This window comes from Sander vitreus, chromosome 20 (genome assembly GCF_031162955.1).
Source record: "Sander vitreus isolate 19-12246 chromosome 20, sanVit1, whole genome shotgun sequence".
Classification (NCBI taxonomy): domain Eukaryota; kingdom Metazoa; phylum Chordata; class Actinopteri; order Perciformes; family Percidae; genus Sander; species Sander vitreus.
In genome coordinates, this window is record NC_135874.1 from 24,671,120 (window position 1) to 24,958,619 (window position 287,500).

Here is a 287,500-nt window from a genome sequence, read left to right on the forward strand (position 1 = left end):
GGTGTGAGGAAGCCTTTTTAGTCTGATCCGCCTGGAGGCTTCGGGTCTTGTGAGAGAACAAGTGGGCGTTCGTTTGTTCACCAAGCTCTATTATGCAGGTCTTTTTTTTTTTACTCACCAAAGGAAAGGCACACTTGCGATCGTCAACACATTTTATAAGCCTCACCTATTTTAAACTTGCGACGAGACTAATTATGTATATGTGTGTGTTTTTCTGTGTGAGTGTAATGTGTGTACATTTTCAATGCACACATTTGTCTGAGTGGGTGTGAGTATGCAGGAGTGTGTGAAGCATTGTAGTACTACTGAAGTCAGATTTTTCAATTACAATCCATGTTGTTTTCTGTAATACTGAACATGCTTTAGGCATGTGCTCTCTTTGAAGTTAAAGACCCCCTCCAATGGAAAAACAAGTTTTTAGCATGTCCATGTGGAGTTCTTTATAGAATAAAAGACCTATGATGAACGAAATAAGCAAGCAACGCCATGGCTGAGCATTTCTGGTTTTGCATTTCCGGTTACAGGTCTACAGTTTGCCTCTCTGTGTCACTGAAAGGTTTGAGCTGCCGTAGGGTTGGGTATCGTTTGGGTTTTTTCCGATACCGGTGATAAAACGATACTTTTAAAATGGTGCCAGTGCCTAAACCAAAATATATATAATATATTTATAATGTATATAAAAAAAGGAGCACAAAACGACAGTTGGCAACATTAAAGAACGGCTTATTTATTGCTAAGGCCATATAGTCAAAATGAAATGATTGATTAATAATGTAATAACAATGACTTATAACAATGACTTATTTCACCAGTAAATTGCTGGTAAATGACAAAAACAAGCACCAAATGGGAAAAGGGTATTTTACAGTAACTTAAAATGCACCACAAGGCTGGCGAGTTTCAAGTGAACGCACCATCTGTGTTGTTTTTTCGACAACGGCAGCTGCAGTCAGACTGTTACGTCCCGGTGTTGGAATCCTTTACAGGGAAATGCAGTCACATTTTACACCGCTTAACGTAAGCTGTCAACATTTTAACCGTTGTGTTTAATCCAGCTACTAGCTAACGGTAACGTAGCGTCCCGTGCAGCGATGATTCTGGGAAAAAAACAGTCGGGCCCTATTGGCGCCGCATTTCGGTACCCAACCCTAGCTGCCATAGTGGCTCTTGGGTTTGAGCACTTACTTTGGGAACCATCTTGACCTTGACTTTGCCCCTCTTCCTTCTTTCCTATCTTCCTTCTTTTGTGTGGTGTATTTGTTCTGTGTGGTCCAAAGGCAGGAGTAGTATCCACCGTCCTCAAAAACAAGCAGCAGCAAACAAAAGAAAATAGCTCCCTACCCCACTATCATGCTAGAGACATGCCTACACAATTCCATTACACACTTCTTTCACCAAGCCTTTGTAGTCAATTCCTAATTTAATGTCACTGGCAATAAATCACCATGGGAATGCCTCCTCATTTGATTTGGGGGGATCTGATTATGCCTTATTGCGGAGTCATTTGAGCTGAGCTAAATTATTAATCACCATCAGCCTATTGTTTTTCTATTTTTATGTCCTCCCAACGCCCTTTCTGTGTTAATTGAAATCATTCAAACCTGGGGAGTGACAGTGTGGTTTGTATGCATAATGGCATTTATGACAAACTATCACAAAGCACTTTGTATGTTCTTAAATGAGAAGTTCACCTGAACTGTTTGGTCATGTTAGCAGCAAGGCTCTAGGGATGGTACTGTCGTAAGGTCTGTCCACCACTTTGGTCCAGACTGAAACAGCTAATGGATGAATTGGCCTGAAATCTGGGACAGATATCTATGGTAACCAGAGGATGGACCCTAATGTCTTTGGTGATCCCATTTGCTTCAACGTTTCATCTAAAAGATGGATTGGCACCAACTTTTGTACAGACATTCATGGTTCTCAGACAATGTATTGTATTGATTTGGGTGATCCTCTGACCCCTTCTAGCGCCACTATTAGGTTGTCATTTAGGTAAGGTACTTTATTGTCACATACATGTAGCGAAGTTCATTCCCTGCATTTAACCCATCCCTCAAGGGAGCAGTGGGCAGCCATTTACAGCGCCCGGGGACCAACTCCAGATCTGAGCCAGTGTCTTGATCAAGGTCACTGACCGGAGAAACCTAGTACATGTTTTTTGATGGTGGGGAAAACCGGATGCACCGAATCCAGGATTCGGATTCGGCCGAATATTGGGCTTTTTGACGGGGTTCGGTTTCTGCCGAACCTTAGAATTTTTTTCCACCAAACCCTACGCTTGCACTACGCGCGCTACGCTGGTCGACTAAATGACTCCGCCATTGATTACGGGAAGGTGTTTACGTAGGTCGACCATTCAATGCAGTAGGCTGTGAGAAAGTGAAAATGGAACTTGTGAGCAGAAAAAGCGTTGTTTGGCAGTACTTTCAGTCAAAAGAAAAATTTGTCTCGTGGTGGCAAGGACCCTAAACAATACACAACATCGCCGCTGTTAAAACATTTTCGTATGAAACAGCCGAAAGAATACCAGTTGTGCATGAAGGAATCTACAGACAGCAGCCAAAATGCAGCAACTTCAGGTACGGCAAAGGAAGGACAGTCACAGCTAAAAACTTGTGTTAACCAGACGACCATTACCAGCTTTGCTAGCCCTACACCAAACAAACAGTCAAAATAGTTTTTCCCACTTGTCTTGCTGGCATAATGTTGCCTTTTCTTCTTTTTTACAGTTAAAATAAAATAAATTAAAAATACACTGCTGTGGACATTGTTTACTTCTTTAATGTGTTTACTGTGTTAATGGAGTGAGGATGGGAGTAGGATTCAGTTTCGGCAGAATCTTAACCAGTGGATTTGGTATTCGGCCGAACCCCAAAAATCTGGATTCGGTGCATCCCTAGTTTACACTTACTTGGCCAGCAGCAGCAATGGGAAATGTTAAGTTTACATTAGCAGCAACTTAACACGGCTCAAATACAACCCGTAAGGAATAAGGCTGATAGCTGTTCGATGATATTACAAACATAGAAGTGAAACTTCACTCCAAACCAGAGACATTCAGTTACAAGTCTCTTGTCTTTTATCCATAAAGATGGTGTCTTTTCTCTAGTCACCAACCTAACCTCAAGTGTTTAGCCAATCAGTGCAAGACGCTGCTTGGTTTGAGGGCAGAGATTGTCACAGGTTGTCCCCGGTTGGCCGTGCTGCTAAGCTGGACAACTAAAGTGTGGTTATCCCCTGTTGTGGAAACACATGTGATCCCAGATTAGCACTGCCAAGTGTGATTAAAGCGGGCTACACCAGGTCTGTGTAAAAACGCTATTAGACAAAAGTTGAAACTGAACATATATTAGACTGAATAATGGTATGAATTTTAGTCAGGTTATTTTGACAGCTGGAGACAAGACTCACTACATACTAGAGCCCGACCGATAAAGGATTTTTAAGGCCGATATCGATACAAATATTTGATATATATCTATATATATCGGCCGATATTATAAAATAATCCAGAATAGAGGTCGACCGATTAATCGGCCGATTTTTTGCATTTTTTAACATAATCAGCATCGGCCAATGTCCCAGTATATCAAGCCGATTAATAGGCAGGCGCATCTGCGGGCAGCCTAGTGTTAAAAACATGAATAGGCGACATTTTTTACAATGCACATAGACCAGCTGCCTCCAGCCCCTCCCCTCGTGAAGTCTTGCCGTGTGTCTCGCGCAGTCACATCAGGCCCAGACGCTACCGTTAGTAGCATGTTGCTGTGTTCTTGCCTTGGGATTAACTGTACTAATGAAACCATACAAAACACCGCGGCCACACCGCTGTGGTAGCTCCCCAAATGTCATTTATCAGAGTCTGGTTGTTACCCCTGTCCATGGCAGTCTCATCCAGTCCTATAACAGAGCTAACTGGAGCTAACCGCTAATGGAGCCTTCAGTTCTCCGTGCCTGTATCCATTAACTGCATCTATGGACTCGAATAAAACCCTTCATTTTATTAAATTGGCTGGACAAGTTTTAAATTCCAACTAAGAGTTTGAATGACAAATCTGCTCAGATAAGATCCTAATGAGTGCTACAGGACATGTAACAGTAGGGTCCCCAAAACACAGATACAACAAATGAACAATGATCTAACAAACAAGGTGAACAAGAACTGACTTTAGAGAGCCCTGGTCTGACGTGATTCAACAGGAGTTAGGAGGAAATAGTGCTGAGATTAATAATAACGTCACTTTCTGTGAAGCTTGCAGATTTGTATTCTCAGAAGTTTAATAAAGTGCTAAGTGCACTAAACTTTATTTTTTCATTGAAAAGTTTATTTGACAAAGTTCATTTTCTTCTTACCTGTTTCGTTTTAATATATTTTTCATACATTATTTATACAATATACAGTATGTTTTTACATTATACATTTTGAATTGAAGTATACAAGTGTAGATTGGTGAAGTGTTCAATAAATGTTTTTGTTGAGAAATTCTGTGTATATTAGTGTTACATTTTATCTTTCAAATAGAGGTTTAAAAACAAGCACATATTGGCCAAATATCGGCCAAAATAAATCGGCAGCATTTATCGGCATCGGCTGACTCTGATTTCTAAAGATCGGCATCGGCCAGAGAAAACCCATATCGGTCGACCTCTAATCCAGAAACGCGTAACAAAACATAAACGGATTGTTTCCCTAACATTAGTTATTTGTAGTTATTTATGAGTCCTCACTAAAATAATATGATAATGCAGTTTAAAAATAAAATATATATTTTATATATATAAAATGTATAAAAATACAAACTTATGATATGAAACTTAAAAGGTTAAACACGAGCGTTGCCAACAGCGACGCTGTAGACCGCCCTCTGGTGGACAAACTATGCAACGCCAACACTCAGAACATGGTTGAAGGGTGTTTCGTCCGTTTTTATTTTATTTTTTAAATATTCATTTATCGGCCATTATAAATGCCGATACCGATAGTTTTGGAAAATGCCTAATATCGGCCGATAATATCGGTCGGGCTCTACTACATACTACTAGAATACATTGTAAATGTTAAATTAACATGTTGAACACCGTCCAGTCTGTGACTGTTCTTGCACTTTTTTCATCAGCGGGGTTAGAGCTCAGGTTCAACCATTTGGGATGATAGTAAAGCAGAGACATCCGTCATTATCTCGCTCAAGGGCGCTCACAATCGCAAACTATCTTTAATGGAGACTGACCCTGAGACCTTCTAGTCACAGAAGATTGCCTCTTAAAACACAAAGCCTGCCTGCTGTCTGCTCAGTTCACAGCTCCTGTATTACGATATGCCTGTAATGTTTGGTTTGGATTGGTATGGTTCAAGAGCTAAGATTATAGGCTAGTGTAAGATAATATCAGACCATGAACTTATGCGTAGCAGCAATGCTGCATTGTTATATAAGGCCTGAGCTGAAGTTTACTTTTCCAGCGTTGTGGGGTCTTTTTTCACTTTAGCTCCTTGCAGTGCTTCTCTGCAGCTCCCTTGGCCCTCAGCTCTCTTCTTCTCATCTCCCTCTCTCCACTCTGCTACCCACTGCTCCTTGTTTTCTTTTTTTCAACTCTTTTGGCCACGAGTTTCTGGTTTTTCTTTTCTTCCTTCCACTATGGCCAGCTTTGACTTCTGTGCTCTTTCACTACATGTGGGCCAGATTTCTTCCATCCATATCCTGTGTGTGTGTGTGTGTGTGTGTGTGTGTGTGTGTGTGTGTGTGTGTGTGGGGCATCCTAATCTCACACAGACACCTAGAATAACACCCTCACACACCTGTCTTCTTATGCTCTGTTGCTTTGCAGTAGTGTACTATAGGGGGTGGGGGTGTGTGTGTGTGTGAGTGAGTGAGTGAGAGAGAGAGTGACTGCAGCTGCTTTTGGCCATCCAGGCTGCCTCCTCGTTTTCAGCTTCATTTCCCCCCCTAATGAAGATTCAGAGGCAGCGCAGTTACTGGCACAGGGCAGGAGAGGAGAGCGAGGGAGGGGCGGTAGCATATAGGCGATAGGGAAGAGGAAGCGTCAAGATGGAGGGAGAAGGAAAGTATTGGAGAATCCTGAGGAGGAGAGAGACGCAGCAAGGCAGGCAAGAGAGAGAAAAAAGGAGGAGGGAAGATGAATGGGAAGAGAGGAAGAAGGAGAGAAGATGAATGGGGAAGAGAGGACAGCTACAACAGAGAGAAGAGAGGGAAAAGGCTGAGTTTTGTGATAAAGATGACTAGAGAGAAAGTAGCCCTCTCTCTTTCTCGCTCTCCTAATTAGCTCCCTGGCTGTGATGAATGACACAGCACTTAGGACCCAATCAGGGAGCCGACCTTGTCATGTGTGTTGATGGGGTGGGTGACTCTACCCCCCTTCCCCCAACCCTTTGCCACCACCACCTCATCACCTCGGTCCCCCACTTACCTATTGTACCACCTCCTGTGGAAGCAGATGCTGTTAATATCAAGGTGTGTGTGTGTGTGTGTGTGTGTGTGTGTGTGTGTGCGTGCGTGTTTGCGTGCGTGTGCGTGCGCTCACTTGTCCACTGTGTTTGTGTGAGTAGGCGCTTTGTCCTCCAGCCTCAATGGCTGGCAGTCCCACACATCGGCGTGAACACTCTCAGTTGTGCTCTTACACCCACACCTCCTCATTTCATATGTAGTGACTTTTGTTTTGCAGCATTAGATTATCAGTTTAGAGTTAACACTGTCATGTAAGATAAAGGAACTTTGTTAGGGACCAAACAGTGAAGTAACAATGACAGGTGTTTTAATTTGCAGCACAGTTTTTTTTTATTATTAAGCATCACAGTTTAACCTCGAAACTTTGAAGATGCACAACAACCGTAAGTAAAAGTAATATTCAGATAGCAATTAGATTAAAATATTTAGAAAAGATCAAGTCAAGTCTCAAGTCACTCAATCCTTACATCAATGCAAAACTATGTAAACTATGTACTATGTAACTAAGTATGCAAATTAACTATTTTTTTATTTATTTTTATTAAATATTCATCATCATGCAAAGTCATTGATTAATACCGTGCTGTAGGAAGAAAGGGGTGCGACCAACTGAGGAACCAGTTCTACCAATGGAAAAGTTAGTACATTATTTTGCTACTCCATTGTGGGAATGTTTGAGGGCACTACAGTATATGGAGCATACATTTCACACACACAAATAGATTGTGATTTCTGAATGATTTTGTATTCAGCCTTAGGGATATGTAATGTTTGAGCATCTGCACGTCCATGGCAACTGACCAAACCCAGTCTTTTGCTGGACTGTGTGATACGGCCAAAAGATTGATACTCTATTGATCCCCAAGGGGAAATTCAAGAAAAAGCTCCAGAACAAGCGAGTAAGTGGACCTTGAGTTGAGATTGGCTCGAAACCGTTGTTTCCTAGGTGAAGAATGAACTGTCAAGCTTAGGTTGAAGACTGTTTTTTTTGCCATCAGACCTTGTCGTAGAGTGTGTTGTAATCTTGCCAAGTTCCCAGGACACAGAAATGATAGCTGAAACTCTGACTAATATATCAGACCCAAGTTGTAATAAACAGCAATTATCCTTTAAATTTGCTGAAACATTCATCCTTGAGGGAGAATACTGGAGACAGGCCCAGACCCTGAGAAATGTGGGTGGTTCAATGGATGAATTTGAATATTTGAAACAAGTCGGTTGTTCCGAAGTGATACCTTGTTAGTGATGTGTCCCCTTGAGTGTGTTTGTGATCATGATAGCTGGAACCGCCGTGATATGTTTTAGGCCCCAGGTCTTCGTCTATTTTTCCATCACTCAGTCACGGTGTGTGTTTCAGATCCAGCGCTCTGTGTCTTTTCTCCCCTGCAGAGCAGTAAAAACTGGCGGGCTGCGATAGATCTGACGGGCCGGCTGCTGACAGCTCATGGTCAGGGATACGGAAAGGCTGGCCAGCCAACCTCCCACACCACCGACTCACTGCAGGTAAGACGCCAGCAACGTTCTCTTCATCTATCCATTCATCTGTCTGTCTCTCTGTATTGGAGAGTGATGGGAAGTGAAGCCAAGACAGGTCTTGTTCGACAGATTAATATAACAATTCCAAAATAGCACACACTCAAAAATGAACTTAGCTGAAAATAAACCCAAGAATGCGCTTGCACTTAAAGAATTATGTATTGAAATGTTCTCACTGAAATTGTATAACCATTTATCTGTTATTTGTTACCCTATTATTTTGTTATAAGAGTTCATTACATTTTTTTTGGTCATTTTGTTTAGTATCCAAACTGATAATAGAATTATTTTTGAGTGATACTATGTTGAGTTTCACTTTAGGGGGACAGATGTGGATTTTTTCCCTCTCCTAGAATACATCAGCACAGTTTGTAAGACATGACCACTAACTTGTTAGTTTTGTTCTACTGTCCTTTTATACTATTTGTTAGTGTTGCTGCTAGCACATTTTTATGGCTGGGTTTTTGGAGCTCCATCCAGAAGATGGATGGCTGCATAAGCTCATTAAGAAGGCCACCCCTGTGGTAAACTCAGTGTATGAGACTTTAAGTTAATCGACCCTGTTTTTGCCTCATGCTGCATATTACTGTTTGTTCTACGTTCTTAAACATCCGGGCAGTTTTGAAATCCAGGTTTTTAATGTGTGGCCCTTTTATAAAATGTGTTTTTTTCCGTGTTTAGTTGTGTTTTTTTCTAAATTTAATATGCATCACAACAAAATGATGACTAATAGGCATCTCTGTTAACCTTTTACCACCAACTGTTCTTCCCACAGGACATTAGCACTAGGGCTGGGTACAGAATTCAATATTTTTTAGGCACAGACCGAATTGCCTCCTTAGTATTGAGTATCACAAAAATGCCTCATCATTCAATACCTAAGGAGCAAATCTTATCAGCGTCAGTGAGCCAATAAGCATGCAGCATGCTTCTACCAAGATCTAATTATGTTTGTGATTGGCTGTCTAACGTTACACGTCAGAGAGACACGCAGGAAAACTCTGCGTTACACAGCGACGGCTCACGTAGTAGCTAAAAAATATAAATGTGTGCCGTAATGTTCTAATTTCTTTTTGTTAAAATGGATTTCATAAAATTGATATTGAAAAAAGTATAGATTAGGAACCGGTATCGAAGTCACGGTATTGGTATTGGTACCAGTATCGAATATTTTCTAACGATTGCCAGCCCTAATTAGCACTTTGCTGAATAGACTAGTCCTATAGGAAGTTACATAAATGTGGACGTGTAATATACGTATAAATAGATCAGACTATCATCTTACAGATGCACGGCAGAGTATACAACTAAACCAAAAGGATGTTTTTTCTCCTTACTTTTCAAGCAGTCTGGCAGTCCAACAAAGTAATAAATCCTTGAAAATGTTTAAATGCTTCATAAGGGAATGATCAAAATTGTTTTAATTAAGGTGTACAATCTCCATAAGGGAAGTGGATGTTAAAGGGTTAAATTGTCTTCCTTTTGAAATGCACGTGGAATAAAAAATAAATTAAAAAAACTTGGTAGCTACTGTTAGGCCTTATAGAAGTAATCTTACAAATGACAATGCTGTAATCATTACTTCTCTACACTCTCTAGAAGGCACTATACAATGAACTAGGGCTGGGCAATATATCGATATTATATCGATATCGTGATATGAGACTAGATATAGTCTTAGATTTTGGATATCGTAATATGACATAAGTGTTGTCTTTTCCCGGTTTTAAAGGCTGCATTACAGTAAAGTGATGTATTTTTCTGAACTTACCAGACTGTTCTAGCTGTTCTATTATTTGCCTTTACCTACTTAGACATTATGTCCACATTACTGATGATTATTTATCTAAAATCTAAGTGTGAAGATATTTTGTTAAAGCACCAATTGTCAACCCTAGAATATCGCCGCAATATCGAGGTATTTGGTCAAGAATATCGTGATATCTGATTTTCTCCACATCGCCCAGCCCTGCAATGAACATGTAACAAAATGTGCACTCAAGAGAGCAGATTACATGCTTTACACAATCAGTCAACATTTTCTTGAGGCTCCCTGTGTCCTCCCTTAGTTCCAAGTGCATCGTAAAGACGTGAAACACTACAAATTTGCCTAGGCTGTTATCAGTGGTGGAAAAAGTATTCAGGTCCTTTAAGGCCCGGACACACAGATCCGATAATTGGCCGTCGGACAGTCTGGCGAGGTCAGTGAGTCAAGTATGTTCTGTGTTGTCCGTCCGAGGGACCGCCATCCTTCATTTAGGCCGATTTGACATGTATAATCGGCGGGGCGGGCACTGCCGGCAGTCGGACTGAAATGACCCATCTGATTGGTAGAGTGCTAACCCGGAAACGGGGAGCGGGATGAGTGTGACTAGAGTCTCACAAAATCTGATGAAAATCTTTTAAACTGACCTTTGTCGATCTGAAATGAAGACAGATTCAGTAACGGCACGGCCTATTTCTCGCTAAAAATGTTTTCAGAAACACGTTTCGGTGAACTATTTTAGTACAATATGAGTTCGTATTCTGAACAAGCTGCCATGACGGTCTGTCTTTGAATTTCTGGAGAAACAAGAACCACGTGACGGGTTCGTCCAATCAGCTGCCGGTTTTTATTTTTGGGCGACAATACAGATTAGCGCCGCCTGCTGTTATGGAGACGTATTACCTCTCGTCTCTTCGGTGTGTTCTGAGTAATTTTTTTTTGACAAACTCGGGGAGACTGATCAGTCCAACTGCCTTTTCTGCCGACGGTTGGCCGTCTGGTTGGTGTGTAAGCAGCTTTACTTAAGTAAAAGTACTAATACCACACTTTAAAAATACTCAAATGTTACAAGTTTCAGCAAATATGACAGAAAGTTAGTTTTATAAGTCTTACCTACTGCACCTTTAATGAGGATGTTGTGGTGTTACAAAGTCAAGAAGTGGGTCGAGAGAACAGTTTTTGGGGGGCTGCCATGCTGCTCAGGGGCTTCTGGATCCTTCCATGTTGTATCATTGGGAGGTAGTCCATCCCCAACTCTATCACATCAGGACACAACTGCACGTGCCTGGGCTTCTGTCCAAGTGCAGTTGTGCTGTCAGACGCTGATGACAACACCACATGGTCCTGGAACAGCCTGTGCTCTTCACATATGCAGAAGCTCTACACAGCATAAACACAGGGACATTTTCATTCATTTGATTCACATTCAGCTCAGTACATATCTTGGTCACAATTCTTAAATAAATACATTCAAGGCATTATCTTTTGTTTCTGTTAGAAAATGAGTACTGGACATTAAGTCATCAGATTCTGTAGTCTTTAATATCAATATCAGTATTGGCTTTGAAAAATCCAATCACAAATCAAATGGTTGGGCTTTGGAACAAAACATTGCGTCAGGATTGCCACCCCATGATGTCGTTTTTTAATTATGTAAGAACAAGAGATGATTTAATAAATACTGCACCAATGATGTATTACATTATAGATTCAAATGTTATCAATGTACAGTGAAAGCCAAGACATTTTGTTACATTATTGAGCATGTTATTGTATAATTGGATTCTGACCAAATTAACTGGGAAATATTTACAGTTTTGGAACTAATTAAGGATGTTTAAGTCAAAAGGGTAATGCCTCATTTTCACTGCGTTGTACAGTTCCACTCCACTCTCCTCCACTCACTCTTAGTACCAGGTACATTTCTAGATTTCCTTTTCCACTGCAGATAGTACCACGGCAATGTGGTTCTTAGCTGATCGTCATAGCGCTGGCACGTGAAACTGCCGTGACATCAACTTTGACGCGACAGCGCTCTCGCTGGATCCTGTGCCATACCATGCCGTGGAAATGTGGCAGTAGACACACATAAACACACAGACATAGAGTCTGAGGGCCCTATCTTGCACCCGGCGCAGCGCAAAGCCCGACGCAAGTGTCTTTGCTAGTTTAAGACCGACGCAGTTTTCAGTTTCCCGGCCATGGTTTAAATAGCAAATGCACTTAAGCCCATGGGCGTGCTGGTCTTACATGGAGGTGTGTTCAGGTGCATTCTTGGCGTATTGCTATCTTGAGGCAGCGGGAAGTGATCGCGCCATTGACCAACAAAAACCTGGTCTAAAGTCAATAGCGCAGCATTTCATTGTTATTTTAACAGCAAATTAGTAAAATGCGCCTAGGCTCTTGCGCAGCGCACGCACCCTATGCTTGTTACACACTCAGGGACGCGCAGCAGCACACCAACATGCAAAAGATTACAAATTAAAATATTACAGTGTAAAATAATATTATGATATGATCTGCTTGCGCGCTTTCACTTCACACACGAGCGATCAGTTTCTTCTCCTGAAAATCTCTCCTTCCTGCTCAGCAAATCCGCCATCCTAACAGCAATGCGCCAAGGTCCAAACGCGCCTGGCTTTTAAAGGAAATGGGAGATGACACTCTGATTGGTTTATTGCATGTTACGCCCAAAACACAACTATGAATTAATGAAGACACTAAGTAATCCCTTTTTAACCACGCGCCTGGCGCACAGACCCTTTTTTCCGCCGTCAAACTAGCAAAAGTGGATCCGTACACGCCCTAAACGCAGAGGGTGGTACAGCTGTGACCAGGCGAGATAGGAGAATTAGCATGATGTGTTTTTAATGTTTCTTTTGTACACTAAATATTTGATTAATGTCTTATCCCTTCATCTAACAAAGAGATGGGGCTGTTTGTGTGTATTCCAGCTCTGGTTTGTGCGGCTGGCCCTCCTGACCAAGCTGAACCTCTTCCAAAACGCTGAACTGGAGTTTGAACCCTTTGGCAACCTGGATCAACCAGACCTCTACTATGAGTACTACCCCACCGTTTACCCTGGGAGGAGAGGTATATACACACACACACACACACACACACACACACACACACTCTCAGCTTGTTTTAAACCATACCACCCTCTGTCCTTTGGGGTCATTATTATTGAATCTTTGATCTAGGAGGAGCACGTTTGGTACTGATCCCAGGAACTTTAATCTACAAACTCTTCCGTTGTAAAAATCATGTATCGTTTCATATCTCTTTTCATATTGCTTTAGTTCAAAAGCTGCTCTGTGAATTCTCTTTGAAGGCTGACTGAGGGTTGAATAGTAGTATTTATGATAGGGTTGAAAAAGCTGCTCTAAAACTCATATCTATGAGTTTTAAATGTGTTATAAGCCCGCTATCCAAAAGGATTTTTGCATTTTACCCACATTTCTTTAAGGATACACAAGCATACCAGCACTGTCCTATTAAATATTCAAAGGAAAGTTTCTGCCAGGCGCTTGATATTAGACTGTATCGTCGAGAAGCTCCAACAACTCTACTTGTCTCCAGCAGTTCTTTGGTTTTGTTTTTCCTCTTTTTACACTGCATGAATTGCTCTCTAATGTATTCCCATTACTTTGGATCTGCTTCGCCCCTCAGGCTACCACTGTGAAGGCAGTAGCAGAAACGCAGTAGCAGAAACACAGCTGCGCACGCACACACACACACACACACACACACACACACACACACACACACACACACACACACACACACACAGTCGTACAAAAAAAGCACACTTGAAGCTACACGGCACAGCCTTCTAAAGAGAGCACCGATTGACTTTCCATTGCTCAATTTAAACGCTTTGTGCCCTGCTAGGTGCTCGCAGACAAACTGGCACGAGTAGCCACGCATCAAAAGTCGAACATTTCTCCGGCCCAACGCTCGCATCGACTATCTATTACTCATGATCGCACTCTTTGAATGCCTTAAGAGACTCTGCCCATGTATCATTCTCCGAAAAATTGGTGCTCGAGAAGGAATCGATGTTCGTCAGTTATTAGGTATTTGTTTGCCAAATGAAAAGTTGAGTTCAATTTTGAGTCCAGAAATATCAAGAACTGAATGCCACTTGCCTGATAAGTAGCATATGTTCATGTCCTTTTTCTTGCTGTATCTTAAGACTTTACTTTCAGTCTTGAGGCGTTTCATGTTTTAAACAATAAAGTAAGAGAAAGATGCATCAGTCTTCTCACAGGTTGAATAAAATGAACTTGTGGTCAAATGCTAACCTTCCCAGCTTCTTTGAAAAAGGGGTCCTTGTTGTTTTCCCTCAGCTGGATGAAAGAGTTTTGGCCTCTGCACAAACGGTTTGCTGGTTTAATGTCAGCCCGACAAAAAGATGAATATGCATACTAGACTGGGAGCATTTATTACAAGTCCCTTTTAAGACTCACACAGTTCTCTGTCTCCCAACAGTAACACTTTGTCGCTTATTTAATGATGAGCTAAAACAACACTAACAACAGGTAGCATTACAATAAGGATCACTATTGTCTGTATTTTTTATTGATTTGCTTAGCATAAAGCAAAATTCCATTACAACAAACAGAAGGGCCCTTCTTTATTGCATGGATTGTGCCACCTTACAGGCATCCCTGGCAATCTTCTGCAGATATGTCCAGACATCCAGCATGCATTGTGTCCAAGAGGCACATCTGACCATGTGGCTGGTGGTCAGCCACGTCGTCATACTCAGATTCTAGTCAGAATATGAGTCTGATACTGCTCCACTGGGCTGTGATTATGGGGCGTGTCAACCGAACCAGGAAAGAAAATGCCTGTGCACTCAATTGGATAGACCTACAACCAATCGGCGCAACGGAGTATGTGACGTATGTTGAGCACACTATTAAACTTATGTATAAATTAACACAGTAGCTGTATGCAACTGATTAAACTTTTGCCGAATCCCGTTGGAAGGACAGCAAAAACACCTTTCCGATCGACAAATGCCTTGATCGCGGTTCTCTGTTCCTCTTTTAAAATGAATGTGCTGTCGATATCTTCTATAACAGACGCAATGGCGGAATCTACACATCTCAATTCTCCAGCGGCAGCCATCTTTGTTGTAAACAAATTCAACCCAAGCGCTCTTTGGTGACGTGGTTGATTACGTTACTGTTGATCATCTGTCCATCAATCGTATAAAGCCCGCCCTGACAATATGATTGGTCCGAACAGCTCTGGTTCGAGCATAGTTGCTCCACAACGGATTAAGTCCAGACCGAACTTCCTAACCACAAATGTTGTGGGCGGGGCTAAGTTCGGCTGGCATCCAGGCTAAAACTTTCCACCTTCTATGAGGAAACTAATTCCTCTATGGGGTTGAGGAATGGAGAGTTAGGTGGAAGGAAAAGTGACCCCATCCTGGGATGGGCTGTAACCCAGTCTGTGACTGGAAGAGAACGGTGAAATGCCAGGTTGTCCCATACAATTACACAACTTTCTAGATTCTGCCTTACCTGCCTTCTTTCCTCACCTGGCACGAGTCTTTCATAGAGGTCTTGTAGGTCCCAATTGGGGGTTTATGTTGATCTTTTTTACTACTCCTTTTTAAGTTTAAGATGTGGCAGAATAAAGCAAATTGAGGTCTTCTAAGTAATTTTGTGTTGAACATAAATTTTACATTTCTACATGTATATAATGTACAAAATGGACTAAGTTTTGGTGGTGGTTGAGTGAAGAAAACGGTTCTTGAATTTTAAAAGATGTGGACATTGAATACATTTTGTCTCAAAGCAATGAAAAGTGATCCACAGTTGAGTCCACATGGTCTTCTGTTGTGCTGATGTATATATGTATATATTAGGGGTGTTGAAATTAATCTTTGCATCGATACATCGCGATGCGGACCTAGACGATTCTGCATGGATGCAGTGACAGACCATAATCGATTATTGTCTACATATGTTGCTTGATTTTCCGGCCGCTGCTTGTTTTGACCTTTTGTCTGTTGTGTTTAGACTCTGCTACATTCAGGAAGTGTCTTTTTTTTAGGGGCAGATCCAATAAAAAGGGGAGTTCATATATTCCTGACTGCTTGAATTAGTTGATGAAAACCATGTGTAGCAATATATCATAATATTGAGAAGGTGATGCATCGGGATATCGAATTGTGAGACCAGTGAAGATTCACACCCTTTGTGTGTGTGTGTGTGTGTGTGTGTACAGTTGTGTTCAGAATAATAGCAGTGTGTTTAAAAAAAGTGAATAATGCTCAAAATCCTTAGAATAGCTTTTAATTCCGTAATATCAATGCATTGGGAACACTGCACATTCAATTCCAAATCAAAACATGACCAAAATTGATCAAGTTTGTGTTATACCTTTACAGAAAGTGAAGAAAAAGGAATATTAGGCTGTTTAATAAAAGGCATATTTGCTGAAACTGTTATCCACCGATCGAGGCGTTGCCATTTAAATCAATTGATTTTGCTCTGAACTGTCGCTGTCGTGAATGCTGGTCTGATGGGAACTGTTCGTATCTCGTCACCCATGTGTGTGCTCTTGTAGATATAAACAAGATGGGCACATACTCTTCACATAGCCACTACTAAAGACAAACTTTACAGGGTACCTTTATTTTTAGTGTTTGGGGTCTGTACAATGTTACAATTTTAACAGACACTGTAAAGGTTTTAAAAGTCTTGATTTTAAGCCAATCAAACTTGTTGAAGCCTAGACGAGACGGAATATAGAATCATACCAGGAGAGAGCGTTGTCCAGTCAGCATGAAGATAAAACACATTGTAACAGAGGGCAGTAATAGACACTGGGCTAAATCGGTAAATGAGCATGTATTCTCTACTCTAGATGGGTTAGATACAGATACAGCACAAGCAGATAGACTAGAGAGATAGAAATTGAGATACTTAGAATGGCAGAAGCAGCAGCCAAAGGTGGACCACAGCTAGCTGAGCGTCAGGTCTGATGACAATATCAAAGAGACTCTGATCAAAGCCCGGGAACTCACCTGAATATAGGCTCTTCCTCAGGAGGTAGGGGTGTGTGTGTGTGTGTGTGTGTGTGTAAGATGAGTGATGGAGCTGTGCGGCACACACACACAGAGAGAGATGAGAGGCTTTAATAAGCAGCCATACGTAGCTCAATGCCATCTGTAGGTTCCTGCCTCCAGGGCTGTCTGTGTGTGGGTGGATAGGTTTATATTCTCATCTCGCACTCTGTGTCTTTCTGTCTCTCTCCGCCTTCCCTCTCTTTTCTCTCTCCCTCTCCCTCCCATTATGTCCTCATGCCACCCTGTTTCTTATTTTCCCCTTTTCCCTCACACATTTTCTCCCTCTGTCTCCTGTTTTCTTCTTGTCCTCCCTCTATCTCTCCCTCCCTCCCTCCCTCCCTCCCTCCCTCCCTCCTGTGCAGGCTCCATGGTGCCGTTCTCCATGCGGCTGCTGCATGCCGAGCTTCCCCAGTACCTGGTCAAGCCCCAGGAGGCTCTGGACCGCCTGCACAATCTCAAAACCGTCTGCCTCGCTGTTAGTATACACAACACATGAACACAGCCTCTGGATGAACATGAAGACATGCGTACCCTGTAGTATTCACACAATAAAGCTACACAGAAAACCACACACAAACCCTTCAGCCCACCTATGTAAACAGCCAAATATGGTTGGATTTTAGAGTTCTTGAATATGCAGATTCTAAAACAGATACATTAAAAGCCTTCAGTGCTGGCAGTGAAGCAACTTCACCCTCTTGAGGTTTGAATTTTTCCCTTCCTGTTAACAGATTCTGGAGAACTTGGAGAAAGGCCTGGCTGAGGATGGCAGCATGATCACCCTAACACAGGAGAACAGGGAAGGTAAGTACACACACACACACACACACACACACACACACACATGCTCACCAACACACAGACATTTGGCTCCAGACCTGGCCACAGTCCCAGACTGCATCACAATGTGGGAGGAGAGTGAGGTCATGTGCCCCAGTGGGTAATACATACACACACACACACACACACACACACACACACACACACACACACACACACACACACACACACACACTCTGATTCAGAAGCACACCTGGTGCAGGACTGCAGCATACCTCGGCCACACATACACACACTTTCAACCACATAAACACACCAATGCGGTGCTCTAAAAGTGTTTAGTACCTCACTGCTTCGGTACCCGGGCTGAATATTAAATGGTCTGTTCAGCCCTTCGCACCAAACAGATCAATACAGATCAATCCTTTCCAATCCACTCATATCTGCAAGTGTGCTGGGGAAATAGGCAGGCACCTTCATCTGAAATTCACCAGTTTTATGTAGACACACCTCCACATGTAAATACACCTTTTCTCTTCTCTTAGACTTTCTCAACTCAGCAATACATCTTAATAATGCAGTGTTCTCTGAGTCTTCTGTTTGCAATCCCTGGGATTACTAATTTAGCAACTTGTCCAAAGCCTGTGTGGCTATCAGCTAATTCAAGGTGATGAACAACAGCAAGCCACTTGGTGAAGTTGAGCTAAATGTACCAAGACACTTGCTTATAATTTGGGGAAAAATAGTCAGAGTGACGCGCGTACGAGTGTATGTGTGAGGGTGCGCCAGTTCTGACAGGTTCTCCCCCTTCTAAAAGCAGTGTAATAGCTGTGCCCTCTGTCTCTCCTCTCTCTACCCACACAGACAGTCAACAGTCAAGTCAATAACGCAGGGCCTTGCCTTCACACATCAGACCCCTACTGAGTGATTAGCTCTTCTCCCCAACACACACACACACATGTGCAGCAATGAATACTAATAGGTCTGAGCACTAACTCTTCCACGGGGTGCACTGTCTGAGGGAAAATAGGAAAGCAGAGTGTGCCGCAGTGTCTTCCTCACCACCTCGACTTAAAATAAACCCTGGTGTGGAGGGGAGGTTTAATGAGAGGGATAAGAGCAATGGATAGAAGAGTGGGGGGGGTGGGAAAGGGTGACGTTAGAGGGACGCCCAGAAAAACAGGTGGAATGAAAATAAGAAGTCAGTCACCCTTTAAGATATAAACCATCTGTCTTCTTCTTCTCTTCCTGTTTTTAGGGTCTCTTAAGCTGTGGAGGTCTCGCCTCAGCAGGGTCATGTACTCCATGGCCAACTGTCTACTGCTGATGAAGGTGTGTGTGTGTGTGTGTGTATGTTTGTCAGCTCAAGTTTGTGTGTCACGGTGTGTCTTCCCAGAGTGAATGTGTCCCTGTATGCATGTCTATGCGTCTGCCTGGATGTGTGTGTGTGTGCGTGTGTGTGTTTGTGTGTGTGTGTGTGTGTGTTTGTGTGTGACTCAGAGATCTCTGATGCCAGACTGGTGGAGGATTCACAGTGAAGTCCCCCCAGACTGACCACTAATTGGATTCTTGGTCAGAGAGAGAGAGGGAGAGAGAGAGAGAGGGAGAGAGGCGGGGGGAGGGGGGGGTAGATTTGATCAGATTCTAGAGAGAACCACAGTGCCATCTAACGGTGAGAATTGAGATTACAGTATTTTTTTAATTATTTGGCTCAATTTGAGTTTCAATATGTCTAACTCTCTATTCCGTATCAGTAGTTTTACATGTTGTAGCACATATACTACCAATCTTAAATACTCAAAATGTACTTTACTTAAATAAAAAAAAACTCTGAAAGACGTTTTATTTTGTTACTTTCAGGCAGCCACTAGTTTCTATTCATTACTATGTTGTATGGAAATTAAATGGCTGATTCTTGCAACATTCTTGGGTTGTGTAGTCCATCAAAGTCAACAGTTTTATCATCTATGAGGAAACGCTGTGCAGACCTTTCATATCATTTAGCACTTAAACAGTTTTTCCCCCACCGGGGTCAGCCCCACGGTCCTACAGCCCTATGTTCCAACATAGGCACGCTCCCACACCGCCACTGTATTGTAACTCTGAAAAAAAAAAACTGTATGGTAGACATGATGGGGTTGTTTTAGTTTTCCCCATTAAAAGAGAGAAACCAACAATACTTCTTGAGTTCCCTACCCTGTCTGTGGCACTCAGCCCCAAGCCCATTGGTTCCAACTAAAATATATTCAAAACAGAACACAAATGCTGTATATACTGTCGTTTCATTTGTTACAAAATGACATTTTTATAAAAGTCATTTCCTAGATTTTAGCAAATGTTACTCAAACAGGAGGTAATGCATGTGTTTCAGCGGTGGATTAATTCACATGTGGTGTTCTAGTGAGTGTTTCTGGCAGCAGGACGGTGTAAGTGGGATTGAGTCAGAATAAACTGCTGTGTGTGTGTGCGTGTGTGTGTGTGTGTGTGTGTGTGTGTGTGTGTGTTCATTGTAATAAAGGAACATGTCACCAGTGCAAAAGTGTGGCTAATTGATGTGTTTTTAATAGTTTTGGGACAACAAAGGAGCTCTTTAGCACAGAGAAAAAAAGATATATCAGGCTTTGGATACACAGTAGTAGGCTCAATTAATTCTTTGTCTTGTATGCCGTATGAGATTTTAAGCTGAGCCAGAGCTTTCCTAAAAAAAAAAAGAAAAAAAAAAGAAAAAACTGTAGCGTAATACACATGTACATGCACATGTACAATACACACTTTTTGTACCTTATCCTAGCCCAGTACACACTCTCTCTCTACACACACACCTCACTGACCTCTCTCCGTCGCCTCGCTCAGCAGTCCAGTCACCATGTGAGCGATGTGTAGTAGTGCAGTGTGGAGGTGGGAAGAGGGTCACATCGGCCAGCTAATACTCCATGTTTGATTAATACCCTCTCTCTCTCTCTCTCTCTCCACATGCCCCAACTCTGCTCTTCTTTACTTCGCTCGCCCTCTACCTGTCTCTACCTCCTACTGTTTACCTTTCTCACTTCTAACTTCTGTCTTTACTTTCGTATTTGTATTTACCTCTTTCTTTTTAATCTCTCTCTCTCTCTCTCTCTCTCTCTCTCTCTCTCTCTCTCTCAGGACTATGTTCTGGCTGTGGAGACCTATCACTCCATTATCCAGTATGAACCCCTGCAGAGAGTGCAGCTGCTCAGTGGCATAGGACGCATCTTCTTGCAGGTCTGCACATTAACACACACACACACGCGGGCGTGCGCGCAGAGTGCCGCTCGGAAGTTTGTGAACCCAGTGTAATTGTTCTGACTGAGGTAGACAAAGGCCCTGAAAACAAACACACACATACGTAGAATGCCGCTCGAAAGTTTGTGAACCCTTTAAATGTTTTAATGTGACCCAAAATGTGATCAGATCTTCATTCAAGTCCTTTAAACTAGATAAAGGGGACCCAATTAAACAAACGGTACAAAACATATATACTCACTCATTTATTTATTTAGCAAAATGATCCAACATTAAATGTCTTTGTTGGAAAAAGGTAGGTGGACCTCTAGGACTCTCAGTACATTTAAAGAGGTTATTGGAGTCTGGTGTTTTAATCAGTGGAATGACAATCAGGTGTGAGTTTAGCGCAGTCCCTGTCGTATTGAAAGAATATAAACCTGTATATTTGAGAAGGTTAAGACTAGAAAAGCGCCATATAAATACAGTCCGTTTACATCTTTACTATCAAAGTCTGGTCTTCACCACACAGGTTTGTGGAAGTGTGCCGTGCCTTGATCAGATAAAAAGTTGCTGGTTGTCACCAGGCTGGTAAAAAAACCTTTCTAAAGAGTTTGGCCTTCACCAACCCACTGTCAGGCAGACACAAACGGAGGGAATTCAACACCATTGTTCCTCTGCCCAGGAGTGGTCTATTCAACAAAAATCACTGGGCAAGAGCAGGCATGTAATACTCCAGGAGGTCACAAAGAACCCCCAGAGTAACATCTAAGGATCTACAGGCCTATTTTGCAGTACTGACGGGTATTTATTGACTCCAGCTTCAATCAGCGGGCAGAAAAGATCATGGTTTGGGTTCAACAAAAGTATTTTTGTCGTTTAGTAAAGTGGGCGTGTCGTGTAGCCTCTCTCAACCACAAATCCTGTCCGTCAGCAGCGTTTGTGACGTTGAACGTGACACACTATAAATAAATAAATAAAAAGGCATCCTCGTCGACTGGCAATGGAAAAGGAGTATATCATTTATTTTTAAAGGACGCTAATTGGAATTAGGAGAAAGCTTAACTAGACATTTAAGTAAGGTAAGAATTTTGATAACACTGGGCCTACACACTAGCCTGGTCCTACCAGACTCTGGTACATTTCATGTGTACAAAGAGTCTGGCCTCTCTCCATTGACAAGTGTTAACTTCCTTGAAGGCGGGTACTCTGTTGAAGTTTAAAACTATTGGATCTGCCCAGAGCCACTCTGGATCTGCCATAACCAATCGCCAACGTTTGGTCGTGACGACGGCTTAGCATCGCTAGCGTTCTCTTTCACCACTTACGGAGCGGGAAAATCAAATCGTTCTCAGCCACTCCCTCTGTTCGCTGATTGGACCGGTAAAGATTTGACCAGAGAAAACTCAAGAATATACCACAAACCCAGACGGAGTACTGAAGGAAAATGAAAATTGAGCAGAAGTACGTAGGAGGGCGGAGCCAGGCTACCTACACACACGCCTGCCTGTCATTTAGTATTGTCTTTGCAGAAAATAAACAGGACTTTTTTTTTTTCTGGAAACCTTGATTGCCCCAAATAACATCTCCATCTTCACAACTGCATTGTGTTGTAATAGAAATAGACAGAGATATATTTGTTTTGTCATCATTATTCCCTCTTGTAATGTTCTGTATGTATTCTTTGTTGATGCAATAAGGCAGTTTTCCCTGGGGAATCATAGAATCTAATATATTTGTGACCATTTTACTATATACACACACCGACGGTTGGTTAATGTGCTGCTGCTGCTTTGTTTTTGGCCAGATTGGAGACGTTAAAACGGCAGAGAGGTACTTTGAGGATGTGGAGAAAGCCTGCCAGATGACAGGGAGCCAGCCCAGTCACACCACATGCGTGCTGATGAACAGGTACCCGTGTGTCGTACATTTGGCACCTGCCTACAGCGTGTGTTTACTTTATGCTGCTCAGGATCATTTTGCGCTCCATGGTAGTGGTGCTTCATTTAGGGCTTATAGCAGGTTCGTGATAGCAGGTTCGTGCTTCCTTCTGGCATGCCAGCACAGGTCACACCTGCGTGGCTCTGGCCTGATGAAATTATGAGGCAATCTTCAGATGACAACCTATCCCACTCCCACTGGGTGGGATAGGTTGTCACTGCTGCCAGCAGATTATATCGACATGCAGTCATGTGTTCTTCATTACATTATCTTTTTTAGTTTTTTAATTTAGAAAAAACTACTGTAGAAACGTACTACAGAACAAGCATGAACAGTTTTAGGTCTCAGCTGTGATTAAAGAATAATACAGCAGTTTTTCATTCAGGAAAAGCAGGTACCTTGATAATCAGGTAACCAAAAAGAATTCTGTGAGAAATCGTCTTGTACTCCACACCCCTGAAGTGTGTTATTGTGAAATATTTTATCACATGATTAAAATTCTATTATTTTGCATTTCAGAACAGTTTTTAAGTACATATTAACAATGGAAAGCCATTCTTACCAGTGGATCTTGATTGGGAATCAAATGAATGCAAAGAAAGTGACTTTATGAACTTGACTTTAAGATTTGTATTTGTTTATTAGTTATTTACTGTAAACAAAAGAAAAATGTGTGAATCTGTCATTATTTGCACAATTCCTCCAAGTACCTAACTAAAAAACTAAAAATCCCTATCCTTACTAGAGTCAATATAGTGTTTAGTAACTCCTAAATAATGTTGATTACTCACTGACGTCCAGTGATCAGCGGTTAATGAGACAGCGTTTGCAGCACCTTGCAGCTGTTCCAGTGTGGCTGCTTTCTCCGTGTCGTACAGGCTGTGTATGTGTGGGGCTGCTGTCCACCTCGACGGCAATGAGACGGGTCAGAACATGCCAACCGTAGTACTTCTTTAAGACCCGAGTCATCTACGATGCTGACAGGTCTGTAGTTAGTTGCCACCCATTTCCCAAGAGCTGTAGTATTTTTTGGGGATTTGGTTTCATCCACAGGTCGGCAAGTAGCACTCTCTCCAAAATAGTGCTTTGCCTGAGTGGTTAGCATGCTAGCGGCTAGCATCAACGTTAACTGGACTACTATGTTTAGCTCCGTAGCTGGTAGCTCAAGCTTGACGTGCTTCGGTGATATTTTAATTCAGTTTTACACAATGTGCATATGGCTTTCGACTTTTCTACGAGCCGTCCGGGAGTTTTGGAAAATAAAAAGCGCCATTCAGAGTTGTGTTGCTGCTGTCTTTCTCCAGCCTGCAGCAGGAGGATGTTTGGCAGCTTGATGATAAGTAAAGGTGCTGCAAAGGGTCAAAATAGTAGCCTGTTAGGCACGGCGCAAAGCCGAGTGAAGTGTAAAATAAATTAATAATAGCCAGCATGCGATTAAAAAAAATTAACGCGTTATGCTCGGCCCTTAATCGCATCGCATTTAACGTGTTAATGCTGACAGCCCTAAGAAATATACAGAAAGTCTTATAAGAAAAAAAATTTTTTATTTAGTTATAATAATAGTAATAGTAATAATACAAACATGTTTACACTAAATACCCTTTTTGAGTATGTGAAGGGGCATGTTCACTTCGTAGGTGATATGTCATTGCTGTTTACAGCTTGGTCTGCTTTAGTTTAGATGACACTTTAAAGGATAATTCTGGTTATTTTCAACTTGCTTCCATATCACACTAAAACGACCATGGCTGCTTTTATAGCATCCAGGGATTGGTTGCATTATTCTCAGTGTATAGATCACTACAGTCAGTCTCTCTGCTGTTCAGTTTGAAGACATTTAATCTGATCACCGTAGATGTAAACTTAACCTGTACAATAATATAGAAACAAGATGTTTTATTTGAATGTGGATTTTACATTTGTATGTCCCATTACTTCTGGTGTACCGTTCACACTGTGAACTTTGGTCTGAGACAGTTTTTTTTTTTACGGTTTTAAAATCTGGGTGGAAAACCTGACACCAGAAAAGCAGAGGCTGTTAAGGCAACAGATAAATGCCCACGCTTCTGATATAACATGTTCAACTATCAAACATAGGTGTTTGTTCCCATGTCCACATATTTTTGGCCGTATATGTTATGAACTGTTTGTGTTGTATTGCGTTAACTGCCATACTACTTAGACATTACATTGATTCTATATTAGATCTGTATTTTTGGTAGATTCTTTGCTGTAGTCTGTATGTTTATATTTTGCGTATATATATTATTTTCATTTATGTGTAACTTCATGTTGTCTCGCACGTTTACGCTTTGTCTTGGCCAGGTCGGCGTCACAAATGAGAATTTGTTCTCGATCTGCCTGGTTAAATAAAGGTTAAATAGTAAAAAAAAAATGAAATGTCCAGTCTTCCAGTATGACTGTGTGTGTGTTTGTGTGTGTGTGTGTCTGTGTGTGTTTTTCAGGGCCTTTGTCTACCTCAGTCAGAACAACTACACCGAAGCACACGCATCCTTCACCGACGTCTTGAAAATTGACCCGAAAAACCCTGTAGTAAGTGCCACCACATCCACTGTAACAAACATCTTTTATTTTACACTGCTTTAATGCACACATTAAGTCAAAGTCATGTAAGAAACACAACTTAAAGCAAGGCTAATGACATGCATCGTGTTGTCTCATCGAAGCATATTAGTGGATCTGTCATCTCACGCGTACTTGAGACCAGGCGTACGCACCGTTTTCTAGAGAGAGAGTCAAATCTTGTTTTGTTTGGTTGTTTGCCGATTTCACCGATTCATATTTTTTGCGTTCTTTTTATTGACATTTGAGCCATCATTTCCCTGTCCTTGATCGTTGAATTTCACCCTGAATTGTGAAGCTCTCTGTAAACTTTGTTTCAATATGAGCTCTATAAATTTCAATCATCGATCATCCCTCTGACGATTTGATGATGATGATTGAGATATCACCACGATGATGGTTCGCAGATACATGTGATGAATTAGTGGTTTGGGCGTTATAAATAGCCACAGCCGTGTAATGACAGCTGTTCTGGGGCTGTTGGAGAACCTCGCTGATGCAACACAATCTTTGAGATTGCACCAGTTCCTTGCCGTTGCTCTCTTTCAGTATCAACATGATGCAAACTGATTTGTAAGGGTGTCTCGACATCTATTTATGGCAAACTGCGCGAGCGGAAATGAGGCTTGTGCGTGTGCGCCCAGTTCCACATGATTGAGATTTATAAAAACAGAACTGGGCATACCTGCGGCTTTATAAATCTGACGTAAAGAATGTGTATGCATATTTCCGCCTGTGTGCGTAGACACCGTTTTAGTCATGGATCTACAGTTTCATCTGGCCCCTGGGGTCAGGGCATGCTTTAGCTTAGCTTGGCATAAAGACTGAAAGCAGGGAGAAAGAGAAAAGATGTGCCTACCAGCATCTCTAAAGCTCACTAATTAACACATTGTAACTCATTTGTCTAATCAGAACACAGGCAGACGTTTTTGGGGTGGGAGGGGGGGGGAGTTGCATGTTGGAACTATTTTTTGACATCCTTCCAGCTTTTCTGTGCAGTGTCTCGGGTTATTGTCAGGGTTGCTTGATTCGCTCAGTCAAACGGTGGGCCAAGGTTTGGAACTCTACCGAACCAACGCGGCATCATGACTTTGCGTAAACATACACGCCACTTTCCTAAAGCCAAATGGCGTGTTATCTGTACGCATTTTGAGCTATCCGCGTGTATGTCTACGCTGTATACAGCGGATGTATAAACATACACACCACGTGGCGTCAGTGAAAGTCCTGTGTTTTAACCATCTGCCACCCCAACCAACCTCCGTCCTTTCATACTACTCGCTACGCCGATAATTCACATGTAATCTAGGTCAATGGAGGCCAAACGCCGTTGATAAACGCGCTAAAAAAAACATTATGCGTCTTGATAACACGCCAAAATGGCATACGAATTGGCGTGTCATACATACGCCACTTAGTGAGATCAGTCTGACCGAACTGTCCGTCATCTCAGTACATTGTGCTCAGTATCGTTTTAACTGGGGAACTCAACTGAAGTTCCAATCCAACTTCAAAAGCTCAACAGCAGCCTCATACCTCATACATAAGTAAAAGGATGCAGTCAGTTCACATTCAAACTCTTCTGTCCTCCCCTCGCTCCCCTCCTCCAAGGCCAACAACAACGCAGCGGTGTGCCTGCTCTATCTAGGCCGCCTGAAGGAGTCCCTGGGCCAGCTGGAGGGCCTGGTGCAACAGGACCCCGCACTCTACCTCCACGAGAGTGTCCTCTTCAACCTGACCACTATGTACGAGTTGGAGTCGTCTCGCAGCACCCAGAAGAAGCAGGCTCTGTTGGAGGCGGTGGCCGGCCGCGAGGGGGACAGCTTCAACACACAGTGCCTCAAACTGGTCTAAGAGGCAAGAATATGAACACACACTACTGCATTCTCATCCAGTGTGACAGGGAATAGAGTAGTATCTGTAAAGCAATAGAAAGCCCCAGCTCCTGAGAGTGTGATGACAGAAACGTGAATGTTTAGTGCTTGGTTTGGTTACCCACAAGCTAGTTGCTACAGGATTTTTCAGTACTGGTTTTATTCTTACAAAATGGAAGTGGGAAGGCACACATTTCTCTTCAAGGCAGCCCCCAGGGGGGCATGACACTCCTTATCTTTCAGAAGGGGGTGACCCACTAATGATTCACACATTTACTTAAAGCAACAGAAACCGTGGACAGCTCACACAAGCTGGTGGAAATGTCCCTACAAAAAAGAAAATCCTGTGTGCGCAGAAGTCAATGTTTATTTTATGTTACAGATTAAAGGAATAGTTATTAGAAATGAGGTTGTTTTTTTGCCGTGAGTTAAGATGAGAAGATCGATACCACTCTCATCTTTGAACCGTAAATATTAAGTTTGAGTGAAAGTTCTGTGTTAATGCAGTTGTGATACAGAAAAGTCTTTTCCACTGGTGAACTTCTTACAGTACAAAGACAAGCTCACCTTGTAATGGTCCCTCAAGAGTGTCCCGCCAACAAACAGTCCAGCTCATAACAACCAAGCGAAACCACAAATTGTAAACTGCTTCATATTTAGCGTGCAGGCATCAGATTGGTTTGGATCTTCTCATCTAAATCTCTGTAAGAAGGCAAATGAAAGAATTCCCCAAAATGTCAAACTATTCCTCAATTATTATTTTTTTTTTTTATCAAAGAGTCACACCGACACAGAGGAATCATCAAGTTAAGCATTGTGAGGTTGGAAGAGAGACCTCACAACATGGATGTACATAGCACTACAGACTGGTGTTGGTTTTAAGTGAGTTACAGGCTTATAATGTGGGTCTTGACACGGGCATTATCCTGAGCTTCAGTATGCTTAAAGACTAATAAACTACCACTGAGGTCTGACAACCTGGAATACTGGATTGACAGTCAAAGACCACTCCATTTCAGCTGCCAGGTTTATTAACTCATGCAGTTAAAAACAGATAAGCCCTTCAGATTGCATCGTATCCTATCCAAAGCTGTAAAATATTAGGAATCTAAAATTGTACATATCAGAGAAGCTGTTTTTTTTTTTCTTCCTGCTTGTGATTATATCAAAAAAATGATTATCTTGTTAAATCTTTTATTGATTTGTGCTGGTGGATCTTTAATTATCACTGTTTACATATTGTGTTGATCATATTTATGTATATTAAAATTTGTTTTATCCTAAATAAAAATTATTTTAAATCATCTTGTCTAGTTTAATGCAAAAGATTAAAAAAAACCAAAACACTGATTGAAAATAGCAGCAGCTTTATGTCCCATACAACAAGAAATGTATATGAATCTGTCAGAGACATTCCAGCTCATTAGCACAGACAGGTACATCAAGTTACATCTCTAACTTCAGATTTGAATATGAAATTAGAAAATACTGTGAATTAGTTGTATATTTCAACATGCTGTTGAGAGTAAATCTGATAGTACCAAACAACCAATTTAAGAGAACTAGGCACAGGCTTTCCCTCAGTGTATAGCAAGTCTGATGGACCACCGGGCCTAAGTTACTGGGGGGAAAAAAAATATTTTTAAGATGTTTTTAAACTAGTTACAGTGGGGCGGCTCGGTTGGCAACTTAGACGTAGTCGTACTTTCAAATCTCTAGTTGGCTTTTAGCTCTGACTTAATGTAGAGCCCTCTGAAATCTGTCTTAAATTAATTTTTTTTATTCTCAATTTCGCAATTCCATCCATGATTCTGTTACCACAGAAACTATTTGGCTCTACATAAATGCTGCCATCAGTCTGTGATTGGCCCCAGCCGGGCCCTCGTCGGAAAAAGAAGACACTTGCCACCTGGCTGAACAACTTTTCTGGGGGAAACCCTGGGCACTACAGATTGTCCGGTCGTGAAAAAAGTATTTAGACCACGAGTACGTGATGCTCCATTACAAGTCTGAGTCCTACATTCAAAATTGATCTTCTCAAAAGTGGAAGTACTCGTGCAGAATTGCCCCTTCAACATGTTACATATGTGATTGTATGTACGGTATATGCTATGTTATTGCATCATTATTCCTGATGCATTAGGCAACATTTTAATGTAGTTTGTTGATGTTCTAATGTTAAGATTACTTTTTGGGCATTTTAGGCCTTTATTTTGACAGGACAGCTGAAGACATGAAAGGGGAGAGAGAGGGGGGGAATGACCTGCAGCAAAGGGCCGCAGGTCAGAGTCAAACCCGGGCCCGCTGCGTCGAGGAGCAAACCTCCATACATAGGCGCCCGCTCTACCAACTGAGCTATCCGGGCGCCCGTCTGTAGAATCTAAATTTAACTGGTAACTAAAATGTATCGGTGTAAATAGGAAAAACTGGAAAGTCCTATACCTTTTTGAATTAATGTACTAACTGAAACTCCACCTCTGATATTGTCTACATGTAGGCCAAATTAATTTATTTCGCCACTAAAAAGCATATTAGTGCATAATATGACTGCTCTGCTACAGGAGATCTTTAATGATCCACAAAGTTTTTCTCAACATTTTGACTGTAAACCTACAGAATCACATTAGAGGCTCTGACTGTAGTGTCCGTAGTGGTCATATGGAATCACACAGCTGTCTCTCAGGATCCCTGCAGAGAAGCCATGTACTTCTGGCGGATGTCAAAGTCATCAGCGGGCCGGTTGTAAGCTTTCCACACCGGCTCCCCCACAAACAGCCTCATGGCTTTGGTGTAGTTCTGTAGAGACAAAAACAGTGTTCAGATCATTCCGCCGGATGTCACTCTCTTTGGCCAGATGTCTGTTACCTTCCGCTTTCTTTGCGTTGGAATTTTAAACTCCAGGATAAAGGACTGTCAACTCTGCCTCCCCCATGTTAAATAGAATTCATCATTTGGTTCTACACGGCAAAAAACCCAGCTTTTTAGCTTTTCTTACAAAAACCAGTTCATTTAGCTAGCCGGAAGCTAATTAATTAGCTGCTGTCAAGTAGTTTAAGTAAGAAAATGTATTCAGGCTTTTAGTGCCATAGCCTAAAAAGAAAAACAACAGAGTTTAAATCGCAATGTCAAAGTAAACTTATTGTACGTGCCAAAACCAACAGTGCTTCACATGCCAGTGGCAACAGTAATGACAATGCTAACAGTAGTAACACATCCCACATAGAGGGGGGGGGGGTCACAATTCTCCAAATCCACAACTCAATTTGACTTTCGCTTTTAAGGTCACAATTCGATTTCATTTTTTATTTGAACTTATTTTTTCAGCAGTGACGCAATGCCCAATAAGAGCCACTAAATGGCAGAAGGGTACTTTACAAAGTCTGAGTTTCTCAGAGTTTACAAGGCGCACATGAAAGCACCATGATTGAGCTTTGCAATTAATCAAAATTGTCATCAGAAAAACAATGTTATTGAGAAAACTATTATTATTAAAGATTATTTTTGCACATTACATTTTGCAACTCTTATTTTGTCTTGTGTTCTGAAGGGGGATTCAAAAAGTTCAACGGGAAAAGTATGAAGGTACATTTCACAGTTCAAGGGGTTTTCACTGTTGATTTGTTTAACTGTTTCACGTTTCTCAAGTTCAATAAATGCAACATCTTTCCAAAAGTCAACGAGTAATCGTGTTAAATAATAATAAAAAAAATAAACCAAACTAATTCTGATTCAGATTTTTTCCATAATCGAGCAGCCCTACACCAAGAGTTTAACGAAGTGCACCTGAACGCACAATGAAGTCCCGGAGCCAGCAGGCTTCATTTACATAACTCAGTAAATCGAAAACCTCATTTGATCGATTTTCGATTAAAAATTGAAATCGTGACACCCCTAATCCCAAAGCAGCAAAACTTTGAGGAAATAGTAATGCATAAAGTATGTATTCTGTGCATTCTTTTAATATGTAGGCCTAAATGATAGATACATTTCATATGTTTGGTATTATAAATACTATTTAACAATGCAGATCTGCACCTTTTTTTGTTTGTATTCTGCGGTTTGGAAACTTCAGGCCGGTTGTCCTCTCAATATTTGCTTTAGTCTTACTCAAATATTTTCTGCAGCAACGACCCAATTTCTCCTCAAGCATCGTTTCAATTTCATCTCACCTAATCCAGTGTGCTCAGGTGCATTGTTAACACAACATCAGTGTTGAACATCTACAACTCCCTAGATAGCCAAAAAGCAGTTAACTGCTCGCATGTTTTTTAAATTACTGTGGCTTCGTATCAATGTGATTACATTCCAGTGTTTTCCATAGCTTTGTGGAAGACTTAGGTGCATGTATTTGGCCTCCTCAAGAAAATGTTAAGTTTTACAATTTCAATTTTTTTTTTTTTTTTAAATGTCCCCATACATTTTGTGTCTCTATGTGGGTTTTGTGTCTCTTTGAAGTCGTGTTAGGGACTGTTCGTTATTTATTTAAGGGGCCACCGGAGGAGTTTTGGGACCTTTAGGCTAAAAAGACCTGACCCTCCCCTCGCCAGTAAAAAAAATTTCTATGACCCTCCAAAATGATTTGAAAAAGTGGCATGACCCTCCCCTTATGTGCTAGTTTGTGGTTAGCAAAGATGTACAGATGCCATTTGATTTTTTTACAGCCATGACATACAGGAGTTAACCTCTGCATTCTCATCTTATACATCCCACTCCTCTGTTATGGTGTGGTGGCCATTTCAGTAGATTTACTCACTAACATTGTTGTGAAAACACAATAAGCATGGGAACTAAATGCACACTTCCTGCATTACTTCAAATACTGAGTTACTCCTCTAGTAAACTAGTATTCATATGAAATAAAACAAAACATTGAGACCATTCAGCAAAGCACACTGGGAAATAACAAATGCAACACTGGTTGCTATGGACTCGTCACTAGGCTTCCTCAGTCATTGTATATTTTAGCACATAGGTAAAGCTGCCGAAGCTGAACATTATATTCCAAAACACGTGTTTATTTTTAAAGCAGATTTTAAATTACATTGTAACAATTTAACAATTCGCCCTTATGGAATCCAATCACGGCACGACTATCTTGGAACACAATAGACAGACGCTTAAATTCAACTAAAATGTAGCAGTGAACAATCAGTGTTGGACCTACAGTCTGTTGAGATGACTCTCCAAACGCAGAAACGAAGCGGAGTCGCACCATAAAACGTTAAGACACGTTGAGAAAACAGATCTGTATTTTGCCGTAATCCAATGACACGAAAAAAAAGTAATCCACAGCAATCAGTAGATCCACAAAAAGGTAAATGACACGGTGTATCCAGCAAGGCCGATACGAGCGTCACATTCACCAGCCAGCTCCAAACAGGTGAACGAGGCCTCTCCACTTCGCCGTTTAAACAAAGTGGAATAAACGTATAAAAGTCCAAATCTACACAAAACCCGCAATCAATTAGTAAGCTGACATCACATTTATATACGTGGCATTTAGGAAACCTTTATTGCAACGTTGGCACGGCAAGATGTCCAGACTAGCGCAACAGTAACTTTCATTTTTTGCGTCCTGCCGCTCCCATCGTCAGCCAGGTAATATTTTTTTTTACTAAAGCAGTATATGAAATCTGAAGTATTACCTACCACCATTTAGTAGTTTTGTGTTATTTAAGAGATTTATAAAATATCTGGTCATGCCAGATATAATTAATTATTCCACTCATTTTTTAAACAATGCAATTAGCCGTTTCAGCCACCAGGGGGGCAGTGCTCCCTCTGCCCCCCAGCAAACTCATGGGTCAGACCCATCTGGTAGGGAAGGAGGGCAGAGACTAAGAGCTACGTGGAAAAATATGTACCAAACAAGCCACTTTGAAATGTTGCTTTTTTCATGAATACAAAAGTTGGGTGACCCCCCCCCCTCCCTCCCTCCTAGACTAAAAAATGTTGGGTGACCCCCTCCCCTCAACAAAGAATAAAAAGACATGACCCTCCCCTATTTTCCTCCGGTGGTCCATTCCATAAATACCAAACGGTCCCTTAGGTCTCTTTTTGGACATTTTTGTTTTCTTTGGGGTTGTTTTGGGTGTCTGTGGCCATTGGGCGTCTCTTTGTAGTCGGTTTGTGTCCTTTTGTGGTAGTTTTCCATCTCTTTTTCCAACCCGTTCTCACTCCCAACTCGTAAAATACGGACGCTTGGGCAGTGGCTCTCAGCGTCAGATACCGATGCAAAAAGCACCCTACAGCATTTGTATGGAACGCACCGGGCAGAGCAGCAGTGCGACCGTGGCGCGATGACGTTAGCCAGAAGTATGAAAGACCGAAAATGCCGCCTAAGGCGGTTGGCTGAGGGTGGTGGATGGGTCAAACAACACAGGACTTTCACCCAAGAGACCGTGGTTCGTGTCCCATTCTTGTCACAGAAACATACATTTTATAACCCCACCCACCATCTTTTCCTAAACCTAACTGTCCTGTTCTTGTGCCGCATGTCAGTCAGTACGTCTCGACCCAGAGCATCAAAAGTGACGTCAAGAGTCCCTACGCTAAAGGAGACTTTTAGCGTGAATAACAAACGCCAAAGCGTCCGTATTTTACGCGATGGGAGAGTGAGAATGTGTTGCTTTTTCCACATAATGTTGGACCATTATACAGTAATCACCATATCTGTGTCTAAAACGTTGGAAAGGCTCGAGCAGATAATAAATAACACTCAAAAAGCTTAAAGACATACGTAACTTGCTAAAGAAGTCCATTTACAATCATTAGATCTGAGAAAAGTCTTTTAGTTACATTCACTCGGCTTAGGTGCTGCCCAGAATGGCTCGGGTGCTGCACCTAACCCTTGCACTGGCAGGGAAAACCCTGCATTCATCTATGCTACGTACATTCTCGTCCAGAGTGAAGCGGTGGTAAATGCCAGCCGGCAGGGTGATCAGGTCCCCCTTGCTCATGGCGATTCGGATCCATCGGTCTTCTTTGTCCCGGACGTCAAAGTAGGCATGGCCGTCCAGGATGTAGCGGATCTCATCATCCAAGTGCAGGTGCTCCTCAAAGAACATCTTGAGCTGAGAGTACAGACAAAAAAAGACAAAGAGGCCTGGATAATGGCAGTTTCTTCATTGGATTATAAAAACTTTACAGCCAATTCAAATGCTAGCTGTCCTAACGTGTCATCGTCTCTTCATCACTGACTGAGAACGATGGTTGTATGCACGTCATAAACTACTGTAGAGCATTACATAGTCTACATCCTCGGCGTTCCACTTCCGGGATTGCTCCGGTGCCGGAGGAAATTCCGCCGGATGCGTGTCTTTTCCCAGATGTCCGTTTCCTTCCACTTTCTTTGTGTTGGAATTTTAAACTCCGGTGGATTTATGAGGACTATGGTTAACTGCTCCTCAGATCTCTGCAGGGATTAGCGCCGCCCATGACGATTGTGATTGGTTTAAAGAAATGCCAATAAACCAGAGCACGTTTTCCTCCCATCCTGGAATGGTGTGTGGACTAGCCAGACCCTCCTCCGCCCCGCAGCGTGTGGATGGTCTCACAAAGCGAGACTAAGCATTACAATAAATCTCACTCTTCAAAACCTATTGCACTCCACTGTATACTGCCCACCTGTGGTGTAATTTTAGTGAGTCGAACATGAAAAAACTTCAAGTGGCTTATAATGATGCACTGAGAATTGTGTTTAAAATTCCTAGGTGGAGTAGTGCCAGTGAAATGTTTGTGTCTAACAATGTGCCCACTTTTAACGCTGTTTTAAGACATTTTATGTATAGATTCATGTATAGACTGACAGGGTCTAAGAATATGATCATTGTGTCCATAGTTGATGTTTCTAAAAGTGACACAAGGTACACATCTTGCTTTTGGAAACATTGGACTCGAAGCCTGTATATGTTCTTATAAATGATTCCATTCTTAAATGTTTTGTATTGTTTATATATATATATATATATATATATCTGTATTTTGCTGTTTCTATGGACCTCTGAATAATTCCCACAACTCATAAAATCTAACTTACTCTAGTTCAGTTTCAACAGTTTGAAGAGTCTTCTCTGGGCGCCCATATATAGAGATTTACTCCTCAACGCAGCGGGCCCGGGTTCGACTCCGACCTGTGGCCCTTTGCATGTCATTTCCCCCCACTCCCCTTTCATTTTTTCAGCTGTCCTGTCAAAGGCCTAAAATGCCAAAAAAATAATCTTAAAAAAAAAGAAGAAGCGTCTTCTCTAACAATGTGACAGTTTCTCAGAATAAAAAAAGATTATTAGAAGATATTGTTGGAATAAAAAAATTGTACAGCTTTTACCGTACAGTGCTTTGGTTACCTTTTCCTCATAGTTAGGTAGTGTGTCCTTGTGAATGGAGATAATATCCATATAGGAGTAGCCCTGGTCTTTACGGATCTGCTCCAGCTCTGGGTCTGTTTCATAGATATCAGCATTCAGCTGCAACAACAGACAACAGCTCCGATCAGTAAACTAACTCATCTGTGGAACCAATTTGGTTATTTCATTATTTGTTACACATCACAACAGCAAATCCCATGCTAGCAGTTAGCCCGTTTGGGAATCTCATGTAAGCATGTAACAAGTATTACATAACTGTCTAATTGTTTAACCACAATTAATTGCTAACATTAGCTAAGGTCTTAGAACTGTATGACTGGTAATTGATGATTTTGTTTTGAAATGCCAAATTGTAAATATATAAGTGATTATTGGTCGGACTATATATTTTTATTATTATTTCAATTGTTAGTTGTTGGCACTTGACCATATACACATTCATAAAAACAAAAATGACAAGGGGAGGGGGGGATACAGTTAGAAATATATAGAGAGAAATATTGTACTTTTTACTCCACTACATTCATCTGACAGCTTTAGTTACTTTACAAATTAAGATTGTTGCACATAAAACACATCTAGTTTTTAAAATAAGATGTTTTATTATAAATTAAACTACCCTACAATATATAGGCCTACAAGTCCAGCTGAAATGATTAGACCATTAAACAGTTCCAAGTTTTACTTGTATTCCTTTAAGTACATTTTCCTGATGATACTTACTATTTATTAAGTAACATTTTCAATACAGGACCTTTACTTCTAACAGAGTATTTTTACAGTGCTTGTAACGTGACTTCAGTAAAGGCTCTGACTACTTCTTCCACCACCGAGGGTCACGGTTATCTAACCCACTAGCTAAGTGTTTACAGACGTTCTGTAAATTAATAAAGTAAGGTTAGCCTACATGTTGAATAAAAAACTTTTGACTTTAGCTAACGTTAGCTACTCGACATACAAATGACTGTTTGTTTACTGTGAATTTACTCTGACACAATAGCTGTTATGTGTAAACGTAAAGGCAGCAGCTAACATGGCTGTAAGCTCTTAGCGCTAATTCACGGACCTTCCAGTGAAAAACCCCGAGCTTTTTCAAGTCGTCCAGGGAAACGGGCCGGTTTGGGTTCAGTCTGTGCGGCTTTCTCTGGTCCTCTTCATCGGAGCTGTCCATGTACCAGGCTTCTAACGTCATAGCCATGCTGGAGCTAACCGCTGGACGTCTCTACAGCTGGACTCCTAAAGAAAATACTGAAATGTGTGTTGCCGTTGCATGTCACGTGACTGCGGTCACACTTCCCGTATACAATGCTTATTTTGGGGTTTTTCTTTTTTTTTTTAGAATTCAGTTTACAAATATTCAGTCATCACAGTCTGTAAACATAAAACTATACATAAATAAGTGCAAATAATTTAATATGAAAGTAAGTATGAAAGTAATAATTTTAACAGAAACCAATAGAAACATACATAGAGGTGACAGACTTGCAAACTTCATTAATGATATTGACAGCAGGAGTTCTTAATTAAATAATTTTGAGTAGATATCAGTTATTAAAATACCTTTCTTATTTGTTACCAATTTAAGAGACTCAAAGTATATGTCAGTTTCAATTTGGAATAGTTTAAAACATGGTGTTGATTTGGAAAATTTAAAATAAAGACATTTACAATATTACATAAATTCCTATCTTTACTATATACAATGTATGCATGAAGCTAATGTTTTATAATGTTTTATAGCTACAGACTGTATTGTTCTTTAGCTGCTTATGCATTAGGCTGTGTCTAGTTTGGAAATGATTTTTGATTTAGCTGACAGATTAAACATGGACACTGGTAGGGGATAGCTGGGGAAAAGAAGAAGAAAAAAGTGTATATGTAGGTATATGTGTGTATGTTTGTATGTATGCATGTGTAGGCCTATGTGCGTGTATGTAGCCTATGTATAAATGCATGTATATGTGTGTTTGTGTATAAGTGTATTTAACTAAAATGAAACTTCTGAAAAATTTAACTTCTTCCTACTCCTTTTTGAACATGGACATCCTTTGAATCATTTACCATAATGTTACTATAATAAAAATATATCTTTGCTAAGGATTTTGATTTTGTTTTCTTGCCTGTACCGAAATGTACATGTTCTTATTTATCTTTTTATTTTTTAACATGTTCAAAATAAACTAAACTAAAAGCCTTTTTTTTTTTAATAACTCGTTAGTTTTTTATAACCCCAGTTAACAGTTATGTCTATAAATTAACTTTCCCTCCATGCTGCCTCCATGTTTTCAGAAACACATCTTCCTATACCAATACCATAAAAGGTATAAAATAGTTTATAGCTTCAGGAGCAGGCACATTACTCCTCTTCTTTGCATTATATACTACAAAAAACAGCTGCAATTCCCTTGAATTATGATATTTAAAGCGTTTTGTTTTAACTTTTGAGCATCAAAAGTAGTTTTTTCCGGTCTAAACTGAACTCTAATGTAACACCACTAGAGTGTGCTGTAGTCCACAATCTGATAGTTGAGTCCAAATTAAAGGCTCACTCACTTGGAAAGTCTTCCTACTGTAGACTACTGTCCATGTCAGAATCAGAATCATGTATTTGTCATTATAAAACATTGTCACAACGAAATTTAAGTGCTACTCCTTCTGGTGCCTAGAAGTATACATTCATACGCACACGCCATACCCTTCCACAAACCATACCCTCACATACACATAATGTATGTAGACAGGTGCTTCTAGTGCATAGTAGTATACATTCATACACTTTCTCACGCCATACTCTCACACCAAAAAAATACTTTTTAAAAGATCACAGTACTGGAAAAGTGTAAAACAGGCAAGATAATCATTCAGCATGATGAAGTCCTATTTCTATAATTGAATGTTTAGAGTTGTGATGGCTGTGATGTAGAGTAAAAGTATTTTTGGTATCATTTATTTTTCAATCTCTCAATTTCATTTCCTATTTAAACATTTTGTACGTTTTTTTTTTTTTGCATCAGTTTTGTCTTTAATCAATGACAATATATTTGATACAAGTTGACCTTTTACAGTAGTTTCTAATGAACTATCACTCATAGTCCCATACCAAGGCGACAGATGATCACAACCCTCAATGAGTCTACACGTTTCTGTGGAAGTTTTGACCCATTTCTTTATTGACTTGCAATATACAACAATGAACAACATCAAACAATGTCTATACATTGAAATACTACTGTGCAATATTTGCAATATTTATTCTCGTGACAAATGCAATATTCCCCATAGTTGTCACAGACCCATTACCCTTAGGATAGTGTTAATAACCTGTATATATTTATTACTTGTACTCTTTCTCCTCCTGATTAACAGTAGTAATCATGCTCCAGTTACAGTATTAATAATCTATTATGTTTTTTGCACTCTTTTGTATAGTATCGGTAGTAGTAGTAGTAGTAGTAAGTTTTTTTTGTCTTATTTTAGTTTAATTTATTTACCTTATGTATAATATTTTTTCTGTTTTAGTCGGTTTGCTTTTCTTTGCCCTTAAAGGTGCAAGTTCCTGCATGACTTCACTTCTGTTGACGTTCCAAGTAAATTTAAAACAAAACAGAGCAAGCTCGCCCCTCCCCCCATGTTTCCGTAACTGTCATGACTAACTGACTGTCACTAACCCCCACCCCCTCCCCCAACCATCTTGTCAGTGATTGGCTGGAGTGGTTTGTTGTATTTTGGTGCACAGCCTGTGCCTTTTGTGTTTGTTTGACGTTTACGACCCCTGTGTTGTCTCCCGAGACCGGGCTTTTTCACAGTGTGTTCAGGGGACAGGCAGCTAGTGGATCAAGGAGAGATGCCTACAATTTGAGACAAAAATGAAATCGTGCTGAAACCATGCAGGAACTCATATTGCACCTTTAACTCTTTTTGCTTGACTCAAAGAGCCTGCACAAGAACTCCTATGTGCCTGGACTGTTTGGTGTATGCACGAATGGCAAATAAAAATCTTGAATCTTGAATCTTGTTTCTGTAAATTGTAAATAAAAATACAGTAGCACAATGGTGCGGAGTGCTAATATGCTGGAATAACAATAACAGTTTAACCAGCTTGCTAACAACAATCCATAAAATAATGGTTTACACATGGCACATCCAGTCTGCCCAAGACACAAAAGTGTAAATAGGATTTCAGATAGTTCCCTTAGGACAGAGGTAAAAGGAGAGTGAAAATTGACATTTGTCAAGTGACCAGAAGGCAAGGTGAGGCAGCTTTATTCAGAAACACAATTTTGTTATGTTGCTCTGTGTATGCTGGATGTCTAAATATGCAACTGTTTCCTAAAATGTTCACCATACAGCATACAACTTTATAATAAGATAATAGTATTGTGTCAACAGCTCCCTGCAGTGCCCCCAAGTGGCCAAAACAAATGAATGTAGCTTTAAGTTTTACCGATACAACCCGTTCTCACTCCAAACTTGTAAAATACGGACGTTTGGACAGTGGCTGTCAGTGTCTGAAGCGACGAAAAAGGTGTCCTTCAGCGTGTTTGTATAACGTACCGGGGAGCGCAGGCAGCTACACAGGGTTTAGCGAGTAGTATGTTAGGCCGAAATTTCACGTAGGGAGCTTGGTTTGGGTGGCGGGTGGGTAAACACAGGACTTTCACCCAGGAGACCGGGGTTTGTGTTACGCTTGTCACGTTTCCTAAAGTCACTTTCTTCTTTAACCGTCCTGTTATTCCCGCGTGTCACGGAAACGTAAGCCCACCCATGACCATTTTCTTAACATAACTTTGTCAAAAGGGACCCCAATAGTCCCAACCAAGCGCGTTTAGTTAAAGCGCGTTATATGACACTAAAGGAGACTTTTAGCGTCAATAACAACGACAAAGGCACCTGACCAAGCGTCCATATTAAACAAGATGGGAGTGAGAACCTGTTGATAGGTCACACATATTGGGATGAGGTCAATCAAAATAAATAAATGAATACAAAATTGTATTTTGAGGTAGTTCAAAATTAAGTTCTTAACAGTGCTGTTTTTTTTAAGTCTTGAAGAAATGGCAGCCAATCTTTGAGTTGGGTTCCATGCCCAAAACAGCGCAGAGGGGAATTTTTTATCATCTGCTTCATCCAATAAGATATGTATTTTTTCATCACACACACACACACACACACACATCCACCCACCATACATGTCACTGACCATGGGCAGTTCAGCCTGGATTTGTTCAGCACTGTCCAATTTCAGCAAAATCCTAAAATAACAGTCAATATTTTTTGGAATGATTTGACCACTTCTTCATGTGATAAAAGCCCTGGTCAGCATGATGTAACATGCCTTTAAAGTCCCAGTACATTATCTGCCAGGTTTTTGCACAGAGGGGAACACACACACACACACACACACACACACACACACACACACACACACACACACACACACACACACACACACACACACAATACACACAAGCACAGATTACTGTGATGGCCGATATATCAGCCCACACTGCTTCTTTCTCTGAGCTCAAGCCCAGGTTTAAAATAGCTCCCACTCCCTCTCAGGTCTTTACCGTGATATTTGTGATATATATATATATATCTTATATAATCGGCACCTCCTGAGCTTTTCTTCCTCTTCATCTATAGTGCTTGTATCCCGTTCTGCCTGCCTATATCTGTTTCTCTCTCACTCACTCTTCAGTAGCTTTGACAGAGAAAACCGGAGGAAAAAAATGTCAGTCATTTTTTTAAGGTAGCCTGTCTGCTCCAGCTCAGACAAACTGGCAAACATTAATATCATCTATGTTTATTTTTTGTTGCTGCTTCTGCCTTGCAGTAATTGAGGAATGAAATGTAAAGGATGCAGGTCTTGGATTGTACCAAAGACCCTGTTTATTTGGCTATTTGACAACTTCATCTCTCGCTATCCCCCCACCATGCAAAGGCCTATGGTGCTGGAGTGGGTGTGGACGAGGGGCCCACTTTGAAAATGTGTCCCCCTGTGTCCCCCTAATTCCTAATAGCGGGCCTGATCCAGCTTAGCAAGATTTATTGAAACAGTAATGCGACATGTAATACACACTTAAGACACAGTTTTTGGAAAGAAATGAAAAACTGATGGTCGTCGAGCAAACATGTCAGTCAAATCCAAAATATAAAGAAGCATTTATCTTCCTCTTGAGATAATTGTCAATACAGCAGGATAGCCTTTTATCTATTTTTTTTGTAAATGTCTGTAAGTTGAATTTAAGTTCATTAGTTCATGGTAATGTTATTTTAGTCAAATTTAAAGGGTAACTGTTTTTTTTCAACCTGGACCCTATGTTCCTATGTTTTTGTGTCTAAGTGACTGATGGGAACAAAAATCTTTGACATTGGTCCAGTATTAAGCAAGATTAAGCTGCGAAACAAGCTACAATGTAAGTTAATAGGGCAATTGTTCAGCTTGTATTTACCTTCACAAAAGTGCTCGTTTTGCCACTGACTGGCTCAGATTAATATTCTAAGTGTCTGACAACATTATGGAAAGGATTTCTAAGGAGGTTGACATTTCTGTTAAAGAAACATAAAATAATTTTTTTATACATAAACAAATCCGCAAAATTGCGTTTGCTAAAGCCACCAGACTCCATGTAATTTAACAGAACTTTTAGCATCGTAAAATACACTTCATTCAAAGTCAACAGAAAGAAAATAAAACTATGAAAAGACGTTTTGGGTCGTTTCTCCACTTTTCCAACCATCACAACTCTAGTTTGGTTGAAATAAACACATAGTTTACCGATTTACATGTGAAAATATGTTGGCTCTATACACACTAAAAGTATTGTTTTTTTTAAATGGAGTCTGGTGGGTTTAGCGCTAGCGACTTCAGAGCTGTTTCTGGTTAAACAGAAAGTTCTCAAAGAGGTTTTAAAGGTCTATCTCTGAAGGGATCCTTTCCATAATGTTGTCAGACACTTAGAATATTAATCTGAGCCTGTCAGCGGCAAAACAAGCACTTTTGTGAAGGTAAATACAAGCTGGACAATTGCCCTATTAGCTTACATTGTAGCTTGTTTCGCCGCTGCCAACAGCAGCGAGCTCGCTTAATACTGGACCAATGTCAAAGATTGTTGTTCCCATCAGTCACTTAGACACAAAAACATAGGAAAATAGGTCCAGGTTGAGTTGAAAAAAACGGTAGTTACCCTTTAACCCAGCTTGTTTTGTTATGGTTTAATTTTTCATTTCGGGCAGCACTGGGTGGAGATGAAATATATTCATCAGCTTCCAAAGCTGAAGCTGCATCTCAGAAACGGTTTAGGAGCCACAGAGTTAAATAATGTTGTGTTCTCTTTGACCTAAAATTCATAGTCTTGTATAAGGTACTTGAAAGCAATACTTGAGTAAAAGTACAAGTATCTCACCCGAAAACGACTTTGGTAGAAGTTAAAGTCACCTTTTAAAATAAATAAAAGTCTTAAAGTATCTGATATTTATTTAAGTATCAAAAGTAATTTTCTGACATTAAATCTACTTAATTATTAGAAGTCAAAGTAAAAAAAACTTTGATTATGAACTTTATGGCCAAAGGTGTGTAACGTTATCTCGATCAGCCCCATGTTCACCACTGTCGTCGGGGTGTCTGCCACATTGGTGGCAGAGGTGCTTCCATGACAGTATCAGTCATTATGCTTCCTCCTCTTCTTTAGTTTTGGTCTATGTTTTTTTTTTTTTTGCCTCTTTGCAACAAACAGGCAAATATTTCCTCCATTCCATCACCAACTGGAATGGAGGGTGCATTAACTTGCAATCTAGGAGCAATGATTCGCCAAACCTGCTTTCTTCCAGTGTAACAAATTTCTTCTGATTTTATTTTGTAGTAACGAATAACTTACATTACATTACATTACATTACATTACATGTCATTTAGCTGACGCTTTTATCCAAAGCGACTTACAATTAAGTGCGTTCAACCTTGAAGGTGCAAACTCCAGACAACAAGTAGTAAGTGCAAGTAGTTAAATAGGTAATACTACAAAGAGCCATATGAAAGTGCAGCATCAAGAAATATATATATATATATTTTTTTTTATCTTCTTCTCCTTTATCCAAGGTGTAGTCGGAAGAGATGTGTTTTTCGCCTTTGGCGGAAGATGCACAGGTTTTCGATTTCGAAGATGCACAGGTTTTCGGCCATCCCGTTGTCAATAGGGAGCTCATTCCACCATTTAGGAGCCAGGACAGCAAACAGTCGGGATTTGTGTGATTAGTTCTCCCTCACTTTGAGGGGGCAGCAAGCAGGTTGGCTGATAACTAAGATGCTCAGAGGAAATGTAGTGGAGTAAAAGTATATATTTTAAATGTAGTGGAGTAAAAGTATATATTTTATTTAGGAAATGTAATGGAGTAAAAGTATATATTTTAAATGTAGTGGAGTAAAAGTATATATTTTATTTAGGAAATGTAATGGAGTAAAAGTATATATTTTAAATGTAGTGGAGTAAAAGTATATATTTATTTAGGAAATGTAGTGGAGTAAAAATAAAGGTTTCAGGAAATATAAACAACAAAGTAAAGTACCTATATGTGAAAATTCTACTTAAGTACAGTAGCGAAGTATTTGTACTTCGTTAGATTACAACACAGAAAATCTGTTTATACGTTAATAATATTGTTTAATGTGATGTTTTTGTTAATTTGTGAGAAATTAGCAACTACCTTTTGCTCTGCTACCTTTTTTCCCCCTGTGAGACTTTACAAGCTTCAACCTCCTGAACCTTTGGGTGCCAAGTAGTCTGGCTCACCGGATGTACATGGCTGGTATAAAGCCTGATATCTGGCACGTCTCTCACATGCCAGATGTCCCATTCCCTCCTCTTCTGCTATCTATTTTGCAAGGGCATTATCGCTACATCTGGGGTTAGTGCCGCCCAGAGCGGTTGTGATTGGTTGAAACCAAACAAGCCAGAGTGTTTTTTTTCCCCCTGACACACTCTGTGAAGATAGGTCTGGCAATGCGAGACTAGGTGCTAAGTAAAGTTTCATCATCATGATCAGCTAGCAAGCATCAATCCAGCTAGCATCTAGTAGAGGTGGGCCGTCAGGGCCAGCCAGGCATCTCTGCTGGCCAAGTGATGGTGAGAAAAGAAAAGTGATGGCTTCAGTCACCATGTAATCATGTCTCTGCAATAGTGTATTGACACTCTCAAGGTGTTGAGCCTTGTGTTAAATCACTTTATTCCACATGATTATGTCCTAGTGCCATGGTGATGGTATTCAAAGGTGTTTTAATTGCTGTAGGATAGTACTGAAGGCCTGGGTGTAAAATACGCGGCCCGCTACTGGCAAAAAGATTTCAAAATATGTAAGGTTTGCTTTTCCATCGTTCCTTCCTGGCAACTGCAGGCCATCTATGGCTTTTTACCATGCAGCCTGAGATACAACCTTGAATCCTGATGCCTTCCATTTTATATTTGTGTGTGTGTGTGTGTGTGTGTGTGTGTGTGTGTGTGTGTGTGTGTGTGTGTGTGTGTGTGTGTGTGTGTGTGATTCTGTTGAGATTCAGTAGCTCCTTTCGTCCTCCTCTCTTCACACATGCAGTGCATACAAACAGCTAGCCACACAGAACACACACACACACACACACACACACACACACACACACACACACACACACACACACAGACAACAACAAAAAGCCAGTAGCCACCCACACACATGCCCACAAAATGAAATACACAGCAACAATGTGAAGTACAGTATAGGGACTTGCTGAAACAGAGAGAGAGAGAGATAGAGAGAGAGAGAGAGAGAGAGAGAGAGAGAGAGGCAGAGAGAGACACTGATGGGCAGAGTATGTTCTGCACTTCTGTTAACATTAATACTGTGATCACTGAAAGAATGAAGACATAAGGCCACAGTGAAAAGAGCAGCAATGGGCTAGACTCAATTATTTGACGGTTTTCCCTGCAGTAGGGGAGTTTAAATGTGGACATAGTGTTAATGGTTGACTGCAGTTATGCAAACCAGTGGGAAGTCAGTGGGAAGATAAAGATCAAGATGACTCTACATGGTGGTGCTGTGGCAATTTTAATTGGCACAGTTTTTTTATGCTCATCTGTTCCCATTTGATATTGTGATAAATAACCATGAATATGACTGCATGTGAACACAAGACAAGGACCTTAATGCTCAGCAAACCTGCCCTGGATAATCAGGCAGCAAGGTGCAGCCACCCACCTGCTCAGACCAAGCCAAGAAGCACCTGGTGTGAGCTAAGCGTTGTTCTGTTCTGGTTTGATGAACAGAACACGAGATCCTCTCCCCAGCTACTGCAGTGAGACTGTCCTCTCCAGAAAAACAACAGCATCAGTCATTTGTTTACAAGTGTTTGCTGCCTACAAATGACTGTGGAAGTAGCGTGATATTGCTAAACGGCACTAAACCTAATAGGAAGGACGTTGGTCATCGTTGGTTTCTTTGAGACCACAATGACTGTAATACAGGCTGCCTAAATAAATCTAAAATGTATCCAAAATAATCTCAACACAAGGTCCTAAGGTTTCATAAGCTTTCAGCCACATCTCTTGACCTTCCTCAGTGGATGGAGTTTGCTCAGTTGTCATGGAGATAGCTTAGGCAATCACATGCACACCCATTCACCAACGACAACCATTATCAAGTTTGCAGACAACAAGTGGCTGGTCTCCATCCTCAACAATGCAACAATAACAATAACGATGAGTCGCCTACACGGTTCTGTTCATGTTCTATATTTATTCTATATATGAATACTTCAGAATGAACAGTAATTCTGTATATACTCCTTACATTACTCTACAAGTTACTGCTTTTTGCACTTCTGGTTAGATGTTAAATGGCATTTCTTTGTCTCAGTACCCTTTACTCTGTGCAACAACAAAGTTGAATCTAATCTGATAACTTTTAACAACTATAAGTTCCACAATCAAAACAAAAAAAAGTGCCCACACAGGACTATGTTTTCCAGACAAATGGCTTGTGAACTGGCAAGGCAGGCAACTGCTAGGGCCCCAGGCCGTTCGGAAGGCCCCAGAGATCTGACAAACTTCACTCCACAGCAATGTCTTAAAATGTGGCAACTGCAGTGATCGCATCCCCCTCCTCCCCCTCCTCCCCCTCCTCCCACTTACACAACCAATGGATGATTTGCAGTGACATTAAATATAATTTGCAGTGACATGTAAGTAGCCCCTTGTCATTCTCGTCGACTTTGACACCCGGGCCAGCCCAAGTGTGTCACAGAACTTCCTGCTTTCCATTTCAGCGTCCTTGTGAACAGGTTAGAGCAGGGATCTTCAACAGGGGGTCCGTGACCCCTAGGCGGTCCTCAGAGTTAGTGCAGGGGGGCCGCCACATTGTGTTTTTTAATTTATTTTTTTAAATAAAATATCATGTCTGAAAATATACATTAATATGAATCCAACATATTAATAGCAACTGACCTATTTGTGAAAAAAAAAAATATATTTACACATTGAAGATAAGCATACTATAGGTAAGGTAGCCACTATGGTAACCATACAGTTAAGCTTAAGGATCATCTGTGCCTTCCACATGTATTACATTTAGCTGATGCTTTTACCAAAGCGACTTCCATTAAGTGCATTCAACAATGAAGGTAGATGTATGGTATGTTTAATGTTAAAACATGATGTATAAATAATAACCATTTATTTTCATCTATTTGGCCCAGTTTAATATGTAACTCAATTTTATACAATATCCGTATACAGTAGGGGGTCCCTACTCGGCCTCTATTTCAGCTAAGGGGTCCCTGACCTAAAAAACGTTGAAGACCTCTGGGATAGAGCAGCCACACAGCCTGCGTGAGCAGCGTGACTCAAGCTAGGTTTATGGTCGCTGTAGTTTCCCCTGGCGTCAGGGCTCGCGATGTCTGCAACCAGGCACGTGCTGCACTTTTCATTTCAATATGGGCCAGGGGCGGGGCTAGAGATTTCCCCCCCTGAAATATGATTGGCCCCATTGGTCGTCGCCCCTGACATGGGCAGCTTTTAAATTTACAAGGCGAACTTGGTAGCAAACAGTTGGTTATCTAGGCCTACACATCCAGCAGTTATCGCGCAACATCAGCATTTAAAGTAATGTTTCTGTTCACCTTGAGAATGTAATATTCACTCTCTTTTAGCTCTGGTTTTGGTCTCTACCAACTCTTGAGGGCTCTTTAGCTGCTAAATGCTCCACTATGTTCACCAGCTAGTCTTTAACTGTATGTCTGCTGTTTGGTGCTGAGCAGGTAGTGTACAGTGAGTTTTTAGTGCTTTTTCACTGAAAACAGCTACCTGCTGCGGCATAAAACAACACTATGAGAGCAGTGACAGTGAACCAGAACAGTAAAGTTGAGTGCCAGACAGCAACAATGAGCTAAAAGTCACTATAAAGAGGAGCCGAGAGGAGCTGCCGATTCAGCTGATAATTCTCTGTAGGTTCATCACTAGGAGCAATCCCTTTCACATTGTTTTCACATTTTCATTTGATACATTTGAAAAATATTGTTTATAGCCGCTTTAAAAAAATATTAAAAGGTGTATCTGCAAAGGGTTAGTATGGTCACACTTGAAGGCTGTCATCGCCTCCAACCGGCTGCATTCCACTGCCTCGCTGATCTCTTTCCTAGAACTCTTTGTTTCTACGTCTCGATGCAATGAATCGTACAAATGGGAATTCAAACCTTGCCCATTTCACACCTCCACACACCTGGCCAATCACTGTGCAGAGTGGGTGTGATTATCAGATTGACATAATCTCCAGGCAGTGGGGAGTTTGGCATGAATAAGCCTGAAACCAAACTGAGTAAACATGTAAACTTTCCCTGCTGATTACAGGTTTTCTTTTTAGAAAGATGAGTAACAAAAAGATCAAAGTTCATCCAAAACACCTCAGCCTGTTCATGACCTCCACTTACAGCTTCTATAGATGAACAACCACATCAGTCCCTGCAGACATTTTATGGTTGTTTTGTTATGTAGACTTATTGCCACCTCAGTGTAAAGAGAGTGACACATAATAAAATACAACAGCTTGTGCATTTATATTTAACCAGAATATTTATTTGAATTCAGTCTCCCATATTTCTCAGAGTGCACTGATCCTGTAAAGTTTGATCAAATTAGTTCAAGAATTACAATAAATCTGACCGCATATTTTTACAGACTGTGTCACAAACAGACTGTGTCATCTGGCTCAATAAATCACCACAGTCCCTGCGGTGGCTGAGGAACTGGCACATAGATTAACTATTCATAATGGTGGTCTCTCCCTCTCCCTCTTTCTCTCTCTCCCTCTCTCTGGCCTTATTCAAAGTGCTCTAATTAATCAGCTTTAAATAGATGGACAGACCTACATTACTGACACAACACAACTCCTTGTACACCATGTACTATTCAATACACAGATGGCACCGCAGGGGGTGTGTGTGTGTGTGTGTGTGTGTGTGTGTGTGTGTGTGTGTGTGTGTGTGTGTGTGTGTGTGTGTGTGTGTGTGTGTGTGTGTGCATGTGTGTGTGTGTGTGTGTGTGTGTGTGTGTGTGTGTGTGTGTGTGTACGTGTGTGTGTGTGTGTGTGCGTGTGTGTGTGTGTGTGTGTTCTTGTTTAAGTATATTCGTGGGGTCCAAAAACCGGGAATACAGTATAATTGTGGGGTGCGGAGAGCTTTGTGGGGCCAAAATGCTGGACCCCACAAGTTTAAAGGGCTGTTTGAGGGTTAAGACTTGGTTTTAGGATTAGGGTTAGAATTAGGTTCTGGTTAGGGTGAGGGTAAGGGTTAAGGTTAGGCATTTAGCTGTGATGGTTAAGGTTAGGGTAAGGGGCTAGGGAATGCATTATGTCAATGACGGGTCCCCACAAAGATAGTGAGACGCACTGTGTGTGTGTGTGTGTGTGTGTGTGTGTGTGTGTGTGTGTGTGTGTGTGTGTGTGTGTGTGTGTGTGTGTGTGTGTGTGTGTGTGTGTGTGTTATGGAGAAGTAACCACGTTTTGGCAATTAAGTTGAGTGTCACTGAAGCGGTGCAGTGAAGTTTTTCCCAGTGATGAGTGATTAAACAGAGAAATGCCTTTGATATCAGTGAAATAACTATCTTAAAAAAGAAGAAATTCCTTTTTTTCTTTACTTAATCCTTCAATTGACAGCTGAGACAGACACCAAACAGGCCAAAGTGAGTCACATTTCACCATCAAGTTTAGTCTTTATTTGTACATTAATGCATTTCAGCAAGGCTTGGGAATACGGTACACAATAAGATTTTACATAAATCATCTTTATCCACTAAGAAGTCCTCTCAGGTCTTAGTTCTTAATCACCAATAAGCTTTAACAGGGATCAGCATTAACATGAACAGCAAAGTATTATTATTTTTGTTATTATGATGCGTATGGCCTGATATTACTGAATTTTACAAAAGTCAGTGAAGATGTAAAGTAATTTATCCTTAATATATCACAGTGAAACTAGATGCCTTGCCACAGTTTAATGCGAGCGCAAATCAAAGATTGTTTCATTGATAAAAAATTGTACATACAACTATCTGGCCCATCCTCTCCTTTGGTCCGATGTGTAAGCTTTAAAGTTTAGTTATTAAGACAAACTATCCAGCAGACAGTAAAGCTGCAAGGTTAGAAAAAAATTTCATTATTCCAATAGAAACCAGGTTTTCAAGTGTTACACAGCATAGTGCCAACTGTTTAATAGAGAAAACCCCCCACAGGTTAGATTTAATTAATAGTGTCATGACACCTCAGCCAGAACGTAGGGTTGGTGTGACGCAATAGGCAGTGGGGAACACCAGACAGTTTGTCCAGGTAGTTTTAATAATGCCATGGCCTTGTCCCATTTCAACAGCAAAAAGCAGTCAGCTTCAAATAAACAGCACAGCTCTCCATACATGACATGTCAGAGCTGGCAGAGAACCACCAAGAAATTGCCGGGAGCCCAACTGTGGAGCATACAGGGAGAAACTGGCTAAACTTGATCTATACGGCCTTCTTCCAATTAGGGCTGCACAATTAATATAGCAATGTGGACTAGTTCAATATCCAAATGGGGGCGCAATATTTGTTAAAGGCAAAATATGTGTCAAACCATTCCGAATTAAGTATTGTGGTGCTGCAGAGACGTCCCAGCCTACAAATTGTATCCAACAGACTAAATCCTCGCAAACATCACACTATAATAATTTTTAATATTTTACAATGAAAATGCGAATTATACAAAAATGATCATTGCCTCCAATATCGTGAATCATATCGCAATCAAATATCAGTCAAAAATAATTGCAATTAGATATTTTCCTCTTATTGTGCAGCCCTAATTACAATGCAATTTTTCATACAGAATAAAAAGGAGATTGCATCATTGAAAATGATGTCTCTCATAGTCATAACACATACACCCGCTCCATGCCTTTATATTGCTCATATGTGAAATGTGAGTGGAATGTGTCCAAACTATGTGCAATATCACAACATGAGCTCGGCCACCTCCAAATAAGAGCTAATTCTGTCATGGTTCTAAAAGATACACTCCCTGAATTTAATAATGCACTCATAGATAACAAAATGCAAAATATTAAACAAAGCTTGAACATGACCTGAGGCCCCAAAAGTTCCAGGTTCACTGTGTGTCAAAGGTCTTTGGTAATTTGATTAATTATTTGTTGGCACCACATCAAATAAGACACGCACTTACTTATGAATTTACTTTGTGACCCCAATTTCTTTTTATTATTATTATTATTATTATTATTATTATTATTATTATTATTATATTAGTTAGTTTATACCATGGCCACTGAGAATTCTTGATTCCAATTGGGAGAAAAAAAATACCAAATTGTGGCTAATTCGGGAACAATCTTGCTTTCATATTTAGTTTTTACACTGCTCTCTCTGTATACTTTCTTTCCTTTTTCATTTCATTCCATTTTATTTCATCTTTGTCTTATTTTTAATAACGTAAATCTGTATTTTTATTTTTAACCAAAAGCCCTACTAGGAACAAGTGTCGTGAATTAGCTTCGGCTAAAAGCACTATGATACATACATCAGATGACTGTTAAAGCTTATCTATGTTTTTTGGATCTGTCCCTATCTAAATAAACCTTTAATAATAATAATAATGTAGATCAACTTTTAATAACCGTACAGTATAACCGGTAAACAGCATAACCTGTTTGTTGCCATTTTAAAGTAGTGCACCTGTAGTGAAGTCTAGTTAAAAGGCTTAGCTTAATAGCTTAGAGCTGTTGTTAGATGTATAACCAACGAAATACACAGATAAATAACCCAGCAGCTTACATTTTTGGATGTGTATGTGATTCTGGAATATCAAATCAACCAATGGCACTGTAGGTGGAGGAAAGAGAGGACTTTTAAAAACAGTATCGTTAGCTTTGGTTAAGCTAACAGCCTGTAGGTCTGAGGGACAGCTTCAGGCAAAAGGAGAGAGGACATGTGAGCAAAACTGCAACAAAAAAAGGAAAAAAAGAGACATGGAAAAGGTAAGAGGCAGTGATAGAGATCAAACGAGTAGGCTGTGTGTCCATGACAGAAGGAGAGAGACGCAGCCTGTGTAAGGGAAAGAGCGAGAGAGCTACATAACGTTAGCGATAGCCCTATTCTCTGATGTTGTCAATTGCGTATGTTTAAGACAAGGCTTAAAGCAACCAGTGAAATTCCTTTCTCTTCTAATTTCAAAACTTGTAAGAATTTTAAAAGTCTTCACCCGACCTTGTAAAACTTGTTTCTTTTTGTTTCACCAAACATTGCCTAGCAACACCAATGGCAGAAATTCTGATGTACAGGAACTGTATTACATAATATTCAAACCAAAAAAGCAAGTTATTGAACAACTGGTACTGACAAAGATTGTGACAAAGCGTCGGTATTTGACGACCAGGCAATGAGAACGGTCTAGGTGTGGAGAATTTGTAGTTGTTGAAAGGCACCTTCGATAGAGCTGGGCAGGGTAACCAAAGTAAACAAGTAATGTAGGCTAACATACTTTTGCTGCTGAAAAATTTGTAAAGTGATGCAATTACATTTTCAGTAAGTAATAAGTTATTGATAACAGCTTTCAAGTAACCCAACACTGCAGGTTGTACATTCCACAATTAACGGATTTTGCAGAGGCTAATACCACCCTATTATGTTTATATGGTCAATATTCCTACATAATTTTGTGTTTAATCAAATTACCACAAACTGACACACACAAAAAATTAAAGGACAAACCTAAACCACATGGGTACTGGTTGGTTTCTCCTGCCATGGGAGTGTAATAGGTAACAATGTAACATCAGCAAATCTGTGCCGTTACAGGTTAATCCGGCCATGCCAAAATGGCCTCACAGATCACTTTTCATGTTTTGAAACTGCTGACCTTCAACAGGGATTTGGGGTGCTATAAGGTGTCATAACAATCTCAACAAATGTACATTCAATGCATTTTGACATGGTTTAGAAAATAACAAGTAGTCAGAGGTTGTGATCATTTCAAACCTTCAATAGTCATTAGTTCAATCCCTGGTAACACATTCACTTCCTAAGACATCCCCACAATCTTGCAGCTTTAAAAATACGGATCAATGCTAACGAAGTACGTAAGTCCTCCATGGATGTACTTGTAAATATGTGCTCGAAAACACCAGAAAATATAAAATAATAAATAATAAATCTATCACTAATCCAGACAGGTGCATTTAGAGCTCTACCAAATCCTGTTGGTTCACACGTAGCAACATCATTAAGAATAGGGACTGGCGGAGCATTTCAATGTTCATAATGGCAGTTAAAGCTGCACAAAGCAACAGTTCTCAGTTTGCAGAAAAAACTAAAACAAAAAAACACCAATGTTACGGCATCAATCGCAATCAAAAATCAAAAATATGTCTGCAGCATCCCCACAATAGATTCACCTTCCAAAATCTAGTGCCATTACCTTGACGTTCAACACTGATAACACAAAGACAAATTTACAAAGTTACCTCCCACTGCCCAATTTGAAATTCAAGTGCATATTTAAAAAAGGACGAGTGCACCTGCTGAGGAAACATTTGCCTGCCAGGACATAACTTCCCACACATCCTTTCATAGCCACATTGTGTTGTAATGCTAATTATTATTGGGTAAGTAACAATGATTTGTCAACCTTCCGTGCTCTCTTTGTCACATTTGTAATAGGATAAACCTGCTAGCACTGTGCTCTCTTTTAAAGGTGCTACATGTGTAATTGTTAACATCAGTAAATGATTACCACATTCATTTTGAAACATTAGTATAATAAGTCAACAACAGAACCACTGCTGGGATGATTGGCAGCTCTACCAGTCTCCACACTGCATTTTACATTGTGTGCCACTGACATGGATTTGAATGAAAATCTTCTGGATTGCTTCACTTTCAATGCAAACAGAGCTAAAACTGTCACATTTTCTCTCAATTGGTGGAGGGGAGTGAGAGGCAAATCATCTCCAACATGTTAATCCTCTTCAGTAAAGCCCAAGATGCCACGGAAATGAAGTCCCTAGCACTAATACTACCACTGGGGTGAGACAAAGGCTATCTATCATGTCTCATTGTTTATGGCAATTATACCGAGCTACCTGATAATACATTGATGTTTAAAATTGTTACACATAGAACCTCTAAATGAGTGTAAGACTGCATTTACAATTAGTATTTGGTTGTATAAAATAAATTAAACTCAGCCATTATTATACACATCACTCAGGCAACACTTTCCACATCTGAAACATAGAATATAGCATGAATCCGTAAGCATATTGCCCAATTTTAACATTGACAATTTCAATTTAATTTATAAATAAAACATTTAAATTAAATGTTATTACTAAATCCTTCCATTATTTGTTCATGTCTGCACACACACACACACACACACACACACACACACACACACACACACACACACACACACACACACACACACACACACACACACACACACACACACACACACACACATATATACTGTATATATCGCTCTATAATTATCTCAATGTTTCAAAATATATTATTGACACACTGGTAAATACACTGTAAAGTTGGATGTGATTATAAAATACATTGTACACTGTAAAGTTCGACCTCAGTCGGTTTCTAAAAGTCAGTTTTAAAAGCATATATATGAAGTAGTAAGGGCAGGTGTTGAAGTGAGGCATTACATAGGGGAAGGAAGTGTAATTTGATATAAGACCTGAGACACATTTACATTGTTAGATCTTTATAAACAAGATAACACAATGGCAGAGTCCGACAGAAATTCTTTTCTCCAACTGTAATCATTTGTATGTGTTATTGTAACTAAATTCCAACATTGTAATAATGTTTAAATACAGGTGACCAAGCCAAACCACTGGGAATGCCTCATATGTGAATTTTGTTTTTACTTATAGTTGTATATATCCTGTACAGTACATTCAATAGAATACAAAACCCACAGTACTATTCCTATTTCTTGTTTAGAGATAGAGTAATGTGTAACTAATAAATCAAGCCTGTGTTTCAAACTTTGACTGTTGATAAAATCCATTAGGAATGACACTGCAAATCTTACCTACGTGTTCTATCAGTGGCCATATTTCCACACAATCTCAACCTGAAGGTTTCTGTTCAGCCTGAGTCTCACACTATCTCAAACTTAAACTGATTAAATAGTATATTGTGTAGAGTAGTCCAAGAAAATGCAACAATTACCTAGTCTTTTATGCAGCCTTTAGAAGGTCATAAGAAGGCAATGGCAGCAGCTAGATGCAAAATAAAAAATGTACAGGCAAAAAAATATGTAGTTGTTCTAGCCATCAGTTTCTACAGAACAAGTTGAAAACCTTTTCTACCTTTTGGAAACAAACCCAGCTTCAGCAATAAAGCCTCCTCTCAAACGATTGAACAAAAAACATTGCCTTCACAAATCAACCAGAAGACGATGACGATGGTGACGATGATGAAGACGATGAAGATGAAGGGGAGGATCTATGGGAATCGCCTCCTTCAAGTTCTGTGAACCTTACCAATGATGATGTCCCTTCCTTCTCTTTATCCTTCCTGCTTCCTGTGCAGACTGACCTCTGGGCTGGTTTAAACTGCCATGTCACCTTCTTTGTTGTTGACGACTGATCTACTGATTCTACCCGTTTCACTGGCGCAGTGACATGCTGAGTTGCCATGGGAATAGCTGGTGTATCTGCCAGGCTGGTGGTAACCCCGGTAGCCTTCCTTGCTATGCCATTGTTGTTTTTGTCCTGTTCCGTGAAGAGCTCACTCAGCACTTCAGGTTCGGTGGTTTCTCCAAACAAGTCCCAGCCTGGTTCAGCAGGCAGCCGCTTGGGTCGTGATACGCCGGCAGATTTATTACCAGGAGCAGATATTCTGGAGGAGCGACTGGGATCGGAGTCAGACAGGTCTGAGTCCCAGTCGCTATCCCCTGCCACCGAGCCACAGCCCAGTACTGACAGATCAACAGCGCCAGATCCGGAACTCTCTGAGTCTGACTCCCTGGAAAAGCACAACAAACAGAATAAAAAGAGTAAAATATTAAACTACATAAATATTGAATTTCAGTGACCAAAGTAATCACTGGCATCTACAGCCACAACCATCACCAATCTTTAATTAAAACAATTCCAAATATTTCTCTAGTAACTTCATTCTTATATGTATATGAATGGTACACTGGGCAACTGTGGCTCAGGGCGTAGAGCAGTCGTCTACCATTCAGGAGGTCCGTGGATCAATCCCTGGCCCCTGCAGTCTACATGTCAAAGTGTCCTTTGGCAAAACACTGATGTTTATTTGATGAGCGGGTGGCACCTTGTATGATAGCCTTGGCCACCGGTGTGTGAACAGGGTGAATGGGGCCTGTGGTATACAGTAGAGTGCTTTGAGTGGTCGTTTATACTAGAAAATTGTTATATAAATGAAGTCCATTTACTAAAGCACTGCTTTTAAAAATGCTGCAGAACATTTCAATTCTAACACAACTAATGACAAAGAATTATTATTAGTGCTGACTTGTGTGGGGAATTTAAAATACTCTGAAATGAGTTTGTAATGGGCATGAGATGAGTGATGGTTGTGAGTCAAAGCATGCTTTTGCCTGGAAATGGAATTCCATAAAATTGGATCAATAAGGTATCACAGTATGTTTAATTGTAAATCATTGTATTCAGATTCAGGAGTTCCTCAAAGTGTCCTTCCAACAAAGTGTCCCAAGTCCTGGTCAGCAGTTCTCCTCCCCTGCTCAAAACAGCCTTGGCTAAGCCATGTCGGCCGTTTCTGAGATGTCTAAAGGTTTGCAAGAACCTTCACCAGGGTCTCCCTGAACTTCTCCCACACCTTTTTTTGCTTCTGTGGTATTTTTTGGCTTCCTGATTTGACTTGCTTCAGGAGTTCCCTAATCCAAACAACCTCGAAACGACTTCTTCTTCAACATGGGCCACTTGGATTCCACATGCCTAAGCCTCCCTAACATGTGGAAAAAAAGTATTCTGTAGGTGGTAATTGAAATCCTTGGGGGCAGGGACCTCGGACAGTCATTCCCTGAATGGAAACAAAGCTAGGGGGAAAAGCTAAGACATCTGGAAGAAGTTGAATCGTTGCTACATTGTGTCAAAAGGAGCCAGTTGAGGTGGTGTTGGTATTTGATTAGGATGCCTCCTGTGAAGGTGTTCCAGGCACAACCAACTAGGAGGAGACCCCCTGGAGGACCCAGAACTAGGGCTGGGCAATATATCAATATTATATCGATATCAAGATATGAGACAAGATATTGTCTTAGACTTTGGATATCGTAATATCATAATATGGCATAATATGGCGTTTTAAAGGCTGCGTTACAGTAAAATGTCATTTTGACTGTTCTAGCTGTTCTATTATTTGCCTTTACCCACTTAGTCATTATATCCACATTACTGTTTTTGTTTATTGAAAATCTCATTGTGAAAATAATTTGTGAAAGCACCAATTGTCAACCCTAGAATATTGACGTAATATCGATATCCAAGTATTTAGTCAAGAATATTGTGATATCTGATTTTCTCCATATCTCCCAGCCCTACTCAGAACACACTGGAGGGATCACAGATCCCATCTGGTCTGGAACCTTTTCGGTATCCCTCAGGGAGAGCTGGATGACATGGCTAGGGAGAAAGATGTCTGGGCTACCTTACCTAGCTGACTGACACTGCAACCAGGACCAGAATAAGCGGAGCCGAAAATGGATGGATGGATGGATGGATGGATGGATAGATGGATGAATGGAGCAAAATTAACAAAATTGCTTTGAAATGCTGTTATAGTTTTTTCTCTGCCCCATTACTGAATTACAGACAATGGAATGCACTACAGCTACAGCGAACACAAAAAATATGCCTACCTGCCGCTGTAGGGTGCGGTTCCTGCAGGGCCCAGTAGGTGGCAGGCTGGAGCAGCCAGGTAGACAAAGCTGTCAGTGCACAGAAAGTCTCCTTCCTCTGGTTTTTGTGGGGAAAATTGAGTTGGCTTGGCGATCCATTCTGTATTTGACTGGTCCAAGTGTGTTTTCATGCTATCTGAATGTTGCTGTACACTGTCTTGTTTTATATATTGGGTGGGAACTTCTGTCAATGTGGTGACTTCACCCTGGGAAGCAGGTCTTGCAGACACGGCAAGGTAAACAAAGCTGTCCGATTGGACAAAGGGATCTAAATCACCACAGTCCAGGCCTGAGCTTCTGATTGGCTTCTGATTTGGATCTAGAAGGTGTTTGATTGGTTGTTTTGAGGGAGACAGAGGAAGAGGAAAGTCACTTCCCATGATGGTCACTTTTTTCCTGGGTGGTATCTCTTCACTTTGTGGGGCATTTAAAGCCGTTGAGCCCTCCCTATCTGCATGGTCAAGTGGGGTTTTAGTGGTTGAAACAGAACCTATCTTACCAACCCACCCTCCATTCTCATCTTTCCCTCTCTCTTCATCTCTCCCCATCTTTCCATGCCCTGCTTTCTCGCTTCCGCTATCTCCTTCTTTGTCTTCATGCAAGGAGGTGTCGAGGAGTGATGGGTAGCACCACTGTAGCTCTGCACTCTCCTCCCTCCCCCATTCCTTTAACCCTCCATCGTCCCCATCTTTCTCCAGTGACGTGCTGCTACTGCCTAGGTCAGAGCCACTGATTGGCTGGTCGCTGTCAGAGCCGGCCTCCTCCTGGCTCTGATTGGATAAGGACAGGAAGACGCCACTGGAGTCGGATTCCAGAGTAAGGTTGGAGTCTGGAGAGCTGTCCTCCTTAGTAGAGCTAGAAAAAAGACAAAGCAGTCAATTGACTACATCCTCATGTGCCTCCAATGACTTCTAATTCTCTCTGTCTACCAATGGTTACCACAGATGACATCACATTTGTTGTAACCTACTATTTCAGATCAAGGCCATTGATTTGTTTTTGTCTATTAGCCCCACAGAGCACTTTGAATTTGTTATGCCTCTAATTTGAAACCTTGAAAATGTTCCAGACCACAAATGTTACCCAGAACAATTATAACTACTGTAGGGTGTTTAATACTGCAAAAAAGAATGGAAACATAGAAAGCTAACTTTTAATGAGATAATTTGATAAAATGATTAGGTAAAGAGATATTAAGCTTATTAAAGCCATACATGTTGCATTATAGGTCTTGTCAACAAAAGCCCCCAAATCGCAAATGTTGTACAGCACCATTTCAACCTGCCCAATCCACATGGTCCACATTCTAAAACTATTGAATGTGGACCATGTGTACCATCGTACTTACCTACCTACTTACCTATTGCCAACAGTGGAAGTCCCAGCAGATTTGGTTGACCAGTCAACGGGAGGTCTGTCTGTGTCTGTAGCTGGTGAGGCCATAGCACTGAGCTCCAAACTGACCTGGGATCTGTTCCCCATTCCTGGTAAATAGAGCACAGTTTTAACACAATTAAACATGATAAATGGTGAATCCAATTAAAACATTATACCGTTCATTACCCTCCTGTTCAAGCCTTTGGATATTTGATCACAGCCAGTAGAGCAGTGTTTGCCTAGTAGCTGTTTTTTAGCTGAGGCCTTTCTGCAGGAATAGAAAAGTGACAACAAATCCTAATCTAGATATGGTGGAGAATGGGTAGAGCTGAGGTAGGACAAGCAAATGGCGTCCACCCCGCCTCAGTCACATGACAATCAAGCAAACAATCCCCAATCCAAACTTTTATTAAAGCCTTGATATCCCCTTAATGGAAAAACAAAACTCCCCTCCCCACGTCCAGCATATTGTGGGTAACAGATCACAGTGTGTCCAGGCAGAAGGCACCACATCTAGCTTTCTTAATGTAATAAAGGGTGTGCCCCAGGGTTCAGTCCTCGTACCACTCTCATTCACTCATTAACCCATGCAGATGATAATGTTATTTAAGGCTCTGCTTCTACACAGTATCAGGCTCTTTGTTAGTTATAAAAGGCTTTTGATACTGTACAACACACATTTTAGGAGTTGGAAATGATTTTCAGTCCTGACAAAACAAAGCCTATGATGTTCACAAACTTAAAGCAAAAGCCACTGAACCCTTCCATCTAAAATTACGTTTCAAGGCAATGTGATTGAGACTGTATCTTAATACACATACCGATGATACTTAATAAATCTTTTTCTTTTTAAATATTTTCTTTTTAGGCCTTTATTACACAGGATAGCTCAACCTACGGCTGCTGCGGCAAGGACTGAGCCTTTGTACATAGAACGCACGCTCAACCAGGTGAGCTATCCAGGCGCCCCTACATAGGATTCTTAATTGATGATTCTCTCTCTTTTAAGTCTCACATTCAGCAACTGAGCTAAGGCTTGTTTTTTTATTTCAGAAATAAGTTTTGCTGCTACTTTTATGTCTGTGATTGACTATGGTGTTTATACATGCATGCATTTTCTCAATGCCTTAACTTTTTAAATACTTTATACCATAGAGCATTGAGGTTCATTACAAATCTTGAGAGCAGAACAGGAGATGGGGGAAGTGGTGTGGAGGGTTCAATGGGGCCCAACAGTAAATTTTTTGATAACTCTGATAACATCGTTGTGACATAATCAGGGGCTTTTTTCCAAACATGACATAGCTCTTCCAAAGTAGTAGTCTCCATAACAAATAAACTGACCTTTGTAGTAAAATCAGTAGAGTTCTCCTTCAACATAATACTCTGATGAAGCTAAAGAAATTCAGTGTATTATTGCAGGCACCTGAATGAAATATGGGAAGAATGAAAACAAACATACATAAAATCCAACTAATACCTGTCAAGAGAGCAACTTTCTCTCTCTGCGGCCCAGGGTGTGTTTGGTACATGTCCGTTCGTTCCCTCTGTGGCTCCAGCATTGACTGGTATAAATCCTGGGTGTCCCTGTGGGGCTGAGACAGGTCTAGGTGCTCCAGGTCCGAGTCCAGCTCCCTGGCTCTCCTTTCCAACTCTGTCAGGCTGAGCTCCGAGGCTGCCGAGGAGGGGGGATGGGAGCCCCCAAAGCCAATCGGGGGCCGGAGAAGAGGCCAACGTTGAAGGGAGCCCGAGAAGGAATCTGTATCACCACTTCCTCCTGCTCCCCCTTTCTCCCAGCCATCCTCCCACAATGTGTTGACCATGTCAAGGACAACGTCCCAACTCTCTATCCCCCCTTCATCTCCAAATGTGCCTCCTTCTCCTCCCTCTACGTCAACGTCTTTCTTTGATTTAGCCACCACCTCCTCCAACTCTTGTCGTTGCTGCTCTTGTATTTCATCCTTAATCTTCATTTCTCTATCCTCCACCTTTTCAAAAAATATTTCTACATCCCTTTCCTTTTCTACATCTTCCTTTATGTTCCCATCCTCTTGCAATTTCCCTTTAACCCTTCTCTCTGACTTTTCTTGTTTGGTTTCCTCCACCAGCCCCTCTAGGACAATAACCGTCTCTTTCTCCTTTCCCACTTTCTCCTCCCTTTTGTCTTTCTCTTCGATTCTCGCCTTGTCTCGCTTCTCTTCCTTCCCCTTCCTCTCCTCAATCTCAGTCTTCTCCTTACTCTGCTCTGCTTGTTTCTCCTTACTCCTGGTTCTCCTGGGTTCCTCCTGCTCTCTGCAGACCCTCCACTGCTCCAAGTTCTGCTCCTTCAGGGAAGCCCTGCCTACCAAACTGGCCCCCTGTCCTGGTTCTAAATGGGAGGGCTCTTTAAGTGAGCATCGTCCCACAATACTTGTAGCATTTATAATGGTTGTCAGTGGGTTCTCTGAGAAGTGGCCTGGACGGGGGTGGAGTTGGGCAAGTGGGCGCCTCTTCTCCAATGCTGAGAGGACAGAGGGGAGTGGAGGTAGAATAGGGAGGTTGTGGAGTGCCCCACCCTGCCGAACAGTCCTCTTTCTGACCATGATTCGGCGAGGCCAGGTGGACTCAATGCCCTCAGACTTAAGGCGTGTTGACTCACAGTCTCCAAATCCTCTGCTTAGGCGAGGGCTGACCACGCCTGGTCGGAGCCCTGTGGCCGTGCCAGGTCGAGTCCTAGAGCTGGACTTGGATGATTTGGACTTGTGGGACCTGGAACCTTTCTCTACATGGCTAGATTCAATTTTATCGATGTCCAAAGGCTTTTTCTCAGCCTGATCTGCAGGGGCAGTATCAGTTTTATCCCCAGCATCAACACTTATGTGAGCTTTATCTGTAGTCTTGTTGCTGTTCTGCGTTTCACTGACGGCCCCAGTCTCAGTGTTACTTTTAGTCTCATTACTAACCCCAGCCTCTAGTACTGCTTCAGGCTCAGATGTAGGAGCAATCTTAACTTCTGTCTCTTTAGTTTCTACCCTGGACTCTGCTGCCGAACCAACCTCATTGTTAACTGTAGCTACACCTCCAGCTTCTGTTCCAGTCCTGTTCTCCACCTGCCTTAAAATAGCTTTAACCTCAACCCCTGCCTCAATCTCTGGCTTCATCCCCAGACCAGGTCCAGCTCCAATCTCAACTTTATCTCCAGGCTCAATCCTGTTCTCAATGTCAGTCACAGTTGAAGGTATAGTCTCAGCAATGGGTTCTGGTTTAGCCACACCCCTTCCAGTTTTTTCTCCACTCCTTGTTGATCCCCTGTGTCCCTCTTTGTTCACAGCTGGAGCCATATTTTCAATCTCCACCCCAGACTGTACTTTTCCTTCCAGATCCCGTCCACCTGGTCGTGTTTTCACTTGGGAGCCCATTCTTATTTCAGACCCATTTTTAATGCTAGCCCTGGATCCGTTGTCATATTTGTTCCAACTTTCAGCTCTATGTGGTTCTTGTATTCCAGCCCTGATTTCAGCCTCTGGCATGTTTCCAACTCCAGCTTCACTTACTATCCTTGGCCCACACCCAGATTTGCTGTCAACCAACACCAAACCCACACTCCCGTTGTCAAATTTTGAAACCATACCTACACTTTCAGGGCCAACCTTTGACCCGGCTCTATTCCTACCCACAGCGCCAGTGCCCATTCTGGGGGCAGCATTGGGGGAGGGTGAAGGTGAGGGGTGGGGGAGCAATAGGGGTGTTGTGTCTATAACCTGGTCGTGCTCTAAAAACACAGAGTCTCTGTCTGAACGCAGAGGTACTGGTCGACCATACCCGAAGGTGCCAAAAGTTGATGTTTCCCTCCTCTCCCTTTCTCTCGCCTTCTCCCTCTCCAGCCTCCCCCTCTCCCTTTCTCTTTCCCACTCTCGCTGGGCCCACCCTCGCTCCATCTCCCTTTCTCTCTCCCTCTCCCACTCCCTTTCTCGCTCACTCCGGCCCCATCCTCCGCCTCTGTCCCTCATTTCCTGCTCAAGGTCATGAGCAGACAGTTGGACCAGCGGGGCACGGTAGGGAGATCGTCTAAGCTCATGGGGTGGTGACAGCCTGAGACTCTGGGTTTGGGAGTAATGCCTTGGCTGGATGACCTGGGGAGGGGAACATCGCAAACTCTGAGATTGACTGGGGCGAGGTTTGGCAGGGGAGAAAAAGACTGGCGTATGGTAACCCGAGGAGAGAGGTGAGCCGGAGAATGGGGAAATGAGGGGGGAGGTAAGAGAGGAGGACTGGCCCCCAGGGGGAGGGTAGTGTCCTGGGTTCAGATACCCCCCTCCTCTGTCCATCATTTCGGCTGTAGTAAGCTCCAGACACTCCAGGTGTTTCGGAGGTGTAAAGACTTTCCAGGAATGTCGGCCATCTCTGCTCTTTGTACTGTCTCCATGTTGATGGTGGTGGGGATGGTGGTGTTTCTTGGATGAGGAGGAGGACACTCCTGGTGCTGAGAATGATGACACGGAGGGAGAAACTGATCGGTTGATACATCCTGGCGAATGGCAGCCAACACCATCGACATCCTGACCCCCAAGCTTCAATGAATCAAAGATGGCTCTTTCATCCAGTCGTCGAACAAACGAGGGGTTCGGAGTTAGAGAGCGGGGCTGCGGATCGAACATGTCAGCCGGAGACCTACTAACCCTTAGGGAGCCGCTTGCAGAGTAGCTAAAACTCCCCTCACATCCACCGTCTTGCCTTATGGACCCTCCAGCGTGATGGTGATGGCTGTCAATCTGTTGATTGATGCACATGGTATCGTAGATGGATCGTTGGGGAATGTAGCCGTCTCCGTATCCCCCTTCCACTCCCCCAGACCGCCCTCCCAATCCTCCATCCCCAGCTCCGTGTTTCTCCAGGCAGCAGGAGCTCTTCCTGAAACACCCGGGACGGCTTAGAGGCTTACCCATGATTGGTCGGATGGCTGACGGTGGGAGGGACTGGTGGGAGGCACGGTTGAAGTTTGAAGAGTGAATTGTGAATTTGTTAATTTGACTAATTATGAAAAATTTAGCTTGTAAAATAAATTTCAATATGTTCAAGATGCATGCCAACTGGCTTTATAGTAAAATACTGAAGCATATTTTGATCAAAATATGGCCTTGCTGCAAAAAAAACTGCTTGTCAAAAGCTTCATGACATAAAAACAATGTAAACAAGATACTGTCAAAATTAAAAATACTCCAACCAGATTTAGAAGAAAAAACATGAAAATATAAGACAAAATATGTCCAGTTTTATATCCACAGGTTAACTGTTCTTAGCTCATCTTCTCTCCCATGCTCTTCCCAACATGTCCGCATTTGTTTTTATTTTAGTTGTTTATTGTTCTGGCTGTCTGTTCAGAGCCAATAAAGTCTTTTTCCAGTGGAGCGTTAGTCAGACACAAAGCGACAGAAAGCTTCTCCTTTCATTCTGGCAGTGTTTGTTGATTACCATCGTCTGTCTGTGGAAAACAAAGCAAACAACAAAAGATTTGAATGGAAGACAGCTTTAAAAATGTCTCTCCATAAATATCAAAGTGAGTAGACATTAAAATATTCAGTATTAAGAAATTAGTTAAATATCACTGATATTCTTGCATGTCCAATTAAAGGCCCACTCCACCAATGCTATACACAAAGCTCAGTTTACATCCCACAAGAAGTACTACTCAACCTGTGAAATCAGTTGTACAGTAGCCTATAATGTCCTCTGTGGCTCTGAATGAACTTCTCTGAGAAAATAACCCAGATGATGTCATCAGAGTTATCTCAGGTTGGGCGTGACATAGAAAGCTAAGGCAACAAACTTAAAATGTGGGGTTCTAATGAAAGACACAATTTGGTTGCATTGTGGGAATTGTAAGATCCATCCAGGAGTTGTTTGGAGCTTGACCCATATAAGGTAGTAAAAGTAGCAAACCATTTCCTCTATTGATTAGAAAATTGTAAATATTGTATTGTAAAAACCTCAAATGTACTTCATGTAGAACTTTTCCTTCTCAAGATGAGCTTAGACCAAGCAAAAAACTGAAGCCCTTGTTGGCGAATTCCTTTCGTCAATTTGTAGAAGTTATATCTTAAAACATAATATCAGTAGTTTTGACAATCTAAAGGGTGAAAAAACTGTCCATATCCAACACAACAAAAGGCAACTCAGCAACCATTTTAAAGTTGGAAAAATGTAACAGCCTGCACCAAGCAGCCTTAAAGCCTCATGCAAATTTGGTGCCAAAAATAAAGTCAAGATGACGTCAATATTCCTTCAAAGCTCTTCCCTTCTTCAATATGAGAATCTTCTTTGGTGACAATTTTATTTGATGTCTTGCTTTAAATGTACCAAACTGGTTCATCTACAGCAGCTAGCCCGCTAACTCCATCTTTGTGGGAGATAACAACAGTACTTAGTATGATGATTAGCTCTAAACATTAGCTCATGGAAAGTCACCAACAATGAACATCACCAACATCACAAGAAAAAGGCATTTAAAACGCATTTGACGACAGAGGCATGGCATCAACCACACATACTGAAATCTGGCAACCTCAGGACGACGCTGCCTGGTTTCACCACACTTGAACCAGTTTAGAGGGGAATCAAAGTTAAAAGAGGAATGAATAGTAATTTACTGGTTCGAAAACTCCATTTAGACTTCTTTCTCTCACATAAAGAAAAGAACAGATTGACATTCAATTATCGAAAAACATCTTTAGAAAGCTTTCCACAGTAGTCCTGAAATATCCATACTGATATCCATCTTTAAATGTCACACTAATGAGTCAGAACTGTCTAATTGACATGCATTAGTGACGCCAAATTAGTTGAGCTCCATCAAAGGAGCCTATTGATCATTGAGAATCATTCCCAGTCTCCCTATCTTTTTCCCTTTCTTTTCAGTGTCCCTTCATTCTTAAGCATCCTCTCTCCCTCTCTCTCTCTCTCTGTCTTTCACCACTGCTGCTGCCACCAGCTCTATTTTCCCCCGATCAATAGAAAAGCCAGAACCTTATCAACATGGTCACAGTCATTAAAAGGCATCAGTCAATCCAGTCCGTCGATCTCCATCCCATCCTGTAAATGTCTTGTCATTCTGCCTCAAATAAGCATCCTCATTTGTTTTTCTTACCGGCATCTCTGCCCCTGTCGTTTTTCCTCTCTCTCTCTCTCTCTCTCTCTTTATCTCTGCCGTTGCTTTTTCTGACGCTTGTCTCCCTCTCTCTCTCTCCCCTCTCCCTCTCTCTCTGCTGTGAATCATGCCTTCTGTCAGAGGAAGATTTTTTTGACAAGCACTCTCTCTGCCAACCAACACACCAACGCAAACCCTCCTCTCCCTTCTAGCTTTTCTTCTCCTCAATCCAGCCTCCCTCTACCTCTATCTCTCTCTCTTTCCTCCCATTTACACTCCACACAGCTTTGGGGCTTTAAGAGCTTTGGAGCTGCAAAGAGACCAACTTCTCCTCTCCAGCTGCTTCTCCTTCCTCTCTTCCTCCATCTCATCCCTTTCTAATAGCTCTCTCGTCATCTGTATGTATTGCTATCTTTCTGTCTCCCCCTTCTCTCATTCCTTTCTAGATTTAGTTTGACCTGACTGGATTCACTTGGGAAATCAACAATAGACATTTTAGAAATGAGGTAACGGAGAAGAGGAACATAAAGGAGTAGTCTCTTTCCATCTATCCATCCATCCATCCATCCATCTATCATCCCACATATCCATGTTTCAGTCTCCCACACACTCTTGTCTTCTCTGGCTCTCTCCATCCCTCTTGTAGCCCTCTCAGTTTGCCCTCTACCTCCCACTCTTCACCTCAGCGCTAATGCAACACGCATCACTGTGGAGGCGGCAGGTAGAGTGAGAGAGACCGAGAAAGAAAGAGCAACAATGGGTATTCACATACTGTACAGTGCAATTTAAAAGCGTTTAAAAGCAAAATGAGCAGTGGGGAAAAACAGGCTTTATTTTGTTATCATTACAGTAAGAAATGTTACATAATATGACGATTAGCAGTATCATAGTGTACATTTTTTTGCTCCTATATATCTGAATGACATAACAGCTCGCTTATACATTTGCTGTACCGAACACTCCTAGAATGGAATCCTCTGTTGTACAGACAGTGATGCTTTTTTGTTTCCATTTGGTTTAGAATAAACAGAAAAGGAAGAACAGAGTAGTTCGCCTAAACAGCAGCCACCATGTTTGGGCAAAAAACAAAAAACAAAAAAAAAAAACAAGGAAGTAGGTGTCACCACGCTGCCCACCTTGTTTGACACATTGAGTAATTGATCATTTGGCAATCCCTTGAAACATAGCAGCATACAGTAAGAGACTGCACACCTCTGCCAAGGCTGCACAATCCTGTAAATGTATTCATGTCGACAATAGAAGACGACATTTAGACATTTCCAATCTGCATCTGAATCAGGAACTGTAGGAAATAGGAACTGCCAAAATGAAAGCCCAAACAATACTGGATGAATGAGGCAGATACCAATACCAATATTTTAGAGTTACAAAAAAAGATTTGGACATAGTATATTTGGAAAGTAATTCTTTGTTTCTACATAAACAAACATTTATGAAAAATGATCTCTTTACGTAGATAGCCTATTTTTATTGATTTTCCCGTGGAAAACACACAACAGAACAAAAAACTAAACATACGGACAGAAATCTATACAGGGAAGAGACTCAGACATTAAACAATGTCAAAGAAACAAACTTAACAAAAAAAATTCCATACTACATAAACCCTCTAGTATGAATAAAAGATGTATAATCCAAAATAGGACAAAAGGCCCCCCATGTTGTATGAAATACATTGTCTTTAGAATGTAGCGTACATGTCAAGTTATTTAAAAAAACATATTATGCCACTGTGTTTTAGTTGGGACTGTCCTTTAGAAATAGTGTCACTCTATGGTCAATAGTCAGTCTATGAGCGATTGAAATTCTCAGCTGAGGGAATCTGTTGTATGCAAACTTGTTGAGCCCCAACATTACATTAGTAATGCCACCGAATAGGGATGCGCCGATACTGATATCGGATATTGGGCCGATACTGACTCAAACTGCTGGATCAGGTATCAATGACAATGTGGCCAATCTAAGCTCATGTTTATGTTTCTTCCAGTTTCCTGAGGTTTGATATTACATTGAGGGTAAATGTTTAAACTTACCCAGTGAGCACCAACCGGATATCAACGTTAAGTTCTAGTTGAAAACTGGGTGATATTCGGTCTGAAAGTCTAACAACTCTTTTTGCCCTCTTTTAAATCGGCTAAAATGCGGTTACAGCATCAACGTGTCACAAAAAACACAAATTTGTTTAAAGTGCTCATATTATGCCCATTTTCAGGTTCATAATTGTATTTTGAGGTTGTACCAGAATAGGTGTACATGGTTTAATTTTCAAAAAACACCATATTTTTTGTTGTACTGCACATTGCTGCAGCTCCTCTTTTCACCCTGTGTTCAGGTCTCTGTTTTAGCTACAGGGTGAGACCTCTCTAGCCTGACAAGCCAGACAAGCCAGACCCACATCAAAATGTTGGGTCTGGGAACTCACCATCGACGGAGCTCAATCCGAGGGAGGCATAAACGGTTGTCTTTCAAATTCCCTCCACTAGCGCTACAACCAGGCAGAACAACGAAGAAGGTAGCGAAGCTAGTTGATAGATTCAACTTTTGCCGTATCCGGTCGGCAAAACTCCGAACACATCTTCCTTTTTTAAGAAGGACTTCAGTGCTGTTCTTTGTTCTTTTCTCAAAGAAAAGCTTAACTCCAAGTCTTCCAGAAGACCGATGTGATTGGCCTGACCAGAGTTTGGTTTTTCCAGCTCGCAAGCCAACGGAGAGTGCCTAGGCCCCCCCTGGCTGCAAATTAAATTTGCTGCCACTAGGGTGCGTCTAGATTTCTAGGCTAAGACCTCTCACTGCTGTAACATCTTTGTTGGCAGTCGCACATGCGCAGTAGCTAGGTAAGATCACATCATCTAGCTAGCCGTCTGTTTCTTCAGTAGTAACTTCAGTAGTACAAGGCAGGATTAGCCAGGAGACTTCTTCTAAACAAGGGCACACTTCCAACTTTGCGTGGAATACCTGCAGAACGTCAGATGACACGTCAGCGGCGGTTCTGGGCGGCTGCACGTCAGCGGCGGTTCTGGGCGGCTGCACGTCAGCGGCGGTTCTGGAAGGCTGCACGTCAGCAGCGGTTCTGGAAGGCTGCACGTCAGCGGAGGTTCTGGAAGGCTGCACGTCACCTGGAACTCTGGAAGGCTGCAAGTCAGCGGAAGTTCTGGAAGGCTGCACATGAGCTGGAACTCTGGAAGGCTGCACGTCAGCGGAGGTTCTGGAAGGCTGCAAGTCAGCGGAGGTTCTGGAAGGCTGCACGTCAGCGGAGGTTCAACGGTCAACTCAGACTCGGAAACACTGGTAGACTCAGGAACAGTAACACTGGACACCACGGGCTCGGGACCACTGGACAGCACGGGCTCAGGTCTGCTGAACAGCTCAGAATCAGGCTTGCTGCACAGCATGGACTCTGGGCCGCTGCACAGCACGGGCTCATGAACACAGGTAACACTGGTCAGTTCTGGAACACTGGTAACACTGGTCAGCTCTGGAACACTGGTCAGCACGGGCTCGAGGCTGCTGAACAGCGCGGCCTCTGGGCTGAAGAGAGGGTGAATCAGGGCATGGCGTCGGGAGCCATGTTGTCTTCTTCCCCGTCTCCGGCTTCCACGGTTCCCAGGGAATATGGCTAGGCGAGTACTCTCAAAAGATTGCTTGCAGTCGAGGGTATCTGCTGAACAGACAGCTGCTGAGCTGATACAGGAGTTCAGGGGAGCTGCTAGAAAGCGTACTGGACCCTGGTTTTCCAGCTTGAAGGCTGGCTGCTTTGGCCTCCTCAGTCCGTCTTGCACACTTGGCAAAATATTGAAAAATAGTCATCAGTCTCTGGCTCTCCTCCAGGGGGCGAACCGACAGGGCTAGGAGTACTAGGCAAAGGAGCAGGCTGGGTGACTGACAAAAATCCGGAAGTCAAAGTCCTAGTGGGCTGAGCAAACAAACCCTTAGCAAAGGAATGAGCTGGGGTTTACAGGTGTTTAACCCAGTCTGGAATAGAGTCCTCTAGCCAAGGCTTTTCTGACACTTTCACACGAGCAAACGACAGAATAGCCTCCTTCTGGTAATCATGGTCAGCTTCCTTCTACATGGTTTTAAGCTCAATTAGGTCACAAATTACCTCGTAGAGCTCATCAGTAACGGAGGATGCAGGATCCATATTCCAGGTAGCTTGGAGCAGCAAACAGTAGGAAGAAAAACTGGGAACCCACCGGGAAAAAAGAAGCCTCTCTGCTGGGTCCAGTTGGTCAGATCATTCTGTTGTTCCAGGAAGTTGAGGACCCAAAGGCAGAGAGCAGGCAGGCAGGCAGGAGAAAGTTGAAGTTGAGGATTTATAAAACCAAAACACAAAAAAATAACCAAGGGAGTCCAGAGAATAGCTGACACGGTGCAACACGACCGGAAGAAAGAAAGAAAGAAAGAAAGAAAGAAAGAAAGAAAGAAAGAAAGAAACAGACAGACAGGCAGACAGACAGGCAGACAGACAGACACACACACACACACACACACACACACACACACACACTAGACAAGACAAGACAGAGAACAGACTATCAAAATAAAACAGGAAACAGAACATACAACAAGACCAATAATCACACAACAGAAGGAAACAAGACATGACAGAAAAATCGGCTACAAAAATGACAGGAAAACAGACTAGGATAAGACAAGACAAAACACCAAAACCATAACACAGTTCACCCAGAGACTGAAGGCAGGACACATTCCGAAACCCTATCTCACTCAAAACAGCACCAGAGACACATACACATAATATGGACACTTTAATAATTTAGATAACTTGTTTAGTTTTAGGTTTAAAGAGAGATGATATTGATTGCTGGGCAGGTTTTTCTATTGCACTAGTAGGCAAAATGTGGTCTACACGAAGACTTCATTTCAGTTACCCTTACAATCAAAACACACCGGGCGCGTAAGCGGCGTGTATAGCAGCGTAGCGCAGCTATTTTTATTTCGCCGCACATGTTATCCAATCTGTCCGTTCATACCATGTTATTATGGATCCCACGTAACGTCTAGGCAAGTCCCTCGCTACGAAGCAGCTTAATTGGTTGGGGTTAGGCATTGACCTTGAGTGGTTAAGGTTAGGATAGCCGTCTGGTCAGGGGATAGGACCTGAACAAATCGTGTTATGTTACCTTGCGTAAGCATGGACGCCTGGCCAATAGTAGTGTTTGAATGCTATCAAGGGCGGGTCTTGCGTAGAAGTTGCGTGGGTTCCATCATAACGCGTTCATACCGGGTGCGTAGCGTCCGTGTCGGCTCACGTGCTGCAGCGATCGTTTTGGCGTCTACTCTATTCCTTGCGTGAGACGCGAGTGTATGTGTCAAGCCAGGCAGGTAAACACATACAGAAAGACCACAGTGCAGCCGGATACTTTACAAAAATAAAACATTTCTAAATAAAACACCTAGGTTCATGGTGATTTTGGCTGTCTTGACTTCTCACAGCGAGAAACGCAATCAGGCACACGGGGAGAGGGACTGACGGACAGACAGAGAGAGTGACACACACACACACACACACACACACACACAGCCACATAAAGGCTACAATTACCAACGTTTCCCCCACTCATCCTGTCTCTTTCTATTGGAGAGAGAGAGAGAGAGAGAGAGAGAGAGAGAGAGAGAGAGAGAGAGAGAGGAGAAGGATCACTTTGTGACTGGCGCATTGAAATATGCGTCCGGTATGAATAGCCAGGCGCACAATCAGGCCCGAATCTACGCTATGTGACACCTACGCGCCCGGTGTGTTCCAGCTGTTACCCTTAATTTCAGTGCATTTAATGTTTCATATAAAATGTCATAGGTATGAAACTATATAGGTTGTGTGCCTCTAACAAAAAGCTTCCAGAACATTGTAATGGGAGCAGTTCTATACATTAAAGGTGCACTATGCGTTCCTGCATGGTTTCAGCTCAATTTCATTTTTGTCTCAAATCGTAGGCACCTCACCTCCTTGATCCGCTAGCTGCCTGCCCCCTGAACACCCAGTCTCGGGAGACAACACAGGGGTCGTAAACGTCAAACAAACACTAGGGGGCACAGGCTGTGCACCAAAATACAACAAACAACTCCAGCCAATCACCGACAAGATGGTTGGGGGAGGGGGTGGGGGTTAGTGACAGTCAGTTAGTCATGACAGTTACGGAAACATAGGGGGAGGGGCGAGCGTGCTCTGTTTTGTTTTGAATTTACTTGGAACATCAACAGAAGTAACGTCATGCAGGAACGCATAGTGCACCTTTAATGTAAAATAAGAAAAGAAATTAAATACTCCAGCAACAAACTTTATGCTAATCATTAGTCTCACTCAATGCTTAGAGTTATGTCCACCTCTCACAACAAACAGGATACATGTAGTTCACAATACGGAAAGGCTGTAGAGTCAATGTGCATTATAATTAGTTAAAGGAAATCGATACAAACACAAGGAAATCCCATGAAAACTGTAAAAAAGAAAAGAAGAAATGTCTGAAACTGAAGGGTTTCTGGAGCTCTACCTCAGTCTTTAAATTGGGCCAGTCTTTTCACTGTTATTTTTTGTGATTGACAGACAAAGAATGACTCAGACTCCCCTTTATTATGCCTGTTTGCTATGTGAGCTCAAGTTGTGTTCACTCTGTACGTGTGTGCGTGTGCGCGTGTGCGTGTGTGTGTGCGTGCATGCGTGTGTGCATTGGAGAGGCAAGACAGACAGGATAGACAGAGAGAGAAATAGATCTCAGTCAACACTGTAGAAAATACATTGTCTGAAAGAAAAACAGTGAGTTGGTCTGAAAATCTGTGGCTGGATTTTTTGTGTCCACACTGACAGCTGAGCATGTCGTGTTTGATCAGACCAACAGCTGTGAGTTGACTAAGTTTCCTTTTGGGGACATTATTTGAAATTGGGAAAAGGTAATACATTTGCAATATATCCCAGAATATTGCAATATGTTTAAAATCGCAATAATATTGTATCGTGACATAATTTTTGTGATGATATCGTATTGTGAGGCCTCTGGTGATTCCCACCCCTAATCAACGTGTCAGAAAAACACAAAGTTGTTTAATAATTTAGATAACTTGTTTAGTTTTAGGTTTAAAGAGAGACAATATTGATTACTGTGCAGGTTTTTCTATTGCACTGGTAGGCAAAATATGGTCTACACGAAGACGTAATTTCAACGCATTTAATGTTTTGTATAAAATGTCATAGGTATGAAACTATATAGGCTGTGTGCTGCTAAGAAAAAGCTTCCAGGACATCGTAATGGGAGAAGTTCTATACATTAATGTAAAATAAGAAATTGCGCTTACGGCTTTAATGTTAAAACCATGCTAGAGCCATTACGTTAAGCTTAGTCTCGCATTGTCAGCCAGCGGAGGAGGGTCTGGCTAGTCCACACAGCATTCTGGGACGGGAGAAAAACGTGCTGTGGTTTATTGGCATTTCTTTTAACCAATCACAATGGCAAAATAGTCTCAGGAAGTAACTTGTTTTGGTGGAACGTGTGTACGTTCAAAAGTAGTTTTAGTCGTGCAACAGAAAACTCAGATTGGACAGATAGTCTAGCTAGCTGTCTGGATTTACCCTGCAGAGATCTGAGGAGCAGTTAACCATAGTCCTCAGAAATCCACCGGAGTTTAAAATTCCAACACAAAGAAAGCGGAAGGAAACGGTGAAAAGACATAATTTCCTGCGGCACCAGAGCAATCCCGGAAGTGGAACGTCGTGGATATAGACTACTTTAATGTAATCTCAGGCCAAAAGCTCTGGGTTGTCCCAAACCAAAATGTTTTTCTAATCATTTCTTTCTTATTATGATCCAAACTGCAATATTTCTCTAAATCTAACCAAGTTGTTTTGTGCCAAAACTTAACCAAACTTGAACCCTCAGTCTCAGGGCCCTGTTTTAACGATCTAAGCGCACGGCGTGAAGCGCATGGCGCAGAAGGGTCCGTGTGCCCGGCGCATGGTTCAAAAGGGTTGTACTTAATGTCTTCATTAATTCATAGGTGTGTTTTGGGCGTAACATGCAATAAACCAATCAGTGTGTCATCTCCTATTCCCTTTAAAAGCCAGGTGCGTTTGGACCTTGGCTCATTGCTATTATGATGGAGGATTTGCACCGTAATATTTTTATTTGTAATCTTTTGCATGTTTGTGTGCTGCTGCGCTTCCCTGTGTGTGTAACAAGCATAGTGTGCGCGCGCTGTGCACGATCCTAGGCACATTTTACTAATGTGCTGTTAAAATAACAATGAAATGCTGCGCTATTGACTTTAGACCAGGTTTTTGTCGGTCAATGGCGCGATCACTTCCCGCTGCCTCAAGATAGCAATACACCAAGAATGCACCTGAACACACCTCCCTGTAAGACCAGCACGCCCATGGGCGCAAAGATGGGCGCAGGTGCATTTGCTATTTAAATGATGTGGGGACTGGACAGGAAATAGACAACTTTAAACTTAAACTAACAAAGACACTTGCGTCGGGCTTTGCGCTGTGCTGCGCCGAGTGCAACATAGGGCCCTCTTGCATTGCCAGACATATCTCCACAGCACTGTGGAGTATGGTCTGGCTACACCGCTAATCATTCTAGGCTAGTGGAGAAAAAAAAATGTTCAGGCTTGTTTAATTTCGTTAAACCAATCACAATCGTCTTTGCCGGCGCTAAGCCCCGGATGCAGCTACGATGTCCATCTAGAATTCCTAACATCCAGCACAAAGTCAGGCTTATACCAGCACTGTGTACATCCAGTTAGATGTCCTTTTAATCTATTTCCCCATTTTCTGTATTAATTGTAATCTGAGCACCACCCTGTCCTCAGTGTAAATATGTAGATATGCTGCTAAAAAAGAAAGATCTAGAAAATACACGTCATTAGCGCATGTAAGAAGGGAAATGTGTTCAGTAGTCTGAGAAAGATGGATTCAGTTGTGTTTTTAACATAAACCATTTCAGTATGTACTGTATGTTAAATTATTTTAGTTAAATATGTGTATATGAATGGTACAGTATATGGCTTCAGTTTTATTACCTCCTTCTTTCTTTTCAGGAAAAAACAACAACCCCATGCTGTATGAAGAGACTCCACTCATTCATTGCTCCTCATTTATTCATCAGTGAGGAATAAAAGACAATCCCACAGCCAGCTCCTGGTAAACAAATAAATCACCTAAACCAAATGTTCAGTGTCTATTTTAGCTAAAACAGAAAAGAGTGGCTGTCTTCAGAAAGCAGATAAAAGACAAAGTACTGGCTAGGAATGAATTCAGAAGCACCACAGTAGGCTTCTGGCACAGCATATGGTGGCCTGTAACTGACACAAATAACACAAATGACATTTTCACAGTAAGTGCAGTGAGCTTGCCAAGTAGAGTGGCGATCTAACAGAAATGTCTAGTGAAATATAGAACATGAACTATACAGTATAAGGAAACGATAATAAAGCTTTTTAGGACATTTTATCTTTTTATACAGGTATTTTTTGATGACTGTTAGGCCTGCCATACCCTGGCTGCGTCACATGAGCGTGTCAGCTGCGTGGCGTGTCCGTTTTAATTTCGGCTCCCATGTTAACAGGTTACAGCATGCACACTGCCTGCGTGACACGCAAGCGTGTTGGAAGCGTTTCCAGGCAAAATAGAATAGGAAAAGATGTTTATATGTCATTTTGACACAAATACATATTAATAAATGACATGTTAATGTTTGAAAGTCTCTAGGTTTTGACATAAATGCAGATATAAATGTAATTTAAAAAAATAATAAATAATTATTGATTTTCAAATATTGCACCTGTCAATACAGAACGAAATATTCTGTAGCCTATTTTGCCGTCAATACTGCCGACGTTGTCTTTGCTGTATAAATCAGTATATATTTATGTTTAACATGAAGTATACTACTGCTTGAGTGCAATAAATCAACGGGAAACATACATGTGTACAGACAAGGCTAGCAGCAGCAGCAGCGCCGCGTCAGACACGTTTCTGGTGTGCAAAGACATAGAAAAATCCACGCAGCCGTCACGCAACTGACATGCAACAGAAACGCCACGCTCACGCCACACAGGCAGTGTGTGTCCGGCCGGCCTAATGCATCAGCAAACCTGCTAAAGTGGCTGAAAGAATATGGTGATGTTGTCCTACTTAGTACCGCTAAAACTGCACTATCAATATTTTAATATTAAAAATGAATCCAAAAACTGTGTGTAATGTTCCTTATAAGCAGGGCCACACGGAACCTGCAGAGATTTTCTGCAGAATTTTCCGCAGATTTTAAACAAATTCAACAAACTAAAGTAAAACTCTGAATGTTGATACATCTCCACAACAAGCAGGAAAACAGTCTGCTAAATTCTGCAGAAAAAAACAAAAATTAGCAGATTCCATTTGGATCTGGTCATAAGTTACCAGCTAAATCAACAGATATTTTTCTGACCAAAACAGATCTAAAAGAAGAGTCAGCATTGGACTTGTATTCATTGGGTAGATACAAACAAAACTCCAAATGAATGCTAATGTTGCTCTGTGTCTACTGGATGTGGCAATAGGCAACTGTATGGTAACACGTTCACAATAAGAACTTCATAATGTGATAATAATGGTCACAGTGTTGTTCGTTCTGCCGCACCTACTTGGCCAAGAAAAATAATGAATGCAGCTTTAGAGCTGCACTGATGAATATTTGCATACATCTTTCATCAAAACTACTTAATAAGGTGATACTATCAGTCAGCATTTGTGTTTTCAGCAGTGGTGGTAGAAGTATTCCAATCCTTTACTTAAGTAAAAGTACTAATAGCACACTGTACAAAATACTCTTACAAGTAAAAGTCCTGCATTGAAAATGTCACCTAAGTAAAAGTATGTAAGTATCATCAGGAAAATGTACTTAAAGTATTAAAAGTGAAAGTACTTAATGGAGAAAAATCTGCCCATTTGAGAAACTGGAAAGGATCCAAACAGCTGTGTGTTTAATGTTCTAATCATGTCAGCTGGACTTGTAGGCTGTTATATTGTTAGGTAGTTTAATTTATAATGAAAAATTGTATTTTATAAACTATGTGTTTTGTGTGAAAGAAATCTTCATTTGTAAAGTAACTAGTAACTAAAGCTGTCAGATGAATGTAGTGGAGTAAAAAGTACAATATTTCTCTCTGAAATGTAGCGGAGTAGAAGTAAAAAGTGGCATGACAAGAAAAGAGTCAAGTAAAGTACAAGTACCTCAACATTTGTACTTTAATACAGTATTTGAGTAAATATACTTAGTTACACTCCACCACTGGTTTTCAGTTAGTTTCACTACCCTCCAGTGGCCAAGAAAATCAATTAATACATCTTTAGTTATTTAAGTCAGGCTTTGGTTGGGTCTGTTGTGCACGCACCATTATAAGCTACACCTATATTCTGAGGCAGTCTAGATGAGCATTTCTGTGAACAACTGTGCCCACACTATGATATTTTAATGATCCAAGTTTCCCCCGTGATGCCATGGTCAGTGATGCAACAGTGCCTAGAAAAGCACCGAACATGTTTCCTGGTGTGTAATGGGCTTTGTTCTATAATAGTACAGCACCATGGCTACCACTACTGTAGCTATGGTGTGTAATGCCGTGTACCATAGCTCCCTCCAGTGGTTGCTCCCTGATGGTCAAAACTAACCGTCACATTCAGCTGATTGCAGTAAAGTTTGCAGACTCAAACACCCATGTTTTCACAGGAAGCAGCTGCACAGTCACCACACTTGGCTGCATGAATGTGTTTGTGGGTGTCTCTGACCACATATACATGTCCACACACACCTTAGCATCTGTAGTTTTTACAATAAATGCAAATGTATAGTAACCAAAGGGAGATAGCAACCATTACACCATGCTTTTGTAAACTGTTAGAATTGAACTGATGTGAGTTTCTGAATAACTATATTTTGTGGCAATCTTCAGATTTGTTTCTTCAGTTTTGAGTATTTTCATGTATGCAAAGTAGTCAGTGTTTTTCTCCTGATTCTGAGGGTAGATAAGCCTCTGACAGTGCATGGACACTATGACTGCACACCAACATATCAGTCCAACTCCCAAGAGTGATAGACGTGGATCTAGACAGAAAAACAGTGAGAAGGTTAAAAAAAAGATTATAAATGATAGGAGGTGGGAAGACAAGACAATTAAAAGCAGTGTGTTTTAATTGTGAATGTAAAAAAAGGGGGAGGTGTAAGGAGGCAGGGAGAGAAGAGGAAAAAAGAGGGGGCTGATCAAAAAAAGAGTGAAGCTTGCGGGAAACACAAAGTTGTACATTCCACAGTTTGAACGGGATGGGGGAGCATCTGGAAATCTTTAAAGGAAAGGGGAGGGGAAATGGAAGGAGGAGCCTCACAGAGAATCTGCTGAATATTTAAGCCACATATACAGAACTTGTGCAGGGCTGTATTTTCTATAAAACTTTTTTAAGGTGTGTGTAATCCTGTTTGAATATGCAAAAAATGAGCAAATGTGAGACGATCTGATCAATTCATTTGGCTGATTTGTTAACAACTGCTCAACAAAAAGGGAAAAAAAAGAGGTACAACACTAAACGGGACTGTCAGCAGTAGAACCCGAAAGCATAGTTGCACAAGACAGAAGTTGTAAGAGAGTATGTCATAGACCCAAAAAAAGACAAAGAGAGGAGGGGAAGTCTGACCAAAGTGCTTTGTCTCTTCCTGCCTAATGATCAGCTCAGGAAGTACGAGGCAGAAATAGAGGGGAGGGCTGACAGAGAAACGTATTTTCCCGTTGCCTTTTAGTTTTTCCTTATTCAGGCCTGCTCCGATCAACAGGGGGAAGAAAAAAGGAGGGAGGGGGGGGCAGAGAATAGGCGGGGTTTTCAATGGAGCTGAGAGAGACAGATTGACAGAGAGCAGTCGACCACTCGATCTGTAGAAATATGATGGAAGCCAGCGTTGTCTCCCAGGACGCAGGGTGAGTGTGTGAGGGGTCTGTCATAATGTAGCCGTGTGAAAATACAGTGCAGGAACTGTAGTGTCGAGACAGGGTGTTGTAACTGTCATGTAGGGGAGAGGTGGTTGGGGGTTTAAAGTTAGACAGCCAGAGCAGGGAAAACAGATGTGATTACTCACCGACTAATATTTAGGTCAATAGCCTCTTAGAGTTTTTGAAATACCAGATCCTGATCTGATTTCAGGGTGTCTAGTCAAAACAGATTTTTTAATATATGAGCTGCACTACACTAAGAGAGTGGTCACCATTTTGTTAGAGAAATGCTGACGTTTGGAGTTTCTTTTAATCCTACTTTATGTGGGAAAATGTAAGTGGTTGAATGCTGCTACTGACTATGAAAAAGGCAGATCAGACCGTTACAAGGCCTGTGAGGATTTGTGAGCATGTTTGAGTTTAAATCTACACAGCCAAGAGTTTGAATGTAACTCTTTTGTCCAACTTTAAACTTTAGACTTTGTTTTGGTGATGATGTGATTTAGGATCCTTTGAACTTGAGTCTTACTGGTTGGACTTTGTGTCAGTTAACAAGCTCGTTTAGGCTGCTGCCTTTGTTGAGCATTGTAATATTTTCTCCTTTTAAGAATAAGGTTATCAAATAAAAAAATAGAAGCGAGTGCCAGGATTGGGTTGCTTGTTGCTTAATTTCATGGGAATGTGATTATCCTAAAAGGTCATGTTAGGTCAGGCAAAGTCGGGGGTATTGAATGGATGAGGTATTCAGATTCCTTACTTAAAGGTCCAATATGTAATGTATTGCTGTAATAAATTAAACAAATGACCACAATGCGTCATCAGATATTAAGGACACATGCTAAGTTGAAATACTATCTTTTCTGACAACAATGCTGATGCCAGTATTTTCTCCTTTTGAAATTTCCGTTCCGTGATGGAATTTCTGTTTGTGTTTTGGCCTGTGTGTTGTTTGACAGCCAGGCCGGGTTGCCAGATATACCTGTAAAAACATAAATTCTGCTGTAACGTTAGTGCAGTTGAACATTTCACATAAGTAAAAGTTTTAAAAGTAATGCAGTAAGATTTCTTTTGCGTGTTATACTAATTATGTACTTCTTTACTGAATTATTATTAATGATCCATTAATGCGTAAGTAGCATTTTATTTGATTGTCTTTACCTTTTTTAAATACTTCTGGGTAGATTAATCTATAGCAATCACATGTTGTAATTCATCTAGAAAGTAACTATAGCAACTAAAGCTGCCCAATACCGTAAATAAAGTGGAGTAGAAGCAACCCGTCATTACCCAGAAAACAAGTAAGCAGCTTATTACGACTCATATTTACGTTTGCTAAATGGACTTAAAGCATACTTTAAAAAAAAAAGTAATGCAGAAAGATTTCCTGGTATGTATATTATGAATGATCAATTAATGCATAAGTAGCATTCTTCTTCTTTAACCTTTTTTTATATACTGTTGGGTAGATAAACTACCCAATCTATAGCAATATGTAAGGGTTAATGCCCGACGAGGTGTCCATTGTCAAGTATTAATGGACGACGGTGAGGCGTGAACCATCCAACGGTTAGCTCTGCACAACGCTAAGCTCCGCACAGCGCCGCTTCAAAATAGCCTCGGAAAGGAACTTTTGTTTTGGTGGAACGTGTACGTTCAAAAGTTGTTTTAGTCGTGCAAGAGAAAACTCAGATTGGACAGATAGTCTAGCTAGCTGTCTGGATTTACCCTGCAGAGATCTGAGGAGCAGTTAACCATAGTCCTCAGAAATCCACCGGAGTTTAAAATTCCAACACAAAGAAAGCAGAAGGAAATGGACATCGGCGAAAAGACATGCATCCGACGGAATTTCCTGCGGCACCAGAGCAATCCCGGAAGTGGAACGTCGTGGATATAGACTACCATCGTGGTATATAAACAAAACAAAAAAAGCAAAGCTACTAAATGGCTCCAACACCCAGTATTCGAGAATATTGATGAGATATGCGGTTTGGGCGTGTTCGTTTAAACGGAGATTAGTTCTTGTACTGGAGCTTAAACACTTGCACGGAGATCGCTTTTGGCTGAAAACTCTGCTTGGAAACCAAAATGTAGCAATGTAAATGTAGCCTAACACACACAGGACTTTCACTCAGTAGACCGGGGTTTGCGTCCCATTTGATAGATAGATAAAGTAAATTACAGAATGTTCCAGAATGAGTGTTTTACCAACAACTATGTTGCTATCCCAGAGAAGATTTAGCTGACCTCATGGTTATTCGACAATTTTCCTGTTGTGTGACGTGTGTGGCACAAACAGGACTTTTGGGGGGGTGTTGTGTAGACATGTGACTTCCTCAATTTTTTTTGTGGTGGTCAGCACGTAATGGTCAGCACGTAATGGGAAGCATCTATACGGAGGTTGGGTTTAGGAAAAGAAGAACGGGGAAAGGAAAGGTCACACGCGGGAGACGGCCGCGGTCTTTGGGGGACGCGGGACAACAACGAGACGGTTGTGTTTATGAAAAGAAGAACGAGGAAAGGGACGGTTGTGTTTATGAAAAGAACGGGGAAAGGAATCGTCACACGCGGGACACGAGTCTCCTGTGTTGTTTGACCCATCCACCACCCCAACCAACCTCCCTATGCGGATTTTCGGCATTTCATACTACTCGCTACTGTAGTCGTGCTGTGATCACGAAAGATGCTTCCCATTGAAATACATTAGTTTAAAAAACGTGCGGACCACCACGAAAAAACGAGATAAACGTGTCCATGTACACGAATCAATACATTAAATAACGTGACCATTTCACGAACTGCCGTGAGACTGGGTTGTCATTTCACTTTGAAAGTCAACATTTACTGTGTATTGTGTGTACTGTGTACACATTTGTCACAATAAAGTGACAAGTAAAAAGACTTTTTTCCTGCTTTAACACAAGGCTCAGCTGTAAGTTCAAACAGAGAGAGCAGAAACACAAAGAACACAAGCAACGTATGCAATCATTGTACTTGTGATGCAACACAAAGTTTGCCAAGAACTTGCAAACAATGTATTTTGATTATTTCTGTTAGCTAGCTAACCTAAGCTTACAAAGGGGGAAGTAAGCAGTCTGAACAGCACTGGATGTGCACACAAATCTAACATGTGATCACATTGTTTTCTCATTAAAAGGCAAACACAGCATCTAAACTGACACGGTGTTAAATTGAGTTACAGTAATAACAACATGCTGTAATATGTAATGCAGTGCTAAGTGCTTCTAAGTGCTACTGGCTTAGAAATCAAATAATTGGTGTTGTATGTTTTGTCACACAACCATCATTGCTAGTTGTAGCGTGTCTGCTACTGCAGCAAAAGGTAGCAAATTCTGGAGCATTTTACACTCAATATGACATCATTGTCAAATTCCCCTTATTGTAGCATCTTTCTCATGCTGTGGTCATTACTCATGGGCTAATCCCCACATAACCACACTGCTTCCTCTTACAATGTCCATTCCTTGTGTTAGACTGTTGTTGTAGAACTAACAGCCACTAGCCCAGCAGCTATGCATTCTGACCAGTTAAAGGATAAGAATATGTATATCCTGATACCCTGATATATCTGATTCCTGTGTTCCTCTAAAAACTGTTGCGATGCCTTCACTAACCACAGGCTGCTGAGCCATTCAGTTAAGTAATAAAAACACTCCTTCCATCGCACTCGAAAGGTAAGGAACAGGCAGTAGGGATGTGCATCTCCATCACTGAGGCCGATGCAAAACGCTTCTCGAGATACATACTGTAGGAAGAAACTACCAATAAGATATGTTTCACCCCTATTCATAACATACTTTATAGCGGCACTGCATATTTTGTGTGCGTCTTGTCAAGTTGTTTTTCTGAATTTATTGTTTATTTCATATTAATGTTTAATATGTTTGTTTGTTTATGTATGCACCTTTCACCCAGGCAAATTCCACTTAAGTGTACTTATATTGTGGCAATAGAACCTTTTCTGATTCTGATTCTAAACAGCAGACCGTCTTTCTGTTTAAAAGCCATAAAGCAAAACAATGCAGCAGATTCATTAAAGCAAATGGATGGCTCCTGGTCCTCTTAACAACGGTTTCTATTATTCACAGTAATGAAAAAAAATCATGTGTACCACTGCATGCAGTACACAGGGTGAACCTTCCGTCCGTTCTTCTGCAGTCACTTTGAATGAGTCAACTCCTGGTCACCAGATGCTTGTTTCTGGAGGCAAACTGAAGCAGAGACAAAATATAAACAAATCCTCCGAATGTTATTGCCATCCCTGACCTTTACCCTTTTTTTTCCCTTCACAGCCACACAAGCCCTCTGACAGGATCACTTGACACTCCATCCACCCCTTCTCCTGCCTCCATTCCTCCATCTTTTCCGCTTTCTCCACCCTCCCTGCCATCCTCCAACCCTCCGGTCCGGCCATGTCGACCCAAACCGCCCCCTGCCGCGGTGAAGTCCCCCCCGCTCCCCTCTTGTCCTCCTCTACCTGAGTCCACTCCTTCACCCCTTCCTGTCCCTCTCCCTCCTGTCTCCAAACCTCCTCATCCTCTCCCTCCTATCGCCAAACCTCCTCCCCCCCTCTCCTCTAATCCTCCTCCTCCCTCCGTTCCTCCGCCTCTCTCCTTCAACCCTCCTCCCCCATCTCTTCCCCCCTCCTCTCTCCCCTACTCCGGTCTCTCCTTCTCCCCTGCTTTCTCTCCAGCCAACTGTCTCCTCTGATCCCTCTCCCTCTTTCACTCCTCCTCCTCCTCTTCCTCCTCCTCTGTTATCACCCTCATCCTCCTCCTCATCGCCTCCTCTTTCTCCACCTGTTATTCCATCATCCTCTCCAACTCCTCCGTTGCTGAGTCTCATAGATCGGCTGGTTTGGAGCGTCTCGGTATGGCAGCCCAAAGGACTCAGCCAAGACCAAATCACTAGTGTCATGGAGAAGGAGACGGCCGGGGTGAGACACACACACTTTTAAATTAATACTAGTCCATATCCATGACGTTCCACTTCCAGGATTGGTCCCTTCCCGCTAGAAATTCCGCCGGATGTCACTCTTTACGGCCGGATATCCGTCACCTTCCACTTTCTTTGTGTTGTAAACAACACTCCGGTTGATTTGTGAGGACTATGGTTAACTGCTCCTCAGATCTCTGCAGGGTAAATCCAGACAGCTAGCTAGACTATCTGTCCAATCTGAGTTTTCTGTTGCACGACTAAAACAACTTTTGAACGTACACACATTTCACCAAAACAAATTCCTTCCCGAGACTATTTTGCAGAGGCACCGCGGCTTTTCCTGGTTCTTAGCGCCACCCATGACGATTGTGATTGGTTTAAAGAAATGCCAATAAACCAGAGCACGTTTTTCTCCCATCCTGCAACGCTGTGTGGACTAGCCAGACCCTCCTCTGCAGCGCTGTAGAGGAAGGTCTGGCAAAGTGAGACTAAATTAATAATAAACCTCTCTGAAAAAAAAGCTTTTAGCCTGTTGTACAGCAACATCAGTGGTAGCAACTGTATAGGACACTTAATGCTCTAAAAGGTTTCTCAGACAATTTGTTTTATAAATGACACAGCAAAACACTTCCCAATAATGCCTGTGGATGTTTTTTGAGTAAAATAACTATGTCCTTTGCTACTAATTATAGGGAAAATGCAGGTAACGTTTTGAAACATCTATTTGAGTTTAGTAGTTGTGTTGAGTTTATAAGCCGTTATTATCCTAATAACAGAACGCTCAGAGCCCAATACAGAAACACTAGGGAAGAAAATAGACGTGTTAAAAATACGCTTCAGGTTGCCATATATCAGGACGCACAAAGGACAGATGACTGAAAAACACGGCTGAAATGCCTCCTGTGTAGACGAGCCTTAAAGGTCCCATGGCATGAAAATGTCACTTTATGAGGTTTTTTAACATTAATATGAGTTCCCCCAGCCTGCCTATGGTCCCCCAGTGGCTAGAAATGGTGATAGGTGTAAACCGAGCCCTGGGTATCCTGCTCTGCCTTTGAGAAAATGAAAGCTCAGATGAGCCGATCTGGAATCTTCCCTTTATGATGTCTCCTCAATAGCATTTAAAGCTACAGACACAGAAATGGCACATCCTAAGGAAAGCTCATTGTGGGACTGGCTCTAGTGGCTGTAATTCTGCACCAAGGCTGAATTCCGGGAAAGAGACTTCAGATACAGTATTAGGGGACCACTAAGGTCTATATAAAACAGACTTCAGATACAGTATTAGGGGACCACTAAGGTCTATATAAAACAGACTTCAGATACAGTATTAGAGACCACTAAGGTCTATATAAAAGAGACTTCAGATACAGTATTAGAGACCACTAAGGTCTATATAAAAGAGACTTCAGATACAGTATTAGAGACCACTAAGGCCTATATAAAAAGAGACTTCAGATACAGTATTAGGGGACCACTAAGGTCTATATAAAAGAGACTTCAGATACAGTATTAGGGGACCACTAAGGCCTATATAAAAGAGACTTCAGATACAGTATTAGAGACCACTAAGGTCTATATAAAAGAGACTTCAGATACAGTATTAGAGACCACTAAGGCCTATATAAAAGAGACTTCAGATACAGTATTAGAGACCACTAAGGTCTATATAAAAGAGACTTCAGATACAGTATTAGAGACCACTAAGGCCTATATAAAAGATACTTCAGATACAGTATTAGAGACCACTAAGGCCTATATAAAAAGAGACTTCAGATACAGTATTAGGGGACCACTAAGGTCTATATAAAAGAGACTTCAGATACAGTATTAGGGGACCACTGAGGTCTATATAAAAGAGACTTCAGATACAGTATTAGGGGACCACTAAGGCCAAAAAGCAGCATGTCATGGGACCTTTAAGTAGAGCAAGGAAACATTTAGCTTAGTTTAGCATAAAGACTGGAAACAGGGGAAAACAGCCTTTCTCTCTCCGATGTTAGAAATACACCGTACACCACTGAAGTACAGTAATCTGTTGTATTTTATTTGTTTAACCAGTACACAAACAGAACAGTAAAAACAACAATTTGTGGTTTTAGTTTTAGCAGATTTAGCCTGACGTGGTCATACTCAGATTCTAGTCAGAATATGAGTCTGATACTGCTCCACTGGGCTGTGATTATGGGGCGTGTGTCAACCGAACCAGGAAAGAAAATGCCTCTGCACTCAATTGGATAGACCTACAACCAATCAGAGCAATGGAGTATGTGACGTATGATAAATTCAACTTTTGCCGAATCCCGTTGGAAGGACGGCAAAAACATCTTTCCAATCGACCAATGCCTTGATCGCGGTTCTCTGTTCCTCTTTTAAAATGAATGTGCTGTCGATATCTTCTATAACAGACGCAATGGCGGAATCTACACATCTCAATTCTCCAGCGGCAGCCATCTTTGTTGTAAACAAATTCAACCCAAGCGCTCTTTGGTGACGTGGTTGATTACGTTACTGTTGATCATCTGTCCATCAATCGTATAAAGCCCGCCCTGACAATATGATTGGTCCGAACAGCTCTGGTTCGAGCATAGTTGCTCCACAACGGATCAAGTCCAGACCGAACTTCCTGACCTCAAATGTTGTGGGCGGGGCTAAGTTCGGCTGGCATCCAGGCTAGGGCAGATTAGTTGTTTGTCTAGAAATAGTTCCAACATGTCCTGTAACTCTTTCTAAAACCACAAATTGCCTTTTTTGTGTTTGTGTGCAGATTAAAGAAACATTATACAACATGTGACAACAACAACAGTGGGCTTCACAGATGTTGGATGTTGGTAGCTGTACTTTTTAAATTTGGGACAGAGCCAGGCGAGCTGTTTCCCCTTGTTTCTGGTCTTTATGCTAAGCGCAGCTTGTCGCCTCATGGCTGCATTGTAGCTCCATACTTAATGCACATTTTAGATTTATATCAATCCTTTTACCTCACTCTCGGAAAAAGAAAGCAAATAAGCGTATATCATAAAATGTCAAACTAATCATTTGAGCCATTTAATATTGAAAACTCTGATTTATTCATATGCTTGACTGTTAACTTTAAATTTTTGGATGACTCTCTGTGCACTGACTAAAAGACTAGATTGCGTAACAGTTCATTTGAAGTTTGTCATCTGAACAGTGTCTCAATTTTCCACAATGACACAAGGTTTTCCAGGACTCTTTCTATGAATTCACAGTACATATAAATTATTTCTAGGAAATTATAGGAAACTATGGGATCTGTAAAAAAAACTAAATCAGCTTTTAAAACCCTTATTGTCAATCACTATACAGACTAATAGAGGCTATAGTAGTTGGTGTGGTGTTTTGCTGTTGCTCAACCTGTGGTATATAAAGCTGTAATACAGTATATCTTGTGTTGACACACAATAATGGACTTATGTTTGTGATTTATATGGTTTATGTTTGCTCACTGTATGTGTTTGTGTTTGTGTAAGTCTTGACATTTTACTGTTCTCCATTCTGACCTCACAGAGTTGTAACCACATGTTGACCTTTTGCAGGCCTTCCTGCTTAACGGCTCAGAGGACAAGGACATGACGCTGTCGGTGCGGCTGCCTGATGAACAGGGGGCACCTCTCGTACACAACCTGACGGTCAAACAACACAAGACATGTACGTGCCACACACTGAGTCAGCTTCATAACTCAGAGAGCTACTGTAAAAGCTTCAGAGAGTGGAAACACAAAATGCAGGATTTGCATGACAGAGCACAGATAGCAAAGCAGTTAGTGATTCATTCTTACATCGTTTTCTGTCACAGTTCTCCACTTAAATGGTTCCTGTCTGGTTTTTGATGACATCTTCAAATTGATCTCCTTCTACTGTGCCAGCAGGTAATACATATACACTGCACACACATATGGGCACATGTACATACTGTACAGATACACAAAAAACATCACGAGCACACAAAAATAAAAATAAAAACATGATTTGTGTGCATATATACACATGTGCTGACAAGTGCACATTAAAGGCGTACTCACACACGATTGTCCCCCACTCCCCCGCTGGCCTGCAGTCACACTGCAATAAAACATCAGAGACGGTTTGAAAACATTCAGGGCCAGGGTGTTAAGGAAAAACTCGTGAGAGAGCCACGTTGCAGCTGCAAAATAGTCTCAGGAAGGAACTTGTTTCGGTGGAACGTGTACATTCAAAAGTTTTAGTTGTGCAACAGAAAACTCAGATTGGACAGATAGTCTAGCTAGCTGTCTGCATTTACCCTGCAGAGATCTGAGGTTTGAGTTTAAAATTCCAACACAAAGAAAGAGGAAGGAAACAGACATCTGGCCGAAAAGAGTCACATCCGGTGGAATTTCCGGAAGTGGAACATTGTGGATATAGACTACGTTTTGCTGAACCTTTTCTGGGAAGTAGGCAAAAGTGTGGCAGACCCACCGACCTCAAAAAGGAGACAGTCCTGAAACAAAACATTCCCTTATCATGCAGCTGTCTACACTACCTTGAATTCGTAGAGAGACAATCATAATTATACATGAAGAGGTATGGTTATTAGAGACTGGCCGAATATTCTCGTCCCCTGACCTGTGGCCTATGAATGACCTGATGTTGTCTAAGCTTTCCCTTTGTCTCATCATAGCACAAGATGGTGTTTCTGGAAATCCCACCACACAGAGCACGCTTACGTCATTACATTGCTGGCCAGAGCACGCTTATGTCATTAAGATGCAACTTTTTGGTTTGAAGAAAAAGTGGAGCGCTATCGTACAGCACGATGGAGTCTATCACTGTAATGCTTACTTTGTGGCTTTTTTCGAGTTGTTCGGGGTGCAACGATACACAGCCCTCCCGCATGCCTAACAGGTTTATTGCTTATGCAGCGCAAGGCAGTTCCGTTCTCGGGCATGTTTAGCGACCACACAGATGCGTAGCGTGCCCGAGTCCAACCGAACCTTGCCCTGGCCCACCCATTTCAGGCTGGCCCAGATTTAGCGTGCCCAGGCACGGTACGGAACGATCACACTAGTCAAACCAACCGGACTTTGGGGTCAAATGTACTCGGAGTGTGAGTATGCGATGACACTTAAGCCATACATTTACAGTAAACATACATACATACATACAGTATATGTACAATAAATACAAACTATGAACATACGTACACAAAGATGTTTTTCCGGACATACACTAAACATCCATAACATGCAATATCCACACACATTTACACCATAAAAATCATATGACACACACACACACACACACACACACACACACACACACACACACACACACACACACACACTGCAAGATTGTGTTATGTCATATTATTAAAACTCCCTGCTTGCACTTAATGCTGGCTTTTTATTATTAAATCCACCAAATAGGGACATTCTGGCCATTCCACTGAGATTACCCCAAGCTATTACCACAGCAACGAAGAGAGAGGAGCTGGAGGTCATCTCCGCAATGGGTGCAGGTAGATAAATCTACATTATTAGTGCATTGAAGTTGGGTCATTGCTGGAGCAACGAGCAGGATACAGCAATGAAAGACGGCATGTATGAAAATATAGACACAGAATGAACGTACACTTTGAAAAACTGAAAGTGAATATGAAAAGTATTAGGCACTGATAGAAGCAATGTAAAATATATCGTTTTAGCCCCTTTACAGGTATGGAACATTTAGACTGCTTCCTCCTAGAGGACTCAACAGACTACATGCCAATATTGAGTCAAAGTAAATGCGCTTCCTACTCGCAACAGGAAGTGTGGCAAGTGTGGCCTTGTGTGACAAACATCATACAGCAAAATAATGCATTTTAAGTGCATGTTCTGTAGCACCATATAGAGGAAAAAGTGGTACAAAATTTGCAATACATCATCTCCAGCACTACAAACTCCACGCAGGAAATAACATCTAAGTCGTGTGCGCAGTGTCCGAGGGGCCCAAAAAAAAGATCCACGGCCGTGTCAAATGGCGTCCCGCCAGTACCCCCGACGTGCGGAAAAGTACGAGGGCCCTGTTCATTGCGCTTGCAGCTTTAACTACCAAAGTTATATTTCGTTTATTTAATCCGTACAAAGACCAAAGTGTAATTATTTATGTCCAGGACTCCTTCTTGCTGGGTGCAGTGACTTCCTGGTAGCCTGGCAACCTCACAATGACAACAAGACTCAAAGTCAATGCACCAAGCCAATGCCCTCGGAAACAGGGCTAAGCTGAGAACTAGTTTAGGCCTAGTGGCCACACACACATGGTATTGCAACTTTAGCTTTCATCAAGTCAAGCACACTGACCCAAAAAGCATTCTTACCACACACACTCACTTGAAAAGCAGCAACTGTAAAACAGTGATGATTATATTATCGGACTGTAATCCATTCAGTCCAGTAACATCTGGAAAGTCAAGAAGAACTGTGTGATTCAATTATTTTATCCCATCCACGTGTGTGGGCAGCCAACAGGAAGTTAGCCAGCTCGGCCAGCGGAAGTCTGGGATGCACGTTTGCTCAACCGGCTCAGCTGGAGGAGGATTGTGGTCACTACTCCAATGTAGTGCATATGCTCAATGGGCCCTATAATGGCTACACCTAAAAACTTAAAGACCACTGAGAGGCTGCTATACAGACTTGAAACATACAGTCTATGGCTAGTAAACTAGTCTTCTACCTTACACCGCTCCGTAGCCTACTGTTGAAATCACTGACTCCAATAGTCATCGTTGCGTTTAGATGGTCATTTGTTGATCACAATGTTCTTCAAATGAACGTGTAAGAATCCATGTGTCCATTAAGCTCCATCAACAAACATTTGATGCATTCAAAAACTATTTGTGCTCCTCTGATTAACAGCACCCCCTGTTATCTGTTGAAAGGTTCCTACCTAAATAGACATCACTCACTAGCACACTAGTGACACCAGTGGACAATTTGTGTCCTACACCCAAAACAAATGGCCCAATACGCAGAAGTGAGGAAGGCTGTGGGTTTTTTTCTGTGTATGCACTCAGTGAGCATATTTAATAGGAATGAAGATAAGATAAGATACTGAAATCACCTTGTGGTAAGAAGTTTTCCAAGGTCTACAATAAAACAGCGTTTCCATATAATACTACAATGTGAGACAGGTGATTTCAGAGAAATTTAAAAAAGAAACTAAACATAAATGAGTACATAGCAACTTTTTTTTTTTTAAAACACTGACTGCATGTGTTGCAGATTTCTGGACGTCTGATCTGAACCAGCAGGCACAGAACCAGGACTTGGTTATCGATCACAATCACAGCAAACTGTACGTGTACGTCACTGTAGAGGAGAGCCCCAACAAAGACCTGAACCACTCCTCTATCTCCAAACTTGATATCATCGCCAATCAAAACATCACCCCCTCCCTGCAGAATGGAGAAGCCGCACAGAAGATCAGCACAGCCAAGGTCAAAGGCCAGACTAAGACCACGCCCAGCCATGAGATTAAATACAAGCGCCCCCCACCCCGACCCCCCAGCCTGGGCTCAGGGTCAGGGATGGGCCTCCTCTTCTCCTCTCCCCCCTCACTTCACACTTCATCTTCTGTGACGCCAGCAGTTGAGAAAAAAAAGGAAGGAAAGGGAGGCGCAGGAGAGAGAGAAGAGAGGAAGTCAACGTCGACATCACTTACTCCATCGAGGCCTCCTGTCCCCCTGCAGAGCCGAGCCGCTCCCCCACTGCCTCCTGCTCCTCTCCGTCGCACCTCGTCCAGGAAAAGCACTGACCGAGAGGAAGGAGAGGGGACTGAGAGAGAGAAGGGAGAAAAACCTGCAAAGAAAACGGAGAGAGAGGGGGGAGGAGAGAGAGAAGAGGAGAAAACGGGAAGTAAATCAGGTCAGCTGGATGAGGGGGTTGAGCAAGAGAACAGTAGCCAGCATCAAGAGGAGGAGGTTAAAAGGGATGGGGAAAAGAGAGAGAAAGAGGATGAGAAGGAGGAAAGAGACATGAAATTGGAGGAAGAGGAGGACAAACAGAAATCCAGCTCCCCGTGTTCTCCGTCAGTGAAAAAACCGTCCCGTCCAGTCCCTCCGCCAAGGAGGAAACCGTTTCCCCCAAAAGCACCTGTGTGCCCCATCCAGGCGGGAGGAGAATCAGCCAATCAGACTGCTGGGATGAGAGGGGCCCCTCCCTCCCCGGCGCGGCGGCCAGATGTGTCGCTGTACTCGCCACAGGGCGGTGCTGTGCTAGCAACTGATCCCGACTCCTGCTCTGCCAGCAGCACTGAGGAAGAAGGAGAGCTGAAACAGGAGCAGGAGCAAAACCACAAGTAGGTTTGGATTGGCTGGTGTAGAGAGATACTAAAGTACTGGGCTGTGTTTGAAATTGCATGCTAATATACTACTCATACTATTCATACTAAGCACGACGTTTAAATTGAGTATGTAGTGTGTTCCAACTGCACAGTATGTGGATTTTGTATGCGAGAAATGCTCACACATATACTAGATAAACAAGATTTTCTGAGTCAAATATTTTACACTAACATATTTTATCATTTGAATTTGCCTTAAAGTAATAATGGAAACTATCACATTTAGTGGAAGTTGACTTACATTTGTGATATTTTTGCTTCTTTTTTTTCTTGGTGAAATAACGTGACAAAAAGAAGAAAAAAAGTGTGACATATAAACAAACTGTCTCTAACTAAATGCAAATGGATAGTTTGTTCCTGTGAAAAAGATAGTTTGAAAGCCTGGGGGCTCTAAGGACAAAGATAAGATAAGATAAAACTTGATTTATTCTGAGGGGAATTGCTGTGCAGCAGTACAGCCATACAAAGTGGGAAGAGTGCAAATATAAAGAGTGCAAATTAAAAAGTCTAAGACAACACATGACACAAAGGTGTCCTCAGCTTTGGTACTTACTCTGTTAACCCTGTAGGTGTTAAAAGGCCACTGCTCAATCATCATATATGTAACCAGGGGTTTATGAATTGTGAAAGATGGTCGAAACCTGTGGTAATATAAATCTTTCTGGTTGAAAGCCATGCTGCTACATTCTGGGCTAGGCCTTTTTATCATGACTAGCAGTCAAGGCCAGGAAATAAATAAGTGTCAGTCATCTTTAAATTATTATTATTATTATTATATTATGCAATATCCAACATGTAATGCAAATATGCTTCTGAGTCTAACCCGTGCATAGCATTGTAGTATGTGAGTGAGTACATGCATTTATAGTACATTAAGAGGAAGAAGGGTTTCAGAATAGACACTAGAGCAGAGGATGACACAAAGTTACACTCATATTTTTTGTATTAATTGTGTAAAATTGTGTGTAGCATCAATATCAGCTTACCTACATCCTCTTTAAACGCTTTTCAGGCCAGAAACTGTAACACTGTAGTCAAGGCATGCAGAATATCAGAATGTACAAGGTTGTTGTTTTTTGTCGGTTATCATTCACATCACACACACACAGGCCCGAAATACACACACATGCAAATAGGACCTATACACATGCATTATATGGAGAGATGTCAGAGCTACCAGTCTACACTCCATACTTGGTCCACATGCATTTATTAAGACAGACAGGAACTTTGTACAGAGTTCAACTCATCAAAACGTGTTGAGCTATGCGTACAAATTCCTCTCTATATATGACACTTCCATACATAGAAGGTCTCAGACGAGTGAAGACTGGACCTCATAATCAATGGGTACCACTATGTTTGGTCAAAGGATTCAAAGTCACGAGTCATGTATTACAGAATTTTTCTATATTTGAATGTTTCTAAAAGCGTGACGTGAGTCACAAGGACACTGAATCTAACTGTATATTTCTTTCCAGTCGCCCTGCAGAGAGTACCAACCCAGTAAAGAGAACCTCTACCACTGTTATGTTGGACCGAGCACGCTACCGCCTGTCCAACGTCATCACGGGCCTCATCAGCCACGACCGCCGCCTCACACAGCGCATCGTAGAGCTGGCCAGGGACCCTCTGAGCTACTTTGGGAACCTGGTGAGTGAGTACACAGAGGGAGAAAATATCCATATCTGTTTTGAGTTCAACAACCAGCGGATATATTTGGATTTCTCTGGATAACAACATCAACCAAAAGTTTCAAAATACAATTGGCATCAGGTTTAGCTTTCATATTTTGTATTTAGGTGAAAGAGCACCGTGCATTCACCCTGGAGACCATGTCGAACCACTCCTCCTCCACCGAGCTGTTGCAGGAGATCAGACAGATGATGACTCAGCTGAAGAGTTACCTACTGCAGAGTACCGAGCTGCAAGCTATGCTGGAGCCCCAACATCAGTATGCACAAGACAAACTGGGTAACTCTAAAACTATGTCATGTTTTATTTAAGATGTTTGTCTGTTTGGTTTCCCAAATGAATTCTTCAAAATCAGAATCAGAATCAAAAAAGGTTGTATTGCCACAATCAGGGGCGGTTCTACATTGACTTACACCCAGGGCAAGACCCCCTTCGACCCCCTATATATATATATATATATATATATATATATATATATATATATATATATATATATATATATATATATATATATATATATAAATAAATAAATGTGCCAAAAATATATACAATCAGATATATAAAAATTGTAACAATAGCAGAGAGCAACAATAACATAAAATATTAAGAATAATGGGGGGGGGGAGAAGAACTGGGAACAGGAAGTTTGAAATATGTTGACATACTGTATATATGACAAGATACTATTGAGTTGCAGTAGTAGGTTATGTCAGTCAATCAGTCAATAGTATTAAGACATTTTTTTATCGCGATATCGCAGGATTCGATAAATCGTTACATCCCTACTATATTGTCATAAGTACTAATTAACGATGTAGCCGTTTATTTTAACACCTGTGCAACAACTTCGTTGAAACCACCGCTGAGAGGCTGACGATCAACACCTGTATGACGCACCGTTTGAATAATCCAGGTCTAATCCGGGATACGCCTTTAAGGATGTTTTGTCCATTTCAAAGCAAGAAAAAAAAACAAATTGACAAACTCCAGTAGCACATGAAAAAATAATACGTGCCTAGGTGAACGTGGATAGGGTGAAATTTGCAGTGACATTTTGCAGTCAACTGTAAATGTAGGAACCCAAAACTCCGCCAGGTGCTTAATAGACAATCATAATTGTTAGACCAACCCCTGTGACGTCTTACCTTACATAATAGGTGAAATGAGAAACAAACATAAAATATACATGGCTCCTATTAACTAGGGCTTGGTGTCATTAAAAAAATTCCGATACCGGTACCGATATCAATACCGTGACTTCGATACCAGTTCCTAAACGAGACTTTATTCAATACCAATTTTTAATATAACAAAAATAAATTACAATATAACACGTTACGGCACAAATCTTTTTATTTATTTTTCAGTTCCTACAACGTGAGCCCCGTCTCTGTGTGTAACATAGAGTTTTTCCTGCCTGCCAAACAGCCAATCACAGACATTATTAGATATTGGTACTGTAGAAGCATGCTGCATGCTTATTGGCTCACTGACTCTGATGAGATTTACTTCTTAGGAATTGAAATTGGGTATTGAATGACAAGGCATTTTTCGATACTCGATACTTTAGAGGCAATTCGGTCAGTGCCTAAAAGAAATGGAATTCGGTACCCAGCCCTTTTGTGAAGCCCATACAATAGTGTTTAGTTTTTGTTGACTGTCAGAGAGGTGTTGATTCAACTACATGGTCATTTTCAAAGGCGTAGCGTTAGTCAGCGGGGGTTGTTATCCAATTTTTGTCCATTTAGCACGACGGAAAATTCAAAATAATTGAATGAATTATACATGTGTGTGTCCATGCAGAGAGCATGGTAGAAGCTGCTCTGTGTAAGAGTGTACTGAAGCCACTGAGGGAGCCAATTTACAAGAGTCTGGAGAAACTGCACACCGACGACGGCAGCCTGAAACAACTGGCACAGAACCAGGTACAGTACAGTACATTTATATTCAAAGTAGCAGCAGCAGCAGTTGTGATGCTGATAGTGTGTGTTTTGTTGTGTGTGTCAGTCTGCCGTCCTAGGCAGCACCACCACAGCATTAGGAGTAACCACTGCCATCCCCGAGGCCTCTACTATGGAGAAGATCAGCATCAAACTGAGCAGCCTCCATCTGGAATATTCTCCCCAGAAAAAGATTGAGCTCATGCTGAAGGCCTGCAAGATGATCTATGAATCCATGTCTGCCAGCAGCCCAGGTCAGAGCCCCATAACAGTCCTTTAACATCTGATCCATAATGCTATTCTAATATCACTGTGGTTGAATTTACAAACTAGGTCATAACCTGTCTCAGGATGAGTAGTAGTTCAACTCCTTGTCTCCATAGAAGACGAGAAACGTAGTCTAGGAAACGTAGCGGGAATTTGTCGTTTTTCGTGCAACAAGGCAGGCCTGCTTAGTTCTTTCGAGGAATGATTGTAAAGATTTACAAGGAATATGTTTATGGCATTTCCTCTCTAACTGGGACGTTTTGGGTCAGATTGGTTAGGATTGCTATGGACAAAGTACACATGGCGATACACTGGTGAGAGCAAATGGCGTTTAACCATGTATCCAGCTCATTTAAATCAGCTCACGTCGCTGTATTGTGTGAGCAGTTAACATCATTTAATATTGTATGTGGTGTTTTTCTTTTGCGGGGTGCAAATGTACCACTGAAAACAAGTTACTTCCTGACACCATTTTGCAGGTCCACCTACTTTGCGACTGGAGCTTAGCGCTGCCAAGGACAATTTTTGATTTGTTTAAAGAAATGCAAGGTCTCCTATTCTCCTATCCCAGAATGTATATGTGGTGTAGCCAGACCTATCTCTGCAGCACTGCGGAGATAGGTCTGGCAATGCGAGACTATGGGAGACAGCAGCTGTATGATAAGACAGTGCTGCCTGGAGCGCTCCCATCCTGCCAAGGTCAGGGGAGGAAGTTAACACATAACATACTCACATTCATACACACACACACACACACACACACACATAAGGATAGGCTGTACTGCAGTTTGGTCTAGCTGACATTGTTTTCAGTCTGTGCTGAGGTGTTTGGGTTAATGATTTAGGTAAGCATATGTGTTTATGGCACCCGCAATATCTTTGTTTACATTGAAGGGTTCAGCTAAACTTAACACATCCAGCACGAGTTTAAATACACCTCCGGGAAGGCAGGAAATTCTGTAGTTGGGATGGCACTAGTCTATATCCCCGACGTTCCACTTCCGGGATTGCTCCGTTACCTTGGGCTTCTGTTGTGTTGGCATTTTAAACTCTGGTGGATTTCTGAGGACTATGGTTAACCTTTTCTCAGATCTCTGCAGGGTAAATCCAGACAGCTAGCTAGACTCTTTGTCCAATCTGAGTTTTCTGTTCAAACAACTTTTGAACGTACACACATAACCACCAAAACAAGTTCCTTCCCGAGGCGCCGTTGCTCCGTCCGGCGCTTAGCGCCGCCCAAGACGATTGTAATTGGTTTAAAGAAATGCCAATAAACCAGAGCACGTTTCTTTTTCCCGTCCCGGAATGCTGAAAAAAAAGTATTACCTGGCTGACGATGGCAGCAGCAGGACGTAAAAAACAAAAATGACTGTTGCTAGTCTGGACATCTTACCGTGTCAAGGTTGCAATAAAGGTTTCCTAAATGCCACATTTGATGTCAGCTTACTAATTGAGTGCGGTTTTTGTGTAGATTTAGACTTTTATACGTTTATTCCACGTCCAAGTGGATGAAGCCTAGTGACGAGTCCTTAGCAACCAGTTTGTGTGTTGAATGTTACCCAGAGTGCCTTGCTGAATGGTCTTAATATTTTATTGTTTTATGTCATGTGAATACTAGTTTACTAGAGGAGTAACTTAGCATTTGAAGTAATGCAGTAATACAGGAAGTGTGCATTTAGTTTCCATGCTTATTGTGTTTCCACAACAATGTTAGTGAGTAAATCTCCTGAAATGGCCACCACACCATAACAGAGGAGTGGGATGCGTCAGATGAGGATGCAGAGGTTTAGTCACATATGACATGGCTGTTAAGAAACAATGGGAATCTGTATATTTGACAAGCACAAACCAATACAAAAGGTATTGATAAATTGTTGGGGGAGGGTCATGCCTTATTTTCTAAATTGTGTTGGAGGGTCATAGAAATTTTTTTACTGGCGAGGGGAGGGTCAGGTCTTTTTTGGCTAAAGGTCCCAAAACTCCTCCGGTGGCCCCTTAAATAAATAACTAACAGTCCCTAATGGCTCAAATTGTTATAGTAGTAGAATTATTTTAGAAAGATGTATTTATTGTTCTAAAGCTGTTTTCTGTCATAAGGATTTTCTATGAGAAAAGGGCATTTTGGGCGAGTGGGCATCACGTAAACTGCAATTCAACTGCAGTCACTATGCCAAAGTCACCTCACAGCCCAATGCTGTTTCTGGGGGGGCTTGGGGTGGTCTCATCTGAGTTAATCTCTCATTGACAGACCTATCTCCACAGCGCTGTTGAGTCTGGTTACACCACATATACATTCCAGGATAGGGGAAGAAAAAAAAACGCTCTGGGTTGTTTGCATTTCCTTAGACCAATCACAATCGTCTTGGGCGGTGCTAAGCTCCGGACACAGCGATGATGGCTCTGCAAAATGGAAAGTGTTTTGTTGGAACATTTGCAACCTGCTAAAGAAAACATATTCTTTGTAAATCTTTACATTCATTCTCCGAAAGAACCAAGCAAGGGAGGCCCTTGTTGCACGATCCAAATTTTCTTCAAAACTTGCCATTATCAGCGTGTAGTTTTCTAGTCTGTTTCCCAAAGCGAACAGAGTTTGAGAACAGCAACACACACAGAGCGGAAGGTGAGGGACATCCGGCGCATGGCTCATGCCCCGCATGTCAGCCTGGAAGTTCTGGAAATGTACTTCTGTTGATCCAGACTACAACTGAATCAAGAGAATCTTAAGAAATTAAGAAGAAATCAATGTGCCATTATCCTGTAATTGACACCTGTGGCCACAGTGACCACCCCGACAACAGTCAAATTCTGAGAGTGGCGATTTATTCTTAACATTTCTCAACTGGTCTTACTTTTTTTTTTTAAATACTACACATTGGCACAAAACATTGAGAATCTGCTGTTTTTAGACTTACATGAATACGTGTATAGACTTCTTAATCTCAAATCTCAAATTGTTTCCTCTCTGGAGTTTACCCTGGCAATATATTTATTTGTGTGTGTGGGTGGGTGTGTGTGTGTGTGTGTGTGTGTGTGTGTGTGTGTGTGTGTGTGTGTGTGTGTGTGGGGGGGTGTGTGTGTGTGTGTGTGTGTGTGCGTGCGTGCGTGCGTGCGTGCTTGTGTGTGTTTAGGGCGGGCCCATGGCGCTGATGACTTCCTGCCTGTAATGATGTATGTCCTGGCTAGATGCAATCTGTCCAATCTGAAGCTGGATGTTGAATATATGATGGAGTTGATGGACCCATCATTAGCACTAGGAGAAGGTACCCAGAAAACACATCAACATTTTATCCGGTTGACTCATCTATATATCACATTATTGACCATGCTCTTGTGTGTGTGTGTGTGTGTGTGTGTGTGTGTGTGTGTGTGTGTGTGTGTGTGCGTGTGCGTGCGTGCGTGCGTGCGTGCGTGCGTGTGTGTGTGTGTAGGTTCCTATTATCTGACCACCACCTACGGGGCTCTGGAGCACATCAAGACTTTTGACCAGCAGAGGACAGCAACACGACAGCTCAGCAGAGAGGTTCAGGACTCCATCCACCGCTGGGAGAGACGACGCACGCTCAACCAGGAACGCATGGCCCAAGGATCTATTCGGGTACACGCACACACGCACACACACACACACACACACACACACACACAGGTTTGTGGCACTATCTTTGTGGGGACCCGTCATTGACATAATGCATTCCCTAGCCCCTTACCCTAACCTTAACCATCACAACTAAATGCCTAACCTTAACCCTTACCCTCACCCTAACCATAACCTAATTCTAACCCTAATCCTAAAACCAAGTCGTAACCCTCAAGTATAGAGCCCACACACACACACACACACACACACACACACACACACACACAAGACATTATCAACAATGGCACACTGTTCACTCTGATCTGAGGTCAGAGTGAATCACATGCTCAAAGATACTGTACAATGAAGTGTGGTATTTTATGCTGCCAGTCTTAGTATGTGCTATGGCTTAAAGCACAATATTATTAAAATGCAATATTCATTTTCATTAAATTTACAAATGAACAAATAAGAAGACACACTGATAAAAAAAAATTGTATTTCTGATGTGCAGGACTTTCTGACAGTGTGTTGTCCAGAGATTGGAACCAACCCCAAAACTCTGGGTATCCTCCCCACCACGACAATGGAACAGCTAGCTGAGCAGTGTGCTGCACGCTTTGAACAAGGTGAATGTCTGAAAGATGCTGTCACATGTTACTGTCAGCACTGGCTTTTTCAATTGTTTTATTTTTCATTTGGTCAGTTCCTGACCTTATACAGAAAATCCTGATATTTATAGTGTTACTCTCAAATTCAAGACGTTACGTCTGTCTTCCGAAACCCAGCTATTTAACCTCTGTGAGGTAGTTTTTCAAAATGATCGATACAGCTTGGTTCGTTAGTGTTCCTGGCTGTTGTGATGGTCATTAAGCGTGGTTTATGGTAGCCGCGGTTTTCCTGGCATAAAATGACGTCACCACGGCTGTCGTTGGCAGCGTGAAGGCCCCACAAGCTGTCGTGGCGTGTGGTCGTGCACCTATGAATTTTTGTAGCTACGCGCCCACTGCGCGCGCTGCATTTTCAGTTCAACACGGTCGGCTGGGAAGAGCAGGTTCGTCCATACAAACATCTGTGTTATTCTCCACGTTCAGACCAAAGGGAGTAGCCTAGAAATCTAGATGCACCCTAGCGGCAGCAAATGTAATTTGCAGCCAGGGTTGTCTAGCAACGTCGGTGGGCAGGTTTAACATAATGACGGCAGAGTTACGACGGTTCCGTGTGAATTCCCTGCTACTTGAAAACAAAGAAGATGGCTGCTGCTGCTGGCGAACAGTGGTCTTTCGAATCGGCTTTGGAAGACTTGGAGATAAGCACTGAAGTCATTCTTAAAAAAGGAAGATGTGTTCGGAGTTTTGCCGACCGAATATGGCAAAAGTTTAATCTTCGTTGCTCTGGTTGGTTGTAGCGCTATCCTATTGCGTGCGGAGGGAATTTGAAAGACAACCGTTTATCCCGCCCCTCGGATTGAGCCCTGCCAATGGTGAGTTCCCAGACCCAACATCTGGATGTCGCTCTGGCTTTTCAGGCTACAAAGGGAGTCAAACAGCCTTAAATATGTGTGTAGAGAGAGACACCACACTGGGAAAAGAAGAAATATTTTGCTGGAGAGTGTGGAAAAACATGAGAGATCGTTTTGTCAAAGTTAAAAAACAGCTTCCTGTAAAGAGCGTTCTTAACAGTGTTACAGGCAGACAGTCATTTAGATTTGGAGATAAACAACAGTCACGTTAATGATTACAGTAGATGTTTCGCGGTACGTCGGTGTTTAACATGGTTGTGTTTACTACTGTTGCCAGGCAGCCTGCTTTCCTTAACTTCCGGTTTCTTCTTCCCTACTACTTCTTGCTCATTCACAGATTATTTTGTCTGTAGGCCCTCTGGTTGTTTCGGAGAGTACTGCAACGAACAATGTGTTGAGCATAAATGTCTCTGGCGCGTGCTCGTAGGGCGCGTGCCATCTACGGCGGCCCGCGCACGGTGTCGAGCGTGAGTATACCCGCACCTTTGTGGTCGTTAGAGACATCCGAGCCTAAGTCTGAACATGTGGATCCCCACTTACAATGCTGACCTTTCATCTCTTCCCAGGAAACTAGACACACGCTCAAATTTCGCCTTACGTGAGAATGCCAATGATTGTCTTTCAGACTTGGCCTCAGGCGTCTCTAACGACCAGTCATTATGTCTCCTACGACCATAACGACTGCCGTTACAACAGCCAGGACCACTAACACACGAAGCATCTCGACAAACAACTCCACGGAGGTTAAATAGCGGGGTTTCTCTACCGTTGAGTCTCTCGGATGAGAAACGTAACGTCTTCGGAGCACCTGTGTTTAACCTATAGGGCTGGGCGATATGGACAATATCACGATATATATATATATATATATATATATATATATATATATATATATATATATATATATATATATATGCTACCAGGGTGCCCCCAGATATCACCAGATATCACGATATTCTTGACCAAATACCTCAATATCAATATTTTGACGATATTCTAGGGTTGACAATTGGTGCTTTCACAAAATATTTTCACAATGAGAATTTAGATAAATAATCATCAGTAATAGTGGATATGATGACTAAGTGGGTAAAGGCAAATAATAGAACAGCTACAACAGCCTATAAGTTCAGGCAATTACATCACTTTACTGTAATGTAGCCTTTAAAAGCAGGAAAAGACAACACTTATGCCATATTACGATATTACGATGTCCAAAGTCTAAGACAATATCTAGTCTCATATCATGATTTCGATATACTGTAATATTGATATTATATCATGATATGATATCTGGTCTCGTATCACGTTATCAATATAATATCGATATATTGCCCAGCCCTAGTTTAACCCTTCCTTGGATAACAATGACCTGGATGACTTAGAACCTTCACAGACAACTTCCTAACATTGTCGTCAAGCAGAGGTTGCAATCTCTTCTAGATATCAAAATGACTGAAATTACATTACTGCTAATACTTCAAGAAACTAGATATATATATATACATATATATATATATATACATATATATATATATACATATATATATACATATATATATATATATATATATATATATATATATATATATATATATATATATATTATTGATCCCCAAGGGGAAATTCAAGGTCCCAGTAGCTTATAGACATCACACACAACACACATACATCATAAACAGGATGATAAAATAACAAATAACAAAAAACAAACAAATCCACATGAATAATATGGACAATAAAAGAAAAGATACTAAATAAAAAATCTACATGAATGTATTAAGGGATGTATAAGCATGAGACGCTTGCAGTGACAGGGCAGGTAAGGTGCTCAATGAGAGTGTGTCATTGTGGTAGTGCAAATAAGTCCAATAGTGCAAGGAATGTAGACATAGTAAAATAAAAACTATATCGCAGTGCAAGGATAAAGTTTTTTAAAAAACAGCATTAAATATGGGCATTATAAGGGAATAAAGTAAACAGTAGGATAGACACAAATCAACAGTCAATGTTAGGGGTTTGAAGTAATAGGATTACAGCCATTGTTCAGTATTAAGTTAGACAAGTCATATTTGAGTCATGTTTAAGTTCACCAGTGTCAAGAATGTGGTCTTGACTACTATTTTATTATCACTACAGTATTATCATTCTCGGGGTAACGTCATGCCATTATTTCTTTCCCCCAGAGGGCTACGTGCTCGGTGTGTATATGGATGGTGTTCACCAGCCCATGGCTCCTACAGACCTGGCCCTCAGTGTTAAGAACAGTTCCCAACCTGGAGCCTACTGCTTTGTCTATCACCCTATCGACCAACCCATCAGCCAGCCTGGCCGCAGCTGCCCTACCGACCCACCTCCGGGTCCACCCGCAGAAAGCTTTTCCCCATCTGACTTTGCAGCTGTGGAGCCAGAGGCAGAAGAGGAGAGTCTGATTAGCTTGTAACTGCTCCAGTTGGTGACTGCATTTACAAACAAAAGTTAGGAAAGGGTTTTCAATCTCAGGTCTCGCTTGAAAGGTTGATCTAATTTAAACTTAATTGAAAAATAGAACTGATGTGGAGTAGCGCATGCAGGATTACAAAATATCGTATGTGATGAAAAGGTGTAGTTTGTGGCTCTCTCCTTTTGAATCCATTTTCCAATCCACCTGCATCACCAAAGCGAGCAGTGGCCAACTAAGATGACACAACAAAGTGATAAATGACTGATTTTGTATCTCCACATGGGGTCTGGAACCCCAGCGACTACAGGAGGATATGGTATTATAGAATGTAAAAATATATGTTATTCTAACATGCACATATATGATCATGTTTATACTGTTTGTACTCTTTGATACTTGGTGCTACTCTCTCTGATGCTCACAACTGAGAGAGGGGGAACGACATGCAGCAAAGGGCCGCAGGTCAGAGCCGAACCCGGGCCCGCTGTGCCGAGGAGTAAACCCCCATTCATGCGTGCCTGCTCCACCAACTGAGCTATCCGGGCGCCCAATATATTTCATTTTCAATACAACATTCCCAGTAAGCATCAAGAAGTTTCTTTCCCCATTTGTCTATATACTAATACTGATTGTAATTTAAATAAACTGGCATGTAAGATTTGAACTTCTTTCTCAAGGTGTATTTCACGCTTTCACAATATACAACCAAGTGTAATGCCATGAATGCTTCCGGGGAGAGACTACGAAAGCGTACACCCTTAACCCCATTTGTACTACTCATTGTATTGAGGCTACAAAGGCACACCACATTCCTGGAGAGAGATGTGGAATGCAGCTAGAAAGGGACAACAGTGGCAAACAGGCTTCAGAACAGGTAGCCTTCAAACAGTTTTGCCCTTTGTCATTAGATGTCAGATGACATGTCATACAAACTAGTTTGATTCAAGCAAACAAACCCCCTAACCACGTTTTACTCAAAAGCGTCTCTCTGTTTGAAATGAACAGAATTACTGATCCATGCTGATGTCAGGGGTGTTAACAAGCTTTAACAAAAGTTGTTGGAACCAAATAAAGACTTGGGGGGTGTGTGTGTGTGTGTGTGTGTGTGTGTGTGTGTGTGTGTGTGTGTGTGTGTGTGTGTGTGCGCGCGCGCGCGTGTGTGTAGTAGTTTTGTGTGAATGTTGTTGGGCACTACGTCACCTGCGCACCTGTCTGTATGTGTGCTAATTACCGCAACCACAAAGGGAATCACAGGTGAGCGGCGAGAGCTAATTAGGAACTGGGAAGCCACACAGTTGTTCAACCGTAGCTGTGGGTGTGTGACAGTCTGCGTGTTTTTTTGTTTTTTTAACTTTTTTTCAGTGGGCAAAAGTCAGTTTTTGTAGATGGTTTTTAAACGTATTGCTGAATAAAATGATGAACTCAGACGTCATGGCGGACCCCACTTGCACCAGCACGAGTTGTTGTTGTTTGCCACCTCATTTTGTTGAAATACTACGCTTCAGAGGACGGAACAATTGGATTTGCAAGAGTGGAGTCACGGTACGGACAAAACAAGAATTGTTACAAGCTGTGTTGAAGAGATTGGCCTTCTCACAAAAGGAATAGATGGGCGGTAGGATATATTGCTACAATTTTTAAATAAAGCCTTCGACAGTTCTGCTAAATCAATATCAAAATGACTGACGTGTCTACAGCTGTCAAAGTGAAACGTATTTTTTTTTTTTATTCTATTCTTTATTGTATAATAGTGATACAAACAATCAAGCCACAATGTGTTTGTACATTTGTCAAAAAAGTGTTGACAGCTTTGAGGTTAAAGGTCCAATGTGTAGGAATTTCTCCCATCTAGCGTTGAGATCATATATCGCAATCAACTCTCTCGCGCCACGCAGTTCAAAGTACGTATTACAGCTACGGTAGCCTTCACGCTTCAAAAAGCCGGTCTCTTGCTCTTTTCAATATCCTTTTTCTGGGCGAATTTTAGTTAACATAGGCACAGGCTAATTATTGCTATCTCTTTACATATACCTACGCTCTCCGTCTCTGCAAGATTCGGAATGATTGAGATTTCTCTTAGCATAGCTACCAGAAGACTTCCAACTTTCAGACAGGTTGCTCACGTCACATTTACGTCGTCTCTCTCAGTTTGAGGCTGCGCAGTAACGCTCAGCGCTCACCTGAAAAGTGCTTCTTCTAATATCCTTCACTGGTCTCCGTCCAGAGCAACGGGATCTGTTGGTCCATTTTATATATGTCAATATAGCCGCTTTCCGACCGGAGGGATTTTTGCAGTTCCTAGAACATAAAATTCCTAGAACCCTTTTCCTCGTTCCGACTGGACATCACATACCGTTCACCATACCTAGAGATTGGCATAGGGTACGTTCCATAAAATCATCTCTCAATGCAAATCAAACCAGCTATTAGGCTAACTGAAATAAAACCATGCCTATCTCTAGGTATGGTGAAGGGTATGTGATGATGTGGGGCTATTTTAATTCCAAATATATAGTGATAGTCTGCGTATTTTTGTTCTAGTCTAATTGTTTTTAACTTTTCAGTGGGCAAAGTTTTTGTAGATTTTAAAACTTATTTATAAAATCAAACGTCATGGCGGACCTCATCGTTTGCACCAGCACGAGTTGGAGATGCCTTCAAATTCCCTCCAGTGGCATTTTTTGTTAGATTGCCACTACAAAAGTGTTCAAAAAACCCAAATGCCATCATCCACTCGAATTCCTCCAGAACACTGGTTTAATGTCATTGCCAACTGATGCGACGATGGCACCGATGGGAGCCGATGTTTCTGATGAGAATATAGGTAATAGGAAGTGACACTACTTTGTGTCTGAAGCTTGTTATCCTGTGTAAGTCAGTGTGTTGCAGACCCATTGTTAGGGCCAGCTGCTTCCTGTCTGCAGGTCATTATTTTCAGCAAGGACCATAATGAGGTACTTAAATGGTAACAAGCTACCTGTATGCCAACCAACTCGGCACCCTTTGTCGTCTTCCATTTCAGTAGGCATCCACATGAAGAATCTGTATCAATGTATCCAGGGTCAAAGTATCAAATACACGTTTGCGAATGGATACAACCTTTTTTTTTTTTATCCCTTCCTCTAAAGCTGATGTTTGGAGATGATACTGACATACTAACAAGGTGTCTTTGTACAGTAGCGATAGCGGACGAATGTCAACGAACTCTCAATACATTGTAGATGCCATTGAGTGTAATAAATTCAAAGAACATTTTTTTCATTTTAGCTATGCAGCATAATTTCAAATTCTAATCACACATTGAGTCTACAGGTCTAAATGCAGCCTTAGTCTTTTAACAAACACTGGCTCAGATGTGTAATGTGATAAACCAGTAGAGTGTAATTACCATATCTGCATTTCCCTTCAGCTCTACGGAGCATTTCAGCATCATTCTGCTCATTGTTTTGGTGATAAGAGTCCTTAACTGATTTTGATTCACTCTCTTAGTGTAGTTTTCAGCTGCAACAGGGAGCTATTTTCAGTGCAAAATATCCAAAAACCTGCTGTAGGCCTACATGACTTGCCCAGCACCAAACAGCAGACAATTGGCATCTAGCTGGTGAACATAGCGGATCATTCAGCAGAGCCAGATGTTTCCCTCAAGAGTCGATGAGAACCAAAACTGAGCTAAAAGGAGAGTAAATATTATCAGGTGGACACAAACATGACTCCAAATGTAATGACTAAAAATAGGCACCTGTATGCTAACAAGTTGGCCATATCAAGTTCAAATGTGATAATATATTAGTGTCAAGCCAATTATTGCAGGTTGTTGTCTTATATGGAATATTATATCCATAAAAAAATAAGACTTACCGCGATCAACTCACATTGAAACTTGTAAGACTTTGAAGACTGGTTGCTGGATCCTAAATGTGGATAATAATATATAAAGGTACTTTGGTGTGGCCAGGTTGGATCAGTGGGTAGAGCAGGCGCACATATACTAAGAGGTTTATGCCTCAACACAGAGGTGTGGGGTTCGAGTCCAACCTGTGACGATTTCCTGCATGTTTTCCCCCTCTCTTTCCCCTTTCTCACCTAGCTGTCCTATTAATTAAAGGTGGAAAAGCCCAAAAAATAACCACACAGACGTTTCTGGCACGATGCCCTTCTTCAGCATGTTTCACAGGCAATTACAAACAATACTCCACAGGTGGGGTTGATTATAACCAATACTCCCCTCCTGTGTAGTATAATAAATAATATAGCAGTGTCTAGTCAGTTATTGCAGGTTGAATCTAATTATTTTATCTGTTTTACATGATTTTGTTTCATCATATCTGGATTATGTCCATATAAATGGGCTATCTCTGCATAGACAGCAATGGTTTATCCAGTGTTTGGTTAACGTGCCACAGAGTATGAATAAACACACTCGCACATACACACAAGCACTATAATGATTTTCAGTAATAAGATGTTGGGCTCTCCAGAACAGCACCATGACTAAGAGCCTTTGAAACAGGACACTAACAAGCTAACAGCACTTCCGCTAGGCCTGTCCTCTTGCACGCTAAACTCAAAGTTGGTTTGATCTTGTGAAGGGTGTGTATGCTTGCGTACGTGTGGGTGGGTTAGGGGGATGGGGGGTGTTAAAACACTCCAGTCCAGGGTATATAAGTATGTATGACAAGAAGCCGATACTTTCAACCACCGTAGACCTGCACACAGGCACTTACAGAAGCAACCAGCAGTCCAAACGCAAAATCCAAGTGTATATCCAAACTTTTGTTTTTCTATTTAGAGTAGACCGGAGAAGAAATAAGAGGTTGATGGGAATCGGCAAGTAGTCATTTCTGTCACTGTGATTAGTCGCTGGAACATATCTCCGCTTGTGTGACGCCTGACCTTTTGACCCCTGAAGTCCAGCATTGAGAAGCACCTTGATGGTACAAACTTTTAACAGACAGACCAACACATCCACCTGAGAATCAGGTAAGAGGTCAGCCAACTACCAACCGGTTATCAACTTTTAACAAATTCCATTGCCAACACCTTTGCATGAAGCTAATTTTACTTTAAGATGTTAGTCTATTAATCCTCTTCACCAAGCGGCGTGAGAATGCATTCTCAGAAATCCTATTTGTTTTTGAAGAATTAGAAAAAAAGTGTCTGTTATGATTGACAGACTTTGGTTCCAGCTGAGCACATACTAAACCTCAAAACAGAAAAAGGCTTTTCAAATGTTGTTGGGTTTTGTTACTGACTCTGTATTGGAGCACAGTTGCTGGTTATGTGGCCTTACATTTCTCATTAAAATATCTTAAAAAAAAAAAAAAAAAAATTCTAATCCTATTTTATTTTTATTTCAGATAAACCCTACTGTACTGAGTCTTAAAAAAACAAAGACACCAACCCCAAGGTTGAGAAGTGCATTTTATGACATTGTACAGAACCTTGTGGCGGGTGGAACAAGCCTAAGAACCTGTTCAAATGTAAAGAATCCCAATGTATAACTTAGCAATAAGGAATCGATCAATTAATTAATCAATCAATTTATTTCATGTTTAGGATCCTAGTGGCCTGAGGGTAGAAGCTCCTCCTGAGCCTCTCAGTGCTGGCCGTGTGTATCCGGTTCCTTCTTCCCGTTCTCAACAGGGAGAAAAGGCTCTTACCCGGGTGGTTTGGATCTTTAATGATTCTCTCAGCTTTTTTCTTGCAGCGCCTGGTGTAAATATCCTTTAGGCAGGGTAGAGCACTGCCTATTGTGTATTTAGCCTTGAAGTGTGAGGATTTTGTATGTTTTCATTGTTAAAAACATACTATTTATTAATGATGATGAAATATAGTTTTTTTTATTTAGTTAAGTTTGAAGATTATATATTACTTACACAACTCAGTTAACATGTATTATGTTAAGGAAGCATCTTTCTTCTATTTTTTAGGATGTCTGAGCTGCCTGCTTTCCCCCGAATGACCTTCCTGTTGCTTTGCATTCTGGGTATGACCTTGGTGACATCTGGCTTCCCTCAGTCTCGACTACCTCTCAGGTGGTTAATCACTCAATCTCACCTAGGCAGCAGCAACATATGCCTATGCTTTAATGGTACAATTGTACCAAAATAACAGACCGCTGAACTAACTAATACTTCAGATACATAATTAGTAAATGTACTATACTTATTTCGATATTCCTACATAATTCAACCAAATGTGTTTCCCAAGGAATCATTCAATGAAATCTGATTTGATTGCAGAAGTCCTGATGATTCAGAGGAACCTACACGAGATGACTGGGATGTCCTCTTGCCCGCCATCTCTCTCCGTGATTGGAGCATTCAAATGATGTCATCGCCCAGCCTCCGAGCAGCAGCCGACAGCAAGGCAGGACTGATGAGGGAGGCGTGGCTGTTTGCCCCCGAGAGGCCAGAGGCCAGGTAACTGCACAGTGAGGGGAAATGCTATCATGACGTTCTTATCAAAATAAAAAGCACTATTTTTTAAAAAGCAACCACAACACTTTCTTACACTCAGTGGCACTGTGTTTATAATAACATGTCCCTCACTGACTATGGGTTTGGCATCACATTTAGCTGTTCCCACAGCCCTATGTTCCCACATTTCTAGGACATTTTCAAAATTATGTCTTGTGTTCCTACATTTCCCTTCAATTTAAGCCCTATCCTCCCACAACATTTTTTAGGGTTAGGGGTTAGAGGGCTAAAACCTGATACAAATTTATGAAAAAGGAAATGTGGCAACATGGAGCCTAATTTTGAAAAAAATCTTAGAAATGTGGGAACATAGGCACGCTTCCATTAGAAACCAGAAACTAGTTTTGTCCAAAGGTAACAAAGTCTGCTATTCATTAATCTGTACAAAACCCAAAGTGTAAAACATGACACAGGGAGTTATGTGTATCACTACTTCTTGGCAGGGGTGGATTTTGTTACCCAGTCCCTCCAGGAAAAACGTGATTATGCGATCGCATAATTCAATGCATAATCAGCCAAAGTCTGCAATTTTTTTTTTAAATACACCACACTTTCGCCGCATAAATTGCCGATTTCCGCGCAAAATATGCGGGGCTTGCATGATTTCATAATACCCGCATTTTCGTTGCAAGAATGTCGCATATCTTAGCAGAAAGTTGAAAAATGTTGCGTTTACTTCACACGAGCAGTCATTTTCCCCTGTTGCCATGGGAACGTTATGAAGTGACGTAATTACACGACCTGAACATCATTGAAAAGCTGCGAACCCCGCGATGAAGCCACGCTGAAACCGCAGTTTTTGCGAGTTCCCGCAATTTCATCGCATAAAATTGCATAAATATCCCGCATATTCCATCGCATTTTATAAGAAAACGTGCTGCATAATAAAGGACTTTTGCCCGCAACCATCACAAAATTACTCCACATTTTTCTGGAAGGACTGGTTACCTTTGGACAGAGCCAGGCAAGTCGTTTACCTGTTTCCATTCTTCATGCTAGGCTAGGCTATCTGGCCTAACCAAAATGTCAGACTGTTCCTTTTTAACAGGTAGTCTCGAAGGAAATGTGGAGGTGTATGGTGCTATACCAAAATCAAGCAGTGCATCCTAAAGAAAAAAACATTTTATGACTATTAGGTGTCATGGGTTTATCAACTCAAACTTGAATTAAAAAAAAACAAAAAAACCAACAGCAGTAATATATTAGTGTTGGCAGACTCTGTACATGGATTGTTTTCTGGTCACTGAACTTGTGGTCTTGTTCTGTGTATCTCTAGCGTGGAGAGGGCGTGGCCCGCCGAGTGGTCGCCTCAGGGTGCCGGCATGGTGAAGAGGAACATGATGGTGGCTGATGATTCTGCCTTCAGAGAGAAGAGTAAACTCCTCACCTCCATGGAGAGACAGAAGTGGCTCAACTCCTACATGCAGAAACTACTGGTGGTTAATTCATAATGATTTATTCTTTAGTCCTTTTATTCAAATCAAACCACCTCTGCAAAACGTTTTTTTTTTTTTTTTAAAGGTATACCCTAAGTCTTATTGCTCAGTCGTTAACTTATGAGACAAAAATATACTGTAGACATCAAAGGTCATTAACGCATTAGTGCTCAAGTCTAGCATCTTAATACTCATATTCCTATTTTTTGCAGCACTTTCACCATCTTATGGTGCTGAAAATAATTTGGTGTTATATTATTTAATGAATGAATAAAGATGTAAATGTTTTCAATGACTGTAGCTGGGTTGGACTTCATACAGTAGTACTGCTGCGATGACGGCTGGATTTAATAGTATTGCTATTCTAAAAACCAAATTATTTTACGCAATTGAAGTCCAGTCAAAAGGAGGTTTTAGTGTTGGTATTTGGTTATGTAAATGGATGTAAAGGTCCATTGACACATTTTAGAGCAACATTTGGCTTTTAAATAAACGTACAAAACGTTAAATTCTAACAGATTGGAAGATACGCTTGTTTGCTTTCTTTCTGAGAGTGAGATGACAAGATTGATATTGATTGATGTATGGATTAAACAAGAGATCCATGTTACTAAGTGAGATTGTTGTAGGTTTTTTTTGTTCACTTTGGACAAAACCAGGCTAGCTGTTTCCCTTTGATTTCCGGCTTTGCGCTAAGCTAGGCTAACCATGTCCTCCCGCTTTATACTCGACGCACAAATGTTGTACAATCCAGTTCTTAAAACATGAATACACATTCTGAGGACACAGGGACTTTATTAATTCCTTATCTCATCAACCTACACTGGCTTTGACTGCTGATCTCATTAAGATTAGCTGATGTTTGTGATGTAGGAATTTAATTTCATTCTGTTAAATTCATTGCAAGTTATTTTGTGAATTAGATAAATGTAATTTTTTTTAATTTGCCTGTAAACATTGACAGCTTGCATAAGGAATTATGTATTTGCTTCAGGTTTTTTTTTTTCTTTTCTTTTTCTGATGTATCTGGTGTATCTTCTGTTTGTGAAGCTCTTTGTAACTTTGTTAAAATAAAATAAAGGTTATAATCATTTTCAGCTACTGAACTCAAGGTGTTGAAAGCTTATTTATTTGTGAGTATATGGTTTTCATCCAAATGTCAAGTGAATATTTGGCAAACTATTATTTATTTCTGAATTTAAAAAATCAACAGTTTGAGGATTAAAACAGTCTATGGTGGTATCAACATCAGTTGGTCCAGCCTGCCAATCATCTTCTGCAGCTGCATCCTATTGGCCAGTCTCTGCCTGTCCCGCCTCTCCACCAGCAGAGTCTCTGTCTGAAGGAGCTGCTGCACAGCCTGAGACGCTGGGAGCTTGTCCGGATTCTCGGCCTCGCCGTGGGCCCCCTCTCCTTGGGAACGGCCGTGTCTGACTGGCTTCTCAGTCTGGAGCACGGCTCGGTAGACCTGGGGGTGGGAGGGCAGGCAGGGGAGAGAGGAGAGAAGAGGAGGGAGGCAAGAGGAGTCCGATCCACCATGTAACCTCTCTCGTCCTTCTTCTCGGTCCTCAAAATCCCCTCTGCCTCTCCTCTGTGCTTCCTGGAGCGTAAGATGAAAGGAAGAGACAGAAACATACAGCAGGAGCACAAATATTACAAACAACATAACAGGTCAATTTATTATAGTACATAATGCTATGTTAATATTACCTTTCGATCGTCATGCTGCCATGTTTCCTTATTTTTACATTACTATGGAGGCATAAGTAGTTTAAGAGTGGGCTAGATACTTTTTTTAGTACTAAACGAAATGTTTAAAGTACTTTTTTCGTAAAGTAACAAAGCTGGCATCAAATATGTAGTCCGATTTGTAATGTAAAGCTAATGATTTAGATCAAGTTTTGTTTTCCAATCCTAGACTATTTAATTACCTCCGAAAACTTTCGTTTCAGTTTGTCCATTTTTGGGGTTTTTTTAGTTTACGGGTTTATGGAAAAACTACTGGCCTGATTTTCGTTAAATGATGTATGTAAATGCTCCGAATCACGGGGTGGCTACACAAATTATGTTTCACTTTCATTAACACTGCAATTTTTAATTGGTCTGCACTCTCTGAGTGCCCTTCTACTTTCGGCTTAAGTTCATGTATAGCTGTGGTAACATTGTTACTCTACTGTGCTAGAAGTGGTATTGAAGTGGACAGCAGAGGTTTGGAACGATATAAATGGACGAGTCGGTCTTTTAAGTTCCATGCTTGTGTTAATGAGGTTAATGGGGGTCAAAGACGAATGGCTTTTAGAACGTGCCAGTGTCAAAGAATTATTGGTTTCATCAGTACAGATGCTTGATTATAAACAGCTGAAAAGCAAACTCATTTGGCCTCATTTTTGACCTGTAGTTAAATGTCCATCTGTGCTCACTGCTCTCTGACAGGCTGAATCGATGTAACAGTATGAGTATGCCCCGGTCCTGAAGCATTCCTTTAGTTCAATAGCTTTTGTTTGGAGATCATCGTCGTCACTACAGTTTCGGCATAGCCTGAGAAACGATCCTGTAAAGAGGTTTTCTTGAGTGATACTGTCTGCTCTGAGGAGTGTGTATTTGCTGATTGCTATAGCCAGAGATGCTGCACATAAGTGCCAAAACGATCATCAAAACCATTAGGGAATGACCTCTGTAGGGATCAACGTACGTGCGTGTGTGTGTGTGTGTGTGTGTGTGTGTGTGTGTGTGTGTGTGTGTCACACACCTGTCCTGTAGGCAGTCTCAATAGCATGTCATTCAATTTCTCTAAGCCCCTGTTTCCATGGTGACACACTCTTGCGCCCTTATTGGGTGAATGTGTAGGCCTCTTGACAACAGGATCTGTCAGATGGCAATCCACCACACTGTCCTACACATTCACAAACACACATGTTTTGCGTCACATTTCCGGGCACACGTGGCTGCTGCCGTCTTGGAGGACACAGAGGAGAATTTTGCAAATCTGTTGGCTGATATCAACATTGTATAAGTGGGTCCAAACATCCAGTCACACATACTCTTTGGTATGAATTTGCACATTTACTTTTTCAAAATGAACAAGTTAAAAATATTTTTCTTATGACAGGAAACTATATCGCCTCAACTCACCATCCAGGTCCAGAAGACTTTCTCCACCTGTTTCCAGTTCAGATATGCTTCTAGGAGCTCACAGAGCTGCTGCATACAAACACAATCCTATAACAAGAAAACACACACACACACACACACACACACACACGATTAAGAAATTACGCAAACAACAATACAGACTTGCAATGACAGAGCAACTTTTTTGCATGGAATATTCTCACTAAATTGACTGTTTAATATTTAGTTCTAACACTAAGTAATCTATTGAGCCCAACTTCATTAGCATGACATTGCTACACACTGCTTTTCCTTTCACATGTATACAATTTCTAAAACCATAGCAACCAAAAGCTTGGTAATAAAGTGTCAAATAAACAAAGAACATGATACACTAGAATTGTATTTTGGTTGCTGTTTTAAAAAAAAAAAAAAATGAAAGAAAATGTTTAACAGTTGTAAACAGACAGGCCATTGTTTTGTTATTTTACTCTATGTATTGGCAGAGCATATGATTCATTTATTTTGATAACAGCACACACTCACTCTTACCTTCCGTAGCACTGTTGAGCCATGATCAGAGGACGAGGATACAGAGGAGGCAAGGCTGGCAACAACAACCTGAGAAAAAATATTGATTTCTTGGTTAGACTTAAATATAACTTATTTGTTTTCTGATTTTAGGCTGAAAAATACTTAACAGCAAACAACGGGATTTAACGCCGTGTCCGTCGTCCGTCGATGCGCCTATTCTGCATTTTGGGATGTTTGCATTATTGAGGAGAAAGGGATTTTGTGTACTTTGGCTACAGTTTGGAATGGAGACTTCTGTCATTTGCAGTCACCCTGCACATATGCTCCAAAACTTCTAATCTGTCCAACTTTGAGCAATGGTTTCGATTGCAGCAACCGTCTAATACAGAATGGCAGCATGTGAAAACGTTGGAAAAGAGAGGATTTTCTCACAGCATGGAGCAAGCGAGTTCGCTCTTCTTGCATGGACAGCAGCGTCCGCCCCTGGTATCTCAGACAACCAATGAGCCACTGAAGCTTCCTCAGGGATGCCGAGTCTAACTGGAGCTCATTGGGAAGCTGAGGGTTAACCTAACAGAGAGAACAATTATAGATATGCATTTACCAATACAGAATGCATCTGTATCATGTTGTGGTTTACCAGTGGTACTTACAGGTGTAGGCGTGAGTAGTGTTTTGTCCAGTTGCTGTACTCTCTGTGTCAGCAGTATCTCCAGTTTCCCTGTAGCCAGCAGCCAGCCCAGCGCCAGGAGGAGGTCTCTGCTGGAGCATCTCCCTCCCTCTCCTCCCTCCTCTCCTTCTCCTCCCTGCCTCCCATACATCCAGTCAGCATGGTAGCCAGTCTGCCAGAGGCCTGCAGCTACCAGCTTCCTGTAGTCTGTGGCTATGCACAGACAAAAAACAAACACATACAGTCACTCAGCAAGTCCACTTAACTATTTTCATCCCTTTAAGAATTTTCAGTTAGTTTGGTCCAGATTTGTGCAAAGAGCGGCAAGCGTAATTATTAGTTTTATTTATGAGTGTCAACAGTCGGGTTGCACAATATTGACAAAATGTGATATTGCAGTATTGATTATGAATATTGCGATATCAATATTAATTTAGATATTTTTAAACGTGGAAAATTACCAAAGTTACGGGAAAAAGCATCAAAATACATTCATAACAAATACAACACAAGGTTTATTTCAACTGACGGTTATATTGGACTGGTCCAACATGAGTTAATAAATAAGGACCATGTCTACAGAACAGGACATGTTCTACTGGTTGGACAGTATAAAATATATAAATAAAGAGAACAGGACACAACTTTTCTTTCCCTTCTCTGATTCGTTCCGTTTTGTTGTCTATCTATTTCTTCACTTACACAGTCACTCTGTCGAAATATGCACACGTCACGTGGTACTCTCCATAGGGTTTGTCACGTAGTGGACCCGTGCGTTGACGTGCACTAACATGTGCAAGTGGCACAGTAACTGGCCAATGAAACATGATCGTTATAGTGTTTCATCTGGGCTCTAAATCAAACACAACTAAGGAACACAGCCAACGGACGGGACGCAGCGCTCCACAAAATAAACTAAATATTGCATACTTATTACATACTTATTACAATATACTTTCAATATATTGCGATAACGATATTGATATCTTGCACCCCTAGTCAACAGTTAAACTCAAAATCTAAGTCAGGAATGCAGTGGTAATCAGTGGACTTAAACAAGGTTATCTACAAAGTGGGTACATGGCTGACAGGTTGTGAGCAAAAGACACAACATGGAGTAAATGTTGAACAGTTGTTTTTATAAGCACACAACAGTATTTTGGACAATGTGTCATTTCTCAATTTGCGTACTTTTACATGTACGCCTACCAATTTCAAGACTTTTAAAATATTGTAATGTGTAAAGACAAATAATTGTCATTTTTTTGGGGAATGTACACGTGTTTTGTCTATAGGGATGTTATCAAGTCACGGGGGGGAAAAAACATCTAAGGGATAATCAGTAAAGTCCTGAACAAATATCATGAAAAAGCCATGAACAGATCTAGAAAAATAAACAAATGTGTGACTTACCTCCTCCTGGCTGTGCACTAGCTTCACAGGAAACACTGCTCGATGTCTGAAGGATATCGGCGAGGAGCTGCCAAAACTGATCCTCCTGGGAAACAGCAAGAAGAGAGTTGTCTTTAAAGTATGTCAATATATATAACGTTACAGTACTCGGACAAGAACACACTGCTTTAAAAAATGGTCTAAAACTCAGACCTTTTGTACTTCTTTTTAAGATGACACACTGTTGATTTTATTGTTGTTGTATTTTCTTGCCAATTGTTATCCTTATGTCTGCTCCTGCACTGATACAATTGGGATCACTGGAAATCATTCAAATTTGATCATTCATTTTACCAGAATATCATACTATAATGACTTGTTTGGCCATAAGTGATCATATATTTTGGGTATACGTGCAGTTTAGTGTCCCAAATTCCCCATACAATGTCCTTAATTAATTATGAACCTGCTAAACCACCTGTGCTACCCTAACCCTACCCCTAACCTTAACCTGTCTCAAATAAGACCCTCATCATTTGGGACACTCAGTTTTTGGAAAAACTGCACGTAAGCCTATATTTTGTATGTAAAATCAAGTTACTAGCGACCTGAAAAATAACAGTACTTATCTACCGTTTCGAGAAAGAGAAAATGCAATAACATTCCACCCCTGACAGTAACAACAGATGATGAACGTACCACCTCGAGTCCACCACCGAACTTGGCCCGTCGGAAGTTCTCCGGCGTGGGGACAGATTCCAGACCGGTGGCCGATAGCAGTCTGCACAGAGCTCCAATCACCTGCTTCACTTCCACTCTCACGGACGCTCTACTCCGCTGCATTACAGCCACCGCATATGACCAAACGTTTTTTTTTTTTTTTTTTATCAATTTAGCCTTCACGGTTAGTCCAATAGAGACTACTTTTTAAAGACATTTTCTATTGTAGTTCTACCGCTTTGAAGTTGAGCTGCTGATATTTCGCGGTGAAGACAACAACTTCCGGGTACGAGGCCGTTGCCAGGAAATGGAATTGGAAGAAGTTGTGATTGATATTTACGTCGGCCAATTATCAGTGGGATTCTGAAAGAGGTAGGCTGAACTTACTTTTCACTTTACTTGTCTGTTTATCCAACCGTTAAGTGTTTTCATATGCTCAAACGATAAGATTATTTCGTAAACTTTTAGTTTAACAGCGGCAACTCGTGTAGATAAAATATGCCATTGGTTTGAATTACAAAAAAAACGGTTAACTCCTGTTTGTATCTATTCCAACTCAAATTATTCTAGAATGCTGTATTTCAAGTGACAAGGTTCAACTGATGTACTTAAATAGTCTTTATTTCAAATAGCAAAATCATTTAAAAAAAAAAAAACACCTCACAATTGTATGTACAAACATGCCTAAATAATTTACAGTAAAATATGAAAATCATTTTTACACAGACGATGTAACTGATGAGGACATGACATGCTACATGCATTAACCTTGGTATCACATATTGAATAACAGCAGGAACAATGTGCAGTCTGTGGATTTAAAATGAACCCAAAACGGACAGTAGAAAACAGTTAAAAGTGTCTGTCTTTCAAAAAGTTTAGAAAAATACTACATGACGTCAAACACAGTGCCAAACAGAGCTGTGGATGTATTGTGGTCATGAAAGGTTTCACTCTCAGCTATGTTGGCCCCACAGTCCTGCCCAAAGGCTGTTGCAATGTGGCTGCGTGGTCCCTTCACGTCCCGTGACGAATGACATAAATACTAATTTAACCTCTTATTTTAAAGGTGCCGTAGGTAGGATTGTGAAGATCCAGGACTTAGCCATTTTAACATCGACAACTTCTCAGTCCCTCCCTTCTTTCCGCAAAAGCCCCAAACTGTCTCCTAAGCCCCTCCCCCCACAAGGGAGAATGAATGCGTGTGCATGAGCAGTGATTGACACGCAGTTAGACACCCCCCCTGGCCCTGATTGGTGCATCTGAACAGGGAGCTGTGGATTTTTGCAAATCGCACTACAGGCTGTAGGTGGTGCCTTTTTTTATTACCTCTTTCATGTAGTTCTACTGGAACATAGGTCAGTTTCAGCAAATATGACAGAATGTTAGTTTTATAAGTCTTACCTACTGCACCTTTAATGCTACTAGCGCTAACTACCTGAGAAGTCAGAGTTTGGTAATAGACCGTGATGTCACTGTATTCTTGAATATTGATAACAACTAGGAAAAACAGTACGCTGTTTAAGGACCACGGCAAGATGCAACTATTTGCTGGATTTTTCATTTTTGTGGTCGACACAAAAATGAATCACTCCAAGTCACTTTTTCTAACCATCAATTGTTCCGCTGCTTAGTCCAATATGATGTAAATGCAGCATAATACAGCTAATATTTAGCTTAATCTGGCCAGCTCTTCATAGTGATGATATGGAGGAAGGACAGTGGTTAGGAATTTACAGCTAACTCCTATAAGACTAGAGAAGGTCCAGCAGCATGGAGCTAATAGTATTAACTGATTAACATCTGGTCCACACTAATGTCTGTGCTAACTAATGTGTGTGCTACACTGTGCTTTAGTTCTTGCTAGAGGAACATGTAGCATTAGTGTCAATATCCTTCATAGTTTTATAGTAAAAAAAACAAAATCATAATGCTGTAGCATTAGGAAATTTGCCCAGCGCTGTGGAGATCGGTCTGGCAATGTGAGACTAGCAAATGTGTAATCATGTATTCCCACTTATATGGTCTCATCAAAATCTCTATATGGTCCTAAGCTCACAAGGATTTAGGTGTTGACAACTTAACAGACTTTTCTAATTCTAAAACATACACATCTGTGTATTTATTGGCTATCTTGTGCTTGTCCATCTACAACAAAGTCTATGCTGTTTAAAAAAGGAATTTAATATAAACAAAAGCACCATGACAAACCATACAAAACTTTAAAAAAAGGAAAGACTCTTAGGGAACAGGGTTGTAGTTTTGCAGATAGTCATGCTTCTCGGCTCTCTCAATCTCCTTCAGCCACATCCTTGATGACTGGGGTTCCTGGAATAAACAGGAAAAGAGATTTCCAATCATGGGCGTAATTTATAGTAGGGATGGCGGGGATATTTCTCTACCACTTTTCTGATTCCCTAAAATTATCCCCACCACTAATTTGATTTAAATGAATTAAATGCATATACGTTTAAAGGTCCCATGGCATGAAAATGTCACTTTATGAGGTTTTTTTTAACATTAATATGAGTTCCCCCAGCCTGCCTATGGTCCCCCAGTGGCTAGAAATGGCGAAAGGTGTAAACCGAGCCCTGGGTATCCTGCTCTGCCTTTGAGAAAATGAAAGCTCAGATGGGCCCATCTGGAATCTTCCCTTTATGATGTCATAAGGAGAAAGGTTACCTCCCCTTTCTCTGCTTTGCCCACCCAGAGAAATTGGCCCACCCATGAGAAAGAGAGAGACATCATGGCTTGCAAACGAGCAAAGTGGCAGTTGGTCAATACCACACCCCCACTCTCCACCTTGCCACCCCCCTCTCTCTCCTCCTCAATAGCATTCAAAGCTACAGACACAGAAATGGCACATACTAAGGAAAGCTCATTGTGGGACTGGCTCTAGTGGCTGTAATTCTGCACCAAGGCTGAATTCCGGGAAAGAGACTTCAGATACAGTATTAGGGGACCACTAAGGCCTATATAAAAGAGACTTCAGATACAGTATTAGGGGACCACTAAGGTCTATATAAAAGAGACTTCAGATACAGTATTAGGGGGACCACTAAGGCCTATATAAAAGAGACTTCAGATACAGTATTAGGGGACCACTAAGGTCTATATAAAAGAGACTTCAGATACAGTATTAGGGGACCACTAAGGTCTATATAAAAGAGACTTCAGATACAGTATTAGGGGACCACTAAGGTCTATATAAAAGCATCCAAAGAGCACCATGTCATGGGACCTTTTAATCAAATATAATTTCCATCGCCTCAAAGGGTTAACTCGCTCATGTTCTCTCTGGATGAGAAATAGTTTCTATTTGTGTTTGGTTGCTTTGTTCCTGCCTCCTTGTTTGTACATGCAGCAATGTGATTGCTGGAGTGCATGTTGGATGAATCAAAAACAGCGCAGTGGTGGCTGGGTTAGCTCAGTTGGTAGAGCAGGCGCACATATATAGAGGTGTATGCCTCGACGCAGAAGGTCCAGGGTTTGAGTCCAACCTGGACGATTTTCTGCATGTCTTCCCCCTCTCTCTCTCTCCCCTTTCATATCTAGCTGTCCTTTCCATTAAAGGCTGAAATGGCCAAAACAAATCTTTTAAAAAAAACAGCGCAGTGCACCAAGCTTAGTCAGAGGAGAGTGCTCGAGGCTGAAGCACGGGACAATCCAGGCTGTCTTAGCCTCCTGTGATAACGTTACAAGACCGGCAGCTCTGTGTGGCTGCCGGTTTTCCTAAACTTTATCTCATCCAGCCTCATTACAGACACTTCCTAAGTCTTAAATCATATCTTATCTCAGTTTAGGATAACATTTGGAATTTTTGGTATTACATTAGCATGTTTCCTAACTGCATTTAAGAAAAAAAATCCCACCTTATCTTAGGATAGGAATTTTATTTTATTAAACTAATTTTCCCAAGTTAATGCTTTAGTGCGTAGTTTCTGCCGCTCCCATGAGGAATTCTAAGTAATGACAGCAAAACTGTTGGCCTTCCACATCATACAAGCCTTCAAAACACCCTGGAATCTCATAGTAATGATAGCTATTGGTTTAGTTTTGTATCAGTTCTATATCCAGGAATGTCAGTGTATACTGATAAGGGATGACTATAGCAGTAGGAATATAGAATAAACAGTAGTCGTTCTTACACATTGCCGCTGAAATACTCTTACCGTCTAGTTTTTTCAGATGAGGTAGTCTTTTAGAGGCTTCATCCATCCAGTTTCCCTCAGCTGATTGCTTCTCCTCTAGGGGATTTCCAACAAACACCAGGTCTGCGAGGCATGGCAGGTCAGCTAGCCTCACAAACTCTCCTTCACAAAACAGAACATTGCCACATTGAGGATTTCCAACAGACCATCAACACATTAACTTTAAAAAATTAATTACTAAAGAGACCATTGCTAAAAACTTAGAAACCTGTACTGGCCTTAATTAAGCCTTTAAAGGTGCTGTAGGTAGGATTGTGAAGATCCAGGACTTAGCCAAAACATTTGAACATCAACAACTTCTCAGTCCCTCCCCTCCTTTCCGCTAAAGCCCAAAACTGTCTCCTAAGCCCCTCCCCCCACAAGGGAGAATGAATGTGTGTGCATGAGCAGTGATTGATTATTTCAATTTGAATGTGTGTTGATTATATTTATGAATGGACAGTAGCTTACCCCATTCTTTGACCAGGTTGTTGGCCATATAGAGGACTTTTAAGTTCTTCATGGATTGAATTCCCTTCAGTTTCTCTATCAAGTTATAGGAGATCCACAACTCTTCTAATGTGTCCCCTATTGTCTCCTGCAAACACACACATACAGACACCCACACACACACACACACACACACACACACACACACACACACACACACACACACACACACACACTTGATGCAAATTAATGAGCATTCAAAGTATGTATTCAGCATGTGTTACTACTGAAAATGCTTTAAGTTAGAAAAAGGACAATCTGTGTCAAGAAAGAAAGAAATCAACAAGGAAGGGGAAGAGAAATAATGTAACTAAGTCACTATTACTGTTAATTAATGTTTCATATGTAACTTACCAGCCCAGTGAGGGCCTTTATATTATTTCTTCCTAATGACAATATCCTCAAGTTCTCTGGAAGAACACAATACAACATCACATTACAACACCCCATTCCATCAGTGAATAGTGTGTTTGTGGTTATATGTATTTATGCAGGCAGTACTCACTCAGGCCATTCAGATTGGTTATTTTTTCAATGCAGTTTGTAGACAGAGAGAGCTTTCTGTAAAGAATACAGTACAATAACACATCAGGTATTTGAAGGGTGGTTTTAAAACATTGGTGACTAAACACTATCACTGTGTTAGCTGCTCAGATCACAGCTCTTCACAGATCTGAGACTGAAAACTCACTCACTCGCAATTGGTGAGTGTGGAGAGAGAGGCATCCATCTTCTCTATAGGAGGAACCTGACCATACAGTTTTATGGCTTTAGCCTCGCCCACTTTCTCGCCTGCCTTCTCTTCCTGCACACACACACACACACACACACACACACACACACACACTCTCTATGTTACAATTATGCAAATACACAATAAGAATTCAGTCACTTATTCTACATTGCATGGTATTCTGGCTGTGTTTGTATGCCACTCACCCATTTGGCCAGTGCTTCTCTCACAGTCGTTGCTTTGGCCTGGAGGCATTACATGACGTTCAATTAGACAGAGAGAGGCTAGATTATATTGTGATGATTAAAATAGCAGATAGGTACTGTAGACAAGCTAGCAACAGTGCTAACGTTACATTAAACACACACTTTTTACTGAGCTGTAACGTTAATGCCAGGCTTTTAACATACACTGTTTTTATTTGTATTATGTTTTTTTGGCATTCGTCAGTCGTCATTTCATTTCATTTTATTATTTATCAATATATAACAATCAACAATGTTGCAAAAGAAAACAAAGCTAGCTAGCTAGCTATTAACGTTAGCTAGGTTAACTGACATTTAAGGTTAGCTAACTAGCTAATTCAAATGTGTCTTATCAATTTGTCGCTAACAGCGACAACGATGTTGCATGTAAGGTCAGCTATAGCTCTCATAAACGAAGCCATTGCATGTTCAGAAAGGTGGTTACAGTTAGGGTCGTAAATCTTCGCTAAAAAACACGAAATAGCAACTAAAAACACTCACCATGTTGATGGTTGATGTCTGCTTTGGTTGCTATGGCACTGACAGGCAGCCTTCAAGCTGCGCCTGCGTAGTGTAACGGACTTGGCTTGACCCAGTTTAGAAAACAAAATGTAACTGCAGAGGAACAAGACAACAGTTGGCTTCTTTTATCATTACTGCTGTAGATAGTATCCTATAGTATAAATGGCTGTATTTGCTGTGAAAGATAACGATTTCTCATCCGTTATCACAATTTTAACTCGCAGATGAAGTGGATTAAAGTCAGTTATACTTTTTTAAGAGAAGGGGTGAACATGAAAAAGGACCGCACCCACTAATGTGGAGCCCCGCCTAGGATACTAGCCTGTCTGATATAGGTAACTTGGTGATGCATGCTACAGAATATTGTTTAATTAATAATGCAAGGAAAAGGGGATAAGATGGGCAAAAATCTATAGAATGAAGCATGCCATTGTTTCATTCGGATGCCCCTTCAGATGCAAACAGTAAGTCTGCCTGTGCCTGTCACACAAAACCTATTGCAGCCATTGCTGTTATGATGTATTCTTTTATTTATTTTTTATAGTGTTTTAAACTGTAACACCTTACTACTTTTCTCACAGGATCTTTTCTTACAAACCTGCCAAGTTGAAAACAAAGGAAAGGTCTCAGATACTGGCCTTGACTTTCTGTATCTGCAAACTGAAGATGGCTCTTATGTTCCCCTTAACACAATGCTAAGAGGTTTGGGTGTACATAAAGACAAGAATGTGTGTTGTGTGTGCTTTACTGCAGCTGATGCAGCATTGCAATACTGCCCTCCAGTGATACAACTTTAGTATTGCATCTAAGTCTGTACTCAGGCCTTAGTGTGCCTTGACTTCCACCTTGAATCAACTCTTGAGAGTTCATTTACATTTTAAACTGTTACTCCAATTAACTCTTGATGTACAGTAATATGGATGTGGAAATACTGTAGTCAACTGTATATAAAAGGTACCAATGAAACATAATTGCGGCAATACTTTACTGTAAAAATAATAATGAATTCAATTATATAATGACTTATTGTACACACAGATTCTTTTTTGTACCAACATTTAAAACACATTGCAAGGAGCTGTGCCAACAGTGCCAAATGTTTGTGCCTGCTCCAAGGAAGACATTTAATAATATGTTAGATTTGTTTGAATTACAATTAAAGGTGCTCTAAGCGATGTCGCGTGTTTTTTAGACTACATTTTTTGTCACACAGCAAACATCTCCTCACTATCCGCTAGCTGCCTGTCCCCTGAACACACTGTAAAAAAAACTCTGTGTAGACAGCCCAGGCTCCACAAACAGCAACAAAAACAAACTGCGCCAACCTGCACCACCAAACATAACAGACAGTGTTCCAGCCAATAACCGACAAGAAGGAGTTGTTTGAGCCATCACCACAGCAGCGTTAGCACGTAGGCTACTTCCACAATGCACGTTCATTACTGTTTCAGGAAGTACGGAAGTTAGGGGGAGGGGACGGGATGAGGAGGAGGGAGGGGCGAGCTAGCCTCCGTTTTGTTTGACAATACTTCGAACGTCAACAAGAAGTGACGTCACCCAACATCGCTTAGAGCACTTTGAGGAAGACAAGGTCAAATGTGCAGAGTATTGCGGTAGCTGTGTCATACACCATTCTTATATTAAACAAGAGGGGGGTAATTAAACATAATAAAAAACAACATCTGTATTGATTCAACTCGAAGGTAGTCTGGCATTGCCAGACCTATCTCCACAGTGCTGTGTCAGCACTGGAGTAACTTGAAGGTCATTTTTGAACTGATGTTTGTGCTGTTGTTGTACTGGATTGCATCATTTTGTCATGCATACATACATGTACGTCTGTGTTGAGGAACACTACACACATGAATGCAATTAAGTCATTCCACTGTCTGTAAACACCTCCTTCATTGTAGCTTCTAAAAATGTAGTATAATGCAGTGGTTACTAAAGTGGGGTCAGTGGACCCCCGGGCGGGCCTTGAGAGTGTTCCAGGCGGTCCCCCAGTAAAAAGGGAATCATTTATTTTCATTCCATCCATAAGGAACACAATTACATAAATAATGTATGACTATTTTGGCCATGAGTTTCATACACTTTCAGTAATAAAACAGCTAAAAGCAAAAGTCCTATCAGATGGGGACCCCTGGGACATAATCTTATCAAATGGGGGTCCGTGTTTTTATTTGTCAGTTTGGAAAAAGGCATAATCCATCAATGCTACACATTTATACCATTCAACCATCCTGTTCACTCTGTTTGTCATGAGTCTAACACGGTCTCTGAAATTTGTTTCCAACTTTTATTCCACTTTTGGTTTATCAAGAAAGACACTGTGGTAGACGCCAATGCACTTGAATACCCCCACCCCACTGTTCTGACCCAGGGACACTGCAATGACAGGATTCTCAGTAAAGTAACACACATATTACACTCGACGGCAAACATTTTACAATAGATTATCCTTTATTGATACCTTCTAATGCCACACACTAGGGGTATAGGCCAAAGGTAGCTTACTACATTCCTGTGATAAAATGTCCTTTGTTTGCAAAAGTCACTACATCCAGATGATACTAAGAATAGCTCTGACATTTTAACTACATCGTGGGTTGCCCCTAGGGCTCTTAAACTACTATACTGTATATTCAACAGTAGCCTATATTCTTATCTTGTACCATATAATCCGTTCTCATGATGGCATCCATTAAAGCAATAATTCTGACCTAATTGAAGTCACTGTTCTTTTGCAAGGATCATTGCGTATTATAATAAATAATGTTATTGTGTCCACAAAGAGAGCACCTTTATTTTATGTCCTCCCATTGCTCATCTACTACTAGTAATGATCCTATGATCTTTCTGTGTGTGAGAGAGAATGTAACCCCAAATGCTTATGCATCATGTTAAACGGTCAGACTTGTTGACCTTAATAGACCTAAGAGTACAAGAGTTTTGAGTCAGGCTGCCTTGTGTATTGTATTCTTTTTGAAATACATTATGCATTTGGAATAAATGTAGATTTGACTTGTTTATTACAAAAGACAGTTGAGATGAAGACCTCCAAATTAAACGACAAAATGTTATTTGTCATTGCCTTTCAAAATAACAGTTATCTTTAGAAAATCTTTAGTTTATTAGAATTTGTAAGAAATATTGATCAGAAAGACATGTTGGTAACACTTTCTACAACGCCCATGTCAATAATGCTATATAGTTTCTGAATAGTCTCTGGTGTGAAAATGAGAAATGCAAGTTAACTTTTATACAATTAGGAAAGGAAGCAGTGAATGTTATATAGCATTATATATTATTATTTTATGAACTTTGGCATTAAAATCCACAACTCTTGCTCGAAAAATCTGATAGCTTCCTTTGAAATCTGAATTTTGAGACCCCCCCCTGCTGTCACACATACACATCCCTCACTGGCTGTCAGTGGAAGAAGTGAGCTCACCATGGCCAGTAGGCTGGCCAGTCCGTGCAGGTGGTGTACAGTGTCACAGACTAACACACCCAGCTCATTAGACATCCACTGCAACATTAGCTGATGGCTGTTGTGTACAGTGTCACAGAAAACATGTTTAGTGACGTACACGTCTAAACAAACTGAAAGGAGAGATGTTATCTTCATTAAAGGACAAATCCGGCGCAAAATGAACCTAGGGCTTAATAACACGTGTACCGAGTCGACCATTCTCTGGGATTTGTTTTCATGCTAATCGAATGTGACCAGTTTTAGCCCAAACTGCTAATTAGTTTATAACGCTAGTCGTCGGCACACGAGTAAAGTATAAAGAAATCTCTATTTCTATACCACTAACAAGGCTCAAAATAGCACCTAACAGCAAATAACAGTCACGACCAGTCGAACGACGAACGCCGTGCTTGAGCTATGTTACTGGTTACTGGTTGCACGGCATTTGTCGTTCGACAGGTCGTGACTGTTTTCCCAAGATAGCGCCTGCATGTATACGTCTTTATTAACTATCTTTTTAATAAACTGTCTGTACACTTACAAAGTTCTCCATGCTTCGGTTTACATGTAGGGACCCTCATTATGCTACTGTGGAAGTGTGGTGCTATTTTGAGCCTTGTTAGTCGTATAGAAATAGTGATTTCTTTTTACTTTACCTGTACCCCCATGACTAGCGTTATAAGCTAATTAGCGGTTTGCGCTAAAACTGGTCACATTCGATTAGCATGAAAACAAATCCCAGAGAACGGTCGACTCGGTACACACGTGTTATTAACCCCTAGGTTCATTTTGCGCCGGATTTGTCCTTTAAATGGCAGTTATTTTGGGGTGGAGAGTCTATGTCAGAACATATGAGACTGACAATGATGCATTAATACCAACATTTGGTAGATTATGTCAAAATTGGAGACATTCTAAAGTTTCTTGTCAAAATATACTGATACATTTTTTTTTGTTCATTTCACTCAGTGTATGCTGCAATGGAAGTGCACACAGTCAGTGACAGCTGCTAAATAACCCCTCCTCCCTTTTCCACATTTGAGCAGAGCTTTAATTAAATGACGAGGAAGTGGATTTAGATGTCACTGAGGAGCTCGCAAGAACGTGACCTGAAACTAAAAACCCCAGCCTTAGGTTTGCGGTGCACACCAAGTCCTTTCCTGCTCTGATGATTTCGTCCTATATATCCACAGTGCCAGATCAGATATCCTAAGTGGTGAATATTTTACAGGAGGCTTCATCTGGGAGACATGTTTGGAAGACTGTCCTGTCAGATCAAGTCAAGTCAATTTTATTTATATAGCCCAATATTTCAATTTTTCCTCAAAGGGGCTTTATAATATGCATAGCATACGACACCCTCTTTAACAGGGAAACAATGTAGAAGCCTCAAGGCCTCTTTACAGTCGCCGTTCCCAACCTGTCGCGCAACAATGTGACAACAAAATGACGTAGATCTTGCTGGCGCGCCAGGATTTAAAGCACGCGACCAGAGGTCGTGCACCACTCTATTTTTTTCAGCGGCGCACGACAAAGCGGAAACAGGAAGCATGGATGAGTTCGAGGGCAACCGGATGCCAGGACTCTCAGAGTGACTGCAAGTCTCTCTTGTAAACTTACTGGGTTAAGATGAGTTCTTTTAAAGTGCCCATATTATGAAAAAAAAAACACTTTTTCTGGGATTTGGGGTGTTATTTTGTGTCTCTGGTGCTTCCACACGCATACAAACTTTAAAAAAAAAACATCCATGCTGTTTTGAGTGAGATACAGTTTCTGAATGTGTCCTGCCTTCAGTCTCCGGGTGAGCTGTTCAAAATCTGCAGGGCTTTCTACATCACTAGCCGAGACGAGGGGCCTAGGGGTGCTAACCGTTAGCATGCTAGCGCAACACACACAAATTCACCCTAATCTACAAAATAAATTGTATAGAACTACTTACATGTCCCTGTTCTGCAGGTATTCCACACAAAGTTGGAAGTACGCCCTCGTTTAGAAGAAGTCCCCCGGCTAATCCTGCCTTGTACAGGCAGAAGTTGGAGAAACAGCTAGCTAGCTCATGTAATCCTTACCTAGCTACTGCGCATGTGCAACTGACAACAAAGATCTCACAGAAGTTGAGAGGTCTCACTCAGTAGCTAAAACAGAGACCTGAACACAGGGTGAAAAGAGGAGCTGCAGCAATGTGCAGTACAACAAAAATATGGTGTTTTTTGAAAATTAAACCATGTAAACCTATTCTGATACAATCTCAAATTACAATTAGGAACCTGAAAATGAGCATAATATGGCCACTTTAATGGTGAATGAAAGGCTTGATCCGACAGAGTAGCTCATCGAATCGTTGTGCAGACATTCTGAAGTATTCAAAGTGCTTCTCTTCTTCTCTTCGCCATTGTTTACCTTTTTCTTCTTCTTCTAGTCCGTAGAAATAGCAAAAGTCGGTAGCCTTTCCTTAGTTGCGACACCTCTGTTCAGGAGAAGACTGCAACTAGTGTCGCGACCACCACGCGTGAGTATAAATAGTTACGGCGCTCCCATGACATCACATTGTTGAGCGACAGGTCGGGAACGACGAGTATACCGGATGTGTCAGGAAGAGCAACAGAGGAGGGATCATTCTCAACTCCTAACATTTGCATAAAAGTTAATGGAAATAGAATATAATTATAATAATATAATTATTTTTGACAATATTCTGGAAATTAGATTTAAAGTTTTAAGTTTACAGAATGTAGAAATGTAGCTTCTGACACTAATATTGTATAAAATGAAGTTGCATATTAAACTGGGCCTACAATAACGTGTAGGGCAGCCTCAAACCTTTAGAAATGCCTTTTTTGCATAGAATACTAAGCTATTAAAATAATAACTGTCATCATGATTTTTTAAATCATTATTTAATGTTACACATACATGTGGCATAGTGAATCCTTGTAGTATACTGTATCTGTGGATGACTACCTTAGTGATTATTTTACCTATAGGCTTTCAAAAATTAACAATAATTTAGAGAGCCCCCCTGCATTGACTCTCAGGACCCCCTTAGGGGTCCCGGACCCCCTGTTGAAAATCTCTGCAGTAGAGCATTAGAAGGAGGCGGGGTCAGATTGAAAATGGGTTGGCCCCCCCTGACCCCCCTGCCAGCAGTGACACTTCCAGTGAATTAAAGTCGACTTACAATCAAAGATCAACCTCTCCATAGACATCAGCAATTGACATTGACACGAAGGACTCACAAATGGTTCTCCTTTGTGGTTGTGTGATGGTGATGCATGGCTCTTCATCAACTGTGAAAGCGTTTGGGTCCTTACAGGTTACCAATAAAGGGTAATGTTACAGATCAAGTGACTGATCAGGGTTGTGTTGGAGTGTGTGTTTGTGAGTTGGGAGGGGGGGGCAGGGGGTGGGTCTTGAAGGTACAGGCAATATAAAGACAGGCTGACAGTTGACAGTCAAGTGGGTCCATGTGTGTCAAAGATGGATCCGTTTCTCGACAGAGGATGCAATAAGCTGTTGAAGCTATGACCAGTTCACACACCGTTGTTCACAACAAGCAGGACCGGTTAGATTTAAACAGGAGCAGAAGGTCCAGACGATGTGGATTGAATGTCAATGAAAGGAGAATTCAAACTTTGGAGATCAGCGTCCAAAGGATTGATTTACCAATTGTCGCAGACATCAAAACGCGGCCATCCATTTATCTCCAAGCAGCTGCGGCATTAGCTGACAGTGCACACGTCCTAACCAGGTCAAAATGTCTCATGGGCCTGTCTAAACCGAGACAAACGGCGACAAGCATCCCTCTTCCACCCATCAGCCAATCGAGAACCATCTATGGCAAAGTTGAATGCTGTGATGCTCTACCATCACACAGAAAGGAGTCAGCCAAACCGAAAGGACAAAGCACCCATTTACCAACTGGAAACGTGATTACAGGAAATACAGTGTTTAATGTGTCGGTTACACAATGCGGGAAAGTAAATCAGGAGTCTCACAAACATAGTAAAATCAGTGTTGCTCTTGCAGCAAGAAACAAAGCAGCTGTCCAGGACTCAATGACTAGCAGCAGACTAATTAAACGGACCTTTGATGGTCAGCCAGCTGCAACGTTGACTCCAGCACCAGTGGACCCTCCGGTACGACAAAAGAAGAATGACGCTAGTGATCCTGGTGCCAATTACAGCAGTACGATGATGCCAGTCAGGGTAAAACACAATACCAGTCTCTGCGAAGCAAGGCAACAACAAGCCTTCTGCTCCGATGACTCAGCTATTGAAACAGAATCTGAAGGCTGCGAAGACAAAGGTCGTCCGGAGAGGCTGACGGAGGACAGTGATGATGAGTACTACACTGACCAGAGGATCACAGAATGGGTCCTTAAAGTCAACGCCAGCCTCTTCTCAACAGGAAATGATGAGCTGAAACGCTCAAAACCTGCAGAGGAGCAAGATGTGGCGACCATAAAGATAATCTACAGTGGAGACTGAACTGATATAGTATTAGTTTTTTGAAAAAACTAAATAATTTCAACTCGAGTTCCACTTACTAGCTTTTGTCTTATCTTCCAATCACATCAACACGGTCCTTATAAGGGGATGGAGTTACGTATCAAGCTCAAGTATTATCGCTATTGACTCTCCATTGATGCATAGTTGCAATACAATAACAGTTTTATTAGAACAATATTAATAATAATAAAAAATAAAAAAAGAATAGTCCTCACAATATTGAGGAGTCCAAAATGGATTATATATTATCTATCATAGCTAATTAGCTGTGTTGCACATTCCATTTTATTTAACCTCCTCTTTCGGAGTGTAAACTGCTCCACAGAAGAGGAATGGTTTCAGACAGGTATGAGATAAGAATTGAAGGTACAAATACGCCTTTTAAATTAAACTGTGTGAACTTATTGAGTTACACTTTACTTGAAGGTATCTACATAAGAGTGACATGACACTGTCATGAACGTGTCATAAACATTATAAACAAGTCATAAACGTTTATGACATAATGCTTCTTCTAGTAAGTGTCATTCAGGTTTTTGTCATAAGTTATGGTTAGGGTTAGGGTTCATGTGTCATGACTGTGTCATGTGTTCATGACAGTGTCATGTCACTCTTATGTAGATATCTTCAAGTAAAGTATTTTCCACTTCTTGTCCCATTAGCCCTATGATATTGTCCTATATAAAGAGTGTTTATCCCCCTGCAGTTATTTAATGAATTATGTATCCTAAGAACAAAATACCAATGCAGTTTAGTTGTAAAGGAACGTAATTTTTTAGGAGACAGGGTTGACAGAGAAAACTAAAAGAAGTATTTGGAGAGCTATTGTGAGTGACTGTTCCCAGCTGGCCTGCATGTTAACGGTTAGCTCGGCAGCTACAGGACTTTACAGGCTGTATGTCATTGAGCTTCTAGAACTGTAATGTATATTTTATAGTGTTAAGTACATAAATTAAACATTTAAATATCTGTCAAGCATACACTGTATATGTCATATCCACCTACCTCAGCATAAGCAACTTGAATTTATTTCAGCACCATTTTCACTTTTGCATTGTATTACTGTTTACAATCCTCACAGAGGATTATAGACTTCATCTACAGCAGACGTCATACAGGATTTGCCAACCTTCACTTCAAAAACTGGATATGTAGTCTGTGTTCTGTGTTTGTATGTGTGGACACTTACTTGTTGGGGTGGTATTTGGGGATGTGGCTGAGGACAAACCAGGCCTGTGAACCTGTATGCATACATACATACATACATCTATGTATGCTAATAATGTGCAATAGTCCGTATAAATACAGCTATGTATGCTAATTAATGTGAAATAATACCTGCATGTCTGTGTGCAAAGCATGTGCAAATGCGGCATTGTGCAATCTATATCAACATGTTATAAACTTGTGCAATAGGGCGATGTGCAATAACACTAGCACTCTTAATACATTAGCACTTAAGCACTTTAGCAGTTAACACCAAATTCGTTTGGTCCCCCAAATCTTGGTTTGTCGTGAGCAACATTTATTGTTTGTCAGTTTGTTTATTGTACTCTTCTTTTACAGCTATTTTTCTTATTGTGTTGGCACTTGTTATTTTAAAATCAATCTGCCAAAGGGAATCATGATGTAAATTAGCCACTGGCAATAATCTTGTATATTTAAATAATATTCATTAATATGCACTGTCCCTATTTTAAATAAATAAATATCAATCTCAATATGTGAATGCACAGTGTGTCTACTGTATGCATGTGTATGCAATATGTGTATGTACACACTTTTATATACATTATATCTGTACATAGCAGTCCAATGTTTGTTTACCTTGGGTAGCTTTGTCCTTGTTTTTAGCCATAAGTCTATTTCTGTTTATGTACATTGAAAGCAACAAAAAGCTGGGGTCAAATTCCTTGTATGTGTTCAAAATGTTGTACACTTCTGCCTCCTTATGGACAGCCATCATGCCTCTGAACGCCTGCCGGGGACCAGACTGGCTTCTTGAGAGGTAACAACATATCATGCAAACTTTAACGTTTCAAGAATGTTTCCCCGAGTTACAGCAAATATGGACATTACCACAGCAAACAAAATGGGGGCAGGCATAAGGAAAGTACTGGGCTTCTGGAGCAACAATGTCCTCTGTATGGCTACAAAATGTTTTGATTATGCAACGGGATATTGGAGAAGTTCTATGATCTACTATTAACAATAAAATTCAATGTTGTGTTTAACAAATCACGGCATAATTTGATCGACTGTACAAAACAAACAGTTGCACTTGATCATGTATTGTAAATAACTTAACTTAATATTTTTAAATGAGTTAGGACAATAGTTACAATAATTAGAAAACTTGTTACCACTTTCTAATGTGGCATACTTTATAAAGGGTTTACAAGTTGTAAATATTGGCCTTAATAATTGTAAATATATCTTCAACGCTTTAGAGTTTCGTAAAAAGCCAATAATAACAACATTTAGGTTTATAGGTAGTAAAAATTCTCATTCGCTGGTGTAAATTCTCCTCCAGCATAACTTGTTTTGCTCTTTTAAATACCTCTTACTGTAAATTCATCATGCCATAAGATGAGAATGGACAGTTTAACTACTTGCAAAGCTCAAGTGCATCTCAACCAAAATCCATTTATTAATAGCTTATTAACATTTAAGCTGCACAACTTTTTTTTTTGTCCACCATCAACTCCACTTGGGCTCACCACATGAGTACACAGGCTAAGAGGGTAATTGGGCTGAGGGGCACTTGAGCTCACCAGAGAGGAACATGTGTGACCCAGAAGGACATTTGTGCAGACCAGAGACTAATGAGAGGAGCGCTATAGGGCTCTTTGGCTGACCAGAGCGCCAGTGCCGATGAGAGGGCAACAAGAGGAACACTTGGGCATATCACAGGTCACAAAGACTAACAAGAAGGTACTTGAGCTGACCAAAAGGAACTGGGTCGACAACAGGAACATTGGGCCAACCAGAAAGCACTTGGTCTGTTAGTGGTAATTGTTTATTTGTACTTTAATGTGAAGTTGAATAATAAATAGTCTTCAGGTTTAATATGGGGGCTATCATGAATAAGGTGTTGTTTTGGTTAAGAGTAAAGAATAATGTATTAGTGCAATAGTACATTACTCACAAATATATTCAGTGAGAAATGCCATTTTAACTAAAACCACAAAGATACAAGCTCCAACATTATTTTATGAACACAGGTGTTTTTAGTTTTAGCTGATTGGACCTCTTCTCGGGTTGAAGTTGATGAAGCTATGCTGGGAATTACATGACTTCATTTAACTCTGTGTACTAATAAAGGTGCAAACTGAGGCTGAAAATCTACTCATTTGACGAGGCAGTTTTCCTTGAATTTTTCCAATGAATTGATCACCCTTTCGATTTAAATCTGTGACTTGTGAAATGTCAAGGATCAGTTCACCCAAAAATCAAATATACATATTTTTCCTCTTACCTGTGGTGGTATTTATTAATCTAGATTGTTTTGGTGCGAGTTTCCCAGTGTTGGAGATATCAGCTGTTACAGTTCTTCTGAATTGCTAGTAAACCCCATTCTCTGAGCCAAAAGCTCTGTGGCCTAAACCCATTTGTCGAATCAATCACTCTTCTTGCAAAACTCTAAAAACATTCTTACTTGCTAAAACCAAGGGGGTAAGCGAGCATCCGGAAAGCGTACCTCCTATGGGGAGATTGTAGGCTAACAAGCCATCACCTTCCGTTAGCATTCCATTGACTCCCATTCATTTTGACGTCACTTTGACAGCGAATAACTTTACATCTGAAGCGTTCAAAGACTCTATTTGTCCATTGTTTATTTCTAAAGAAACATGACAATGTATAAAAGGCTCCATTACCTTGTATCTCAGCAGATGTTTTTGTAAAAATAGGATAACGATTATGTCATAACCACGCAACTTACTGTCGCACATTAGAAAAATTAACGTACAGTACAGGAGAAGCTCGCAGGCAGTTTCGACTCACATTAGCTGTATAAGTTTAATTACTAATGTTAACTAGCATTTTAGTTAGCAATAATTAGCCTGTGCCTATGTTATCTCCTTACATGTACCTACGCTCTCCGTCTCTGCAAGATTGGGAATGATTGAGATTTCTCTTGGCACAGCTACCAGAAGACTTACAACTTTCAGACAGGTTGCTCAAGTCACATCTACGTCTTCGAGCTCAGTTGGAGGCTGCCCAGTAACGCTCAGCCATCACTGGAAAAGTGCTTCTAATATCCTTCACTGGTCTCCATCCAGAGCAATGGGATCTGTTGGTCCATTTTATATATGTCAATGGTCAGTTTAGTCTCTCCTGACAAGATGGATTTTCGTGTGATCCCACGATTATCTTGTGATCTTGTCATATTGCGAGAATCCAGCTGCTATGCAAGGTAAATGGCTACCCTACATGCTCGAAAACGTACTGTGCGCTGGTGGCTCTCCGCCTGCAGCTGGTGCCTTTTTTTTTTGCCCCTGTCCTTCAGACAGCCTGCATCCACCACTGTCCATCCTCTTCACTGTGTGCATATGTCAGGGATGGATTAACTGGCTAGGGGGCCCAAATGTCCCCTTCAATATAACTAGAAACTCAACTTTTTTGTGTTCAGTGAAGACATTTTACTGCTGGTGTTATGGAACTTTGTCCTACAAGAGACTAAATTTGGTACAAAAAGGAGTACTGACTCTGTGATACTGACTAGAAACTATTGGGCCATTGCACTGAAATATAGGCTACTTCACACATATATCACCTTACTCTTATTTGGGGGTTTCACAAAGTACCAGTCCTGACGTTCTAGTGTCTACCACTGTTTTTGAGGCGGCCCCAAATCTTCGCTTATTAGTTGGAGGACACTTACACCAAAGGACACGCACGCGCGCACACACACACACACACACACACACACACACACACACACACACACACACACAGTCGTCCTCCAGAGGTGCAGCAGCAGCCCGCACACCACCACACTGTTTCTATGTATGTGCCCCGGCACAGTGCAGACAGAGGTTGTAAACATGGCGGCGGACGGGATGGTGCTTACCAACCACGACCATCAGACCCGAGTGGGGATTTTGACGGGTAAGGAGACTGTTTGATAAAATGTGATGAAATGCTTCTTAATAGTGCACCTCTGTGGCGTTTTGCCGACGGTTGCCTGTGCACGTCGGTGTCACGATACGAGGTGTCTTCGCTGCCGAGCTAGCTATCGTTAGCCAGTATGCTAAGCTAACCGGTTTCGTTGACTGTCATTGCTCTAACCGCAGCTAACGTTAGCTTCCTGCATCTTGACGGGTTGGATAGATGTGGAATTTGCTTTGTAACGATGTTATTTGCAATTCTGTAGTGAAGTTTATGACGTATTTACACGTAAAGACTGGCTGTCACCATAATACATCCATGGTCATATTCAATGTTGTACGAGATAGCTACACTACATTGTAGTGATATATTTTAATTAACGATAGCGTCAATTGAGACAGTAGGAAAAAAGACCGCCCAGCAAAGACTTTCAAAATTAGGGGGTCTAAAGTTATTGATTGGCGAGCAAGTGCTGCAATGAGTTTTTAACTAAGATTGGCGCTTTTATTTTGAAATCAAAACCACCGTTCTTCCGATCTTGTTGTGCTGTATGTTGCGATATTGACGCAAGGGAACGTTATATTTTCTAGCAATGTAACGAAACCGAGCCTACATCAGCTGCATTATTCATGTGCCTTTGCAGATCCGATATGTTTGCAGCTATTGAGGGTGCTATTCATTAACATTTCTTTTATGGTTCCTTTGACGGCCATTTCATTTGGGCTTCATGTGTTTTTTGATTGAACTCAGAAATGTAACCTTATATTTATTAACATTAATCATAAATTGTGCGTTTGGTAGCTATTAAAAGCTATTTAGAAGGCAAGGCGCAATGCCAAAGCGAAATGAATTCTGTTGTGCAGGTTGTTTTACCAGCTTCCCTAATTAGCTCAGCTGATGTTCGCCTCTCAGTCGTGCACAGGACGAGTGGGACCACAGTATAACGTTACAGTCGTGTGACAGCCACCAGTCACTAGTAGCCCTGCTGCCTCCTCGCAAAGGCAGGGGGAGACGTGAGAATAATGCTAAGAGGATGCGCCCCAGCAGCTGGCTGGGAAGTCTGTCGTGGTTTTGATGAGCTAGCATATCGGCTAACAGCAGCTAACCCTGCAGCTGACAACCACAGCTTCATGTCACATGTTAACACACGTTCCTAACGTGTGTGTGTGTGTGTGTGGATATGTGTTTTGTGTGGTTTGACGGTTTTATACAAGATATTTTAACTGAGCAATTAAGTCAAGTTTGAGGTCACATAGGGGGTTTAGAAAAGTTGACGAAAGGTATGCTTAAGGTTGCATATATGGGGCAAAAGGTGTAATAAAAAAATATAAATACAAAAATAATATAGACAATGAAACAGTTGGTTGTACTGGCCCAAGTCTCATAGGCTAATTTTTAGACAGCATTAGGAAAACTAAAGATATGAGAAATTGCCTTCTGTGATAACTGGGCAGAAGGAGCCAGGCTACACACTGTACGAGGTGTGCTAAATTTAACTCAAATACTTTTGGAAATACTTCAAACACAGGCTATGGCTTTGCCAAAGAGAGCAATGTCCAAAGGGGAAACTACTTATGATGAAAGCTGCTGAAATTCTATATTTTACAACAAATTCTATTAAAATACCCAAACCAACAATGAATTGACCCTACTAAGAATTATTGTGTATGTATCCAAAGCCTGACATATCTTACTCCTCCAACGACAACAGCAGTGGGTGACGTTCACTGTAGTTTATTTCAACTCAATACCACATACACCTTCCTGTTTCTGTAAATACTCACTAAAGCACCAAATGTCTATTAATCTGCAGCCAAAAATAGTCCCCAACAATATTTCCCCCTGCCCCGAGTAGCATTTGTAAAAAAAAAAAAAAAAAAACTAGCTATATTCTCAGCTCAGCTGTTTCAGGAAATTTCATACTTTGTAATACTTTTGTACTTTAACTTAAGTAAGATTTTGAATGCATTACTTTTACTTGTAACAGAGTATTTCTACACTGTGGCATTACTACTTTGACTTAAGTAAAAATCTGAGTAGCCTACATCTTCCACCATTGCAATTAAAGTATATTTAGTAGTCAGCTGACATTAGCTTATCACAGATACATTGGTATTGGCATATATGTTGGCCAATAATAATAAAAGAAATAGCAGTATAAAAATATTATTATTTTGTCATTTAGAAAATCACAGCTTGTCCTCCAGAGAGCCCTGACAAGTTTATTTTTTAACTGTCAAATGTCAGACTCAGTAAATAACCTGGTCACAATTCTTTAAAAAAAGTAATTTAAGAGATCCTTATCAAACATATTTGTTTACGTAAGTTATGTGCCTTAAAAAAAATCCTGTTTTGGAGGGTGTTTAAAATGAATGGGAAGGTACATATGATGTACTAAATCCAGGTGCCCCTAGTTTGTGTCAAAGCCAAAAAGCTTCACAACAGTTACCTAATTTAGCTTTGATTTATCCATTATTGATAGATTATATATCAGTTGGTGACATTTGTTATCTCAGTTTTTGGAGAGCAGGGAGGCAGTCTCTGTTGGCTTCACTCTATCAAATCAGCACACTGTGCAGTCACACAGGATCTAACCATTCTGTTAATTTTACAATAAGCTCATCGATTGTATTAGTAAAATACAATAGGCACAGATGAATAAAGCCAATGTACTAATAAATCATAAACTGTATCATATATACTTTTCTATATTTTCTATTGCAATGTCAAAAAACCAGCGGCAGAACTGCATTGAGGCAATATTTACATCATTTGGACGACACTACGTTTTGATCTTTGCACATTGTGTTCATTTTGCACTTAAGTTCTTAATAAAATGAGAAAATACTCAGTGCTTTTCATTTGTCAAGTATTTCATTCACACGTAGGAGTATACAAAAATAGGCTCTGCCATGTGGTTATTTCATATAGAATATTTATTTATTTATTTATTGAATTACCAGAAAACATGCTATGTATAGTGATATATATTGTTATCGAGATATGAAACGACCTATATCGGGATAGAAGATTTTGGCCATATCACACAGCCCTAATCTAACCTTTGGTAGAAGCCAGGAAGTCTCATTGTTGAATCCCCACTATTGGGTACAGCCAAATCTGCCAAAACTGCATTTAATGCAGTTTCCCTTTTATTTCAGAAAAATCTATTGAGAAAATAAGGATCTGAATGGGATTATTTTTCTGGTGTCAAACATGGCTATGAGGGATTAAATTCTCTCTGATGATAAAAGTATAAAGAGCAAGAGAAATTAGAGAAATTGTTAAGGTGAATTCCTCTATTCACACTCACTGCCCAGTGATCAAATTGACTTTATTCCTAACAATGTGTCAATACAGGACATTTCTTATGCATGTTTGTGTCTGTGAGTGATGTATTCAGGCTGGTTGTATCCACGCATGTGTTTGCTGCTATTGTTCCAGAGCTCTTGTAACATCTTAATCTTAATATCATTTGGAAAGCTGGAAATAAACTCTCCTACCTTCTTGGGGAGTATATTCTGTAGAGTTACTTTTTGAAGATGTTTATGCTCTGGTACTTTTGAGATTATTTGAAACTGAGGTATGTAACTACAAAACAATATCAACATTGGGATCAATATTCAAATCAAGCATATAACATGACACAACTATAGTGATTGGTGAAGAAGCCCATTTTACAGTGTCTGTGGTTTCATCTGGGAATGGAGAAACAAATGTCTTGAGAACACACTTCACTTTCACCTAATTACCAAAGTTGATAGCCTGGATGACCTCGAAATATTTTTTGCCCTTGAACCAAGTGTACCACGGTTTCACAATAAGCTATGTTTTCATGTTTGTGTGTCAGGGGACTGTAATGACAGGCAGCAAAATGTCTGCAATTTCTTCAAAAGTCTTGAAATGTAATTGTGTAATACCTAGCACTAGCATTAGCACTGAACTAATTATAGTACTTATGTGTTTTAAATTTCACTTTTAGACCACTTGGGTTTTCTGTTATGAAGTCAGTTTAGTCAATTAGATTTGTGTTAGCTTTTCAAAATTACATTTTAATATTGATTTAAAGCTTTGGTGCGTAACTTTTTTTTATATTAATGAACGTCCGTTACATTCAAGCCATTGCCAAATGAGCTGATACAAAGCTAATTAAGACCATCAGCTCCACACAACTCTCTCTGTATTTCTCAGCATGGCTGTGTTTAGAAATTGTTGTCATCTGGCAACATTCTCACACAGAAACTCGAGAAAAGATAATTACCTCTTTTAAAGAGTCTATCATGTTTTTGTTTTTTTTATCCTCCGTGCGCGATAACGGAAGGCTTGTGTCATGTGGGTGCAACAACAGTGGTGTTGTCATTACTTAGAATTCCTCATGGGGGTGACAGAAACAACACACTACCTTTTTAAATTAAAAAAAGAAAAAAAAGTATACGTACAAAGAAAGTTTGACATTTTGGGAAGTACGATTATTCACTTTCTTGCAAAGATTTAGATGAGAGGATTGATACATCTTTGATATCTGTCGCTTAAATACAAGGCTTCAGCCAGCAGCTAGTTAGAGTATCTCAGACTAAAGACTGGAAACATGGAGAAACAGCCAGCCTAGCTCTGTCAGTACCAGGCTAGAACAAAGGCTGAAGTTTGACTGATTAAATTGTAAGACACGCCGGGCAACCTTTTTAAATCACTGTGTTACACATTCTCTTTAAAGTGGATCTAGACAATCTCAAGTTTTTACTTTAGCTGCTCACAATAATTAACCATATTAATGTGTAACAATATTGAATGTGGTACTCTTTAATTTCCCTTGACAAAATTGCATTGCATGCCTGTAAAACAGTAATTAGACACTGAGATGCAAACACAGTCAATTAAAATGCTGGGCAATAACATTAATTACTGTAAGTATACATGCGTGAACTTCAATTGAAATGTCTTATTAGTATCAGCCAGGGTTCCAATCTCTTTGTAGACAACCAATGTCAGCGATCAGTTTTATTTTAAACATGTAGTAACAGTGCATCGTCTTCGTGCTTGTTCTGTTCTGTAATCTGAACTTCTCTCTTCTTCAGTCAGTGACAGCTGTTTCAATAACTTGGCTGAGGACAGGAGTGGAGTCAACCTGAAAGACCTGGTCCATGATCCCTCACTGTGAGTCTACACACGGCCTATTACAGAGTCAGATCAGTCTCAATATTAATGAATGCACACAGAAGGATTCACAAATGTATTTTGTGATTTATATACAAATGACTCTCCTCAAAAATAGTTATTGTTATACAGTACATAAATGTAAAAATAAATACATATATAACAAAATAAGGTCCACAAATTCTGATGCACACACAAATATTTTTTGTATTAAATAAAAAATTTGATAAATGTAAATAAAATGTTTTCCCCAGGATGGTGAAGGCATGTGCCGCCCTACTCTGCCTTTGTTTGGCTTACCCTGACGATTTTCCACTGGGCACGTCTGTGCTTCGTTCTGGTTGCTCACAGGGGCCGCGGCACATCCGGAACGCAGTGCAGACGCACCCAGTGGAAAATGGCTGCGAGCAATCGAGCCATTCAAGTCAATGCTTGATATTCCACCAGCCGCGCCCCGGCATGTCTCAGAAGCTCTCCGCTCCGCTAAAGATACGCTCCAGTTCTATTTTCACGCGAGCCGTGGGCCGAAAGCCAGGCAGAAGTGAAACAGCGACAGTTTCCAGTAAGACGGAACAAAACGGGAACACAGCACAGACGTGCCCAGTGGAAAATTGCGGTTACCCTCACCTAAGTAATCCCACTCCTCTTGCCTAAACCTAACCAACCTAACTAACGAATGCAACAAGTACTAGCCAATCAGAGGGAGAGTAGGGCGGGTCATGCCTTCGCCATCTTGGTAAACAAATGTTGGCATGTGTAATGGGAATTATGTCTAAAATAAGGCCGTAAGGCCTGTCAAATCTGACTCCAATTAGCTAATTCCCGCGCCTTCTCTAATCAGACTTAATGTTTACTAATACACAAGGATCAATCTGAGACGAAGAGTTCAGTTAAGCAAAGTTTACTGAGTCCAGCATAAGAGGTTACAACACAATTGTGGGTTCACAAACGGCACCTAAGTTTCCCTGGCAACAGACATTAAGTCAGAGCTGGTCCACCAAGATCTCCTCTGAAATGAACTTCGATCTAAGATTTCCCTGTGTTTTTATTCTCTCCTCACAGGGGGGTGTCTTCTAGTTTCTTAGACAGAAACTGTTATCCTTCACAAACCCACACACCAAGGTCCTCTGTGTGGTGCAACCTCCTCTTCTATTCTCTTAACTTTTCCTGTTTTTCTGCTTATCTGTCTGTTCACAATGCATTCTTATGTCCAGCAGAGTTCACTCGGAGTACAGCCACTTCCTTAATGACTGCACACAGCCCTTTTGTAACACAATGCAATTTTAACTGTCAGCAACTTTTATTCTACACATGCAGTACACACATGCATGTACGCTGACATTACACTTGCTCTAACTTCTTTGTCCCCCCCCTGCAGGCTGGGAGGAGTCATAGCAGCCTACAAGATTGTTCCAGATGAGATTGATGAAATCAAGGTACGTGTCTTCGCTTTGAGCTCACTAGAAATCACATTACTCACAGTCAAGGAGACATATACCAATAAGCGGTGAAAATAGTCTGGACTTTTCCACTGGCATTAAAACATGTTTCACTCTGTCATAGAAGAAGACACACTTGATAACCGTGATACAGGCACTGAATGTAAAGAGTGGCAAATTCCTCCTCACATACTTGAATCTTTGCACGTTTGGCTCACAAGTCTCATTAGCTGTTGCAGCGACCATCCGTCTATCATCCAACACTTAGCCAGTCATGATCCCTCAATGCTTTTCTAGCAACTGAATGCACTAGATATGATCCTGTGTTAATCCCTGTGGGGAAATTCTCTCTTGAGGTACTGAGCAGCACCTTAGAGCAGGCCCGATGTTTGTCACTACTGGAGTATGACCCCAGGTGTTTCTTTGAAGGAGAGTGTCTTTATTTATTGCAGCTGCCTGTCGGGCCCATAGTATGTCAGGTAAAGAGGATGCATGGTGTAGTTTTGAACTAAGTGTGTGTGTGTGTGTGTGTGTGTGTGTGTGTGTGTGTGTGTGTGTGTGTGTGTGTGTGTGTGTGTGTGTGTGTGTGTGTGTGTGTGTGTGTGTGTGTGTGTGTGTGTGTGTGTGCAGGACACTCTTTTGGAGTGGTGTGATGAACAGCAGCTGAATCTCATTCTCACTACTGGAGGAACTGGCTTTGCACCACGAGATGTTACACCTGAGGTACAAACAGCCACTGACTGCAAAACTTAAACAAAAGTGTAAATACAACAATAAATAATAATAACTATGATTAACCACAGGACAGTTGGAGACTTGACTAGCAAGCCCCGTCGGATCTGAACGAACTGAACGAATTGCTTTGAAAATGCATCCTATTATCCCAACCACAATTCTTTGGGACATTTCAAGCACTTGTTTGTCCCAAAGAATTTTGGGAAACTAGTTAACTAACTTAGAACTGGTGTTTGTGTTGTAGGCCACCAGAGAGGTGATAGAGCGAGAGGCTCCGGGTATGGCTCTCGCCATGCTGATGGGATCACTCAACGTTACACCACTAGGCATGCTGTCCAGGTGAAGATTACTGTGTTCACTGTCAGACAGTTAGACTGTGTACACCAGGATGTGCGGTGGTAATCTGCTAATCTGTTTTTATCTAACCAGATTAGTGTGTGTGGTATCCTCTCATGCTCTAATCTGCTTTCTACTGCATTGTCTTCAGGCCAGTGTGTGGTATCCGTGGTAAAACTCTGATCATCAACCTGCCAGGGAGCAAGAAGGGCTCTCAGGTGGGCTTATTGAACTGTGCTTACTCTGAACTCTGCTACACCCTTACTCATGTCATGTACGTTATTATGAGACTCTAAAGCTCTACATGACTTTGTTGAGTCACAAATCTTATATGTTTTGGCTAGACTTGAAATAAAATAAAATGTATTGTTCTGTTTTTATTACTATTTCATTAACTATTAAAAGGTGATCTAATTTGGCAAGTATAATTCTTTTGAAATTGCATTAAGTTTGGTGATGAACGCATAATGACTTGTTAAGGACTTGAAAATCAAAATTTAGGACTTGGACTTGATTTACGGCCGGAATACATGGGGCATGGAAGCGGCGCAACAGTTTCGGCGCAGCAGAGCTCGTCCATTATACTTTAATACTTTAACTTGTACTTTTTATTGATCCCTGGTGGGGAAATTACAAGTTTACACTCTGTTAGAACACACTACACACAGGCCTGAAATACACACACACATGCTCAGGTCTTATACTTGCACAAAATGGAAAGATGTCACATTGAATGGGCTGCGACTGCTGGACAGGCGCCCTGAGCGGTTGGGGGGGGGTTTGGTGCCTTGCTCAAGAGCACCTTGGCAGTGCCCAGGAGGTCAACTGGCATCTCTCTAGCTACCAGTCCACACTTTGACTTCGGTCCGTACAGGGACTTTATAATCAACTGAAGCTGCTACACTAACCACGGAAGCCACGCACATGCGGCTGGTCTATTTTTGTTTCTTTACCCGCGGCTAGGCTGCCCTCCAACGGTCAAAAACAAAGATGGACTTTGTGTAGCAGGTAAATAACGGTAAACACCACACTGCCGCCCTTATGTGGCGCGTTGTGTCCCTGTCCTAAGTATTTCGGCCGTTACTTGGGTCTTCCAAAAGCATTGCTTTTTCCCCTCTTTAGATTCTGGATTTTGCTCTTTTATGCTGTGCAAAGTACCCCACTTTTAGGGAACCAAAAGCTATTAGAATATTTTTTTTATGTAAATAAACCCCAGTATGGGAGTGATTTGATATTTTATAATAGCTATATACGTGGATAGCTGTAGCGTTATTTAAAAAGCAGCTGTTTTCAGTGGAAGAGCTCCATAAATGACTGTACACTACCTGCCCAGCATCAAATGTTTTCAATATATTAATAAACACAGTTACATTACAATACAAGTAATAAAAGTATGGGGCTACAGATGAAAATTAGTAAATTAGCTTTTTTGCTGGCACATTTACATTTTGAGTGTAAACAAAAAATTTCAATTGATGTGCATTGTCCCTTTTAAATAAATAAATTGCAATCCCGCTACTGCCAGAAATCAGAAAGTGACTACATGTCACAAAAGCTCAAACTTTGGCATCATCAAAATTAAATTATTACTGTCACAAGCACTGATGTATTTTGAAATATTTACTAATTTCTCATTCATTCTTCTCTTAGATCAAACCCAGTATCTTGGGTAATAGCAGTTTAATATTGACATGATGCAATTATTAAATGGTTGATGAAACGACGTATCTCACCACAGTGTCTCAAAACTTTTAGGAGTGCTGCAAATCCAGGGTAAAAGAAGGTGACATTTGTTCCTGACTAGTGGGACAGCATCATTTATAGTTGACTAGTTCCAAGTTTACGGTTTATGTCAAGTCTTTGATTTCTGTTTGAAAGGGCTCTAGTTTAACATGTGCGTTATATTGTTTCCTCCAGGAGTGTTTTCAGTTCATCCTGCCCGCTCTGCCCCACGCCATTGACCTGCTGCGTGAAGCCGCGGTCAGGGTTAAATCCACACATGCCGCCCTGGAGCAGCTGCCCTCCCCTTCCCCTCTGCTGGCCAACATGCACATCGACACAAACGCCAACATGCACACCATGGAGCGCGGCACCCAGTGCGAGGAAGAGGAGGACGAGGAGGAGGAAGAGGACAGGAGGAGAGTTCGACATGCGCACAACCATCACCACCACCACCATCACCAGCATGGTACCTCCCACATCACCGCAGCTGCTATCGCTGCCAAGGTAACCAGTCGACAGGAAACACCACTACCAGTGCTGCTGCTGCTGCTGCTGCTGCTGGAAACTTGACAGATGAAACTTTAATGATCCTTGTGGGGAAATTGGGTCATTGCAGCAGCAGGGTACTGTACTACAGACACTCCTGCTCGAATGCTATAGGCTGCTGCAAGACTCCAAAAAAAATCACATCAAGTTGTAAAACAATAACATTGAAAGGCAGCAGGGCATCTCAGAAAAATTTCAGAAACATTCCTGCCTTTTTTTTTCCTCCTTTTAATTAGATTCAAATATTTCTAGTCTAGAAAAATTGCTGTTTGATAAAATAGTACTTGATATATTTTTTACAACATTTCTTGGCATGTTAATTTGAAGCCCAAACATGAGACATTAAGAGATCTGTATCTGAATATCTTATCCGGATAACATTAACGCATTGGGAAGGCGGTGACGGTATGGATCTTTTCTAACCGCAGTAAAAAAACATGTCCCCACAGCATGGCGGTTAAACCAAGGGGTTAAGCGAGCATCCGGAAAGCGTACCTCCTATAGGGAGACTTTGAGGCTAACAAGCCATCACCTTCCGTTAGCATTCCATTGACTGCCATTCATTTTGGCGCCACTTTGACAGCGAATAACTTAACATCTGAAGTGTTTAAAGACTCTATTTGTCCATTGTTTATTTCTAAAGAAACACGACAATGTATAAAAGGCTCCATTACCTTTATATCTCACGTTATGGCCCCGTAGCAGACGTTTTTATAAAAATAGGCTGACGATTGTGTCATAATCACGCGACCTACTGTTGCACGGTAGAGAAATTACCGTATGGTCAGGAGAAGCTCGCGGGCAATCGGGGGGGACATAGAGGCAAACAGTCAAGGGAGAAGCCCATTGAGAGATCGGAACAAAATATTTCAGCAACATTTTGCTTCTGCTCCTACGCTCATGGACAGCTCCTACTCACGCTCTCCGTCTCTGCAAGATTGGGAATGATTGAGATTTCTCTTGGCACAGCTACCAGAAGACTTTCAACTTTCAGACAGGTTGCTCACGTCATATCTATATCGTCAAGCTCAGTTTGTGGCTGCGCAGTACGCTCAGCCATCACCGGAAAAGTGCTTCTAATATCCTTCACTGGTCTCTGTCGAAGTCTACGGCGTTGCTATGTCCATTTCTTTCACTGTCTATGGGTTAAGCGCGCAACCAATGTATATGTTTCTTTTTCTTGAATTTTTCCCAAATGTTGCACTGGATACAACTTTACTCTTTCCTACAGTGTTTTGATTATGGTCAACTTTGTACTAACTAGCCACTGTGTTGACATTACACTCACACCTACTTCCAGCTGGTGCAATAGGCTGCAGGCCCAGATGTCGGTGTCCAGATAACGTATTTAGATACAGATGGCCTACTCTCACAAGCCAACTCCAAATACTTGATTGAATTTTAAAGTCATGTAGAACATTACTGGGAGGAATCAGTAGGATCCACATTTTTAATATTTAGAAGTGGTCCATGGAACAGCTATTTCATTTTGTGTCTTTATTCATTAACTAGATTGAAGCCCTCCATTTCATCTCATTCACCTGTCTGTGTATGGGGACATGTGTGTGTCTGTCTGTCTGTCTGTCTGTCTATCTGTATGTGTTTGTGCATGCCCACATGCGTACCCACTTGTGTCTGTGTGTGTGTGTGTGTGTGTGTGTGTGTGTCCATCAGACAAGCCATGCTGTGGTCATGGCTAAGGGGGGTCCCTACTTTGCCGGCAACACGCCTGCCCCGCCCACTCATTTCACCTGTTCCTGTACTCATGACCAGCAGGTGAGACACTCACACGCATCCCTCCTCTCCTGCCATTGGTCAGTTCATCATGTCTTTCAGATACACACCCTGTCCGTCATACAAGTATAACAGTTCTTTTAAAAATATGCCTTTCTCTGAATTGCTTAAAATGTATCTGGAGCTGCAGCGGGAAAAAGCTCTGACTAGAGAAGTGCACTCAGTAGAGTGCAGATCTCCACCGGGTGTGTCTCCCTCTCTCCTCCCAAACAAAGAAGAGTTGAATCTCACTCAGTTGTCTCTCCCGGGTGGAGCCCTGCACAGGACTGTTTCCTTAATCCCGCAAACATTCTGACCATGCATACACGCCTGGCCTTGCACAACAGAGTTTATCAGTACTCTGGATTCTGTCCCTGATTGGTTTTAGTGATAATTGTGTGTTGGTGAAACAGCGCCCCGCGTGGAGAGTGGTACTGCAGCACGGGAGATGGCCGGATACAGTAGTCGTAGATTCGTAGTTTGCATTCCATAAATCCAATTGTCATGTAGACACAACCTTAGTTGACAGTAAAACAACTGAACGACATTATTTGACTAGCAGTGTGTGTGTGTGTGTGTGTGTGTGTGTGTGTGTGTGTGTGTGTGTGTCTGTGTGTTTGTCTGTGTGTGTGTGTGTCTGTCTGTGTGTGTGTGTGTGTGTGTGTGTGTGTGTGTGTGTGTGTGTGTGTGTGTGTGTGTGTGTGTGTGTGTGTGTGTGTGTGTGTGTGTGTGTGTGTGTGTGTGTGTGTGTGTGTGTGTGTGTGTGTAGATCCCGGACTCTATCATTTCCCGAGGCGTTCAGGTGCTTCCTCGAGATTCAGCCTCTTTAAGCTCCACCCCTTCCGAGTCACCACGGGCCACACAGGCGACCTCCCGTCTTTCCACCGCCTCATGCCCGACACCCAAGGTACACACAAATTTTCATACTCACGCACACTTATATATGCTTTGCAAGAGTAACGGAGCATGCCGACAATATATGTATCGTTACTGCTGACAGTAGTGAAAAGCTATCTCAGCAGTTCCTAGTAAAAAAAAAAACGACAAGCAGGACAGTTCCTGCATGATTAGAGATTTTTCTTATTTCTTGGATTCTCCAAATTTTGTGGTCAGTGTAGGTTATTTTCTGACGTTTTAAATCACTTCTTTTGAAATACTCCCAGTAAAGAAGGTGTTGCCAATTTGAAGGTTTCATTCGGATTGTTTGGAGAATTGTTTGGTCCCAATGTAACCACCAAGATCACTTACCAAAAGGTTTAAGTTTTATAGTGAATATTAAATGTTACTCCCAATCCTGTCTCAATTTGGCTTTCGAATGGGTATATTAATGTGAGACCAATCACAAAAGTTAGTAGTCGGACGTGACTTTCGGCCTCTCGCACAGTGATGGATTAACGCTCGGCTAAAAGTCTCGGGACTTGTGTGCTGTTTGGAATTGAATGGGAGTGAATGAGACTGTGAGCTTTGGCAAAACTGAAATATAAATATCTTCAGTTGTTGTACATTCACGTAAAATTTGTCCCAATTAATATCAAGAGATTGGCAGTGGGGGAAAAAATGGAGATCCAGGCCTCCATCACCATTATTTATATGACAATTGTTTTAGGTCTTTATTCCTAATTCTTCCTGTTGTGTAAGCACTGGATATTTTTATCATATTTAAGTAACATCGTTTTTATTGGCTGTAAATGCAATCTCAAAACTTTCCACAGCACACATTCCATCAATACAACAGATTCATGTCTCACTCACCACTCTGCTGCTCTGAATGAAGTCCTAAATAATAATTACTCATGAAAGTGTAATGATGCAATATTGAAGGTCGTCTTTAGGCAAACATCTGATGCAGACCTTGTTGCTTGAAATGTTGCAACATTACATTACATTTTCGGGTGCTTACAAAATTCAGTGTGTGGACTACCTCTCCTTTTTCTTTGTAAAGGAATTAATTAGTGAATGAAAACAGTATTTCTGTTAAAAAAAGAAAGAGAGAGTGGCAGAGTTGTGCCGGAGGACATGGCTCGGTTGGCATTAGTGCTGAGGAAATTTACCTAAAGCAGAATTTACGGGAATACAGAGATTTTCACCAATCCTCACTGTTTTTGAATCGTCTTTTTATTGTTGACTGGCCTTTATTTGTTTGTACCAGACAGGGCTATTATTTGAATACTATATTTATTTATTTATTTATTTACAGTATTCAATTTGTATGCAATGGCACGCACCGTTTTTAACATTCAAATCAAGACAAAGAGACAACTTGCATAAATGAAAAGCAATGAAGAAAATCATTGATGAATGAACTTCCATAGCAGATACGGACAACACGCAGCCAGCAGATATCTGAAATGTTATTAAGGAACAGCGTTAGCCTGGTAGCTCAATCAAACCCCATACTGATTCCTGTTTTAGTTTCTAATAATCCTGTGTTGTTCTATGCAGTCACAGAATTAGACGCACAGCTGCTGGTGTGCTGGTTTTGAACGTCACAGCTAGTATTCATGTTATTTATGTCTCCATGTCCTGTGTATTAGACATTATTAATAGATACATCAACATGAAAGCCTTTGCCAGACTGTCCTGTTATGAAGGAGGAGGTATTTAAATCATCCCCTCCATATATTTGCATCAAACAATGACCAAATATAGAACATGTGTCTGTCTCTCTGCAGGTTCAGTCACGATGTGGCAGTAATGAGAACATTCTGAGAGCGAGTAAGTTCAGAGAGAGGAAAAGTGTGTGTGTGTGTGTGTGTGTGTGTGTGTGTGTGTGTGTGTGTGTGTGTGTGATTAACATGCCAGCCTTGTAAGGGCTCCTGCACACTGGCTGCGTGGCATGTCCGTTTTTATTTCGGCTCCCATGTCAACAGGTTAGAGCTTGCACACTGCCTGCGTGATACACACGTCTCAGGCGTGGCAAAAACGAATGCATGCTAGAAATAGAACCGACGCCTATTTTTCACGCGACACGCAAGCGTTTCCAGGCAAAATAGAATACGAAAAGATGTTTATATGTCATTTTGACACAAATACATATTAATAAATGACATGTTGATGTTTGAAAGTCTCTAGGTTTTGACATAAATGCAGATATAAATGTAACTTAAAAATAAATGATTAATGATGATGATTTTCAAATATTACACCTGTCAATACAGAACGAAATATTCTGTAGCCTATTTTGCCGTCAATACTGTCGACGTTGTCTTTGCTGTAATCAAATCAGTCTACATTTATGTTTATGGGAAACATCCATGTGTACAGACAAGGCTAGCAGCGGCAGCGCCGCGTCAGACACGTTTCTGGTGTGCAAAGACATAGAAAACGCCACGCAACTGACACACAACAGAAACGCCACGCTCACGCCACGCAGCCAGTGTGCAGGAGCCCTAACAGTAACTTGCATCACTGTGGAACATTTTTAAACTTTACGGTATTGTTTACAGAAACGTATTCACTACTTACTCACATACTCTGTGTGCGTGTGTGTTTGTGTGTGTGTGTGTGTGTGTGTGTGTGTGTCTTTGTGTAGGCCACAGTGCGGTGGACATCAGTAAAGTGGCACGTCGTCATCGCATGTCTCCGTTCCCATTGACTTCAATGGACAAAGCCTTCATCACTGTTCTAGAGATGACACCTATTCTGGGAATTGAAGTCATTAACTACAGAGGTGAGTCTTCTGTGTATGTGCGTTGTTCTGTTCTGTTTGTCTCGTTTATGCACAGGCATTATAGACATTGCATTATCATCGTGTGTTATTGGTAATATTTGTAGTTAGGGTTCCTGTGGTCATGGAAAACATGGAATGGTCATGGAATTGGTAAAATCCTTGAAAGTTTTGGAAACGTCATTGAATTTTGTCGTGTTTTAATTAAATTAATTGTTACAGTAATCTTCCATGGATAACCTTTTTACGTAATCATTTCCTGTAGCTGATGTAACGTCGCTCTAATATGCGTTGATGCCTGACAGTGTTTTGTAAACTATCACGTACGCTTCTCATCTTCTCATTTGTACTTTTTCTCATTTTCGTTCCGTCTCTCCGTCCGTGTATGCCAGCTAGATGAAATCATGTTTGAATAGAGTTTGAATCTGATATGTTTGAATAATGCCAGGTAAGTGTACATTTCATTTCATGGCTCTCTAGTGACCGATACAATTTGTATCGGTCACTAGAGGCCATGGAAAAGTTTTGGAATTTTGTCCATGAAAATGTGTTTAGTGTTTGTTGTTCAGATGTGGTTTGCACTAAATTGACCTGGTTTTTGGGCCAATTTCTTTAGATGGTTTCGGTCGAGTGCTCGCTCAGGACATCTATGCCAAAGACAACCTTCCTCCGTTCCCTGCTTCCGTTAAAGATGGCTACGCTGTACGGGGTGAGACCACTAATACTATCTATCACTAAACAACAACTGATAAACAGTACATGGGTGACACAAATGTAAAACAGGATCTAGAAAAATGCCATTAAATGTAACTTTGCTGACATCTGCATTCAACTACACATTTACATGTATTCACTTGTTGGCATTGAATGAATTAAAGAGCAAATTCTTCACACAGTATTCTGTACGTAAACTGTGCTCTTGGCTGCCACTTGAGTTTGAACCCTTGTGTTGTCTTCTGGTCAAATTCGAAATTTCTACTTCAGAAAAATGGATTTCTTTTTAACTACCTAATTTTATTTACCCAAAAATAACACAGATGGACGATTCCTTACAACTCCCTCCACATGTACAACAAGAGATCAGATCTCTACTTTCATTGCATTTTGAGTGTTTTGTTAAATTTTTTAGCATTTGAAAAAGAAATTGAAATGTTGTCGAAACAGTATCCTCTCTGAACTTTCATATACATTAGGTTTATTGACCATGAATTCCAAAAATAAGTGTGAAACTAATAGTAAGTCGGTGTGAGTGTTGTTTATACATGGTAGTCTTGTGAAAAGAAGCGTTCAACGGCAAAAAAAGTGTCGAAAAAAGGGACAAAAACGTCAGAACAAGTGTTGATTTTCAGTTTTGACCCAGGAGGACCTGCGTGCATGGTAGCAATGGAAGACAACACAAGGGTTAAAAATCAACAGTCATGGTCTAATTTCCGTAATTAACTTAATCAGCATCATTATCATTGACCTGTAGCTGCTGACGGCCCGGGAGATCGCTTCATCATGGGAGAATCACAGGCCGGACAACAGGTCAGCTCTAATACACTAACACTATGATAAGTTACAGTCGTGAACAACACAACCTAGTGCCATTAGTGTCACATTTAGCAGTACAGGTACTAGCAGTGCTAACAACACAACTATTAGCATTTCTACTAATACAAATCCCACCATCTACGTTTGTACATCAAGCTAGGTGAGTAACGCTGTGACATTATATAAGAAGTAGCTAGGGCTGGGTTCAAATAATGGATTCTCCAATTAAAATCGATCTTTGTTTGAGTGATCTGATATGGATTCAATAAAAAACAGAAATTGATTTTTTAATATATGCCTTTTCACCATGCATGTATAAATAAAAAGTACTTTAAACGCACATTTTGGGGGAGTCAATTCTTAAAGTGCTCATATTATGCTTTTTGGCTTTGTCCCTTTCCTTTATTGTGTTATATATATATATATATATATATATATATATATATATATATATATATATATATATATATATATATATATATTTATTTTTTTTGTGCATGTTATAGGTTTACAAAGTAAAAAAGCCCAAAGTCCACCCCAAAGGGACTTAACATCTCCAACAGAAAACACTGTTCACAAACTGCTCCAAACAGCTCTATTGTAGTCCAGCCTTTACTTCCGTGACAAACGTGCGTCACTTTGTTACACGTTATAATGCTCACCTAGCTGCTAGCATGGCACGACCTCATACTCTGCTTCTGACTGGCTAGTAGTCCTTACCTAGCTACTGCGCATGTGTGCAACCTGGTGCATTATAAACAATATTTGAGGGTTGCTTCTTTTTTGTACAATTTACAACATAAGTTCTCAGAGAATCTCTTTTATATCCAAGCAAAGTTGGTATTGTAATCGAATCGGGACCTTGTGAATCGGAATTGAATCGATTCGGGAAATCATTGGCGATACCCAGCACTAGAAGTACTATTAAAAATGTCTACTACTGCTACTGCTACGAGTAGGACTATGGGTGCTATTTTAATGGTACAAGTCCAATGACCAGCGTCAAGTGGAATGTCTTGAACGCACAGCCTTTGTGTCCAATTGGGTGTATCTGCATGATTATCATTCGATCTTTCGAAACAGGGATTTAATCAGACTCAATAAGGGGTGTGTGTGTGTGTGTGTGTGTGTGTGTGTGTGTGTGTGTGTGTGTGTGTGTGTGTGTGTGTGTGTGTGTGTGTGTGTGTGTGTGTAGCCCACTCATACAGTGATGCCAGGTCAGGTGATGAGGGTGACGACCGGGGCTCCGATTCCTTGTGGAGCCGACGCTGTGGTCCAGATAGAAGATACAGAACTTCTGAGGGAGTCTGAGGATGTAAGTACCTTGAATACTGTCTAGTTTTATACTATGCGTTTGTTTGCAGGTATGATGATAGTGACAGTCTGGTTTGTTTCAGGGCACAGAGGAGCTGGAGGTGAGGATCATGGTCCAGGCCCGGCCCGGACAGGACATCAGGTAAAAACAAACCACTATATGCTAAAGGAACCAAGTGGAGGCTAATTCATATGAAAGCTGTATCAAAGCCTCCAGCTAATTATGATTGTAACATTGCGTGTCTGCATAGGCCAATAGGCCATGACATCAGGCGAGGGGAGTGTGTGTTGGCTAAAGGAACACATATGGGCCCGTCAGAGATCGGCCTGCTGGCTACAGTGGGAGTGACTGAGGTCAGCGTGCACAAGTTCCCTGTGGTGGCTGTCATGTCCACTGGAAACGAGGTACATACACATAAACGGATGAAAATACACAGACTTTTCCTATGATCTTTGTATTCAGAGTTCTGGGTTTCCTACTGCATGTAGATATCAGTTGAATTCCTTTTACGTTTGTGTGTGAGTAGCTGTTGAATCCAGAGGATGACCTCCACCCAGGGAAAATACGTGACTCCAACCGCTCCACCCTGCTGTCCACCATCCAAGAACATGGATATCCCACCATCAACCTGGGCATCGTTGGAGACAAGTAGGGGCACTTGGTTTATACAAATAACTTCTAAAATAAGCTTCCTACGGAGCAGAGCAGTAAAGGTCTGCAGAGATCCGGCATCTCCGCAGACCACCGTTCAGCTAAACCATGGATGTATAATAAAACCTGGATACAGCGTTTGAGGCGGAGCCCCGTTCATTCCTATGAGAGTTGCTCCATGGCGCACGAAGCCAAAAAAAACTGCCCTGTATAAGATTATCTTGATGATCAGCGCTGCTTCTGCACTATGGGGCCCATAGAGCAGGCTCACTAGAGACCTCCGCCGGCCGAGCCGGCTACTTCCCATTTAGCCCCTCGGCTAAGTTGAAGGGGGATTAATTTATTTAATCGTGCCGCTCGTCTAGACTTTCCAAATGTTATCGGATCGAATGGATCAAATTCTGAAAGTGAAACGAGTCATTTTGCAGGGCTTGTGATGCTCAAAATGAATTCCCCACTGATTTTACACGCTCTCTTTTGCTATGTACGTCTATATAGATAGATTTTGAAAGTCCCAAGTAAAACTGGATCCTTCGCTTCCCATAATGCCACTTGGTTGTGTCTTTTTTTTTGTCACGACCTCCTTGCTTGGTAAACACCCACCTCTTTTAAATTCCACATCTCCAGTTTGTAACACAAGCTTTCCATTAATAATCAAACATAATCAAATCAACATAACCCTGATGACATCACCGTGACATCAACAGGGTTATTTTCTCAGACTTTCCAAATACCCCTCACAGCCACAGAAGATATTATTATACAGATGTTTTCGTAGGCTGAGTAGCACTCCCCATTTAGTAGTGAACTGAGTTTAATGTATCATGCGTGTTTGCAGCCCTGATGACTTGCTGTCAGCGCTCCACGAGGGAATCAGTCGTGCCGACGTCATCATCACTTCGGGCGGTGTGTCCATGGGAGAGAAGGTAACCTCTCACCTGTGACCCATCTCTTCTAACTTACTAAATAATTCACTGACACGTTGAGTAGATATTCTGATCTTTAATAAGGAAGCAGCCAAATTCTCATCAACCCTTTTCACAGTATATCTGTTTGCCTGCTGTTTATCCTCCAGGTTTGTTTTTCTGCTCTAACAACATACTGTATGAAAGCACTACTGTCTCACAGCTGATTCCGCTTTTCTTTTATTTTACAGTATTGTTGTTCTCCATCTGTGTGTGTTTGTGTGTTTTATCAGGACTACCTAAAGCAGGTGCTGGATATTGACCTTCATGCTCAGATCCACTTTGGACGAGTCTTTATGAAGCCAGGGTGAGATGGGGAAGGGTACCAATGGATTCCTTAGGTATTCTAGTATCATGTGATAAAGACAGAGATCGATTCTGGATTATTTTTAATCAATATCGGATCATCAATCTTAATGAAAATCTTTTTTTTTTTTAAACCCAACCCTAAGTATTACTACTGCTACTACTATTGCTGATGCTACCACTGCCTTTGATACTGTTCTGACACCTGGAGGAAAAGTAATCACCTGTGGGTTTCTGTTCCGCAGTCTTCCTACTACATTTGCCACAGTTGACATTGATGGAATACGGAAACTCATCTTTGCTCTGCCAGGTAATATATTTATGTCCGAAGTAACTGGGTGTGTGTTGTTTGGGTGTCTGTAAGTGTGTCCTCTCCTTGCTCAAAACCCCCTGGACCATCTCTGATACCCCTTTGCTTTGCCCTAATAATCTATTTTGTGTTATTTTGGCTCAACGCCCACTAAGGGCGCTTTCTCAAGTATCGTTCCGTAGACCCGGTGCGATTCGGGGGTGAAGTTGCAACATAGTTCCTTTTTTTGTATTTGGTTTGCGTTCGGACTGCACTTTGTCAGACACAGCTAATATTGTAAACAAATGTCATCTGCTCGAAACGGGTGCTTGTTTATTGGACAGAATATCTGAGTTCCCTGGTCTCAGAAATAATGGAGCAACACCAAATTTATAACGTATAGGGTTTTCTGGTTTTGCTTTAGTGTTTTTCCATCCATCCATCTTCGTCCGCTTATCCGGTATCGGGTCGCGGAGGCAGCAGCTCCAGCAGGGGACCCCAAACTTCCCTTTCCCGAGCCACATTAACCAGCTCCGACTGGGGGATCCCGAGGCCTTCCCAGGCCAGGTTGGAGATATAATCCCTCCACCTAGTCCTGGGTCTTCCCCGAGGCCTCCTCCCAGCTGGACGTGCCTGCCACCCTCCTGAGGAAATCCATTTCGGCCGCTGCTTTAGTGAAACTGCATTCGGTTTGGCAGCCATTTTGTTGTCCTTTTATTCTCATTTTTAGCTGCATGAGTGTTGGCGTACTGTATGGCTGTGTGCTCGCAAACAGAAAAATATTTTGTCATACTTCATACTTTAGTGTTTTTTAATATTTTAAAATAAGGCAAACAATATGAGCAGATAACAGACAGCGAGTGAAGGAGAGGGCAGCCCTGATGAGAGAGAGAGAGAGAGATGATGCGTTGTCACACAGACGACCGGCGATGTGGTCATATTAGTAGGTTATGGATTTGAAAGTTATCATCCCTTAAATCATATATAAGTCTGTAAATTGAGTGCAAGGTTGAAATCGCAGGCTAGTAAATGCACTTTTTTTTTGGTTCACTTCCTATATTTGGTTATTTGGTTCAGGTAGCAGGCCCGCCCATGATGGTGACAGATGCAGGTTTGATTTTTTTATTGCCAGAGTGACAGTATCGCAAAGGCGTTTTCGCAAATATTGATACGGATGTGATCAAGTCAGCAGAGTAATAAAGCTCCAGGGTGTGTATTCTGACAATCTCACTTGCTTGAGCCAGTCTGTAAATGGGTGCCTAAACTTACCCATTGGTTTATAATGATTGGCTCCTACCTCAGCATACTGTCGCCAGTTAGGGCAACATTGGCCATTCCTCTTGTTTCCCTCCAGCCCTGGACCCACATGTAGCATCAGCCCCTGTCTTGTGTGTCTGTACTCTAGCTGTCCTCATCCTTGGTTTGTATGGTTTGCTTATGGAACTGTTAGAATTGCTATATTGCTGATATACTGGGGTAAAGGTAAAATCAGGTATTGGTCTGTCAGTAACTTTCACATCCAATAAGAAGAAGGTTGCTCTTATTTTATTCAAGCAGTCTAAGGCCTGGACTATGTGTAAAACCTGCCTCACTCTGCCTTTTTAAGACAGTTCTTCCCATTTTTGCCCTGGACCCTGTATCTCTTGATCAATTACCAGCAAACAAATAAATTCAGATCTAATTGTGTCAGTTGGTTTATTTTTGATAGCATACGGCTCAAAAAACCTGTAATGTACATCTTTTTCAACATATTATGACAAAAGGAGTCAGTCTAGCTCTCCGTTGTGTAGTGGCATTTGATATCCATAGAACACACTGCATGTGCTACAGTATGCACACAGAAGAAGTCACACGGTAGCCTGGAAGCGCCTCTCCATGGCTCAGATGTGATCAAATGGCTGCTTATCTGGAATGTTGATGCACCTTGACCCTGGAATATATCACAGTGGTGTAACCTGACTCGAGATGCTACTTTTATGTGGGCTTGCATAGTAAACATTTGGTTTTGACGACATGTCTCCAATGGCTGTTGCTTATTACTCTCTGATGGAGCTCCATGCAGTGTTTTGAGTAAAACTCACCCAAACTCTCCAGCAGGGCTTTTTTCAATGACCAATGCCGATATTTAAAGAGCAGGGCAGCCGATGTATATTGCTGATATCATGTTGTTGTTGTTGTTGCTTTTATGCATCTGATAGAATATAACAGTAATAAGTAATAACAAATGAGAAACACAATTGCTGAACTTAAATGAACATGTATTGTCTGCATTGTCTCTGATTAGTATGTGTCCAGTTGCAGGCTTTAACTTGCAGCATAGATTTGAAAATGCAAAGGAAAAACGTTTTCAAAATACTCCTTGTCATGTGGACGGCCCCTAAAAGGCTTCACAGTTACACTTACTCACCGTCCTACAACCATCCCAAATGACAAATCTGATAAATGTTTTACTGGTCGGGAGAAGAAGGGAGGGCTGGGGGCGCCCATACAATAGTTTTTCGAGCCCTGTAAGCTAGTTTAGCTGGTTGAAGGCTTGCTGCCGTTACGCTGACGTATGCCCTTATATTGGAGAAATTGACAAGGGGGAGCGCTAACTTCGTTCTACAGCAGCCACACTGACAAGGCTGTGGCGAGTCAGTCCAGGTAAACCTGAGCTTCAGGTAAAGTTCATTATATTTCATTCATATTTCCATACATTTTAGTTAAGGTCCCGTAGTTTTAGGCTGCAATTCCTTTGGTATCAAAAATCTCTTTATTGTGTTACTCCAAGTAACTTTAACTGCTGCAGCTACAACTTTTGGCCATGTTGGTAAGCAGAGCAAATCGGTGGGCCAAACTACAAGAACTACATTTCTGTTGTTTTCAGAACACCTGCATGCAGCTGTCCCTTTCTCCAAACACAGTCTCTACCTCTGCCCCTCAAACTGTAAAAACCTCTGCTCTATAGTGAAGCAACTAAGATTGTCTTTGTAAGATACAACTAACTGATACAGTGGGAAACATTAACAAGATTACAAGGGTTACAAATGGGCAGAACTGTCCTTTTGAAAAGCTGCCAACAACAAGATTTTGAAGATCTGCATAAAGTTTTGGCTTAAAAAGCTACTATAGAACCCCCAGTCTCTCTTTGACTAAGGCACAGCAGTCCTTTACTGCTGTGTTGCAGTTCCACTGTTGTTTTCAGTGCTAGATGTCAGTATGTCACCATGGCAATGTAAAGGAATCCTACAGTATAGTGTGTCCTTTGGCCTTGATCTGGGCCCTTGTGATTTGGAGTGTGTTGGTCTTTGCTCCAGTCCAGCACTGTGTATGTACTGCTATTGTTATTAAAGGAAACTTCAACTTCAGAGAGACTGGGCCCTCCCTGCTGGAGGTCGTAGCCCCGAGTGAGACCGAGGCCAGACAACCACTAACCCCTGCACCTAGAGGAAGTAGGTCCTAAAAAAAAAAAAAAACACAATAAGGCTAATTTATGCTCCTGCGTTAAATCGACACGGTGGGTACGTAAGTAGGTACGTGGAGATACGGACCCCACGCCGTAGTACGACGTACACCTCTCGAAAAATGTATTTAGCGTTGCATTTCATCCTACTTATTTCCTGGTTCTCCTTCTCCATAAACAACATGAAATCAAGGAAAGGGTTAACTTTTCCTGCTACAGCTTTCCCACCGTGGTCAGAAAGAACAGGGGAGACACTTTGTTTCTCTCACTATGCCTCTAGAGTCGCTACTCGCTCCGGAGCTAATCCCCTTCACGCACTCACTCGCTCTACCACCCCCTCCCCCTCACGCACACACCCATGCCAGCCCTGCTATTCTCTTAAAAAGATTCTCTAGAACGACGCAGACACCAACGCACAAGTATAAACCTCAGACGTAGGCTACGGCGAAAGCTCTGAGTAAAGCCCCCGCAGAAGCATAAATCCGCCTTCACCCACAAATGACCTCTGACTGCACAGATCCCCTTCCATCCTGCTTGGAAGACCTTTTCAACTTTGACGTTGTTGCCACTGACCTTTCAAGGCGCAACCAAAGCCAGAAGCAATGATGACGTATGCCCGCGCTGCGCTTTGCCTCTCTGCCTGCAATATGCTCTGCACTCAACACCTCACGGTTTTACCTCTGATCATATGAAGGTGGCTTAATGTGGTTGTGTTGGGCGTGTTGGTTATGACTATAACAGCAAAACACATTTATAGATAGTACAGCCATGGGTGTAGGTTTCGTTTCAACATTGCTGGGGACATGTATTAAGCTGGGGGTCTGGTGTCCTCCCCCAGAATTTTAAATGTCAAACACTTACCTGCATTCTGGTGAATTTTTCTGCACCAATATATGGTGGAAATGTCTGTATTTATGTAAAGGAAAACACAGGTGAAAAATAAAATATAAAAACATAATGGGATATAAAGTGCTCAATGGTGTTTTAAGCCCCCAACGTCGACTTCAAGGCACCTAACCATTGCCTAATCCTAGTGCCTTCCAGGCAGCGCTGCCTGGAAGACGACGTTGGGGGCTTAAAACACCAAACACCATATAGAGCAGTAAAGCCGCCTACACATGATAAGCGCTCTCTGCGCACCGCTAGGTAGGGCGCAGAGAGCAAAGCGCAGGGCAGGTATTCATCATCGAGGGTGTGCAAGGAAGCTATTTATCGTTGCTAGGTAACGACAGCTGTTATCTCATTGGTTGCGCTTTCGAAAGGTCACCGGCAACTAGGTCAAAATTGAAATAATTTGAACTTTGGGCGCAGCGCAAAGCGGAAAATCTGAGCAGTGCGCGATGCCAGGGGCAGCGCAGCGCTCTCCTCGTAGGAAATCAATGGAACGGCCAACGCAAAGCGGCTTTGCCGCCTATCATGTGTAGGCGGCTTAAGGCTCTCAGGCATTCTGTATTGCTTTCAAATATTTATTCTCCTGTAGATCAACTTTTTAATGTTATCTTAACACACATGTAGGCATGATTTACACTTCTGTCCTCTTTGGCGTCTTTTGTTTGGGGAAGTAATCTCTTTAAATGTGCATGTTTCACCTGTTCACGTCAATGATGAATTCATTTATAATGAATGGATGGACTTTAATAGCTCATGTTCAAAACTTTTTGCCCATTCCCCATATAACTTATCCTGTCTGTGTTCTCTGAGATTTGGAGAATAAATAGTTGTTATATTTAGAAAAACAATGTTATTTGTTGTTAATATTACAAGGATAGAGTCGTAAATGAATGAGAATAAAGTAACAATTTCAAGAGGAAATCTACCTGCCCTGTAGTCTGATGTGCATTAAGTTGTTGCTCGGCTGATATTCAGACCGCCTGAGAGAGACAGAGCCATGTTTGGGACTCTGGTCTCTGGATGAGACAAAATTTAGAGAAGTGGTTGTGTGCTCTGTATTGGAGGTGGAAACCGAAACTAACTGAAAACAGTTCTGATCAGGCATAAATCTCACCATTGTGTGGCTTATTGTCCACACAAATGTTAACTTCACCATCTCCGATAAAGTGCAGTTCACAGCCTCTTGACCAGGCTTTTTAGTGGGAAGCATTCTGAAGTAGGGAGGCAGTCCCAAACACAAAGGGGGCTATAAGGGAGGGGGACGCAGAGACAGCCACACAGAGCTGCCGGGCAGAGGAAAGATGCTACAAAGCAATCCCAACCTTTTACAATTCTAAATAACTGGGGCACACTAAGCAGCTCTCGCCTCCTCCATGTCTGGCAGTAAGTACGATATTTGCATGTGATGTGAACCTTTAGATTGCCCCCTCCCTTTCGGCCAATCAAATGCTAGCATGTTAGGTCATCTTGGAGAAGTAGCCTCTGGGAGGACACATCAGAATGATCTAATATGACTTCACTCCAAAGATGATGCGAATGAGCTCGCTCAAATATTGGTAGGGACAATTCTGTCCTCCTAAAATATGGAAAGGGACAAGTCCCTACCGTCCATTTGCAAACCTACACCCTTGAGTAAAATACATGCACAGGGATGTATCTGGGTTACACTAGTGTAAAGAGATATCAGCAGCTAACACACACACACAGACATGTACAGGAATAACATGTTTAATGCAAACGGGGACAGTGCAGGACAGACTAGACATTAGTGTACACATACAGGAGACACTGCGCTGTGTATGCACTAATATCAATGATCTACTGATGCTGAACTTTGTAGATAGTTGTTTGCGGGTTAACCTTAGTAACCCTGTTTTGTTTTCCAGGTAACCCAGTGTCTGCAGTGGTGACATGTAACCTGTTTGTGATTCCTGCTCTGAGGAAGATGCAAGGCATTCTGGACCCTAGACCTACAATTATTAAAGCTAGGGTAACACACACACACACACACACACACACACACACACACACACACACACTAGGGCGGGCATTAATGAATAGTGTAGCTTAGTAGTCGTCAACTTCTCTCCAAAGGTCTACGAATAGTCGCATAATCACAGGATATATGCAATCTCACCAATAAACATGAATGTCCACGGTTTATGATTATTTGTTTATTGAAAAACATCAATATTGGCTGACAGACAGCGGAATGAGCTGTCATAAGGACACAGATTATTAACACAGCTTCCACAGATGGCAGGTGTAAACAGAAAGTAGGCTATAAACAGTGCAGACTGAAATTTGAAACATAGCTTACTCACCACAATAAAACGCCATAATGAAAGTGCAAAAATAGAAAATATTCAACATCTCTCCAATATCCAACGTTACTCGCTGTCGCTACAGTCCTCCATTTACTATCCTCATTTTGCACTCCTGGTTAGCATTCAAGAAAAAGTCTGCTCCATGTCCGCTGCTTTACCGCCTCGCGCTGCAGTGTCTTAGGTCACACAAACAACTATGACTTGTTTACCCACACCACCCGCTGCTGCATATCTCGCACCACAGATGAAAGAATATTCGGCAATAATGTGCCGCATGGATTAGTAGTTTTGATTGTCGAATATTCGAATAGTCGACTATTTTGTGAAACCCCTAATGCGTGATTTATGCTTCCGCATAAAATCTATGCCGTAGCTACGTAACAAGCACTACCACCCTGCGGCGTAGCCTGACGTGCACCTCTGGAAAAATGTAACTACACATCGCTGCGACGCACGTCGCTCAGCCGTGGCTTGGTAGCATTGCATTTCCCCCGACTCATGCCCTGGTTCTCCTTCTCCATGAACAACATGAAATCAAGGAGAGGGTTAACTTTTCCTGCAACAGATTCCCCACCGTGGTCAGAAAGCACAGGGGAGACACTTAGTTTCTCCCACTATCACTAGAATTGCTCCGTCTACCACACACTCCCCACATCCTTAACACATACACACACATACACATACACACACACACACACACACACACACACATGTCGGCCCTGCTAAGAGATCGACGCACACACCAACGCACAAGTATACACTTCAGGCCACTTACTTGGCTACGGCGGAAGCTCTGCGTGGAGCCTCCGCAGAACTCCATAAATCAAGCTTATCACACACACACACGCACACACACACACACACACACACACACACACACACACACACACACACACACACACAGAACATCCCCAACCCAAGCTATCAACCCCTATCTTGCTGACGTATCTTTGAGCAAGACACTGAATTCCTACGAACTCCAACACTGTTGAGAGGCCAAGATAAAGGTGAACGTCCCTATGGGGAATCAATCATGTTTCACCTTATTATGTTAAATTAAGAAACTGAAAACGTTTTGTCCCCAATGAAGAATCCACAGTTTGAAAAAATGCATCTCAGAACACATCAGCCAACCAGAGCCCTTAACAATAACCTACAAAGAGATATTACAATATGAAACACTTACTGACATATTTTAGTAGTTATAGTATTAGATACTGTATCTTGGGCTGCTAATTTGTAACATTTTGTAATATGTAATAACTGCAGTATTTAGACCTTTTTGGGAGATGCGCTTATTTGCTTTCTTGTTGAGAGTTACATCAGATGATCAACACTTCTCTAATGTTTGTACTGTAAATATGGGTTAGCAGTGGGTTAGCTTAGCTTATAATTGAGACTGGAAACCGATACAGCCACCCCAACAGCTAGCCTGGCTCTGTCCAAAAGGTAACAACATCCTCCTACCAGAACCTCTAAAGCTCATCGATTAACACGTTTATATGTCTAATTTGTTGAAACTGCTTCATATTTAGTGTACAGACACAAGAATGGTATTGATCTTCTCAGCTAACTCTCGGTGAGAAAGAATGATTGTATGTGCTTGAAAATCCCTGTAAGTGTGAAGCAATATACCTAGACAACAATGTTTTTACTCAATTAAGCCCTTAAATGTGTGGTTTTTTGGACAATATAAACCCTATATTTAATATGTCACATTTTGTGTGTGTTTTTCAGCTTTCCTGTGACGTGAAGCTGGATCCCAGGCCAGAGTACCACCGCTGTATTCTCACCTGGCATCACCAGGAGCCACTGCCCTGGGCACAGAGCACAGGTAAGCACAGGACACACACACAGGTTTGTGGTACTATCTTTGTGGGGACCCGTCACTGACATAATGCATTCCCTAGCCCCTTACCCTAACCTTAACCATCACAACTAAATGCCTAACCTTAACCCTTACCCTCACCATAACCTAATTCTAACCCTAATCCTACAATCAAGTCGTAACCCTCAAACAGGAGTGTGTCCCATGTGTCTGACTGAGCGATCAAAACATTAAACAATTAATTGTGTCATGAAATGCATACTGCAGAGATAAGTGCAACGTATAAATACTCAAACACCCACCTTCAAAATAGGTGGTGTTTTGAAAAAGGTCTCTGTTTTGACAGGACCTTAATTATTGGTGGACCAACCAAACTGTTAGTTGTTGCTATGATTAATAGGAGGGGGAAAAGTAACTGTTAACAGTCTGCTGTAATGCTCTTTGCTCTTTATTTTTTATTTATATCTTTTATTTAGTCTTTATTTTAACATAATACATACTGTGTAAATATACTTATATTGTTTGTACCTATACTTATATTGTTTAATATTCCATCTAAAGAATGTGTGACGTGCACCAACAACACCAAAACAAATTTCTTGTATGTGTTAAAAAACGTACTTGGCAATAAAACCCTTTCTGATTCTGAAATTAAACGTGCATGCACTACATAAAACAAAAAATGATATATTGACTAAAATACTAATAAAAATAATACTTTACATGAGTACCGTAATCCAGAAAAACAAAGTGTGGAAAAAAGCATGAATATATTGTTAAATTAAATTGGTAGAACTATACATTACGATGAACTTGAATTTTATTTTTACTTAATATTATATGAAAGGCACTTTAGTGTGGAGATTATCCAAACAAACTTTTCCCCCTGCCACTATCAGAGGCCCAGCTTTTAATTGACTACCGGTTTTTATTTGAGGAATTACAGTATGTGTATTTGTATAATAGGGTAGAAAATTGCACAAACACACAAGCTCAAACATACATAGGGCTGCAACTAGAAAATATTCACATTTAAACCTTGTGTTGCCCTCACAGGTCAAAACTGAAAATCAACACTTTTTTCAAATTTTTTCGACACATTTTTCGATTCTTTTTTCAACATTTTTGACAGTTTTTTTTTTTGGTTTTTTTTACGTTTTTATCGCTTTTTAAAACATTGTTAGTGCCTTGTTTTCAAAGCTTTATTCTGCTGTTTTCTAGGCTTTCATTGCATTTAGTCGCTTTTTTCAGTGTTTTTGGCTCTTTTGTCACATTATGTCATTTTAGTCAACATTCTTTGACGTTTTTTTTAAACATTTTAATTGCGAAGAGCGCTGCGTTGAACCATCCATGTTATTTTTTTCATGCAATTTTGTTGAAAGAAACCCACATTTCTGATATAGAAAACTTTGAAAAGTGGTCAGACTTGACCCGAGGACAACAGGAGGGTTAAGAAGCTGGAATCATAAAAAAGAAATGACTCAAACCGATTAATGGATTATCAAAATAGTTGACGATTAATTTAATAGTTGACAACTAATCGATTTTTGCAGCTTTACATAAACACTGTCTCTCGCTCTCTCTCTCTCTCTCTCTCTCTCTCTCTCTCTCTCTCTCTCTCTCTCTGTCTCTCTCTCTCTCTCTCTCTCTCTCTGTCTCTCTCTCTCTCTCTCTCTCTCTCTCTTTCTCTCTCTCTCTCGCTTTCTCTCTCTCTCTTTCTCTCTCCCTCTCTTTCTCTCTCTCTCCCTCTCTCTCTTTCCCTCTCTTTCTCTCTCTCTCTTTCTCTCTCTCTCCCCCCCTCTCTCTCTCTCCCTCTCTTTCTCTCTCTCTCCCTCTCTTTCTCTCTCTCCCTCTCTTTTTCTCTCTCTCTCCCTCTCTCTCTCTCTCTCTCTCTCTCTCTCTCTCTCTCTCCCTCTCTTTCTCTCTCTCCCCCCCCTCTCTCTCTCTCTCTCTCTCTCTCTCTCTCTCTCTCTCTCTCTCTCTCTTTCTCTCTCTCCAGGCAACCAGGTATCCAGCAGGCTAATGTCAATGCGTAGCGCTAACGGTCTGCTGATGTTACCTCCCAAAACAGAGCAGTACGTGGAACTGCATAAGGGAGAGGTCGTGGACGTCATGGTCATCGGACGCCTATGATGCAGGCACGTTATATTCTCATCATTTAATTCAAGTCACCTGTAAGAGAGAGGGGGGGGAGGTAGGAGAGGGGAGGAGAGGAGGACACATCCAACCGTAACACCAAAATACTTTCTCCCCAGACTTCAATGTCACTCGCTACCGATTACCGTGGCAGTGCCAGGACTTCCTGTCTGGACAGGAAACGGGCGGGGGCAGGAAGCGATGCATGTCCACCTGGTCGCCATTAGCTGTGATGTCATATGCAACAGCCAATCGGAGCCAGCGGAGGCTGAAACCTCATTGGTCTGCTCTGAGGAGATCACTGTATTTCAATGGAGAAAAAATGTGAAAAAAAATATAAAATATGAGATTTATTCTGTAATAATATTATTATTATCCTGATGATAATGATTATTAATATTCTATTTATTATTATTATTACCATGGTTCTGATTGAATATTATCATCTTAGTAGTACTCATGCCCTCTTCTCTCCTGTTCATTTGCTTTGTGCGTTTGAGATTCTTCCCTGGTAGATATAGAGACCTTCCTCCAATCCTCCTGACCTTTTTTATTTTCCGTTTTTCTCCCTCTTCTTTCTCTCTTCTTCTTTTCTGCTCTAGCATCCTCTACCCAGATATAGAAACTCCTTGATAACCCTTCCCTGCAGTATCACTACATCTCCCCCTTGAACACACTGACCTTAACATCAGTATTGACAGAAATATGAACTATATGCTTATAAAGACACCTTTTGATTAAAGCTGCTGATATAGTTTGTGCCAGTACAGTATATATATATATATATATATATATATATATATATATATATATATATATATATATATAGTTATGAAAAAAAAAAAATGAAAACATACAAGGATACTTGTTCAGTTTTGTTTTCCAGCTATAATATTTTTAATCCATACTGATAACACTAAAACTCATCACGACTCTCAATAAAAGCCATGCAACTCTTTTAGGTGGTTCAGTGGTTAGGCTTCAAGGCAGGGTGAGGCAGGACTCATTTCACCACACTGGAATGATTTCTGTGGTCTGACTTCAGATATAAACACAATTGTCATCATAAAATACATAATGTCTTCTATGATCTGATTCTTGTATCACAGGTGGGCCATGGAGACAGTATCAGTATGACCTTATTAACCCTGCACTCAGTTTATAGTTTACATCGTGAAACTACAACGCGAAATTTGAAACTGATAAATGTATTTGCATTTTTACAACTAGTAGAGGATATCGTGGTGACATTGTTTTTCTTATTATCAAGAAATCCCATAAAATGGCCGATACCAACAACACACTAACAGTAATTGTCATTTGTATGCTTAGATATTTTGAACAAATTAAACAAACTATATTTAGACATTAAAGTATATTTAAAGCCAGGCAAGCTTCGTCTTTATGCAGGCTTTAGCTTCATATTCAGTATACAAACATGAGTGGTAGAGATAGCTTCATATTAATGAATCGTTTCATCTAACTTTGGTAAGCGTATTTACCAAAACGTCAAACAATTCCTTTAAAGCAGGTCAGATTAGCTCCAATTTATCAAAGACAAATCTCAGTAATTTCCTAATGCAGCTGGGAACTGTAGTTGTTTTTTAGCAAACATTGCATTGCATTTGTTGGGGACTATTTTAAGCCACGGATTATTATATGTATGCTGCTCCTCTGTATTTGGAGCAGACGGTGTATGTGGGATTGAGACAAAAAAAACTAAAGTGTGTGTGTGTGTGTTCATGGTAATGAAGGAACATGTTATACAATGCAACAGTGTGGATCATTTGTTTTTAATAGTTTTTGGACAAAATTGTAGCTCTATGGCACAGAGGAATAAGTTGTGCTTTATTAGGCTTTGATACACACATGATACGTAGGATGAATTCCTTGTTGGTTTCGGTCTTTTCATGTGATTTGTTGACAGAAAAATGTAGAATATGATCAGATCCTTTAAAGGACCAGTGTGTAAGATTTAGGGGGATCTATTAGCTAAAATGGAATATAATATTCATAATTATGTTTTTCATTAGTTTATAATTACTAAACTACCAATCGTTGTGTTTTCGTTAGCTAAAGAATGAGCCCTTCGTATCTACATAGTTCCTCTTCCACAGAGCCCGCCAAGTTGCACCGCCATGTTTCTACAGTAGCTCAGAACGGACAAACCAAATGCTGGCTCTCAAGAGGGCCTTTTGTGTTTTTACGTTACCCGACAGCCACCGTAGCTTCTACCACACACTTGGAATGGGGAGGGATCAGTGGTTGCTATCTGCAACCTCACTGCTAGATACTAAATCATACACACTGCTCCTTTAAGTAGCCAAAGATGAATTACTATACCTAATTGACGACTTGTCTCAAAGGCTGGCAGCCAATCAGCCGCCTCCCATCTTTTTTTTTTCCGAAACCACACGGACATGAACGAGAGCTGCTTGTATGAGTTGTGACATACTGTTTTCCCAACTCAGAGAAAACTCCCAACCCGACATCACTTGAAAGCAGGATGTCGCGTTCAGGTGCTCGTAAACTACACAGCTGGTGTATTTCTACCATGACAGTGTTAAGGTGCTTGTTAAAAGTCAAAAGAATCAACGCAGTTCCAGGCTGTAAAAACTACGTCATTTGACTGCTTTTCTCTCAATGTACTGTACATAGTCTGAGCATCGCTGAGAAATAAAGGAAACCTTTGATATTTAGCCCACAATAAAACCTTAGTTCACTATTAGCATCAACAAAGTAGTAGGTCGTTTGGCTGCTGAATTCTGCTGATTGAACACTCAACTTAAATTGTTTACCAATTAACAAGGACCGTTTAAATGCATAATATGCAATCTGTGAGTCCCAAGCATTCACCAATGCACCATACCTTAACTCCTCTAGTTCCTCTGATTCTCCCTATTGGTGTGATCAGTACCAAACAAACCCACATGGCCGAAGGTCTAATGCTGCATTAGGGTCAGATTGTGATAATGGTACAAAATTCTGGTACTTATTTGAATTTTACGGTACTTTAAAGACACCAAGGGGACATATAATTGATGTTTTTAATAGACTTCGGTTGCTGCTGCTGATCTTTACGCTTCAGTTACCCCCAGAGATATGAAGTGTTAACTTCCAGATCAGGAGCTCATGTCTACTATCTTTCGTCCATGACTGTAATGCAGCACCAGTCACAACTTCTGAGCTTTGATCCCTCTCCTGATAGGCTGATGCAGTCTTCCTCCACCCTACTCCTTTTCATTCCTTTTTTCCCCCCTCCCCTCCTTCTCCACACTTGCATGCCCATAAAAGGGGGGGGCATGTCTTTCTCGTTGGGCAGGTTTCATTCAAGGCGTAAAACAAGGGTGCAGCACCTGGGCGGGACTTCTGATCTGACTAAATGTTAACATTTCTGGCAGTTCTTGATGCGATTATTGGTGTGTAAGAAGAGTTTTCAAAGTCCAGGCCCTGGTACCAACACTGTCTTTTCAAACTTCCCAGTTACCTCAAATGCACCATATATTTATCAGTGGCGCATAATAATTACGAATCCCGCTGCTTTTCTTGCCAAGACACGCCCTGCAAACGCTAGCATTGGACAGGCGTCCATGACCGAGTGTTCGGGTCCTATCCCCTGATCAGTGGGCTATCCTAACACTTAACCATTTGAGGTCAGTACCTAACCTCAACCATCTGCCCACCATTCGTGTCTTGCCAAGAAAAGTAGCGGGATTAAAGGACAAATCCGGCACAAAATGAACCTAGGGGTTAATAACACGTGTACCCGTTAATAACGGCGGGCTCCATCTTGGGAAAGCAGTCACGACCAGTCGAACGATGAACACCGTGCAACCAGTAACATAGCTCAAGCACGGCGTTCTTCGATCAACTGGTCGTGACTGTTTTCCCAAGATGGCCCCCGCCTGTATACATGAACAGTACTGTCTTTCTAAACTATCTTTTTAATAAACTGTCTGTACACTTACAAAGTTCTCAATGCTTAGGTTTACATGTAGGGACCCTCATTATGCTACCGTGGAAGTGTGGTGCTATTTTGAGCCTTGTTAGTGGTATCGAAATAGTGATTTTTTTTTTTTACTTTACCCGTGCCCCGACGACTAGCGTTACAAGCTAATTAGCGGTTTGGCCTAAAACTGGTCACATTCGATTAGCATGAAAACATATCCCAGAGAACGGTCGACTCGGCACACACGTGTTATTAACCCCTAGGTTCATTTTGCGCCGGATTTGTCCTTTAATAGTAACTCGTCAGAGGCTCATGTTGGGTTCATGTCATGTAAGACAAAGTGGAAGAACAGGGTGACTTTTTTTTGCAACAGTTTAAAGGAGGTCGTTCATTGAGTAGAAGGACCACGTCCAAATGGAATTTTAAAAAATCATAGCACTTTCCACATTTATGTTTTCGGCAGCTCATGTTTACGATAAACCCATTATGACATGAACGCAGCATCGGAGCACGTCCAGGCACCTGCCCAAGGAGGACCAATCAAACCCAGATAGATTTATTTGAGTAAGAAGAAGCAGGTTATTGTTAAACTGCCTTTGTACTGAGTGATTCGTAACACTGGACTGAACTCAGTGTCACACTGCACACACTAAACTATGACCAGCACTTGTAATGAAGCAATGACACAGCATTCTACTACTAATGTATAAATATAATGAAAAGGATGTTTTTTTTTCTGTAATGATATTATTGAAACTGAAGATGAATTAATAAAAATAATCCTGATTATTCTGTAAATTTCTGTTTGGGCAAGTTGTTTTTGTTCTAATTTTCTGTGATATATGACCAAAAAAAAATGTAATATTGAACTCATTTTAATAGTTTCAATCATGAGAGGGAAAGCTGATACAAGTTGTGCCAAGCCAGGAACATCACAGTCAGGCAGTTATTTCAGATCTTTATACATTTTGTATTCAATAGCCGCTTTCCGACCAGAGGGATTTTTGCAGTTCCTAGAACATAATGTTCCTAGAACCCTTTTTTTCTCCTGTTCCGACTGGACCAATTTGGGGATTATTAAGTTCCTTTGGCCGCAGTTCCTATAACTTTCAGCTCCTACTTCAGGGCAGGGTCTTTTCCCTTTTCCCTTTCCCCTATAGTGGTGGTTAGATGGCTGTGATTATAATAACAAAAGGTCAGTTCCTATGGCCACTTGGCCAGTGTGAATGCAAATGGTAAAACCAGTTTTGGGGGAGAGTAGTTAGTCTGTTTAGAAGTGGACTGTTCCTATAACTACGTTCCTGTAACTACTTGGTCCGAAAGAGGTTATAATACTACAGAGAACTAGTATACAACTGCCCTATGCGAGAAAGGTAACAGAAAGATTGTGAAACATTTTTAAATTTATTATTCAATCATTCAAGCACAAGCAACTAAAAACATTTTTTTTTAAATGAGTAAAAAGAATATATTTGCAAATCACATTTTTTTTCTGTTTCATAATTGTGCATCAATTTTATTTTACATATTTATTTATTTATTTTTTAGATCCATTTTTTTTTTTTTTTATATATTTTTGAACATACAGAACAGACATCCCATTTTTGTACTTGCAGGGAATGCAGATGTTGTTGTTGTCTTACAAAGACAAGTGCTGCATGGCTGTTATGAATGAAAATGGAGTTGTCCCTGGGATTTAAACTCAATTTTAAAAAATTTTGATAAAAAGTTTTGTCTTCATTATGACCCTACTTATGTTAATATTACTTTGCTTTGAATAATGTAACATCTGTCGTATAGTCAGCATATATGTCCTCTTTTCTAAACATTCAATATACAGTGGCCTATTGAGAACTGAACTGTAGGGTAACAAAATAATCATTTAAATATTTTACAAGATGTAATGTAATATAAATGTAATACATCTAAATGTTACCTTCAACGAAAGTCAAACATGTCATGCATATGAAATGAGATATACATTTTTAGATGCTTTTGTATTGGTTTTGCTCATGTTTGTAGTTACTTTTGGCTTTTTATACTAATTTATCAATAGTAGCCTAATACTTCCACTGTGTTCACGTGCTAACTACATTCCACAGATGTAGCAACGTGGTTGATTGGTTTAGAAAAGATTCCTTTCATCGCTGTATCCAATCGGCATCATTGTTTTATCTAGTTGGTGGCATGTTGTCTCCTCCCCCTGTCTGGAGTTGGAAATGACAGTCTGGGAGGAGGAGGAGGAGGAGAAGAGAGAGGTTTGCGTTGCCGTGTCCGATAAACGAGCAACACGTCTGTCAGAGTGAAACTGTAAATTAGAAAAATAGAACCCGAACTACGACTGGTTGGATGAAAATTAACTCTTAATTACGAGTTCCCTCTTGGATTAAGCAGCTAAAGGAGTACGCGGACGGCTCAGAAACAGAGTGAGTATTCCAGTGTTTTCTGTCTGGACTGAAGCGGCTTTGTTATCAACAGGTGCTGCAGGAAGCAGAAAGCTAGCTAGTTAGCTGCTAACATTAGCCTGATAACATTAAGTAAAATTAATCCACACTTGCTAAATAAAGTAAGTTTTTGTTATAATAGCTAGTCGCTAAACTGATGCAAAATGTTTGTACCAACTGAAGAAACTTTGTTTCTACTGAAAAGGAAGCTAATTAGCCCTTAGCTCAGCTAACGTTACTTCTGGGTTACTTTGATAGTGGAACTGGCTACCCAAAACAGTCATTCCCCTTAGCTAGCTGTCACACCGCCCTGTCAAATACAGAGAGAAACTCTAGCTAACTTACAATGTAAAATTACACGTTGACATAATGTAACTGTCTACAATTACAACAGAGAACAGTGTTTAAAAAGCTGTATTTTGCGTTTTGTAACGTTACATTTTTCAACACGTAGCGTTGGCTAATGTTACAGTAACGTTACGTTTAACGTTAGTCCTTTAAAGTATGGTCCTAATAAAGTTACAATGCTACCGTTAGGATTCTAGTTTTGTTAATGACAACTAGCTAACATAGTTTCTCCCTACTATATAATGTTGTCAACACTACCAGACACTGAACTCCACTCACATTAAAAATTAAAGGTGGTTTGTGAACATTAGTTTTCCCACAAACTTGGCCTGTGAAATGTGTGATTGATTGGTTCGCATATTTGATCTTGCGTTGAATTCCAGGTGGTGGCATACAATTATTTTTTGTCTTCGTCTTTCCGCATTGTAGACATTGGAAGTTGACTGAAACCTGGGCTTGTCACATGTCAAACCTGTCCAGCATGCTGCTGTTGCAATGGATTTTTTTTTTTGGTGGAAGTGAGACATTTTGGATCTATATATTTATAGATGTTGGTTCAAAGTACATACTGTGGAAAAGACTGAGCATTTGCGTGTGTATTGGTTCCATTATGAGTGTTTGTATGTTGCTTCTGAATGTTACAGAATGAGTGCAGTATCTCTGTGGAGTTTAACCTAAAAGGGTTGGGTTTTTGTTATGTTGCATTGTGGCATACGTATTAGTTGATATGTTACTGACAAGTTTGGACTTGAGCCTAACTTAATGAACGAAATGAAAAAAAATACTGAAGTATAGGAGTTCCAGTTTGTGTGTGTTCACTTTGCTTTTATCAGCAGCTTAGAAGCCTTTTTCATGTATTTTTCATGTAAGTTTATACAATTTGAAAAATAATATTTCATGAAGTATGGGGTGCTACAAAATGATGAATAGGTTTTTCTGGGATAGGAGTAGGTTTTTGTTACATGGTAGGAATACTGAGCTAGCCAACTGAAGGTACCTTTCAGTTACAGTCGGTCTGCCTAGCGTCTGAGCTGCAGGTGCATGTGGCATCGTCTACAGTTGTATAGAACAGTAAGTGAAGAGCATGGTGCACCAAAACTCCAAACTGACCTTTTAGATAGTCTCTACCGCAGGTATGAGGTCACATCGCTATGGTGATAGGGTCAAAGCTGAGTTTTACCGACACACACGTACACACACTGTGAGCTAGTGAAGCAGAGAGGTGAGGACAGGCACAATGGGCCACAGGCCAGCGAAATACAGAAGTCCTCTGTTCTCTGGAATGCTCTCGATCACTCTCTCACTCCCATTCTCACTCTGGTCCTCTGACCTGATTGGGACCCAAATGTAGGCTGCTACCAAATCAAAATGTGTCACCAAATCAGGGTTAGACTTACACTGGGGCTAGGGCTGCATGATTATGAAAAAAATAAAAATAAATCATGATTGCAATTATTTTGGTCAATATTGAAATCACGACTATTTAACACAATTAGTCATTGAGTTTTGGAAAAAAAAAAAAAACAGTGAAACAAATCAACAGTGGAAATTTCCCTTAATACCTTTCCCGTTTTGAATTCCCCTTCAGAACACAAGACAGAATAAGAGTTTACTTGCAAAACGTAATGTGCAAAAAAAAAACTTTTTTCTTGATTATATTGTCTTTATGATCGATAGGAGCCAAAATCGAAATCGCGATCAGAATTTGATTGATTGCACAGCCCTAACTGGGACTGATATGGTCACCTGGCCAGTGTCGTCCTCTGCCTGAGATAAAGGGTTCCTCCCTGGCCGTGGCTAGTCAGTGCTTAATTCTAGTGTGCTGTATTTGGGCATTTGTTAGCAGTTTCAGGCTGTCAGCCTCAGTCAGTCAGTGAAACAATGGGTTGGGTGGTCGTTAAAGTCATCTTACTACTTTAGCGTATCACTAATTGTGAAAATGAAATGCTGTTTCTGAGGATATTCCACCATTCAAAAAATGTACATGAGTTTAACATTAACACTTAGTTTAACAGTTTTTAACATCAGTCGGCATATTGAAATATAAATATTGTTATTTTAAATATACCGACTGATGGTCATACTGCCAGATTAGAGCAGGCATTTACCTAGGGCTGCAACTAGCCTAACGATTATTTTCATTGTCTATTAATCTGTTGATTATTTCCACGATTAGTCAATAAGTTGTTTGGTCTATAAAATGTCAGAAATGGTAAAAGAAAAGAAAATGTTGGTCAGTGTTTTCCAAAGGCCAAGACAATGTCCTCAAATGTCTTGTTTTGTCCACAGCTCAAAGATATTCAGTTTACTGTCGTAAAGGTGAAAAGAAACCAGAAAATATTCACGTTCAGGAAGCTGGATTTAGAGACATTTTAGTTCTTTTAAGACATTGACGAAAGCTTATTGAAATCATATCATCATTTATGTCATATTTTCTAATTTAGTGCATCATAATAGGGGTTGGCGCTATGGCCAAAACTGTCACGATCTGTTTGAATGGGAGGGTCTAAATTGCGATCTTTTTTTTCCAGTTTTGAAATGCCCTGTACACTAAAGCCAGACATGAAATAGCCCATGAATTTCTCCATTTCTACCAATAAAACACAGTACAGCATTAATACATAGGTTTCAAAATGGTGATTTAAAACTTGAGTTTAATTTGAAGTTCTAAAGAGCAGCCAAAAGATAACGTACTCCAAAAAGAACACTTTTCAAGTTAGCGAGTTGTTCACGGCCGAGCCTGTTTGTAACCGGTAGGCTACGGACGACGTTCTCTTTACTTCACCGGTCTCTCCCGCGCTCCTCTTCGTGTGGAGAAGCCCCGCGCTCGGTGAAACACGAGCTTTCAAACAACCAGTAACCAATACCGGTAGGGCCGACCCGAAAGCTATAAGGTTCGAACATTGCCAGGGTAAGCACGTCCAAATCAATATTTGAATGCTTCGTTGTTGTTGTTGTTTGATTGTTTTGGGATCAGTTTGTTTGTTGGTTTGTTACCTCAGCAGGGGTTACGGGAAAACTACTGGCCCGATTGTCATGAAACTTGGAGGTAGGGTGTAAAATGGGCCAACCCGTTAAAATCTGGAGTGGTTCCGAATCATTGGGCTGAAGATACAATGAATATTTGTCACGGGCTTTAATAACTTAGTGAATTTACATCATAAATTAAAACATTTTAATAGAAAGCCAAAGAGTATCTGCAAAAATGCCAAAAACTGAGAGAAACTGCTTTTTGTGTTTTTCTTACACCAAGTGTAAGCATCAAATTATATTCAACAATAAAGGGTATAATTAGATAGATCAAAGTGAGGTGAATATTAAACATTTAGTTTTTTGACATTCAGGCAACATTTGGTAGTTTTATAGGCTATACTGCGCTTTGCCTTTGCATTAGTGCTTATATTTACATGGCCATACAATAACATATTGCAGTAAGTGTAGCAAGTGATCACTCAGTTTTTATATTAATTGAGACGGCACTTACTACATTTTCATGTATTTATACTCCGTCATTTATAAAAACGTATGTCTGTATTCCTCTCTCTCTCTCTCTCTCTCTCTCGTTTTGGCTGTTTTTCTTTGTCTGGTACAGGGTGGTACAGCCGTGTGTGTGTGTGTGTGTGTATGCGCACACTGTTGAACACAAGATAAGAGGCAGCTCTGCTTCTACTCCTGCTCCCGATGACACACCGCGTTTGTTGGCTTTTTAAGGGCCCTTTCACACCTAAAAGTCCAGACCAAGGTTCATGTTTTTCTTACATTGTATACATTTGATCCGGTTAGTTGTGGTTTCAAACTGCGGTTATGCAAGCGCACCAAAGAACTAAACATGGCATAACTACGTCCTGTCGTCATCACGTATGTGAGCCGCGTCTCCCGATACTTGTATTTGATTGGTTTGTAGACGGGCTTCCCCGTCCTCTCCAGTAGAGCTCAACAGTTCCGCCCACAGCGGGTTCCGGATGTAAAAATACAATGCAATTTCTCCATTGACAATTGGAGTATAAGCCATAAGTCGTAACCCTCGATGGTAGACTTAAAACCAGCATGCCGACATGACAAGTTCATGGGGCACCAACCTTGTTTTGAGATAAATGTCTTTTATTCGCGATGTCTTGGATAAGTACTTCATTACCCACAATCCTGAACAATCCCACAGTGATGCCTCTGATTGGTGGAACTCATGCTGGTGAGGAGGGGGAGCTGTCGGTTCCCGATCTGTGCTGCCTGCACGATTCGTCATACGCAAGATGATAATCCTGTTTTACGAGGATTTACGACACTGCACGAATCACGATCTGTTCCACGCTTCTGCCGTTAGCCTCCACCGGGAAGCTAACGTTAGTTTAGCTAACAGCTAATTTGGCTAACCGCTAGCTGACCGCTTGATTCAGTCTAAAATAACGTTAACTCAAACTAAACACTGGGAAAAGCAGGCTACAGCTGACGTAACAGCTGTTTATATATTTTAATGGTTATTTTTAGGTTTTATTTTGAGGTTCTTTTAAAGTTATTACATGCTGTCTCAGCTGGCGGTTAGCCAAATTAGCTGTTAGCTAAACTAACGTTAGCTTCCTCAGTGGTGCGCGGTGGTTTATGGGATGAGTAGTTCCATAGTTCGCTCGATAATGAAAATATGTACACAGTCTTGTACCTTTTGACTTTTTGGGGATTTTCTGTTCGTTTTTTCACTCGAAATGATACGTTGTATGCTTATGAGTCACATCACGTCTGGTTAGCCTAAAGCATGGTCTAAAACTGTTTTTATATACGGATTTTTCCAGACGTCAATGGGAGAAATGAATGGGAAATTTACTTCCGGAACCCAAGGTCTCTCGGAGGAGGGGCGGGACTGTTGAGCTCTATTCTCTCCCTGGTTTTTCTGACTTCTACTCTCCCCATGCTACCTCGAATCTTTAAGTTTTGTTGCGTTGTTGAGAAGCAAGACATAGGAAGGTTACTTGCGTTTTGAGAAGCCACAGCATTTATTCAGAGACGGACTGAAACCTACTCTTTACTACCACCTAACAATTAAACTGCTAATTTATTCTCTGCTCTGATTGCCGACAGCAGTCTGCTCTGAACACAATTACCGTCACTCACGTTCACACTAAGCACTGAGCTATGCCTTAAAGGAGCTTCCCTGGTCTTATAACACAACGATAGCCTGCCAGAACTTCTTGTATTTGGTTCGGTAGTCCAAACCACCAAAAAGAATGCTTTCACACTACATACATTGTACAGATTGAGCCTGATATTAACTCAGCGTTGTCCATGACTAATTTCAGAATCAGGCCAGGTTTCTGACAGAACCATTGTCGTTTAACGTGCAGTTTGAGGGGGGTCATGACATCTGATTGACTGAACTGAACGATCAACAATCTGGCTGTCTGACATTTGTCTGACTGTCAGTTACATTTCTGGCAGATCAGACATGTTTGTTGGTTGTCTGTCTGCCTTTTTAGCAGTTGTCAAAAGATCTGTTATTAACTGCAATAAGCTTGCATTAATATGAAATATAAAAATTTACAACTGTAGTCTTTACTTTGACTTTGCTGTAACAAAAAAAGTTACGTTTTCCTTTTTTTCTTGCCTTCTGCCCATCTGCATGTGATGGTTGGCTGGTGTTAATTTCCGACACACACACACACACACACACACACACACACACACACACACACACACACACACACACACACACACATTTATACATGCACACCAGGGGGTAAGCTGTGGCAGCAGATGGTGTTGTGTGTATGAGGGATCGTCATGTTGGGTTGTAGCTTAGCAGTGTGCAATCCAGCAGGTCCTATTGAACTAGTCACTGGTCTGAGGGACGAGATCCAGTAAGAAACGGCTGCAAGTCTTCATCAGAAATAATATAGGCTTTTCCAGCTAAACTGGGTGTCAAAACCAAAACCTGCCTCATCCTTTCTCCCGCATCTACAGCACATTCAGCCAGAAACAATGATCTTCAGAAGAACGCTTTCAGTCACAATGTATGGATCACTACTCAAAGTAGGTCATGGATCTGCTAGCTTTCCACATCAGTAGAGCAATAGTATTTTAATGAGCCCGTCTCTGAGTAGGAGAAAATACATGTATTCAGTTCAGGCACCTCCTGGATAAGTCAGAGTTAGCTAAATCAACATTCTGGCTCACCAGCAAAGGGTTAATGAACTACAAAACTACTGAGAATTATTTTTAAACGCCAACTTTATCAATATACGTCTTACAAAAGGCATTCAACTTATTACCTCCGCCAAGGAGGTTATGTTTTTGGCTTGGTTTGTTTGTTTGTTTGTTTGTTTGTTTGTCAGCAGGATTACGGAAAAACTTCTGGCAATGTTTAAAGCATGTTATATTTGACTTTTTGACAGAATAATGGGAAGTGTTGTCAGGAGAAAGACAGCTCGCTCAGCTAATAGCTAACCCAAACCTAATACAAGCAGAAGGGCCTTGTAACAGAGCTGCAGGTCATTCAGGCAGCCGTGGATGTGTTAAAAAAAAAAAAAAAAAATCACAGGTTAAAGGTTCATTGTCCTTTTTAGTATTTTCTTCTTCTTTTTTTATACATTTTAGTCTTTCATTTGACATCCCCGCACATACAAATCCTGATAGCCCAGGTTGTCCTGAAATGATGTGTGTACCTTGATTGCAGGGCTTTCCATGGGTGAATTCCACGCTGAATTGCATACTGGTGACTTCATTGCGCAATTATTTGCATAAAGCTTAGTGGTTGTCGGTCGCAGTGAGGGAGAGACAACTAAAGCAAAACTTGGAGGAGCGGCTTGTCACTAATATGAGAGGAGCTGGTCCACACTGGAACTTGGCTTGGGTCTTGAGGAGTTGTGGTATTTAATCACTGACAAACTATACACACTGTACGTTCACCTGTGTAACACTAACACTACGTTTGCTGATCTGGAAGGGAGTCGAAGTCCCGGATCAGCAAACTTTCTGTAAACCCTAACCCTTTCCCCCTGCTGCTGAAAAAAATCCCTAGAGGAAATCCGCTGGGAACCAAGAGATAAACATAATATAAATAATAGTAGTAATAATAATAATAATAAACATTGAAAAAGAACGAGGGCTTTCCATGGTGTAGCATTGTTAATTGATAATGCACAGATATGTTAGAGAAACTGCATGGTCACCAAATGAGAAGTGAATGGAGTGAGTTTCATTACTAATAAAAGACCAATATTCCAGCCTTTTTAGTGAAAGCAATATAAAGGTTAAAGTAGTTAATGAATGAATTTCCGGAGGATTGTTCAGTGATTTCATTGCTGTCTCCTGGTGGGATAGACATATTTGTCTGCCTGACCTGAGGCATCCAGAGAAAGCTTTAGCACTGCAAAACCTAAAGGTGGACAAGCTTGTTGCTGATATTTGTTACTATTCATGTATGCTTATAATGAAAATAATGACAAATAAGTTTAACATTATGTTATTTGGTATGTCATACCAAATGTCGAAACCCTTGTTCATTTTTTCCACTGATGTCCTAAGGGCCCTATACACTGTGCGATAACACCAATCTACGCTGTTGCGTATGTATTAAATATGACTCATAATTTAAATAAAATGTTTTATTTAATTCAAGTAGCCTACTTATACATAATTAGTTTCTAGGGTTTAAAATGTATAAAGATTTGACATTTTCTACTCATACTTCTGTCGGAATGGGTGTGAAGTTGGCATTGAATTTAATTTGAAATGGTATTAAAAAGGTCTTTAAAATGCCTTGACATACCAAAATGTCGAAACCCTTGTTATTTTTTTCCACTGATGACAGTCCTAAGGCCCTTATACACTGTGCGAGAACACCAATCTTCCAGGTTCATTACAAGACACGCTGTCTGGGTTGTGTTTGATAAAATCATGGCTGCAGTACAAATCAAGTAAAGGGCATTTCCAGTTGTGCAATAAACTTCTGGTGATTCACAGCTCTATGGTGTAACCTTAATATAAACAAATATGCATACTATTTCAAATGAGTTCAAAAACCAACACTTGCAAGAATTTCACTGCAGATTGTCTTTGGCGTAACAAAAGCTCTTAATCGGTCATCAGTGTTTCATTTGGATTTCACCACGTGTCCCAACAATTGTTAACTTTCACCTGGGGGAACAGACTAAAATATAGTAGTAGTAGTAGTAAATAAAAGTAGTGTTGCCCTGCTCCTGTTGACTCTGGGTTTGTGTCGATGGGGTCCAACCTTTCAAGGCTTCACGATGACCAGTGCAAAACATACTGAGAATGCAAGCGTAGTGTGTTTTGATCACTCACTCTCAGACACACGGGACACACTCCCTTCCCCCGTCAGTGGAATTTTGTTCCCAGGGCTGCCTGGTATTCATCATTGCTGCATGATGGAAGTGTGTGTGTGTGTGTGTGTGTGTGTGTGTGTGTGTGTGTGTGTGTGTGTGTGTGTGTGTGTGTGTGTGTGTGTGTGTGTGTGTGTGTGTGTGTGTGTGTGTGTGTGTGTGTGTGTGTGTGTGTCCGTCCGTCCTGCTGGTAAGAGATAGCATATCAACATGCTGTTGTTATTGTGGCACTGAAAGATAAGCCATCCATCCATCTCACCTGTTTGTTTTTAACTCACCCTCTCTCCATTCAACACTAGAACCGCCAGAGCCAACCTCATCGGGCGTTGATATTTCAAAACTGCTTTGTTCCCCTCCTGCCCTGACTTTTCTTTAAATACCTTTTCTGCACATTCCTATATTGTCATTAGGATAGAAAAAACATTTAGAAAACCAAATGAACAGAGTTTTAGTGTTGTTTTTCACCCCCTTTTGCCGCCAGAAGCAGATGAATTGAACCATTTGCATAATGGCCGTACAGCGCATTGAGACAATGAATGGAACATAGAAACTCATTTGCAGCCAATATTCATTCACTTATAATCACACTAATGTATTTAGGCCCACAGTATTCATCGTTTAAATAACAGAATTGAAAACAATACTCACACTTTCTGTCTGACTCTAAAAGTTGTGTCCCGACATTGGAGTCCGATGTGTGCGCTATACACTTTAATAATATCAGAAATGTTATTTATGTAGCTCATTTGAACAAAACACTAACTTAAAAATTGTAATATTTGTATAGGTTGGTGTGGATGTCCACGATCAGATGGCAGGTTGTGTGTAGACTGTTAAACTGAACGACATACGGGAGAGATGGAGAGACAAATATAAATGCCGAGGGGACTTATTGTCGTTCGACAAAATGTGATAATGCAGTAAATTGCACCGCGATTATATTTATTTTAGTTTACCTGCAAAAATAAAACTCAACGCATCATCAGATGGGACCAAACTGGTTTTTTTTCATGAAAAACGATTTATTTGCGGGTGTTCACAATAATCTCCGCTACTTTTGTGAGTACTGAACTGAACAACTATTACTGTATCGGGTGGCAGAATGAAAATAATACTTTTTTCCAAAAGTAGATGGCACAATTTAAAAATAGCACATTTTACAAAGCTAAGAGTATACCAGTTTTGTGTGAGTTCAAGCTGTTAGATAGTTTACCCAGAGGGGTGTGTGTGTGTGTGTGTGTGTGTGGGGGGGGCTGTATGTGTCCTTGCTGCTATAAGGAATAACGCAGAGCTATACAGATGGAGAGGGGTGATGCATTAATGGCCCATCAGCCAAATAAAAGGCCACAGACTCTTGTGCGTGGGTCTGGCAGTTATAGTACCACTAAAGTGTCTGGTGGTGCTAGCGTTAATCATTTTACCTTGCTTGCCCTCTTTTGTCCCTCCCTCTGTTTTCTCATCCATCCACTCTTCCCTCCCACCACCTTCTGTGTGGGTGGGGCAGGGAAAACACCCGGCTGTTGACAAAGCCGTTGTCATGGTTATGTGTTAAGAGCGGGTGGGGTTGTTATGATGACGTTTTCGTCTCTGAACTACTTAAGGTGCAGTAGGTTAGACTTATAAAACTAACTTTCTGTCATATTTGCTGAAACTGACCCTATGTTCCAGTAGAAGTACATGAAGCAGGTCATTTAAAAAATAATCCAGCTCCTCTGGCTCCACCTACAGCCTGTAGTGTGATTTGCAAAAATCCACAGCTCCCTGTTCAGATCCTCCAATCAGGGCCAGGGGGGGTGTCTAACTGTGTGTCAATCACTGCTCATGCACACGCATTCATTCCCCCTTGTGGGGGGAGGGGCTTAGCAGACTGTTTTGGGCTTTAGCGGAAAGGGGGGGAGGGACTGAGAAGTTGTCGATGTTCAAATTTTTTGGCTAAGTCCTGGATCTTCCCAATCCTACCTACAGCACCTTTTAAAGAGAGTAAGATAGAACATGACTTAGATGGCGATAAAGTGACTGTCATGAATGTGTAGTGGTGTTAACCCATTTAGGCCTAAAACGAAACCTAAAGGTTTCCAAAAATATTTGTCAAAATTTGGGTTTCAACTTGACTGACTTGCTTGGCCATAATCTTCAACTGCATTTTTTTTTTTTAAATCAATAAACAACAAAAACATCAAGAATATTTTGAAAATCAGTACAGATCCATTTTTATTTCATAATTTTATACTTTTCAGGTACCAAAGTAACACGTGAACATCACTGATACAAAGTTAAAGAAAAAACCCCCAAAACAAAACAGAGGGTTACTTCTACTTTACATAACAATTTTAATTTATGTTAATTTAATTTGTTGTATTATTTGGATGTCGCTTTGGATAAAAGCGTCTGAGAAACCATAGCACTAAGAAACCATAGCACTAAGGCCCTGTTTACACGATGACGCTCGCGGGTGAAAACGAAAAAATATTTTATCGGATGTGCCTTTTGTTTATACGCCAACGGCGTTTTTGGGACTTAAAAACGCAAAAAAAGTGAAACCACCCTCCAGAGTGGAAATCTTACGCTCCACCGTCGTGTTCCCATCTAAAGGGTAAAAACGCAAAAGTCTGAAGACAGCGGTGTGGAGAGAGACGAGAAAAAGGCATCCAGGTAGTCTGTTGTTACGGAGTAGGCTACAGAAATTATAGGCCCCTGTTATCTAAAAGATTTTCAATGTAATGGCTCAATATTTAAATGATTTCGACAATGTGGATGAGGTTGTTACAGTTCGATGACCATATATAGGCTATTCATTTGAACCAGAGTAGGCTACAACGTTGTGGATGAAGAGAAAGAGAGAAAGCGAGTGCTGAGATGTCGACCAAAACCATAGACGGTTAAGAGAAAACGTGCTGTACGTGTAGGCTTATTTCGACCAATCGCAAAGCATTTTATTAGTCACTTGTGTTTAAAAAAAAATCCCTAAGCATCTCTGTCACTCACCCTAAGAATATTTCAGCCAATCACAGTGCATATAATTGGCCATGTGCCTTGAAAAAGACGACACCGCTCAAAATGATGCAGACGCGTTTGCCGGGCTTAATGGTGACTTTGCATAGATGCGCGATCCGGTCTTAAAGGTAAACACACACAGATGTGTGATCCAGTCTGAATGGGTTAAACTGGTCTGTTAACCCTAACACAGCCGGTTATACTCCATGGTTACTGTCAGTCAGTAAACCAGTTGCCCATTTAGTAGGTCAGTTTGTGAACCAGCAGTCATCCAGTCAGTTTACAAACCAGTAAGTAAACTAGTGAGGACACTCTGTAAAACAATCACTCGCTAAACAAGTAAAATGTTAGATGTTATCCAGAGTAAACATAACCAGTTAGTAAGTTGATGCAGCAGTTAACTAGTAAAGTAATTAGCCAGTACATCATCAGTCAGTCGACCAGTAAGTTGTGTGTTTTGCTTTTAGCATGCTGGTGTCGAGCATGACGTGTTTGTAGTGGTACAGTGAACACTCATTCATCCTGTGTTTGACCACTTGTAACCAGACTTGGTTGGCCACAGGTAAATAGAAAATCACCGCTCAAGAGACCTGGGTCTGATGGTATGGGTGTAAGAAGGACACACCCGCTTATTTTGTTGCTGTCTTCTAATCCGTGTTGTTGGAGGAATGTTGGGATGCAGTCGCCAACTAGATTAATGACATAATGTCTTGCTTTTTCCACAGGTGAAGATATCATGGCCGCCCTGTTTACTGAGCTGCCCTCCTAGACTTACCTGATATATAGACATACATACCTTAACATCCCTGCAATCCACACAAACACACCCACTTTTGACTCTTGGAGTGTGTGCGGGATGACAACCTCCCATCTGAACGGCCATGTTGCTGGGGAGGGAGGAGGAGGAGGAGGAGGAGATGAAGAGCTAAGGGGAGGACAGCAGCACCGGGAAATGGCTGTCGACTGTCCCGGAGAGCTGGGAAGTCGAACGCTACCGCTCCGACGTTCTGCGCAGCTGGAGAGGATACGACAGCACCAGGTATGTACACACACACACACACACACACACACACACACACACACACACACACACACACACACCCTTTTTACTTGTGCTTATTTTACTCAACAGTAAAGTTGCGACAAAAAACATGCAAGTCAAATTTATTCATAAAGCGTTTTAAGAACAACCAAGGCTGCTAACATTGATTTCAAATAGTAAGCAAAAGCAAAGTAAGCAAAAGTAGAACGGAAACCGACAAAAAGAGTGCAAATAAAAGACCAGTGTACTATGCCACAGTTACTACACAGTGCCAGCATAGTCTGCATATCTTTGCACTAGCTGACTTCACAAGAGCTTATAGCAGTCATGGAATGTAACCAAGTACAGGAGCATATTTGTGACCCCAGCCTTTTAGATGCTCATTTCTTTAGAATACCAATTATACTAAATGAATCTACTAACTCCGGGGCCTTGTTGGTGAGGCTGACCGCTGAGGAGAAGAAACTGTTTTTATGGCGTGAGGTTTTGGTCCTGATGGACCACAGCCTCCTGCCAGAGTGGTGGGGTTCAAAGAGTTTGTGTCAGGGGGGAGAGGGCTCGGCTACAATCTTTCCCATCGCCTCAGCGTCCTGGGAAGAAAATTATACAGAGAAGTGTTCTTTTACTTAATGCCAAGTTTGAAGATGAAATACTTAAATAAGAAAAAATGAAGCTACTCATTTCCATGGAGAAATTCTGTCATTTTTGCGGTTGGCGGTTTTTGTTATACTTAAATGTTTGATAGCAAAGTAATCTTGGTTATAGATTGGCAGATTATTCAATGTAAAAATTAGCTTTTGCAAAGGAATTAAGCCTTATGATGTAAACAGTGCCTCAAACTAGATAACTGGATGATAGAAAACATCAACTAAGAATGAGCGCCTTGAAAAAAAAAAAAAAACCTCATATCACTTAGAAAATCTAAGTTTGGAGTTTTTGTTTCTGTCCATTCATAAATTCAATTTTTATTTCTGTCTATGATGCATTTCTTTGTTTGTACAGGAGGATCTTCGCCGTCGTAGAGAGGAGGAGGGTCGGCAGTTGGACCTGAACACCTCGCTCAGACTCAGGAAGCTTTCGCAGCATCCCCACATCGGCATCGACAACCCCACATTCCTGCAAGACTCCTACACATCAGAGCAGCCAGCACTCGACAACCAGCACACACACGCACTGCTGGGTAAAACGCACACACGCACACACGCACACACGCACACACACACACACACACACACACACACACACACACACACACACACACACACACACACACAAAGGAGAGTAGAATTGCAGATCATTGATGTAGTGAAGCTCTGATAGGAAAGAACAAAGAGGTGAGAGGGAAGTTAAAAAATAAAAAAATCGTGGGTCAGTGGAGGGTGACCGTAAAGAGATGGTATGACACAAAGCTGTCTGGGAAGGAAGGAATGTAAGGAGGACATGTCTGCTATTAGGGAGGGAATTCCTCAAGGAAGGAGAGAAGGACATGAGTGGCTCTTGAGGGCGACTTAATTAAAACTTTGTTAGGGGTGGTAATGTTGACACACACACCGTCACACAAACAGGAAGACACGATGTCGAACTGAAGCCTTGACTAAGAAATTAGATGCAGTCTCTCTCTCACACATTAATCTTAAGCCAGGACAAGCAGGCTCTCTTCTGCCATCATCTGATAATAAGTGTTGATCGATTATCGCCCTGGCCAGTTATCAATTGCGATATTCAGCATTTCTATTATTGAAATTGTTCTTTTTTTAAATCTGATTACCAATAAAGTAATTCATGAATAGATGCCATACTTTGGCTCTGATGCAGTTACCACTCTGTAGTCTCACTCAATGTCCCACCCACAGCACTACCCGATTGGTTACACATCACGAGTAACAGCCTGTCAACACCACTCAAGGATAGTGTGCCTCTGACGGTCAAAGCTGCTCCTCTGAGTGAGCAGTTTTGTTTCGAACGCAAGACAGCAGATACAACTGATGTTGCAATGCAGTCCTCTACGCTGATATTGCAAAAACACAAAGTTTTGACCAGATTATCATAGTTTATAAAAATGCTGCACAGTGACGATACAGACATTTCATACACCTGACTGTATAACACAGACCTACCGATGCACATTCAAACAATGCTGGTCCCCTTTATGAGTCATCCGTCACTCTGTTTGTCACCGTTAGTCAAGACTTCAGTCTGCAGTGTAGTTCATATACATATATTTGTACTGCAAATGTACATTGGTTGCAACTGTCAGTTCAGCCCTGAAAAAAACATATTGCTCGATCCCTATCTGATAGTAAAGTAAATCTCTTTTGTCAAGCCCTTTTACCGTCTTTTCTTATGTGAAGGTTGATATGTAATAGTCAAAGGTTATTAATATGAGTGCACATGTTGTTTTTTTTGCAGAGTTGGAGGAGTTGCTGCTGTCACTGAAGCAGGTCCGAGGCTGCCTGTCCGACCAGCAGAGTCAGAATGACATTGAGCTGGTTCTTGCACTACTAAACAAGGTAACATACAAGGAAGTAGATGGAGAGAGCTTCTAATCCATGTGTTATTGTCAATGTGATCCAAAATTGGGGAGAAATAAACAACATCGGCAACAAAGATTAAAGGTTTCCATGAGGTTAGCATATAGCCACATGTAGCATTGGAATGACTGTAATGGAGTATAGCGCCACTTTCTACCGTGAGAAATCAAACCAACCAAAAACCCGTTCCAGCAGGAATGTGATCTGACGTTGGGCTGACATTAACGACAACTGCAACCAAGATTACAGGTTTCCCTGATGTTAGCATGAAGCTACACGTAGCAGTGTATGTGATGTAAACACTCCAGTAACCTGCCTGGAGCAGACGACCATGTAAAGAAATCCGCTAGTAGAAAACACTGTTGGAAATGTTAACAACGGTCTGAAATTTGAGGTTTTTGCTCTCCGGGATTACTTTTACATACGTTTACAGCATTATTTGAAGCTTTGACTACATTAAGTATGAACATTAGATATTGTAACACTATATACATGAAAGAAAATAATAGGGCTGTTCATTGGCAAGGACCTCACTATTTGATTTTGATACTATTCAATATTGATTCAATACTTCACATGAAATCAATATTCATGCATGTAGGTGACGAAAATAGTACCTTCTGATATTTGTGATATAATATAATGTGCATTTTTGATATGCTTTAGGAAAAATTGAACCCAGAAGTGGAGCCTCTGTACAATGCTAAATGACGCTAGGGTGACTCCCACAGGAGCAGAACTTGACAACAAGCGAAAATGAAATCTGCTGTTATTCTACACTTGAAAAAAACAATGTTGAAACAACTATCCAGGCATTTCCCTGGGTTTTAGAGCACTTAGAGAACCATAATTCTTTTTAAACTCAGTCTGTTGTGTCCAGAACAGTATCTATTGCATTTTCAGTTTTAATTTGATTAGCAGTGAGGTGGGCAAAATGTCTTTTTTCAGTCATGGTTGTTAGTTCTCAACGCTCACCCTAACTGCCCTGTTCTTCTGTGTTTTCCAAAAGAACTGTAAATGATCAAAACAAGTTTGTTTTTTTCTGAGAAAGCCCTAGTGAACACCAGCATTGTGAAAACAGCAAAAGCTTTCATGAATATTATATAAATGAAACACTTGTTTCATCAGTCAGTGATACATAGTAACACAAGTAGGAACATTTCACAGAGTAGTTCACTTCTAAACAATGTAAATACAGGTAATATAGGTATAGTGATGTGAAAGGGGACATATATAGGCTACTTAATGTGTTGAGTGGAATGACAGAACATGCTGATTGTTTTGGGTTTTTTTTCTCCTTTTAGTCTGACTTCCAATCAGCGCTGAAGATCCATAATGCAGTGGCCACCAGCATGCACAGACCCTCTCCTCCATACCCACACACACAACAGGCACTTCAACTGGCCATGGAGGTATATTCAAATTTATTTTATTTTAAAATGTTCAATTGTCATTCCACACACACACACACACACACACACACACACACACACACACACACACACACACACACACACACACAGTGACAGTCCAGGTCAGCGGGTGTGTAATGTAATAACGAGGTTGGAGACAGAGCAGCTCTGTTCAGCATCAATTAGAGCTGAAACATGGGTGCTTACAGTATGTGCATGCACACACACAGACACATTCCTGTTAGCCAACTCTTTTATTTTGTAATCATAGACACAGACTGCTAAAGCTGTTGGACTGACAACAAATAAAGTAGAGAATCTAACTCTGTAAAGTTAGATTTTTTTATGGGCGACTACCAGAATACATCAGTGGCCTGTACTACGAAGCAGGATTAGGGTTAAAGCGAGGTAACTTCATGTTTAACCCTGGATTTTCTGTGTTACGATGGCGTTTTACTTATGCTGCACACCTTCGCATATTAAAGCACTACTATATTATATATAATGTAATAGAGGTGGTTCCTGCCACACTTCTTTGCTACATCTTACCTATGAAATACATTGATATTCCAACCTGTTGTTTCCTCATGGTTGTCATTTCAAAACTCCTTTCTTCTTCCTTGTTTACTTGTCTCTCCATGATCGGCCTGTTAACTACCAGATTTAATCCAAATTTAGTTTTAAATTTGTGTTCTGCAGCTCTTCAGGAGAGTTCAGATCTTGTTTGTAACCCCCTCACATGATCAGATCCTCTGTTACTGTTACTGACATTGATCACAGACCAAAAGCCCAGACCAGATTACTCTCTCGATTGTGAATAGAGAATAAAGTATCCTCTCAATGCCTTGTAATCTGAACCAAGCTTTATATGAACCCATAATTATTTTGTTGGGATTTTTGTTTCAGGGCAGTACCACAATTAATCAATTACAGCAAAATGACTTGTGTTCAGAAACGTCTGCATTTGCTACGGTTATAATGTATTATTGCAGTGGTAATATTTCTCGTGATTCTCGTCAATGATGTTTTATGTTGCCATGGTTCCAGGCCAGGAATCTCATCCAGTCAAGTCAGAACAAAGAGGGACTCGAACTCCACAGCCTGCTGTCAGACACACACATCCAGGTAGGTAGAGACACACACGCACGCACGCACGCACGCACGCACGCACGCACGCACGCACGCACGCACGCACGCACACATGCACGCACGCACGCACACACAGCTTTATTAACAAATAAACAAAAGAATTCGGTAGTGACTGTCATTGCTCTAATCCTATAGCTAAAGTAAGTGTGTGTGTGTGTGTGTGTGTGTGTGTGTGTGTGTGTGTGTGTGTTTTGCAGTCATTGCTCCTGGCCCATGACAGCATAGCAGAGATGGAAATGCAGCCTGAGCCGCTGCCCGCCCAAGGAGAAACAATGACCCAGTGGGGAGGAGAGACTGTCAAGATGGTTCGCATAGAGAAAGCCCAAGACATACCACTGGTAAGACTTAACACGCACTCAAAATCGACGAAAAGGCAGTTATATGGAGAGCTGACATCCTAACACATTTAAATTTTAGCTTTCGTTCCACTATAATTGCTCAGTGTAATTACCGAAAGAGGGACAGCTGGGGTCCTTTTGTGTAGAGATTGCATTTTTTCCACTGCCTGTTTTGGGTTTCCTCCCACAGTCAGGTGAAGATTGGGGGCTCTAAATTACTTGTACTGCACTGTCTAATTTTAAAAAACATAGTGTCATTCATCGTCACGGTCTTCTCAGATGGCAAGCGTCACTTCGCCTGCATAGTCGCTTGGATCCGCGGGGTCTCGCTGTGCTCCTTATGTAAAAAGAGAGGCAGACAACGCTCTGCGAGTAAACACCAGGCGATTAATGCGTGGTAACCAAGGGGATTCTGTGCACTACTGTATTACAAATAGTGCCAATCCTGGTCTATCCTAACAACAGACTTGTCATTGTTGATAGCTAAAGTGAGCTAAATTAGCATAGTCGTAATTCACACTGTACGTAGCGTTACCCGATACATCCAGGCTTGTGCCTACTTTTTTCCTAGCAAAAGCCCTACTGTTTATGTTATTTATTTTAGGAAACTCCCAAAGAGCAAGTTTCTGGTCATTGATTTTGCTCTCACAGGAAAAAGTTAAACACAATTCAACTCTTGCGGCGGGCAGGCGTGTGACGAGCACAGCCGCGACGTGCCCCCCTACCTGCCTGCTCGCCTCTTATAGTAAATCCGCATGTACAAAGGTTCAGTCCTTGCTGCAGCGGCTGCGGGTTCAATTCTGACTTGCGGCCCTTTGATGCATGTCATTCCCTCTCTCTCATCTCAGCTGTCCTATGTAATAAAGCCTACATTACTAGGTGTGTCAATTGCTCCCCGTCTGAAAAGACCTTTAAGTGTAAGTAATTGCGATATGGATTACAGAGGTCATATTCCCCTAAGCCCTATCAACAACTATGGCTCCCTGTAAGGCTTTGCAGCTTTAGCACCTCAGTGGCTAAGACTCATGGGATATTGGAAATGTCAGCAGAAGTTGAACTGAAGATAACACAGACAAATACATTTGTTCTGAAAAGCATTTTAAGCTTTCCTTCAGGATAAGTGCACTGTTTCATATTGTGTCTGTGATTATCTTCAGTCAAGTACCATCTTTGTCTTTCCTGGGGCCAATATACTGTAAATAATATGCCGTATATAACACAGGTTTGCAGTCATCGTATCCATGTTCATCCAGCATTCCACTGCATTTCTGTGTGTGTTCTGTAGGGGGCAACTGTTCGTAATGAAATGGAAAGTGTAGTGATCAGTCGTATTGTTCGAGGCGGAGCAGCTGAACGGAGTGGACTTTTATCAGAAGGAGATGAAATACTGGAGATAAATGGCATAGAGATCCGAGGAAAAGATGTCAACCAAGTCTTTGATATTCTTGTAAGTATACATTTTTTTTTAAATTCATTTTCTTTCTTTTTGTTTTCCCTTTTATGTATGTTAAGGTGACTATTTGTAGGATAGTCTCCTTTGAAGCTGATAAATAACAAATGCTTTTCTCTTTCTCTCTCTTTGTGTGTGTGTGTGTGTGTGTGTGTGTGTGTGTGTGTGTGTGTGTGTGTGTGTGTGTGTGTGTGTGTGTGTGTGTGTGTGTCAGGCGGACATGCACGGCCTCCTGACCTTTGTGCTTATTCCCAGCACTCAGAGCAGACCTCCTCCTGTCAAGGAGTCTGTGGTGAGTGCTGAGCCGGGGAACATTTGAGGGGCTCTAAAAAACAGACCCTAAAAAACAAAATAAACATTACATGCGTACATATTCTAATTAATGTCAGACAATTTTCTAATCAATTATGATCTACAAACATATGTAAACATTTACATATGATGATGTTTTTCCTGTTGGAAATGTAAACTCAGTCTTCTTTCTCTTCAGATCCATGTGAAGGCACATTTCGACTATGACCCATCAGATGACCCCTACGTGCCGTGCAGAGAGCTGGGCTTGTCTTTCCAGAAAGGAGATATTCTCCACATTATCAGCCAGTCAGACCCCAACTGGTGGCAGGCTTACAGGGACGGAGATGAGGATAACCAGCCACTAGCAGGACTGGTACCAGGTACTTCCCTCCGTCTGTCCGTTCGTTTTTATTTTTCTCTTTTTTTGTTAGAGCATTTGAAGACTGCTCAGTCAAACTCAAGGGGGTAAGCTTCTCCTCACAATGCGTAGCTCCTATGGCGCCATTTTGATGCTAACAAGCACTCACCTCCTGTTAGCATCCCATTGACTCCCATTCATTTTGGCGCCACTTTGACAGCGAATAACTTTACATCTGAAGCGTTTAAAGACTTTATTTGTCCATTGTTTATTTCTAAAGAAACACGACAATGTATAAAAGGCTCCATAACCTTGTACCTCACGTTATGGCTCCGTAGCAGACGTTTTTGTAACAATAGGCTAACACATATTGTTAACCAGCATTTTAGTTAGCAATAATTAGCCTGTGCCTATGTTATCTCCTTACATGTACCTACGCTCTCCGTCTCTGCAAGATTGGGAATGATTGAGATTTCTCTTGGCACAGCTACCAGAAGACTTCCAACTTTCAGACAGGTTGCTCACGTCATATTTACGTCGTCTCTCTGGCTGCTCAGTAACGCTCAGCCATCACCGGAAAAGTGCTTCTAATATCCTTCACTGGTCTCCATCCAGAGCAACGGGATCTGTTGGTCCATTTTGTATACAGTCTATGGTCAAACTCTTGCGGGGAAATGCACAAGATGGTTGGCTGTGGCACTCGACTGCATCAACTTGTGTCTCTCTCTTAGTTGCGTGATATGATGATGAGATGATATGCTTGTTTTCTCTCATATTCTCATTTCTTCCGCAGGGAAGAGTTTCCAGCAGCAGAGAGAAGCCATGAAACAGACCATAGAAGAAGACAAGGAGCCGGAGAAGTCTGGTCCGTTGCTCTACTCTCTACACTATAACCTGATGACTGTGAATAACCAGTTTAAGATTCTAGTTTGATTATAGCGTAATGTACATTGTTTATAGTATAAACTTGGGCTAGATTTCTCATGCTGAAATAAAATAACTGAGTAAAAAATATATATGTTCCTGTACAGTAAATACAATAAGCCTTGTAGCTCAAAAGTGTGTTTTAAGTTGTCTGCTTGTTTACAGGGAAGCTGTGGTGTGCAAAGAAGAACAAGAGGAAGAGAAAGAAGCTGCTGTACAACACTCACAGGAATGATGGTATGACGCTCTGTCTTTCTGTGACTCAACTTTCATGTGCATATAAACGGCTAGTACTTGTAGTCAAGCATCTGCATGAAAGTGTAGACATGGATGACCAACTGTGAAGAAACTTATTTAAACTAAATTAGGCATGAATGGGTATCACATTTTTGATTCTAATGGACAAAATAGTCCTTATTTTAGTATCATCATTGGAAAGTTGCTATATGATCAAATGCACCTTAGTGTAAAGGAAATAATAAACATGAAATGCTCCAGTATAGAGATCAGTTGGACACCTGAGTGTATGTAACAGGAAATGTTTGCTGTGCTTACATAAATATTACCATTCACAGAGTCTAAATATATTTGCGTATTTTCTAAGCAAATAAGATAAAACTAGTCCTCTTTGTTATCCTCTAGCCTGTCTTCTAACAGTTTTTCCTTTGGACCATTGTCATTTTTTCATTCGCTTCTTCCTTTCCATTTGCCCAGATATTGATAACGAGGAGATTCTCACCTATGAGGAGATGGCACTGTACCACCAGCCGGCTAATAGGAAGCGGCCGATTGCACTGATTGGTCCAACCAGCTGCGGGCAGGTAGAGCTTCGACAGAGACTTCTCAACAGTCAACCAGAACGGTTCGCTGGAGCTGTACCCTGTAAGACTTTCTCTCACACACACACACACACACACACACACACACACACACACACATACACACATACATATATATACACACACACACACACACACAGGTGTGGATGCGGGCAGGGGCCCATAGAAAATGCCTTTCTACAGGGCCCAGAAGTTTGTGCTACGCCCCTGAACACACATCCACACACACACTGTATACATGCTTTAATGTGTTTGTGGATATACTAACCTGTGTGTGTGTGTGTGTGTGTGTGTGTGTGTGTGTGTGATAGACACCACACGGAGCCGTCGAGATGGCGAGCTGAGTGGTCGAGATTACCACTTTGTGTCTCGTCAGACCTTTGAGGCAGAACTGGCAGCAGGTAAGGTTTTTCGTTAGTGAATACTCTGATGTGTTGGTACTGTACCTTACAGCTCGTTGAAATAATGCTCCATTCTTCTTCTTCGTTTTGTCATGTATACTTGCTGGCCTTTCATATGTCATAGAACAAAGCAGAGAAGCAAAGAAACTACTAAAAGAGATGAATTATTGCTTATTCTACAAAGATATTCTAAAATGGCACGGACAAATTTGTTGGTACTCCTTAGAAAACCTAAATTAATAATTGATTTAGAATGATATGTAATTATTAATTTAACAATTAAGTTTCTTTAATTAGTATCACACATGTCTCTAATATTGTAATCAGTAATTCAGCCTATTTAAATTGAGAACAGTAGTCTACACTACTTTTTAAAGCAAAGGAGGGAGGTGTCTGAAGAGATGGGAAAGAAAATAATAAACAAGCATGGTAAAGGTAAAGGCTAGATGAGCATCTCCAAACAGCTTGATCCTCCTGTGACAACAGTTGCAAATATTATTAAGAGTTTAAGGTCCATGGAACTGTAGCCAACCTACTCCATCACACCACTTGTCAGTGACATAACTTTGTCAAAATAATACATAGACGTCTTGGATCTGGCACTTGTCCTAGTGTGATGAACTTATACCATTACTACACTTGGCCCAAATGTGGCAAATGCAATTTCACCCCCCTGTGTTTTTCCCTAGGAAAGCTGATCGAGTCTGGTGATTTTGAGAAGAACCTGTACGGGACAAGTACAGACTCAGTGAGACAGGTCATCAACACTGGAAAAATCTGTGTGCTCTGTCTGCACACACAGGTATGTACACACACATTGACTCAGCGGGGTGGTACAGTGAGGGGAGAGAGTATCTTTCCACTACAGAAAGGGTAACTTTGTTTTTATTAATATAGACCCTATTTTCCCAAGTTTTTTTGTGTCCAAGTGACAGATGGGAACAACGTTTGAAATTGGTCCAGCATTAAGCGAGACTGGGTTGGCAGAGCGCAACAAGCTACAATGTAATGTTAATGGGCAATTGTGCACCTTCAATTTACATGCTTGTTTTTGCCACTGACATGCTCAGATTATTATTCTAAGTGTCTGACGTTATTGAAAGGATCCCTACAGAGGTAGACCTTTTTGTTTTCAAAGTAATATCCTTTTTGTTTACCATGAAACAGCCCCAAAATTGCTATCCCCAAACCCACCAGACTCCATTTTAAAAAACAGTCATTTAAAATAATACACATTATTCAAATCGACAGAAACGAGACTAATCACAACCCGTCTTGGTTCTTCTTTCCACTGTTCCAACAATCACCACTCTGGTTTGGTTGAAATAAACCCTTAATTCACCCATTTATTTGTGAAAATATGTTTGCTCTGAAATAATTTCAAAGATTATTGTTCACATAAGTCAATTAGACACCAATGCATGGGAAAATATGGTCCAGGTTAAAACATTTTAAAAGGTCTGTGTTGAATCCTTACGTGTGTGTCTGTGTGTACAGGCTTTAAAGGTGCTGAGGAGTTCGGACTTAAAGCCTTACATCATCTTCATAGCTCCGCCCTCCCAGGAAAGACTCCGAGCCCTGTTGACTAAAGACAACAAAAACCCCAAGGTTCCTGTCTCATTTTCTTCACTGCCTGTTTACACTCTGTCAACGATTAACATCACTGGTGTTTACATCTCTGGTTGTCTCAATAATGTGTGTTGTGTGTGTGTGTGTTTGTGTGTGGTGGACAGCCCGAGGAGCTGCGGGACATCATTGAGAAAGCCCGGGAGATGGAGCAGAGCTGCGGTCACCTGTTTGACGCCGTCATCGTCAACCTGGACCAGGACAAAGCCTACAACGAGCTGCTACGACTCATCAACAAACTGGACACTGAACCCCAGTGGGTGCCCTGCTCCTGGCTGCGCTGAAAACACACACACACACACATTTACACACCAGTCATAGAGTGACAATGGCGTACACATTTATAGAGATTCAACAAATTACAAGCTGAAATGATGTGTGAGAGTTGCGATTGAGTAGTGGGGCTTCTGTTAAGAGAAAACTAATCTGAGATTTTGAGAGTTGAAATGTTATGAGATAAAGTTGTAATTTTATGAGAAACTGTTACAACATAAAGTTGTCATTTTACACTAAAAAGTCCTAATATTTTCATATGAATTCATAATTTTATGAAAACAAAGCCATAATATTACAAGATAGTGTAATTTTATGAGGAAAAGTCTGACAAGGAAATGACAGACAAGTCATAATATTACCAAATAACGGTGGAATTCTACAATAAACATTCCTACAAATTTGGGAATAAGGTTGTGATTTCACTAGGAAAAAGTCTTATTTAAAGAACAAAGTCATAATATTTCAGGGAAAAGGTGGTTATATTTGACTTTTCTTACTATTTCTTGCAATTCCAGCTTCATTCTCATAACATTATGACATTTTTCCTGGAATCTCAGAATGGGTTTTTCTTAACATTGACCCTAATACTCTGTTGTGCTGCAGAGAGTAGACACTCAGCACGTAATCAGCATTTTCTAACAACGTGGTGACCTGTTAATGGTAAAATACATGCAATTTCAACTTTTTGTGTCTTGACTGTGATCTTGGTTGGTGCCTAACCGGTCCATAATGTTTTTGTATTCAACAATGACATTTATACAACACTAATCTCTTTCTCCTATTGTCACAATTCTTAGTGAGACCAAAATATGGACCTGGAAAATATATATATTTTTTTTATTTTAGTTTTATTTTAAGAGTTCTTTCTCGGACACGTGGGGTCTCATTCATGATGCATCCTTTGCCTTTATCCTGTGATCATTTCAACCATTCTGATTAACAGTATTTAAATTATGACAAATTATTTTTAACTTTTTTCTGTGCTGGGGAATCCATGTAAAAATGAGATTTTCTATTCAACCTACTTAGTTATGTATTAAATCACTCAGCCTTGGTGTTGGTCCTGATCACAAATGTGTAGAAATGATACTAATTTAAATCCACATTGAGCCACATCATTTATTGCTATGAAAAACACTCATTTACACACACACACACACACACACACACACACACACACACACACACACACACACAGTTATGTATGTATGTACACACGGCAACAGTGCATTAGATGCTGACTTTCCTCTGCCGATTCATGGCCTCAAGCTGCAGCCTTCCTAAAGGCAGTTACACACCGACCAGACGGCCAACCGTCGGCAGAAAAGGCAGTTGGACTGATCAGTCTCTCCGAGTTGGTCAAAGTTCCTCGGAACACACCAAAGCGACGAGACGTAATACGTCTCCATAACAGCAGGCGGCGCTAATCTGTATCGTCGCCCGGATTTTTGATTTTTCAACCGGCCAGTACTGGCAACTCATTCAGAATACGATCTCATATTGTACTAAAATAGTTCACCGAAACGTGTTTCTGAAAACGTTTTAAGCGAGAAATAGGCTGTGCAGTTGCTGAATCTGTCTTCATTTCAGATCAGCAAAGGTCAGTTTAAAAGATTTTCGTCAGATTTTGAGAGATTTAGTCACGCTCATCCCACTTGCCATTTCCGGGTGACCCCCGACTGCCCTGTCTCCGACTGAGCATGTCAGGTCGGCTCAAATGAAGGCCGACAGCTCCTCCAACGGACGACGGCACGGAACACACCGAACAGACTCGAGTCACCGACCTCGCCAGACTGTCCGACAGCCGATTATCGGCCCGGTGTGTAACTGCCATAACTCTGACTGACTGGTTCTGGCTGGCTCGCCTGATGACATGCACACTATTGCAATAAACACTAAAATAAAGGGCACGGCACTTGATATTTCCTGTCTGACGGTTTTATTTTCTGCCTGTTTTTTTTTTTTCTGACTGACCTATGACAGACTATCTTGTCAGATGACTCTTTCTGTCCTGTCTGATCACATTTGAGTAGAAATGACATCTGAGCCCTGAGGGGGGAGCAAGTAAAGAAAACGTGAAAGTTGTAGTTTTTAGTCGTGTTCCTGATCGGGACATGATGCTGAATTTATTATATATTTAGTGTGTGTGTGTGTGTGTGTGTGTCCGTGTCCGTGTGAATGTATGTATGTATGTACGTGTGTTTGTGCGCGTGTCTGCCTGTCTGCCTGTCTGTCTGTCTTTAAAGACAGTCAAGTATTATTATGACCTGAAGTAGACCTGACAAAATGTCACTGTTATCACTGGGTAGAGCCTTTATATATTTGTAATATTGAAAATAGATTTATGAAGTCCAGAATGCACCGATAGGATTGCAGGTTTCACTGTTTGCCTCAGCTGCCATTGGTCCAGGAGGGAGTGGGGGTGGGGCTAAGTGGAATTAACTATTGAATGTAAAGTTAATTGATATCACTTGTTGTTTATCAGATATCACTTCTTCCTGAGTAAATCTGCTTTTTGTATGACTATTCACAATGAATAAATAAATAAATAGATGATTGATAGAAAATGATTGACTTTGTGTTTTTTGGTTTAAGGTTACTTTAAGTAAACCTTTCACGAGATAATCCATCCACCTCACAGGTGTGGCATATCAAAATACTGATTAGACAGCATGATTATTGCACAGGTCACTCTAAAATGTGCAGTTTTACTGTATTGGGGGGTCCGGAAACCAGTCAGTATCTGGTGTTAGGGTTATGCCACACCTGTGAGGTGGATGGATTTTCTCGGCAAAGGAGAAGTGCTCACTAACACAGATTTAGACAATATTTGGGAGAAATAAGCCTTTAGTGTACATAGAAAAAGTCATAGATCTTTGAGTTCAGCTCATGAAAAATGGGGGCAAAAACAAAAGTGTTGCATTTATAATTTTGTTCAGTATATGTTTTCTCTCGTTTGGTGGGTGTGTCTCTCGTTTATCAGCTGTGTCACACTCACAGGTGATACCCAATCAGCAGAGACGTGTCTGTAAACCCAGGGCCACGTTCAGACCCAACAAAAGCAACACGTTTAAAAAGAAAAAACTGAAACGGGGGGAGGGGAGGGTGTTGAACACCCTGTTGTGTGCGGTTCAAGTTCAGAAGAAGTGTCAACACAAATGGGAAGCTCCTATATTAGGCCTACACCTTTCGAACTATAGAAGAAATGGTTCATTGCATTCAGCAGAGTCTGTGGATCAGACACAATGAGCTCGAACAGTCCCAGGCGGTGGTGGGATGTATCTAAGTACATTTACTCAGAGAGACTGGGGGAAATAACACAAAGTTGAAATTATTTTAAAACCCTAAGACTTAGGGCTTTTGAGAAAACATTTCTCCAGCAGCAGTGGCAGCGAAACTGTCCTGTTAGTGGTGTACTGAGGAGTCCGGGACAGTCAGACACTGTCCTGTGACTCCCATGATAGTCACAGGACAGTGTACGGGACCGTGTCTGACTGTCCCGGGACAGTCATGGGAGTCATAGGACAGTGTCTGGGAGTCACAGGACAGTGTACAGGACCGTGTCTGACTGTCACAGGACAGTGTACAGGACCGTGTCTGACTGTCCTGGGACAGTCAGACACAGTCCTGTACACTGTCCTGTGACTCCCATGACTGTCCCGGGACAGTCATGGGAGTCACAGGACAGTGTCTGGGAGTCACAGGACAGTGTCTGACTGTCCCGGGACACTCCTCAGGACACTACTAACAGGACAGGACAGTTTTTGCTGCCACTGTTTCTCCATTGGGGCTGGAGCCCCCACCCTCCACCCCTACATGGTTTGCTTCTTGCAGAATCCTCAGCTTTAGTGAGTAGAAATCTAGAGCCATTCATCTGCTAACACTGCAACATGCACCATCATTCAATAATGGCACAGATAACTGGACACACACACACACACACACACACACACCACTTGCATTTTAAAACTTTAATTCGTTTTAACAAAATCTTAAACATTACAGTCAGAAATAGATGGTATAGGTTAAATATTAGAAAGTAGCCTACTATCACAGATACAATTGTATTATTCTTCTTTCACCCTTATTCAAAACGCTCCTATATCAGAAATTTGGGTATCTTTCAACCAAATTGTCAAAAAAAGGTAACATACAACCATTACTCTTCACAAGTAAAATAAAAGATCAGCTCAGTACTTTCATTGACTTTGGGTGTTTTATTCAATTTTATAGCATTTGGAGAGAAAAAATGATAAAAGAACGTTGAAAAGAGTGGCAAAAATGTCGGAAATAGCTTCGAAAACGTGGAGAAGAAATAACAAAAAAACGTAAAGTGACAAAAACATCAGTAAAAGTGACTAAAAAACGTATAAAAAAACTCTGGGGAAATGCGAAAGAAGTGTCGAAAAAGACGACCACAACGTTGGAGTACATTTTGACCCAGACGGGAAGACAACAAGAGGGTTAAGTCAATGTAACGTCAGAAATAATTATTTAAACAGTTGAAGGATACATAAAAGCTATCACTCCTATCCGTTTTATTACATTACATTAACAGGTTTCACCCGCCTTCCCCAGTGTTCATTTCACAGTAACGTTAGGTTCTGCAAAGCGGATCACTCAGACAGTAGCATGTTGGCGGATGGCTTTCTGTTAGGGGGTGTAGTAACATAAAAGGAGCCACAAGGGGGCGCTGCTTCACACATTATCGTTGCCATGTGTTACCTTTGAAGTGGAAAAAATGTCCACTGCCATGCTTGTCAGTACCCGATCCGTACCGCCTGTACGATCCGTTCTGCGCATGCGCATAATTACGTAGTAGAAAACACTGAAGTAACAATGTTCCTGTGCAACTTTCACAGATCCACCACTTCCGCGAAAAAGCTTGCCAGAAATATTTAGATGATGCATTTATTTTGCAACATTTGCGTCGGCTACGTGTTTGGTCTGGTTCTAAACATAGAGCTGGTAAACTTGCTTCTTTCCTGTCTGGTCATGCCAAATCAAAGCACGCTCTGGATTTAAGAAAAAAAGAAAAATGACTAGGAGCGATTTCTACAGGTCTGACCCCCCCATTACTCCTCCACATGTAGGCTGATGCTGTCAGTCAGCATCAAAACATCTCACTCCACTTTCCTTAAATTCCTCTGTAGAGGTCAATAAACTTAAAAGAGGATCATGTTTACTAAATGTTTTACTTTACAAGGTAATCAGTAGCCTGCATAACAAGTTCAAGACAGACATAAGTTATCAGTTACTGCTACTTTTTATTTGGTTGTTGTGTCCTTTTGATCTGATCTTTGGCTTCCTTTTCAACCTGTTTGAGGCGCAGTCAGAGATCATCGAGGCAGAGCAAGAGGTTTACTCTCAATCTTTGTCTGTGTTAGCTTCGAGGGAAAATACCCCTTAAAAAAGTTTACTGCAGGTGGTCTGCCTATGTGGGACAGGTGACTTGGTTATGTTGAATATGTTTGGAATATATATATATATATATAAAAATATATATATATATATATATATATATATATATAAATATATATATATATATATATATATACATATATAAATATATATTATAAAAAAGAAACTATTTTCATTTTATAATTCTCTTTTTCTCTCTCTCGTTTTTGTGTATTCAAATAAAGTAAATCTCGGCGCCTTAAGTTCTTCTGCTTTCTGCTTTAAGAAACTTGTTCTACGAAGACTATTAAAAACAAATGAGAAAGTAACCATATAGGACCATTCATGACTTAATTACATTCACTCACTACATTACCTAACTGCTAAAAATCCACTCATTTAAAAGTACCAAGTGGGACGCTTCCTTGACGCTCACTATCTTGTTCCGTCTAAAGTCTTTGGCTGGTGGCAGACGGCGGTGACGTCGGACTGAAAGAAAACTCTGCCAAATAACTGCACTGTAATTGGCCGATTTATCCCAAAGGGCGGTCCCCGCGCTTCTTGCAGTAGCGGATTGGTCGGTACTCCTGTCACTCAATCCTCCCCTGCCTCTGGTCGCACACAGTCAGGTTGATGGAGAGAAGGAGAGGAGAGAGGTAGAGAGGTGTAGCAAACAACGGAAACAACTTTTTCAACATTCAACGTTTTCCTCTGTCGTGCATTTGACTTTGCTCTACTTTGCTTACTTTTCTTTTCTTATTTCACGGCCGTTTCGCTGCTTTGCGGTCAGAGTCGTGTATCCTGGCAACGGGAACAACTACCCTGCGAAGTTTGGATCAAGTGTTACACCTTCAGCCGGAAAGTAAACTGGATATTTACCCGCTTAACTAACGCAACGGACTCTGGGATGCATATGAGCGATTGTGGAAGTATTTCGAACAGTTTGTATTCATATTCAATGCTTACCATTGTAAACCCAGTGTTTAGCGAAACGGGACAGCGCGAGACAATAGTGGTGTGAGCTCGCGAAAGGGGGGGGGTCGATGCCTCGCGGGGGCTTTGTTCTGTTCTGTGTGGTGACCCACCGCGAGCCTGCTGCTGATATCGACTGATTGGCCGTGGATTTAGGAGCGGTTGGTGATTAATAAACGGATTCGGAAGCCGCTGGAACAACCATGGACGTGACTCTGTCCGAGTTACTGGCCACGTTCATGGAGTCACCGCTGGTGGTGTGGGTGAGTGGGAACAGCACGCGCACACAGACAGTTGTGCGACGATGCACACGAGTTGCAGACCCCTGCCTCTGTTTTAACTTTCTCTTTCCTGGTTGTTTCTTTCTCTCTCAGTTCGGTCCATTTGTTTACAATAACTACCTGACTAACCAGTAAAAAAAAACAAGCAGCTTTAACCTCTAATGTAACGTTACCACTCGGCAGTAGTTTGCTCGCTTTTACTAGCGACACATTGATTGGCAATGTTTACATTTCCAGTGTATAAACCTCAGATTTAAGTGATCCATTGAGAGATATCGGTTAGTGCCTCTGGGACTTTCCAAGTGAAGATCTACTAAGGCCTACTAACTGTCAAACAGAAAAACTCTTTCTGTTTCTTCTGCTTCACTGCACTGATGTTCACAGTAATTTCCCCCAGTCGACCCAAATAGTCTCACTTTCTGAATCATTTTAGCTGTCTTGCATGTCCAAGGGGCCAATGTGTTGATCACAAATGTGTGAACACAAAACGTAACATTAAAAGACAGCAAAAAATAGAATTTTTTTTTTACCATTAAACATATTCATTCCCTAGTGCTATAGATGTCAGTGTCTTCAGAGTTTACTTGGGACCCAGTTTAATCTTCCAGCTGGCCAACATGGGATTCCATCCCAGAGTATGACAACTCACAGAGCAGTCAACAGGTTATCTTACTTATTGGTGGTACGTCCTGTTTCTCTGTAACTCCATCATGTTGACCTGACCGGTTGGCCAACCATTGTTTTTCCCCATCTTTGTTGGACTCAGACAAACACAATTAACACAGCCACACCAGTAGAAAGCTGACACATGGAAAGTGACTAGCTGCTACCTGTTTCTCATTCTGTTTTTTTTCTTTATTTGCACCTCCAACGTTAAAGAAATGGCTTTTGTGACCAGAAGGTTGCCGATATAATCTCTATGGTTTTAGGGCATGTCTGGGTGAGGGAGAAAATGAAAGAGTAGTGCTTTCTCCTGTGGGCAGCAGCAGATCAGACTGTGGTTGTACTGGACACCTTCCAGCTGTGTCACTGTGTGAGCATGAGCAGGGCGTTCCTCTAAAAGAGAGAGCATTGCTCTCAGCAAAAACCCCCCTGAATAAATGTAAAAATGTGTTGTCTGTGGCATTTTAATTCCAGTACAGCCGTGAAGTCTATCTTAAAAAATTGCTGACATGCCCATATGTGCATTGTGAGGGTTATTTGTGACTGTAATTGTTCTTGCTGTCGATACTGGCCACGAAGAGATGCCCTCCAAACATAATATCAATGTAATTGATGGGGGGAGGACACAATCCACAGGACTCGTTTTGCGCAAAGATGCATGTTCAGCTGAAGCTAAGACTTTTCAGTACCGAAGATCCTCCTTGTGTTACTACTATTACTACTAAGGAAAAACATCAAGTGTTTATCGAGGGTTCAGTTTATACTTGTTGCTGCGATGTAGTTGACATCTCTTTCTGCCTCTAGGTACGGACGCTGGGTCCTTTGGGTTCATGCGACGAAGCCGGCTCAGAGGAGCGGGTCAACATGTTCATGGAGCTGGTGAATGGCGTCTTTCTGCACAAGATCATGACACACATGTAGGTGACGCCACACAGAGTGAGAGTTCAATGTTCTATTGCATGAGTCAGTGAAAAAAACGTTCTTTGGTGTGCGTTTTTGTATCTCTGGACTGGGTATATGAACGGTAAGTGAGTTAATCCAGCATTTCCTGTGTGTGCCTGTGTAAGTGTGTTCGTGCGACCACATCCTGACTCGCTGGTTTCAGGTTGTAAGCGTCACCGCCAGATGTGCCGAAATCTGCATCAAGGGATCCAGTAGAGAGCAAACGTTTAGATCATTAACAGTCCCTTTAGAACTGAGCGGCCGTCAGTTTGTACTCTGACTCAGGAGTTGCACAGGGTTCAGACAAGTCAGGGTTGTGAATCTCTAGGCACCTCACAAGCCGATTCAGAGGGCTACAATGCGATTATTTTAAACGATCATCGATGCATCTAGATTCATCAAAATGTTTTATTTCTATACGGGATTTATTTCTTCTCACTGTGTGACTTCGTGCTACTTTCAAAACAGCTTATTTGTGATATCCATAATTAAAATGAATTTACTTCCATTATCCTTGCACAACTTACATTAGGGGTGTAAAAGAAAATGTATAAACATTTTATTTATTTTAAGACGGTTGCTCATTGACCATAATTCTTACTGTAAGAGTGACTCAATTACTGGCTTATTGTTAATAAATAAGGGCGAATATTCAAACGGAGACATCGTCGTTCAAGGGAGAGTCGCAATGCATCTAAATCAATTTTTCCCAACACCTCTGGTAAGAGTGTGGTGCAACAACTCTTAACAGATTCAGCTTATGCACGTCCACCAACAATATATCCAGATACAATAAATCAAAAAGCTTACTATGAGTATGCTGTGACAATATCCAGGTTTTGTAAGTATGACCGTTTTTATGCAAACAAAACATGCAAAACTCATGGTAATTAAGGAAGACAGTACCCGGTGTGACCATGTGGCTCATTGATGAACTGAGGAATAAAAGATATCAGGCTTTACACACACACACACACACACACCTTGTTAGTAGGACGCATTCATTGTTGGTTTTGGTCTTTTCATAGGATTTGTTGATGATAACAGATATAGAATATTGTCAGGCTTATCCTTTAATTCTTTCTGGTTTGGACAGACGGCACTAATACTGTCCACAACAATAGTACTGAAGCCTACCTACTTGTGTGGAATCTAAATCTTCTCCCATCCAGACGGCACTCTGTCCCCAATCAGACCACATGTCATATGTTAGTTATTGTCCTCAGAAACAATGATAATCGCGCTATTGTTCTTCACGCACTGAATGTAGGCTAGGCTTACAAGGGGGGGGTGCAGGGGGTTATGGGAAAGTGGGTTACAGAGGAGGAGGCATGAGGAATATTACAGGAAAGCCACTCAGAGATCAGTCAGTCAGAGAACCAGTCATCGGTCAGTCTGTAAACCTATTTTTCTCTCTAACCTTTTAACTGAGCTGGGGCAGAAATTTGCAATTATATTGCAATGTAATGCGGCAATCTTTAATTGACTTTTGGTTTGACTGACTTGTTGACTAGGAAAAAAAAACGTGAAAAAAAAATGTAGCTGTTGTTGAAACATTAGAAAGAGTTAGGAGCTAAAATGGTGTAAGTGAAGTTGAATTGAGTTAGAAGTGTCAGTGGAAGTCCTGAAAGAAACTGGTGCAACTTAAAGTGTATATACCGGGAAAAGAAGTTCTCAGTTGAAGTTTCGGCTGAAGTGGAAGCACCAAAAGCAATTGGAGTACATTGTGAATGATAATGTATGAAATAAATAAAATTGTGAAAGTTTAAAAAGCGGAGGATACAAAGCTCAAGCGTTGGAATCCCCGGGGAGCCGACTTGCCAACAATTTGGCAATTCATGCATGTGGTGTATTGTCAAGTGGTCAGTGAGGTCATATGAAGTTGAAGATCGCCTATTGTAACCTGTGAACATTTTGTATGATTTTTAACTGATCTTAAGATATTTTTTAATCCGTTTCAATTATACAAGCCAATCAATTTTTATCAAAATGGCTACAAATGTAGTCGTGTGAAACACATCTTCATGACAACGATTCATTATTATTATTTTTTTAAAGATTATTTTTTTGGGCTTTTCCGCCTTTAATTTTTGACAGGACAGCTAGGTGAGAAAGAGGAGAGAGAGAGAGAGAGAGGGAGGACACGCAGGAAATCGTCACAGGTCGAAGTCGAACCCTGGACCTCTGCGTCGAGGCAGAAACCTCTCAGTACATGTGCGCCTGCTCTACCCACTGACCCAACCCGGCCACAACGATGAATTATTTTAAAGAAAATCCAGTCCGTCCAAATGCTTGCAATCGGCATGGAGACCGATCATTGCCGCTTGCGTCTATATTTAGAATAGTTTCACCATCAAACGGACGGACGTCATAGTAGGTCAGCCAGACAGCATTACACCCTCTGTTCACATGCAAATCAGTCTGGCACAGGCTGTGATGTGAGCATTACCCTGCACTTGGGGTGTGTGTGTGTGTGTGTGTGTGTGTGTGTGTGTGTGTGGATCTTTGTCTTAAGGGGAAATAAGTAACGTCAATCTAAGTGCTCCTGTGGTTTGTGTGTGTCTCCATAGTGACCCCAGCCCAACCCATCAGAGGCTGAACAAGAATGTGAACAATGATGTGTCGCTTCGCCTTCACAACCTGACTGTTCTCACCAGACACATCAGGACGTACTACCAGGTATGCACACACGATAGGAAACGTTCATGGGTCTAACTGCACCACAGTCGACGAGCAGGATTCCAGATTATCTTTTATTTTTCACGTGTGCAAAAAAAACAAAACTTAACCAAGTAGTATTAGTATATCATCTGCTAATCAATTCCTCCATATTTTGTTTTGTAAATGAAATATCATGTAGAATTTTTACCAATATTACTGAACTATTCCTTGGTTTGAGTCTCTGTCTGAGATTGAGGCCATTAATGCACGTGTTGTGCAGCGGTGTGCGAGTGTTAAATGGCCCATTTTCTATTGTGTTCCCTATGGTGCTAGCATTTTACTGCACGTTTTACACACTCCATTGTGTTTTATCTTATCAAAGGTTATGTGATTGGCCTCTGCAGCGTGACGTCGGGTTGCATATATCCAAAAGTTCCTGTTTCAACTTTTTGCTGCATAGCCACTGCATATTTTCCGGCATCCCCTGTGGTCCCCACTGCCGCAGAACACACTCTACACGCATTCAAATGAACCAGAGGACTCGTAGGGCTTCTCAGTCTGGCTGAGCCGAGTTATAACCCAGCAGTCTGATGTTTATAGAGATCTGGTTATGCTGTTGCAGCCTGGTGTTGTTTTCAGGTTATTCAATGAATTAAATGTTAACTAGCATCGCGCAAACACCATCAACTGCCCTCTGGCGCGGCACTGGTTGGCTGAGATTCTTTCAGACCACTTATTGTGTTGCGTGCTTCTTACCTTGCTTCTAACCTTCTTGTCCTAGAATGCAGGCAAAAGTGAATATATGGTTTCTATATTGTATCAAAGTAGCTTACTTCATGCAAGCAATACACTCCCATCACTGTGTGGGGTTAGAACTCAGGAAGTGTGTGTGTCAACAGGACATGGCTGCAGCTCAGCCAAATCAACTGCATCTGAGCACCTTATCGCTGATTTACACAAAGGACACACTGTGTGCAGACACACACATGCACAAAGCATTTATGTATCCAACCAAGGAGCTCAGATTAGCTTTGAGAGGATGGTCACATTACATCATGGGCCTGGCATCAATACTCAAAATGCTCAAATTAAGGACAGTTCAAAACACACAAGTGTCATTGCCAACACTCCTCTTATGAGGCATTTGTGAAAATGTAATTCCTCTCTCAGAATCAGAATAGTGTATTGATCCCCTCAGGGACATTATTCATTTAGTTGTATCTCTGTAATACTACAACATGTGGTCATGCCAATCATTTAATCCATTTATTTTGTGATGTGAAGTCATTTAAAACACAATTTAAGTTACAATTTCAGTTACAATTACAATACAATTTCAATAAACATATGCGTTTAATGGATCCTAGTGGCCTGAGGGTAGAAGCTTCTCCTGAGTCTCTCAGTGCTGGCCTGGTGTAATCGGTACCTTTCATCTGACCTCAACAGGGAGAAAAGGCTCTTACCCGGGTGGTTTGGATCTTTAATGATTCTCTCAGCCTTTTTTCTTGCAGCGCCTGGTGTGAAAACCCTTGCGGTCCTGTTCGGTGCCGTTTCCGTACCAGGCAGTGATGTTCCCCGCCATGGCGCTTTCAATGATGCAGGAGTAGTGATTGCTCAGTATTTGAGGGCATACCTCAAATACTGAGCAATCACTACTCCTACAAGTCCACATTCATCTCTTTAGTCTTGTTGACATTCACGAGTAGGTTGTTGTCCTGACCTCTACTTCCTTCAGGTAGACCTGTTCATTGTTGTCTGTGATCAGTATTGTTGTTAAGATTATTATTTATCAAGGAATGGACAGAATCACTGACATTTTCTCAAAGTTTGTTTACTTGCAAGTAGAGTCAGTTTTACAGCACTCGCAGCATAAGTACAGAAAATGACTGACTAAAGCCTTCAACAACAGCTTTTTTACGAGTACAATGAAGTCATAATACAGAGTCGATGTCGTCTTCTTTATCTCTGGTTCTCCCCACAAGGTCAGTCAGTGCCTCCCACGTTATCTCATGAGAGTGCCAGCAGTATTTTGGCTTTCTACTATGCAAACAGTTTAATATCAACAGAAAAGTGGAATGTAATCATAATTTTTCTAACAATTGTAGTTTTACATACGGCTGCTCAGAAATCTAATTCTTACCCAGCTAAAGTGTATGACAGTACAGTACAACTCTTAAGGTCACGGTTTATGGAAGAGGCCTGTTATTCATTTTGCTACCAAAGGGAAAGTGTCTCAGATAATACAGAATACTTCAGTATAGCATTGATCATGTGTAGCTGATGCAGATCAGACACAATAAAGACCACGTCTGCTGTCGACTGGTGTGTGTGTGTGTGTGTGTGTGTGTGTGTGTGTGTGTGTGTGTGTGTGTACACAAGTGGGTCATTTTGGGCTGTGTGGGGTTAATCTGTCTGTGATGATTAAGCTCTAACCACAGTCAAATACTCTGGTTTTAACATACACTCAACCACACACATGCACATGGACACACACTTTAAGTCATTGAGTTATGAGCCTCAGAATGGCACTTAGTTTAATTTAGGATCAGCTGCAAGAACAGAACACACACACACACACACACACACACACACACATATACAGCTGTTCATAAGGGGCTAGGCGTTGGCTTTCTCCTAATTAGATGATGTCTCAGCAGACATACAAGCGGGTCCAGTGACTTCTCCCAGTCTCCCCAGAGACTGTGTGTGTGTGTGTGTGTGTGTGTGTGTGTGTGTGTGTGTGTGTGTGTGTGTGTGTGTGTGTGTGTGTGTGTGTAAGGAGGGGGTGTCTCTTACCTCCCTTCTGTTCCCTTTCTGTTGTACAAAGCACAGTAACCTGATATCACTAGCTCTGAATACTAAGCTATTTACTCTTTTCACACTCTTGCTGGGTTTTCCATCTGAGTGTTTCACCCAAATGCTGGAATAAGTAACTGATTCATTGATCAACAGAAAATTCATCAGAAATTTGAGACAAAATAAATAAAAAAAATACCATTTGGTGGTTAGAGCTTCTAAAACCTGAGGGTTACCATTTACATTGTTTAATATAATCAATCGTAAACGGGAAACCTTACAAACCTTACCAAATCCTCAGGGACTGGAGAAGTCATTGGGGAATGTCTGGCATTTTTTTTATCTTGATAAATGACTTTGACAATTTTGACAATCGATTAACTGATTATTTCTGTCAATTGACTAATTGGTTGACTGAATATTTGTTTCAGCTCCAGTTCATAGTATACTAGAGCTGGGCGATATGGAGAAAATCAAATATCACGATACTTTTGACCAAAAACATCAACGTCGATATTGCGGCAATATTGTAGGGTTGACAAATGGTGCTTTCACAAAATACACTTTCCTGTAAAGCAGCCTTTAAAACCAGGAAAAGACAACACTTCTGTCATATTACGATATTCAAAATTTAGGACGATATCTATCCTCCTATATCGATAACGATATAATATTGATATATTGCGCAGCACTAGTATACCTACTTCTTCAGTTATCACTTTATATAATACTCCTTAAAATAGGATACACGTGGCAGTTTAAATTGTGCGCAAATGAACAATGAGCAGTGTATACATTTGGCAATATTTGTTCTGATGTAGACTCTTTTCTCATGTCACACAAGAACACAACTCACAACATGTTAACCATTGAAAATAAGCTTAATTTGACATTAAAACAGATTTCTATGTTAGGGATAGGCGGTCTAGAACTTTCATTAAGGGAACTGGAATTGAGTTTGTTGAACAGTACAAGTATCTGGGAGCCGTCATCGATAAAAACCTGACGTTTGATGTGAATTGTGATGCAGTCTGTAAAAAGGGACAGCAACGTTTGTACTTCCTTAGGAAGTTAAACACTTTTAACGTAGATGGAAAAAGTATGTCCTTATTTTATAAGTCTTTTATTGAATCGGATCTTACCTTTGCCATGGTTGCTTAGTACGGTAACCTGAACATCATGGACAAAAACCATCTCAGCCATATTGTAAAGGTGGCTGGCAAGGTGATAGGTTTCCCACAGTCCCCCTTGATGGTTATCTTTGACCAGCAAGTACTTCGCAAGGCCCGGTCTATACTAGACTGCACAAACCAGCCCCTTCACTCTGAGTTTGTAATATTCCCCTCAGGTCGCAGATTTAGATTACCTCGGTTCAAGACCAATAGGAGTAAAAACTCTGTTGTCCCATGTGCAATAACTCTGCTTAAGTTGCACATGTAATGTAGTACTTTTTTGTTTTGTTTTAAGAGATTGCTCCAGTGGTGATAAATGGTATAAATGGTGTTGTGTGTATTACATACAGGAAACCTTTTTGTACTCATGTCTTTGTATTGTTGCTTTGTCTATTTGTACGTTGCTTGAATGTGTTTCTTTTTTGTCTTTCACTCCTGACTGCATATCAAGTTTCCCATTTGGGATAATAATAATAAAGTGACTGAACTGAACTGTAATAAATAAATTGACACAGACAGTACTACAGTGACAGGACCAAATGACAAAGAAATTAATTGTTGTTATCTTCTTAAATGTAAAGATTTCCTAATTTCTTCTCTCCTCTGTGACAGTAAACTGAATATCTTTAAGTTGTGGACAAAACAAGACATTTGAGGACGTCATCTTGGGCTTTGGGAAACACTGACTTTTTTTTGTACCATTTTCTGATAGATTTTATAGACCAAAAACCAGGAAGGACATTATTCGTTTTTAGAACTTTTTTGGTACTCCTCCTTTCCGACCAGAGAGTCTATGTAATACTTCCACAATGTCTGAGTGTGACAGCTCTCTGGCTCATGTGAAAGAGATTTCATTGTTGTGTAGAAGGCCAACTTAGGCAGAACCCGCCCCTGCTCTCTTTCTTGTGCCCCCTTCCTCTCGCTTTACTCCTCCTTGGTTACCGTGGGAACTGCAGAACAAAACCCTGAGCCTACATGAGATGTTTTGAACTCCATATCCTCTGGCCTACTTCGTACACACACACACACACACACACACACACACACACACACACAATGTTGACCCTGGTCAAACTCGTCGACAGTATTTTATTGCCAGCCACTGTCAGGAACGATTGCTGTTTTGTGTTTTGGAGGTTGCGCCGTGAGATTACTAGAGAGTAGTGATCCCTTTTGTTTTTGATCTAAGTTAATGTACTGTGTGTGTGTTTATATGGCCATCCCCAGTTTTTTGGCAGAGGGGAACAACTGCGGGCTCAGAGAGACAGTGCTAATGTTCCCTTTATTCAATAGAAAACAAGAAAGGAAAGAAAAGGACGCTTCTGGGTGCTTCACAGTGTGATCCGAGTAGCCTTTCCGTCCTGTTTGGTTGTTTTCTCGTCTTCTTTTTGGCCGCAGCGCAGGGCGAGGTCCTGCTCCAAAGCCATGATATTCCTAGAAAAATCAGCAAGTTTGTCATTACTGTGCCTTCACTATGGATCAGAGCTTCTAAGGAGGAGAGGAATGGATTCTGATTTGGATTTTTAAAGTGGTGAGAAAGTTGTGAAACACAGAACTTAGCAGCTTAGTTAAAGTCAGATCTGCTGTTAGCTGCCATCATTTTATTGATCTCGGATTAGAAATGTGAGCCCAGTGCGTTTGTGGGCCATGGATTTAGGCCTTGTGTGTATGTGTGCGTGTCTAAATGGGTCATGTAGCAGGCTGTATTGATCCCTTTTAAGTGTTAGATCCTGTGTTAGAGCCTGCTGGTGATGTTGCTGCAGGAGATTATTTATAGATCATCTGAGCTATCACTAGTGTACACACACACACACACACACACACACACACACAGGGCCCTATCTTTAAGACCGACGCAGTTGTCAATTTCCTGTCCAGCCCCCGCGTCGTTAAAATAGCAAATGCACCTGCGCCCATCTTTGCGCCCATGGGCGTGCTGGTCTTACAGGGAGGTGTGTTCAGGTGCATTCTTGGCGTATTGCTATCTTGAGGCAGCGGGAAGTGATCGCACCATTGACCAACAAAAACCTGGTCTAAAGTCAATAGCGCAGCATTTCATTGTTATTTTAACAGCAAATTAGTAAAATGCGCCTAGGCTTATGCACAGCGCGCGCACACTATGCTTGTTACACACACAGGGAAGCGCAGCAGCACACAAACATGCAAAAGATTACAAATAAAAAGATTACAGTGCAAATCCGCCACCATAATAGCAATGTGCCAAGGTCCAAACGCACTCTAAACTCTGGTTTATTGCATGTTATGCCCAAAACACACCTATGAATTAATGAAGACACTAAGTACAACCCTTTTGAACCATGCGCCTGGCGCACGGTCCCTTTTTTCCACCGTCAAACTAGCAAAAGTGGATCCGTACACGCCCTAAACACACCTGCGCCATGCGCTTCACGCCATGCGCTTAGATCGTTAAAATAGGGCCCTTAAAGTCAAACAGAGTGCATTTTGATCAAAGATTGACATTTACCTTATTCACACTGTTAGTATTTAATTTGTGTACACTGACATAGTGCTTGCAACAAAAAAAAAAAGATACGCAACAGGTCCAGATGGTACTAGAGAGTGTGTGTCTATCTAGCGCATCTACAGTAAACAAAGTGCTAGTTAGCACTGACCTTAGCCATCTTTTTTTCCAAGTAGAAACATCAACCTAAACAAACCATACAGATCTAACTCAACAGAACTTCTCTCTCTTTCCTCCCTATTAAAGATGTGCCGGTATTAAAATAACTTAAAAATGACCTCAGTCTGGAAGCTTACCACATCATCTTCCGTATTCGAGATACTGGTAAAATACGCTGGTAAAATGCTCCGTACACTCTCCTTCCTCACTCTTTCAACTGCGACCAATATTCCGTCAAATCTGTTTGAAAAGTCAGCCTTCAGATCTTTGATAGCTTCGAGAATTGCCATGCACGTCATCGGGCATCGTGTTAGCTTCAGCTTCTCCACTCTCCTAGCTTCAGCTTCCCCACTGTCCTTAGCCATCCAAAGTCTAGTATTTTAGATTTCAGCCTCTTTGTAAGCTTCACTTGATTTTCCTGTTGCAGACGACATCTGAATTTTATTTTTTATTTATTTTTTTAATTATGTTACTTGCTTTATTGTGGTTACAAATTAGGTATATAACAGGGTTTTACTGAAGTTCAGTGGAGGAGAGAAACGCGACTGTGTAGCCATTACCGGAAGAAAGTAAATTTTTTTTTTTTACAGCAGCCAACAGTCATAGTAATGGACTGGAGAACCAAGAACATCTCATCTAAAATGTCAAATGTCATCTCACTGTCTCCTTGAACTCATATTTTAGGTGTTTAGTTATTGGCTATCATTGACTTAATCTGCAATGTGTCTTAATGAAACAAACTTTGTGTCAAAGCGTTCAGACTGACGGTGTGTTTCAGCCGAATTCCCGCTGTGCCTTAAAGACATCTGGTAGCCAGCTCACATGTTTTATTCACTCTGTGTGTGTGTGTGTGTGTGTGTGTGTGTGTGTGTGTGTGTGTGTGAGAGAGAGACTGGCTGGGTCTCTCATTACCCCATGGTGTATAGGCCAGTGTAACAGTATCTGCAGGTATTGCACTACCTCTACACTCGCTACCTCAAAGCTGTCCCTGCAGCTCAGTTCTAACCGTGGTGTAAGCCGATCTTAGCATTTATTTGCCTGGTTAGCAGATGACACTCTAGACCAGAGCTTGATATCTCACAAAGTTGTGACCTAATGTACAGTGGCAGTCTATGAAATGTGAATGGGGTTTCTTTCGAACTCACAACGCAATTTTGATATCTGCGTGCGTGGGAGACTGTGTGCAGGTGTGTTTTTAAGTGTATTATTCCAGCCAGCCCTTCCCTGCTGACAGTCACTTCCCTCATTCCAAATGAGGTACACTAACACACTAACACACCTTTTCCTTTGCCGGGGGTCATCAGCATGTCTCCTTCCATTTGTCCTTTCTGTAAACCTAATGTCTTTCTATGTGACCTTCTTCCCCTGTCATGTTTCCTAATCTCAAAACAACTTGCTTTGGCAGTCAAATGACATGTTTTGGGTAAAGACACTGCACCTCTGTCTCCCCATATGCACTGGTTTCTGTGATAGCATTTGATTTATTAGAGTTAGTAAGATATTTGTTTAAAGTGTATTTTCTCTGCCCTTCTGGACCATTGGATGTGTTTTTGGAGACAGGAGAGGATATTCTGGAATGGAAAGCATTCCCTCCTAGTGGGCTGTTTTTTTCCACACACACACACACACACACACACACACACACACACACACACACACACACACACACACACACACACACACACACACACACACACACACACACACACACACACGACACGTAGGTGCTCAAGTCTGGGTCAGTTGGTGGCTGGACTTTGATTCGTTTCACCTGGTGAAGACCAATATTTAATATGTAACACATTAGATTTTGCCCCACTAGTGGTAAGAATCTTACTTGAAACTATTTTAGAAACTGTTAATGTCAGAGAAAATGTTTGTTTCTGATTTCTTAAAATTAGGGATGGAAATTGATAAGATTGTATACTATTGATACCAATTACCGTTATTGATTCTACTTATCTGCCCGAATTTCTATCGATTCCCTTAGTGATTCCTGCTCAATGTTCTATTTGAAAAAAAACAAGTTTATTTGTTCAATTGTAAAATGTCCCTGATCAGTACATATCTCGATCACAATTCTTTGAAAATGTTGATGTGTTTATGTTAAAAAACGAATATTGGCCCATACATTGTTGTTATTATTATTATTTTTTTTTTCATTCTCGAATATGGATATCAGCCTCAAGAACCCAGTGGCTTTCAGGTCTAATACTATTTCATTGTGCTTTTGCGACAAGGACCCAACTTAATGCTTTAGTTGCCTGCCGGTTGGCTTCTGATGGACGGGTGTCTAGTGCTCTGCAGTGCTTGTTGTCAGTAACACTGCCTTTTGTATGGTTATCATTATGACCATAAAATTGAAAATGTTTGTTCTTTTTTTCCATGTCCCACCAACCTCATCGTCTCTGCAACAGGAGCACTTACAGCAGTTAATAGTCATGCCCCTTCCTAACATCCTCTGCATCGCCAAGGATCCAATATCAGGTAACACACTTCCACACATCATAAACCCTAACACGAATGCAGTGCTACATATTTCCACTTCCTCCTTGTCTGTGCTTGTCTGTGTAAAAAACACTCACTTATGCCCCCACTGTGTGTTAGGATGGTCCCCTTTTATTTGGGTGGCTACCATCCTATTTATATGTTTACATTCACCACAATTGTGAGTAGTTATTTCCTTCCCTTTAATCCCAGGACTTAATACTGGTCTCAGTTCCCAAGGCCTGTACTTAGTTAAAAGAAATGCATGCATATTTATTTTTAGAATAGAAATAAGGGCTACTGCAAAGTATTCACACTTCAAAAATGATTCAATGTGTGCAGGCAATGAGCACCAATAAATAATATATAAATGTTTAAAGTCTACTTTGAGATAGTCACTGTGGCAGATGTAGCAGTATACAGATTAAAGGTGTCGATATTCGCTGCATCTTCGCAGAGTTCAAAGCTGTTCTGTTGCTGTTAAATTGTGACTAAATGAAATAACAATAGAGAGTTTGTAGTAGTCAGCAGTGAAACGTTAGCTGTAGCATAGTATGCTGTAACACTGCCTGATGTACGGAACAGTCTCAATCACCATCAACCTATAGATTATTTCTTCAAACGTTATATTCAAAGACCTGCTGTGTGACTTCTATTCAACTTTTTTCTTGAAGGGACTTTTCATTTGCACTTTTATTCGGCAGTATCGTGGTTTCTTGGATTTGAAGCGCTTTGTGCTCTGTACTCTTCTCCAAAAAGTGTTAAATGTTAGCATGTACAGTACGTCTCTGTGTTTTGTTTCCTCCAGCTAAGAGCATGGAGGAGCTGAAAAGACTTTTGTTGCTGCTACTAGGCTGTGCTGTCCAGGTAACACACACACACACACACACACACACACACACACACACACACACACACGCCCAAACACAGCAGCTTACTGTACCACCCAGTCTCACAGCAGGAAGTGTATTTGTGTCTCTTTAGTTTTGCATGTCTGAGCACAGCCGTTCGGTGTGCCTGCTGATAAGGTGCAGGGTGGGACTGCAGGATCAAAATGCATGTGGAGTTGCATCAATGGTTTCTATACAATGGTTTATATATACAGTAATAACCATTAGAATTATGGTACTATATTATAAAAAATGTTGGGTACTGGTCGGCACAGTTTGATGGTTTGAGAGCTTTGCCCGAGGGCACTATAACAAATGTAATTGTATAAGTACATGTAAGTAAATATTTGTATACTTTATTTAAGTTAACACGTTTATTTTGAAATCTGTTATTTTCAAATTAATTTCATTCAAGAATCAGCCAGATGTGGCGAGTGAAGAGTTATTTGGGTTAGCTGTAATTAAAGAGGAGGGGCTAGTCATGTGGGAGGTCGGGCGCAGGTGGTTTCTCTGTCTGTGTGTTAGTGCGTTCAGCTCTTTGTTGTCTCTCTTTTTTTTCACCTCTCCCATGGCTCTGAACCCACAAAAGTGTTTTTTTTTTCTTCTTCATTTTGCTTCATTTTTTCATCTGCATGTGGCTGTCCAGTTTCTCCCTTTATCACTCCCTCCTTCCTACTTTCCCTCCCTTCCCTCCTTTTGTCTCCCACCCTACCTGTACTGGTTCTACTGGTTACAGGAAAGAGGCCGCGAGTCCATACAGATGGAGGATGAATGAATGAGTGAATGAATGAATTTATTGGTCGTAACCAAAGGGTAGGGTCAGAAGCTTCAGCTTGTATCAGACCCCCCCCTCACATTTTTAAGAGTAACAAACAAATTGTCAAGGAAAAATTGACAAGACAAGAAAGATAAAATAACAAAAACAAAACAAAAAACTACAGAACACATATACACTTACCCAGATAACTTTCTACATACATGCATACATAGTGTGTTTGCATATGCATGCATGCACTTATATATATATATATATACATACATACATTACATACATACACGCCTACATATATCCATAAGGCTCAGTACTTATATACAGTACATTGCCACCATAAGGTGAGTAATGTTCTAAATAATGATGATAACCATAATTATAATAGTGATGTTCATCATGGGGGTGGATAAAGCTAAAAGAAAATGGTGTTGATGTTGTACAAAATAACACTATTCCACCCCAGCAGGGGCAACATAGAAAACCCAACCACAACTGTATTAAAATCTGTTGTGCTATCATAATTTCCTGCTCTGTGTGTGTATGTGTGTGTGTCACCATGGTGTGGGCTGATTATACAACATGATGGATTTAAAAAAAAAAAAACGATTAAAGCCGAACTGTGTGTGTGTTTGTCAGTGTGAGCGTAAGGAGGAGATGATAGAGAAGATCAAGCTGCTGGACATTGAGACCCAAGCTGCCATCGTCTCCCACATCCAGGAGGTCAGTAGAGCACAATGTTAGCCTATAATAGAAACATATACATACATACATATAACCTATACGACATATAACATTTACCAGTGATAAATGTAGATCACTATTTTAAATATTTGTTGTGGAGTTTTCCCAACTTCACTGAAATCATCACTGAACATGAATTATAAAGACTAGCAGGACAATGACAAATACAAAACATAACATCACTTTTTCTGGGGCTTTCAACCACACCTCACAGTCTTCATCAGTGGATGGAGTTTGCTCAGTTGTAATGGAAACGATTCAGTTGTCATTCTGTACGTAAATACGTACAGAATTGAATGATGAATGTCCTCTTTGAGCTTTTTCTGGCTGTTCACTGACTCCAGCAGTAATCAATACAAAGACTATCCATTTTGTTATGAATGTGGTTTTTAGACCGCTTGCTTATTTACTTCCGTCCAGCCATATCAGGTCAGCCCTTTACTTCTGGGACTTTATCTGCTGGATGAATGTGATGATGAAGTCATGCTAGTGATGCTACCATGCTAGTAAACGTCTCCAGCACCACGGACACTTTGAAGAGTCTGTCATTACTCGCTCTGTGGACAAGCATTGTTCAAACTCATAGAACTTTGTTGTTTTAAATTCCTGTTAAGATCCCGAGGTTTCCAAAGGTTTCAAACAAATCGAGCCAAATCAAGCAGTAATGACTGTGAAAAATGTAAGTCGTTTAAAATGTTCCATTGAATCTAAATTCTAAATCTAAATTGTTTTAATATTTGTCTTTTTATTTGTGCATATAAAATAAAAAATATACAACAACAACAGATAATACACAGGTGGAATGAAACAAACCCTGAGAACTTGTTAGAGGAACCTACATACAACTGTACATGCTTGCCACCAATTTACAAATGAACATGCATATTCATACCAGTAAATAAAATAAAGTGCTAGAATGAGCACTGAATATGCTGTATGTGCATGGAGGAAGCCACTGTATACTATACTACGGTATACAACCTAACTTGTGCTGTATTTTGCAACATTATATTATGTTTGTGTGTCTGTTGCAGGTGACCCATAACCAGCTGAATGTTCTTGACCTGTCCTGGCTGGAGGAAGGATCAGAGCTCACACACGAAGAGCTAGAACCTGTGTCCCGCAACATGGCTGCATCGCTACAGCAACTGATTGACCAGAGAGACAAAGCCAGTGAGGTAATAATAAAAAATAACAACCACTGCCAGGCTGATATTGGTATTGTATTTATAATATCAGAACATAAGATATACAGTAAGTATATACCATATAAGATAAGACTAAGAATATTTAATACACTTAAAATCTCTATTAAAAATCAAAGACCAATCATTATTGTCTACTTGTTATATGTTGGATATGATCCAGTAAGTTTGGTTACATAAGTTTGATTATTGTGATTGAAGTCCAATTTGTAGTGTTAAATTATGTAATACTGTTTTAGAGGATTTTTCACTTGAACACACTAATACATACATTTATGTAGCGAAATTGGTCCAATTTAAAGAAGAAAGTTGGCAGTCTGTCCATAGTATTATTTTAATGAGAAAACCAAGAATGAAATGGGAATTCAGCAGAAACTCTTCTGCCCTTCAGGTGATTGTGAATCTGACCCAGGAGAGGGACTACCTGTCCAGTCAACAGCCCCAGGAAGGGTTCAGGAACCTGGGCATGAGCAGCCCAGAGCGTGGGCAGAGTTCTGGAGGCGTGGGAGTGAATAACGGTGGATCGGCTGTGTCTGGGCTCACCAAAGAGGAGAAGCAGCATCTGTCTGTGGAGCTTGCGGATACCAAAGCCAAGCTCCGCAGATACAGACAAGAACTGTAAGTCTTTTACAACTTTTTCGAAACCTGAGTGCCCAAGAACGTAAACGCAACCTATCAAATTATTTCAAGCTGCTCTAATTTTTGTTCACATTGGATCATATGTCATATAACATACAGTATGTCACTAATAATTTGAAAGGTCATAGTGACGACAAACAGAAACCAATCTTTTCCATGTGGCTAAAAGCTGAACTGTGTTGATACAAGCAGCAGCTGGAACTCATTAAATATCCAACATAGCTTATTATGCTGTCTAGTTCTGATAGATCTACAATGTAATCACATAGGGGATCCATCAATTTGCAGATAAACCATACACTCCCACTTTACACACAGCAACTGGAAGTCATTCTGCAGAATATACTGTCTACTAGCTATATTAAAGACCTACAGTTAAGTCTGTAAGTTTCTACATTGTCATTACTGTTAGTTAGTAGTTACTATCAGCCTATCTACACATTACCAGGGTGTGTGGCTGACTATACAACAAGATGGATTATAAAAAAAAAAGGTGTGTGTGTGTGTGTCCAGGGAGGAGAAGACAGAGCAGCTGATGGATTCAAAACATGAAGTGGAGCGACTGGATCAGGAGTTACAGAGACAGAAACAAGAGGTCAGGACCCATTTATAAGGACAATTATGAAAAAACCCAGAAGAAAAGCAGTTTGGACTTCATGGTTTATTTCTAAAGGCTGTTTATGCTTCTGCGTCAACTCCACGCTGTAGCTACGCCGTCGCTCCTACGGCATCATGACCCTTTCGGAGTTCTGCGTCGGGGTTGCTTTGTATCGCGGTGCATTCCACCACCATACCACTAGGGGGTGATAAGTCTGAGGTCATTTGCGAGGTGTCTGCCGGCCAGTTTATGTTAGCAAGCAAACTTTAGCACAACTGCCCACAACGTACTGCTTGCCGGCGAAGTGCTAATTTCAAAACGTTACCGACATATAGACACTTTACAAACGGATAACCCCGTCATTGTAACCAAAATATGTCTGAGTTTATTTGCAAAGCTTACTCTATGTCAGTGAACTAGCATGTTGCTACTCCCCACAGTAGGCTGCTTGAAACACAGACTATCAACTCACGAGTTGACCAATCACAGTCCTTGCGGTCTGCGTCGCCTCGATGCGAAGTTACACATTTTTGGAGGTGCGCGCCGAGCTACGGCCTAGGACTCGGAGAATGGTTTGCGTCGACGCAGAGGGGTCTGCAGGGGTACGTCGTCGATTCGACGCAGAAGCATAAAACAGCCTTAAGGGTGGGGATCCACTACACAATTTGTCTTTGGATAATAACCTAAAATAGACCTATATGGACGTTTTCCTGGTTCGGACCAGGTCTGAACAGTCTTTCTGTCATGTTCTGTATTATGTTCTAATTTTAACGTAATTAACGGTAATTATTTGAACAACAAATCAAGTTAATGGAAAATCGTGTGTGTGTGTGTGTGTGTGGTTCAGAACCAGTCGCTGTCTTGTGAGGCTCGTTCCGTCAGAGTGTACCGGGACGAGGTAGACTCACTGAGGGAAAAAGCAGCCCGGGTTGACCGACTGGAGACCGAACTGACCAGATGTAAAGAGAAACTCAATGATGTTCACTTCTACAAGACCAGAATGGAGGTACAGACACAAGCTTCACACACTACACATCCATACACCATCATATTCAGGTCTTCTGTCAGTAGACACTAGGAGAGACTGTGTCCTAAATTCGATCTCTGCGTGCGTGCGTGCTTGTGTGTTTCGTTCATTCAGGAGCTTCGCGAGGACAACCTAACTCTCATGGAGACAAAGGTGCTGTTGGAGGAGCAGGTCTCAGCCTCCAGGGGGCGCTGTGATAAACTGCATACGTTGGAGAAAGACAACCTGTTACTTCGAGCTAAAATACACGACCTGGAAATGGTATTACACTATGCAATTATCAACAATGTCAACTATCTGCTATTTTAAAGTATTTTTTGTTGTTGTTGGCATTAACATATTTAAAAGTTCTATAAAATTATGGTTGTATTGGTCTTTCCACATTACCGTACCCAGATATCAGAACAAAGCAACTGTATGAATTATGAATGAGGGCTTACTGTCTGTGCCAAAGGTTTAGGTTAATGTATTTTTTAAACCCTTTTTTGTCCTTGCATGTCAGTACAAAATATTGCCCACCCTTATTTAAAAAATATGAACTGTTTGTGAAAGTTACGGTTAGGTTTGCTAAGTGTGTGTGTGTTTGTTGCAGGAGAGGGACAATGAACGTCGGCGGTTGGAGGAGCTAGTGGAGGAGAACATGCTGCTGGAGATTGGACAGAAACAGAGTATGAACGAGTCCGCTCATCTAGGCTGGGAGCTGGAACAGCTGACCAAGAACAATGACACTAACACAGAGAGTAAGACATGCACCTTTTCTTTATATTCTGTTATACCCTGTTTGTGATTTGTGTGTCCGCTCCGGAAATGTTGCTCTCTAATTTTCTTTGTCAAAACCGTATTATTCTCTGCCACAGCTCGTAAGTCGTTGGTCCATGAGCTGAACGAGTGTGTTTCCAGTCGAGTGTTGAAGCTGGAGAAGGAGAACCGGGAGCTTCAATCCTCTATAGAGAGACTGAAAGAGGAGAACCACCTCCTGCAGGAGCAGCAGCTCCACACCCAGGAGTTAGACAGGGAGAACCAAGGCCTCAGCAAGAAGGTAGGACACTTGAATATACCTGTATGTGTGTACTGTGTAATGTGTATGTCTATAGAGGGAACAGGGATAACAGATCATTTTTTTTTTCTATTACCGTTACTCATTTGTATGTTACTAATAACTAACAGTATCTTTATCTTGTTCGTTTGTTAGTTGGACCGTCTCCAGGGTTTATTGGACCAGGAGAGACTGACCAATCAGGACATGGAGTCTCTGGGAGAGGAAATATTGAAGGAAAAACAGAGTCTGGAGAGAGATATGCACACTCTGAAGGCAGAGAAAGACAGACAGGTAGTTAACCCCCCCCCCAACACACACACACACACACACACACACACACACACACGCGCACACACACACACACACACACACACACACACACGGGTAAGACATTGTTAATGTTCATTATAAGAGACCACAATGCATCATTTTGTTCACACCGTATTCCACCCTTCGTGTCCAATCAGATCTCAGAGTTGGAGAGTGAGAAGCAGCACCTCGCTGATGCCGTGGCGTCCCTTCAGGAGCGCGCTCAGTCAAACAGTGAGGCGAGGGTCCGCGAGGTGGAAACAGAGAACTGCCTACTGCACCAGAACATCACTGACACCAGCTCCCGATTGGCCAGATTAGAAACCCAACTCAAACTAGCCAGCGAGGAGGCAGAGAGGCTGAGAGAGAGGGCAGGGAGGTGTGAGGAGGTGGAGCGAGAGGCGGCAAGGCTGGAGAGGAGCAGAGAAGCTCTGAACAGAGAGGTAATAATAACAATATATTTAATATACATTTTATGTATAATGTATTCCTTAAAGCTAACTGAATTGATACAAACAATACCATATTAGAAATACGTCTCTATTTTGCTTTTAGGTGGCCTCTCTACGTGCATGCAGCGAGCGGTCAGAGGCTCTAGAGAAGCAGGTGTCCTCCCTGGAGCAGGAGGTGCACAGGTTGAAGCGGGAGGCGGAGGAGGCCCAGCGGGAACTGCAGCGACTGGGGAGGCAAGAGGCGGAGAACGGCCTGCTGTCGAAGGAGAACCTGGACCTGCGCTGCTCCCTGGAAAACATGCGCTCCTCATCCGCCCGCCTGGTCTCCCTACAGGAGGAGCATAAAGAGGCACAGAGGGAGGCACAGAATCTGCAGAGGAGGCTGGAGGAGGCCAGAGAGGAGGCACAAGGAGAAAGGAAGAGGGCAGAAAGGATCGAGCTGAACGTTGCCGCTCTGAACCAGGAGAAGCATCGCTTAGAGGAGGAAATACAAAAGAGCAAAGAGGAGAGGGAGGAGGAAGAGAGAGAGAGGCAGGAGACCCAGGCCAGAGAAGAGGAACTGAGAAGGGAAGTAGAAGAACTGAAGGAGGAGCGGAGACGGAGGGAGGAAGTGGAAGAGGAGAGGAGGAAGCTCCAATTGGACTTGGAGCAGTCAGAGAAGGGCAGGAAGCAACTGGAGAAGGAGAGCTGGAGGCTTAGAACACTGCTGGAGGGTAAAGAGACAGAGCTGGAGGAGAAAGCCCGGCGACTGGCCACAGTAGAGAAAGAGGGCGCGACTCTGAGTAAGGAAGTGGATCGGCTGAAGGAGGTGTCAGTCAAAGCCAGGGAGTTTGAGAGGGAGCACAAGGAGCTGCAGAAACAGGCAACTATTGACAAGAGGACTCTGGCCACTCTGAGAGAGGTGAGAAGAAAAAGCTTCACACAAGTCTGTAGAAATTATTCTTTTTGAGGCTATCAGCTCGCGTTAGTTGAGTCCGGGGAAAAGAAGAGTTTGGTTGTAATGTAGCATAGAGAAAGTGTTCCATGTGTAGTACACAAATATTTGTAAAGAGTGACTTTCTTTGATCAAGAAGCCCAGTTTCACTGTGTTATTCTCTGGTTTATCAGTGAAATGTATGAACTGCAGTGCAGACTAGAGTCTCTACTAACTGTGACAAACAGTCTGACTCATATGAACGGGTCTAATGCAGGTGCTACTGCGGTAATTTCATTCATCGAACAGACCGAAATTTTGGATAGCACGTGCAACATATATTTTGCACTGTAAAGCCCTGCTATATCCAATTTTTAATACAATACCAATATTGGCCTTACATTCAGACTAACCTACAGTATGCATTTTTTTAACCCTGACGTGCATTTTATCATCTGTATGGAAGTGTTGATGTGTATGAGTTTCATAGCTGTGTGTCGTGTATCTTTGTGTGTGCAGGACTTGGTGTCAGAGAAACTGAGTGTTCAGCAGCAGAGTGTTGAGTTAGAGAGACTCAATCAAGAACTGGAGAAGATCGGACTGAACAGAGAAAAATTACTGCAGCAAGAGCACACACTGGAGGACAGGTAGTTCTCTCTAATGTGCTGTTATTTTGGTTACTAATCAGATTGAAATTATTTCACGTGTAGAGATGAATCTCGGAAGGGCAATTGATTGACTGATTCTTTTTTGTACATGCCAGCAGGTACAGGCTGCTGGAGTCTCGGCTTGAGGAAACTGTCCAACAGACAATGAAGATTAAAGAGGAGAAAATCTCCTGTCTAGAAAAGAAACTACAACAAAGCAACACACTCAACACTATGTTACGTGCTGAGCTAGCCACTGTGAGGACATGCATACAAATTATTACTGAAAATCTTTCCAGATTAGGAGGCATTGTGTTGTAGAGTGTTACAACTTTTATTTTTTTTCCAGGGGGAAGAAAACCAAAACTCACAGCAGCACTCGGGAAGCGACAGGGGTCAAGGGTCAGCCACTGCTGAACTGCTACGAATCAAAGATTATCTAATTGATGTTGAAAAGAATGTAAGATTTTTCTTTTTATATATAAAAACCTCGCAGTATTGTCTCATATTACTGTTTCTGTTTTTATTGGTTGGGTATCACATACATTTATATTTACAACTTGTTCTGCTTTTTAGTGTTTATCCGTATGTTATGTAGCATAATTAATGTTCTTTTATGTTTAGTTTCCTATCATTCATTCCTTCATAATTCACCTTTTTCACACAATTAATTAGTATATAAAAATAGTATCTGTACAATCATTGGAACATAATTGTCACATGAATTACTTGATGTGCCTCTTATTTACCACTTGATTTGATGTTTTATTTTAGTAGATTAAGTTATTAATTATTTTGGTGTCATTGTCCTCTCTAGAATGCCTCCTTGCAGATGGAGAGTAGTCTGTTGAAGGGGCAGCTCAAACAGCTGGAGAACCAGAACACCTCTCTTAACAACCAGATGTTGGCGCTGCAGCGACACACCACCACCCTGCAGGAACAGAATTCAGCCTTACACACACAGACAGCAAAACTACAGGTAAACAAAATCCAATTCACTGACATAGTATTTTTGTAAAACTGGTCTAATAAGAGGCAGTAACATCATTTCTACGATATTTCTCCAGATAATGTATTTTTTTTTTTTTTTGTTCTAATGGATGGATTTCACTATGTCTTAGGTGGAGAACTCCACACTCTCTTCCCAGAGTGCATCTCTCATGGCCCAGAATGCTGTGCTGCAGGGCCAAGTCACCGCCTTGGAGTCGGAGGTAGAGTCGTGGCAGAGACAACGCGAGGAGGCGTGGCGAGGCAGGGAAAGCGTGCTCAGTGACCATGAACGCCTGCTGAGCGTTCATGAAAGGCAAGCGCACGAGTACGAGCAGCTGATCAGTCAGCACGCTGCACTGAAAGGCAAGCAGAGGGCGCTAGAGAGTGAACACAGGACGCTGCACAGCAAGTAAGTAAAAAAAAAAAGAAGTACCTTACTAACAGTATAGAGCTAGAAAGTCTTTGATAATTCTTAGTTTGGAGAGCCCTGTGGACACTGTGAGGTAAACACGTGACCAGAAAATTATCATTGAGGAAAATGTAGAGAACAAGCTCATATCATCATCTTTAAATGGAAGCAGCTTGAATCCTCTGTTTGAGTCACAGTAGTCTATATCCACGACGTTCCACTTCCGGGATTTCTCCGTTGGCAAAGGAAATTCCGCTGGATTTCACTCATTTAGACCGGATATCCGTTACCTTGGGCTACCTTCTTTGTGTTGGAATTTTAAACTCCGGTGGATTTATGAGGACCAGTGTTGGGTGTAACGTGTTACTTACACCCAAACGTAACTACTTTTTTGTTGCAACGTTACTTTTCCCAGGGACAGATTTGACAGCGACACTGCCTTCTCAGCCGTGCGCTCACATGCTCCACACGGTGCGTGACAGAGGCTGGTAGCAGAGGAATCATGACAAGCGAGAAACAGCCAAAGCTAACTTTTGAGAGCATTTTAAGCTTTGTGGCTTTTTGCTGGACGGCGCTCTGAGCCAGGCAGACACAAAGCTGACAACCTCACAGATGGATGCCGTGGAGAGCGGACCGCTGTGGACTTGTGTCGGTTGCACGGACACGCAAGGATTTCCAGAAAAGAGGCTGCATGTGTCTACGACAATGCATGGACCATCGTGGCTGCGCGACCGGTACAAGTCGATACAGACATTACATAGTATACACTAACACCGTGTAACGCCGATGACCTGCTGATGTGCATTCAACCCGCGCTGGACTCATTCATAATGAATCAGCCGTCACTCTGTGAGGAGAGAATCCAGTCTGCAGTGGAGTTCAGACCCTTCACTGATAAACCAGAGATTGGCGTTATGGTCAAAGATCGTTTTTGTATAATTAACTTCAGTCTCTGCCAGAGACCCCTGCTTTTAAAATGAACGTAAAAGTAACGAGTAATGTAAAAAGTTACTTTCCATAGGGGGTAACTAAGTACAGTAACGGATTACTTTTTTAAGAAGTAACGTAACGAGCAAACACTACTTTTTAAAAGTAACTTCCCCAACACTGATAAGGACTATGGTTAACTGCTCCTCAGATCTCTGCAGGGTAAATCCAGACAGCTAGCTAGACTATCTGTCCAATCTGAGTTTTCTGTTGCACGACTAAAACAACCTTGTCCCACCAAAACAAGTTCCTTCCCGAGGCAATTTTCAGAGGCGCCGTGGCTCCGTACGGCGCTTAACGCTGCCCAGGTCGATTGTGATTGGACGTTTTTCTCCCATCCCGGAATGCTGTGTGGACTAGCCAGACCCTCCTTTGCAGCGCTGTGGTGGAAGGTCTGGTAATGCGAGACTAAAGTCAGTGTGACATGGCGATTAGAGCATCTTTATCTGTAATGTGATACATTGAAGCTTAAATCAAAGGCTTGAAATTTGATTGGATAGCGAAAGAATCGTCAAAGGCAAGGCAAAACCCTGTGAATGTTTATACGTTTAAAAACATGAATTCATCGGTGCAGCGAAGAGAGCAGGGAAGAAAAAAACAGTAAAGTTGTGAGGTGGTAGAAATGTTCAGTGTAGGTTTTAGTTTGTTCATGAATAAACCCTGTGGCTCCTAAAGACCAGCATTTGTGGCTGTGGTTCCTAATTGTCATGAGACGAAACCTAATTATCATTAAATACACATCAAAATGTTGAAATAGCATGATTACATTGTTGAATTAATTAAAGCCTCGTCTTGTTTAAACATATCTTTAGCATGTAACAGGATACAAATAGGAGTGCAGGATTAGAACTTGGAAAATATATATATATTTCATTTCACTGTCTTTAATACAGGTGCTGTGCTAATACTTGTCAAAAATGTTAAAAAGGAAAGCTCTATAGTATGTAAACGGAAGCATGGAGTCATATGAGACATACATATCGACAGTCAAGCTTAGTTTGTTGTTGATTATTGGCTGCTTTTACACATATTGTGTTTCACAACCACCAGTGGCTGTAGGTCACAGTATTATTGATCAGTGACAGGGCCATCCACCAACACATTGGAATAATATAACCACAACCCAACCCTCCTCAACTCGTAGAATTTGCTGGAGTTATTTGTTCCGTTTTGTTTCCAGGGTATTTTCTTCTATTTTGTTCAAAATCGTTGTGATACTGTTAAGATAAGTCACTCATTTCAAAGTACAGAAAGTGAGTAACGATCAACAGCAGCAGCTTTTTTTATACATAGCAATATTTTGGCTGTTATGCGAACAGTTTAATATTAATAGAAACAAGAGGAGTACCATCGTTTTTTCTAACAAATACCAAACCAAGGATGTCCCAATCAAGTTTTTTTTGTCCGTCTGCAGGTATTGTATTTTACTGCAGCAGAAGGAGAAATGGGAGGAGCAGGAGGGGCATGGTCGGAAGGAGAAGGAGGAACTAAACCATGAGATCCAAAAGAATCGGCTACTACAGCAAGAGAATCTACAGCTAAAAACAGAAGTGGACAGGTACAATATTTATACACACTGTTAGATATGAACAAAAAAAATAGTTTGTTGTCCATAGTTTTGCTGAATGACTGTGCCAGAGAATGCAGACATCTTTTACATAATGTCAAAACTATTACTTCTTCCCATTCAATTCTGGCCATATCTCCATATCTAACATTGCACCTTTTGGGAGCCTGGGAGCACAGTCAACTACATTAAACTACCAGAGTTGATCACTTGACTTTCCTCATATTGGTATTCTTTCTCTTCTATCTCCCCCTTTAGAATAACAGAGAGCCAATCACAGCAATCGGAGCAATGTGAGGTGTTGCAGCAGCGCATGAATGAACTCAAAAGCTCATTAAGCTCCTCCCAGCTGGAAGAGAGTCGATGGATGGCGCGATACGATTCGCTAATGGAGCAACACCAGGGCCTGGATCTAACCATGACCAAACTAGACAACCACTGTGAGGTAAACTGGGCCATTTTATTTGACCATGAGGCAGTGGGGACAATTAAGTGGCAAATATTTCTTGTAGCACAGCAGTGTTTGACTTTAAATCACTTCAGCTTTCCCGTTGGAGAACGAGTCTGGATCACCGTCTCTTTGTTACTTTCCTGACCTGACTCCTACGTGTGTCTTTAGCTGTTGAGTCGACTGAAAGGGAACCTGGAAGAGGAGAACCACCACCTCCTGAGTCAGATCAACCTGCTGAGTCAGCAGAACCACACTCTGCTTGAGAGGAGCATGGAGAGCAAAGAGCTGTATCACCAGGAACAGAAACTATACATGTAACTGCACACAACACCTGTAACACAAACAACACTTGAAACTACACCATAAAACACCTCTACTTTATGTACCATTAGAAAAAGCAGCACTACCACGGCTGCCTGCTTCGCGCGGGCCTGGGCCGGCGCTCCCTAAACGACTATGAACATTTAGCTCCCTGGTACAAAGTCTGTGTAATGTCCAATTGAGCCCAGTCGGTTGTCCAGAGAATTCCCATCGATCGAGTTGGCGTGTTGATGATGTTTCTATCACGCTGCTGGCGTGAAACCAGAAGAAAACAACCAAGCGTGGCGAAAAAGGGTTGTTTACACGAAGACGCCAACTTTAATGTCTAACTGGAAAGACAACAAGATTCTGTAATTCCTAATCCAGCCCGAGACTTCGAGCTCCTGCACACTGCCTGCGTGGCGTGAGCGTGTCCGCTGCGTGGCGTGTCCGTTTTTATTTCGGCTCCCATGGTAACAGGTTAGAGCTTGCACACTGCCTGCGTGACACGCATGTCTCAGAAAACGAAAACGCGTACATGCTAGAAATAATACCGACGCCTATTTTTCACGCGATACGCAAGCGTGTTGGAAGCGTTTCTTGGCAAAATGGAATAGGATAAGTTTATATATATATGTTTATATGTCATTTTGACACAAATACATTTAATAAATGATATTTTGATGTTTGAAAGTCTCTAGGTTTTTGACATAAATGCAGATATAAATGTCATTTAAAAAAAGAATAATAAATAATTATCGATTTTCAAATATTGCACCTGTCGGTACAGAACAAAATATTCTCTAGCTTATTTTGCCGTCAATACTGCCGACGTTGTCTTTGCTGTAATCAAATCAGTATATATTTATCAATGGGAAACATACATATGTACAGACAAGGCTAGCAGCAGCGGCAGCGCCGCGTCAGACACGTTTCTTGTGTGCAAAGACATAGAAAACGCCACGCAACAGAAACGCCACGCTCACACCACGCAGGCAGTGTGCAGCCGGCCTTACTGCGTCGCTAAGCCGTCGGAGTGTGCACGGAGATGAGGGACTATTCCTAGTTCTTCCGTATTGGTAGGCATTCTTGTTCTTCTTCATTTAACGGCAGACTAGAACATTTGTAGCCTTATATGGTGCCCCCGTCAGGTCCGGAAAAATTGCTTCCCCGTTAATTGCAGTACTGTAGAAAAACGAGTACCGCCATGTTTTCAGAATTTTGCCTTCGACTTGGTACTGAAGCATCGGTTCTCGTTTCGTCCGTACAATGTTACAATCAACATAACGTGTACATCAAGCATATACATTATGCAAAGTAGTTAAGAAATAAATAAAAGGCAAACTTACAAGCAAAGCCTTTCCCAGGGCAGGAACGGTAAAAAAAAAAAGATGATTTCACCTTAGAAATAAACTGCTGTCACAAGTAGAATGCACTTATTGGTTTGAATCACGTGATCTTAGTCATGTAAGCGATCTTAACCAATAGGAAAGATACAGGGAATAAATTCAGAAATAAATGCAATGTCATGAAATGTTCACTGGGTGCTTCCAAAAACAAGATAAAGGCGTTTTTCCATTACATGGTACCTGCTCGACTCGCCTCGACACACTGTGCGTCCGTTTTCCATTGCAGCGTGGCTGGTCGTTATATGCCGGCTCGACGCAAACACCAGCGCACAAGTATAAACATCAGGCCACTTGAGCTTGTTTTACAGTTCTGTGGAGGCTCCACGCAGAGCTTTCGCCGTATGCTATGTAAGTGGCCTGATGTTTATACTTGTGCGCTGGTGCGTGCGTCGAGCCGTCCATGTGTGTACGTAGGCTATGGTGAAAGCTCTGCCTGGAGCCTCCGCAGAACTGTAAAACAAGCAGCGCTGCAGGAAACTGCCGTGACCTAACGCGACACACACACACACACACACACACACACACACACACACACACACACAGAACGTAGAAGGTGTGTTGTTGTTGCCACAGCCAGAAGACACATTTAGTTTCAAATGAAGCTGGAGGCAGCAAAAAAAAACACAGCTGGCTAAACTATTTAAAAATGGCGGGTTTGTTCAGGACACCCCCCTCTGTCGCTTTCACGTCACCTTTTCGGCTCGCCTCAGCTCGCTTGGAACCTCGACTGAGTTGGTACTAAAAAAAGTACCTGTTAGCAGATACCAGGTACTTTTTTTCGTAATGGAAAACCAAAAAAGTAGAGTAGAGCCGAGGCGAGTCGAGCAGGTACCACATAATGGAAAAGCGACTTAAAGTAAGGGCTGGGCGATATAGTCATAATCAGATATCACCATATTCTTGACCAAATACATCGCTACCAATATTGCGACTATATTGTTGGGTTCACAAAATATCTTTTACAATGAGATTTTAGATAATCATCAATAATGTTTGAACAGTTTCAAGTGAAATTATAGAGAAAAAGTAAATATTTTTTCCCCAGCTATATACTGACTATGTTTACATGCATGAACAAAAATAGCGTGATGTTAAAACAAATCTGCAATTCATTACCGGATTTTCCGCACTATAGGGCGCACTTAAAAGCCTTTAATTTTCTCAAAAAATGACACTTTATAATCCGGAGCGTCTTATATATGGATTAATTCTGGTTGTGCTTACTGACCTCGGAGCGATTTTGTGTGGTACACGGCGCTCTGTCAAGATACCGTAGTCAGGAGCGTCGCGGAGTAATACATAGGCCTACTGTGCTTTAGAGCCCAGCGCGAGACTGTTTTCTTCATCCCGCTCCCGCTGAATTTCGGACCATTACCGCCCGCACCCGCAACGTGTGTGTTACACTGCCGCCCGCACCCGCAATGTGTATGTCCAGCACCAGCAAAACTTTTTATGCCCGCACAATAATAGAAATGCATTGATTTTGTGGCTTCTCCCGTCCCGCAGGGGAAAACACGTCATTTTGTAGGCTATTAATAAAGAGATTCATGGGGTTGTTTGTTTCGTTTTCCTGACAATTGAGAACTTTTTCCAAATGTCAAACTTGCCTTGCTTTTTTTTAGTGCTGTAAATACCTTCTTTGAGTTTCCTTTCGACATCATTTGTTGACATTCTGTCGCTAGGCTACGTCCCGATCCTGCAGTGTTTTGCTTAATGCGCCTTATAGTCCGGTGCGCTTTATATAAGAAAAAAGTTTGAAAATAGACCATTCATTAAGAGTGCGCCTTATAATCCAGTGCGCCCTATAGTGCGGAAAATACGGTAAATGATATTGCCTCCAAAGTTTGACAACAGATCTTCTGAGAAATTTGAGTCAGTATGTGCTTGTTATTGTCAATTTAGACAACACTATTGTATATCACAATATCTCGATGTATGATTTCATCACGATATGATTCCATTGAAAGACAATAAATTATCATATTGAATTATTGCCCTGCCCATACTAAAGTATACCAAGGCGATGAATAACAAATTGCAATGCGTTTCTTTCCCTCTGTGTCTTTCTTCATCTAGTGATAAGCTGAACGCTCTTCGTCGTCAGAAAGAGAAACTAGAAGAAAAGATCATGGACCAGTACAAGTTCTATGACCCCACACCTAAAAAGTAATACTTTTATCAGCACCATTAGTTTTCTTTTTATAGAGGATATGGAATAGCTGGGTGTAGTTTTGCCAACTTTCTGCTAGGTTTCTGCAGTATCAGCCCAATATAACTGGTTCATGTTTGTGTGTCTTGTCAGGAGGAGTCAGTGGTCTGGAGCCAAAGCTTTGGTCAAACTGATCAAACCTCGAAAGGAGAGCAGCAGCAGGGACAGAGGGGCCGACCGTGACAAGGAAGGAAGCAAAGATGCAAAGGGCGCCCCGGACATCCCGCTACCTTCCCCACCTCCCCTCCTCCCTCCTGAAACCCCACCACCACTTCCCCAGCGCACAGCAAGTGACACGCAGGACAGCGGCCATGCCCACAGTATCCATAACAACCACACCGCCAGCACCAGCCTGGGACCCCAGAGTCCAGCGCTCACGCCCATCAGCCGAGGTAAGAACACTCACACACATCCAAAAATAATAATAATAATACATTTATTTTTTATAGCGCTTTTCTAAACACTCAGACGCGTTACAGTTTTGGTTACATACAGTGAAAAAATGTCATCCACGTGAATCATGTAGATCCGAAGAGTTTTTATTTGGGGTGGGGGACCGCTTCTCTCTGATGCTCCGAAAATGGACGTTAGAGGGAACTGGAAACATTGCCGCACGGGACGCTGGTCAACACTACACCTGACAGCAGCTAACGTTAGCCTACCGTTAGCCAGCAGCTGGAGTAAACACGGTTAAAATGCAGACAGCTAAACGGTGTAAAAGTGTGTCTGTATTTCACTGGAGAGGATTCCAACAGTCTGTAGCTGCCGTTGTCTGAAAAACAACACAGATGTTGCGTTCACTTGAAATTCGCCTTGCCAGCCTCGTGCTGCATTCAAAGTTGTTGTAAAATACCCTTTTCCCATCCACTGGTTGTTTTTGTCATTTAACAGGAATTTACTGGTGCAATAAGTTATTGTTATTCAATTTTTAATAAATCATTTAATTTTGACCCTGTGGCCTTAGCAATACACAAGCCGTTCTTTAATGTCTCCGACTGTTGTTTTGGGCTCCCTTTTTTTTTTTTGGTAGATCAACTTTTTATTGTTTTATATTTTTGAGCAGACAAATACAATTGAACAAGATGCTCCTTTTTTTAAATATATATAGTATCGTTTTAGCACCAGGAAAATGTTGTGTTTCTCCTTTATTTTCTTCTCGGGGGGGTCACCTTTTTCAGCTCTTCTGAGTTTGCAGGTATGACATAGACAAGGTTACATAACAGACAAAAGAAAAGAAAACACATAGGTGCATGGACAAGCAGAGGCAAAGCAAGAGAGGTGGGCAATGAAAAGGAGGGAACAACTGGGAAAGTCTGTTACCGGGAAAAAGCAAGTTGGAAGAGGTGAGTTTTGAGGGCCTGTTTGAAGGATGGTAGGGTGCTTGACTGTTTGATGTGGTCGGGGAGGGCGTTCCAGAGGGTGGGTGCAGCACAAACCCCTCTTTATACAGCATTCATCACCAGCAGATGTCTGGTGATGGTCTTTTTTTTTAATCTCAGGACCCTCAGAACTTCCCCGTCAAAGACCCATTTACAAGTTTGTTTAATATTGACATCTGAGAGAAATTGTCTATGGTGTGATCTTCATGGAATATGATAGAGAGGAACTGTATAAATAAAGTGTTTTATTAGGAAATGCACATACAGCATATATCAAGTACATTGTCTTGCTAATTTTTTGGTTCCTAAAACACAAAGCTGATGGAACATGGTGACTTGTGATCAGACGCACCTCCCTATCTGCTCCTATAGAGGGCACTGTTGACCAGCACATAACTGACTGGCTGAATTTCTGACAGTTTCTTTACACCTCTGTTCTATCTATTAACATCCACTGTATCTGTTCTCTGCTGTGTTTCCATATTAACAAGGCTCCGATCCTACAGTAGAAATACTAAAAGTACACAGAGGTATTATTGAATGTTCTAAAGTAGGTTTCTATTGCATTAATTACACACTTGCATATTTTTGGTTTTCCTCCAAAACTGAAATAAAAACCCTTTCCACGGGCAGAGCTGAAGCTGACCCTGAGGAAGATGGTAATGTGCGTGATCCTATTTGTCAGACAGATAAAATGTGTCCTCTCTCACGTTATAACTCAACAACACAAACTGGCCACGCTTCAGTAGGTCAACTAGCAAATGTTTTCACAGCAAGCCGTGGCCGTAAAGCTAGATAACTAGGGCTGACTTCACTTGCCCTGCTCTACCTTTTTTTGTCTGGTTAAAGGACGCTAAACACAACTTCAGTTTCAGTTTATTTATAAAAGGGACAATGTGCAATTAAAACATAAATGTGACCATTTGATGCATTGCACCAGATTTAGCCTTTCGCTAATTTACATCTGCAGTCCCTCGAAACCTGAAATAATGAAGACTGGGGCACAGTACTGTTTACATGGTGCCCTCTGAAACAATGGTGGTTACGGTATCGTTGCTGTCAGTATGTTTCACAGCGGTATATAGTTAAACTCGTACATCAAAATATCTTCAATCCAACTTGCGACAAGGGGTCGCAAGTAGACATTGCTTTGTATTTACGCATACAAAGAAGTTACAGAACCAACTGTAGGACCTGATGAATACTTTTCATCATTTTTTCCCAATACTAGAACTGGGTTCTAATCAGGCCCACAGGAAGGGCGGTAGGCTTTGAAGCCGGTTTGACATAGTGGCCAAACTGTGAAATTACAGCTTCCGGATCCGTCGCGTGATGCCATGGGGCCAAAAAATAGTTTTCCCCATTGACTTAAATGGTGAAAGAGACGTCTGTAAATCAGTGGATAAATTGTCACAACCCCGCAAAGTGACTCGTTTCGCTATCAGAATTTGATCCATTCGGTCCAATAACATTTGGAAAGTCTAGAAGATTACATAATGTTATCCCTATGTAAGGTGGCGGAGCGCTTAACCAGAAGTAGCCGACTCGGCCGGCAGAAGTCTCTAGCGTGCCTTCTCTATGGGCCCCAGCAGTGTGGATCATCCGGGTAATTTTATACACGGCAGTTGGATTTTTTTGGCTTCATGCGCCTCCGAGCAACTTCTCTTATTGGAATGAACAGGGCTCCGCCTCGAACGCTGTATCCAGTTCTCTTCATATATCCATGGTTCTTTGTTTATGATTCTATTTCCTTGGGTTTTCTGTTTTAGTGCTCTTCTCTTAGATGGAATTCGACTCATGGCTGAGCTCAATTCACTCTTACTGGCTTTTAAATTGAATTCCACTGGCATGTGGAAGTTGTCATTCATCTTATTTAAGGAGATACATTGAACCATAAACAATAAATCTTGCCTATTACTATACATCTTCATATGTCTTGCTGTCGTGAGACAATATACTGTAGGCCAGAGGTATGCCAACATTTGTTATCTGCCATTTCCTGTGCACTGAGCTTTGGACCAATAGTCATGCTTTGTAAATTCAGAGTGAGTTGAGGTCAGTCTTGAATCTGATGCATGATTTTACTTGACAATGGGTTTTTGTTTTCTTGTTTTAATGGATTTTCTTGCATGACATCTATAATTTTGCATTCTATCAATTACATAATAACTTCTTAATCAACTGTTTTTTTATTAATTTACTCATTATCATTATTTCATCGTTTTCTTTACATTTCTCCTTCTCTCCCTCCTATCTCTCTCCATCTCAGCTCCCAACACCTCAAAACGCTTCAGTTTTCTCCGCAGTAAAAGTCAAGAAAAACTCCTCCTCCCCTCCTCCTCCTCCTCCTCCTCCTCCTCCCGTCCCTCCCTCTCTCTCACTAGAAGACTGCGATTCTGGTCTTCCACTGACATCACAGCTGACGTCTTCACTAGCCAGCCAATCTCAGCCAACGGCAAATTCTAAAGTCCTCCTCATCATCATCCTTTTTAACCACACACATCATCATCATCATCATCTTCACTGCCACCTCCACATCAGACATTTCAACAACACTCATCAGTGTGATGTTCAGTACTTCACACAAAAATGCACAAATCATACATGCATGCACTTCATAAACACTAATGCAGTCACAAATGACACACTCCTCAAGCATACAGATACACACAAACGGGTGCTTTGCGGGTGTGAGCCAGCCAGTATTTCTAGTAAGTAGTAAGTACGCACATGTATAGATGGTTTATGTATGTGTGAGAACGTGTGTGCACATGTACAGGTTTCTAAGCACGCCAGGCTTGCCTGCATATATCTGCATGTCTTGCAAGAGTTGTTTATTTTTGATTAGTATCTCACTAAATAATAATTGTGTGTTTGTGTGCCTGTGTGCTGTCACCTCACTTATTGTTTTTAATCTGGTGTCTTGGTGAAGATTGATTTCTGTCATAAGAGCAGATTTCGGTCCGTTCTGAGCTGTGAGTTGAAGATAGATCTGTTCGCTTCACAAAGCTTTGCTGCAGAGTTTTCTCTTAATTCAGTCAGCAGTGAAAGTTCATCGCAGCAACCATGCTACTGCAAACTCGTCACCTAGAACCTATATCAACATCTTCTGTCTGTCACTTGCATTAACCCTTTGCCTATCCATCCTCTGTCTGAAATGAGCATTTTAAGCGTCAAAAGCATGTATGGGCTTTTACACCAACATCAGCATCTTTAAAGCTGCGCTGGCGAAGATAAAAAATCAAGACACCATATCAGCTTTAAGCGAGACGGTCACTTAAAAAAAGGAAATCAATTATACTTTCATTCTCCTACAAATGAAAAGCTAATTTATAAACAATAAAACATGTATACACATGCTGTATTTAACACTCTGGAGTTTTGTCTTTACAGCCTTACTTGGTCTGCTGTGACCAGTAGCGTATGATGGCTAATATTAGCTAGTGTTAGCTTAGAGACACCAGTGTCAGTTCACTGACTTTATGACTCCACTTTATATTCTCTACATTACAGCATGTCCAAGATAAACATTGCATTTAATTTTTTCACAACGTAAAACAAGAAGTAAGCACATGCCGATGTGGTAAAAGAGGGGGAAAGTCTCACTTTATATCGGGTAAAGAGTTAACTCATTTACAATAACTAAGGCATCATGGATTTCCCCACTTTGGCAAAATTACTATTTTTGATATTACTTTTAGAAAGACTATTACTATAAGAGCATAATAACTATGAAAGCAAGATGCAGACTCTTAACAGAGAGCAACTGTTATATACGCTACATCCAGTGAAATTTGGGCTCACTAGGAATGGTTGACTGTCATCACTACTTCCAGTAGCTTATTAGTTAATAGATAGCAATTTACAAAATGTCTGCATAATGAAGCTCTTAAACAGGTACCTGTTATTGTTGTTTGCTAAAAGCTACATGTAAAATTGCATAGTCCAGTTTTTAATTTGAACCTTTTAATGCCAAAAACGATTTACAGGGATTTAGTGTTTGGCTCAGATGTTTTTTTCCTCTATTTTCAAGATGGCACATGGCAGGAGTTTGCATCAGAGAAGCTGTGTTTTTGGTGGGTGCATTCATGTTCACACCTTCATTGGCTTGGCATTTAGATGACTCACTGTGACGCACAGAGATGTCAGTTACCCCGTACCTTGAAATTGATTAGACGTATCCAGTCGTGTCTAAATAGAATGAGATGCATTCACTGAAAAATAACCGATATCACAGTTATTTGTAAGCTTCCAGTGTGCCTGTGTCAATGAATGGATTCCTAATGTCTTGCTTGGCTTTCTTGCTACTTTATGTTACGCACGCCACACATCTTATGTTCATACTATGCCACCCAGGTCCAGAATGGTTCCTTACAACATTCTGATTGGTCTGCAGGTCTGACTGACAGAGGCTGGGGTGTTTATCGTAGCAGTACTCCAGGAGGCAGCAGTGAGAGTGTCGATGGAGAGGATGGACATGGACAAGGTAATGAATATTTGTATATGTATTTGCATATTTATTTACTTTGTAATAATATGATTTTGTGAAATAAGGGGCAGGACCAAATAAGCTATTTGCTTCCGCCTGCTCCTTCTCGAACTAATCCCTCTTATATTTTTTATTTTTGTTTTGTTTTTTGTTGTTACATTCTGATTGTTTGTGTTTTATTTTATGGTTTTACATTTTTTTTGTCTTGCAACATTGTTGATTGTTCGAAATAAATAAATGAAATATATCAACGAAAATGTTTTCACATACATTTTGAGTTGGTATAATTTTTGTAAACTAAACAAGACTGGTAGCCTGTACATTGTTGTAAACCACCTGCTTGGATTTAATGTGAAATTAGCAGCTGGAATCATTTTAATTTTCATTTAGTCCACAAATTTCAACCTGTTACGTTATCAGGCATATTTAGTGTTGACAGTGGCTGTTTGGTCTTATTTTTCTTGCAAACCTAAATTGAGACACTGGAAAGGAAAGGGAAGAGCAATGTGTACTTTCCGTTGTCTTCTATTGCTTCTTTTTACAAATACTTGTGGTTTTGATAAATGCTTCGGCATTTGAGATAAAAGGAGATATTTATATCAGTTTATATCAAGCAGGTCTCAGCATGTCTCTCTTGAGAATGAGACCCTGTGTCTCAATTACCTGTATAAATAAAGGTTAAATAAAAAAATAATCAAATGCAGTATATAATGATGATCAAGGAAGCAAAGATGTATTTTATTATTAGGCGAAAAAGTCAGTTTTGAATATGAATAATTATGCAAAAATGAGACATTGGTTTGCTCCTGGCAGACTAACCTCTGAGTTTTTCCCGCCCCCAGGTCAGATCCATAAAGCTCTGAGCTCTACTCCGAGCCATCATTCATCCTCATTGGGTCTAACTAACAACTCCAGTTCCAGACTGGGACAAGGCCCCGGCCGCAGGCCCAGAGGTAAGCCAAGTTATTAATACATAAGATGTTATTCAGAAGTCAGCAGGAATGTGAGCGTGTTTGATTATTTATATCTAAACATTTCAGGACTGTTATTTGATGAAGACTCCCGCCACAACTCTGACTCTGTGTTTGGTCAACATGGCAACATGGGAGGTCGCCCAGGGTCAGCAGACTTTAGTCACAACACCTCCAGCTCCAACTCCCCTGTCAACTGCAGAGGTACGCGCGTTTCTTCGGTAAGAATATTTGTATAAATAAAATTGTTGCTGTTATTTAATATTTGTAACCGTCTTAGACCCATCAGATCGTCAGGCTCGCCCAGCCAGCCTCTCAAGTGATGATGTCATGGGTCTCAGCCAATCACAACAGACTCTGTCACGTAGTTCCACCCTTCCATACGACCACACACCGCAGAGGGCCCAACCGCAGCGCGGAGGCGGGGTTAGGTCTAAGACCCGTCCATCTTCCCCAGGAAGTGAGATGGTGTCGCTGGAAGAGTTTCTGCAAGAGAGCAACCTAAAGTCACCTCCTATGGTAAGAAATATATGCATATATTGTAAAAAGGTTTACTTCAATGCTCATAATTGATATATTTACACACATTAGAAATATATTTAGCTCTTAAATACAGTACAACAGTCAAATAAATTTTCATGTACTAAAATAACAACGTACATACACTCAGTGTCCACTTTATTATGTACACCTCGCTGTTTACAGCTGGTGTAGACCTGCTTTTAAGAGGCGGAGAATTCCCCCCGCAGAATAGAGGCGCGCTCTTACTGGCAGTCTTTGTAAATACCGCGGAATATATAATTAGGCACACTTTACGCGTATCCTCCCACCTTTTTGGGTGGAACTCCCACTTTCCCCATGACTCTCCCACGAATGCATATTGAAAGCGCAACTTGTCTCATGTGGCAGGCAATCTGCCATTTTACCCAAGTCCCCCCATTTTTGTAAATAGCCCGCATCGGTTAAGTCAGTCTTTGCGAACAGGAAACGGGCGCAAACGGCTTGATAAATCTAACCCCTTAATGCCTTTTTATGGTTGTGCGTCGAATCAACGGCGTACCCCTGCAGACCCCTCTGTGTCTACGCCGGACCCTACGCCGTAGCCTGACGTGCACGTCTCGAAAAATGTAACTACACGTCGCTCGGCCGTGGCTGGGTAGCGTTGCATTTCCCCCCGACTCATTTCCTGGTTCTCCTCCATAAACAACATGAAATCAAGGAGAGGGTTAACTTTTCCTGCTCCAGATTCCCCACCGGGGTCAGAAAGAACAGTAGGACTATGACTATGAGGAGGACTATGACTCTAGAGTCGGTACTCGCTCCAAAGCTAATCACCGTCACTCTCTCACTTCTCCCTCGCTCTATCACCCACTCCCCACACACACACACACACACACACACACACACACACACACGCCGGCTCAACGCACACACCAGCGCACAAGTATAAACATCAGGCCACTTACGTAGGCTACAGCGAAAGCTCTGCGTGGAGCCTCCGCTGAACCGTAAAAAAGCCTTTAATGTGGTGGCTTTAACTTGGCAAAAGGGGTTAAAGACAACCGCCTCACAGTAAGTAATAAACACTCACCAGGGAGACAAGACAAATCTTTTGTGATCAAATGTGTATTGATTAAATAAAATATGTATACAGACAGGAATAAACTTCACGGGACATATATGACAGACAAATATAATATATATAATATACTCAATCCCCCATGATTTGATCTAAAAAAATAGCACATTGTCTCTTCTCCCCCTGTCTTCTAGTAAAGAGTTTTGTCTCCAAGATTTCAAGCTTCATGTTTAAATTGCTTGTTCCGTTGGCGTGTAGCGTTTTAACATCCGATTCTACAGTACCTGTTTGTTCATAGTTTGAAAATGTGCCTCTTAGCGGTCGGGCAGCTGTTGAAAGTTTTTGTCAGTCTCTCCAAAAGGTTTGGCCGGAGCCTTTCCCATAGCTTGTTCCATGTAATTTGCCTACTCAGGTTTCTCAGTGTGTCCATGATTGCAGATTGGGTTTAAGTCATCTGTAGATCTCCTTTCTTCATTTTCTTGTTCTCCTTTTGGCTTGTCAGGCATTTGCTGCTTCTTTTACCACGGTTTCAATTTTGATGTTTAATAAGAAGCAAAATCACCAAACATTTAAACAAACAGAGCAAAAGTTAGCTTAGATCAGCTAGTCCGCCATCCTTCAGCTGATGTGACGCACAATTGTCACAAGACCAATCATTTTTACAGAGTTCCCATTGGTCATGGATTTTCTACAGAGGGCCATCTGCACAGGTCAAGTCAGGAAATATAATAAATGATCTGGGGATGTTATGTTAAATTACAAATGACTCACCTAAAAAGAAAATGGCAAAATGTGTTTTTTTTTTTATTTTATTTTTTTAATGTGAATCACAATTTCATTACATTCAGTTTGTTTTTAGTCCAGCTGGAGTCAATTTTGGACTGGCCACCCACCAAGAAAAAAACAAGGAAGGAACAAGGAATTCAATTTTTAGGTCATGGAATCATTCTGAATCAGCCTTAAACATATATACATTTTAGATCAGCTGGTGGAAACAATGATACATTATTAACATTCTTTGAATAATGTACTGTATGTGTGAAAAACTGAAAAAAGGTAATATGCATGGTGATATTGTATGTGGGTCGACTTGGGCATCACTACTGCATGTAGTCCCACCATGCCGGCTGTCCTTTATATCGTACATAGACGTTGATTCGGCTCTGTTAAGGCTTTGTGACTACGCCCGCTGCCGGCTGAAAGGCAGAACAACTCTGTCCCCCCATTCTGTCTTCGTAACTTTTATACAGACAGCGAGGTGGAATAAAGGCGCAACATTTGCCGTCTTGAACAGGGGCTAAAGATGAACTGACATGAGAACAAACAGCCACGAGAACAAAACCGAAAACTAAAATAATTTTCTTGAAAAAAATTCTGTACTGCATATTCATGGTGTAAACAAAACCAGCAGCAATAGTTTTATTTATTTAAATAAATACAGTATGGTGCAAACCATGCAGTTAATCTCAAGGCAGACAGCAAGAGATAGTAATTATTTTTCTTATTTGGTCATTATTTCATAGATCTTAGAGTAAAGAAAAGAGCCAGTGAAACATTTTACCGTGGGTCTAGAAATTCCAGTATATTTCTGAAGGTTTGGCTTTGGAGTCTATATGACTATTTTAAATATGAATAATAAAAGGCACAGTACAGTTTCCATGTTTATTCACAACTTGAGACTGGGAAAAACTAAACAATCCAATGGAAAATCTGAATCTATGTATTAACTCCACAAACAATCCTCAAATGCATTTATTTATTCATTCATTCTTTTATTTCTGTCAATTTTCAATTGAACAGACTGTGTATTCTGAGTAAGAATGGTGTAGTCATTGTAGTTTCAGTATAAACTACAATGACTGAGAGGGGTTTGGTGCAGTGTTTGCCAACTCTTTTCCAATGAAAGTAGCTAGCACCAGCTCCAAAAGTCGCTAAAAGTAGCTAGATGACATCATACGCAATCATTTGCATAAAGCTTAGTGATTGTGTCAGCAAGGTAGATAGAAAGAAATAGAAATCTTTAGCCAAATAATCACAAATTTAATAAATCATTTATTTTACCTTATCATTATTACTTAGGTAGCCTATCTTTGAAGTAAAAAAAGAAATTCTACAAAGGGAGGGAAAAAGATCGATAAAGAATTCTTAAAGAAGGCTGGCTTGCCCAGGGCCAGGCCAGCTCAGCGGCGTCTTTCTCCCGTCGCGTCCCGCTGTCTCTCGTACCTACACAGGCCCCCGCACCCTGTCCCTTCTCCCATTTCTACCTGCCTGCGCACTGCTGCTGCACATGAGGGGAGGGGCTGCTCCTCTGCTCCGCAGTGAGTCACAGAACAGAAGAGAGAGGAGACTGTTTTGGCGGCCACAGGAGAGAAATACCTTGCGTGCCCGCTGGACAATACTGGCCACTTTTCTACAGAAAGTCGCCAGATGAGTCGCTTTTTTGTAAAAAAAAAAAAGTCGCCAAGGGGGTCTGAAAAGTCGCTAAGTTGGCAACACTGGTTTGGTGTCTCCTGTGTGGTTGTATTTCATTTTATTTTTCTATTTTCATACAGACTTATTCTGGTATGATGCTGCTGTCCAACTTTGAGGGAAAGTACTTTATACTCTCTGAACCCGCTGAGTTATGCACAGAATTTTGCAACCTACATCTAGCACCGCACACAAAGAAAGAAACCATGACACATGTTCAGTTCGAGAGCATACCTTGTCTCATCATAGAGTTGCGCATTTGAGGTATGCGGGCCTTTAGTCATTCCTAATAAATGCAATTAAATCTGCCAATGATAAGTATCACTGCAGAGCAGATCAAACATCTGGGCCATGAAGGCATGTTTTCTGACTGAGCATCTGGCGCGTATTTATTAGTCATTGTCCATTTTTATGAGCGTACTTCTTTTCACCTCTAATCTAACTGTTCTAACTGAGGCAGACTCCTGCCTACAAATCAGATGTTTCATTCCAACCTGTCATCTACATATGTACAGACTGAGCCAGACACGTGAATTCGGCGTGAGAATACTGCTTGAAGTCACTGAACATCTAACTTGTCATCTGTTGAGTCCAAACAGACATCCTGTTTTACAAAAAGTACTGCAACACCCATAATAATTCTTGTTGATCCCACAGAGAGGGAGAGGCCTTCATAGTTGCCTCTAAAAAGCGCACATTCCTATGACTTCCTGATTCGGATAACGATACCAAGTTTAAATCAATATATGAAATGGATGTGATAAACACTGACTCCCACCCTTACATCACAGGTTTCACAATAATCAACAACAGACTTTTCAATGTACGCGAGACACATGGGAATTCATCCTTTCTGTCAGAAATAATTGTTGTTATAGCGCTTGCTCAAAAAGCGCAACAGGAATACAGAATCAATAATAGTAAATACATGCATTTTAATAATTTTTTTAAGAACCATTGGATTAGGTTACTGCCGACATTTTTTAACAGGTAATTAATTAGTAATTGTATCATCGGAATACCTTTTTAAAACTCTACACAATGTCCCCTATTTATTCTTTTTAATTTTTGTTTTTGTTCATAAAGGTGTCTACAGGAAGCAGGGAGGACTTGATGGCGGACTATTTCACCAGAAGTCCCGCCCCCTCGGTTCCAGCTGGCAGAGATCAGGTGACTCCCACCAGCTATGTCACGCCCACTGTACAGTCATCTAACCAGAGGCCAGGTCAGAGCGTCAAGCCCTCGCCCCGCCAGCCTGTAGGCCAATCCCCGGCCTCAGGCATGCCTGTCACCCAGAGAACTAGCCAGTCACTGAGCAGGACTTTCAGCCTGGCCTCATCTGATTTGCTGCGCTCCAATGGACCAGACAGTTTCCGTGGAAATGAAGGCCAATCAGATGTGGTTGTTCCGAGACCAGGGGGAGGGGCCGGTGTGAGGGAACGACCGCTCTCTGCCCGGCTGGCTGGTCCGACCAATCAGCATGGAGATGGCAGCTTCCTAAATCCGCCGATTCACCATTCGTCCTCTCTCAATCTGCAATCGGAGCGATACGCAGAGAGAGAAAGAGAGAGAGGGAGGACTCCCGTCTCTCGGAACGGCCCCACCTCATCCTCCTCCTACCACCATCGCGGAGAGGTCGCCATGGTAACTCCTGTCAGGGCTGTGCCTGCCAAACGGCCTGATGAAGTCTCAGAGCATGAGGAGGTGTCAAGGGAGGGGCGACAAGGTGACACCTCCCACATAAAGAAAGAAAGTGAGAGTGCAAGGTGTGGCTCTATCGAACGCCCAAAAAGCACGCCTGCTTCCCCTGACCCCAACAACGACCCTCAGACTGTGTGGTATGAGTACGGCTGTGTCTAAACACTGACACTAATGGATGTTTATGGATGTGGCTGTGTCTAAAGACGGGGACCAAATACTCAAACTACAGTCTGCTGGGGCCGAATGAATACTGGAGCTTTACAGGTCCAGACAAGTAATCAGTCTCTGGACTGTGCTCTATTGATTGTGGATAAATGTTATAACTCTTAAAAGTCTACGGTTATGCTATGCTAAAATACAACATCAGCTGGAAATGAGTCTAAACCCTGGAGAGCAAAGCCAAATTGAAACACTTACACATCTCTACACGAAGGAGTCGTGAGTTTATTTTGTGTTTTCCGGAGCAAACTTTTGTAGATCAACGACCGAAACCTGATTCCGTACACCACCTGCCACCTAAACAGCTGATTAAAACAGTCTATCGGGAAGCTTTCTAAAGCTGCCAGGGATGTCAGCTGCACACAACCAATCACGCCACACCTCAAGTTCTGGATCTGCACAGTCAGTTTCCTCTCACCATTTTTCATCACAGGATGACTCTCTCATCTGAGGGGGTGCAATATAGATTTGAGCTCAGTCATTGATGGTGTTTATATTTTTTTAAGGATTTAGACATGAACACCACAACACTGTAGATGGTCTCGGACAATGCTGGAATTCATTGGCCTCTGCTGTTCTATTATCACCATGTTTACTGTGATCCAGCAAGCAGCCGCAGCCCACAGGATAGGGGTTTTTTTGTGGGGCAAAGGAGCCACCAAAAGAGTTTGGTTTTTTTTCAACGGTGTTGCTATTATTTTCTGTTTTAAAAAAAATGAATTGTGGATGTTTTGGCCAGATACACAGTCTGGCCCTGCTAGATTGCACCAATTCTGTAGAACTGTACGCCAGGAATTAGCCATCACAGAGAGGAGTGATTGAACTAAAGTGAAGGCGACCACAAACACCAGAGCGACTGAATGTATCAGATTTCTCCTGCGTCTCTCCTCTGTTATCTAGAACAAACACTGTAAAACAGTGGTGAGAGAAGGGAAGGAAATGGAGTGATTTAAGCAAAGAGCAAGCAATAAACGGAGGGATGTTGAGATGGAGAGTTGTGGACAGAGGGAAAGACAGATATAGAGATAGATGGAGTGACGGGAGGACAGATAGGTAAACAGGGCAGAGATGGAGGGGCTCCTCCCAGTTAAATTACAGTCTTTCTCCCTCCATCTTTAGATTCTGTCCCAGCATGCAACACTCTGACACTTTACTGGAAATGTTGCTCGGCCCGAGCCAACACTAGTTTCACGCACACACACACACACACAAACCTTCATATATAATGATATATACAGACACAGAGGAATTGTCCTTGAGGGGCTTGGTTGTGGCTTCGCTAACCATTGAGCTGGACTTAATTCACACACACACACGCACGCACACACACACACACACACGCGCACACACACGCACACACACACACACACACACATACACACCACTGGGTAAACCACTGTGTTTTGGTAGGGTGTACTGCTGCACGCTAAGTTAGCCAACACAACAGAGAGAGAGAGAGAGAGATTCAGGCTGAATCCAGACTCGCTGTGATCTGGATAGTTTGCATGTAATGAATTAGAATTGGCAGTAGTTTGGTTTTAGAATAACTGAATGCACCCGAGGCCTGTACTACGAAGCAAGATTTGGCGTTAACGAGGTAACTTCAGGTTCAACCCAGGGTTTAGTGTATCGCGACGGTGGATCACTTGTTACCGGGTTAAATCGCCGTGGTAACTTATGCTGAACACCTAACCTGCTCGGGAGCAGGTTAGGTGTTCCGCTGCTTCCTGTTTTAGGAAGCAGCGGCGATTGTACTTGCGTTTTGCCTGTAAAACCGTGTCTGTGTTCTTCATATTTATGTAGAATTATAGTTTGCTCTTCTTATGTAAAATACGCGGCTCTGGTAGATGTTTGCGATTGGTCGTGCTGTGCAAACACCGCCTCTTTTATGGGAACGCGCACGCCGCTGGATTGGGAGACCCTGGCTTGAGTGAACTAGTCGTTAACCACCGTCGGGACACAGCTTATGCGGGACCGCGGTTGTTAGGTTAGGTGAAGCCGGGTAACTGAAATAAACCCAGGGCATGTTGATCTTGATTCGTAGTACAGGCCTCTAGTGTTTGGTAGACGGGAAACTGCACTGATTGTGTTCTAAATTTCTCTGGTGACTCTCTGACTTTGGTGCACCATGCTAACATTTTTCACTAGCATATGCTCTAATTATGTTGGATAACACAGAAGCTTAAGGTCCGTTCAGTCTAGTCACAACAGTAATCTTACTAGTTCTGATGCAACATTTTTATAATGCTGCTCACTGATTTGAATGCAATCACCACTAAGACAGCAGCAGGAGGTTAAATACACACGGAGAGAGATATTAAACACACGTCCTGTTTACCTTACTAAGAGCACTCTCTTAAGCGAGAGTAATAGTTTTTAGTCTTTTTCACTTTTACATTTAACTAAAATGTGTCTAAATCGCACACACTCAACACACACACACACACGCACGCACACAGTTAAGTCCCAGGATTCATGCAGCATCACACACTATAAGACCTTAGGATTAAGAATAAACAACCCAATACTATCACTCGTCTTCCTGTCTGAGACTCAAAACATGACATGTAAATATTCACTAGTCAACGAGAAGATTCAACTGGAGACACATGAATGATTTTTGTATGAGTGTTGTCATCACTTGTAGATGACTGTTGGGGGAATTTACAAATACTCGGTGTATTCTTTCAAGCCCATTAATCAGAGAGAAGAGGAAGATAAAGAGGTGGAGGTAATTAATGAAATTATGCCGTGGAGACCGATTATGTTAATGAAAATAATTGATCTCATGCTAATTATGCTGATCAACAGACAGTGTGTCTGCACTGCTGTTTGTAAATAGAAACCTGTTCCTCCTGCATTATTAATGACTGACGACAAAGCCATTCCTAAAAGCACTAGAATGACGACGATGATGATGAGGAGGAGGAGGAGGAAGATGTAACACTGGAGTTGTGAAAATGAAGATTTGACTGGAATCCATCACTAACCTTTCCGCTCACCTTTTGAAACAAAAAGCACATGTCAATATGCAACAAGCTAAATTATTCTACCTGTAACATTTGTACATGCCTTTTAGATTTTATAAACTGGGCAAATATTAGAAGACTTGGGATACTTTTTGTAAAATCTTCTGGAACTTCACCTTCAAAATGTTTGTTGATCCCAAAAAGCAAATCCAGATCAATTCCTGTAAACTGGTTAACGTCATGTGGTTCCAAGATTTGTAGATTTAAAAAAAAAAAATACTTTAAACATTCTGCTAGTGAGGTCACGTTAGTAGATGAAGTGACATGATATGATACACTGTAGGTTGATGCTGTCAGTACTGCAACCTGTCTATTCACCTGTTTTTGGCTTGGTGTGTGTTGGCTTTTTAATGTCACTTTTTAAAGTTGATGCACTTTAGGGTCTACTGAGCAGCAGTTGTTGGTTGGTGTTTGGAAACATGCAGCATTTAAAGGAGAGAGGGGGAGAGAGCAGCAATGGTCGAGAGAGCTAGGGAGTGAATTGAGAAAGGGAGCCGACCCGAACAAAGCTATGAATCGGAGGAATACAATGCTTTTTTTCTGATTGTTTTACAGCGGTTATGTTCTAAAGCACTAATAAACACCTACACCTTCATACAACCCCTGTGGGAAGGTGCCGGATGTTGTGTGAATACAGAGCTTTATCCTATGTGTTTGCGTGTGTGTCTGTCAAACATTCGCAGCGCAAACAGGCGGGACACCCTGCACGCTGTTATTGGCTGGGGGTTGCATGACCACGCAGGGCCCAAAGACTATTGTTGACGCCCAGAAACGTCCTGATCACACAGCAAAATAAGAATATACAGACCGAGAGCAGGGTCTCTGTAGATACAGACACTGCCACACACTTCTAGTCATAAGTGATGATTGAGAGGGGTTATTTTTATGAGTCTATACATTGTGGGGATTTTTTTTTTTTTTTGAAAAATGCTGCTTAGTATACTTTTTTTAAAGCATCTCTGCATTATTGGTTCCCAAAGAGAGAGAGTGTGTGTGTGTGTGTGTGTGTGTGTGTGTGTGTGTTTTCAGGTTGCTGACCTCAATAGAAAAACATATTGCATTCCCAGAAACAATCTTTTTTTTCTATGAAACGACACCATCACACACTTGTGTTTCACATTATTACCGTTATTGGCTTTCTGAAAAGTGTGTGTCTGTGTGTCTACTCGTCTGTCTGCCTGCCTGTCTACCTGTGTCTGTCCAACTGTGTAAATGTCCCATTATTCCCTTCCCAATACACCAGTTTGGGGGTTGATTGTTCCTATTGGTCAGCTTACCTGCTTAATGTTAATAGCAACAACACCAAAACCATCAGCAAGACTGTGAACCTGATTTCCTTAAAACTTGGTGTCGTCCGTCTGTGGCTCTCAGCACCAGATGAATACAAATAGCTGTAGGATGATCAGCGTCACACACGAGAAGTGAAAGCAGAAGGTGAGGACAGCTGACGTCACTGACATTTCCTGCTGTAACTGGAATAACTCCTACTTTAGTTCACTTTATGAGTATTGCTGACTGCTGTGATGTGACTACTGTTAAAAAAGGCTACTAATTTGATTCAGTAGAAACGGGTTGATATTTCAACCAAAAGCTTTTTTGGTAATAAAGATTTGTAAACTTGAACTTCATTTTGTCTCACTTAACACAGTTCTGTGCCATCTGACAACTTCATAAACGGAGCTAAAATGCTACTTTAGCTGGCCACTAAAGGCCCTTTTCAAAGTGAAAGTGTTAATTATAAATGAAAGCACCACTCTGTTCAGGTGTCCCAGTAAACCATAACAATATGACGGTGAGCCACCATGAACTTTACCCTTTAGTGAAGCATTGAATTAGATTATTTTCACCTGTACTTTTCTCACTGTTTGCTGTGAAACCAGTCCCATTATCTGCTGTTTTCAGTATATTGCAGATATATTTTGGTGGATATGAAAAAATGCAGAACTGATGGATGTGGTAAAATGGGTCAATTACATCCATCATCCAACCCTCGCTTTTGTTGTTCCCATACATTGAATTATTAGAATTTTTAGAATAGAAGAGTTCCTCACTACCTGCCCAGCTGGTGAACATAGTGCAGCATTTAGCAGCTACTACTAATGTTGCTGCTTGTCTCCTAGATGTAAAACGGGGAACTGTTTTCTAACGTGTTCACTGTAGGCTACAGTAAAAAAACTTAATTCGGTGATTATAGCCCATGTCAATGTTGTGTTTACAGCTTATTTTGCTTCCCTCAAGTGGCCAAAATAATCCAAAAAAAATTCATCTTTAAGAACTGGTAGAAAATGAACATTTAACAATCCAAACATTTGAAGCAAAAAAAAAAAAAAAAAATGTCAGTGGGTGATATTCCCCTACATGCAGACTATATAGCCTACAGTATTTCAACATCATGCTTTGACACATTGCGGTGTGTGTTTACGCACTTCATGAAGAGAGACCGCACGTGTGTGTGTGTGTGTGTGTGTGTGTGTGTTTGTGTGTGTGTGTGTGTGTGTGTGTGTGTGTAAGTGAACGACAGAGATAGAGCTGGCGTTCAGTTTGATGCAGACCTTCAGACAGGAGAGATTCGGTAAGAAATGCGTCTTCATTTCATTTTTATGTAAAAGAAAATACTGTCTGAAGATGAGACATCCACAGTAGATCTTATGTGTGCCTGTGCGGACCCATTAAGGGGAGTTTCTTTGTATAAGTTAGGCTATATCAGCGATAGTCTTTGATATTTTTGGTATTTAGGTTGAAGTGACATATCAGCGGATTCCTGCTGAATATGGATTATTATGGAACGATCGTTGATTTTATTGTGAAAAGTGAAACGTGTTTAGAACGTGTAGTAGCTATACCGGCTCTTCAGTCCAGAGTTATGAATTATTTATCTTAACTGTCAAGTCGTGTCAGTTAGTAATCCATGCACTGACTGGACTTCATGAAACTGGAGGAGAAAAGCAACAGCTGCAGATTCAGTTCATTCAAATGTCGGTTCTTATTTTCGCTGGCTAGGCTTTATATAATATTTATGGAGAGTTACCATGTGTGGAAAACGTAAAGCAGTGTGGGATGCATCCAGCATGTACCTCATCTTCATCTGTTGTAGTCCACCCATGGCCCTTTCGTATTCTATATCGGAACTACACAGATAACAGCGAGTGACTGAAGAGCCCTCCTGCTGCATCACTCCGGCGGGGTTCATCTCAATATTGACTCGCTCGCTGTACATTATCCTTCCTATTACACGGCTACTTACTAAAGACATCAATAATTTGACACAAAATATTGATTTAAAAGTGATTGTATTGACTTAAAAAGTTATTGTATTGACTTAAAAAGTATTATATTGCTTCCGCTAAGACAAATAGTCCGGTATGATTCTACTGCGTTCATAGCATCAACAAATAGGCTATAGGCCTACGGTAGACATACAATATGTTCTACATATTAACCATGGATTAAAGGACTAGCGTTAGGTGAAAGGGGTCGCTTGCAGTGACAAATAGAGTTCAACAGAACCGCAACACCCCTCTAAAACTGAAATCTGAACACTATAGCCCATTGGTTTTCAAAGTGGGGTCCTTGAGGGAGTTCCAAGGGGTCCGCCCCAGCAAAAAAAGATGAATCATTTATTTTCACTATAATTCCATCCATAAGGATCCAGAATGTATGATGACATCTTAAAGCAAAATGTCAGATGGGGGACCCTGGGGCAAAATCAAATGGGTGTCCGCGGTCTGGTTTGTGTCAGTTTAGGGCCCGTGATGTGATGTTTGGGAACCACTGGCCTAGCCTATTCTTTTTATGATTCTGTATATGATTGAACTTTGTTTCCCAGCGATTTCAAAACTCATTCCATGATCTATGAGATGTGCTTGGAAGCTCCAGGAAAAACTTGTAAGCGCACATATTCAAACTCAAAGCATGTTTTTATGGCTACATCATACAATCAAATGGACATATTCTAATTGTCTAATGCGACATCTTATACACATTCCCCCCAGATGCAGCAGCCTGACATTTATTTATTTATTCAACAGGGCCAATGGGCTGTCAGATATAGACCTAGCAGTCTCTGGGCAGGCAAATCCATCAATGAGATATGGCATCAAATGTTTTGATTGTTTTGACAGGTGTACAGAGAATAAACATTAGGCTACACCATAGCAGGTTCTGTCTAAAACATTAGATCACACAAAAACATGATTGCTAAATTGTCAAATTATTGCTTTTGTTTCAGCCATTATTTCATGGCACATCATTTCAAGAAATATTTGATATCTTTGGAATTGTTGAGATCTTAACTACAATTTGTGTTTGAAGTGGTCAAATGACATATTATTAATCTGGTTTTAGTTTTTCCTGGAAGCTGTCTACTTAGCTTACATGCTACCCATACATCACAAGGACTTGAAAAGGTTGGCCTAAAGTCATACAGACTTTCCACTTCCTGAATAATATGGGATTCACTCTAATTTTCCCATAACTAAACCTTGACTCTCTGCCCACAAAAACAGAGGCTCAGCCCAGCAGCTCTGATCATTTAGCCTGTATTTAGACTTTGCATCCACAATGTGGAGACATTCTTATCAGGCTTTCTTAAACTGTCTAAATCGGTTCTTGTAGGCTGTACTGACGTGACCGGAGGAGCAGCAGCATTGCCTAAGCACTTCCGTGAACCTTTACATTAACAGCATAGAGAGTTACAGCAAAAAAAGAAAATGAATACAAGACTTCACATATATTAATTAGATAACTTAAACTAAAGCTAGATAACAGAAATAAGAGATAAAGGCAATTAAGTTGTAACCAGCAACACACAAACTGTAAGTGTTTTTTTTCTACATATTGAGGTTTTCCGGCTCAACCTCCAACCACACAAACAACCGTTGATCACATCGCCCCCTCTTACTTTTGTTTTAATGCGCTTCATTTTTATTCCAAGGCACCCTTTTTTGATCTCTTTACAGCCCGCCCTTGGGCCTCGGCCCAGACATTGGGCACCAGTTGGACAGCGTGCAGTGGCCCTTTGTGTACACTAACCTCATTCATCTATGAAAAGGCCATCTCAGCTCTCTGCAGACATTAGCAGAAAGGCAAAAAAGCCAAGCCCTGTTTTAGGGCTGGTCGATATGGAGAAAGCCCTGCTTCCTGCTAGATGCCTCCTGGGATCCTCTCAAGGCCCCAGAGAAGAATGGCAGAAATCCCTTATGGACTCCTGAGACCTCCATCATGGCCACCGGACCATTGTTCCTTCTCTGCTTCTTCCCAATGTCCACTATCATCTCTTCAGTCTTGCTGAAGTTCAGAACTAGGTTGTTGTCCTGACACCAGTGGGTCAGGTCCTCTACTTCCTTTAGGAAGGCCTTTTCATTGTTAGGATCCATCAGGCAGAATGGATGATTTGTCAGAATGACTATTATATTTAGCTCATTTTTGCAGTGCTTACACTCAAAAGTGTACGTAATCTCATATTATTTAATATGGATGAAACTCTTTGGAAATTCCTGCTATGGGCTTGGATGAAGTTGGAGGACATGGGATATTAAGAATGGTTATAAGTTATTTTAGAGAAAACGTTTCTTCTTTCTCCTATCACTCTCTGTATCTTTCTTTCTATTTCATAAACATATTGTTCATAGTCTCAAGGTGAAAGAGAGCGAGCAATTATGTCTCTGACTAATCGCTGGAGAGTACTTTATTATCTGGCTAATCTCTGGAGAATACTTTATTATCTGGGTGATTTTACTTTATTATCTGGCTAATCTGTGAAGAATACCTCATTATCTGGCTAATCTTACTTTATTATCGGGCTAATCTGTGAAGAATACCTCATTATCTGGCTAATCTTACTTTATTATCGGGCTAATCTGTGAAGAATACCTCATTATCTGGCTAATCTTACTTTATTATCTGGATAATCTATGGAGAATACCTTATTCTATATGAGTGTTATGAAGGTTAAAAAACTAATTTAGCCCCCATGACCCTCGCAAAAATGCCGGTTAGCTTTGTGAGAGCCCCGACCCAAAATGGCAATAATTAACCATGTTGGAAATTATCTATTCAACGGTTTGGCCTGCTATGCTGCACAGTACATGGTTTCTGGCACTCTTTTGGGTCAAGGAATTCATAGTGGATGTTATTTTGATGATTTAACCTATTTTTGACCTTTACATCCAAGATGGCTGCTGTTTTTCAGCTCCGAAAGGTCCATTTTTGTTGTCATAGAGCCTTCATATTAGTCTATAATGAAAGCTCTGCTCATACTTAGGCACAAACTGAAGAAGTGTACAATCCATCTCCCACCTGAGGACATTTTCGTTTGATCTTCATGTGGAAAGGATAAACTATGTTATACTGTATATTGCCAGCTTTATTACATCTTGCTAGAGTGTTCCTCTCCCATTGGTCATGGCTGGGAACTCATGAAGTGCGGACCAGTGCGGACCAGTTCGTCACACCCTTCCTCTTTGCCCCAGCAGCTCACACTTTACAACTGTTCAAATGAGAGTAGCAGCGATGATGAGAGGTGTGAGTGTGGAGAATCAACAGACATCAGATGAAAAGTAATTAGTTGTCCATTAGTTAAATAACTAATCACTGTAAAGTTGAAAATTCAGGTTAAATACCTTGTTCTTCAACATGGCATCATGACTTTGCGTAAACACGCCACTTTCCTAAAGCCAAATGGCGTGTTATCTGTACGCATTTTGAGCTATCTGCGTGTATGTCTACGTCGTATGCAGCGGATGTAAACATACACACCACGTGGCGTCGCGAGAATGTGACGTGCTATTGCGAGAACGTCATATGCGTGTAAAAAAACAGGGGCAAACGCCCTGCAACTTAAGAAAACACACGCAAATAGACAAAACACAAGCAAGTTAAGAAAACCTCTTCATTAATTTGACAACACGTGCAGCATTCAGCAAACGCGCTGCAAATACACACAACACAACCAAATACATAAACGCGCTGCAAATATGAAACGATGCAAAAAGAAAAACACACAAACCCAGAAAACAAATGCAACAAAAAAACGCTGCATCCAGATTACACAACGGAAGTTCTCCAGACCTCTAGAGGGAGCAGCTAAGTGGAACAGCTGGATTTTCGACACCACAGGGAGAGAGCGCTCTCCTTTTTATTGGAGTCAGGTATGGCTGCAGCCTGGAGAACTCCATAGACTGTATATTAAATTCATATTATTATTATTAATAACATAACATATTAATAAAATACAGTCTATGCTCCCGTCTCATGCCCTCCCGGCTGGTGCCGTCCCCAAGCTTCGACTTTTCAAAATAAAAGCTTGCGTCTGGTCCCTATGTCTTCATACTTTGGTGTGTTGGATGTTTGAGAACTAAACAGTACGGCAATCATGCTAATGAATACAATAACTTTTTCAGCAGATGTCTTACTTACAACACGATGGAGTTAGCAAAGCAGTTTTGTGTTTATATGTGCAGACGGGATTTATTCAGTTTGATAAATCCCACAGTAAGTCGGCTGGTTTACTAAACAGGGAGGGACTATACATCCTGTCTGTTTTTTTTTTTTTGTATTTCAAGAGCGAATTGCTCCACAATATGAATACAGATTGATCACCTATTTTGTTGGTAACCGTTGTTGTATAATCACAATATTACACTTGAGGAGGCCTATACTTCAGTGATGCGCCTTTCAGACCTCGAAATTAAACCCTCTCATGTAATATGGCTTAAACAAACGTCAACGTTAAACGCTGATGCAGTTTTAAATGTTTTATCACCACGAGTTTACAGACGTCTCTGCTGATTGAGAATCACCTGTGACCTGAGCCGAGACACACCCACCAAACGAGAGAAAACATATCTCAAACATAGACTTAATATTTACAGTCTCTCTCTCTCTCTCTCTCTCTCTCTCCCCGTGGGGTCGAAAATCCAGCTGTTCCACTTAGCTGCTCCCTCTAGAGGTCTGGAGAACTTCCGTTGTGTAATCTGGATGCAGCGTTTTTTTTTTGTTGCATTTGTTTTTGGGGTTTGTGTGTTTTTCTTTTTGCATCGTTTCATATTTGCAGCGCGTTTATGTATTTGGTTGTGTTGTGTGTATTTGCAGCGCGTTTGCTGAATGCTGCACGTGTTGTCAAATTAATGAAGATGTTTTCTTAACTTGCTTGTGTTTTGTGTATTTGCGTGTGTTTTCTTAAATTGCAGGGCGTTTGCCCCTGTCGGCCACCGTACTAAAAAACTACAAAAACACGACGGTGACCAACGTCACACGCTTAGGAAAACAATAAATGGTTGGGTTTAGGAAAAGAACATTGGGGAAGGTTGATAAACGCAAAACGCTGGACGCGATTCCGGCTCTCCTGGGTGACAATCCTGTGGATAATTCACACGTAATCTAGGTCAATGGAGGCCAAACGGTGTTGATAACACGCCAAAATGACATACGAATTGGCGTGTCATACATACGCCACTTAGTGAGATCAGTCCGTGTTCTTCCATAAAGTGGATAGTGATATACAAATGTATGTCATCATATTCCAATAAATACCTTTATCATTTAATTTAATAGAATTCATTTGGAATGTTTTTGGGTTGTCTCCAGTAATTCTGTGACCATGGAGAGCAAACGTTGACCTTTGTGTGTTTGTTGTTTTACTGTTTATAACTCAGCATGAGCAGAGCTTCCATGAAAGCCTAATATGCTCTACGAAGACTTAAAAGGGTGAAAAATAGTGCAGTGTTGCAGGCCAAACCATTCAAAAGATTTCCAACATGGCCGAAAGTAGCCATTTTGGATTTGGTGCTCTCACAAAGGTAGCATGCATTTACGCACAGGTCATGAGGGCTAAATTAGTTTTTTGATCTACAGAGATACCAAATTAAAAATTAACCTCTGCTTTCCACCAGAACCAGCAGTAGACCTAAATGTATTCCTGTTATAACTGAAGTATCCTGTTGCTTCTCCATCACTCTATTGGATACCAGACTATTAGGAAGCTGGCTCGTGTAAAGCTCATATCTTATTCATAATCAGCTGAATAGGCTTTCATCCTCACTAGGAAAATACCACTAATAAGATTATCTGGAATGCAAGGATACTATTGCATGTGCACCTTATCACATTTACTGCTGCTTTTCACAGTCTAGACATGATCATTTTATAAAATATTAAAGTATAAAGGTTTTTAGTCATGTACTGTAATGTGGAGATACTGGGAAGCAGATGAAGCATATAAATAATGTATTTTGTTTTCTACTGTCTAAGACTGACACATTATAAAGCCATACGGCTCAGCATATTGCATTGCATTATTGCTGTGATAGTTTATTACCTTGAGCAAGGCTTGATTACCAAGCAGGCAGCTGCTCTGGCGTTCCAGACCCTCAGAGCCCACAACGCTCACATATTTTCTGTAGTCATTTGAATAATAGTATTTTCCCCCCCACTATATTGCGTATTTTTTGGGCGTTTTGGCCTTCATAGGATAGCTGAAGACAGGAAAAAGGGGGGGAATAACATGCAACAAAGGACAGCGGGTTGGACTAGAACACTGGCCACTGCAGTAAGGACTGAGCCAATACTAGCTTATATATACAGTAGCTACAGGTCAACACACAGAAGTGTAAAGGAAAGTAGACAGAGACGCAGCTTCAAGTTCAGTTATAAAAAAGTTTTGTTTAAAAAAAGTAAATATAGATATGCTGGAATTTAGATACACACTATATTTGATACACAAAAGCAGAAAGTCAAAATAGTAACAATACAATATACCCAGAACACACACGCACGCACGCACGCACGCACGCACGCACGCACGCACGCACGCACACACACACACACACACACACACACACACACACACACACACACACACACACACGCACCATCACTGCAAACAAGCACCCCTAAGTGTTATGCAATACTTATCCGCATGCAAGTCCACAGCAAACCAAATGGCCAGCACCCCCAACAGTATTGCCTGGATCTACTCTAAATAAGGGAGCACAGAGACAGCATTAGCACCTTAAGGATCAACAAAAAGGAACAGGAGGTTTGTTTCACAAGGCACAAACAGAATGGATAATGCCACACTATAAATGGAATATCTGCTATAAACCAATACAAAAAACAGACTATAAACTATAAGAAAAAAGTAATAACAAGGAAAACAAAGGAAAACACTCTAGGCAAGACAGTAGCAAACTATCGTAAAAAAAGAAAAAATGAAGAAAAGTATTATAAATACCAGATTTCCTTCCAAATTAAAGGGATAATATAATATTATTTCATCTTACCTCTATGGTTCACACCTGCCTAAATATGACACCTGTATCACAAGGAAACTGGTCATGTTTCTTAAAGAATACAGGAAATGTGTGGGCAATAAAACTAAAAAGTGCCTACCTCTACAGTTGGAATCTACCCCGTCACCTGCAATTCCTCCTTAAGTCGATAAAAACCTTTGTCCATGTCATCAATTCTTTTCACTTTTTTCTGTTGCTGTTTCATTGATGTAGAGAGCTAACTACTGTTACTGTTCGCACGACTATAAAACGACTATAAAAGTCAGTGCAATACAATCAGTGGTTCTAAATTGTGGAATGGTCTGTGCGCAGAACTTAAGCAATGTCCACACATAACCCAGTTCATAAAAAGGTACAAAGCAATGATTTTCAAAAAATATAGAAAAGTAAGAGGGCTTTAATGATTGCAATATGTGTTCTTTGACGTATGTGTATGATTATGCGTGTGTATATGTGTGTGTGTGTATGTGTCTGTGTATGTGTGTGTGTGTGTGTATATATATATGCATGTCTATATAACCCATATATATATATATATATATAAATGTGATGAATATAAATGAGATACAAATATGTGGTAAATGAAATAATAATAATAATTTACTGAGTTATGGAAAAGGGGTAGGATTAAATAAGTGTATACTTCTTCCTACTCCTTTTTAGACATGTCTAAGTTGGCCAATGTTACTTGTTTATTGAATGTTTTGCTTATTTGACTTATTAGCATCTTTCTTTGATACTTTGTTTGGTTTATTTTTGATATGTCTGAAATAAATTTCTTCATTCATTCATTCAACTATTTTGGAAGATGATGTCACTATTCCAATCCAGTCTGCAACACTCTGATTGGTTGATTGCTTTTCCAAAATCAGAAATAGCCAGAGCTTTTTGAATTGCTGAACAAATTGGATAATGGCAGGTGATTCAGAGGTCTGGAACCAGGCTTGGTGGGGGTCTCAGTATAGGACCCATAGCTAATTTTTGCCCCCAACCTCCAAAGGGGGTTAATCCCTTCATATCCTCAAGTATAACATTGTTTGTATACATTTAATCCCTTTTTTTAAATTAATTTAAAGACTTTTAGTGTGTTTGATACGTCTTTTTGTGGTCCTCCACCAAAAAAAAAGTAGTTTCCTAATAGGGTGGAATTCAGCACCAAAAATCACCATCAGCTATTTTTGATGCTGAATTTCACACTAGTTTGATGTCATAGTAGCTTGTGTCACAAACTCTGCTCTTTTCAAATGCCACAAACAAACAACAAACTCTGACTTTGTACATCCTTGTCTCAAAGAGGCAAACTGGGTAATTCAGAGTGACGGGGTCACCAGCCTCGTCTGGCTGCGATGGCCGAGCACTGCTGAGTGAACACATTCATCAAACAGCCGAGTGAAGGGTGTGTTCGGAGCTTTGGATGAAAACATAACATGCATCAAATCATATTTCATGTCACATCTGAGGTCTGAGTGTGCCACAGTGTCAAGAGAAACACAATTTCAGTTGATTTACCTTTACAGTACATCATGAGAAAGAAGATTACTTTTCATGACATGAATTGATTGGAGGACAGTGCGATTCAGATCTGATAGTTGTGCTGTGATAAAGGAGCTGTCAGCTGTCTGACGCTGACATGGCTTGAGATGATGCGAGTGAGCCGAGACACACCCACCAAACGAGAGAAAACATATGTCAAACATAGACTTAATATGTACACTCTATGATCTCAAAGCAGTTGCACACCGTTTCACAACGGTGCACACCGTTCTGAGATTGAACGTGCCCCGTCCACTCTCTCTCTCTCTCTCTCTCGCTCTCTCGAAAATCCAGCTGTTCCACTTAGCTGCTCCCTCTAGAGGTCTGGAGAACTTCCGTTGTGTAATCTGGATGCTGCGTTTTTTTTGTTGCATTTGTTTTTGGGGTTTGTGTGCTTTTCTTTTTTTATCGTTTTTTATTTGCAGCGCGCTTATGTATTTGGTTGCGTTGTGTGTATTTGCAGAGCGTTTGCTGAATGCTGCACGTGTCGTCAAATTAATGAAGATGTTTTCTTAATTTGCGTGTGTTTTCTTAAGTTGCAGGGCGTTTGGCCCTGTCGGCCACCGTACTACCGTCGTGAGATGTTTCTCAGGTGGTAGAAGGCGGACTTGGTGATGTTGCTGACGTGGGACTGGAAGGAGAGACTGGAGTCCAGGATGAACCTCCAAGCTCAAATTGACTTGACTTTTCTAAACCAGTGACTACCAATGACCAATGACTACTACTTTGGGCATCATGTGTGTAACAATGACTGTCATAGGCTAAAATATATCACAGCAACTTCTTTTGTCAGCATTTACAGACTGTTAGTGGCCTTTTAAGTTACCGTTACTGGATGATGAGGTTTGCATGAAGAAATTACTGTCAGTCTCACTTGAACATGGGTTTTTGAGTTAACAGAAGATAATTAACAACACTGAGTAACCGCAGTGGCGGCTGGTGCATTGGCTAAAGTTACAAACATCGCAGTAGTTTACTATCTTTACTAGACGCTGAAGTCTTCATCTTTTTTGTGCAGTGACTAGTTGTGGGTTTCTGTATTTCCTACCCGAGAGTGATGTTAATCAAAGCGCCTCATTACAGAAACTTCAAGTCTAAAATCCTAACTGCATCTTATCTTAGGATAAGAATTACAGAGCCGTCCTATAACCTAGGGATTTCCCAAGTTTGGAATCGTAAGTTAGGATGGCGTAGACCAGTGGTTCCCAAACTTTTGCAGCTAAGGGGGTTGTGATAGTAGTTGGTGATGAAGCTAATTCCAGTGATGCGTGGGTTAGAGGAATGGCTGTGGTAGCAGCATATTCCCTGTGGCTGTGCCTGATTTACAACTTGCTGCTGTTGCCACGGGTACCTCTGCCAGGGTCACCAATCACATAGCAACAGTGCCATTCCTGCTGCCCTGAGGAAATGAGTTAAGGTATTGATCACACTGTAATTTGTTCATTTGTTGATCCTGGTGTCTGGAGGATTGATTCAGTTTAAAGTTATCAAAGTGACTAGTTTAGTTTCTCCACCTGAGTCTCCATCTGAGTTTGTCCGCTGTGTGTCTGCCTGGCATACTTTGTGTGTCTGCTCGGTAGCTTTTAAGGAAACCCATTGACAAAAAAGGTAACATTCTGACGTTCGTAAGTTCGTCAGAAGAAAATGCGTTTTAGTCACTGTTTACATTATGAAGCCCGAGAACAGTGTAAAATGATATATGCCTACATTGTTTAAGATGTGCTCTGGGTAAGGACTGAAGTTTTATAAGTTTGAAGCTAAGATAAACTTAGAGTTTTGGTTTAAGGTTAGGCTGAACTATGGGTTAGATTTGAGGCTTGGATCGGAAAAGTTAGAGTTACACCCCTTCACTAGCAGTTACCAAACACCAATCAGTCACCCTGATCATCAGTTCAGGTGATCAGTCTCAGATGTTGTACATTTTTACAAAACACCGGGGCAGTTATTGTTTGTATTTTTCCCAGGGTACCACAGAAACAGAAAACCAGTTCAGGGATCTCCAGGACCCATTAAACCCTTGATATAATGGCATTTTAATGTGATAACACGATAAAGTTGTTTACAATTTTACCTTTGAAAATCTATTTGCAGAAGAATAACCCGCCCACTCCTGTATGCACACACACACACACACACACACGCACGCACGCACACACACACACACACACACACACACACACACACACACACACACACACACACACACACACACACACACACACACACACACACAAAGTTTAACCTCTTCTAAATATTCCAAGTAAACTCATGTGATTGAATTACTTTATTAAATCCAGATCTCACAGCTGAACAGTGAGTAGAGTCTTTGCTGGGAGTCAGAACAAAAGGCCATTAACCCTTCAGACCACTTAAAGAATGAATTTGAACAGTAGAAATTGTGTCTTACTCTAGAAATTAATGAGAAATACTACAATACTACTACTATTATTATTATTATGAATCCCATTTATAACATACTGACTGAGGTTTCCTCTGAAACATCAAGAGTATCTGTCTGTTATTACCTGTTTAATTACAGTATACTCAGTGTGTCGTTACAGTGGGATGAATCTGGAGTCATGGATTCCTCACAGGTAGAAAACCCAGACTCATACTTTAAATTAAGCTTGTTTTGTTGGGTCTGTTTGCACAACTGATGTCTTGGTCAGCTAACATAAAAGTTAATGTCTTCTACATACAAGATATTTTGCCTTATTGATGACTTATGTGTTCTGTAGATTCTGCCGTGTTCAATTTTGGAGTTACTATGTCACCTGTTTCTGACTTCTAAATAGCATTGGCGTAAACATCCAAGTCATAATTATGACGGGAAAACTCCAATACATCCAACTTGGCACTTCCCACTTATGGAAGTGTATGCTTTATGCCTTTTCTGTTCCTGAAAGCCAATTTATACTACTACGTGGAGATACCGACCCTACGCCGTAGCCTGACGTGCACCTCTCAAAAAATGTATCTACACATTGAGGCGAAGCAGATCGCGACAACTATGATTGGTTCGCTCGGCCGTGGCTTGGTAGCGTTGCATTTCATCCTACTCATTTCCTGGTTCTCCTTCTCCATAAACAACATGAAATCAAGGAGAGGGTTAACTTTTCCTGCTACAGCTTTCCCACCGTGGTCAGAAAGAACAGGGGAGACTCTTAGTTTCTCCATCCATGCCTCTAGAGTCAGCACTCTCTCCGAAGCTAATCACCGTCACTCTCTCACTCGCTCTACACACACTCCAAATGCACACACATGCTGGCCCTGCTATTCTTAGTAGTCCACTTAGGTAGGCTACAGCGAAAGCTCTGCGTGGAGCCTCTGCAGAAGCATAAATCCCACTTTAGACTGCTGCCCCTGCTGTGTGTGCCCCCACTGTAGACTTATTATCATTTGACACTGTAACATCAATCTACAGGACGGACACTACAGTGTTCACATTAGCAACAGTTCCTGGACTAAAGGGAATTCATCTCCACAGTCACATCTATAAGTGACTCAACATATCTTTATCTACAAAAGAGGAAATTTCACATACAGTATTATTGTACATGTATAATTCTAATGTATTCCATAACACTAGCCACCTGGCTGAATAAGGGTTAAAAGCATGGTTTAGCTTGACACTTCAGGAATGCACGGTGTATCCAGCTGTGCCTTAATCTGTCTGTGGTTTATTTAGGAAGACCAGAGAGAGTCGTACAGAAGGACAGAGTGAGTGAGAGAAAGAGAGATGATGCTTGTGGTTTAAGTGTGTTGTGTGAAAGTAGCTCTTAATGGTTTCATAGTGTGTTATTATGGAGCCATTTTCAAAATGCTGGGATGGCAAAGCAAATAAGTATAGTGGAAGTTATATCCAGAGGAAGTTTTACTGTCCATTGACTCTGTTACACTGGAGTTCACAGAATACTGAATGTAGATGCTATTCATACATCCAACTCATTTACACTGACAGTGGAACGCAAAACAGCTGAAACTAAAATGCTAACAGATAGACACTACTTCTGCGTCGCAATTATATGTCAAAGTCAGGGATATAAAGTACGAAGAACACATTTTACAAATTGCCAAAGTATGTTTCTACTCGACTATGCAAATGTTTTTTGATAAGAGACAGAACCCAGAGGAGTGAATGACCTTTAATCTATATTTTTAATTAAATAGATGAAAAGACAGGTGAAAACCAATCGTGCAAAAGTGCACAGCCTGACGTGACGTAAGACTTGATTGTGCTGGTGTTGATATTTAAAGTGACAAAATAATGAACACATGCTTGCACACATTTATGCTTGTAGACATGTATGTCAGAATTTATTGAAGTTAAAAAAAAAAATTGGGCAGCCAAAAAGGTATTTCTACATTGTATCACAGTTATCAAAGTCAACAACAGTGGGGAAAAATCAACAAATTGGAGAAAAAAAATGGAAGCTTGCAAAAGAGTGATTTTTTAATACAGAAGAGCAGGCATACAACATGTGGTTGGAATCTAACCTGCAGACGGACAGCGGGGTTCAGATTAATATTCTGCCTTAATTCTGCCTGAGGAAGTTGTTTGCTGCACCACTACTCCGCTGTTCAGAAGAGAGAAATGCCAGTCATAATGCAAGACAGATTCAGATTTAGTTCAACCTTGGTTGTTGTATTGTAGTAATACTGGTCAATAATATGGTTGTAGGCAAACTACCCTACATCCAGTTTTGCACTAACCTGGACTTGATTTGATTTGATGTTAAAAAACGACAAAACAAATTGGGCCAGGGGGCCGTGACTCCTACACCCCCCCCCCCCACACACACACACACTTCCGGTGCCCTTGTTTTGAGCACACCCATCTTTGAACTTGGCCTTTACTTTGACTACACATCTGTAAAGTTTCATGACTGTTATTTTGCACGGTAACTAAATCTGTCAGACAGACAGACAGACAGACAGGCATATAAACCAATATATATATAAATATAAACCACCTCTGTATAACATTTTGCCATGATGACACATACACACACACGCACACACACACACACACACACACACACACACACACACACACCTACTTTAACTTTTGCTGGTATATTATTCTAAAAATGCGGGGCCTCACTAGCCTGTCTCTGCCCTCCTACTTACTTCCGCTCAATTTTCATTTCCCTTCAGTACTTGCGGTATAGAGCTCAACAGTCCTGCCCACAGCGGGTTCCGAGTATAAGCCATAAAATCATAACCGTCAATGGTAGACTTAAAACCAGCATGCCAACATGACTCATGCTCATATAGACACCACAAATCATGAGGCACTACCCTTGTTTTGAGATAAATGTCTTTTATTTGCGATGTCTTGGATAAGTACTTCATTACCCACAATCCTGAACAATCCCACAATCCCACAGTGATGCCTCTGATTGGTGGAACTCATGCTGATGAGGAGGGGGGGTGTCAGTACCCGATCTGTGCTGCCTGCACAATCCATCACGAGGATTTACGACACTGCACGAATCACGATCTGTTCCACGCTTCTGCCGTTAGCCTCCACCGGGAAGCTAACGTTAGTTTAGCTAACAGCTAATTTGGCTAACCGCTAGCTGACAGCTTGATTCAGTCTAAAATAACGTTAACTCAAACTTAACACTGTGTAAAGCCGTCTACAGCTGACGTAACAGCCATTATATATGTTAACGGTTATTTTCAGGTTTTATTATGAGGGTCTTTTAAAGTTATTACATGCTGTCTCAGCTAGTAATTAGCTGTTGCTAAACTAACGTTAGCTTCCTTTGTTCAGTGGTGCGCGGTGGTTTATGGGAGGAGTAGTTCCTTAGCTCTGAGATGACGATATGTACACAGTCTTGTACCTTTGACTTTTTGATACATTGTATGCTTATGAGTCACGTACCACCTGGTTAGCATAAAGCATGGTCTAAAACTCTTTATATACGGATTTTTCCAGACGTCAATGGGAGAAATGAATGGGAAAATTACTTCCGGAACCCAAGGTCTCTCAGAGGAGGGGCGGGACTGTTGAGCTCTATATTCTTGGGTTTTCTCCGGTCAAATATTTGTAGGTCCAATTAGCGAACAGAGGGAGTGGCTGAGAACGATGACGTTGAGGACGTGCACTAGAAAGATGCGAGCGAAGCCATTCGGTCCGTTGTGGCCGCAATGCTGCAGAATATCCAGAAGTTAAAGCCCGAGCAAGAACAATCTTTGCTGAGTTTTGTTGGTGGCCATGATGTTGTGGCCCTCCTCCCCACGGGGTTCAGCAAAAGTTTGATTTTCCAGCTCGCTCCTTTAGTGGTGAAGGAGTTGGCTAAGGCTAACGCTAGTGATGCTAATGCTAAATATAAGTCAATAGTTGTTGTCGGTCTCCCCTCTTGTTGCACATGCGCATGACATACGTCATGACCAAACGTTAGCGAGTTAACACTTGTCAATGGAGAGAGGCCAGACTCTCTGTACAAATGAAATGTACGAGAGTCTGGTAGGACCAGGCTAGGGCCTCACATCATCAGCTCATTATTCATCCTTCTCTCTCCTTAGCCAGCAGTTTATCATAGTTGTTAAGTAGAAGCTGTTGAGTGCCGCTTCTTATAAAGTGGTCTGGCAGCATGTACGAGTAAATTCTGAATTTGTCTCCTCTTTCTGCCACCTATGCTAATAAAACTACTTTCATGTTGACACGAGCAATGGGTGGGAAATTGTCACTGGAGGACCTGTCATTTGATTTATAATTCAAGGCTTTTTATAGGAGTTTCCCTTTGTTCTCAATGAGGATGAATTGTTTCATAATGTGATCTTTTAAAGCCAATGCCATTTCACATTGTATCTCTGATTAATGACTATTGAAATAAAAATATGGTCTGGACAACATTTTTCATCTGGGATTACAAATACTTGACACGACAGGATGCAGTCATGGTTAACGCAGGAAGCCGGTCTGTTTCCCTCTACAACACAGAGAACAGTTTAGACGAATTTGATCTAAGGAAATATGGTTACATGCAGGGCTTTAAATTGACACCTGCCAACCTGCCAAATACATTCAAAACTGTAAGCCAATTTGGCAGGTAATAAATGAAGCAAATAACCCTGTGTCTGTTTAAATCGTCAGTTTGACTCATTGTTTCCAGATTGGTCTGTTTTCCTCCAAGAAATTTGGGCGGTTTTGTGTGTGTTTGCCTTGAAAACATAATCTTTATCTAGCAACCCTGCTTGTAGTACTAATCCTACATTTCCCATGAACACTGTGTCGTGACGTGTAGCACAACCGTTGGCTACGTGCCTAGCGTGTGGTATCAATTACGAGCAACGCGTAAAGACAAAAGACAAATGGAACGGCGCGAAACAAACCAGAGGAGCTGAAATTAAAGTAAATAATAAACCAAACATGTGGCTACTGGAAAATCTGATTGGCTGGTAACTTAAAAATCTGTGTTGGCTGGTGATTGAAAAAATAAACTTAAAGCCCTGGTTACATGTTTTTCTTTTGAATGAGAAGCCAAAAAACTTTTGGTGATCCCTTGACTCTTCCTCTAGCGCCACCATAAGGGCGGTTTAAATATGTCAACAACTATTGATTTGATTGTCATGAAATTGGGAAACACATGAATTTTCTTCTCAAGATTTATTGTAATAACTTTGGTGAACCCCTTTCTTTTTATCTAGCGGCATCATCAGGTGTGATTTCACTTTGTCCAATACTTTGGTTAACGACCAACTAACTAACACTTAGTCATACATCTGCTCATATAAGTCGTTTAATGTTAACATTATCCAAAACATTATTACTATTATCCAAAAACTTGTCATTGTCTTGCTTACATTCAGCTGTATATACTGAACTGTGTGTGTGTGTGTGTGTGTGTGTGTGTATATGTGTGTATTTACATTTAAATATAATAAGCAGTAAATGTTTATAATCTCTAATAAAGATATATTCTTCTGTGTTCCTCAGTGGCCAAATAAAACTGGACTGCCCAATCAGAGAAGACGAATACTCACCCAGATGAGACGAGTTGGGGCCTTGGCTGAGTGCTCCAACCAACATGGAGATTTGTGTGTGTGTGTTGTTACATTATAGTAACATAATGTCTTAAAACATTCATGTGAGTGTGTGCATGTGAAAGGTGAAGTAGTGTGAGTGCGAGCGGGGTCTGATAGTGTTCACTATGTCTGAGGAGGACGTGACTAACTGCACCATCAGCCATGAAATCCACCAGTACCTCTTCTCCTCGGTGTATATACTCGTACTATTGGTGAGTGTGTGTACGGCAGGGCTATTCATTTTCAACTTCAGTTAATTTTTTCAGTCAGATTTCAAACCATAAAATGTAGATGAGCCAGACATTTTCAGCAGCCTACAAATATGCAGAATAAGAATGGAATTTTAAAAAACACAATCAAAAAAAGCAATAATTCTACTCGGCTATTTCTAAGACATGTAATGGATGGGCAGACGCAGATAGGAGGCGGCGGCACGGATCTCCCTGGCCAGCTTGCAACCTGCAGTGATATTTTGGCATCTGTTTTTTTTTCTATGAGTTCTTGCATGGTCACTTCTGTTGACGTTCCAAGTAAATTTCAAACAAAATAGAGCAAGCTCACCCCTCCCCCCATGTTTCCGTAACTGTCATGACTAACTGACTAAAGCGTGTTTTACACTAGACGCATCCAAGGTGGCGCGCGCCATCGTGACGTCAAAATGACGTAATAGCCTGCTGGCGCGCCCGATTTATGGTGCGCGAGCAGAAGTTGTGCACGGCTCTTTTTTTTTCACGCGCCAGCTAGGCTACGTCTAGTCTATAAGACCCTCAACTGTCACTGACCCCCACCCCCTCCCCCAACCATCTTGTCAGTGATTGGCTGGAGTGGTTTGTTGTATTTTGGTGCACAGCCTGTGCCCCCTAGTGTTTGTTTGACGTTTACAACCCCTGTATTGTCTCCCGAGACCGGGCTTTTTCACAGTGTGTTCAGGGGACAGGCAGCTAGCGGATCAAGGAGAGATGCCTACCATTTGAGACGAAAATGAAATCGTGCTGAAACCATGCAGGAACTCATAGTGCACCTTTAAAGCAACACCAAAGCACTTTTCCTCTTCGGTCCCCCTACAGATTGGAAGCGGAATTGTCCATTACAGTTTCTTATGTCTCATTCGAACTACAGATCTGCTACCCGATCTGACAAACTTGCATATTGAGGTTATAGTCGGTAGAGAGCCGCAAAGCGAATGCAGAAGTGCCGTTCACCCTGTTACGAGTTGATGAACCACTGAAACGATTTTTGAAACATTATTTTAAGGTACAAAATAATCTTTGGTGTTGCTTTAACTGGCAGTGAAGAAACATCTGATTTTAAACCCAAACTATGATCTTTTTCTAAAGTTAACCAAGTAGTTTTGGTGCATAAACATAACCAAACTGCAGAAAGACATTTATATCGCGACCTTTATGTTCAAAACTGCAACCAACGTTCTCTGGTTTAGATATGAGGTCGTATTATACCTGCCGCTAGGGGCACTAGTTTATGAAACATTCCTGGGCGTCATATTAGAGGGTAAGTAGTCTCGCTTTCCAAGACTTTCCTCCACAGCAGGGGGTAAGGAACAAGCGACCCATATCGTCGCATGGTCTAAAAATCCTCACATCATTTTTTGATGTTATCCAGCAGCTGGTTACATTTTAGATTTTTTTTACATTAATATCAGTGTTTTTCTTATTATCATTAGGGGATCTGTGGACTCACAAATATACAATTGAATATTGAAACACGAAGTAAGTGTTCTAAACAGGATTTAGTAATCAATGAAGAGGGGGCATTGTGGAAAAAAAACTGCCTGATGAAATCAAAATATTCCCAATAAATTATCTTCTTGATTCTAGGTCGGCATTCCCTCCAACCTGTACTCTTTGTACCACGCTGCTCTGCAACTGAAGCAGAAGAATGAGCTGGGAGTTTATTTAATGAACCTTACTGTGTCAGATCTGTTATACCTGGCATCATTACCCCTGTGGCTACAGTACTTCTTTCAGGTAGCGTAAAACCACTCATTTATTTTGTCAACAATCAAAAAGTTATTACATTTTTCACAAAATGTAATACGTTATGTGCTTTTTTACATTACATCATAGCCAGGTTATTACATTACTGTATGTGCACTTATTATGTTTCTTCAAGCAGCACTTGTATGTGACTCCTAAGCCTAATGCATATCTGGTAATGTCATTTGGTAAATTTGGGGTTTTTTTCACTAAAGAATGTGCTCTCAGTCTGATTATACCTTTAATTTAGATTTATTAATGTAAAAATCCAGTTTTATCTGGATTTTTCTATGTGCCACCTACCTGTTGTCTTGTTAATCTACCTAGAGTCTAGTTTATGTGTCTATGTGCTTGCGGTGTTGTTTCAGGATGATAACTGGAGTCACAGAGAGTGGTTGTGTCAGGTCTGTGGCTTTCTGCTCTATGAGAACATTTACATCAGCATTGGTTTCCTGTGCTGTATCAGCCTGGACCGCTACCTGGCTGTGGTCCACCCTTTAAGGTAACTTTGATTCAGCATGATGGACATGCAAGCAATAGGTAGGCCTGTAACAATTATTTAATAATTGTCAAATTTTTGTGTTATTACTGGTTCATCTGGGTCACATAACAGTGATATAACCAAAAGAAAAACTTTATATGTTTGAAAAATAAATATCTAAATACTTTTTTTTAGCCACTATTTGATTGAAAGAGACTTTGCGTTATGTTGTTAATCACAATTATTTCGGAGACAATTAATTGTACGGCAAAATTTGGAATTAGCAGCAGGTCACCGCCACTGTTACATTACCGAGAAAATACAGCAGTGGATTGGTCCATTAGCAGTGAGCCTCAAAAAACCTTGGGAGTCCTCTTTGACCAGCATAATGAACTTTGAGTGGCACATATAAAGAAAGTGGTCCAATCGTGCTTCTTCCAAAAATTAATCAGTGCCAAAATTAAACCTCTGGAACAGTCTTTCCTAGTCCAAAAAAAAAAAAAATCCAAATAAAAGTCAGTCAATGGTTTAAAGAAGCTGTTAAAAACGTATTTGTTCCGTAGGCACTTTGTCCTGTAATGTTTGTTGTGCCTCCTGGATGTTTTTTTTTTTTTTTTTATTGTTTAAGAGTTTAACTTCGGTTTGCCTTTTATTTTGTAGTTTTATTGTTATCATTACATTGATGTTTGTAGGGCAGGGTTAGGGCTTTTTAGTCTCATTTAGGGAAGACATTCCCTAAATGTCTTGTCTCCGGCGTCTTTCTTGTGGCGCTTCCATTCCTAGCGTCCTAGCAACATCACTGGCTTATGCAGTTTTATCATCAATTAAACATAAGAGCTCATTTAATGCTAATGGCATGTTCACTCCTTTCTGTCTCTTGTTGGTCTCCAGGTTCACCGCTCTCCGCTCTATGAGTGCGGCATGGCTTGTTAGTGCCATTATCTGGCTGAAGGAGATCGCTGTGGGTGTTGTTTTCTTTCGCCATAAAGAACTGAGCAAAAACCGCAAGAACCAATCAGTGTGCTTCGAACACTACCCCATGCAACCTTGGGAGTATCCAATCAACTATTACCGCTTCACTATCGGTTTCATGTTTCCGCTGGCTATTTTATCGGTATGATGATTTTTCAGATCTATGTTTTTATCCAAAATGAAATGGTGTATTTAAATTGATTGAAATGATGAGCTTGAGTTCTGAAAAACTCAGATAGACAGAAGATATTACTCAGTTAGAGTTGGACTCTTACTTTTGCTACTGTTACACTACATTTTAGTAGCCTGGCTCCGCCCTCCTACGTACGTCCGCTCAATTTTCATTTTCCTTCATTACTCTGTCTGGGTTTGCGGTATAGTCGTGGGTTTTCTCCGACTAAATATTTGGCGGTCCAATCAGCAAACAGAGGGAGTGGCTGAGAACAATGACGTTGAGGTTGTGACGTGCGCTAGTTTGAGTTATAGTTCCGTAATGGCGGCGGAGAAAGATGCGGTCCGTTGTGGCAATGCTGCCGAATATTCAGAAGTTAAAGCCCGAGCAAGAATAATCTTTGCTGAGTTTTGTTGGAGGCCATGATGTTGTGGCCCTCCTCCCCACAGGGTTCGGGAACAGTCTGATTTTCCATCTCGCTCCGTTAGTGGTGAAGGAGTTGGCTAAGGCTAACGCTAGCGATGCTAAGCCGATAGTTGTTGTCGTCTCCCCTCTTGTTAGCCTGGTCCTACCAGACAGTACGTAGGAGGGCGGAGCCAGGCTACCAGAGTGGCTCTGGGCAGATCCAATAGTTTTAAACTTCAACAGAGTACCCGCCTTCAAAGAAGTTAACACTTGTCAATGGAGAGTGGCCAGACTCTCTGTACAAATGAAATGTACGAGAGTCTGGTAGGATCACGCTAACATTTTAGCATGTCACAAACAAATTTAATGGTTCCATCGTAAAAGTAAAATATGACAAACAAATCTCTCAGTCAGGGTGCCTAATGATGACGTCTGTAGAGCAACTGAGTCCAGAGAATCACGTTGGCAGCTATTAAGCAAAGCCTTAGCAACACAGTCTTGCTTTACTGCACTACATCTGCCTTCACCACAGTGATCTTGATCACTTGATGGTGATAGAACTCAAGCTGGAGGTCTCAATGTCTTAGCAAATGTTTCATCTGGACATGTTTAAAATCCCAAATTGCTAAAACTACAGCCCTGTGTGATGAATGAATGAATAATCTTATTTTTGCTTAGTGTATAATACTACTATCTTCAGAAATATAAAACAGTCTGTTTCTATTTCTATTCAGTTGTCTAAATACAGTCGTTGTGATAGGGTTTTTCAGAGGTTGAAGAAAGGATTATTTAATGGAAATATGAAGTAGAGTTGGTCATCTTGACAATGATCCTGATACATCCGATGACATGTTTTTTTCGGTCCAGATCAGCTACCTATGTGTCCTTCGGGCCGTGGGCCGGAGTGCTGGGACGCAGCCGGATCAGAAGACGAGGATCAGGCAGTTAGTCAGCAGCACCATTCTCATCTTCCTCGTCTGCTTCTCCCCCTACCACGTCTTCCTGTTAGTGCGCACCCTGCTGGAGCGAGACTGCAACTTTATCGCAGGTACAGAGTCTTTCTTGCAGAGTTATCCAGTGGGTGAAAATGTTGTGGTAACCAAGTGGCCTGTATTCTTTATTTTCCAGGAATATTTAACTACTACCACATGTCATTGTTGCTGACCACCCTGAACTGCGTGGCCGACCCCGCTCTCTACTGCTTCGTAAGCGAAAGTGCCCGCCGCGGCCTGTACAGAGCTATATTCCGGCCCGTTGCTCGGATACTATGCTTCTGCTTTCGTCGTGGCAACGCCAGCCCCGCCAACCCAGCAACCGATTCCCGCGAGGTCGCCACCGACGAGAACGGCCAGCGGACCGTGATGCTGCTCACACACACCAGCAACTTAGGAAAAACAGACAGCAAAAACACAATTTTAATCACACAGACTAATGAAAAGACTATCATACCCTTAATTATACACAATAATAGACACTCTGAGAAATGTGTGGACAGGGATGGAAAGCCCAGCTGTGTGATTGCCATGGAAGAGCAGAGCAAAAAGACAGAGAGGACTGACGAGACAGACAAGAACACCAGCAAAAACAATCAGTAAACCATGCTAGAGTCCCCAGAGCAATGGGAAGAAGCCAAGACTGCCTGTAAACACTTAATTGCAGCGGGCCCTAATGAAGCAATGCTGCCCACCCAGCTGTGTTTACATCATCATCATCATCATCAACATCATCAACATCGTCAATATCATCATCATCATCATCCAATGGCATTGGACTGAAAACATTTTCTTCTCTTTAAATTTCGGCCTCTAGTTCACCCAGTAAGAGCGTTCGCCCCATGTTGGCTGAGTCCTGCAGCGGTGCAGGGTTTGAATCCGACCTCCTGCCCTTTGCTGCGTGTCATCCCCAATCTCACTCCCCCTTTCATATCTATCCACTTTCAAATAAAGGGAAAAAGTGGAAAGTTTTCAAATTTCCACTTTGGTGTCAGTGAAGGCAGATTGATGTACAGCTTGTGACACGCTTTCTGATTTTTAATGTGCATGCATCTTTGCTATGAGATAATGAGAGTATTATTATTATAGATCATTTTAAATTGTTAAGAATCTGTTAATTTAATTATTTAACAATAATATGTTACAACAAAACTTTTGTTTGGAAGTGTAAGAAAGTCCAAACTTAATCTGTTAAAGAACCTTAACAACATCTTGTTCCACAATCATCATGTTTAAAACATAGAATTACTTTAAATGTTATGAAAGTATGAAATGATTGTCAACATTTCAAAAACATGAATTAACTTTGACTTTATGGTGGAAGATTTAATTGTAAAAAGGTTTACATAAGCACGGACATCCAGATGATAAACACTAGGGGCTGGACAAAAGAACATTTAAAAAAAATATAAAAATAGAATCTGCACACTTTTTTATTAATCACCAGGTTAACTTACATTAAGAAATAACCCCGAAAAACTGAATTGATAGCTTAACTGCATGAGCAGAAGGTGAAGTAGTGAGAATAGTTGGAAAAGTGGGAATGGTTTGGATTGAAAAGTTGAATAACACAAACTGAATTAGTGGCTTTAAAAGTTCAATATTAATAAAGATGACGAATATTGTATGGTTTTAATTTATTTTCTAGCTGAAAGTATGAATAAGTAGAGAAGAGAGAGCTGTAAGGAACATTTATGAAAATGCAGAAATATGAAACAATTTGTTGGAAAAATCTCAAATGCATTGCACTGCACTGCTGGAAACCTGAAAGTTGAAATGTAAAACTGTCAGAGTTGGAACATGAACTGCATTACCCAAATAAGCTAAGAGCTGAAATACTTTTCTTAAAAAGCTGGAAGCTAAACTGGAATACTGTCAAAAGTGGAAGTTCAAATTAATTGACTGAAAAGGCTGGAAGAAGAAATACGTATTATTATGCGACATATCCATTGCATGGAACAAAAAAGCATCACCTTAAAAAACTGAAAGGTGAAATATGTTGCTTGTAAAAAAGGGGACTGTATGATGTTGCATTGAAAAAGCTGATAGATAAAATGCATTAATTACAAGCATGTTAAAAAAAAAGAAAGAGTTAAAGCATGGGAAATGCAGATGGATTGAAAGTTTATATATGACCTGAAGTTTAGTGACATGTCATTTAAATTGAAAGTAAGGTATTTGAAGTAACTTTTATTTTGAGTAATAATGTTGAAGTCTGGCCACCAAACACTTATGTTCTGCTGTTATAATAAACATTTCAAACGCATTTGGACGCATATGTGTCCTGAGCCACTTAAGGACAGCCAACTGGACTTTGAGCAGAACTACATTTGTTTTGGTTGAATTATCATACAGGTATTACATTGTTATTGAAAAGCTTTCATTATAAAGCAGCCACATCAGGAAATGTTGAGTCTTTATCAGCAGTAACTTAACACGACTCCTATAAGCGAACACAAAACATAAAATAAAGTACATATATATATATATATATATATATATATATATATATATATATATATATATATATATATATATATATACACAAGATATACCATTAATATAAATTATTGACTTAATGTTGTGTTAATGCTCATATTATTGTCTGTAATTGTAATTTGTCTGTCTGGCGAATATATGGTTAGAAGAACTGCAGCAGTTGTCTGTCTAAGTGCAATGAAAAAAAGTGATAAAAAAGTCATAGTATAGTGTGGCAAAGAAAGTCTGAAAGAACATTCAAACTCTACACAAAAAGGCCCAAGAGTCAGAGTCTGCAGTGGCTACTTGCTGGTACTAGATAGAGAAGTGCTAACCACTGATACACCGTGACACATAATATAGCATGTTGAAACAGTCAGCATAGTATGTCGAAAAAGGTCATAAAAAAGTCATAGTATAGTATGTCAAAAAAAGTCACCAAGAAGTCATAGTATAGTATGTTGGAAAAAAGTCATGGTATAGCACGTTGAAAAACTTCATAGTGTAGTATGTTTAAAAAAGTCACAAAAAAGTCATAGTATAGCTTTTTGAAAAAACGTCATAAAGTATGTAGAAAAAAAGTCATAAAAAAGTTATGGTATAGTATGTCGAAAAAAGTCACAAAGAAGTCATAGTATATAGAATGTCAAAAGAAGTCATAGTATAGTATGCCTAAAAAAGGAATAGAAAAGTCATAACATAGTATGTCAAAAGAAGTCACACAAAAAGTCATAATAATGTATGTCAAAAAAAGTCATAAAAAAGTAATAGTATAGTATGTCGAAAGTAGTCATAATATAGCATGTCCAAAAAAGTCACGAAAGAGTCATAGTAAAGTATGTCCAAAAAAGTCATAGTATAGCATGTTGAAAAAAGTCAAAACAAAAGTCCAGTATTCTGAAAAAGTGAAAGTATAGCATGTCCTCATAATAAACTGTCAAATTATTAAATAAACTTTATTTAAAAAAAATTACTGATCCATATCATGGGGTTTGAGCCCTTAATCAATGAGGTGTTGCAATAGCATTCAAACACACTGAGCTATCCAGTCTGACATAGTTTTTCTCTGTCACAATGTATATTTGACTTCTTCACGTTACGTCTAAAACATGATTCACTGCTCTTTTAAAAGGATTTAACCTTCAACCTCCAATTTTCATTTGATATTCAGCACCTTAGCTTGGTGATCTATTTGTGAAACTTGAAATGTACTGGTGCAAAGTTGTAAAGTTATTGTTAACATTACCATGGGCAGAAGATGAAAAAATCTCAAGAAAGAAGTGGGGCTTGATACTTTCACATTACATCATGAAGTTATCATTTTAGTCAACAGCTATTAGTGAGCTATTCCTGAACCTGTGAGCTGTCAAGTTCGTTCTGTCATTTGTTGTTCATACCGGCATAAAGTCATAGTGTAGTATGTCATGAAAGGGTCGTTAAAAGTCATAGTATAGTATGTCGAAAAAAGTCACATAAAAAGTCATAATAAAGTATGTTTAAAAATGTCGAAAAAAAACATAGTATAGCATGTCCAAAAAAAGTCATAAAAAAGTCATAGTATAGTATGTCGAAAAAAGTCACATAAAAAGTCATAATAAAGTATGTTTAAAAATGTCGAAAAAAAACATAGTATAGCATGTCCAAAAAAAGTCATAAAAAAGTCATAGTATAGTATGTCAAAAAAAGTCACAAAAAGTCATAGTATAGTGTATATATATATATATATATATATATATATATATATATATATATATATATATGTATATATATAGTATATGTTGAAACAGCATGTCTGGGGTGGTGATGGTGCAATGGCTAAGACACATGCGTGTGGGAGACCTGGGTTCGATTCCCCCTGCGATACATCAACCACCAGCAACCTTTAGTTGCTCCAGAGGTGTGTGACCTCTGACATATATAGCAATTGTAAGTCGCTTTGGATAAAAGCGTCAGCTAAATGACATGTAATGTAATGTAAAAAAGTACAAAAAAAGTCCTAGTATAGTATGTCAAAAAAAAGTCATAGTATAGTATGTCGAAAGAAGTCATAGAATAGTATGCCAAAAATGTCATAGTATAGTGTGTCACAAAAAGTCATAGTATAGTATGTTGGAAAAAAAGTCATTACTTATTACTCATCATCTTATCATTTTAGTCAACAGCTTAACTCGGTGAGCTATTCCTGAACCTGTCAATTGCCAAGTTCGTTCATCATTTGTTGTTCATACCGGCAAAAAGTCATAGTGTAGTATGTCATAAAAGGCTCGTTAAAAGTCATAGTATAGTATGTCGAAAAAAGTCCCAAAAAAGTCAGAGTATAGGATGTCAAAAAAGGCATAAATTAGTCATAGTATAGCATGTCCAAAAATACAGACATCAATAACAGAAACGCACAAAAGAGCAAAGATGGAAGGACAGAACAGGTATGAATAGAAGTTACAGAATGCCCAAAAAAGTCCCAAAAAAAGTCACAGTATAGTATGTCAGAAAAAGTCATTTAAAAGTCATAGTATAGGATGTCGAAAGAAGTAAAAAAAGACATGAAAAAGTGATAATATACTGTGTTGAAAAAAAGGTCACAAAAACGTCATAGTATAGTATGTCGAAAGAAGTCACAGTGACAAATGTGATGAAGAACATTTGAAACTGCATACTAAAAAGGACAGCTTCTCATTTTTAATGGTGTGTGGACACATTACAGATAGAGTAGGTCTAGACCACACTCTATAATTTACAAAGACCCAACAATTCCAGTAATTCCCCAAGAGCAAGCATTCAGTGCAACAGTGGCGAGCAAAAACCTCCTTTTAGGCATATACCTCGGACAGACCCAGGCTCTTGGTGGGCGGGCGTTTGACAGTGCCGGTTGGGGGGTGTGATGAACAGTGGCAATTATAATAACAATAAAGATAATGTAACTATGACTACAAATAGTAGTTGTAATAGTTCAGGGTGTAACAGGTCATAGCAGGGCGCCGAGCATGGCAACCATGATTTAGGTGCCACCCTAATCCAAGGAAAACCGCAAATGCACACAGATAAAAAGAGAGAGGAATCTTTTTACTTCATTAGTAATTGGTGAAGCCCCGTGATGTTATGGTTGGCTGGATGTGACGTAATAGAGTTTATTGGTTTAAGAAGATCAATAAACATACTTGTCAGGTGAATCAGGAGCTGAAAATGACGTGTGTGTGTGTAAAAGGGTTCAAAGTGTTCTTTGTCTGCCATTGTATTTGTTTTTGTAGCAGCTTCCTCTGGAGGCACTTATGGTGTTGAAAGTGTGTGTGTCAACTTAGAGTGTGCAAATACTCTAAACAGAGAAATGTGTGTGTGTGTGTGTGTGTGTGTGTGTGTGTGTGTGTGTGTGTGTGTGTGAGAGAGAGAAAATTGTGGAATGTGTGTATTGAGAGATCTGTGTGTCATGCCTGGATGAATGTGTGTGTTATGAGGGAGGCAGAATATGTGTATGCATGTGAGTGTGTGAGTGTGTATTAATCTTGGCAGTATCAGTCGCTTCTGGCTGCTGCTGTCGTCAAAGAGGAAGTCCTGGGTCGTGCTGCGATCAAAGGTCACAGTTGAAAAGGAGATGGGAGGAGATGAGAAGAACAGGAAAACAAAACAGAAGCAGAGGAGTGTGTGTGTATCTGTGTGTGTGTGTGTGTGTGTGTGTGTGTGTGTGTGTGTGTGTGTGTGTGTGTGTGTTGAAACTGGCCCCCATTATTTGATTTGATTTAGATTTACTTCTTTTTCTACTCAGTAAATTCCTTATCCATTTAAGAAAGCTGGGAGTATGATTTCATATTTTCAGTGTGTTTGGAATACACAGAAGCAGAACCAGGGTACAATAACAGATATGACATAACAAAATGCAACTAATCATATTGGAATTAATAAGCGCTAACCATAGCACCTTGCAAACAGTAGCTGGCAGGGTTGAAACATTTAACTGCATATAAAGAATAGAAATGCTAGCTCTCCCTTTGCCATTCATTGCATTTGTCAAACATAGAAGGTTTAGGAGTGAATATTGGGAGGATAATGATATACTTTTATTTGTGCCCTTGGGGAAATTCAGTTCTTCATTCCATTACCTTCTCTTGATTGCCATTACACTCATGCATCAAATATGAAGAGATGTCAGGATGATGGGTCGCCGCAGCACAGCGCCCCGAGCAGTGAGGGGTTCTGCCAGTGCAGCTCTGCAGTGCCCAGGAACTGACTCTCCACCTACCAGTCCACTATGAATGATACCAGCTATCCTCCGGTCCCCAAGCCGAGTCCCTACACACTTTTTTGTTAAGGAAGTTTGTTTGGAGTTTGAAATCAGTTACAGCAATGTGATCAACAATCGATAAGACATCACAAAGGGAAATGGAATCGTGTAGGGCTGTACGGTATGAGGAAAATATCTAATTGCAATTATTTTTGACTGATATTGCGATGGTGACATGATTCACAATATTGGAGGGAATAGTTTCCTCCACACACACTATTTCAAATTAGAATGATTGAATAATAATCAGCACACGTGTGAATGTGAGCGATAGCCTCTGTACGTATGGGGCATTAAAGGGGTGATAGAATGCAAACCCGAGTTTACCTTGTCATAGTTAAATAACGACAGTTTGGTGGGTACAATGGGCATACAGAGACCCTCAAAGTCCCATTGACACCTCTTTCCCATGCAAATCTCACAATTTGAATTTGCCGCTGAGAACGGGTGAATCCCAACGAAGCTAATAGTTCACATCAACTCGGTGGCTGTACCTTATTTGGCTCTGGTCTGTACCTATGTCACGCCCCAAAATTTACATACAGACCACTGGTCTGAGACCAGCTGGTGTTCTGAATGTAGGTTGCGTAGATCTCAGACACTAGTTTAGCTGCGCGCTGCTCTGTGTTCCTACTTCCACGGGAATTACAAAGAAGAAAGTTTGGAAGTTTTTCAAGGATATTGAAAATGAACCACGGTCGTAAATGCAGTGTTCCAGGCTGTACAGGGAATGCTGACACTTCTCACATTTCCTCGCGAGCTGCCGGTCGTGGTGTTCCAGGTAAGCGGTAGTTGGTGGTTCAGTTACCCCAGAAAAGGTGACTGTGCGCTGGGTACAGAGCAGCGTGAGCTGCCGGTCCCAGTGACTGCTGTTGGCCATTGCGTCTTTGCTCCCAAGCTTTGTTCGTTGTAAACCAACCAATCAGCGCGCAGCTCATCTAAATATTCATGAGCATACCATAGAAGGGAGAAAACCTCTTGTTTCATTCTAGGGCTATTTCACAGGATTGCATTAGGGCGCATAGAACAGCACCCGGGCCATTTTCAGCCCAATCAATGTTACATACCCTATATGGAGACCTTAAGGAACAGTGTGAAATAAATATAAATAATAATAAATAATTATTAATTATTAATAAATAATAAAGGTCCCATGACATGGTGCTCTTTGGATGCTTTTATATAGACCTTAGTGGTCCTCTAATACTGTATCTGAAGTCTCTTTTATATAGGCCTTAGTGGTCCCCTAATACTGTATCTGAAGTATCTTTTATATAGACCTCAGTGGTCCCCTAATACTGTATCTGAAGTCTCTTTTATATAGACCTTAGTGGTCCCCTAATACTGTATCTGAAGTATCTTTTATATAGACCTTAGTGGTCCCCTAATACTGTATCTGAAGTCTCTTTTATATAGGCCTTAGTGGTCCCCTAATACTGTATCTGAAGTCTCTTTTATATAGACCTTAGTGGTCCCCTAATACTGTATCTGAAGTCTCTTTTATATAGACCTTAGTGGTCCCCTAATACTGTATCTGAAGTCTCTTTTATATAGGCCTTAGTGGTCCCCCTAATACTGTATCTGAAGTCTCTTTTATATAGACCTTAGTGGTTCCCCTAATACTGTATCTGAAGTCTCTTTTATATAGGCCTTAGTGGTCCCCTAATACTGTATCTGAAGTCTCTTTTATATAGACCTTAGTGGTCCCCTAATACTGTATCTGAAGTCTCTTTTATATAGGCCTTAGTGGTTCCCTGATACTGTATCTGACGTCTCTTTTATATAGGCCTTAGTGGTCCCCTGATACTGTATCTGAAGTCTCTTTTATATAGGCCTTAGTGGTCCCCTGATACTGTATCTGAAGTCTCTTTTATATAGACCTTAGTGGTCCCCTAATACTGTATCTGAAGTCTCTTTTATATAGGCCTTAGTGGTCCCCTAATACTGTATCTGAAGTCTCTTTTATATAGACCTTAGTGGTCCCCTAATACTGTATCTGAAGTCTCTTTTATATAGACCTTAGTGGTCCTAATACTGTATCTGAAGTCTCTTTTATATAGGCCTTAGTGGTCCCCTAATACTGTATCTGAAGTCTCTTTTATATAGGCCTTAGTGGTCCCCCTAATACTGTATCTGAAGTCTCTTTTATATAGACCTTAGTGGTCCCCTAATACTGTATCTGAAGTCTCTTTTATATAGACCTTAGTGGTCCCCTAATACTGTATCTGAAGTCTCTTTTATATAGACCTTAGTGGTCCCCTAATACTGTATCTGAAGTCTCTTTTATATAGACCTTAGTGGTCCCCTAATACTGTATCTGAAGTCTCTTTTATATAGACCTTAGTGGTCCCCTAATACTGTATCTGAAGTCTCTTTTATATAGGCCTTAGTGGTCTCCCTAATACTGTATCTGAAGTCTCTTTTATATAGACCTTAGTGGTCCCCTAATACTGTATCTGAAGTCTCTTTTATATAGGCCTTAGTGGTCCCCTAATACTGTATCTGAAGTCTCTTTATATAGGCCTTAGTGGTCCCCTAATACTGTATCTGAAGTCTCTTTTATATAGACCTTAGTGGTCCCCTAATACTGTATCTGAAGTCTCTTTTATATAGACCTTAGTGGTCCCCTAATACTGTATCTGAAGTCTCTTTTATATAGACCTTAGTGGTCCCCTAATACTGTATCTGAAGTCTCTTTTATATA

At 41.1% G+C, this 287,500-nt stretch overlaps 12 protein-coding genes across 16 annotated transcripts in view; 8 read left to right on the forward strand and 4 right to left on the reverse strand.

Moving 5' to 3' along the window:
- The window catches only part of trappc12 (trafficking protein particle complex subunit 12), a 44,868-nt gene extending 16,285 nt beyond the window's left edge, over nucleotides 1-28,583 (forward strand). The window contains exons 4-12 of the mRNA XM_078277776.1: nucleotides 7,854-7,967; nucleotides 12,720-12,858; nucleotides 17,221-17,333; nucleotides 17,590-17,662; nucleotides 18,897-18,970; nucleotides 20,783-20,881; nucleotides 22,689-22,792; nucleotides 25,288-25,375; nucleotides 27,017-28,583. Coding sequence (XP_078133902.1) covers nucleotides 7,854-7,967; nucleotides 12,720-12,858; nucleotides 17,221-17,333; nucleotides 17,590-17,662; nucleotides 18,897-18,970; nucleotides 20,783-20,881; nucleotides 22,689-22,792; nucleotides 25,288-25,375; nucleotides 27,017-27,259 — 1,047 coding nt within the window. The 3' untranslated portion in view covers nucleotides 27,260-28,583. The remainder of the gene's footprint in view (nucleotides 1-7,853; nucleotides 7,968-12,719; nucleotides 12,859-17,220; nucleotides 17,334-17,589; nucleotides 17,663-18,896; nucleotides 18,971-20,782; nucleotides 20,882-22,688; nucleotides 22,793-25,287; nucleotides 25,376-27,016) is intronic.
- A 46-nt stretch (nucleotides 28,584-28,629) lies between these two features.
- adi1 (acireductone dioxygenase 1) lies at nucleotides 28,630-36,928 on the reverse strand. The gene is made up of 4 exons (XM_078277778.1): nucleotides 36,712-36,928; nucleotides 35,625-35,744; nucleotides 34,173-34,352; nucleotides 28,630-30,075 (listed from the first exon to the last, which is right to left on the reverse strand). The coding sequence occupies exons 1-4, from the start codon at nucleotides 36,841-36,843 to the stop codon at nucleotides 29,959-29,961; spliced, it is 549 nt and encodes a 182-aa protein (XP_078133904.1). The 5' UTR covers nucleotides 36,844-36,928; the 3' UTR covers nucleotides 28,630-29,958.
- Nucleotides 36,929-53,167: 16,239 nt separating this feature from the next.
- LOC144535522 (uncharacterized) lies at nucleotides 53,168-64,950 on the reverse strand. The gene is made up of 4 exons (XM_078278052.1): nucleotides 60,975-64,950; nucleotides 59,478-59,601; nucleotides 58,079-58,972; nucleotides 53,168-56,199 (listed from the first exon to the last, which is right to left on the reverse strand). Exons 1-4 carry the CDS (start codon nucleotides 64,417-64,419, stop codon nucleotides 55,617-55,619), a joined length of 5,046 nt encoding a protein of 1,681 aa, XP_078134178.1. The 5' UTR covers nucleotides 64,420-64,950; the 3' UTR covers nucleotides 53,168-55,616.
- A 14,400-nt stretch (nucleotides 64,951-79,350) lies between these two features.
- On the forward strand, nucleotides 79,351-84,338 carry LOC144535000 (uncharacterized). Its single transcript, XM_078277198.1, has 2 exons — nucleotides 79,351-79,598; nucleotides 83,921-84,338. Exons 1-2 carry the CDS (start codon nucleotides 79,564-79,566, stop codon nucleotides 84,336-84,338), a joined length of 453 nt encoding a protein of 150 aa, XP_078133324.1. The 5' UTR covers nucleotides 79,351-79,563.
- Nucleotides 84,339-84,437: 99 nt separating this feature from the next.
- rin3 (Ras and Rab interactor 3) lies at nucleotides 84,438-105,032 on the forward strand. The gene is made up of 13 exons (XM_078277197.1): nucleotides 84,438-84,564; nucleotides 88,124-88,235; nucleotides 88,384-88,456; nucleotides 89,972-90,063; nucleotides 91,808-92,882; nucleotides 94,409-94,580; nucleotides 94,730-94,901; nucleotides 96,426-96,547; nucleotides 96,630-96,816; nucleotides 99,958-100,089; nucleotides 100,258-100,424; nucleotides 100,918-101,032; nucleotides 104,112-105,032. The coding sequence occupies exons 1-13, from the start codon at nucleotides 84,544-84,546 to the stop codon at nucleotides 104,366-104,368; spliced, it is 2,697 nt and encodes an 898-aa protein (XP_078133323.1). The 5' UTR covers nucleotides 84,438-84,543; the 3' UTR covers nucleotides 104,369-105,032.
- A 3,988-nt stretch (nucleotides 105,033-109,020) lies between these two features.
- Nucleotides 109,021-113,345, forward strand: pth2 (parathyroid hormone 2). 2 transcript variants are annotated; one of them, XM_078277876.1, is made up of 4 exons: nucleotides 109,021-109,355; nucleotides 110,299-110,403; nucleotides 110,611-110,790; nucleotides 112,124-113,345. In XM_078277876.1, the coding sequence occupies exons 2-4, from the start codon at nucleotides 110,300-110,302 to the stop codon at nucleotides 112,296-112,298; spliced, it is 459 nt and encodes a 152-aa protein (XP_078134002.1). In that variant the 5' UTR covers nucleotides 109,021-109,355; nucleotide 110,299; the 3' UTR covers nucleotides 112,299-113,345. The 2 variants fall into 2 exon arrangements, with proteins under 2 accessions (XP_078134002.1, XP_078134001.1); XM_078277875.1 differs by having other exon boundaries at nucleotides 109,024-109,348; nucleotides 112,124-113,344.
- A 45-nt stretch (nucleotides 113,346-113,390) lies between these two features.
- Nucleotides 113,391-119,009, reverse strand: tedc1 (tubulin epsilon and delta complex 1). The gene is made up of 8 exons (XM_078277874.1): nucleotides 118,690-119,009; nucleotides 118,012-118,096; nucleotides 116,582-116,811; nucleotides 116,361-116,498; nucleotides 115,947-116,015; nucleotides 115,416-115,502; nucleotides 115,033-115,176; nucleotides 113,391-113,883 (listed from the first exon to the last, which is right to left on the reverse strand). Exons 1-8 carry the CDS (start codon nucleotides 118,831-118,833, stop codon nucleotides 113,515-113,517), a joined length of 1,266 nt encoding a protein of 421 aa, XP_078134000.1. The 5' UTR covers nucleotides 118,834-119,009; the 3' UTR covers nucleotides 113,391-113,514.
- Nucleotides 119,010-119,313: 304 nt separating this feature from the next.
- Nucleotides 119,314-125,160, reverse strand: dnal1 (dynein, axonemal, light chain 1). Its single transcript, XM_078278059.1, has 8 exons — nucleotides 124,890-125,160; nucleotides 124,350-124,388; nucleotides 124,106-124,215; nucleotides 123,916-123,971; nucleotides 123,765-123,820; nucleotides 123,372-123,498; nucleotides 122,883-123,023; nucleotides 119,314-121,038 (listed from the first exon to the last, which is right to left on the reverse strand). Exons 1-8 carry the CDS (start codon nucleotides 124,890-124,892, stop codon nucleotides 121,001-121,003), a joined length of 570 nt encoding a protein of 189 aa, XP_078134185.1. The 5' UTR covers nucleotides 124,893-125,160; the 3' UTR covers nucleotides 119,314-121,000.
- A 12,735-nt stretch (nucleotides 125,161-137,895) lies between these two features.
- Nucleotides 137,896-171,676, forward strand: gphna (gephyrin a). The gene is made up of 24 exons (XM_078277181.1): nucleotides 137,896-138,005; nucleotides 143,081-143,159; nucleotides 144,538-144,595; nucleotides 145,229-145,321; nucleotides 145,578-145,672; nucleotides 145,821-145,887; nucleotides 147,587-147,895; nucleotides 149,612-149,713; nucleotides 150,480-150,617; nucleotides 152,383-152,425; nucleotides 153,243-153,380; nucleotides 153,994-154,086; nucleotides 154,849-154,904; nucleotides 156,106-156,225; nucleotides 156,308-156,366; nucleotides 156,476-156,629; nucleotides 156,752-156,873; nucleotides 157,715-157,802; nucleotides 158,075-158,148; nucleotides 158,393-158,457; nucleotides 164,656-164,759; nucleotides 166,834-166,930; nucleotides 168,924-169,062; nucleotides 169,180-171,676. Exons 1-23 carry the CDS (start codon nucleotides 137,906-137,908, stop codon nucleotides 169,055-169,057), a joined length of 2,388 nt encoding a protein of 795 aa, XP_078133307.1. The 5' UTR covers nucleotides 137,896-137,905; the 3' UTR covers nucleotides 169,058-169,062; nucleotides 169,180-171,676.
- A 3,556-nt stretch (nucleotides 171,677-175,232) lies between these two features.
- pals1a (protein associated with LIN7 1, MAGUK p55 family member a) lies at nucleotides 175,233-201,207 on the forward strand. Its single transcript, XM_078277278.1, has 17 exons — nucleotides 175,233-175,435; nucleotides 187,851-188,164; nucleotides 189,170-189,347; nucleotides 190,577-190,677; nucleotides 192,003-192,110; nucleotides 193,158-193,235; nucleotides 193,457-193,597; nucleotides 194,883-195,044; nucleotides 195,262-195,339; nucleotides 195,538-195,721; nucleotides 196,493-196,564; nucleotides 196,789-196,860; nucleotides 197,338-197,505; nucleotides 197,774-197,863; nucleotides 198,553-198,665; nucleotides 199,361-199,471; nucleotides 199,597-201,207. Exons 2-17 carry the CDS (start codon nucleotides 187,982-187,984, stop codon nucleotides 199,771-199,773), a joined length of 2,016 nt encoding a protein of 671 aa, XP_078133404.1. The 5' UTR covers nucleotides 175,233-175,435; nucleotides 187,851-187,981; the 3' UTR covers nucleotides 199,774-201,207.
- A 4,570-nt stretch (nucleotides 201,208-205,777) lies between these two features.
- ccdc88c (coiled-coil and HOOK domain protein 88C) lies at nucleotides 205,778-252,674 on the forward strand. 3 transcript variants are annotated; one of them, XM_078277800.1, is made up of 31 exons: nucleotides 205,778-206,400; nucleotides 207,886-207,998; nucleotides 210,594-210,702; nucleotides 219,711-219,780; nucleotides 220,589-220,647; nucleotides 222,079-222,162; nucleotides 223,218-223,361; nucleotides 223,780-224,006; nucleotides 224,541-224,622; nucleotides 225,473-225,631; nucleotides 225,767-225,913; nucleotides 226,245-226,392; nucleotides 226,510-226,691; nucleotides 226,845-226,982; nucleotides 227,159-227,443; nucleotides 227,556-228,353; nucleotides 228,885-229,012; nucleotides 229,129-229,270; nucleotides 229,362-229,472; nucleotides 229,830-229,991; nucleotides 230,134-230,411; nucleotides 232,813-232,956; nucleotides 233,224-233,410; nucleotides 233,585-233,730; nucleotides 237,202-237,291; nucleotides 237,428-237,726; nucleotides 243,110-243,199; nucleotides 244,045-244,155; nucleotides 244,243-244,377; nucleotides 244,454-244,692; nucleotides 249,308-252,674. In XM_078277800.1, exons 1-31 carry the CDS (start codon nucleotides 206,341-206,343, stop codon nucleotides 250,079-250,081), a joined length of 5,841 nt encoding a protein of 1,946 aa, XP_078133926.1. In that variant the 5' UTR covers nucleotides 205,778-206,340; the 3' UTR covers nucleotides 250,082-252,674. The 3 variants fall into 3 exon arrangements, with proteins under 3 accessions (XP_078133926.1, XP_078133927.1, XP_078133929.1); XM_078277801.1 differs by having other exon boundaries at nucleotides 229,132-229,270; XM_078277803.1 differs by lacking the exons at nucleotides 243,110-243,199; nucleotides 244,045-244,155; nucleotides 244,243-244,377; nucleotides 244,454-244,692; nucleotides 249,308-252,674 and adding an exon at nucleotides 240,983-241,228.
- A 3,001-nt stretch (nucleotides 252,675-255,675) lies between these two features.
- On the forward strand, nucleotides 255,676-280,311 carry gpr68 (G protein-coupled receptor 68). Of its 2 annotated transcripts, none has more exons than XM_078277804.1 (7): nucleotides 255,676-255,742; nucleotides 272,941-273,241; nucleotides 274,865-275,014; nucleotides 275,392-275,525; nucleotides 276,396-276,618; nucleotides 277,921-278,101; nucleotides 278,182-280,311. In XM_078277804.1, exons 2-7 carry the CDS (start codon nucleotides 273,155-273,157, stop codon nucleotides 278,646-278,648), a joined length of 1,242 nt encoding a protein of 413 aa, XP_078133930.1. In that variant the 5' UTR covers nucleotides 255,676-255,742; nucleotides 272,941-273,154; the 3' UTR covers nucleotides 278,649-280,311. The 2 variants fall into 2 exon arrangements, with proteins under 2 accessions (XP_078133930.1, XP_078133931.1); XM_078277805.1 differs by lacking the exon at nucleotides 255,676-255,742 and adding an exon at nucleotides 274,711-274,756 and having other exon boundaries at nucleotides 273,188-273,241.
- The last annotated feature ends 7,189 nt before the right edge of the window (nucleotides 280,312-287,500 follow it).

Excerpts from the sequence above, each read along its gene's own strand:
- tedc1 (XM_078277874.1), bottom strand. The coding sequence starts at position 118,833 with ATGCAGCGGAGTAGAGCGTCCGTGAGAGTGGAAGTGAAGCAGGTGATT. Across the intron at positions 116,812-118,011 it reads TAGTGCACAGCCAGGAGGAG|CCACAGACTACAGGAAGCTG; the intron begins GTAAGTCACACA and ends GTCTGTGCATAG. Across the intron at positions 115,503-115,946 it reads GCTCAACAGTGCTACGGAAG|GATTGTGTTTGTATGCAGCA; the intron begins GTAAGAGTGAGT and ends TTCTTGTTATAG.
- pth2 (XM_078277876.1), top strand. The coding sequence starts at position 110,300 with ATGTCTGAGCTGCCTGCTTTCCCCCGAATGACCTTCCTGTTGCTTTGC. Across the intron at positions 110,404-110,610 it reads CAGTCTCGACTACCTCTCAG|AAGTCCTGATGATTCAGAGG; the intron begins GTGGTTAATCAC and ends ATTTGATTGCAG. Across the intron at positions 110,791-112,123 it reads CCCGAGAGGCCAGAGGCCAG|CGTGGAGAGGGCGTGGCCCG; the intron begins GTAACTGCACAG and ends GTGTATCTCTAG.
- pals1a (XM_078277278.1), top strand. The coding sequence starts at position 187,982 with ATGACAACCTCCCATCTGAACGGCCATGTTGCTGGGGAGGGAGGAGGA. Across the intron at positions 195,045-195,261 it reads ACCAAGTCTTTGATATTCTT|GCGGACATGCACGGCCTCCT; the intron begins GTAAGTATACAT and ends TGTGTGTGTCAG. Across the intron at positions 197,864-198,552 it reads TGAGGCAGAACTGGCAGCAG|GAAAGCTGATCGAGTCTGGT; the intron begins GTAAGGTTTTTC and ends GTTTTTCCCTAG.
- adi1 (XM_078277778.1), bottom strand. The coding sequence starts at position 36,843 with ATGGCTATGACGTTAGAAGCCTGGTACATGGACAGCTCCGATGAAGAG. Across the intron at positions 35,745-36,711 it reads TCGGGGTTTTTCACTGGAAG|CTGAATGCTGATATCTATGA; the intron begins GTCCGTGAATTA and ends CTGTTGTTGCAG. Across the intron at positions 30,076-34,172 it reads GCTTCACTCTGGACGAGAAT|AACTACACCAAAGCCATGAG; the intron begins GTACGTAGCATA and ends TTGTCTCTACAG.
- dnal1 (XM_078278059.1), bottom strand. Across the intron at positions 123,499-123,764 it reads TAAAGGCCCTCACTGGGCTG|GAGACAATAGGGGACACATT; the intron begins GTAAGTTACATA and ends GTGTGTTTGCAG. Across the intron at positions 121,039-122,882 it reads TCATCTGAAAAAACTAGACG|GAACCCCAGTCATCAAGGAT; the intron begins GTAAGAGTATTT and ends TGTTTATTCCAG.
- ccdc88c (XM_078277800.1), top strand. The coding sequence starts at position 206,341 with ATGGACGTGACTCTGTCCGAGTTACTGGCCACGTTCATGGAGTCACCG. Across the intron at positions 227,444-227,555 it reads GAGAAGCTCTGAACAGAGAG|GTGGCCTCTCTACGTGCATG; the intron begins GTAATAATAACA and ends TTTTGCTTTTAG. Across the intron at positions 244,693-249,307 it reads ACCTAAAGTCACCTCCTATG|GTGTCTACAGGAAGCAGGGA; the intron begins GTAAGAAATATA and ends TTGTTCATAAAG.
- rin3 (XM_078277197.1), top strand. The coding sequence starts at position 84,544 with ATGGAGAAGGAGACGGCCGGG. Across the intron at positions 88,457-89,971 it reads TCCTTCTACTGTGCCAGCAG|GGACATTCTGGCCATTCCAC; the intron begins GTAATACATATA and ends TCCACCAAATAG. Across the intron at positions 92,883-94,408 it reads GAGCAGGAGCAAAACCACAA|TCGCCCTGCAGAGAGTACCA; the intron begins GTAGGTTTGGAT and ends ATTTCTTTCCAG.
- LOC144535522 (XM_078278052.1), bottom strand. The coding sequence starts at position 64,419 with ATGGGTAAGCCTCTAAGCCGTCCCGGGTGTTTCAGGAAGAGCTCCTGC. Across the intron at positions 59,602-60,974 it reads GAAAGTTGCTCTCTTGACAG|GAATGGGGAACAGATCCCAG; the intron begins GTATTAGTTGGA and ends TCTATTTACCAG. Across the intron at positions 56,200-58,078 it reads ACCGCACCCTACAGCGGCAG|GGAGTCAGACTCAGAGAGTT; the intron begins GTAGGCATATTT and ends GTGCTTTTCCAG.
- gphna (XM_078277181.1), top strand. The coding sequence starts at position 137,906 with ATGTGCCCCGGCACAGTGCAGACAGAGGTTGTAAACATGGCGGCGGAC. Across the intron at positions 145,673-145,820 it reads CCACTAGGCATGCTGTCCAG|GCCAGTGTGTGGTATCCGTG; the intron begins GTGAAGATTACT and ends CATTGTCTTCAG. Across the intron at positions 164,760-166,833 it reads CTACAATTATTAAAGCTAGG|CTTTCCTGTGACGTGAAGCT; the intron begins GTAACACACACA and ends TGTGTTTTTCAG.
- LOC144535000 (XM_078277198.1), top strand. The coding sequence starts at position 79,564 with ATGATGGAAGCCAGCGTTGTCTCCCAGGACGCAGG. Across the intron at positions 79,599-83,920 it reads GTTGTCTCCCAGGACGCAGG|CCACACAAGCCCTCTGACAG; the intron begins GTGAGTGTGTGA and ends TTCCCTTCACAG.
- gpr68 (XM_078277804.1), top strand. The coding sequence starts at position 273,155 with ATGTCTGAGGAGGACGTGACTAACTGCACCATCAGCCATGAAATCCAC. Across the intron at positions 275,526-276,395 it reads GCTGTGGTCCACCCTTTAAG|GTTCACCGCTCTCCGCTCTA; the intron begins GTAACTTTGATT and ends GTTGGTCTCCAG. Across the intron at positions 278,102-278,181 it reads AGACTGCAACTTTATCGCAG|GAATATTTAACTACTACCAC; the intron begins GTACAGAGTCTT and ends TTTATTTTCCAG.